Consider the following 270616-nt stretch of genomic DNA (forward strand, 5'->3'; position numbering starts at 1 on the left):
TCCAATTTCCCTACTCTGTCTCTGGGTCTCAGCCCCAAGCCCATTGGTTCTTGCTGAAGAAGATGTAATCTTATTTTTAAAACAGGTCACTAATACATACTTTCATTTTTTTCAAAAGCTAAATAATTTCCTCAAACAGCGGGGCACTGTAGCTTTTAGCAAATGTTAATCCAACAATTAAATTATTTTCAGCAGTGGCTTTGCGCTAGTAAGTAGGCCTATCTGCAGCAGCAGAACTGTGTTTGTGGGATTGCAGTGCCCAGATTCATCGTAATGAATGAACATGTCACTCATGTGGCTTATTGATTTTTTACAGTCATTCCTCCAATAAATTTAATCCTCACGACTTTGTCGACCCCCTGCTTTTTCTTTTAGCGCCATCAGGAGGTTGACACTCTAAATGAAATGTCTTAACATCTATTGGGTGTATTGGCATGCAATATGGTACAGCATTCATGCTTGACACCTTCAGGATGAATTGAAATAACTTTTAAAGCGCCATCACCAGTTAGAAATGAGTATTTATCCAATACTTTGCTAAATAACCGAAAAACTAAAGATGTTCCCATCAGCATGTGTTTAATGCTAATTACCAAATGTTTGCATGGCAACACGCTGAACTAAGATGGTGAACATGGTAAACATGAGCATGTTAGCGTTGCCATTTTCATAATGCTAACATGTTGACACTGCATAGCCTCAAAGACTGTGAGGTGCCAGAACCATGCAGTTCAAAGTACGTATTACAGCTATGATAGCCTTCACGCTTCAAAAAGCCAAGATGTCATCCTCATCTTCATCCTTTACCTCCAGCAATTTGTTTAATTTGTATTGATTGCGAAATTTTATCTAAAGATTCGGTGAGTACTACAAACTGTCTTCTTGATGTTAGCCGTGTTTCTTTCTTCAAACTTGCCGGGGTGGGGAAGCGACCTTACCCATTAGCAGCATTTGTAAGTTTATCATGTGACTGCAAAAACGCAAAAGGTAGAGCAGTATATCCTGTATGTCCCTTACCAGCTAAAATATTGCCCCAGTTCATGCAAGTGCAAATGTGAAATTTCAACCCAATAGGAATAATTGGAATTGATGGTGGTGGTAAATATTCATGAAAAGGACAAGTTTGTGAACGGGCAACACACATTTTGATACCAAAAAACAACTAAAAACGTTACAAACTGGACCTTTAAGAAGAGTTTAGAAAACGTTTTCCATCAGATGGTGCAGTGCAGGAAACAAAGCCTAGGCGTTATTTAAGCACTCACTGTGCTGCAGCTTGTTACGAATTAGTGTTGTGATGAAAAGTGACCAAAAGTAGTCCTTCATCTCCTTTTCACTCAGTCTGTTGTTTTGTCACACAGTGTTAATGTTGGCAACATCCCTGACCAAAGGGAAGAGGACACCGTGCCGCTCTCAGCCGGAGCAGACGGCAGCAGCACTGCATTCAGCCTCTCAACACCCGATCCTACTGTACACCACGTTCCGGTTATCTGGATTTTGGTGTTGGCAGACAGAGTGGAAAAAAAGGGACAAGAGGATAAAAAAGGAGAAGGCAATATGAAAGCTAGCTTGCATTGAGGTGTTCATTATGTTACAAAATGGCAAGCATGCTGCCCAAGTCAGATGTAACGGGAACAGCAGACAAGTACACTTTCATGAGAGGGATTTAGATGAATATGGCAGCTTTTTTTTTAAATCAGAACTGTTTAAGTCCCTTTTGACTTTTCATACTTTATGGTCACTAATCCATGACAAGTCAAACACGTTAGCTCTTCACAAACTCAAAATACATCCTCCTGTCTATATTTGGCATGTTTGAAATCGCAGTGTGTCTTCACACCATCTTTTTCCAAAAGTGGAAAGGTACTATCTGAAGCTGCCATTGGACCCTTAACTTTTGACCTGTGCCCTGACATGCAACACTCTGCATTCAGGAACAAACTATAGCCGAACCCTGTACACATGATACCTTACATTTTGCCCAGTAATATGTGGCTCACTTGTCATGGTCATTTGTTGCAAAAACATGCTGAACCAAACTTGCGTCTGCACCACCTCCTACTGTACAGGAATGGTTTGATGTGTAATTAGTGAATATTTGCTGTATTTTCTTTTGGGCATAATTTTCTTGACAATTTTAGCTTTCTAACCAGAGTTTAACTAAGTACTGTACTGCTGTGGTATGTGGATGCGATGTTGGGTCAGCGGGAGAGCATAATGTTCAAAGTAAGCTTCAATACATGGAACGTGTTGACTTATATCAAACATTTTCCCAGTTTTCTTAGTGGGACTGTAGCTCAATCCAGCCCTGCCGCCGCATATGCATGTAGAGCAGGCTATATATCACTGCACCGTGTTTCCTCCTCTTTATGTCACTTTATCACATTTTCTTGCACGTTGAGCCAACGTGGATGGCATGTTATGTTTTTTCTACCTATAGGGGCATCCAAAAGGGTTGTTGTGCTGCATATTTTCCAAACATAAGGGCACTAGAAGGTGCCAATCCATTTAGAAGAAATATTTCACAGAAAAGGTGAAAACTTTGACTTTCTGTTGGTGCTGGAGGAAAAGTCAGGGGATCGTTAATTTCATCCTCTGAGAATATGTATACAAAATGTAATGGCAATACATACAATAGTAGTTCAAATATTTTGGTATAAACGAAAGTGGTGGACTGTCCTCCAGCAAAAAAACAGATTCAGCAAATGCAGAGTTTATTTCTCTCATAAAATGTTTGTGTTTGTGTGTGTTTGTGTGTGTGTGTGTGTGTGTGTGTGTGTGTGTGCATGAGCAGCTAATTGCTGCAGAGGATATTGTTCCAGCGGGAGGAAAGCTAATAGGTTTGTTTGTGTGGATGCTGCACCTGTCGTTTGTTGATTGATTGAGCTGTAAATAGATTTGTGATGCTGTTTAGCGCTCTCTGGGGGCTTCTGTGTTTCCCTTTCTGTTTTCTTATCCACTGTTCTTCCTCTTCTGTACGCTTCTATGCACAGATGCACATAACATTTTGCAGATTTTTATCCCGTTTCTTTTCCTGAACATTTTAGCACAATACTGGATCCCTCACCATGCTACAGAAAAAGACAAAACTGAAGGTGTCTAAGAAAAGTTGGTATCATTGTTCCAGTGATGACCACAGAATGTTCCTCCAAACACACATTCATTTGTACACATACTTTATATTCATCCAACGGTACTTTATTGTATGTGGGTGTACTGTTGAGTGTGGAAAACCCTCTGTGAGTGTATTTATAGCAGGCTATTGTTGAGCCCCTAGAAACCTCTGTAATTGGATCTTGTCTCTCCAAGGGAGTCCGGTGATAAATGAGTTGGCAGATGTCATTGCTCATGCCATCACTGTGATAACTGTACGCCCCACATCACTGTCTTAAACTCTTAGTCTCTTTAGGATTAAATTCATAAGTGAATGGTGAGCTGGCTGAATTAATATTCTGAAGTGTATGAAAGGAATGGATGGTGGAAACCTAGTGGAAACACAGTGGACATTTAACGGATGTCTTTGTTGTGTCCTTGGGTGTTAACTGGTCTTTTAGTCCTGCACTTCAAAGACGGATAACATGCTTCAAAGCTAAAATCATAATTATGCTGTTATTATGCTAGAAGATTACTTAAGATTACACTGTTTTCCCTTTTATTTATTACTGTATAAAAAAAGAAAAAAGGTGTTTGGATCAAAACAGGTAAAAGAAAAAGACTGAAACAGTGAATGCAAACAACTCACAGACTGTTTTATTTCCCAAACAATAAACTTTATAATGCTACACCTTTAAAACCTTAACTACTGTATAGAGATATGAATATGTTGCTGGAGAAGTACAGTTAACAATACAAGTTAGCAAAATGCGTGTGTGTGTGTGTGTGTGTGCATATGTCAGCCGCAGACTATGAGAATGTTACAATTACGGTATAAAACAAGATTGACAGGACGGATAGTGTTGCACTGGCTGCGTGCCTGAGAAGTTATTCATAGCAAAGTCCCCACCACCCCATATACACGCACGTACACAACCGCACACACGCACACGCACACACACATTTCTTGAACAGTTTTGGACACTTCTCCTTGAGAGCTGTGGGAAGGATAAAGCATCACACATGAGGGAACATGAGGCGCTGTTAAAATAGGAACTAACATATAGGCTTTTACACAGTGTAAAGAAGGAGTATGAGTGTTATTTACTTTTGTACGATACATTTGTGGCAGCCTGTTACTGTACCGGAGTGCACGTTTTAACATGTCAACTTCTTTGTTTGCATGCATAACTGCATGATCACATATACTCTTTGGTATGTCATGTTGTGGGGGTGTGACAAAGAGACAAACTGATGGACAGCAATGTACTTGTAGTGGACTTAATGGTAAAACGCAATGAAAAACAGTAAAAACATTTTTTTTACCCTTTATTTATTGCAGTTAAAAGGTTACCCCAACAGAACGTCTGCTTTAGAGATATACAAACTACAAACATCTGATATTACCTTGTTAATGCTGTTTAATTAGAGAGCAAAAAGGGGAGAACCGTGAACACTTTATATCACAGCCTGCATAATTTGTTCTTACTGTGTAATTACAGAGTGAGAAATAGTTAGTTTAGATTGGCTATGTTTAATCCATCTACATTCATCTAAAATACCTAGTTGTTATTTTGTTTGTTTTGTTGTCCATAGTTCCTTTACAGTACATTTAAGTACCTGTTGAAAAATCAGTTCCTGGATAAATGTTACTTCATATGAATTCACTTGCCATATACCGAAGTATTTCCAATCCACCAACGTTGCTGAAATATTTTGTTTTGTTGCTTTACTAGACTCCTATGGCAGTGGTTCTCAACCGGTGGGGCGCGCCCCCCCGGGGGGGCGCGGACTCTCTCCCGGGGGGCGCGAGTAGACTACAGGATGGGAGGGGAAAAAAACTGAAAAAAAATAAATAACTAATAATTTATTTATTTTTTCTTCAAAAGCTAAAAATCTAGCGAAATTTTAATGGTGTTTTTGGAGACTTTTGTAGTGTTTGTAGAATCGAAAGCACGAATCACTCTGCAGTTAGGCCTACTGTGCTCAACCACGGGAGATCCCGTGAGCCCCCCCCCCCTCCAAAAGCACCCCCAGTCAGCAGGCCTGCGCCGCGGGCACGGGCTGCAGAAAGGCAGAGAGAAGAAACCCCCCGCGCATGCCACTTCGATCCGATTTTTAAAAACCTGTACGTAAAAAGGCCCAAAACTTGCCGTGCCTTTGTAGTAAAATGGTTATCCGAATCGTTCCTAGATTAAACATAAAACCCAAAAAAAATCGAATCTTACGCCCTTGGTAGTGACGTCAACACCAGCCTTTGTAAGCGAAAACCCCCGAAATTTCAAAGTCAAAAAAAACCCCGCGGTGTCCGCCGAATCCCGGGTTGGGGAACTTTCTAAACCGTTTTAATTCAAGAAAAGAATAATAAAATGGGGGTCTACGCCACCTAAATGGATACTGCAGCAAAAGGGCAAAATCGTCGCTCGTTCAAATGACTGGTAGGGAAAGAAAAGCGTGGCATGGGCCCGTGTAACAGTGGGGGCCCGGGACCTTACGGGGTTGGGACGAAAAACCTCCCGCAGTTTTAAACCAAGCGGAAAAACCGTCGTCAATAATACCGGGCAATACAGTTTCCCCAACTTTTTCCACCCTGAAACGGATCAAAACACCAGTCGGAACCGGAGGGCCCAGTCTTCCACCCCCGACAGAGACATGAAAACTAAGCGCCGAAAAGCAGTTTACAACGTGGTCAGTCTTCCGAGAAAAGCTCGGGATTTTATGTACAAATCTACCGATTGGTGAGAAAAATATTTTAAAACTTAAAAAACTTTTGCGACGTACTTTAAAGGGGTTTACGATTTTTGCGGGGGTCGGATCCGTTTGGTGACAAAAACGAGTATCAGGATTCGGAACAGCTTATTGAGCTGAAGGTGACAGTCGACTGAAACTTTTATCCCGCCCCTTCGTCCTTCTGGGCATCATTGAATGGGATACGCTGGGGAAATCTGGGGGCGCGCCCCCTTGAAATTCTCCTTCCTTTGGTCAACATATTTGGTGAGGCTGGATTCTCAAAATGACGCACCAAAAAAAAATACCGGGCCCCGATAGCTCGGGGGTAGAGCGGGTTTCCCATTTCGAGCTTGCCCTCGACGCAGGGGACCTGGGCCCCTTTGCTGCATTCCATCCCCCCTCTCTCCCCCTTTCACACATCACTGTCACCTATCAATAAAGGGAAAAAAACCCCGAAAAAAAAAAAATTAAAAAAAACCAACTAAATCCCGAAACCGTGCACAAATCGAGGATGATTTGAGGCTATGTTTATCAACATTGACCCAAAGAATTGAGGATCTTGCAAGGCAAAGCAGGCTCAGGTCTCACATAATATCACCAACCTGCAAGCTCTTTACAAAAGCAGATGTGCCTACTATTAGCCCTAGTAATAATAACAATAATAAAGCTAAATAAATATCGAGGTCTGGTGCCAATTCCCAATTATAGAAATAGCCTAGTAATGATAATAGGCCTACTGATGATGATGATATGAAAATGTGATGATGATGAGAATAATAATAATAATAAAAAACCCAATAAAGCATGAAACCTCATATAAAAAAATAGCAATAGCCTATAATGATGATAGGCCAAATACTACTCATATAATACTAATAAAATACTACTACTACTAATAATAATATCTGCAAGCTCCCATTAGAAGTCTGGTACTACTGCCAATTATAAAAATAGCCTAGTAATGATAATAGGCATACCTACCGCTACTGATGATGATAATAATATAATAAAAATAATGTGGGCCTAAAAATAATAGCCTATCTATGTATCTATCTATCTTCTATCTACCCTATCATCTATTATCTATTCTATCTATCCTATCTATCATCGTTCTAATCGTTCGTGGTGTGTGGGCGTTGGCACTAGGGGCCCCAACTACAATGAACCAGCTTTGGGGGGCCCAGCTTGCAAAAGGTGAGAAACCCCTGCCCCTATGGGCTTCTCCCTTGACTGTATGTTCTCCCCCTCCCCCGATTGCCGCAAGCTTCTCTTAACTATCCCGGTAATTTCTCTACTGTGCAACAAAAGTTGCTTGGTTATGATACATTTTTTAAGCTTTTTTACAGCTGCTACGGTGCCATAACGTGAAATACAAGGTAATGAAGCCTTTACACATTGTTGTGGGTCTTTAGAAATAAACAATGGTCAAATAGAGTCTTTAAAGGCTTTAGATGTAAAGTTATTCACTGTAAAACTGATTCCAAAATGAATGGGAGTCAATGGAATGGCACAACTACCTCCGATTGGCCCAAACTACGTTTCTGTTAACCCTTTCCTTGACTGGGTTGCAGGTGCATAGTATTGGCAACACAGGATATGAAACCTCTCTCAAGCCCTTTGAACCTGTAATTGTTTGTCACTAACAAACCAGTTTGCAACTCTAACTTGAAGCACAAAAATTGATTGTTATTATAAATTTTAGGGGGGCTAAGATGAAATTTAAGGGGGCTTGAGAGAAATGTCTGTAAGAACCTGTAGTAATTCATTGGTATTTGAGTACAACAAAATGACACTGCAAAAAGCAAGCTGGATTATAAAGTGTTACCTTTACAGTTACAATTAATGCAGCTCTGTAGACACAACTCAGTATCAGAGAGATGAAGGCTGCCCATCCCTCTCAGAGTTTCCTAACCAGCTTGAAGCAAAGAGAGCTAGCACCCCTGTGATCACAAGGTAGCTCTGAGCTCAGCTTTCAGGGGTTGACATTGAGGGCAAAAACTGCTGCTCCTTTTGACTGGATGGATGGCCTTGAAGGCAGTCTGCCACCTACAGGACTCTGCTGACTGCTGATCTATTTTTAAATCAATATCAGCTACAGTCAACACATGACTGAACGCCTAAAGTTTCACACATGCTCAAAAATTGAATGGGAACTCAACATGACTAAACATTTTCGTGGAGAGCTCTTGTCCCAATAGCTCTGGATTGAATTATCTCAACAACTACTTCATGGTTTGACATGAAATTTGGTACTCACATTAGTTATCACATCCCCAGGATGAATTGTAATAACTTTGGTGATCCCTTAACTTTTCTAGTGCCATCATCAGATCAAAATTTTAATTTGTCCTGCAAAAGTAATGACTGTACCAACCATTGTGAAGATCCTCAGTTGCAGATCTAAACCATTTCAAATGGAGGGGCCAGGCTGGAACACATGCAAATTTAGGAATACTAATTATATTAAGCACAAGTGTTCAGTGGCGGTCCTAGACAAATTTTACAAGGGTGGCCAAGAAAGGGCCAGTGTTTAACCAGGGGGCACATTAAAAAATGGCAACAAATTATATTTAAAGATTATAAACTTTATTTTACTTTAAAATCATAAATCATTTATTTTGTACAAGAGTGAGTGCAGGTGCAAGAGAGGTAGGGCCGTAAAAAATGAAAAATGTCTTCATGCATAGCAATATGTAGAGTCCATCATGACATAATGGTCAAGCCGTGGATGAAGATTATAGCAGTTTGGCCGGAAGCTCCGTCTCCTGTCCCCCATAACAATGGTTGGGAATATATTCAAGTTGGGCTGTACTGGTAGCTACATCATTCTTGGACTTGCGGATATCTGTAGAAAGATGTACAGTAAACATAAGGTACAACTACAACATTTATTTACTTATAGTGCTATGCATGAGTTTAGACACCCATGCTAAAGTTGACTAAAAATAGGAATAAAAAAAACATCTTTTGGAAATTGATCTTAATGCCTTAATTTAAAAAAAATAGGAATTAGGATTAGGAATCCAACCTTTAAGGACACCAATTTTCATTGTGAATAAATAATGTATCATAAATAAATAAATAAATGTTCTTCCTTAAAATACAGGGGGCATTAGTAAGTACACCCCTGAAATTAGATCCATATCAATGCAAATCAAACCAGGTATTAGGCTAACTGACATAAAACCATGCCAATCTCTAGGTATGGTGAAGGGTTTGTGGGGCTAGTTTAATTCCAAAGGCCAAGGGAACTTTATCAGGATGCATAGTATCCTGCATCCATGAAATAACTGGCCTTTAATAATAAACATCTGCCTGCTTCTATGGGAATTTAACATAGGGGTGTGTATACTTATTATGCTCCCTTTATTTTAAGGAAAACATTTATTTATTTATTATACATTATTCATTCAAAAACAAATTGGTGTCCTTAAAGGTTGGATTTTCCTATTTTTTTTAAATAACGCATTAAGATCAATTTCCAAAAGATCTTTCTTTTAATTCCTCTTTTTAGTTAACTTCAGCATGGTTTCCTAAACTTATGTCTATCACTGTATGCATGTATACCTGCATGCATTTCAAAACGTAGGCTAAGTATGTACTTTAAAAAAAGAAAAAGAGTCATATTAACACAAAAAAAGAATTTTACAGCAGAATGCACCCTTTTAAGGACGGACAGTAGACCTACAATGAAATTGTAATTGCACTGCTTTGCAAATAGTAAGAACCTTCTTTGTCACAAACCTGATGGTGTACTTGTACTTGATCCACATGCCTCCACTTGCTGTACCTTTGGCTGTGCCTTTCTCTGTCCCTGTATGTTTTCTTCCTCCTCACCCTCTTCTTCATCCTCCTCACCCTCTGCATCCCTCTCTTTTTCAGCGCCCTCACTTTCATCACATGCCCCCTCTCCAAACTCCACCGACTATTGTGGCTCTCCCTCTTCCTGCTCCTCAACCCCTTGATTTGTTTCTCTTACTGCTGTTTTTCTCCTTTTTTGTTTACTGGATGCTATATCCCTTCCTTGTTTGATGATAACTATTAGTTAACGCAATGCAACAGCCAAGACGGATGAGCTACGTGTTAACATCACGACATGGTGTACCCCTAGCAAGATTACTGACATTTGGATGTTCGCTTCTGCTTCGATGAGTTTGCTTAGATGTGATTCAATTCTAAACATATCGAGACCAGAAATGTCCTAACTTGATTTCATTATCAGTGTGAGGAACTATGTTATGTGCAAGAACAAGTCACTTACGAGATGAAATGGTTTTGCTTACCTTGGACTCTTGCAACATGAGAAATCGTAGCTTCTCTCTCCAAGACAAGTGTCACTGCCCAATGTGAGGCGAGTGCAGATTTGAGTCGCGCATGTGTCACTTTGCGACAAGCAGTTAGCATATAATGTGCTAACGAGAGACTTCTGTAGCTAATGTCAATACAGTAAAAATGGACCTACTTAACAGTATAAATGGACATAGCTAATTAACTAAGTTGGTTCACTGCTGGCTACAAGTTAGCATCAAACACAACAAAGGCTGTCAGTTGAATGGTGTTTTGAGCTAACGTTAGCAATCAAACTGTAATAGATACCTACAACGTTTTTGAAATGACTGCTAGCTAGAAGCTAGCAATCAAACGCAACAAAGGTTGTCATTTGAATGGCGTTTTGAGCCAACGTTAGCATCCAACATCTAGATAGATAGCTAAACGTCTTGAAAGATCGCATCTTCGTTATGTTGTAATACTAAAGATTATTATTTCATGGATTTCACAAAACTAACATCTGCACTCGCTAAGCCGGTGTCGTGCCAATGTACTTATCCCCGCCAGGATCTGTATCCCTGGCCCGGAGCGAGCATGCACACAGACGATATTCTGCTGCCTTTTCGAATGTTTAACTGCTGCACTTTTAATTTACCTCTTAATGGAACAAATACGATGTGAAGACTCGGCAGGGTTTCCATAGTAACAGGGTCTCAGTTAACTACTAAATACGTGTTTGTGTCTACATTAATGCCACGTGTGAATTGTTATACGTCGTTTACTTAGGACTGATAGGCGTATCCCCTGTCCCTAACGTGATTTCTGCTTTATTTAATTTAGTTTAATATGGCTTTTCAATTAAACACTTTTCCCGTCTACCATATGGTTACATAGGAGGTACGCAAATGTCAGACGTTTTCACTATTATTTGTGTGTCTGTCCTGTCATCATGGGTGTTTTTTTTGTTAACCAGTCACAAGGAACAACCTGACATAATTTGGAGAGGTCTGCTGTAGTCTATCAAAGTTAATAGGGGTACCCAAATATCAGGCGTTTTTCACCTGAATTTGGTACCCCCCCCCCAACATGCAGAGGTCTTCCTGTCGTCATATTGTTATTTTGTGTGTTTAATAGGTCACAATAAACACCTGACAAATTTGGAGAGTCTGCGTAGTCTATCAAAAGTTACATGGGGTACCCAAAATATCAGCGTTTTTCGCCTGATATTTGTGTACCCACCCTAACATGCAAGGGTCTGTCCTGTCATCATGGGTGTTATTTTGTGTGTTTAATGGTCACAATAAACAACCTGACAAAATTTGGAGAGGTCTGCTGTAGTCTATCAAAGTTACATGGGGGTACCCAAAATATCAGGCTGTTTTTCACCTGATATTATGGGTACCCCCCCCCTAACATGCAAAGGGTCTGTCCTGTCTATGATATGTGTTATTTTGTGTGTTTAATAGGTCACAATAAACAACCTGACAAAATTTGGAGAGGTCTGCTGTTGTCTAGCAAAAGTTACATAGGGGGTACCCAAAATATCAGGCCGTTTTTCGCCTGATATTTTGTGTATCCCACCCCCTAACATGCAAAGGGTCTGTCCTGTCATCATGGGTGTTATTTTGTGTGTTTAATAGGTCACAATAAACAACCCGACAAAATTTGGAGAGGTCTGCTGTTGTCTAGCAAAAGTTACATAGGGGGTACCCAAAATATCAGGCTGTTTTTCGCCTGATATTTTGTGTATCCCACCCCCTAACATGCAAAGGGTATGTCCTGTCATCATGTGTGTTATTTTGTGTGTTTAATAGGTCACAAGGAACAACCTGACAAAATTTGGAGAGGTCTGCTGTAGTCTATCAAAAGTTACATGGGGGTACCCAAAATATCAGGCTGTTTTTCACCTGATATTATGGGTACCCCGCCCCCTAACATGCAAAGGGTCTGTCCTGTCTATGATATGTGTTATTTTGTGTGTTTAATAGGTCACAATAAACAACCTGACAAAATTTGGAGAGGTCTGCTGTTGTCTAGCAAAACTTACATGAGGATACCCAAAATATCAGGCCGTTTTTCGCCTGATATTTTGTGTATCCCACCCCCTAACATGCAAAGGGTCTGTCCTGTCATCATGGGTGTTATTTTGTGTGTTTAATAAGTCACAATAAGCAACCTGACAAAATTTGGAAAGGTCTGCTGTTGTCTAGCAAAAGTTACATAGGGGGTACCCAAAATATCAGGCCGTTTTTCACCTGATATTTTGTGTATCCCACCCCCTAACATGCAAAGGGTATGTCCTGTCATCATGTGTGTTATTTTGTGTGTTTAATAAGTCACAATAAACAACCTGACAGGCAGGAAGCTCAATTAAAATCACTTATTCTTATAAATATTATTATTATTATTGTTATGCACTTTAATTGCATTTTTAAGGGCCTTAACAGCCGTTCTTTTATACTTGTTTTAGGGGATGTTCATTATTATTTTTGTAAAGCCTTGTCTGTTTTCTAACACTTTATATAATCATACTTTTTAAGTACTTGTTGTTGTGAATAAAAAACAAACAAAAAACACACTAACACGCCTGATGACAGGACAGACCCATTATTATTATAACAATACATTGTTTCAGGTTGTTATTGTGACCTATTAAACACACATGATGACAGGACAGACCCTTTGCATGTTAGGGGGCGGGGTACCCATAATATCAGGTGAAAAACAGCCTGATATTTTGGGTACCCCCATGTAACTTTTGATAGACAACAGCAGACCTCTCCAAATTATGTCAGGTTGTTCCTTGTGACCTGGTTAACACACAAAATAACACACATGATGACAGGACAGACACACAAAATAATAGGTGAAAAACAGCCTGATATTTTGGGTACCCCCTATGTAACTTTTGATAGACAAAAGCAGACCTCTCCAAATTATGTCAGGTTGTTTATTGTGACCTATTAAACACACAAAATAACACATATCATAGACAGGACAGACCCTTTGCATGTTAGGGGGCGGGGTACCCATAATATCAGGTGAAAAACAGCCTGATATTTTGGGTACCCCCATGTAACTTTTGATAGACTACAGCAGACCTTTCCAAATTTTGTCAGGTTGTTCCTTGTGACCTATTAAACACACAAAATAACACACATGATGACAGGACAGACCCTTTGCATGTTAGGGGGTGGGATACACAAAATATCAGGTGAAAAACGGCCTGATATTTTGGGTACCCCCTATGTAACTTTTGCTAGACAACAGCAGACCTTTCCAAATTTTGTCAGGTTGTTCCTTGTGACCTATTAAACACACAAAATAACACATATGATGACAGGACAGACCCTTTGCATGTTAGGGGGCGGGGTACCCAAAATATCAGGCGAAAAACAGCCTGATATTTTGCGTACCCCCTATGTAACTTTTGATAGACTACAGCAGACCTTCCAAATTTTGTCAGGTTGTTTATTGTGACCTATTAAACACACAAAATAACACCCATGATGACAGGACAGACCCTTGCATGTAGGGTGGGGACACAAAATATCAGGCGAAAAACGCCCGATATTTTGGGTACCCCCATGTAACTTTGCTAGACAAAAGCAGACCTCTCCAAATGTGTCAGGTTGTTTATTGTGACCATATTAAACACACAAAAGAACACTATAGACGACAGGACAGACCCTCTGCATGTTAGGGGTGGTACACAATATCAGGTGAAAAACAGCCTGATATTTTGGGTACCCCTATGTAATTTGATAGACTACAGCAGACCTCTCTAAATTATGCAGGTTTCTTGTGACCTGGTTAACACAAAAAATACACCCATGATGACAGGACAGACACACAAATATAGGTCGAAAACGGTCTGACATTTTGGTACTCCTATGTAATCATATGGTAACAGGTGAAAAAGTTTAATTGAAAGCCATATTAAACAAATTAAAACAGAAATCCCGTTAGGGACAGGGGGCTACGCCTATCAGTCCATCATAGTAAACGAGCTATAACATTCACACGTGGCCTTAATGTACAGACAAAAACAGTATTATTGTATTTAACTGAGACCCTGTTACTATGGAAAACCCTGCGAGTCTTCCACGTCGCTATTTGTCCATTAAGAGGTAATTAAAAGTTGCAGCAGTTAAACAATTGAAAGGCAGCAGAATATCCGCTCTGTGTGGCCATGCGCGTGGCCCCGCAGGGGATACAATCCTGGCGGGGATAAGTACTTTGGCACGACACCGTCTGACCATACACATATTATTTAGTGATTTAGTTATTTATTTATTATGTCTATGGGTTGACTCGACTCTCATCGATATGACACTTATGCCGTAAACCGTTTAAATCTGAGCATGCGCGACTCAAATCTGGCACAGGGGTGGCCAGCGACGGTGTCATCCAGCAACATTCACTCGTGAGTGATGTGTTTTACGTAACCGCTGAGAAAGGAAACAACAGCGTTTAGCTTTGGAGATGAAGAGGACTGCTTCAGTTTATAACAATGTTCTAGGTCAGGGTACTAAGTTCAAAACATATTACTTTGAATTTCTTTTGCATAAAAATTACTAAAATTGTACCTCTTCTGAAGAGTCCATGTTTTTTAATCCTCCGTGTCCTCCTTGATTTTAACTAGAAGCACCGAGCGTGGCGTTACTTAGAATTTCTCAAGGGGGCGACAGAAATTACACACTAGCTTTGACTGTCAAAATAAAATACTAGCTCTACACTGGCATTAAAATCAACAGAAAAAAACAAGATAAGAAGATAGAAACAATATAGCATGTTAAAAACAATAGAAATGGTCTTGCAGGGTTTTTTTTGGTGATGTGAACTGGCCATGCTCATCCAATGTTGTATCCTCAAGACACAAACTTTCAATCCAAAGTCTTTTGTTGAGATATCTTTTGCACGTCCACAAAGCAACATTTTCATAGAAATAGTTATTGTATAGACTTTCTAAATACAATAATTCTATTAAAAGATAAATAAAATAATTTTATTTCTATGGATATTTCTTTTCTCGTAATGGTAAAGCCATGACCCACCCTAACCTTCCTCTGACTGCCTTATCCTAGTTCATGCATAAACCTAACCAATCCATCTAAAGAAGGCAACGAGCAGGCTACAGCCCATCAGTGGCAGAGGAGAGCGGCTCATGCTTTCGCCATCCTTGGAAACACAAATTTGCGGCCAGCATATTCTTTAACTGTCAATGAGCATAACCCGAGAAAAGGTAGTTGACCTACCTAAAAAAAATAAAGAAAAAAAGATTGTGCCTTTTAGTTTGAAGGAATCAGGAAGTATTGTTTTGGCAGGTTTGTTTGAATTTGACGCAGGCGAACTTGTGTTTTGGTCATGGGTATGTAACGTTTTGGTTCGGGATACTCTAGGCTACTTAAAGTGTAAGTAAATTTAATATTTTCATATATGATTTACAGAGGAAACTATACTCACATGATTTAAGTTTCACAGCTGGAAAAAAAACGAAAGCAAAACGAATTTCAGTTTGAGTTCCGCATTTCTTCAGTTAAACTGAACAGCAAGATAAAGTGTGACTTTTTTATACAAAGACAATTACACAATAAGGATTCATGTAAGGTCGGATAGAGCCTATAGAGTTAAACGTTTTGAATCTGATTCTGTAAGCCTACTATTGTTCAAACATACAATAAACAAAATAAGTGAAGGAATGTAACACACCCATGAGTGTTGGAAAAAAGGAAGGAAACAAAAGATACACTTCCATAAGGGCCACTCTGTAAAGCATTACTGAGGAGAAGCCTGTCAGGCAGCTCTCAAGACAGCTGACACACTATAAATTGAACTGATTTGAATTGACTGAATTTATGCTATAGCTTCATTCAAAAGCTTTGGATTGCCACTGTGGAACAATGTGAGGGTAAAACCATTGTCAGTCAAACATTTTAAAATTCACAAAATGGCACAGAAAAGCATAAATAGCACAAACATAGAGCCTGGCTCTTTCCTCTTTAGTCTATGCTAAAATATTGCAGACTGATTAACAGTAGGCTACTGATTGATGGTGAGGTTCCTTTTTATACTACAGTGGTTTTACTTCCCTGTTTGCGAGAGCTTCTTCCTTATGTTAATATTTCCAACACACCATGTGTTGTTACATGAGCAAAGCATACTTTCCATTGGCCTACCTAAGGAGAAAAAGACTTGTCACACAGTCACTGTGATTGGTAAGGCCTCATCTGTGGAACACAAATTTGTTGTTGTGGTGCTCTGTAAGTGGGCTACATTTACATACTGAGACTGTCTGATTCCTTGACAATATCAGGAAGCCTGTTGGACATGGAGGAGGCTGAACACAGCTGTAAGAAATGACGAGGAGTCCGGAATTCTTGGAGCAGCGACAGATGAGCTTATAAGAGGTGCAAAGGTTAGTACTGATATACAAGACAGGTACGATTTTAAAATCGCATTGCTATTTAGTGACCCCTCACACCCTGTATCCATTCAGTGTACGAGGGGTCATTAAATTATTTAATCCTTACAAGCAAAATAAGACGGCCAACCCGGCAAATATTTTCTTAGCATTGTCCTTTTTACCATGTTAGAATGCTCAGATTAGCATTTAGCTCAAAGCTCCACTGCACCGGTATACTAGCTCAGCTGTAGAGTCTTAGTCTTGCTCCTGTCACCCATTGGTAATCTGTGTATTTTACATAAATGTATTTTCTTCTGTTTACTAGCTGCAGATCCCTGAGCTAGTGAGATGGAGGAAGCCTACAGTGAACTGTACCAGCAGTTTCTTTGCCTGAGGTCACTTTGCCTGAGACAGGCAGCTTTGCTACATCACCTCACTACGGCTTTGAAGCACCAGAAAGGTCCATAAAGAAAACCTGTTATAATTCCAGTGCTCATAAGCATATATGAGTCATGATTCACTTAACACATTTTTAACTCTCTGTCTGCAGGTGCCATTGTTCCTAATGGAGAGTTGAGTGATATGATGTCCATCCCGATCCAGTGTACCAAAGAAATCCCTGTATGTCACAATGAAAGGACTCAACCACTAACAGTCACAGCACGCAACCCTGAAGCACAATGTGGCATTGATCCCTTTTCATGGGGAAACGTGGGGACGTTTTCTGACCTCCTCACTGAAGATATGTCTAAGCTCTGTGTGGATGTGCCTCGTCAGGGAAAGGAAGTCGGGAAGTTGGAGCAAAAGGTTGCACCCCTTTCAAGTGTTGACTTCACAAGATGTCAAGGAGCCTGTTCCAATGTCTCCAATACTCTGGAAAGAGCAGCTCATCGTAATGGAGACTGGACAAAGCACACAGGGAGTGTATGTGTCTTTTCTGGTGGCCAGGGGTTCTTGAATCAGTCCGTAGATTTGACCATGTTCTCCTTCAGAAAACTCCATGTCTTTTCCTCTCTGTTTGTGTTAGACGCCAGCGACCGGCAGCGCCTCCCTGGTTGGAGACTTCCTGAGTCAGTCTGGTGGGTTGCTGATGTCAGACGTGGCACTGCAGTCTCAGGTTTGTGAGTTCTGCCAGGCAGTTTTCCCCGGAGACACAACCACAAGAGGAGAGTTCCTACGACATCTTTACACTCACGTCACCTAGACTTAACTGGTGTGGAGCAGGTGTAACTCTGTTTGAAATTGAACTGCTTTTCACGTCATGAACCGTTTGCCTATATGGACCACTATGCAGATGCTGTTGTGTGATCATTTTCTGTCTCTGACATGTAAAATGAAAGGTAGAAAACTTCCTATGCTTTAATTGTACTAGTTCAGTGTTCAGTGTACTAGTTTATGCCTGTTCAGGGTGGGCCGATTGCTTGGCCTGTGGTATTGCTGCTTGCAGATTTCTACATATAATACACTTGCTATGACATAGTTGCGTCACATACCCAAGGTGCGGCTACTCACGGTAAAAACCCCCGGAAAAATACACTCTGGTTTATGGGAAAACATATCAAAAGCAGACTTTACTATAGGCAAGCTAGGAAACTGCCTAAGAGCCCGAGATAAAGGAGCCCCAAACAGCTATAGATTTATTTTGATGTATGAAAAATATAGAGTTATGTTACTATTCTAACTCATTTTACCCCGAAATGACTGGCCCCCAAAGTACTTAAAAATATGCCACTCAACTGTATACTATGGTGTACTACTATAAGGGCTATCAATCAATTAAAATATTTAATTGCGATTAATCGCATGACTGTCCATAGTTAACTCATTAATCATACATTTTTAATCTGTTCTACACATTAAAAGGGATATTTTTCAAGTTTTGAATGCTCTTATGACAAATAATGTCAAGAATAGTCTCCAGAATAACTTTAAAGGTACTGTATGCTCAAAAAATATTATTATCTGGCATGGCCTGCTTTTGGTGAGGGGGTGAAGGGTTCTCGCTCTCAGAAACATTAGAGGTGTTAAAAGAAATTTGCGTTAAGTAGTTTATTATTGCATTCATTTGGACAGCCCTAACAACTACATTTACCCGACAGAGAAATGTTACTGGTTACAGTGCAGATTCAGATTTTATTAACAAAATATAACAATTAAAACAAGATGCATTATTATTCATGAAACTATCCAGAATTATATTAGTATTGAAAGCTCCATCTTAAACAAACCTATATTTAAGTACATTTTGCTGATTGTGCCTCTTTGACTCTTTGCTTTAAATGAACATTTGAATGGACTTGTACTGTGCGGTACTAATAATTTTACTTCAGAAAAAATCATTTTGAGTAGGCCTACTTCTTCTACCACTGTGAATAACAACTTTGATAAAGGGTGAAAAGTAAAGGAAGACTCTATTGCCAGGGACCCAAATTTGAGGAGTCGTTTTTAGTTTTTTTGGTGTTAGAGAGCGCTCCTCTCCAGAAAAATCATTCCACCAGGTCACGTTGCCTTGTCCACTTGATAAAAAATGTCAGCGACAGGGTTTAGGCCGTTCTTATTTAATATTATATACATATTTTAATTTAAGTTAGGCTTTTATTGTGAAGGGTAGAAACAGAATAAGTGAAGACATCGTTATGCGCTGCTGTTGTCACTACGGCAGTTAATAAAAGTGTGTGGGCCATCTTGGTTCATGCTGGTACAGAATACAGAGCCTCCTAGTTTTTGTTGTATTACCCTCAGCTGCAGTAGTTTGCATGCAGCTCAGAGGGCAAACTTGGCTTGTTTACTTTATAACGTGAATGTCCCGCCAAAACCTGTTCAACAATCTGTCAGTTTCATATAGCGTAACAGCGGCCTCATAGCCTGGATGTCCAAACCCAAATCTGAAAGATTAAGTGTCTGACATAGAGTGATGAAGAGACGGCACCAAGCGTGCATTTGGAAATGTCTCTGCATGAATTTGGATAACACTACGACCAATCACAACAACACACAGGGTGACGTATCCAGGGCCCCATACGCTTAGCTACCAGCGGAGCTAACTGGTAGATTAAACTGTCGTCATCTGTTTAGCTCGCTTCTGGCCCGCCTATATCAGATACACTGATGTGATTGGTGCAGCTCAGCTACAAGGGTATAGTTAATGAGCAGCATTACTGAATGCCAGAGTAATTCACTGAGAAAATTCAAATGTACTCTTGCAAGAACTCTGGATTTCCAAGGTAGCGGTCTCCATGTTTACTTAAGCTCTGCTGTGTGTGACGTCTTTGTTATTGTTCTTTTTGCGCGTGCGTGTTGGATGGAATGACCGCCGCTGGACGAAAGCATGCTGCGTGCTGCATGCTGCGTGTGATGTTTTTCGCGCATGACATATTAGCGGACAGACGGACAGATGGATGAACGAATGGACAAACAAACTCACAGACAGAGATTCCTGGTTTATTAGTTTGATGCAAGTGTATTGAGATTTTATTTGTAAAGGCTCAGTTCACTCACATTACAACCACACACATCTCACTTATATCTACAGTTCATTTGTCCAGGTTTTGTACAGAACCTTCTGTATTAGTTTGTATAGAAAGTAATGTTAACCTAACACAGACCAGACTGGACAGACCTTGTGCTAACTGTTTAAGCTGCTTCATTTAATACATGTGGCTCACAGAGAGAAAGCCTTTGATAGCATGAATTATTGCCAGTATAGTTTCAACCACTAGCCTATGTATTGCCTAAAATCGTATTATTCATCCATCGTTTCAAGCATCCATACTTAGTGTACACTGACTGTGATGCTCCTCTGATGCTTTAATGGAGCTCATGATTCCACTAGAAAATGCAAAATTGTGAAAATACTTTTTTACTAATTAAAATGCCTAGACAACAGAAACAACGCTCTATGATATAAGATTAATAGAGATTACATGTGTTTGATGAACACAGATCCAGATCGCTTGCTTGTAACTTAAACTACAGAAGTATAAACACAGGAATATATCATTGAAATAATTAGTGTAATTTGTGATGTTGTGAGGAGTATTATTCTACCTCTCAACCTGAAGCCCCAATGTAATTGTCATTCCTGGACAAAAACAAATAACCAAAAGTGTTTATTTGGGGCAGCAAAGTCATTTTGCTTTATGTGTTATTAAGATGGCAAAAAATGGCAGTAATGGACAGTGAGACAAAATATTGTGTAAATGAATGTAAATGGCGTGTTTGAAAAACACCTCACCTTGCTTTTGTTAACTATTATTAAATGAATGAAAGTATTCATGGGTTCAGTATTCACAATATTCACACCCAATGAATATCGCAACTTTGTGTAACCTTAACTTTGTTTACCTTGCATGGTTTTAGAGACAGAAATAGCTATTTCCGAATGAATGTATATACATAAAATATTCAGATCATGGATGTATGGCTCTTGGAGGATCTCTGCATTTTACTATAACCAAAGTTACTTATCAGGTCTGCTTTAACTATGACAAGCTTGGATAAGCAAAACAAAAACAATATTGATTAATTAAAAGTCACTTAATTATTGAAAACCTTTCCTTACAAGCTTTTTGGTATTTGCACAGTCAAACAGACTTTGCAGACACTAAAAAAAAACTAATAAACATTGCCCACATTTGAATGTCATGGAGAAATGTAATGCTAATCTAGATGATCCTGAAAAAAAATCATAAATCAATCAATGCAGATAAATAGACTAATTTTATTTATAGTCTTCCTGCCGGTTTTTAAACGTTTGCTGTCAAGCATTAAACTGATGAGGTTTCTGCTGTTCAGCTCCGTGTTACCAAGGAATGAGCATAATAATAGAAAGGTTTAACTCCCTAATTACTAGTGCTGACAGTTGAGGATGATGATGGCTCTCTTTATCTGCTTCCACATTGACATTTGCGTGATGGCATTGTCATAGTTGCTAATTAGCAATAAACACAAAATGTAGCTGAGGCTGATGGGAATCTCATTAGGTTTGCAGATATTTGGCCATAAACCAAAGCATTGGATAATCAGACATTTTGACCTGATTGTGGCACTAGATTAAAAGTCAGGAGATCTATCTTTTTCAAAAATGTTCCTCTGGAAACCATGAATGTAGCTAATTTCATGGCAGTCCATCCTGAAGTTGTTTGAAATATTTGAATAAAAAAACAGAAAAGTCAACCTCCTGCTAAAGGAAAAGTCAGTGGATCACCAGAGACAGAATCGTCCTATGAGGATCATGAATGTTTATACAATTTCATGGCAATCTATTAAATAATTGTTGAAATTTTTCAGTCTGGAAATATCAATATAATCAAAGTGGGTTATCGACCGATCAGTAGCAAAGATTCATTTTAATGATCAGTGCAACACATTGTATGTAAACCTTTATGATTTTGTGTTACAGATACAGTAAGTGTATACGGTAACAGTGATATAAACTAAATTATTATTAATAACTTATTTTCATCTATTTTTCTGTCTGAAAATTGAGGGAGGGTGTGTATGTGTTTGTGTTTGTGGATGAGCACTGATAATATTACTGGTACAGGTGAGTCATGCAGAGCGTCAATGCAACAAACAAGACGACAGAACTGCCAAGAAAAAAAATGCAACACACTATGGCTTTAGGCAATAAAATAACATTTATTGAGATGTAACAAAATAAATAATCTGTTTTGCAACATAATAAACTGAGGTTACTAATGCTCAAGAGACAGGCAGGTGTAACTGATGCACAGCAAGCTACCTCACTGACATACTCTGGTTAAGTATACAAAAATGCATTTTTAACATGAGCCTTGTTGTCACGTGAAGTCTGAAAACATTTTAACAATTTTAAACAGGGTCATATAGACTGATTTGTAGGAGCTGCTGTATCAAGAGTCAAGCACCATGAGACTTATTTCTGTAAACCTCTGCATGTTTTTTTTCTTTTTCTAAAGCATAGAAAGTACAGTAATAGTAAGAGTAGTCACCCTAATTTACTATAAGTCTCAAAAGACAGAAGAGGGAAACTGACACAAGGTTCACCTAATTAGGACTACAGAAATCATCCCGAAAACACGCTGCCATATCTTTTCGCTACGCCTAAATAGAATCGCATTGAAAAATCGACACTTATCTCCACATTTTCTAAAAGTTCTGTGATAAATGTTTTTTAAACGTATATAGTTTTGAATGCAGTCTTGAGATGAGAGGGAAGAGCAGCTGATGATGGCAAGCATCCTCCCTGCGGAAGAGCCCTGGCGCAAGACCCTATAGTTGACGCTGAAAACCTGATGTGTAGAGAGTGGCAACTGAAAAGTTAACGGTGGACTGGAAATCAAAAAGCATTGGTGTTCTTAATATCATGTTTAGACAAGGGGTTCTCAGTACATTCTGCACATAATTTAAGAAAATGAAAAGCCTGATGTATCTTTTTTTTTTTTTACTAAACACCACATCAGCTGCTTGTGCAAAATATACAGAAAGGTGTGAGGGAGGGGATGATGAAGACCTGTGGCTCTATATCTCATAAACTTAACGAGACCTGTTAAGATTTCATGTGGGATTAGATGATGCAGCAAAAGACAAAAAGTCTCTGAGCCTCACGCCGTTTTGTCTTTACGCTCTGGGAAATCTAGAATAATGTGCCACACCTGCTTCTTTTTTGTTTTGTTTTTACTAATCCATCTACATGGACTTTATTTATCTTTAAATCATCATTTTTTTTCTGATTGTGAGGAGCTGCTGAGAATGTTATCATTTTTAGGTTGTAACTTTCTGAAAATGTAGATAAAAGTCTTCCTATTGAAACCAAATTTCAGTATGATACTGGAGTAAGTTTAGAGAGACAATTTCCAAAGTTGCAGTGCCCCCTGCTGTGTCAAGCTCATTTCTTCTAAAACAGGTGGCACTCTCATCACATGGCACTTCTCACAATACACTGTAGACTTAATTTAACAAAGTCAGGTTTGTCCTGATAAAATCAGTACATTTTCCACTATCAGCTAAAATCAGCAGGACATGTAGTCCATGTATTTAAAAAAAAAAAGTGTCTCTTCTACACATTCACTGAATTTGAATTCAAAACATTTTTGATCAACAATGTTAGTGGTCAGATGTCACTGCAGGTTTACGATGTCAGTTGCTGGTAAATTCAGATAATTACTGTATTGATTTTGAAGTCGATAAGAGTCTTCTCTTCATCAGATCAGTCAGTGTCAGTATTGCAGACTCTAAGTGAAGTTTAGTGGCAGGCCGGAGGACAGGTTGCCTGACAAAAGCTGAGCGTTTTCATTTCCCTCGATGATTAGAGTCGTCTTTGGTGATGCAAGGGCTGCTGCTCCTGCACACTGTTATCGAGCTCCGCCTCTCAACTTTACTGTCGTGGTCTGTGGAAAGATATAAAGTTTAAGATAAGACCTGATATGAAAATTCCCCTAGGAGTTACTCAAAGAACAAATGCTAGAGAAAAAAACGTAAAGTGTATAAAGAGCACTAACAGCAATTCCAGACTGAAGCAAAGTGGTATTTAGGCCATGAATGTATTTACTTAGTCTGTAACATCTACTGTAAATCTACTCTGTGCTGTGTTAATCAACTGGGAATATAAAAGGAAATAAAATACGTCTAGCTTTATGTTTTTGGCTAACACTTTGCATAACGCTTTTGCAAGATGAACAGCATATAGTTTTACAATGACTGAACAGCCAGTTATTATATTACTGAGGCAAAGGATAAATATAAGTTAGGAGTCACAGTAATCAAGATGCAACCAGTGTTTTGAGACCTTTGAATACTAGTTTGGGGAATTCAGCGAGAAATTCTCCCACTTGCAGTGAAGTCATCATGGTTTGTATGACAAACCCAAGCTGCTGAATAACAAAGTCTCCAGTAGTACAAGTTTAATTAGTTTTGGGCTGGTGATACTGTAGTGATGCAGTCAACAAATCAAGTGAACAAGACACATAAATAAAGCAAACAAAAGTTGCTGTTCATTGTGTATTCATATTGAAACAATTAACTGCGATGTGCATTCATTAGCTTCCAAGAGAAGGTGAGAATGTAAATAGTACAAAAAGTGTTTCCCAAGTCAGTGAATATTCATTTATGGATCTGCTTAATAAGAAACCCTCTGTGTCCATGTGATTTAACTGCAAGCAGTAATATAATAAGTATGAATGATTTAATTTGTGATAATACAAATTGAATAGCACATTCGATATAACATCAGTCAAAAAATACATGGGTTTGATTTGAATTCACGATGTAAATCTTAAAAAGACGATACGACGGAAGATGAGTTATGGAAGAAAACAGTGACATTGAGAGGAAGTGCAAGGAAGTTTTGATTAATGAGAGAAACAGACAAAGGAAACTTGGATGAGTGAGAAGACAAAAAAACAAGACAGAGTGAGAGAGATCGACGTCAGAGATGAAACATATGTCATTTTTTGTTATTTCCGCAGTCCTTTTGGTAGAAGTAGAAGATGTATAAAAAAGACTGTGCCATTTCCCTGCCCACAGGTTTTATTTTTACACACTGTCGCTTGGTGAGTCAATGCAACGCCCCTCCAATTACCTCCCACTACTTCGCCCCCACGCCCCATCCATCCCGCCCTTCAGCCCACGCACCTAACACACTCTGACGTCAGTCACTGCTGAGAGAGGGGGTCCGATTCTACCGCCCACAGAGTACTTCCTATCCCCCCCCCCTTCCCTCCCTCCCCGCCCCCTCATGTCTTTGCTGGCTTACTTCTCCTTGCTTCATCTCTTTGATAGGCTATCACAGCCCAGAACGACTAACTTGCCCAGATCAGTTGCTTTTTTTCTTTCCTGTGAGAAGCTGTGATGCATCAGAGAAAAAGCTACAGTAACAGGTTATTAAAGAAGTGCTACAACAGTGTAACACCCCCCCCTCTTCCTCTCTCTACCCTCCTTCTCTCACTCTTTATATTTATATATATATATATCGCTCTACACCTCCTTCTGTTTCCCCTTCTAACTTCCATCCCCTCTGATTTACAGTCTGGTGAAGTTCAGCTGTGCATGGTGGGAGGCGTCACCTCAGAGAGATTGTGACTCACTACAGTTCAAGCTGTAGAGCTATAAAATATTCATTGTTGGAAAAGGTTAGGAAAGCTGTGGCTGTCATTTCCAATTGAACCCCAACATCAACTTGCTCTCTTTGATTTCCCTCTCAAATTCCAACTTCAAGAAATAGATTGATATTTGGAGAATAAGCTTGATTGCGTTGCAGTTTATTGCTTTCCTGCTGAAAATTAAAGGCTGTACTTTTAATTTGCCACACAACCAGCTGCTTAGCTTGGCTTAGCATAAAAATTGGAAATGGGGAAACAGCTGGCCTAGCTCTGCCCAAGGGTAACAACATCTATGTTGGTTATTTATTCTCTACAGAAATGAGAGTAAAAAACTGCTTCCATCTTAGAAATAACTCAGCACATAAACCCCGGTAAAATGGCAAATTGCAATGTATTACAATTTGGTTTTTGCACACATTAAAGAAACAAGGTATTGCGTGTTAATTTGTGAATCCAGTATTTGTACTAAACTAAGCCAAGCAAATGTAGCCTGATATTTACCGCTCAAATATCAAAGCAGTATCAATCTTCTCAACAAACTCTCTGACAGAAAGTGATGAAGCGCATTTCCAAAATGTCAAACTCTTCCTTTACCTGAACAGAGTTGGACAACATTGCATAATAGACTTTTATTCTGTGTTCATTATTAAGCACATATTTTTAAGTCATTATTGGAAAAGTCACCTGTAGAGTGATTTTGTTCTGACCCTAGGCTGATCTTGCCAGCCCGATCATGTGACACCATCCGAGCCAATCGCAGCCCTTCATCCATTAGTGTTTGCTGTATGAGATGGCGACTCCAGTTGGCAGGGTTGGACGTGTCGGTGTGGGGACGGGGGGATGGAGACTGGTTGCACTGTGATCCAATATCTAACAGGACAGACAGATTTGAGTGTAAATGTTGTTGCTAAATTCTTATAGAAACAGACCGAATGTCTGGAGTAGAAATCATCTGAAGACCAGTTCACAGGTCAGATTAAAATAAAATAAAAAACCTTTACCATGCGATACACTGTCGAGGCTTTCTGCAGATAAGCTGTCATCATCTGCCCTCTGCGTCAAACCCTCTGAGCCTTCCACTCCGAGAAATGATGGCACACTCTCAGGCATGATGACCTTAAACGTATTACTGTTAATTTAGTGCTAATGGCCCACTTTAAACTACTGATAAGTGACCTGAACTTTGGCTACGTTTACACACAACGTTGCGTATTAGAATTACGCATTCATCTATAATAAGTCACACTGAATATTGTTTACTGGCAGCAGCGCTCCTCTAAAAAAACTCACCTCATGTCTCGCTCTCTTCTGGCACAGTACACTATTCTCGTCAGTATTTGTCCTGCAGGAGGAAAACAGTCGAGCCAATTGAACATTAAAATTTGTTCTTGACCTCGGGAACAAGTAATTTGACAATAATAAATCTTGACTTAAGGTCCACTTTAGAGTCATTTTTGGAGAGCTTTCAATGGCAATGTCTTTCTTAGTATATTAATTTGAAGGTTTAAAAGAAAAGCTAAAAATTATTCAAGACCTTCTTTTGTCAAATTAAGCCTAGTGTTTTTAAGGCCATAAGATACAGCAAGAGACAAAAAGTCACACCGAATACAAGTTAATAATTCAACTTATGAAATGACCTGGAGCATAAGTTTAATTGCACTTTTCCAATAAACTATGTATTTATCTGAATCATGTGTATGCAAATATATTTTGGGATGTATGTTGTAAATATTTGAATGCCATGTGGTAATGAACACAAGGGGAACGTTTGTCATAGAACTTGTGTATTTGGACTTTATTGTTTGACAAAAGAAATATATACAAATTAAATAATATCTGGAATTAAGACGCTGTTAAAAAGGCCATTTCACACACTAAATCTAATATGTTATAATAATTTCATTAGTGCTTTGTTTTAACGTTCTGCCATTAAGTCATTATGAGGAAAAACTGATTAAAAAAAAACCTGCTGGTATTTACTTTCATAGCTTTGAGATTATATTACTGTTTTGTGCAAGTTAACAAACATAGACAGGATTCATGTATTCCTGTGTGGCTTCAAAGTAAGCTCATTATACTAACACTGCAGAGGTTGAAGTTTAATTCCAACTGTGGTCTGAACCAGGTTCATTGAGAAAATGGATGTTCTGGTGGGAAGACGAATCATAAGTGTTTTTGTCCAGCTAGTAATTGTATTTATTTCACATGTGATGCTACTCTACCTTGAATGTATTTTAGGAATTGTCGTGTTGCTGTGCATGGGGCTGGACTTAAATTTAAATTATTTTCTTGATTTTCTAACAGATGTTTGTCAAGATAGAGAAGCAATCAAGCCACTGCAGGTGTCAGGTGTGTTGTTGACTGGTTGCTGGCTAACAGATTGCTCTTCTTCATAGGCAGCGCCCCATACCTTGCATGCTTTAGTGTGGAGGTGTAGGCACATTTTCTCGCCACCTGCCGAGCCAAAGAAAAGAGCTCCACCCGTCTCAGCAAAAGGGCATTGTCGCGCATACAGAACTGGGCTGCAGCTTCATTGATGATCAACTGAGGAGGAAAAGCACTAAGTGAAGAAGGGACAACCACTGAAAATATCATGCAGACAATAACATAATCACTTTTTACATCTTACAGCTGCCCTCTGGATTGCAATGTGAACTTTAGCAACAGACTATTGTATGAAACATGATGTGATACATTCAAAACTTCCTCATTGCTCTTGTCTTTGGTGCTTTTACCTCATGATGTGTGAGCTGCTTCCCCTCTCTCCTCTTGGAGTCAAAGCGTCCATAGATAAGACTGTACTTTCGGATTTCTTCTTCTTTGCTTACATCTTGGGACCCCATTTTGAAGATGTGTCCCACAGTCTTTGCCATCTTCTTGTTCATCCTAAGCAGAGTTTTCCACTCTGTAGGATCCGACCTGGGCAGGGTCCTGAGGAGCCTCTCCACACTCTCCACCACAGCCCTTGCGGTCTCCCCATCCAGCTGTCCTCCGGGCCAGGCTGACAGGGCCGACGAGGCAAGAGAAACAGAGGGGCTAGGAGATGTGGAGGGACCTGGCGGACATGGTGACAGCAGAGGTGGGCTCGGGGGCTCCTCGTCTATTCCAGATGCCCCATCAGGCTCTGGGCTGAGCCAGTGTGGGTCCATGGGGGACAGTTTTTCCCTGTAGTGTGTGTCTGGTGGCTGTGGGGAGGCCTGGGAGCAAGGGCTTCTTGGACTCCCACTGTGCATTGGAGTAAGACACGCCCGATCTTCCCTTTCGCACGGTGACTCCGGCTGCCCGTTGCTCAAAGACTTCCTGGGCCCGCCTGCTGATCCACCAGTGCCAGTCCCCTCCACTTTGAACAGTGGGATGCCCCCGAGAGGAACGTTAGAGACAGGCTGGCTGAAAAGGGCAGGGTTTGCTGCCCAGTCTCGGAGAGCTTTCTGGAGCCTACGCACATGCAGTGGCTTGGTGGCCATGCCAACTAGAGCCATGATCTCCAGAAACTCCTCCTCGGCTGCCTCACAGAGCTGCTGCACATCGTCACCACCCTGCTGGATGAAGGTTTCATAATAGGCCAGCAGGTTGGCCCTCTGCAGCACCCGATAGAGCTGCAGCTCCCCAAGTGTGCGTGGCAGAGACATGGCACACAGCTGTGGAAAGTTTAGGAGAAAGGAAAGACATGAACCTGTAGGTGGAGAAATCCTGTACAAGTTTTTTATTATGTTTTTTATTATTATTAAATTAGGCTTATTTATTGTTAATGTCATTTGGACTCTATTTAGTAGGCTACCTGTTCCACACTCTTTTATCTTCATGAAACATTAATACAAAAAAGATAAATATAGGAACTTTTCATGCTTCGGAAATGAATAGTTTCCTCCATATGCATAACTATTTTGACCTTGTAGCGCTTATGACTGATGGTGAAGTACACATGAACCTCTCTTACCTCCTTTAGTCAGGTAGACTAATGTGCAGAAACGGGAAAATAGTAAGGTGTGTCTCCAAACCACCGATGTCACAGGTCGGTAGGCTACTCCCGCAGTGAAACTGATAAAGAAATACAAACACATTTCGGTTGATCAATTAAACAAAATCACGTTACATGTCAGACGATCAGACTAAAGTAGAAACACTTGGATTGGCTCCTGCTAAAATAAAACCACCAACTGGAGGCAATTAATTAGCCTAGGCTAGTCTATCCGTGAGCCAGATGTTCGCAGAAAACTCCTTCCTCAGATACACATCGCAGTCGTTATCCTATTCGTTGCTTACCCTGTTACCTATATCGCCGAAAGCTTTCCCGGATTGGCGTAGTAAATCCCCTTTGAGTATCGTACCTCGTCTGAAATCTCTGGCAGAAATCTTCCTCCGGCGCAGCGTATTGGTTGCTGGCTGCCCTGTCTGTGTGGGCTGGAGAATGACGGGGGCGGACTGCAGCACGCCATCTGACCGAAAAAGAGTCTTCCTCTCCCGGTAGAGAGGCGGCTTTCAAATTGGAGATGTGGGTGGTGGTGGTGGGAGCTTGAAATTAACCCTCTGCGTCTTCAATATTTGTTTTTTACGCAGAAGCCAGGTGGGGGTTCCCTTAAGTTTCGCAATGTGAAAGACCCCTAAACAACCAGTGGTCAAGAAAACTATAGCCTAAACAGATGTGACAGATGTGGATTTTTACTGGGCAGTTCTTATAGGAGGTGGGTGGTTGTTAATTATTAAGAAAGTAGGCTACAGTTGAAACGCATTTGCTCCCTCCACTACTTTTTGTTTTAATGCTCGTATTTCTTTGTAAATATATAGGCTACGGCCTAATTCTCCCAAATAGCCTTTCACCAACAATATCGATGAATCTCACGTGCTGTTTAATAGCTCTAAGTTTATGCCCATAGCCATTCAGGATCACCATCTGCAAACATTACTGTTTCAAAGTGTTTTATGTAAGCATAGCCATTGCCCAATAAGCCTACTGGGGAGTAACTTTGGTTAAAAAAGTCCCAAAAATGTTTTCTTTTTTAATCCAATTTCCTGCATTTCTACATAAATGTGGGAATTATGATGATACAAAATCCATGAAATAATCAGGTTGCTCGTAATTATAGATCACTCCAGAAAATAATAGTGGGCATGTCCCCCCTGTTACGCCCTAGGGCCTACTGCACTGCAAATACCGGAATCCCATCATCCTGGACCTTTAATTCATGTATTTGCTACATGATATTCCCATGGGTTTACAGCAGGGCTCATTATCATCATGATATTTGCCTAAAGTGCCACAACACACACAGTGACCAAATGTGGAGTAGGATATTAATTGGACACATGTTCTTCACTTGCAGTTTCAGGGTTGCCAGGTGTCCAGTTTCAATAACTGTAAAATGAGTTGGAAGTCAACTAAATCAACTGGAGAAAATGTCGTAGTCTTTGCCTTCCAAAAGGTTGCATTGGGTTCAGTGAGTATAATTGACATTGGGCAATGGAGTTGAACAAAAACTGGTGTAATGTTTGATCTATATGTTTGTTTGTGAAAACCTCACTGATTTCTACACAAATTGGTCAATATAGAGGCAGGTGAGCATGGCGTTTTCCAATCGTTGGACGAAAGGAAGGGTTTAACTTTTACAAAGGTCCTGGAAAAAGTAAGATTGGGAAAGTGATTTCTCTGCCATTTTTAATGGTCCTCACATTGCACATTGGGACATTATCATGTGAAAACAAGCAAAGGCCTTCCTCAACCAGTTGTCACAAAGTTGGAAGCACACTAATGTCTTAAATGTTATTTAAATATAATTTGTAGAATTAAAAATGTTCCTTAAGTTAAACTAATGGACCTTGCCACCAAACAGAATTGATAGGCTTGCCAAAATGCTTTTGGTAATGTTGCGTATGGGTATTAGCCTACTGAAGCATCCTGAGGGGAATTATTATTATTATTATTATTATTATTTTTATTTTTTTTTTACAATATATTAAAAGGGTAAAGGGCTGTGGTAAACGGTATATGTTATTTAACAGGATGGATAGAGTGAACCAAGATAATACTTCACTACTTTTTATCAAGGAAAATATATTAAAATAAATTAAAGGTTTATTTTTAATTGTCAGCTACACCAACAAATGATGGATGGCAGTAGTGGTCATCTGAGTTGTTTGCCAACAGTCAGAAAACAATGCCGAAGAAGAAAAAGGGGGAGGAGGAAGAAGAAACGGGAAGTAAGTAGGAAAAGGAGCAGGAGAAGAAGAAGTGGCTTAAAAAAAACAACACGGACACTTGGCTGTCTGTTAACAAACAAGGTTACACAATTAAATGAGAGGTATATATGACATCTAGTTTGTTTTAATGCAAAAATGATTTGCATTCTTACTGGGCTCGTCCGGTGTCCAAAACATGCCTTAGCTTTCTCGTCAAAGCCCACAGGAAGGGAAACCGTATTAGCGAGTCCAGCTTGCTGCTGTTATTAGCCAACAGTTATTATCGTTAGCTGCTCGGTGGGCTGTTAGTTAGCTAGCTTAAGACGTTAATAACGGTTTGCTGCTGTGCTGTCGTTTAATCTTCCTTGGAGACCTTATTTAGTCGAAATGTTGTCAGGTTAGCCAGCCAGAGGCAAGCTAATTTTAGCCCCAGTTGGTCTGTCTGTCTTCTTGTTGGCTGGCTGCTTCTTCTATGCTAACACTGGCTGTCTGCTAACGTTAGCCGCCTTTAAAATATTTGGTCATGATGTTATCGAAGTTTAATTAATATTAAAAGAGTCTGTCAGACAAGATTGACCGGTTTATAATAGCCCAGCTGTTTGATTTTTTATCGGTGCCAAACGTTTGTTCGTGCAGCTAGCTAGTTTCTAGAAACACCGTGTTCCTCTTTGACTTAATTAGCAAACAACATAATTAGTATAAAGTTAGTTAACTGACTGTAATCTGTGTTGCACTATTATACGTGTAAATCAAGTTTGAGTTTCTTGATATAGCTATGTTCACTTAACAAGTAGCTACATTAATGTCACGTGTAACGTTGAGAAAGTTGGCTACATGACTCATTCGTTTTTAGTTTATTTGTTCAGGAAAAGCTTCTCCAAAACCGTGTTGTTATAAGTCATGGTGACATATGTGGTCGTCGCAAAACATTTAACTCCACATTATCTCCCCTTCATACTGGTTGCAGCAGGTGTAAGGTAAAAAACAAATCACTGACTTATTTCTGTGAGCGTTTTATCTGTCAGTTTGCTTTTTTAAATGTTAAGCCTGTAGCAGGTCAGAAGATAGTGAAAATGCATGTCACAGTTGACCAGAGCACAAGGTGACGTCTCTGTCTTGTTTTGTTTGACCAGCAGTTAAAGCCCAAAGATATTTAGTAGTTACACGATGAGATAAAACAGGGAACCAGGGAATGTTTGACATTTTTTTCAAATGTTTTTTGTTTGAAAAGTAACTTAAAGAATTAATTACATTTATTATTTTTGGCTATTCATTTTCATTTGATCAACCATTCATTAGGTGATTAATTGTTTCAGCTCTGCTGCTCTATATGGTGTGCAGTATGGGTAACATCTTTTATTGTGGTATGTGTAATTTCATATTGCCAGATTCATATGCACTGCAATACAATATATATATATATATTGTATTACAGTATATGTATTACAGTAAAAAATATTTTTTTATGATTTAAGAAACAGTCAAGATTTCAGTGTCTGTTGTGAAATATCAAAAAAAAATTGACTTTATCAAATTGATGCAAAGCCCGGACTTCCACAATGGTCTTATACACCCAGAGATGTTAAAAGTGTAGTTACCGTGGTTTAAACAATACGGCAAAGTGATTGATTAATGGTTGAAACATATATCATCATAGTGGCCACCCCTTTGTTTTAGTTTTGGGAGCGTTTAAAATCTTTAATATAAATGACTACTAATAGAAGCATATTTCTCACTTAAATCTGCTTATCCACAATGTGGGTGTAAGATGAACTCTATGTGTTGTTGCTTTTCAGATAACAACCTGATGCATGATGTGAGGTGTGTAAAAACCTTTTGACACCTGGAAGTGGCTGTTGATATGGTGGACCTGAGACTGACCCCCAGGAGCCCCCAGTCTCACTTTTATAATGAGAGCCTGGGGAAAATGTTGCCACAGATTATGGATCTAGGATATAATTTCCCATGAGATTACAATTTCTCAGCGCTTCAATCAAACAGCTGTAAACAACATGGAGAGAGAAGCAGCTCAGAAGGAAATGGATTGGGTTACTGACACCGATGAGGACATCCCTGATGGTGATTCCATCTTAGGGACACAGACTAGTCAGTGGGAGGCCAGACCCATTGACGATGAATGTGAGCAGGACAAAACAGACAAATCTCAGGACACCCCAAATCCAGCCATTCCACAAGCCTATGGTGTTGGCAAAGCAGAGTATTGTGGATCTACAGAGGCCAAAGAGGATACTGAGGAGGCTTCAGATGGGTTTGAGCATGATGACATTGCAGATCATGAGAACTCGCATGTTATAAATCAAGAAGAGGATGAAGCTGCAAAGGAGCAGCACATGAATGGGGAGTCTGGTTGGAGGAACGTGGGACCTGGGCGGAGATGCAGATTCAGGAGCAGTGGGTCGGTTTCAGAGCAGAGCGGTCAAAGTGCTTTTTCCTCCATTCAAAAAGGTAATGTTATGTCAAGTGGTGGTCGGCACAAGCAGACCCGTAGACGTAACCACCACCACCATCAGCAGAACCGAGGCCGCAGGCGGACAGGCAACCAGCTTGTCCTAGCTTTCAAGGAGATGCTGTCAGAGTCTCTGAGCTTCTGGTGCATCTCCTGCGTCCACATGATGATTGAGATTATTGTCACATTAACTCACAATTGTGGAGTTGGTGTGGAGGCTGGAGGGGTGAAACTTTACAACTTTGGGCAGCAGCTCTTTGTGAAGATCACAGATACAGCAGGAATGAAGGCGGATGCTAGTCGGATTCTGAAATGGACAAAATGTGCAGGAACAGACCTGGTGGATAAAATTGTTCGGTTAGTAAAGTGGGTGAAGACAGCTGCCTTAACGTTTTTGAGACTTTTCTGTGCTTTGGTTATTCTCGGTTCCCAGTGGGCAAAGGGTGCGTTGGTTCGCCTTGGCGGAGAGAAGGGAAAACGCTATTGGACAACTTTTCAGGAGTCAAGGTTTTGGAAGAGGGTTTTGTCCCTGCTGGAGACAATCCGAGCCAGGTTTAGGAGGCATGACCATGTACCCCCGTCCAGCCCTGACTCTCCCGGCAGGGCAGGGAGAAGCCAGCCAGGCCAGGAGCTGGAGAGACTGCTGGCCTTGGCTGAGGTACCAGAGGACGAGCTTGACCCCTTTACGGTGCTGGGTGTGGAGGTGCATGCTACTGAGGCTGAACTGAAGAAGGCCTACAGACAGCTGGCTGTCCAGGTGTGTGAGAAGTGCCTGTGTCTGAGTGAAAAATACAGCTATTGCATTAATGACTAACAAATTGTACTGGAGGCAGAGTTTTTCTCCTTTACTCATATATAACCTTTTCCTCTGTCCCTTCTTCTTTAGGTCCATCCAGACAAAAATAAACACCCCCGAGCTGGAGAGGCGTTCAAAGTACTGAGGGCTGCCTGGGATATTGTCAGTAACCCAGAGACACGACGAGAGTATGAGTTGTGAGTACACAGAAAAAAGTAGTTCTCACAGGACATATAATTCACAAGCAAAATAAAACTAAAAACAACTTGAAGTATGTTAAAAAAAACATTTATTTTGTGGCCTTTTTTAAAAATAATCTTTTTTTCCCGTTACATTAATATTATAATCATTTGTTTTTTTCTGCAGTTGTAAAGTTCTGTCATCAGTTTGGTAGAATTGATAATTTTTGTCATTGTCCTTTTCAAGTTTACTACAATGTCTATATATAAAAATAGTGATTGACTGCAGCTATCCAAGGTCTGTAGTTTTAAGATGAACGGTGTTTTCCTCTGAAATAATTAAATTGTACAGTGATTAAGAGTGAGGTTGACTCCTTAGCCCTGTTATGTTTACGTATCACCAACCTGTCTGTTGCTTTCCCGTGCAGGAAGCGTATGGCAGCAACCGAGCTCTCAAAGTCCATGAACGAGTTTCTCACTAAACTGCAGGATGACCTGAAGGAAGCCATGAACACCATGATGTGTACCAAGTGTGAAGGCAAACACAAGTACGTCGCTACACATCCAATATCAACGCAATCCGTGTCAAACATTTCCTCAGATTGGAGTTAAACATTATGTATTACACACAACGGAATCACGTCTGATGTAGTAGTACAGTTGGTGTTTCCTTTGTGACCTTTGTGTCTGTGCAGGCGGTTCGAGATGGATCGTGAACCTGCTGAGGCCCGCTTCTGTGCTGAGTGTAACCGCTGCCATAGTGCTGAGGAGGGGGACCTGTGGGCCGAGTCCAGCATGTTGGGTCTACGGATCACATACTTTGCATGTATGGATGGCAAAGTGTATGACATTACAGGTGAATGTCAGGTTTTTCTGAAGATGACCTGCTCCCCTCGTCAGTAGCTGAACAGTAATACATGGTGTAGTTTGCATGAGATCATATATTACCAGTATCCAGTCCACTCAGCGCTTGGCTTTGCAGGTCATAGAACAGCTTCAGTGCAAAATTTAACCGTATTTATTTGTATATGTAAGCTGTTGTCATGCTGTCATGTTTCAGAGTGGGCAGGTTGTCAAAGAATAGGCATTTCTCCTGACACGCACCGTGTGCCCTATCACATCTCTTTTGGTTCAAAGAACAACAGCAACTCCACACGACACAGGTACGTCCCTTCAAGGGTTTGTTTGTTTTTGGCTTCGTGCCACTAAATCATGTACTACTTCCTCCTCCTTTTATTGAGGCCTCAATTTAGCCTCATCACTGATTTTAGTAGATAGTTTCATAAGTTACAAATCTGGATTTCCAGATGTCCAGATGTTCCAGATATTTACATATCTGGAACATCTGCCGTAGTTCTGCTGTTTGAAAATATGAACCAGTGGGAGACTCAGGAGTCCTTTTATAAATGTGGTGCTATGACAATGTAAAGTGTTGCCGTATATGATTTCTCAACTGCTAAAACGTGAATAGGACACAGTTAACAGTTTAACCAGACAACTCGTATACAACTTGACAAATTAATTAAAACATGGAACTATAACAACTTAATTTTTTCCATCTTCTTTCATTTGTTTTTCTGTCTCTGCTCACAAAACACTTTACACTGTGATTGATCCTAATGTGTGTGTGGTGCATCGTTGTGACACTGACGTTAATGAAAAATAAACCTATACGCTTTGGATTTTCAATATAGTTTATGTAGATTATCATCCCAACCCTAGTGCTCTTTACAATTAGACATCATTTATTATGCTTATGCTGTTGCCACATGACCATCTGTAGAAGCCAAAAATAACTTAATAATAACTTAATCACTTAAGGCTCAAAAGATCTCTGAACTTTCAAACTTTCAGGACACCCTCAGAGCACGCCACGAGTCCGACCAACCCTGCAGATTTGCAGGACTTCTTCAATCGCATCTTCAAGGGAGGACCTCCTAACGACATGACTGCCAATGGGGGATTCTTCCCCTCAGGTCCCCCCCATCAGCAACCCTCTGGTGCTGGAGCGCCCCCATTCTCCCCTCCCCCGAGCCAGACAGGTTTCTACATGCCCGGGGGTCAGCGGCCAGAATCCAGTGAGACATGGGCTGAAAGTGGCAAACCCCCCAGAAGGAGGAAGAAGGTCCGCAAACCCTTCCAGAGGTGAAGTCCGTTGACCTCTCAGTGTATCAACATAGCAACACAGGGACAGAATAAATAATGGCCATGCTTGTCTCTCGGCTCCCTTTCGGCCTGCCAAGATCTGAACTCAAGATAATTCATGTGGTTTAAGGTCAGCTGAGCCAGAGGTGTGAGAGAGACTGGCTCATTAAGAGGAGCCTGTTGACTCAACAAGTATTGGAGGAGGGTTGAAGAGGTGATGGTGCTTTACCTCTCATTTCACCTTATTGTTTTGTTGGTCTTCAAGACGACTGTAACCTTGGCATTGAAATCCTTATTGGGATGCTGTAATGAAATGTTTTCCTTTCATAATTTCCTGCCAAATCCTGCAAAGCATGATTTATTCACCTGAGTTTTAACACTTTTGTTTTTAATGTTTTCTATAAGGCAAGTTGGAACAGAGTGACACTTGAAGTAAGAGGATCACTATAATTAACACAAAGAAGATAATGATCTGGGTGACTTCACTGTGTTAGTGTTTACTCGTTTTAGATCTGCACCTCGTTCGCCATATTTAAAGAATGATTTGAAACCATTTAAACCCAACACATCTAAACGGAATCAGAAAAAAGAGAAGAAATTGTCAACACGTATGCAGTAGTGCACTAAAGGTTCAATTTCAGTGGTTAGAGAAACTAAACAAATCCTTTCAAAGTTATTACTGTTATAATGATGTAAAATCTGGACCAGAATAATTGAAAACAATAAGAGTGTTTTTGTTCTGAGAACGGTTTCAAACTTGTTAAATCTGCCTGCTGTTGGTTTCAGCTCCAGATTGATGTTATTATTGGGGTTTAAATCTAACAGTTAGTTCAGTTAGGTTTCTGTAATAAGTAGCTGAACTGCTTTGATAAATTCTCCAAACTTTAAAAGTGACACGTTGACATTTTGAAATATGGATATTTTTCTTCGCCAGCGAGGAACTGTTTTGATGTCCACATACAACTGATCTACACCGCCCCCTGTCGATTGACTCTGTAACCACACCAATTTAAAACACTTATTCACAAAGCTTAACAGTCATTTGACATCATAAAGTTTGATAATTTACATATACGAAAGCAAGCCCAACTGGCACAAAACTTGAATGCTGTTAAATCAAAATTTTTACTTTAATTAGTTCATTGCCGACTAAAAAACCTTATGTGTTTGAAATATGTTAGTTTCATTTAGTTGATTTGCATAGTCGTTAATGCTGCTGCTGAAAAGTGAACGTTCCAGTCGTCTACATTTAAACACTGTGTGGATCAGGGTCTCACTTGTTAAGTACCATTTTATGCCAACAAAGACGTTTGGGAGCATGTTAAGCCATGTCTTCTACATCACGGATCTGTCATGACTCACCAATTAAAGAAATGAGTCATGTGACTCTTAACTATTTGCAGATATAAACTGGTGAATTCTTCTGGTTAATACTTCCACCTGGCTGTGATTCAGCTTTCAAAATGTCAGTCACAGAAACTCTAAAGCTAAGCAACAGATTCCCCTGTGTAACTAAACAACATAAAGGGGTCCGAAAAAATGATAATTGGTTGTATTTGGGTTTTTGTTTGTTGACGTAGTTCTTGCATAGAAATAATTTAATGTTCGTAAGTTAAGAAAACAGCTGGTATCATTTACAGTGTGAGAGTGTAGCGAAATGGCAATGTGTAATAAGGCATTTGATAAAGGCTATTTTTTTTTTATATTGGCAGTTGATGAAAAGTACCATGTTCAATGTTTTTTGTGTTAATTTGCACACCCACAACTGTAACAACATCAGAAGGATCTTGAACAGTCATCAGTGATTTAGTCTAACCAGACTCCTGCAGCTGTGTAGGAGGTGTAGCTCCCTCAGCTAACAGCTCATTTGCAATTAAGATTATTTTTTGGTAGAAACTGAATGTTAAAGGAGTGAGAAAAATTGTGAAGAAAACAACAAAACACAATTAAGTCCACGTCCGTCACTTTGGAAAACCCAAATATCAGATTTATCTTCTGGCATTGTACTTCATAATGCAAGTTTTTCTGGTAGCTTGAAAAGATGAACCTTTGGTGCAAATGTTTGAGCTCATTGCAGCCAGTCATTAAGTTTGCCATGTTTCTTTTTATGTTTCATGTTGCTTTTCTCATGTATGCATTTGACCAGTTTCCCAGAAATGGTTTGAGTTGTCAACTAAAAAGGCCCTTTTAAATGAAACAAAGTCAAAATGTGAAAATAATTCTGGATTTATTTTCATTCTGGTGAAAAAATAATTTAATAGTATAAAGGAAGGTTCAGACTGAACTGTGAGGCCTTAAAATGTTTTTTTGTTGTTTTTTTCCTTTCTTCAATTGGGATTGAGGATTCAGCTCGTTACTGTGTGGTAATCAGAAAACTAAAATTGACTTTGATCAAATATTTCCATTCACAAATTAGGTTAATTTTTTTTTTTTCAATGTGCAATTTTTTATCTTAAATACTTATTTAGGCCTTTATTATCCAAGTTCTAACCACATTTGAGTCTAGAAAACTGGATTAACAGCTATATCCATGTTGAGCGGAGTGCTTTTGTTTCCACACGTCCACCCTTGACTTGAGAATGTTCTGCGCTGTATGCTAAGGTAGCAGGTTAAAGTCCAAGAGGTCGATGAAAGAACCAACACACATTTCTCTTTTTCTTCTCCGACTTTTAACAGAATATGCAGAAGTATTGCAAAACAAATAGACAATCATCAGTTTTTTTTCTTTTAGGGAATTATGAGGAGAGTTCCCTGGCTGGCAAACAAGTTTAAAAATATCACTGTTGGGTTTCTTTCCCCTGGTTTTCAAAATAAAGAGGATTTGCTATATGCTCATTGCTTTTCTGTTTTATGCTCATTAGGACCATACATACATGATTTCTCAGCTATTTAACAATGAACATCAAAGTTCTACCATTTTAAAACATACACAGTGACAATGAAAGTAAGGGTACATGTGACATCAAAAACATCTTAACAATCTGTTTCAGTCCTTCAGAGTAGCATAGGTCCCATCCTTAAATATTTCATATGGCTGTATACCCACACTGAAAATGGCTCGTGTGTCCCTGTTTTACCTTAAATGGCTTTTCCATTCTCTGACCTTGTTAACAAACGGTGTTATGGCCATGAAGAGAGGACAAGACTCGTCCATCCCTCTGCTCCTTTAAAGGAGTTGTTTCAAAGAGGTGCAGATTCCTTTACACGGCTTGGTTCAAGTCTCATTTAACTTATAACCCTTCATAAGTTAGGTAGGGTGGAAATATTTAACTTTTAATTGTTTGTTACTACTCAGTGAGAAGCAGTCTTGTAATGCCAGCTGACCTTTTCTCTGGCAGTGCTCAGTCCTCAGCTGTCTAGCAGTGAGCACTGTTCCTTCATGGCCGTTCTTCATGCAACATGTAGACAAACGGTTATACAGCTTAGCTATGTTCAATAAGTGCTTATCAGGTCTGAGCTCAACAAAATTCCCAAATAATGCTTACTTGCTTAAATACTTTGGATTAGCTGCGAGGAGGAAATATTGAATCTCCACAGTCACTCATACAACAGTACAACTAAGTGAGAAACATTCTTGTGATTGTTGAAACTTTGTCCCACACATCTGGTACGATGCACGTAGATCAGTGGTCCTAAACTATTTCTGTCACTCCACCCTTTGACCTTCACTCCCTGACACATCAATAGTTTGAATTTTCATCAACTGGTAACAATACTGGCAACATAAACTATTGTCCTCTGATTTTGTTTGTTCGTTTTTATGACAAAAGGACACAAGTCTCTCTCTCAATATATTGACAATAAATTCAAGAGCAAGACAGGCTTCTTTATATTATCTGAACAAATCTTTCTAACCTGAATCTTGACAGCCTTGTGAAGATCCTAAACCAAAGACCAGTTTTTGAAAAAATGATTTTGCCCAGAACGGATGTTCATCTCATAATATATACTTGCAAATATATGATTAAAAATAAGACATTTATATTTAAAATAGTTCATCCTGTACCCCCATTCTTCTCACTCTACTAATATAGAAAACATGAATATGAGCATATGCAACAATAATTGCTTCATCCACTGCTCTGTTAACTACAGCTTGCCTTTCAGAGGAGCGATGATGCTGCGAAGCTGAGAACAGTCTCGATAAGCCACCAGGCCGCCATGGTTAGCCCAGCGGTCTGCTCCTCTACCTCCAGGGTACGGCTGGTGATAGGTCAGTTCTGTGTGCTGATCCTGTGCTCCAGGGCTGGACTGTAGACACTTAGTCAGGTCAACCACTCCCCCTCCAAGGGCTCGGAGCAAGGCATGAGGAGCGCAGGAGTCCCACTTAAAGGTGCTGCCCTCTGAGAGGACGTAAACATCCGCCAGGCCCTGAATGACACACAGGATCTTGTAGCCGGCTCCGGAGGCGTACATCAGTTTGTCAGGGCCGCACAGCGAGGACAGGGCTTCCTTTACCACCTGCTTCTCACTGGAGCTCAGCACCACAGACAGCCCCCCTCCAGGTGCATCTTTGGGCCGGGGCACTGAGCAGGCATTGATGCTGCCACAGGACACCCCCCAGAAATGCTTTCCCCTCCAGCTGTGAACGCAAATAATTTGTGGCAGGTTAAGAATACTTCACTGAATGCTAGTCGACATGTGCCTGTCTGCCATTGGATGCAAAGCAGAGCTGCTCGCTGCATCTGAGAGTGAACCAAAGCAATAAAGTTACAGACTGGACAGCTAAACAATAAGCTGAAAGTCACTATAAAGCTCCATAACGCCAAAGGGAGCTGTAGATTCAGGTGATAATTATCTGCAAGTTCATCACTACAAGCAACTCCTTTCACATTGTCATTTGATAAGTTATTATAGAAACATTGATTGTAGCTGCCTTAAGGGTAACAGCTGGCCATGCAATCAATATATATATATATATATATATATATATATATATATATATATAGTACTTTAGTACTTAGTTCTTCAAAAGGTTCAGGAGTTTTATTAGGTAGTAAGTCACCTTATCATCTAAACATACTCCACAGTTTTCCGATTGATTGGACATGTAGTCGGAGTGTCTGGTCAGACTCAAACTGGAAAAAACTGCACTCACAATGTGTGTTGTGGCCTTGTGAGGCAAAGAACAAGAGATCTAGAGATGAAGACAGAATGTGAAAGGTACATACAGTACTGATGCACAAAAGACTTGTGTGACTTGTGAGCGTGTTTTTCGAATATTCTGCTCCCTTGTGTTTGTAAATGGCGAGGACAAAACATTGTAGAAGAGGACACATTGCAGATTTTGTTTTCCATCTTACCCTCCACCTTCTGGATCTTTGTAGTTGAACGGCTGGTTGATGACACCCATGACGGGCTCGCCTGTGCTCCGGAGATAGACCCCGATTAGGACCAAAGCACAGTGCAGACCTGAAGGAGACAAATGGCCCTCCTCCATCACCTCCTCTCGGCCCTCTATGTACTGGCTGGTGGCATCTTCAATGAAAAACAAGAGACAAAGTTCTCAGTGAGGTTCTGCTTTCTGCCGTGTTTTCTGGATAGATGTACTGCATCACACAGGAAGCAGCAAGCCTTTCACCTATGGGGTCGATCCAAATGCCGAGTTCAGAGAGGCTGAGGGGCACCGTCAGACCGTCTGTGTTGGCGTCGATGGTTGCTGGGTCTTGGTGGATGGCTCGAGCCAGAAGAGACGCCGCTGTGTGATCACCGTCCAGCACCGTGGCCAGCAGCGCCGCAGTCTCCTTCTCTGTGCCGCACACTGTGACAGTCACACTCTCTCCTGACGACACAGAGTCAGGAAGGCTTCATTTGATTACTTTACAACAGATTACTTTAAATATTTACACAGTGAAATGGGCAGTGAGCTTAAATATTTGGACAGTGACACAATAATGTGTCGGCCTTATGTTGTGATTATTTTAGATGAAATATGTTTCAGTCACTGTAAGGTGCAGATCATTAAGTCAATTGTATCTTTAGTCCTTCTAGTATTTAGTCCACCAATAACAAGGATGAGTGACTTATTATTATACAGCACATTATCATGTATCATATTTTGAACTGATAATAGCTTTTATCTTCCTGCAGCCCACAAAAATAACCATCTTATTTGAGTAATTATCAGGTTCTCTGTTTCAGTTTTTTAGTCTCTTCAGTGCTCAGCTGCATCCCAACACTTTGCTGTGCATGCCTTAAAGTCAGCATGAAGCACACACACAAAAAAAGCTAAATATCTTAGGGGATGTAGTTAATTGTTAGTTTAAGCCCTAATATCAACTAATTGAAGAATGAGGTAACACCAAAGACAAAAGTCCAACTGAATTGCAGGGAACGCGGGACTCGGGGCAGGAGCCCACTTTGCTCAGTTGATAATCCAGTATTGTTGCCACACAGCTTCAACACTGAGATGTATTACTTCCATTTTACATTTCTTAGAGTGTTTTTGAAAGAAATATTAAAGTTGCTTAAGAGCCTTTGCAGAAACCTGTTGCAGCGCTAGATTGATAATTTTCCATTGCATGACCCTAACTGACCCAAAACACATGCTAGACCATCTAACCATCTGGAGATTTTTCTTGAATAGAATCCTAAACTGTCCAAAAACAGTGATTTAGATGAACTGCTTTAACCTTAAAGTCAGTCATATCCAAAATTGACAACATAACTTCAACATGTAGTGTGTTAAGTGCAACATCAAGTCATTACCATGCCCATTTTCAAACTTGTTGGACTCCTCTCCGTGAATGTAGCTAGCCATCTCGGGGAACTAAGAAATTAACAGACATGGTTACAATTCAACTCCAGTTGATTCTGACAGTCCATACTTTAGTCCAGACTTGCCGTACCTGTGCACCAACATCATGCCGGATCATCTCCTGGATGACCACGTCCGCAAGTGTCTTGAAATCCTGAACAAACTTCTTGTTCTTGTCGTCTCCGGTCTTCTCTTGTACCAGGAGCTGAAAGAGGGGAGCCTCCTGCCTGCAGACCCGAGCCACATTGGCTGCTTTCTCAGCCACCCGGAGCAGAAGCCTCAGCAGATCGGCCATGCCTGAACAGAAGGAAAATATGAGAGGGTTTCGTCAACGTAGAGACATTAAACTGTGGGTTTGAGAGAGCGAAAGAGAGAAAACGAGAGGAAACGAGTCACACTTGCACATACCGAGCTAATTATAGCCTCAAAATGAAAACAGGGCATTTATGAAAAAAAGTGTGTGAGGAAGGAAAAGGGCTTCAGGTCTTTGCATGTGATTTAAACCAGCTCTGCTGAAGTTACATAAACACATATGCAGATCACATCTTCTCTAAAAACACTTCAGTAATCCCAATTTCCAAATAATTATTTAGAAAGTATGGAGAACTTACAATGTAATACAATGGATATCTTCTTAAAGTAAAAATACTGGGAGAAAAAAAGTACCCAAAAAAAAGCATAATACGGTGTGTAGAAAGTGATAGGGGCCACTTACATACTGTTAGGGCTATTAGTAATGTCAGAGAAATAATACAGTAGCATTATGTTCTCTGGGGATGGATAAAAGGCCTCACATTTATTTTAAGGTCAATTAAGTTGTTTTGACTTGTAACTGCACCCAACATTACTCCAGTCAGCGAACTATATTACTGCTCTTGACATCCCAGTGAAAATGTTTGCTAGGGTTTAGCTTAGCCTTTATGAGGTAACATAATGTAGCAAACGCATTTAAAACGCCAGAGGGAAAAAAAAAAACACTGTGAAATGATTCAAACCTTACCAAAGCCTATGTTTCACACCGCTTAATTTTCGTCTTGTGTGTAGCTCTCGGTAGCTGTGTTTTTCTTGTCTGCCCTACAGTCAACCAAACGCAGATAATTTAGGTGGCAGGAATGTGAGTGGTTTAGTAAAACAGTGGCACTAACGCGATTAGTTATGACTGGGGTCTGTCTGCTCTGGTTTCTTTAACTAGCTATGTCAGTGCGAGATTCCGCTCGAATGAAGGGCAAACGGTCTTCTCATTAAGAACAACAATCATTAGGTGAAGGCAGAAGCGCAACCAGAGACTGCACGGAGAACATTTTAAGGGCGTGGAAACTGTCTGTGGTGTCGTACACCATTGATGTATTGAGAGAGCGTGGAAACCGGAAATGCAGCCGCGGTGCGTTCAAATACAATTGTGAAATTCTGAAGCTTTAGGGCATGGCACCTGTCCGCTGTGTGAGACCAAGAAGGGAATTCGACAGGGTTGCAGCAGCTCTCCGGTGCAGAAATAGTAGCAGAAATGCTGTCCATTTTGATCCAGAACAGTTGCATTGAAGGGTTAGTTGTGAGTGACAGACAAATTGCTATAAAACTATGAAGATGGAGGTGCGAATGCAATTGTTTTTGATATGATGAATGGTGTCTTGAAATTAAAATGGTTAAAATCTTTAATACATAATAGGCTGTCCTTTTGGTTTATTATCCCTAATTTAATATTTTTGGAAAAATGGGTCTGTGATTGTGAATGCAATTCATTATCAGTCAAACTTCCTGCTTTCACTCAGCAGGTCCTTCTCTATTGGAAGTTAATCTATAGATATAATTTTAAACCTCATAATACCCCAGTTTGGAATAATAGATACATGTACATATTGATAAGCAGAAAATCTGTGTACATGGAGGAATGGAAATCCAAGGGAATCTGGGCAATTACTCATTTTATAGACGGTAATGGAATCTTGTTACAGCACAAGGAGTTTTGTGAGAAATATTAACTTCAATGCAATTCAAGCATTATGATAGATGGTTGAAAGCTATACCAGGGTCTCTAAAATCAATGGTAAGAGAAGACATTAAGTACTCCAAAGTTTCTCCTGGTCTGAGGCAGCTCTGCATCCAAAGAATTGATTTCTGTGATTGTAAGTGTACCAACACAGTTGTTAGAAATATTCAGTTAAAGGAATATTATCCTAATCCAGTAAGAAGAAAATATATATTGAAAGAATTTGGTGATGGAGAGGTTAAGAAAATAAAGAAAAGTTATATCTAATTTCCTCCCTTCTGAAGGTGAAATAGGTCAACTTTAAAATTTTAAATGAAATTTAACAAATTCTTGAGACTTCTTTCATCCAAGGATTTATTATTTTTCCCTCTTGCCTCTGCTCTATACATACATGAGCAGTTGCCGTGGCTCTTCCAGAGAAGCCGAAGTTCCCAGAAACTAGATGGGTGGTGACTTTTTGTCATAAATTTCCAACCAATATTCACTACACATGAAATAACCAAGTCAATTAAGCCCCAGTAATCTTACAGACATTGTCATGTAACCTAGATTGCAGTTCGTATTTCTGCAGATATTTTGCAGACACACACACAGCACAATGATACATTTAAAGTACAAATGCTTTTTGTTCAAGGCTCTGACCACTGATATCCATTAGACATGCATTACATAATGCGTAGCAGATCAATCAAGTAAATCAATACAGTTTAGTGTCCACAGTAAACTGGGTGAGGCAGTCGACACAAGCCATCAGCGGTAGGATCCTTACAACACAGAGGAGTTTCTTCAAATGGAGGTAAGAAAGACTACATGTTTCAATATTTTTATACATTTAAAATATTCCTAGATGATGATTACAATGTTAAGTGGATGCATCGTGTTACAATGTATTTTATAAAAAATATACATAGGTCCGGTGGGGGTAAAACAAGATTGTGTATTGGAATTGATTTACATCTTTTGTTGCAGGCCTCAAAGATGAATATGTCAGACCTGGAGGAGGGCATGGTCACTATCATCAAAGTTTTCCACAAATACTCGGGTCACAAGTGCAAGCTAAAGAAAGCAGAGCTTAAATCGCTTATCAACAATGAAATGAGTCAATTCATAGCGGTAAGTTATAGTTGTAAAAGTGTAAAAATTGGCATGTTTATGACAGCATCTGTAAGTAGTAGAATGCTAGTAAAAACACCTCAAAGATAATAGGCTCTTAACGAGCATGTGTAAATTTCACGTCTACATTGAGCATTTGTGAACAGTTACGATGTCGGTTGTTGCAAATTAGATATTAATTTGTGTTGTTATAAATTAAATTAGTGGTGAAATGTGGCCTACTTAGCTCCATTGTAAGTACTGTGCTTAAAGAGATATGTTGCTGATCAAAATCTAGGTCTGTGTCATCTTTGTGTGGGCTGTGTGTCTAGATTTAAGATAAATTCCTAAATTTCCTCATGGCATGAAATTTCATCTCATTTCCCCTAATAATTATATAATTTAAAAAAAATCAATTTTAGATGTTAAGTGAGAGTTTGGGAACTTGTCTGATAGTGAGAGACGACAAACACATTACCATTAACAGAAACGTTAACACTTTCGCAAGGCACACTATCCTTGTCACATTGTCATTAGGGGCTGAGCTGGTTAGCATCAGTGCACAGACCACGGCTGCTCTGCGGGAAGCTCCCTGCACAAACACACTGCCCACACAGAGCTGGATAAATAAATAATAGTTTTGAGGTACTTGTACTTTAGTTAAGTGTTCTCATTTTCTGCTACTTCATACTTCACAACATTTTGGAGGCTAATATTTTAGTTTTCACTCCACTAGATTTATTTGATAGCTTTAGTTACTTTGCAGATTCAGATTCATAATAGAAAATACAAAGTAACTAATACAGTGTGATGTGTTATTATAGTTTAAGCCTCAGATACTTACCGAGCATAAAGCTAACATATAATGTACACATGTTACAATTTATGCTATGCTGACCACTTTAATCTAAAATATGACAAATGAACAGAGGATTAACAAACATTACTGTATCACCAGCTTCATGACAAAAGTTAAATTCCATCCAACAATTGTGGTTTCTGCTGTGTAATGAGCATGACCTCACTAGTGTAGTTATATATTAAATATATATATATATGTATAAATATATAAATTAAATTGCCTTTCATTCAATTTTCCTGCTGAACAGAAAATTCAAGAGAATGAAACTCTGGATAAGCTTGTTGCAGACCTTGACCAGAACGGAGACCTGGAGATTGACTTCAAAGAGTTCATCGCCTTCATCGCCATGGTTACCTCAGCATGCGATGAACTCTTCCTCCCAAACTATCATAATGATTAGTTAGCATGTGTAGCAACTTATTAGTTATTAAACATCTGAGGATCACAGAAACAGAGTGTCTAACTTGTTTGAAATGGGGCTGAGGGATTTGTGTACCTAAACAAGTTGTCTGAGAAGATTTAGACCAAATTGGATGGCAGACACTGTTTATCGAAAATCTAAACACACAGCTCACACAAAGATGATACAGACCTAGCTAGCTTAGCTATTTTCCATAACACATGTAACATTATCTTCCCAGATGTTTTTTTATCCAGCATCTCTTTATCAGCCGAGATCCGCTGCTCGTGTGAGTAACGTCACATCCCAGTGCAAAACACACAGCCATCGTAGCTTTCTTATTACGTATTTTCACAGTCTTATACTTCAACAGTTTTTTGACAAACAGAGACTTTATTGACTTGCAAAATTATCTTTTAAATTGATGAATATCGTATGTATAATCCATGGCTCAATTCAGACAGGTTAAAAATATGATTTGTCTCTCCCCATTCACTACCGTACGTAATTGTTTCTGAAATATGGTGATCCACCAGAACGGGAGGGACTTGCCTCTCTAAATTGTACAACTGCAGAGTGGCAGCTTCAGACCTGCCTTTTTTGAATTAACAGTTCACCATCTCAGATTACGTTGCATAAAATCCAGGATCTTATTCCAGGCATCTTCCTGGGCGGCAGCGTGGGGCGCGGGGTGACCTCCCCACAGGGTGACCACTGCAGGAGAAACAAAACGGGGCAGCATCATGATTATTATTACTTTTCATAATAGTTACTTGTTCAAAAATGACCAGTCTCACATTAAAAATGTAATTACAACAAGTATAAAATATGATTTGGCTTAATGAAAAATGCTACTTTAATGCAGCGCTCACGTTTTTGTGGTTTGATGCTCCACAGGGAAGCTCTTGAATTTGGTGTGTAAGGCGGTTCAATCAGGTGACCGGCACCAGGGTACGACAAACAGGTGAACAACTGGGATTTACCTGCAGCCATCAGGGTCTCCTTAATCTGAAGATCAATAACACAGCACGATAACAACAACCGATAACTTTACAGTGAGCCTATAAACAAGTGCATACAAGAGCATTAAACGGATCTCACAGTGAATAAATTTAGAAATCAGTTTCATAGGCTGAGGCCTTTGCAGCATCCGGGTTCGAATCCGACCTGAGGCCCTTTGCTGTGTGTCATCCCCCATCTCTCTCCCACCTTTTCCTGTCTATCCACCATCACTCTGAATAAAGGGGAAAAGCCCCAATGTAATAATCTTTGAAAGAAAAAATACAAAACAAAAAAATATATATATATATACACTGTATATGCCTTTTTGAAGGAGTGTGAGGGCTGCTCAGATGTTTGACTTAACAAATACCCCACATAACAAAAGACTATCCAATATGATTTCACTGACTTTTTATCAATGACTACTTTTGAATGCTTTCCAACATCAATGATTTGTAACACTGAAAAAAAATAAATGAGACAATTTACCAGGTTTGCACTCTCTATACTTGAAGCACTCAGGTCATCTTCACCCACTATGTACATTAATGGACAGTTGAGGTGCTCTATCTGCAAAAACACAAGATGTCATTCTGGAGAAGATTCTGGTTTCTCTTATTGATACAAAATATCAAAATGGATATGGATTTGACATGTTATACTGTAAGCATGAGTGTGTACAAAGTACATGTGTGTTGTGGGTTCAGGGGGGACTTTCAAATCGTCACCTTCACTTTGCTCTCAGGCGAAAGGTTTGCAGGCAAGGAGACGTCTTTGAAACTGACGTGGCCTTGATCATTATTTGTCCAGTACTTCTGGTCACTACAAAAGGACAAGTTAACAGAAAAAATCACAACTTGTGTTATTTTTGGGGACATTGTTGAAATCAACCTCAGTGGTAAACATTTTCTGCTTCTCAAATTCCTAACGTCTGGGTTAAATAATAGAAAAGCTATTGTTGTAGATCTCAATCAATTAGGCGATTAAATTAAAAATGCCCTAAGACTAAAACTAGTACTATAGACATAAGAATCACACTTGATACTAGACAAATCAGATCAAATAGATTCCTGCAATTCTCCTACAGAGATTTCTTGAGAATAATATCTTACAATTTGTGTCTTAAATTACCATTTACCTTTCAAAGCGTTCAGTTCTGCCATCTGGATTTGTGAACTTGACGGTACTTCCTACTGGGCCATTGACACAAATCAAACAGGCTGGCTGGAGGCAAGAACATTAATCGATGAATGTCGATGTAAACTTGCCAAACTTAAATAAAAGTCATAATTACCTTTTTTATGGCATGGAGTTATTTACTGATCAAACTGTATATTAACAAATTGACATACTTTGACAACAGCCTTGGTGGCAATTCGAAGAGTCAGGTAGACTCCAAAGGAAAGACCTATGATCCCAATTCTGTCGGCACACACTTGACGATGATCTTGGAGTAGGTGGAATGCTGACTGTCGCAACAAACACATTGGGTATTTCAGGTTGTTACAAAATAATCAAAGTACATGTGAGCTTTTTTTAAGTATGACGCACACATGATGCAGAAAGAAAAAATGCGTCTTATCTGACTTCGAAATATGAATCCCCAACATTGATATGCGTTGGTGAGCCGGGCAAATCTTTGTGCCCTGTGTAGGCAAGGGACAAGCTAGCATAGCCCCTGGATGCTAAAAGGGCGGAGCGGTACTCTACCAGTCCTCCACCCATTCCCCACAGGTCCAACATGGCTGGAAATGGGCCCGGTCCTGCAGGAAATCAGAATAGTAGGTGCTGTTCAGAGGACACATTCTGTCCACGGCTTCTTAAAATTTGTGAGTGAATGCTTCAAATCTTGTGCTCACCGGGCGGTAAAAACAAAGTCCCCACAATTCCATCCTGACGAATCTCTGTTCTCCGTACGCCTGGTGCCATGTACCAGCGCTCAGTAATAACTGCAGCCAGCTCATTGCTTTGCCTCTTACTCGGTGAAACATGGCCCTCCATTAAGGACAAGAGCATTATGTATGGAGTCTCTACGTTTTTTTTCCTCAGCCTGTAAGAAAGAATCCATTTCAGTCAGGAAATTCTCATCAACCATTTACCACTTATTGCCAAATTACAAGTATAGTATATAAGTATTTGAATTTTGCATCGTGGCTCTTCTCCTTTAATACTTAAGAACATGTCTCTGTGAATGTGACACAAACTTAAAAAATACATCATTAGATGGACATGAGCTGATATTTAGTTGATATCCCCATTTTATTAGAATAAACCTAAATTCTAAGATGGGTGTGATTGCAGGGGCGGTTGCATTTGTGGGAAGCACTCATTAGTTGTAGCAGCTAGTTCACTGCGGAAAGGCTGTAATAATAGCATGAATGAGAGCCACATCTGTTTTTTATAAACCAACTAATTGTTTGAGTTAAGTTGCGGCCATATATTATTGGAAGGTGTGTGGAAAATATGACTTTAAAATGACCACTGTGCCCTGCTTGAACAACTGCAAGGCTCCATTATTATTAGGGTTCATAGAGTTGTTGGGATTTGAAACAAGTGCATAACACAACACACAGTTGGGTTTGATGCCACAAACTGTTTTTTCTTAAACTCTCAGTAAACTTGTTCTCATCACCTGCCTCAAACCTTCTCTTGCACCAGGAGCCGGCTGCAGTCCCCAGAAGAGTCCCATTGGCTCACAGCCCAAATATGAACCCCCGACTGAAGGATCCTTGGACACTATTGAGGAGACAGAAAGACAGAGAAGGGAGAACTGCCTGCATTAAAGCCTAAGCGGTTACAATAACTTCAAAATGAACACATTAACACATTAAATTTGTGGTAATTCTAAAAGAATTACATATAATCCAACATGCAAAATACTGCACTGCAAAACTCGGTGTGACTCACAGTTGATAGTGCCATCTGCATTTGTGTGATAATGGGCAAATGCTTCCCATAGATCACCGTCATCACTGTGCATTTGTGCACACACTGTGACGGGACATTCTGGGGGCAGGAAAGATCCTTTAATGCTGATTTGTTCATCTATGAGGGCACGAACAGGAGCAGCTGTTAATACAGGGGCTTGTCTAAAGCTGCTCTTCCACCGAACTCCACCTACGGGTAGAAAAAGAAAATACTCTAAGAGGTATTGCAGATAATAGTGTATTTCAAATGCTGTAAACAATCAAAAATTTCAGAGGGCTGATAATGATCCAACAGACCTTGATGTGGAGAAATTTAACATTTGCATGCATTTGGCAGCTAGGCAGGAGCAATATAGGTTCAATGTCAGCATGTAGACAGGAGCTCGGAATCAAATCACTACGGTTATAGCCAACCCTGGCTTGACATGTACCCTCTAACGGCTGTACTGTATGTTTCTGCATGTACAAATAAATTACATAACTTTAGCCAATGAAAAGACACGTGGGCCAGATGTTTTCACTAACTTGAGTGCAGTAGGCTAGTTCACTTGTAAAAAAAAGCAACAAAAAAAACTTCCTAGTTTAGAAACTTAAACATATACGTGTTCTATCTAATTCTACATATTTCAACAGGTTTTTGAGCTGCTCACTTATAAAACTCATGACGAGAAATTATGCAGAAAAATAACATCCTTGGTTGAGATTGCAGGCATTATTTTCTAAACAAGCACTTCAGTCTAAATATTAATCTTAATCCCCCAAAAATAATTTTTGCACAATTTCTAGATGATGTTTTGTGACTGTTTTAAACTAAACACATAAACAGCGGCTTTAGGGAAATGTAAATTAGATGTTCACATAGATCACAATCTGACCTTCATGTAAAAGCAGCAGTAGAGAATTTATATGATCAAAATAAATTCCACTGCTCAACTCAAACACGAGCTCTCCAGTACTCCAAAACACAATAAAGAACATTCTTACCCACAGCACGCTGACAAGCAAGGTTCCTGTGAACACCAATGCATGGTTTCATCTTCATTTTTATGAACTGTCGTACTGTTATCATACTCACAGCTAGAACCATAAGGTGTTTCGTCTAACCCTACACAAAATAATTGAGTAACTTTACAGTTAAAAAACAGTACATGAACATGACGTGAACATAAGATTTTTCCCAGTCAACAAATGTGCAGAGCTAAATCCTAAACGCGGATGTGGTGTCCAAAGTTCGTTGTAGGCGCAATAAAACATGCACGAGTAAATATCATTTCACACACTCAGATATAACTCTATGTGCACAAATTCAACAATCGAGAGTGTACAGCAGCTGCAGGCGTAAAACTCATACATAGGGAGAGGAAAGAAGGCGCATGTGCGTGTGCCAAGTAGTTTTAAACATAAGTCTGACGCCATAATTGCAACCGTTATGTCATTCACCCCGGACACCAGAAACAGCTTTTTAGCACAAAATTCCTGTTTCGATAAAACTGCGTTGTTACAATTGTCATTTTGCCTACTGGGCTTTCCGAAATTAATTGAGAGTATTTGGGGCATGATCTAATATTGGAATACATTGCCTCTCTCCTATAACTCTCCCTAACTTACATGTTTTTTTGTTGTTGTGGTTTGTGGTTTTATTTCATTTCTTTATTTCTTTTTTATTACAAACTTTATCAATTTGAAAGTATCGTTACATCCCCCGGAAAATAAAATGGAAAGGATTTCAAAATAAACGTTGCACTTACAATAAAAGAAAAGAAAAAAAACATCGAGTGCATCGTGGACAAAATAAACGTAGCTATCATATAGGCAGTTGTGAGATTTTATGTCTCAGTTGTTTGTGGAAAAGTAATTTCACAGAAAACTCAGTACACATTTCGTCAGTGATACAGCTAAGGCATTTTTCTTTGAAAAGAAAGCGTTAGCTGTTAAGTTTTTTTCCGGATACTCCACCGTGACTTCCGCGTTGTTAATAAGGTACGAGGTAGCTGAGATTACCAGGCCCGTTTAATTAACAGTAGAGTTTTAAAAACAGTGAGCAACCGAAGTCATTATTGCTAATACGACACCCTGAAACATTTCTATTCAGTACTCAGGTCTGTATCAGATGTCTATATGTTATGTTGAAACTGTTGTTGCTGCTCAGAAAGAAAATAACCATGCTAACATGGTGTAACTTGTTGGTCCTCTCTTGTTTTGTTGCACCGTTAGACCAGAAAGATACTTCAGTTTTGGTGTTGTTTCCACCCACAGTTACATTTCTGTCTTAACTGGTCTTTTACGTTTGTTTAAGGGGTTTGGGTCGTTAAGTCTCCCGCGAAAACGGTGCTAACAGGCTGTAATTTGTTAACGTAAGCGTTTGCTAATCGTTGAGTTTGTGTTGGTGAAAAAGCTAGCTGTGCTCGGTTAGCCCTCTCTTGATGACGAATTTCGTGAACATTAAACGGGGCTTGTATCTATATACAGCCTATTGAAAGGACCATTCACTCCTCTACAACGTCATCATGCATGTTATTGGAACTGCTCAATATTTAACCCTCAGTGGTAGCTATGACTGCTAATTTACTGAGATCCGAGCTAAACCATACAAAGTAGATGTTAACATACACAGGTTGATGTTTGCATTAATGTTATTGGGTTAACTCATTACAGCTTTTCTGTTATCTGTTATCATATTGATTCATTTTATTTACTTAGCTGTATTCGAGGTTTAAATTTGATATACATAAATTGTGTTTATTTCACATCCTTATTAGTTTATTCCACATTCAGTTTATTCCACATTCTTATTAGTTTCATAACTAACTCCTAAAGTTATTGTCCTATTTCTTTGTAATAAAGCTGTTGGGCTAAGATATAAAACTCAAGATGTGAACTATGTTAAAGCATTTTATTAAATGTCTCTCTTTCTGTTTCAGATTTTGAGAGCACACGCAGGTCACACTGGATGGCCCAGCTGGTAACAGTTGGGGCCAGTTGTTAACAACCTTTGAGCCTGTACGTGTAACGTCAGTCCACAATGGCCAGTCATTTTCGTAGCTACATCTGGGATCCGGTCCTCATAGTGAGTCAGATTGTGTTGATGCAGTGCATCTACTACAGCTTCTTGGGCCTGTGGTTAGCTGGAGTGGACAGTCTGGTGCAATCTAGTCGGTCACTGGACCAGATCTTCAGCTATGAAGTAAGTTATGAGATATCTACCAGCTGTGTGACGCATGTTTGTGGCACATTTGTAGACTGCTGAAAATTGTAATCTTTGCTCTGCTTTGGCAGGTTCTTGGTTTTGCAACAATGCAAGGCAGGCTTATACTGATGGCATTCATCTTGAACTCTCTAACCTGGTAAGTCATTTCTATAATTTTTTCTCTGAATATCCAAAGAGATTAGAGCTTTGACATCTCCTACTCAAATGCTGTTGTTAAACATCTCTCGGCTGCACAACTGGAGGATTTTCACCAGTAGGACGATACACATTTTTTTTACATACACATAAAATATAACCTCTATAGATTTGGTGCGTTTATAACTTTGCAGTTGCATCTTTGTATCCACACAAATCTTATCTGAAACATAAATGATTATGGCTGATAACATAATTTTTCTGTGTCACTGTTCCTACAGCGCCCTCGGTCTGTGGCTCTTCATCCGTCGGGGGAAACAGTGTCTGGACTTCACAGTCACCGTGCACTTCTTCCATATGATCGGCTGCTGGATATATAATGCTCATCTTCCAGATGCCCTGTCCTGGTGGCTCGTCAATGTAGCCTGTATGGCGTTGATGGCTGTAATCGGAGAGTACCTGTGCATGCAAACTGAGCTAAGGGCTATTCCAGTTAATAGCGGACCCAAATCTAACCTGTGAATTGTTGTTGACACCATGCTGAAACTCTGTGGACAGTTAACCCCTGAGGAACTTGGTCAGAAAAGGCTTTTTACTTTGTGCAAAAGAAATGGAGTATGTACCTCCAGCAGCGTAGATGTTGGATTGTCATCCATCTCAGCTTCAAGTGATACACCAGATGAATTGATCTATTTATTCATAGCTGTCTGCCAAATGTTGGACAGTATTAACTCTGTAGCATATGAGATACATGTTTTATTGCTTATAAAAGCAGACATCAGTTTACACATTTCTCTGAACCTAATGACTATACACTTTTATTCAAATTAATTGCAGTTTGTTTTCATTTTAGCATGAGCACCCCATTCCATAATTTTAAAAATTGCAATATTTTTTGTTTTTTTCTGTGTATGCGCACCCAGAAATGACAAATTGAAACTTCCGAGCATATACATGTCTTAAAAAGTAGCAGAAGAGCAACGACCGTGACATTTTCCTCTCTTTGTGTTGGTATTATTACAAGCCTGCTGGGTTGGCAAACAAACATGACCATGATGTTACAGGATATTTTAGTTTTAAAATTAAAATGTTCCAGTTGCACCTCACTGCAATTTAAAGTTGTCAGTGTACAAAATTACCTCCATCACAGCTTTTATCACTTTTTTTTACAGGTCGTCTTCAAGTTTAATGTTGGTTAATAAGTTCAGTGTTCAAAAAGGAATACTATAGTTTTCTGAGACAGTAATTGATCATTGTATAAATCAAAAGGAAGGAAAAAGTTTTCTGCTTTATAATCTCTCAACACATCATTCATTAGTCGGGCTTATTTTTAGCTTTCTGGATTAAGTTTGCACATTCAGTCTCCCAAGGCCTTCCTTGTCAAACTTGTACTACATTTTGCACAGCTAGTGCTGTTTGTTTCCTTCTCTTAATGACATGATGTATTATGCAGACATGGTGGCCACTTTGGGGACAGTCTGTCAGTTACCAGCTGTGTTCTGACAGCAGACTTTGTCTCTGATTCTGGAAACATTTACTGATTGTGGAACAAAATCAGCTTTCTCATTCATCAATGGCTTTTTAAAAACCTGTCTAGGTGAACTGCTTGTTACTTGAGTATTACAGGTCTTTTAACACATACTTGGAAATCTTTTTATTCTGTGTGGTGACCGTCAGGTCGAACCTCTGATGCTTTGAAAGTGTGGACTATGCAGTGTCTTGTTTTTTTTAATCATGGGCATACATCATTATGCTGCAGTGGTTGATATATAAAAGTTGTAAAATAGTTGGGAAATATAGGAAATGCACCTATTTGCTTTCTTGCTGAGTGTTAGATGAGAAGATCACTACCACTCTTATGTCTGTTAAATATGAAGCTACAGCCAGCAAGTGGTTTGCTTAGCTAGGACAGGAAACTTGAAAAAGCTAGAGTGTTGTCCAAAGGCTAAGAAACTAAACTCAGCACCAGGGCTGCACGATATGAGGAAAATATCTAATTGTGAGTATTTTGACTGATAATGCGATATGATTTACGATATTGCAGGGAATGATCATATGTCATTATTCTCATTTTCATTGAAAAAATAAATTAAAAGATTGAAGTGTGATTGTATTTTTTTTTTTTTTTGCGAGGATCTGTACCAAACAAAACAAATTTGATAAAATTAGGATTAATTGTGCAGCTCTACCCAACACCTCATAAACTCAATAATAAACATGTTTTATCTTGTTTGATTAAAACTAAAGTGTACAAATGAAAAGGTTTTTTTTTTTTTTTTTTTAACAGATTAACAGGATTTAACATGTGAATGAGCTCTAGAGTTGCTGGTAGGCATACTTTATTACCGTTCAGAGCCAGAATAGCGGTTTCCACCCCATTTACAGTCTTTATGGTAAGCTAAGCTAACCGGCTGTAGCTTCATATTTATTTACAAATACGAGGGTGGTATTAATCCTCTCATCTAATTGTTGATAAGAAAGCAAATGAGCGTGTATCCCAAGTTATGTTCAAACCCATGACTACTCTTTCTAAACCAGTGTCACCTGCTATTTAATAATTTCCTTCTATCTATCTATATCTGCTCTAGGAGTTTTTACATGCAATGAGACCTTTGTATTCTTTAACGTAACCCTTAGCTTTTATAATGTATTTAAATACAAAGAACTTCAGCAATTGACCTAATGATGTAATTCAATTCTCAGACTTGTTTCTAGTCCAGAAACATCACAGGCAAGGTATCATACTTTGTCCTACTAAATTATGGTACAATGCCAGTACTTGTGTGCATATGATGTTTAATAAAACACTACCAGTTCATATGGAAACTTGTAAATAGTCAGGAAACTGTAGGTGAAGAAATAATTGGCCATTGTGCTTCTCAAGTCAAAGATAGGACTTTTAATGAGGGGCAAACCACAAGCGTGTCTTCAGATCTCTGAAAGTTTTCCACGCCGGGCCCTGATCCCCTCATTTTCTCCAACTACTGCCTCTTCTGTTAGGTGTCCAGGTGGAAAGAAGCAGATGGGAAAGCACTAACGAGTTGAAAAACACTGGTTGCGGTCCTCATTACCAACACTTTGCTTCAGGGAGAGCTAAAAACAGAAACTCTGTAGTAAGTGAGTTGTACAGCAGAGGACTTACTGCAACGATTAAAGGCTCCACTATTTATCACTTTGTGTTTCTGTGTCTTTGCTGTCCATTATTTTGCTAAAGGTAATGCACTCACACATTATGTTTTAAACACGGAGCTTTATTATTACAAACACATTACTTTGCCATATATTGCTTTATACAGTCTTGTAAATAGTGTGCTTTTCAATCCGTAAACTAAAAACAAAGCATAGATACTGATCTTGTTTTTGCAATCAGAAGTTCTTTCCATGTTTCAACTCTCATTAGGGTTCCTACTGATTATGATAACAATCCTTTTCATGCTTTCTTCAACAGCATACAAAGGGATAAGAGTCCTCTCTTTAAAAAAAAGAGATTGTACATATTGCTCATGCTTTGAGGACATCACAACTGTTTTTGTATTCTCAACACCAGACACACAATGGATGACATAATGCGGTCACTCGTTAGACATGAAAAAATAGAAACAACTAGAACCAACATGCTAGTGGAAGTGGAGCTGGGTGGGTAATGAATCTGTATAAAAAGGATGCTGATACACTAAGGAGCTATAACCTAACTTCATGCACAGATCAGTACCAGTGTCCAAGGTAACATCAATTCTATTATTATTATTCTGAAGTACAGTCAATAAAATGTTCATGCATTTGGGATTAAAGATGATGGAAAATATTCAGGAAATCATTCATATTTTGATACTGCCTTCCTATGAGGACCATCAGCATTAAAGGAAATATGCAAATCGTGACACCATTTTAAATAAACAAACAAGCAAAACAAATTGATGTTTTCGCTCATTCCTTTTCAGTTTGCTCTGAATCTAGGTGACCACTGCTGTAACATTAAACACATATTTCCTTCTCGGGAAAGAAACTTTACCTAAATACTAATTTCAAATTGAATAAAAGACAATTACAATTAGTGATATCTCTCATGGCTTATTTTTATATTGTTACCCATTGTCTTTTTTTCTGTCACTTGTCACCAGTTGTTCTTGGCTGCTTTTGAAGCTTGAAGGTTCACAAAATTAGATTAATTAAAAGCAAAAAAAGAGATAAATGGAGCAGTACAGTTTGGAATCTATTTTGTTTGATATAATTATGGAATGTATTAATCAGTCGATCATCAATTGAAATACTAATAATAGAAAAGTGATTGTATGGATATTTTATTTCAAAAAGGTTACTGTTTAGCTATAGCTTATTTTACTTCATTAGAGATTAATTATAGGTGACTAAATACTGTGTATGAGTAGGCATTGCTTATTTGGTGAATTTCTATTACACTCCATGGCTGCATTATTCTTCTTCTATGAAAATCTCTGTGATAGAATTCCGCCCTGCATAGTATATCTACATACTGTATGACAAACTGCATTTATGCAGTACTTAGAGTACTAACAAGTAAAGTTTTAGTAATACTGTGTTAATTGCAAGTGAGCATTTTCCCACAAAGTGGAGTGGGAAATAATGAAACACTGAACAATCACACTTTAGATTTTCTTTTGACACAAACATCAACAGGTTAGTTGATCAGGCATAAGACTGAACCAAAGCGTGGGGCGAGGTTCTGAGAGAGTGAACGTGTGATGCCGTGTCAGGATGTCTGTTTTTGGTGTCTTTATAGCAGCTGTGCAACATCAGCCACAGTGGGCTGAAGTGGAAAAGGGATCAAAAGTGTCACAAACAAGTGGCTTGATTGTCACTTGCACAAACATTTACTACACTTAGAAACAGATTAAAAGGGCATTTCACCTGTAGTACGTCTAAACATCGTTTAGTAGCTAGATTTAGTTTAATTAAGTCTGTCAGATTAATGTCTGCTTCAGTCTTTAGGTTTGGTCCTTTCACCGATCAGTAGGTTAACAACATATTCAAATAGTTTTGCAATGACTGAGAGCAAAGAATTTCTAAGATATTGCTGTTTTTTTAGGTGAAGTGCTCCTTTAAATGTTTTCTTGCACTGTGGCAGCTAATTACATCGCAATGGTTTGACTGCATTTATACAAACTCCCTAGAGATTAAAATCTGTGTTTTGGTGTCTAACATACACTTAAACTCTTAATTTAAGGAATAGTTCCACTAGTTCAGAAATACACTTATCAGTATTTGCTTTCTTGCCGAGTAGTGGATGTGTCTGTACACTAAATATAAAGCTCCAGCCAGGAGCCAGTTAGCTTGGCTCAGCTAAAAGACAAGGAAACTGGTGGGAAACTGCCATCATATCTTTAACATAACGTCTTATTTGTTTAATCCATACAAAAGTTGTGGTTTTACCGCAATTGATGTGTCAAACTATTTCATGGCCATAGGAGCTGTGTGCTAAGCTAAGCTAAGTGGCTGCTGGCAGTATCTTCATATTTAGTGTACAGACATGAGAGTGGTATAGATCTAACCCTCCAATTCCCAAAATGTTGAACCATTCCTTTAACTATCATGACAAAACCATACAATCCATGTTACAGGGCATGGGCACAAAATAACTCCACAAATACTGCTTTAAAATTACCTCAGAGCTGAATCCACAAAACTAAACATGATAATGATCATGAATGAACAGGTGTTATGCATCTCATTACCCTTATTTGATACCTTCTCGACTCCTCAGTTCTTGGCTGAACCAGGAGTTGTTCTGTCCCTCCTCGGGGAAGGCCGTGTTAAAGTTTGCATTTCTGCCCCGAGGAGCGAGCATCGAGGAGGGCTCACAAGGAGCCATAAGTGAGGATATATGAGAGCAGCCTTACTGGAAGCTGTGCAGCTGAAAGAGATGTTAACTCTGCCTGTTCAGCTGACAAATTCATGTGACGCTTCAGAGGAAAGGAAGTCTCATTCCTCTAAAAGCACATTTCCTTGGTTCCTTTCTCCTCCCATGATTTCCTTGCGTCTCTCCCGTACTTCCTTGGTGGGGGGACTAAGATGTGAGGAAGGGACACAAGTGGACAAGTGGAGGAGTCGAGGAGGCAATGTAAGGGTTATGAGATGCACTTATTGTGTCCACTCCTTGTATATTAGTAACCCAGAGCCACAGGTGTGAACCTGCAGACTGTTCTGATCTGCACACATTCTGTAATCCCTTGAATTCTTAGAGTGTATGCTTAGTCTGCCTGGACTGATAAATTGGCTGATTGTAATTTTCTAAACTAAAATATCAGTTTTCAGACATAAGGGAGGATCAAGCTGAAGTACTTAAGGAGATTTTAAACATTATTCATCACAGCAAATATTGATTGGCTTGTCACAGAACTCTGTGGCTCGGTGTCAAAATAATCCTTATTAAAACACTTGTCCCACTTAAATCCTTGGCTTTGAGTTAGAACTCAAGAGAAATGAACCCAAGGGAATTTGAGGCCCTTCTCCTTACCCCTCCCATCTCCTCACCCTCACCTCACCCCATCTATACAAGGTATCAGTTGGGCCAAGTCATGATCAGCCCTATCACTGGCAGGGTGAGGGCAGCAAGAGGAAAACTTATGCTGGGCGAGGAGCTGGGACTGCACAGGTCAAACAGACTTCCCTGGAAGCGCATCTTCATGGAGTCTTGCCTTAGAGTTTCCCAGATGGAGCTGACTTCCTCCTGGCAGTCGGACAGCGCTGTGAGGGCACATGTGTGGAAAGCTTCCCAGTGGCTGTGGCAAACAAAGGATCATCAGATCATCACTGCGTCTGCCATTTCACTCAAGAATTCATCCCGTGCATGCAACAGCATGCAGACATCCACTGCTGTTGTGGATTAATTATCTCGCCAGTAATCTATCACTCAGATGGCTACGATGGCTTCAAGTAAGTCAAACTGAGCTTTAATTACCATGGCAACGCCACCAGCAAGTGAAACAATATCACAGATGATATTGCAAGATATTGCAATTTTTAACAGAATGTGTAAATCTTTGTCTTCAATAATGTGGTGGGGTTGTAGAGTGTGTGTGCAGTAACAATGACAAAAACATCCCTGGAATTTCATTACTACTGCAGCAAAATCATAAATTATTTAGTACAATGGCTCAGTGTCTTAGCACCATTCATTTCTCTATTCTCTCTCTGAGATCATGGCAGCTGCTTTGTCTCTTTAGTATTTTGTCAAAAGATGCACACTTTATATTGTACTTGTCCTAAGTAATTCAATCAATCATGAACTACTTCGTAAAATTAAACTAAAATACAGTTTTCTGTACAGTGCTGTAGATTTTTTACTAAAGGTCTTTATTTCAACCCATCACAGCTGATTTGTCAGTTCTCGCATTCTCTGGTTAAAAGGTTCAAAACAACATACTGACTCCATTGGGGATGTCCCATGTGCACAAATGGACACTGCATGTTGTTCACACAATGGCTTACTGATTAAGTTGTTATCACCTGCATACAGCCTCCACTCCCCTCTCGCTGGTCACGTTCTCCTGATAATTGTCCATGCTCTCTCCAAGCTCCAGGACACAATCAGAAAAGTCCTTATAAATGTTCTCACAGTTCACCTCTGCATCTGAGTCTCCTGGCAACATCATCAAGGACAGAAATACTGCAAAAACGACACGGGTGATGGCTTATTTGACCAGACTTTATAGGCACAAGCAAAAGTTATATTCATTTATTTATAATTTGGTATTTTTCTTGTGTGTGAAATAGTCTCCGTATGGTTCATCTTTCTCTAGCATCTCCCCACTTCAGATACGGCTTATGCAACTTTTTCACAATAAAAAACAATATCTTACTCAATTTGTGTTGGATTTTGTTATTTTATAACTACATAGCAACATTTTTCAACATTCATTTTAATACTTCACTTAAGACAGTAAGTGGGCGGTAGGTTGTAAAACAGATGTTACCAGATAATAGTCCTGACCACAGCATCCCATATAATCCTTCCACATGGGGTGCAATGCTCTCTTCAGAGCTATTTGCAATTTAAATGCTAAAACATGTCAAATGCAAAATTCTACAATAGGACAATGCAAAATAAGACCAGATAAAGCACCGAATTTTAGAAAAAGTGACATTTGAGAAAAATAAGGACTTTTGTGCGTTTTTTGTTTTAGATCTTGTAGGCTATGCCCGAAAGCTTGCACACTATCACCTAAAACAAGTATGGACACCCAGTAGGCTATCTATTGTCGATGGGTAGGCTATAGGCTACTACAAGCTGTTGGCCACAGTGCAGATCGCAAAACCACCATGCAACACTGATGGAGATAAATAAAGATTACAATCGATAAAAAAAAGAAAAAGATTTAAGGCAGTTTTCTGTGTCAACCCATCCAAAGTGGCTCGAAGCCTAAATAAAACCCAGGGAGCAGCTTGAGATATCTTACCCAGGGCAAAAGCAAGAATCCCTCCGCTCTTCGTCGACATGAAAAATCCCATATCATCCCATTTCAAGCCGAGCAGAGGGCGCGGGATGCTGTCGAGGCACCAGTAAATCGGAATTAAAAAAGCGAAGTTGAGTCACACGGAGCTGATTAGCTGCCCTTTATTAATGTGACTCGGTGTGATTAAGCGACGATAAACACTTGGTGTGTGTGTGTGTGTGTGTGTGTGTGTACCGTCTTTCCCTGCTCCGGCCGACTGCTGACGTTACCTGCCCCCCAGCGCGCGCTGAGCTCATCTTCCCTCCTCAGCACCGGACAGCTCTCACCTCCCCACCACCGCGCAACCCCCTTGCAACACTCACGCAAAACGGGAGGACTCTCAGGATGCCCTGCTTGTTCTTATCAGACACTTTCTCGATTTTAATATCTGATGTCATCTTAATGTATAGGAGCTCCACTCTTACAGTACAGACGCTATGTGCTATCCCGTGTGTTTTAAATTGAAGTCTGATGCAGTCCTGACCACACAACGTAAAGATTGGGTGTGTCATTATACATTTTTGTGTATGTAGACGTCCATCTCATTATCGTATAAGCATAAGCAATACAGGAAATGTTGCATGAGAAATATAGATTGAATAAATGATCAAATCTGTGCAAAGACCAAAAGAGGAAATAGCTGAAAAGTGAAAGATAACTAGGAGAGTAAAATAAATGAAGTTTGAATTGGAGTTAAAGAAACCTATTTTTTTAAACTCACTTTTTTATTTTACTAACCGTATTATTTGTTGATGTGGGCTATTCAGTCATATTTTCAACTAATCTGATAACTAATTAGGCTGCTGTACTTTATTCTTTTAACAATTGGCAAATTGAAACCCAGGTACATATTCATAATTTACATGATGCCTAATTGTATGGTTACTTATGTAACACTACCTCTTTTAATTAGGTTGTTTGTAAGTTATTTCATGGTGCCATAAAAATGTAGGATTAACAAACGTGCAAACTGTTTGGCTTAAAACATACAGTACATACACCATTAGAGCTTCTAATTACCATTAGTAATACAACCATTAGTCTGTTAATCGATTAGTTGATTTTAACAAAGTTTAAAATCATTTTATTTTAAATCGTTAAAAACATTTAATTGGTTATTTAAAGACTCATTAGTTGCAGTCCTACATGTCATTTCCTTTAAAGTTTCCTTGAGTAACACCACCCACATTTTGCTGAAACTGTGTACTGTGAAATCCAAAAACATGATTGTACGAATCAGTACAGTTCAATATTCAGGAAATCAAGTTCCCCAGAGAGTAACTAACAGGACTAACTACACTTTGTTCACCTTTTTATTGTTTTTGAAAATATTTTTTTTCAAAAGTAATGGCATGCAATCTGACAGATTGCACCACTGGCACTTGGTAAAGAGTTTGAAATGCTCCACCAATGAACACATATATTACAAAAGTAAGGTGAGAAAACAAATGGGTAGCCTGCAAAAACCTCCAGAGAACACTGTTTTAATGGTTGTTGTAATTGCAGCTGCCATTGCTCCATTGAAACACAAAATGTGTACTTTATTAAACTACATGTAAGTGGATGCTAAAAAAAGAGGGGTGTCAGTGGGCAACCCTTTAATCAATTGCGTATACTCTTCTTCTTGAGTCTTTGCAGGCACCACAGATACAGTACAGATAAGGCACACTGGTGTTTACATTGGAGAGGAGGGGATTCACCTTTTTCAAAAGATGAAATAAAAATGTCCCTTTAAAATGAACTGTAGTTCAGTCCTGCAAGTGTCTAAATGGTCTTGCTCTGATTAGACCAGTAGAGTTCAGGATGCTCTTTGGTTGAGGTTCCAGCAGAGCAGCCGGATGAGAGATCCATACAAACATCTCAAACACATTGCTCAGGCTGGGTAATCTGGTTACTGTGGCGAGGAAATGAGCTTTGAAAGCCCGATGGACAGTATGATGATGGATGGAAAAAAACAGTTTTATTGATCTGCTCCAGCTGCCCTATTGGTTCGTTTCCGTGGAGATGCTTTAGGGGAAGCCTTGTCTGTAAGACAGGATGTAAAGATCAGATCTGTGTTGCTTCATTTTCATGTAGAGCAACAGTAATATGAGCAAAATAATCACTTCTCTGTTCAGTCTGTTTTTACTTGACAGTTGGGGATAAAAATGAACATACTCATGACATTGAGAGTCTCCTGAGGAATCCAGCTGATGTCCACATCATTCATCCCACCAGTGCCCTTCTCTATTTTTACTGGGATTCTCTTTTTCTGCAAAAAAAGGAGTTGAAATATAACAACAGTCTAATTTTAAAATTGTTTATCCATATGTCTGCTGTAATATCAATGTATCCCTGTTAAGGAGATTTCACAAGGAGGAGGATGGATGAGGCCCCTTGCTAGTTTGCACTCTTTTCCATTTGAGTTGACTTTATGCACAAAAACATTTGATTGCATTTGCATAGGCAAAACAGAGGAAATTACTCATCCCATCTCCCAAGTATATGTAAATCCAACATACTCATCTTCACATTAACAATAAATCACATACCGTCCTCGTTTCCAGGACCTGGTACATCCCAAAGAGCATCAGGGCCACCAGTCCAACCAGGAAGATGTACATGAACATTCTGCGGTAAAAAACAAAGTGATCTCTTTAACTGGTAAACAGAAATCACTGAAAGTGTTACAGTTTAGTTGTGATTTTGTATACAATACTCTATGAGTGATGCATGGCTACTGGATGAATAAAAAAAATGTAAACCTTGCATGAAATGCTATTTACTTTACTTGCATTCCCATTAACAATTTAAAAAAAGGATCTGCTTTTTTGCAATGCTATTTAAATAATTGTAGCAACCAAGCTAGTTGAAGATGGTGGTTTGAAAACATTTCTATAACCTCTCCTAAATATACTGCAGTTTACACTAAATAATGTATGCAAATTAAATTGGAGCACAAACAAGCCATCAAAAGTAGCAACATTTAAGCAAAGAAATTCCCTCATCCGTAATTGCATATTTTTAACAAAAAGACCAGTCTGACGAAATTGGCCAAATGATGCCCAAAACTGACATTCTTGCAACCTTTTCTGATTAGTTTTGAGATTTTAGGATGCAAAACACACAATAATTTGCTGAGGACACATTCTGCATCTTGCATCAGCAGCCCAATTCTGACAACTATTCTCTTAGTGCCAGTTTCACACCTCCTTTTACAGGTTCTTACATGTGCTGCAATAGTCTGGGAAGGCTGGTATTGTGAAGCCTGCTCTATGTAGCCTACAGAAACATTTCAAATAAGTAAAAGGGGGCAAAATAATTACATTTACACATTATTTACAGCAAACTGAGATGCAGAAATTGGTTTAAAAAGGCCACCTACTGCCTTTTCTTATCCAGTCAATTTGGTCTTCCTTCTTGTTTTGTGTTTATTGTGTGTTATTTCAGTGAACTAATATAAAAAAGAGCAACTTTATCTACATTTTCATAAACAAGTACGCATGATGGATGTATGATATTATAGGACATAGTAAACGAAAGCCTTACGTTTCCCCGTCCAATCCCTCTTCAAGCTCAATGATGGTGACAGTCTGGTTGTAAATGGCAGTCTGGAAAACGTTGCCCTTAAGAAACATTTAAAAAAAACTGATAAGAGAATACTCTACGTAAACAAGTACTTTGAAACAAAAACTTTCTTAAAAGGTTTTAATAGCTGCTCTTTAAAAATGTGAATGTCAATGTCAATAGCTTGGAAACAACAATCAAAGCTCAAAATCAAAAATAATAACAGTAAGGAGCCACCAGCCATCCCCATAATACAAAAACAGAAAATTTAGCTGTTACATGAATATAAAGACAGAATGCTTTGTTTAAAATGGCTTCTTCAGGTATTCATTTTCATGAATCATCAGATGCTGAGATGGGCTTAGAAAAACCTTAGCATCATGTCATTTTCAAAAATCATCACACTTAATCTTTTCTCTAGGACCACCACCCAACCATTTTTTTTTTTAAATAAATAAAAAAATAATGAAATTTTTTTTACCTCAGTGTCAAGATAGTTGAGGAGGATAACAAGACCAAAAGGGCGCCCTGCCATGGGCTGAGCTGGGATAAAGGAGTACTCAAAGGAGGCCTGAGACTGAGGCTGCACTACAGTGCTCAGAGGCAAAGCTGTGAACTAATCAAAAGATACAATGCACTTCATTAAAAAAAATACAAGGACACAGTAGCTACAGTACATACATACATACATACATACATACATAGACACATTTCTTGTGCATTTTTTTTCTTCATTTTTTTAAAGATTATTTTTTGGGGGCTTTTCCCTTTCTTAGATAGTGACAGTGGACAGACAGGAAAGGGGAGAGATGGGGTATGACATGCAGCAAAGGGCCGCAGGTCAGATTCTAACCTGGACCACTGCAGGACTCAGCCTACACGGGGCCAACACTCTTACTGGGTGAGCGAGGGGCCGCCCCTTTTTGGGGCATTTTTAGGCCCTTATTGACAGGACAGTTGATGAAATGAAAGGGGGGAGAGAGGGGGAATGACATGCAGCAAAGGGCCACAGGTCAGAGTCGAACCTGGGCCCACTGCGTCGAGAAGTAAACCTCTATATATGGGCGCCCACTCTACCAATCGGGCGCCCGAGACATGCATGTTTTGTTTATGCTTGTCATCTACTTGCTAGTAGATGCTAGAAATTGGTGTGGGGGCATCAGAATTGAATTATAAAGAGCATTATGTGCGATTGTTTGTTTTTTAACATGAGTATTTATAAACATTAAAAAAACTCTCAAAAACTTTGAGACACATAGCCACTGAGTCATTTTTGATCATTTCAAAGTGAAAACAAATCAACAGCATTCTTAAAATGATTTTGTATCAAACTCCACACTGAGTTAAAATGTGCAGCAAATGTTTGCCGGTATTTTAAAATAAAGAAATAAAAATTAGTTTTTAGTTAAAGATTAAACTTACATTCTGAATGTAGAACTGGAAGTCTTGGGGGTAACGGAAGGAGGCCTCCAACGACTGAACGGTGAAATCCTGACTTCCCTTGTTGGTGAAACCCACCAGGAACCTCACAATTTCATTGGCAGGAAACTCTAAATGTATTACGAATACAAATAAATCATGAATATAGTAAAAGAATCATGAATATAAATAAAGTATGATTTATAAAATGGACTAAACAAGTTGCAGGATTGCCTGCTATGTTGTCCCATAAAATAAAAACAGTCTGGGATGATGCATTCACTTAGTGTAAACACTGTAAAAGCTAACCGACTGAAAAATAACTGCTGAACCAACCTTCTCCTGTCATGAAGAGGATGGTTGTGTCGGCATCAGGGTGAGATGTTAACAGTTTATCAGCTGCTTCATCAGAGTCTTCTTCGTCTCCTTCCTGAGGAGGACCAACGCATGATATTGTTACTTAATCATCTGCATGTACCTCTATGGAAACTGCTATACTGCATCTGACTTAAACATACCGATGGTTGTATTTGATCTTCTTCAACGAGCACCTCTTCATCATCTTCCTCCTCATCTAATGCAGCATCTGGGTCCTCAGCAATGTCCTCAGCAGAGTGGGAGTCTGCAGAGACCCGGCCTGCACGGGGCAAAATACACAAACATAGATTTCTCCATCAGAGGAAATAATGTAAATAATTATTATTGTCCCGTCTTACTACATGTTAATACATTAATACTGATGAAGTGCATTTTCCTGGTGTTACAAACTGTTTTGGCTGGTTGGTTCTCAGCTAGCAATCTTTTGACAGTTTTTAGTAAGCAAAATGGACAATAAACGCCTGTATTGATTTTTTGTTTGTTTGTATATCTCGTACAAATGCCAACAGTCATAAAGCATCACTGCCATGCATCACTGTATGGCAATATCAAGGTATTTGATTGACAATGTTTGAGTTGAACAGTTTTTTTTGTGGACAATGCTCAGTGTAGCTGTGGAAAAAGTGTGAAAACAATACGATTTGATCTTCTGGAAAAATGTAAATGTATTATCTTTTGTTGGTGGTAGAACTACAATATTGGGGCGACCTCTAGCTCGCCCAGTGAGCGCGTGCGCACCATGTAGACTGATTCCTTTGCAGCGTCCAGGGTTCGTGTCTGACCTGCGGCCCTTTGCTGTGTGTCCTCCCCCTCCCACCTTTCCTGTCTATCTACCGTCACTATCTAATAGAGGGAAAAATACCCCCCAAAAAACTTAAAAAAAAAGAACTACAATATTACACTATTAAGCAATAAACCAATCAATGAATAAAATGTTTTAAAGCTGGATTGACCAGTAGCGTTCACAATAATTCAAATATAAACTGAATGAAAGAAGTCCAATTTTTACACATTGTGAATGTTTACACATTTTCATTATTGCCAGGTAGATTATTTCCAGGTCTGCAGACAAACTTTGCTGCCAGTGTAAAATGAACAGCAGCGGAACAATCCAAGTCCCAACTCTAATGCAAGTCAGCGGGGAAAAGCTTAAGAGACACCAACAAACACAAGTTACCCCCTTATCTATGGTGACGTGTCCCAGCATGAGCCGTGAACTACTGCATCCACAACAACTTGTACACATTGTCTAAAATCCCCTCTAAAGCTCACAAAGTGAAATTTAACTTCACATTTAATGGCTGACATTATTTTACTACGCTTAGAACGCAGTGGCTGGTTACAGAAGACGATTGTTTTCAGAGTGAAAGAGACGAGCTACCACTCTATGCTATGAATAAACGTATGGATACAACGTCTTTACATTGAAAGCGGTGGCTCAAAGCTGCTGAATAGCTACGTGACTATGCCACGTCAATGTGCGAGGCTGTCTAATAACTTGTTGCCGAAGTGAAGCGACGAGATAAACCGTCTGCTTCAAAGAAAAAAATGTCTTACCGATGGATATTAATCCACAGGGGAAGGCCAGGAGTAATAGCACCAGCAATTTTGATCCGAAATTGAACATTTTGGCAGAGTTGGAGGCTGAAGTTAGTAACACATCAGCGTTCAGGAGAGGAGAGGACTGCAGCAGAGCAGTGGGCGGGATAAGAGGACGATGGAACCGCCTGTCTGTCTGGAGGAGGTTTGGTTTGGGAGGGCCGACCGTTTTTGTTAAAGCTCCAGCGAGTTGTGTTTTACTAAGTATCTGAAAATGTACTCCAGCGCTGTGGACAATGGTCTGACTACGAGAGACAAGAACACGTGTGACAACTTCGGCTACTTGCTTTCAAACAATATTGTGCATTTTATTTTGTAATTTTACATCCTCTGGTGCATGATTGTTATGATTGTTGTTATGATTGTTTACATACCCAACAGTATACAAAGTATTTAATTTAACTCTCTCTTGACCAGCCACAGAAATGTAATGCTTTACATGTTATTGCATCAGATAATGAGATTTATGGTTAACTCACTCAGGGTTTACTCTTCTGCATGAGTAGGCTGTTAGGCCTACTGCTAATGTAGCACTTGCATTTTGCTGATAGGTTCTTTCATACTTTTACTTTCAACCGAATCAATGGTCAATTTGGAATCGATGATCAGATTCAAAACCATATTTTCCAAACAATTCTAAGTTGGAACCGGTTCTTAGATGCCCAATCCTAATTAGGTATTCATGGAACTATAGAGATAGGCTATGATAAACCATATGGTAATATCAATGTGAAGATGAAACTTTAATGTTCTTGCACTCCTTAAATAAAAGGGTTGTCCACATTATTTTCTCATCATTGTTTCTGATGTCTGCTGCAGAAACAATGAATCGGTCTTTGAATTGCCTGAGTTTGTGTGAACTTGGTATCAGGGCTGAGAGCCTGGCCATGAGGAAGAAAATTAAAACAGTGTAGGATGTGGATCAAATGACCTCAAGATGTCACTATTGCTCATTTGGAGCATACTGTAGATTGAAATCTAAAGAGAAAAGATGCCTGGTCTATAAAAAAATAAATTAAATTAAAAAGAAATGCAAACTGAATCCTCTTTTTGATCTTCTCTCTGTTTAGAAGCACCTGTTTTATTTCTCTAACTATTCTTTTGATCTCACACAATGCCCCTAAACCATCTTTTGAGCAGAGAATAATCATGGAGTCACAATACACACAATACACAACACATTGTCAACAGGATGAGCTGCCTCTATTAAACCCATGTCAAACTATTTACACTTTTGTGTGTCCTATATGCACTGCTTTCTTTGATAAAGTCGTACAAACTCACACACAGCACATTCCTCTCTTATAACTGTGTATTATGATCTAAAGGTGGACGTGGCTTGACCTATAGTAGCACACACATCCCCACTCACCCAGTGTTATGTATGATGTATAAAAACAGATCTAAGAACCAGCTGGAGGATGTGTTAGGTCTGAGTTGCCACTTCACTGAATTGACAGTCATCTGAAATGTGAAAAAGTTTGCAGTGTGCATGCAAGAATCTTAAATAATTAGAAACCCACAGTGAAACATTACAATTGTGGGATTTCCCCAGAACAATAGTAAAGGCTATACTGTCCTCTGTTTTCATTAACTATTCAAACTACAGAATTTAAATTCATCTTTAAAGACAAGCAGTCTTGATTTTAACCACTGAAGGTTAGGTACAAAGTTGTCAAAAATGACAGTGAACTGCAAACCATCCCAGGGTTTATGTATGCAGAAGGGGTAAATCAGTAGTTGCATTTGTGTATGTGGCCGGCCTTCTTTTACCAAGTATGTGTCTCAAGTCACTTTGTATTGGTCATCAAATGAAGGTAAATCCAAAGTCTATAAAACAAATTTGATTTATCCTCAAATGTTGAGATGACTCAGTCAGAACAAGATTTAAAGAGATCTGATGGCTGTAGAGAAGCCAAACACATGGCTGCACCCACAGATGATCAGAAACATGGGGAATAGTAGAATCAGGCATACAGAGAGCAGCATGACCAGGTTGAACTGGTCCAGGTATCAAAAATATGATCAAAAACAGGACGAGACGTACAACCAGGATACTAGTTTGCATGTTAACACAGTCATGTTGGGATATTCTCTGGGCACATTTGCCTCCTGTAAGATTCCCAGTGTTTCACAGGAGCTAATATACAGCGTGTTCTGCCAGCCGCAGCCCAGGTTTAGGGGGTTCAGCTACAGAGAGAGGTTTGCTTTCATTTAATGAGGTGCTCGTGGTAAAATTTAAATAATCCAACATGATCTTGCTCCTGTAGGTGAAGGCGTTACATTAATAATGGAATCTTTCTTCACACCTACTGGTTAGTGTCAGTCATTGTCACAAGTATATTTTTGTCCTAGCAGCTCACTGCTGACTTTACAGGTGTTTAAATGCATACATAATTGATTTTAGCTGGGTTAAAGTGTCATTTATAGTTGACATATGGATATCCTCTTTCCTTGAATGTTGAGGATTGAAGGAGAATTTACCCATTAACCTTTGTTTTTCTTCAAAAGAATGTAGAAACATTACAAAATGAAAGGAATAATCAGGGTAACATGTTTGAAATTTGGTTGTTTTAACTATACTATTCCTTAATATTGTCAAAAAGAAGTTCACATTCTCACTATGTGTTGCCTTGATGTTTTTCTCAGTATAAAAAGTGTTTGTGGTTTCCTGCAAAAGCATACATCCTGTAACCAATCCTTTGAAAAAAAAAAAATCCGTCTACTTCTTTGAGCAGTATCACAGCGTGTGAGGATAAACATGCAACAGGTGCTGTAGCCTTCTTCATCCGATTTACAGCATTGTTAAAGAGACAGACAGTGAGATACATTTGTTTGGTTAAAGCTTCATGGCCACCGATGAGAGTTGCAATGGGACACAACAAGATGGTAAGTCTTGATTGATATTATAAATGTCATCTAAATGTGAGACATTAACATGATCATTCTTAATGTAAGGGTTGATGTGAGATTGAAAGGGCATTTAAAACATATGCACGTCATATTGCAGTTGAAAACATTGAGCTGGTGGTTCCTACGGCAACTGGTTAGGTAATATGGTATAGAGAGGTCTCATTCCATATTCTTTTTGAAGAGGTTAGTCTATTGCCAGGATATTAGTATATTTTCCTTCAACAATGTGGTCTAATTATTCCATTAAGAAACTCTCTGATGAAACTGCAACTAAATGAAGGCAGCCAGTGAAACAGTCAGAGTCATGCTTAAGTATCGCTCAGAGAGCTAATTAGGTTGGTGCTGCTTTGCCCAACGGCGACAACATGCAACATCATGCACAGAATGTGTTTTACATTGTGTATCACACCACAACAATGGGAACAACAATTATATACTATTAAATACATTATAATATGATATGCTGTATATTGTAATTATGTGTATTAAATAAAGTATATGTATGAACCTTATACACACACACACACACACACACACACACACACACACACACACACACACACACACACATACACACACACACTATATCACTTATATAGTCTCCTTAGAAGAATATTTAGTGTAAATAAAAATAATACCCTCAAAAAACAACATTGGCAGTGCTTTTCATAAAGTGTCTTTGCTGAAAAGTCTAGAAAGATTTTAATCAACTCTTTTTTTCTCTCACCTGAATTTCCCCATTGCGGGATCAATAAAGGGAAGTCTATCTTCTCTTATCTTATTGTGTTTGGACAGTATGACAACATGGTTCAGAGAGACTAGTAATAATATCAGCCAAAAAGAACAACAGTGAGTGGAACAAAAATAGGATTTTGAAAAGCATTTTTCCATCTCATGTTTGGTTAAGACAAAAAAATAGTAAATTGCTTGAATATTTTACTTAATTTAAGCAAAATATAGGTTCAGTGTAATGTAAGAGTAGTCTTGACAGTACATTGGACTGAAACAAGGTGTTGGAGAGTTTTTTGCTGATGAATTATTGCAACAGAAACCTACTGCACTGTGCAATCTGTTATGTGCAAGCATCTCAGTAAAAACCACATCTTCTGTTGGACAGAAAGCTGCATTCAATCCGAGCCTATGCTTTCTCTCAGGCTTCTCAATTTTACAGGATTGTCTAGATGTTTTGTTTAATTTTTTTAATGCTGTATCTATGTCCTTTGTGCATTATCATTATGCATTTTCAACTGCCTTTGTGTATAAAATGTGCTCTATAAATAGACTTTCTTTTAATTTCAGTGTCACTTCATTCTGCAGGTGGGGTTTTTGTGTGTGAAGTTTTCATGTTTCCATTTCTGCAAAGGTTTTCTCTAGGTGCTGCTTTCAGTTTCCTCACACAACTGAATAAATGTGGTTATATGGAAACATAAACCCTCCAGACAAGGAGAATGGGCACCTTATGTTATAAAGTTAAATTAAAATATTTCAACAGTCATAGATTCTGGATATTTGCATGCAGTAGGAGTCAATATCATTTTTATATTTTAACTAAGTAGCTGAAGCTTTTGGTGGAAAAAAACAAATCCAACACAACTTATTACTGAAAGAATATCTTTTTAAAAAACAAGTCGGGGTATTATAAATTATTTTAAATGATCCAAAATAAACATAGTTCTTTTTGTCTGTGTCTACAGGTTGGAACTTGTTTGGTGCGCATTTTCATCTAAATGTGCTATTAATTGTTATCAGCACAATGCTGGTCCTCTCACTATCTTGGAATATTTTTTGCTGCATATCAAAATGTCGCTCAGGTAATTATGTTATTTGCTTGTGAAAAATCCAGTCAATTACAAATTCATTTTCTGTTTGTGATGGTGAGTGTACAATTATTTATACTGCAACAGGAACATGGATGTGTATACCATGGACAAGACAAAGGTATGTAGCCTTTATTTTTTAAATGTTTGAAGGCAAAGACAACCTAACGTCCTCTAATGACCTTTCAGAAGTGATTGCCAACTGACAATTCAAAAATTATATTTCCTCTTTGTTTGTCCCATAAAAGGCAGAGTCCAAGGCAGATGGAAGACAATCCTATTTATGGAAATATAAGCTACATGCAGACAAGTAAGTGTACTGTACACCTGTGTCTCTTTCAGTGCCTTTGTCTGTGTCTGTTTACAGTGTGATGTTGTTTTCCACAGGCATGACTTTGTTCACAGGAGCTGATCCTCAAAATAGAGTCAATTCTAACACACAGGTATAGTCCTTAAACTTATTTTCAAAGATTGAGGTCTTACCTGTTGAACATTTGGTGCAGAATGCCTTTGTAAGGACATAACAGGGTTGTTTTTGATGGTGGATTATTTTACTAAAAGTGTCACTACATCTATAAACCTGTCCTGTACATATAATGTTGTGTTATGGCATTGCATTATTGTTTTTTTGTTTCTCCCTTCAGTCCAAAACTCAGGACTGCTATGCCAACCTGACCTTGAAGACTCCCAGGCCGCAGTCTGGCCGCAGCTCTCCACAGATACAGTACTCAGATGTAGTTCATTTAGAGGAGCAGCCGGAGTCAGAGAAGGAAGACGAAGGTGACGCAGATGCTGTCTCCACCCTGTCTGATCTGTATGCTTCTGTGCAAAACCAGCGCACCAAAACCATTGACACTGCAGACAGTGGAGAGGGCTACGCCAACCATCTCTGAGATGCCATGAATGGTCTTTGTGCAGCTTGATCTGCCACCACAGGATGGCACTGTTTGTTGTTTGACATTGTATCAACAATGACAAACCTTTCTGTTTTTCCAGGTGGTGCATATCATACCGCTCATGCATACAAACTCAGTTGCTTTACAAGAGAAAGTTCAGTAGGCTCCATATTTTACAGGTGTTTTTGTAAGATTGTTATTTTTAAACTGTTGGTTCTATACTAAATCACACTGAGATTAATTAGTTGTGTGATCTTTACTGAAATGATACCCATGGATGATTAAACGTAAATTTTTGAAGACATAAAAATACTGTGCTTTGAAATGTAATTTGTTTTTTACATGTTTACATATTTTTCCCAGCAAAAATAGTCTCAAGTGCCAGGTTTTCTATCACAAATCAGTTGTGATGGGTCTTGTCTGAGCACAGAGAAACTTTCTTCCTTAATTAGATATCGGTGCAGTCACTCTGCACGGTGAATCTCAAAAATCTAACAATAAGAAAAACATAATTTTGAGTGTAGGAGGGACTTTTTAATACGTTACTCACATACCAATCGATCAATATCTGACTAAACTCAAAAATTGCTGACCCTCTAATTTTCTACTGATAACGTCACGTATACTGTAAATGCCAGCTGCATCTCCTTCCCCACTAACACAGAACGTTTAGGGAACGTTAGGGAACGTTAGTTTTTGGTTCTCTAAAGGTTCGTTCGAACCAAACCAAAAGCTAACGTTTAGGGAACGTTCCCTCCTGGTTATAACGTTCTCTAAACGTTAAGAGAACCAACCAACGGTAACGTTCCCCTGCGGTTGCGCCGTACCTTCAAACAACGTTCCCGTTTGGTTGTTTTTGGTTGTTCGAAATTAGAAGTAGCATGGTTTGTCACTTGATTTATTCACTCAAAAATGATTTGACTTATAAAATTTAAGAAAGCATAACATTTATTTTAAGGCTGATATCAATTTAGCTTAAAATAGTACTTTTGTGCTTGACTTCGGTTTTTTAACTGTCTTCGTGAAACAACTTAAAAGAGGAATCTATCAATGGGACGATTTTCACAACTAAGATAATTCACTTCTTTATTCAGTTTGAAAACCTAACCGTTACAACCCCACACCAGTAGGGGGCCGCTGCTCTGAGCAGACCGATTCCCCCGTTAGAAGAAGAGAAAGCCACAGGACGGACCACGCGGCCCAGCTCACTGAGAGGTAAGCGAAATACTTTGCAGTTTAATGATGTTGTTGTTGTTGTAATGGGAGGGTTTGTGGTTTAACATTAAACTCTTTCCCTCGTATGGGTTTGTTATATTCCGGTTCTTGTTAGGTTGACCAAAAATAAAAGTTTGGCTGAAGTAAACAACTAACTTTAGTTAGTTTTTCAACGTCGTCCGCCATTGTGCTATGCTAGTCATGCAGTGAGCTGCTCCAAGTCTTTTCTGTTTAGTAAACTATTTGTGCACAAACCATGTTCTCAATGCTGAGTTTATGTGTTGAGCCCCAGGTGAGACTTGGAGTAAAGTCTCATGCTGTGTCGAGCCTTCTTAGTGTTTTAAAAATGTTGACTTGATGCTATCATAGAAGGGCCCGTAGTAGCACTCCCATTCAAAAGGGCGAGGCCAGAGTTGGGCTTTAAATGGATTGCTTAAATCTTTCCCTTTGTTTGCTGCTGTGCACGACGTTTCTGCTTTGTTGCATTGTAAGTTTTGTGTAATCATGTTAAAATGCTTTTGTTTATGTTACAAATAAGATATCAGTTTTCGGTCTTTTTTTAATTAGTGTAGTACAGTACATAAATAAAGCCAAAATAATCAAAATCCTTAGTCCAGGTAGATAGGCAGCCATCTTGCAACGCACTTTAGCCAGTTATCGTCAAGCTGAGTGAAGGCTACAGCAAGGGACGTAATGTGTTGCTACACAGCTGCAGTACTGGCTTTACACTATGCATTTCTGTGGATGCTGTGTCTCCCCATTACAAAGTATCTGGGGTACAATGCAGAAATCTTGTCACGTTCAATGTTTACACTGACTGTATACATTTTAAATATTTTTGCAATCAGTACAAATTGTATGATCTGTTATTTCAGATGAATCCGGATGGAGACATTTGAGGAGAAGATGGATTATCTGCTCATGCTCTACAGGAGCTCCATGTCACCTCGCTCTGCTCCAAATCACAGCGTGCCATTTGCCCAACAGCAGCTGGGCCAAATATCCAGTTAAAAAAATATGGCTGTGTACAGGTAACCTATTGCTGCTATACTATATGTAAATAAATAATTTTCTCTGTATGGAACTGCTTTTCTTTCTTCTTTTTTTTGCACTACTGGATCACAAATGTTCTCTTAACATAGATTCCTACGCCAAAGCTGTGGACCGGTGTCGGCGGCTGAGGGACACCAGCATCCAGACAGAAGATGAAGCAAGTGTCCAAAAAAGGCAGCGCCGACGCCCAAGGAGGTTCATGACAGATTCTTCAAGTGATGGTAAGACCTTTATTATAGACTACATTTTTTCACATATTTCAAATCACAGATTTTGCAATGGGTACACGCTATATGGTCTCTGTATTACAGATGAATCTGTTGCACGACCAGATAAACTGTCCAGGACGGAGCGTGCGTCTGGAAGCCCTGTCTGGAAGTTAAAATTTATGTATGCATTTATAAAACAGTCATTTTCTTAACATGGAACCAATGACAGTCAACATGGTGCATATCATGGGATTGTTCTAATGTTTGTCTCTTCCTGTCTTTTTTCAGCTCAGCAGATAACACTTCCTCCACCACCTGCATGTAAGTGTTTTAATATATATTTTGTCTGATATAAAAGAATAGGTTCATATTTTGTAATGGCATGTGCAGGCAACCTATCAAATTCATCTTATAAAAAATCATATAATTTATTTTATATGTATCAACGCCATGCAGGAAACCAGCTGGTTGCCCAGAGCAGGATGAGTCTTTAGTGACCCTACCACGGACTGCCACTTCATCTTGGGACACAGTTGAAGGTACAGTTGCTTTGATTTTGTATTTGCAAAGAAGTACAATTTAATGGCAAGGATCACTAGAGTAACACAACATTTTTGTTGTTTTAAACAGAAGAACTCACACAGAGGGAGGTGGCTCAGACATGGAGATCAAAATGAGAGGTAAGACTCAGGTTGCTCACGTGTTTGTATGTATGTTGGATGTATGTATGTGTGTATGGAGAGGAGGAACAATATGGAAATTAAGTGGCCATAGTTCTGCCCTAAGACAAACACTATATAATTGCATAAAATCTAATATCTTAACTGAACTGACTTCTCTTACAAAATGAGATTGTACAAGCTCTACACTGTATGCATAATCTGTTACTATATGTTTTACAGCAATTTTCCGGTCAACCTTCGGTGGTTGTACTGGAGGTGATGCCGTCCGCCGCATGCTGCTGATACAGTACAGCCTGCGGGGAAGAAAGACAAAGAAAGCCTTCCAGGACCTGGCTGTATGCAGGGTTATAACAGGCAGGTTTATTTTATTCTTCACATTAGTATTATGCTTAGCTTGGCTGACAAGAGGTTTTAATTTGACCTATAACTTTGCTTCATTTTGACTTCTACTCTAGCGGCCTGCCAGAAAAACTTCCCTGCGCTGACTGCTGCAGAAGCGGAGGATTGATTGGGCAAGTTCTGAAGTTTGCCCACACAGACGGTAAATTTAAGTTCTTCTGCATTATGTTCATAAGAAAGTTCATCAAAAAAAATGTGTTGTGTTCATTCTTAGTATTACATGTCTAACTTTTGTTTATTTCTTTATAGGCCAGCTGAGAAGGACTGAGCCATGGAGCCCCTTTTAACTTTTTTATTAATATATTGTTTTAGTGACTTATTTTGCACACACTTTACAAAACCATCTTTATGCATCTTGCACTACATTACACTACATCCTTATCTTTGTTGTTTCTTTTTCAGTTGTTTGAATATTAAAGTTTGAAATGCCATCAAGTTTGCCTGTTTATTCCTTCCTACTAATATAACTTTTGTATGTATGTACGTGTGTATTTACAGTACATACATACACACATAGAGTATGGGTGTGTTTAAAGGTTAGGGGAATAAGCTTTTCTTAACGTTCTGGGAACGTTCCCTGAAGGTTTGTTTGGTTGTAGTTTGGTTGTCTGCTGGTTTATTGGAAGGTTTTCTTAACGTTCTGGGAACGTTCGTTTTTGGTTACAGCGAACGTTCCCCTAACGTTAAGAGACCGTTCCGTAACGTTCGCTGAGGGTTGCAACGCTAAGGGAACGTTCCCCTAACGTTCGCTAAAGGTTGCAACGTTAAGGGAACGTTCCCCTAACGTTCGCTAAAGGTTGCAACGTTTTCGGAACGTTCGCCTAACGTTCTCTAAAGGTTGTAACTTTTAGAGAACGTTAGGAGAACGTTCCGGAAACGTTCGCGATAACCAAAACGAACGTTCCCGGAACGTTAAGAAACCTTCCAATTAACCAGCAGACAACCAAACTACAACCAAACAAAACCTTCAGGGAACGTTCCCACAACCACAAAACGAACGTTCCCAGAACGTTCTGGGAACCAAAATTGTTAGCTGGGTTGCTGTAATTTTTCCTGAGGTTAAATTAATATGACTTACTTTTTTATAGGTTACCGTTTAAAACTGTTACATCTGACGTGACCAAAAGGGGACACTGCAATAGACAACTCTAAATAATACGGAATGCCAAAAGTTTTACATTTTGTTTACTTTGTTGAAAGTAGGTCTTTAACATTTTTTTCTTCTTAAGTGTTTCAGTGGTTAGTTCTGTAAAATGTCATTGTGACACAATGTACACAATAAAGCAGGTACGCTTTACATAGTGGAAGAAGTCCTTCATTTTCACCTTGAACCTTTGCAACTCACTCTTTGCTTCAACCCATAAGATCAAAATATATTATTACCTCTGCCAAGGAGGTTATGTTTCTTGTCCGTTTGATGGCTTGTCTGTCAGCAGGATTAAGAAAAAACAACTACTGGCTCAATTTCATAAAACTTGGTGGAACGGTGTAGCTTTAGCGAAGGAAGAATTTTGGAGCGGATCCGAATCACGGGGCGGATACATAAATTATTTTTTCGCTTTTGTTAATGTTACGAGCATTTGTGCTGCATTCACATGATGTCGGAATAATTGGACAAATTTGTTTCCAATTGGGAAAATTAGCACTGCATTAACAGTTGGAAAAAGGGCATGCCGGTCTGCGCTCTCAGAGTGTCCTTATAGTTATATGTGTTAGGCTTCTGAAGAGAAAGGTTGTTTTGGTCTGTACTTTGTATTTTATATCACCTAACCCTTTTTATGATGGCAGTTAAGGAAGCAATGATCAGTGTGGAAGATGTTCAACTTTTATAATGATTAATGGCTAGTTACAGCATGGTTGTAACATCATCCGCCAACAGAACGCAGGAACTCAGATGAGAAGGGCACATTAAAAAGGTCAAATCGCAGATGAACATTCCCATTAGCCTCAGCCGTACTTTGTGTTAAGTGCTGGGGAACAAATGTTAGCATGCTAACATGCTGAACTGAGACAGTGAAGATACATTACTAGCTAAACATCAGCCTTTTTTTGCATTGTCATAATAAGCAATCTTGGCATGCTGATGTTAGCATTTAAGTCAAGCCACTGCTGTTCCAAGATCAACCGATTGAGCTTGCTTGATTTAGTTTTATGTGTAGCACATTTTAAAATGTTTAAAATACAGTTGTTGAACAGTAGAAATATTAGAGTGATGCAGATAAAGTGGTAAGTAAATTGACACCATCAATCTACATCTGAACTGACATATTTGTGGGCAACCACCAAGGTGGTGTGTTTGCTTATTTAATATACCAGATGTTTTCATCATTTTTGTTATTCGGTGACACAAAATTTCCATTGGAGGAATTTTCCATGAGGATAATGATCAAATCAACACCAAAGCATGTATCAGCACTTTGTGAGTTATAAACTCTATATATAATGCAATTTACACAGACAATGAATAGAACTTTGGAGATTTGCTGATTAGATAAAGCACTTTGTTGATGCTATCAGTTATCCGTAGTGATAGAGAAAGTTCTTCAACCTTTGGAACTATAGGCATGCACTTTAATATAGGCAATCACAACCCTAGCTGGACAAAACATTACCTGTTATTTGGTATTTATTATTTTTTAGGAAAAAAACTATTGACTCAATTGACTCAAACACACCATTTATTTTAGCTGAAGCTGCCGAATACGGACAAACAAAGAGTAAACAAAATACAAGTGCTTACAGTGTAAATCAAGCAACTTTCTAATTAAACTTTACCTCCAGAAAAGTAAGCAGGAGCTTTGGCATTAAGCAGTTATTTATAGGTTAGTGAGATAATGTTATTTCAGATGCTTGATGTTTTACACTCTTTGGCTAGCATGTGCAGGATATCCTTTATTATTTGGGCTGGGCAGTGATAGCTTTTAAATCAATTAAGTTATATTTTACATGAATATATTTAAATACACCTATTTGGCAATGTATGTGTATGAGGTATGACTTTAGCAACTAATTGTTAAAAAATGTTTGGTGAAAAAAACTTCACAGAGGTTCTCGGGGACCTGCTGTACAAAAATATTGTGGCGTTTGTTAATAACAAAATGTTTATTATAATTTATTATAAGAGTATTTAAAAAATCGTTCAATGAATTAATGAAATATGTATAGGATTTTAGCATATCATCATTAAAATAAAAGTAATGACTGATTTATATATTTCAACAAAGGAAAAAAATCTTTTTTGAAACTTTCCCCTTTTAAACAACCTTCGTGGACATCTGAGTACAGATCTCAGAGTTTTCGGGCAGGTTTGATATGCAATGAAATTACTCATCTATCGTGTTAATAATATGATCATATTTTACACTTTTACTTTCCCTTTTTCCATTTTGCCATTTTGCATACAAAACCATAGCTTTTGGTGAATGGCTAATGTTTAAAACCATATATATTGTATGTCATCTCTCCAACAGGAATAATTATCAATCACACATAACACTTGAAACAGGTGAGATGACAATTTAAACATGGAATGACTCATAATGACTGCCTCAGTGTGTTGACTTTGGTGGTCATAGAGCTCATTTGTATCTTTTCATCATAGCTTATAGGGGTCTTAATCACTTCTACACTGTCAAAGTCAGAGGGCATGTCAAAGAAAAGCTCATCATCAAAGCAGTCCTGGTAAGATGGGGATGCCATGAAAGGCAGCTTCATGACCAAACCAGTGAGCAGCCCACCAATTGCAGATGCTGCGATGGTGGAGAAGACAGCTGCCACCTGGAAGAGAGCTTGTTCCTGCGCAGTACGACCTAAGCCCGGCTTCAGCCCAGGAATCAGCCTCTGCAGTTCCAGGAGCTTTGGATCTCCCTCAGGTGGAGCACGATGGGAAAATATCTGGTACATGCTGGGCCCGTAGGTTTCTTCAGTGGCTAGCAGGATGGCACAGATCCCTGCAGCAGATGATATGAGGCCAGTAAGCCCGTGGAGGTTGTGAATACCACATTGGTCTTGGATCCTCATGCGTCGGGCCAAAAATGGAGTCAGGTACTTGTATCCAAAGAAACAAGCAATGCAGCCCATGATGCCCAGGGCGTATGCAGCTACAGGGGAAATCATCATGTCCACAGACGCTCCAACTGTCACACCACCTGCCAGAGTCACGTTCTGAATATCAGCCATTGTGAGCTTGCCTCTCTTATTGAACAATACAGAGAGTGCAAAGGCGGTGATAGTGGATGAGCTGAGACCTATAAAAGTGTGAAGTATTGCTCTGTGTTGATCGTCACCCTTAAAGGTCAGAGCAGAGTTAAATGAAGGCCAAAACACCCAGAGGAACAAGGTTCCCATTACAGAGAGAATGTCAGAATGGTAGCTAGTAATTTCTTTAGAATGTCCCTCATTCAGGCTTGGGCGATAGAGCACAAACGTCACCCCTAGACCAAAGTAGCAGGCAAACAGGTGAATAAGAATAGTGCCACCTGCATCATTGATTCTAATATATTTCAACACAGCCCACTCTGTCAAAGAAAAGACAGAGATCTCCAGCAGTGCCATGACCAGGAGCTGAACGGGACTTGTCTTCCCAAGCACAGCTCCGAAAGAGATGAGCACCACAGCACAGGCAAACTCTGCATTCAGAAGGTTGATCACTCCCAGGTGAATTTTACCATCATAGTAAAACTGGAAGAAACCTTGCATCAGGATTGCCCACTGGATCGCAAATGTAGCCGTAAGAAAGTTGAAGACCATTCCACTGAAACCGTAAAATCGGAAGAAGGCCAGCAGGCAGCCGAAGCCTATGAAGATCATCACCTGCACGTCGGCAAAGAAGGGATAGTCTCCATACATGGAGTTCTCCATCGGGTTGGTCTTATTGTTTTGCAGCTTAGCATTGGCATTGTCATCATAAGTGACAAAAACAGCATAAAGAACTATCATGACAACCTCCAACACTAGCACGAGTGCCGGCAGGCGCACTTTTAAACTTGTAGTCACATTCATGATGATGCACTGCTTCCATTTGCTCACCCAGCTGCAGCACCATTCCTTTTATACTTCTACTTTATCAGATAAGAGCAGTTTATGGTAGGTTAAGGAGCATAGCCCCACTAAACGCATGGCTTACTCTGCAGCACCTTGAGTGCAGACTGTACTTTAATCCTTCAGATTACCTTCTCTCTTCCCCTCATGTCAAACATCACAGTCCTGTTAAAAGCTCTACCTCTTCCTCACCCAAGGTAGATTTCCAGAGCATGATTTAGTGCTAATAAAATATGAATAAGGGTGCTGTTAATTTGACACATTAACAAAACGGAGGCCGCATTCTGACAGTAAATGCTGTGCCAGCAGTAGTTTAATTCACAATTACCTTCAGTTGTCTAATGTTAATGTAATTTGCAATGTCTAAATTATTATTACTGTGTGTTGCATTGCTCAAATGATAATAATACACCATGAAAAAAGCGCCATCAACATCATTGTTGCTTTGGTGCGGAATAGTTGGCCTTAATACAATTAATGACGGCTGAACTCCCTCTAACTGCTTCAGTTACTGGGTCCAGGTATTGTCCATGCTGATGACTCACTGACACACTTGCATGGCTTACTGAGACACATTAATAAAACAGAGCCATCGTATTTGTTACACCTGTGCTTATTCTATTATCAAAATGTCTGCTGCATGCACAAAACGTCCATTTGGAGTAGCCTAGTTGGAGAAAGACATCTCAGTTAAAAAAAAAAATGCAAATGTCTGCATAAAGAAATACAGAATTGACATTGAGAGGCGATAGCTAAATAAGATTTTGATTTTGTACCTTACCTTTATGTAAAAGCACGGTCCTGTTCACTTGCATGTGTATACTCCGAAGCAGTGAGGGCAGCAGAGAGAGAAAACCACCAGAGAGAAGGAAAATACAGAAAATGAAAACAAGGAAGAGATAGACGGACTCCCATGATGCACTGCACTGCCAACGTATGCAAACAGGAACATGACAACCGGTGCTTAACATTAGCAGCCTGTTTTAAACGGTACACTTCTGTTGGCCTGACACAGTCTGTGACAATATAATATTTGCTGTGCCTCCGCCACAGAAGAAAAGCGTTCGTAGCGTTATCGGCGGAGCCAGCAGACCCTCTGAGAACAGCGTCGTCGTGGTTCATCAATCACAGACAGGTAACGGATCAGATAGCTCGGTCCTTAGCTAACGTTAGCCTTGTCTTTAGTTACCATATCAATTCACTCAAATTTTAACATTTTGGTGTGATGTCAACGTGGGAATAAATGATTATCTGAAGTAAGACATTTCAACGTCATAACATTTTAGACGTATGTCGTTAAATATACACGGAACACGATGAATGACATCTGTAATGTTGGTTTGACACGACTGCACCTTAACGCTTAACGCTAGCTACTAGTTTCAAGCTTTGGTTTCAACATGTCGTGATTAAATGTCCTTAAGCGACAGAAGTCATCATGACGTGTTTGTATAATTATCGTTGGTAGGGTTAATTATGACTATTTGTATTTGGGTTAATGGTGGCCCAAAAGGTTAGAGAGGCTGAAATTGTACTGGACAGCTTCCAGGTGTGAACTTGTAACTAACTAGCTAACTATCTAGCTAGCTATGTAAAAGGGATCCGTGCGTTACTCAAAGTGAGAACAGAGCTCTCAGTAAAAGCCCGACTATGCCTCTCTGTGAAAACATCACACTTGCCACGCAGTTCAAATCCTTTAATACTGAAGTAGTACTGTATATTGTACTGCTTGTGTCTGAGGTTTTTGGAGAATAACATCAGTAACTTTAAACTACTGCTGTAATAATTAGATGGTAAATAAATCAGGCGACCATTATATTATTGTAAATATAATAAATTTGGGTTTTGGACTGTTCTTCAAACAAAATAGATTTTGTCACATGTCACATTGAGCTCTGCAAAATTGTGGGGGTAAGTTTTACACATTTTATAGACTAAATCCTTTTCAGTTGGAACATAACTAGCAGTTTAGGATAAAGCTGGTGTTTTTCTTTATTTTTATTGTCATCAATTCACATGGAAGGACCAATAACACCCATGCGTTCTTATAAAGGTTTCTGACTTTCTTGCTCTGTCTGTGGATTCCAGGCCCATTCTTTCTTACTGAATATGTAAATATTTAATACAAATATATAGTTTCTTTAAGAAAATGCTTCCTAAAGTCCCTTCCTAATAGAGCTGGGCACTGTAGATTTTAGCCATCATTATTTAAAGAGGAGTAAAAATGCATTTGTTACAGACTATTTTCAGCTGTGCATTAATACACATTTGGTGCTTGAGTGGGTATTTACTGCAGTAGGATGTGTATGTAGCATTGGCTTAAAATAAACTGACCATGTTCATTCTTGGTTTTAGTATTCTCATGGGATTTGTTGACAAAAAGAAACATAAAATATCACCAGACTGTGCAGGGATTACAGCTATGACTCTAGCTGTCTACCCATATCACAATCACTTCGGTTTTAGCAGTATCAGTCATTGGTGATCACTGCTTAATGCATTCTGGTTAGAAGGCTGTACAACCTGCTGCTGACTTGCTGTAGTATCACAGTGCCATGGGCAACAATAACCTTCTTGTGGTGGATAGGATCATTACATGAAATTTCTATGAATCGTGAATTAAAGAATAAGAGCACAAGTATTTAAGAAACAATTAAAATCAATTTGTTGATTAACCGTAGATTAGTTGACAACAATTTTAAATCATCAGTTGAATCTTTTGAGCCATTTATCAAGCAAAAATGGCAAACATTAACTGGTTCCAGCTTCTCTCAAATGAGGATTTTTCTCAGTTTTTACTATTATTAGACAGATTTTGTTGACCAAACTAATAATTGAGTTATTAAAAATACAATCCACAACTATTAATTGCAGCCCTATTCACAATAAGTTTGGAGTTTTACATTATGGCTTATCCTTCAAAATATCTACATCAGTAAACAATTATCTGTGGCCTGTAAAAGTTAGATATGTTTATAATGACACGTTTAAAAAGCTAGCAGTCTGATGAATATTTAGCTGACTTCCTATATCATTCTGGGAAGGTTTTCCTGCACCTTTTTTTGTCTACTTTTGCTAGTTTATAAATCACGGTTTAGGGCACTACATTACAATACATTTCTGATCTTCTACTACACCACAAACCACCTAGACCTCTCAGGTCATCTGGGACAGGTCTGCTTTCTGTCCCCAGAGTCAGAACTAAACAGGGGAAAGCAGCGTTCAGTTTCTATGCTCCACATATCATAACAAACTCCCAGAAAACTGCAGATTTGCTGCAGACCTTTCTTTAAATGGTTGTTCATTTCTTTAATGTTTGATTTCTTATACTGCGCTGCAATTTTTATTCATGTGTTATCTGTTTGTATTTTATTTCAACCGTTTTTATGTCAAGTACTTTGATTTTCCCTGTTGCTGAAATGTGCTATACAACTAAAGCTGCCTTGCCTTGGTCACTTAACTTGGCTGCAGCCTGTTCATCTCAAACAAGGCTGTTGTCTCAGGTCCACATTTGTTCTAGATGACGTCATTTAAACAGTTTCTCTCACTGCTATCAGCTTTGAACCAGGTTTGAATCTTCATAAACACTGGGTAAATTCACAAATTAAAACGGACCAAATGTGTCAATCCTATTTTGGGGTGGATTTTCTCTTGAAGAGACAGCAATAGGTAGGAATGCACCGATCAAACTTTTTTTAGTCCCGATACCGAAGCCTGGGCTTTGTCCATCTGTCCACACCCGGTACCAATCCAATACCGTTGTTGAATTAATATTAAACTGTATACCTTCCACCTTATACCTTCCTTCCACCATGTGGAAAAGACTAAAGGCCTCTGACTTTCCTAACTAAACATTACTTTCCTAACTAAGATAACATAGATGTAATGTATTGAATTTGCATGGTGCTTTTGGATGTGCTTGATTAAGTTGGTAGTATTGTACTTGTGCGGTACAACCACTACCTCTCGAACTACTCCTCGAGAGGGGAGCTACTGCTCAGTCCTTAGGGAGTTGGGTTGGGAACCGGAGGGTTGCTGGTTCAAGTCCACATACGGACCAAAGTATGATGGTGGACTGGTAGCTGGAGAGGTGCCAGTTCACCACCTTGGCACTGTCAAGGTGCTCTTGAGCAAGGCACCGAACCCCCAACTGCTTGGGGCGCCTTTCCATGGGCAACACCGTCACTCTGACAACTCTCTATTTAGTGCATGTATAGGTACTGAGCATGTGTGTGTAATTCAGGCCTGTGTGCAAACATTTATTTTGCAGACATTGCAGCCGTCAAACTAGTTGGCGTGGCAAGTGTGAAATGTCTCCACACAGCCGACTCTTTGGCTTGCTCCATGTTTGCTTAACGGTTAACTCAACTCTTCCAGCATGCGGCACACTTGCTGCTGACAAATGACGTAGGATGTGCTGCAACCCATAGCAATAGGAATGTGTGATTTTATTTAATTATAGGCTATTCTGCGATAGCTTGGTAACAAAGAGTTGGGCTCACTGAGTGTTAATTCCCAGGAGTATTTGTGTCTTTCGAACAGATTTTAACAAATGTTTTCTGCTTTACAACTACATTTGGATTATAGTTCTACCATTCTCTTTCAGTGTGGGTTAACATGGCGAGTCCAAGGACCAGGAGAGTTCTGAAGGAAGTGAGAACCCAAGACGAGAATAATGTAAGTCTTCACAGCAACCTATTCTTGTTGCTAACTTTCAGTTCTTAGTCTAAATAGTGTCACTTCACTGGAACCTTATTATTCACACAGCAGGTAGCAGGTGTTTGGCAGACTTGCAAAGTGGCACCTTCCCACAATCCCTCACAAAATTCCCCTGCTTTCATCCTTCACGCAAATGGTGGGAGTTATTTTTGGTGGGAATTTCACTGCCAGTGGAGTGGACATATTTGTTGGCCTGCATCTTTGGCAATAAAAGTACACGTGTGTGTGTGTTATTGTGTGTGTGTTATTGTTCTGTATTATTTAACTTAAAGACAAAAACTCAATGTGGGTAATGCTACAAATCTTTAATGTACAAAAGTCCTTAAATCCATCTCTGTAGTTTTTACTGAACAAGTGTGTAAATTCATGAATTGTCCATGCATCTTGTTTTTTTTATTTTTTTTTACAGCTATGTTTTGAGTGTGGGGCTTTTAACCCTCAATGGGTTAGTGTGACCTACGGGATCTGGATTTGTCTTGAATGCTCTGGCAAGCACAGGGGCCTGGGGGTACATCTCAGGTAAGAATAGTGGAATATAGTAAGATGCTGATGATTTTTTTAGATCCTGGCCTGCCTGATAATACGTTATCTATCTCTTCTGCCCTGTCTGCAGTTTTGTGCGCTCTGTCACCATGGACAAGTGGAAAGATATTGAGCTTGAGAAGATGAAAGCGGGTGGAAATGGAAAATTCCGCATGTTTCTTGAACTCCAAGATGATTATGATCCCACGTGGAATTTACAGGATAAATACAACAGCAAAGCGGCTGCACTCTTTAGAGACCAGGTAAGGTGTGCTGATTTAATGGTTTGATTCATTTCCCACACATTTCACATCTAGGTCTATATTCTCCATGATCTCATATAGGGATTAAATCATGTGAGTAGTTTGTCAGTAGTAATCCATTTGTTCATTCAAAGTTTAAAACCAATAAACTACATTAACAATTGACTTTGAAATGGACCAAATAAGTAACTTGATTTGAAATCTAATTGTAAATGTGTATGTCAGATAAGATAAATATCTTTAAAGATATTCTCAGAATGGTGAGATTAAATTCTTGTGATTCATCAGAATAATTCACGCTGTTTATGACAGGTTGTGACTTTAGCAGAGGGTAAGGAGTGGTCCATTGAGACATCCCCTGCCAGGAACTGGACATCTCCTCAACCAAAGACCAGTCTTTCATCCTCTCATCGGTAAAAGTGATGGACATTTCTAACACACTCACACTAATGCACTGGCAGATTACATGACAAGCATTAAAGCAGTGTATCTGTGTTTCTGCCATACAGCTCTGGAGGACCTGGACAAAGCTCAGCGAAATCTGGCGACAAAGCTTTTGAAGACTGGTTGAGTGATGATGTGAACTCATATCAGAGGTGAGAGCCTCAAACTCTTTACATTTCTTTTATTATGCACATGTCTGTTTTAAATGAATGTTTATGCTTCTTCAGTGGAGGGGGCTACAGTGGGAATCAAGAGAATCGGTATGTTGGCTTTGGCAACACGGTGACCCCAGAGAAGAAGGAAGATGACTTCATCAACAATGCCATGTCTTCTATTTATTCAGTAGGTCACAATAAACATCTTTTGTCTGAGTTGTACTTTTTGTTTTGTTTTTTTCCTTCCCCTGCGGCAATTTTCAAATTTCTTTTACAGGGTTGGAGCAGTTTCACTGTTGGAGCTAGCAAGTTTGCCACTATTGCTAAAGATAATGTGAGTGTATGGACTCAATAAATGCTGGATCATATGTGTGCTGTGTTGAATATGTGTCTGAATTTCTGAATAACAATTTTTAAATCCAAATCGCATCCCTCATAAAAAAATAAAGGTATTCATTAGTATTTTTGTCTTTTTTCCCTTTTATACAGACATCTAAACTGGCAAACCAAGCAACCTTGAAGGTAAGATGATATAGTCATGGGTAACCTGCTAGCATTACTACTAATAAAGGTTTTTGTTTGTCGGGAATATGGATTACATTTGAAGCTTTCCTCTGTCCCTTTTTGTCTGTTTCATTGGGTGGTGCCCTCTTACCTAAGGGAAATAGTATTCACAAAATGTGTGCCATTTTGCTTGGTAAATCTCTTACCTTATAATGTAAATCCTTTAAGCTGCAATAACTGTGTTACTACTTTAATATCTCTTTGCCTTCTTTGGATGTAGTTAAAGGGCTATAAAGCACCCCCAGAACCGGTAAAGCAGATAATAGGTGCATGGCGCTTTTCCTCCATCATGTTTTTTTTTTTTAATATCTTTTAGAGATACACATTACCCATTGTCTTTTTTTTTGTTTTTTGTTTTGTCTGTCAGTTTTTTTTCTCTCCACGGTTTGTCAAACATTTTTCAAAATGGTGAATGCCATATTCTTGTGCTTCTGCTTGGATATACTGTGTTTTTCTTGGTGTCTATACTTTAAATATATGGATAATGTGTGAAAGACAGTTAGCTGTATTGTTGGATGGCGTTTGCCTTTTAATTCCTACCCCTTATATAGAAATGTTCCAGGAACTGTTCACTTCCATCCATTGACAATGGGTTATCCATGCATGCATGACAGTTGTGTTGACTGCTGTAGTGTGTAATGGTATGTAAAAACAATTAAGTCTGTCATTAATTGAAAGCATTACATAGCAACATTTGGTAGGTGTTTTAGTATATAGGTGTGGTCAACGTTTTATTTTTATTAATTAGGCAACAAGAATAAGTTCTAAGGAAACCTCATTAATCATTTTGTGCAGCATGTTACTGTGCAGAACTTATGAGGCAGAGTAAAATAAGCAAAGATCCTGTGTTTTTAGTATCTGACATTACAGCTTCTAGTCTTTCACTAACCTACACAGACTTTAACCATTACACCCTCTAGTGCTTGTTCAGTGTCATTGTGAATGGGCATGATCAGAACTTCGTGCTACTGCAGAACAAGCAGCTCAGTGTCTTGCTCTACTGTGAATGTTAAACTGTGTTTCATTCAAGTGAATTCTCCTCTCTGACTTCCAACTAGGCCACAGAGTTAGGACAGACATTAAATGAGAATGTTATCAAACCCACTCAAGAAAAGGTAACATTGATGTTTGAAGTTGTTGCTTTGGTGGTGGGATACAATGCTTTAGAGAAAAAAACAGCTTCAGATGTGAATGTGCTATTTTCTACACTGCTTGTCTGTGCCAGTTTATCTGCTTTATGCCAGCTTACATTAAACGACAAAAGCTGCGATTTCAAGGATGCGGGAGGAAAAAATCAAACCTTTTTAATTTCTCCCAGTTAGTGACTCAGTAACGGGATTTGCAGAAGCATACATTTGTGAACTGTTTATTTTGGGAACGGAACTGAGTCAGTGTGAACTTTCAGCACGGTCCCTGGACAAGGCTTAAAAGTGTATTTAAACATGTTTAGGAGCCAAAATCTTTGTACAGATGGGCCTCATTCAAAAGCATTTAGTTTTTAGCTTTAAAGGTAATTTATGTCTATAAACATGTTATTTTAAATGCCAATTCACTTTGAATGCCAGTTACATGAGCCTCTTTACACTTGCATTGACATTAAATGCAATTGTAATATTAGTGCTGTATTTAAAAAAAAAAAAAAAAAAAAAAAAAAGAAATATGCTACAACGCAGCTTTAAAGCTGGGCCACAACGTTATATAAAAGCAGAAATGGGTAATACAAAGATCTTAACTAAATTCATTTTTTCCATTCATATGGCAAGGCAACTGAATTAAAAATGTCTAACTTGGCTTCAATTTAAAAAATGTGGGTCAAGCTTCACTAATCAATTGCAAAAGATAAATGGCCTGAGTCTTGGTCCTTACGGCAGACCCACACTGCCTTGTTGAGTTCTTTAAACATAAAGTGACACAACCTGGAGCTCTTCAATTGTCAATTAATTGCTCAATGGCTTTGCAGATTCAGTGTGTCTGAGCTTTTTTTTTGGCAACATGTATGAGCTGAATATGTCACCGTCCCTGAGGTCATAGTGAGTTGTTTCCACATAACTGTTCTAACTCTTTTACTGTCAAGTGAGCAGCTCCTGAATGTGTCTGTTACTGAGACCAAACGATTCCTGTGAAGCAAAAAGAAAACATGCAAATGTTTATCAATCAAGACACAGGAAGATAAAAAATGTTTACTTTTTAATTTAAAAAATCTGCTTTCAACCTGCTGTATTGGATTACTTCCTAGGTTTGATTAATGGAAAGTGGAAAGGCAAATGACTCAAACTAGTATTAAACTAAATGGTTTTGTCTTCTAATGTACAGTTGGCATTGGTGATGTAAGGTATCAATAGTATTTCTTTTCTAACAATCTTTGATTTTTCGCTGCTTACCTAGAAATTATTTTCTCCTGAAAACAATAACCTTTCATTAGACTCAAGCAAAATGTTATTGTTTTCTCATGTTGATTATCAGTGCCCTTAACAAAACACAAATCACTTTTCTCACAATCAAAAAACACTGCTGCTTATTACATGCAAGTTAGACAGGCATCTGGATGAAGATTGTTGTTGTTAGTTTTTAATAATAATTTGGCTCATTCAGGTAAAAGATGGCAAATTGCTAGATGAAATGGCAGTCGGGATCACTGGGCTGGCAAACAAGGTAGGATGGGCAGACCTCTGCCAAACTGTAAACTCATGCAAAACCAGTCTCCTGAGCTAGTAACTGCAGCTCTGATCCAACACTTATAACTCAGTACCTACGCGTCTTAGAGAGGTTAAGCCCCGGCCCTAAACATCGCAAGCCTCAAAGGAGACTGGTTTTGCAGTGATAATGAATGTTTGACCAATTCTAATTTATTGTCATCTCTTGTTTTTCTTGCTGCCATATAAATCTGGTGGTGAGTACTTGGTGCTCAACCTTTCTGAGGAAGTGTTAGAAAACAAGCCTCTGTTTGCAGTTTTATTACAACTGCATCTAACTGTTGCTATAACTAGAAATGCAGCTTTCTATTTTCATTTGTCTAACAAATATAAATTGTTTGTGGTGTTTAGATTCCTTCAGTTATCACTTTTACCACTGTTTTTAAGTTGTAATTTGATTAGTACTATGTACTACTATGTAGTAGTGTAGTAAACAAATATACAGTGAACATATGGGCTATAGTAGCCCATATGTTCACTGTATATTTGTTTTTTAATTGTTTTTTAACCCTGTGCTTGTCGTTGTGTCCAGTGTCCAATGCAAATTTCTCCTTAGGGAGACCAGTAAAAGTACTTTTGACTTTTGACTTAGTTGACGTAAAAACTGCATAAAAGTCTTCTCTGTTCTTTAGGTTCAGGGAGCTGGTTCAAAATTGACTAATCTCTTCTCCGGAAAAATGGAGGATGGGTAAAAATAACAACTTCATACAGTTTTAAATCTCCCACATACAACATTTTTTTTGTAATTTAGTGCAACGCAACATGAACTATTAAAGCATGTTTTCATGTTTTGACTGTGTTCAGGTCTGCTGGAGAGAGCTACCAGAACATGGATGCCTCTGAGGGATATCAGGGCAGTTCAAGCCAGCCTGTCGCAAAGGACTTCTGGGAAACCTTTGGCAGCAACAACTCCTTAAAGGCCAAGAAATCTCCCAGCAGTGACAGCTGGACCATCGCAGACAATTCTGCAAAGAAGAGCTCTGACAGTTGGGACAATTGGGGCTCTGAAGCAGCGTCCAACAACATACACAGCACAGAGGAGAGCTGGGAAGCCTGGGACAACAACTGGGAGAACGCAGATAGTAAGACAAAGAAAAGTCCCACAAAACCTGCTGAGGAAACATGGGATAATGCAGACTGGTAGGGACTTCACAACTAAACATCTCCTCACATGTTTCCCACTCTGGCCTTCATTTCTCTCTCTCTCTCTCTCTCTCTCTCTCTCTCTCTCTCTCTCTCTCTCTCTGTGTGTGTGTGTTCTTCTCACTGGCACTTTTAGGGAAAGAGCTGTCTCGTGTAGTTCCTGTCAATCCATTCAAAATATATTTATTATGAACCCAACAAACAATAAATGAAGCCAAGCGTTAAATTTAGCTCATTATCAAAGGAATCATCCTAAAATGTACAACTATACTGACTTGCAGCCATGTGTTTTATTATTACCTTCATCACAACGAATTAAGAAAAAAATCTATGTAGATGTGGTCATAACTTTCTGCCTGTGCTCCCCAAATATTATACCCTTAATAGTGAATAAGTCAGTGTTCATACTGTATGGGTTAAATGATATTGGTTCTCAGTTCAGCACATAAAGGAACAATGCATGACAGAGAAAAGCTGACATTGTAAATATAAAGCCTTGTAAATACAGAACAATTGACTAAACACGAATGAGATGATCAAATAGATTTCGTTTGCCCCTGGACCTTTTGCACAATTTGTTCTTGTAAAAAAAAAAAACAAAAAAAATTAAAAAGCATTTTTGATAGAATTAGATGCTGTAGTCACAAAGTGATATATTAAATCAAAGGAACAAATGAACACTGTAACAAATTGGCTAGCACTAGTCAAATATGCGTGGATATGTCAAATGTAAATGGAATCTAATGTGTAAGAGTTAGAGCTAAAGGACCTATTTTTTTTTTTTTAAGTGTGCAAATGGGTTTGAAAGCCGATATATTATCATATTATGAAAGAAAATGGGACAGGATGCTTAAAAGTTGAATTTGGTTTTCTCCGAAACAAATAGAGTTTATCAATAATTGCCCCTTTTTAATTATTAAAGTGTTAAGTTGTCATCGGGTAAATGTATCACATTAATGCATGCTGACTTAAAACTTAGCTTTTCTTAATAAGTGATGTAATTAATTTAACATCAATGAGCTGTTAAAATTTATTTTGCTTTGTTGGTGCAATGTTTGATTTTACTCTGATTTTAAGACCTGGCTGTAACTCCCATTCAAACATTCATTGCAAAGTTATTATATTTTTTAAAGCGCAGCCCCAACATCATTTTAGTATTTGCTTTGTTATGCAACTCCTCAAGTAATGTTACTTTATACTGCGACATGAAGCAAGTTATCGCGTTGTTGTTTTTTTACTTTACAGCTTAAATTATTCTGCAAAAATATGCCAGAAATCAATTGCAAAATCTAACTTTGAATCATTAAATTACAGTAAAATGTCACAATACATGCCAATAGCTTTTAACTACTGGTGGAGAGAAGGGGTATTTATTGTAATATGCTATCTATTTTTTTCTTTTTCTGACCTTGAAGCTGGCTGATACTATTTGAATTGAGTTCACACAGTCAGGCCAGACTGTATTCACTCATCTTATAAATCCAGCTGATGCTCAGAAACTGAATAATGTCTCATTTTGAAAGCCACTTGGACCTCAGCAATTGTTTAATCCATCATTTTGCAATTTTATTTTGAAGATGCAACATTTGGTATTTTTTTAAATTTGTTGCCTACCCTATTGGCTATATATAGTCTATAGTAGATCATTGACAACAAAAGTCTCTCATTGCAGGATAATGCTGTATATTACATGCAGCATTATTCTGCAAGTGTGGAGGTTGTGTTTCAGTAACTGGACATGGAGGGGGACTGTAGACTACGTTGTTAACTGCATGGTTTTGCCTGTGAGCCTGTAACTTCTGACCTCGACGGAACTGACAGGTCATTGTAAAATTCATCCTGTGTGAAGCAACTGTGTGTGATCCTTTCTCCACATCTATGTCATTGCAGCACCTTGGTCATTATGTATTGAGGATTTGGTGTCACAGATATCTTCACACTTGTGTCAACATCTAAATTGTGAAGTAATGTTAATGAGGCTCATTATACGCTGGATGCTTAGATGGTCATAGCTCTCAAACACTTGTTATAAATTAATTGAATCAACCCAGTGCATCCCTTAGTCAGATGAAATGGCAGCTGAACTCACATTGTTTATCGTAGATGCAAATGTATCATAAAAAGCTCATTGTTTTAACAAGTGGGAATGTAAATGGTGTGAAATTAGGTATTTTACAAGCCTCTGGTAATCCTAAAATTCAAACAAACTGTCTGGGTTTTGAAATTAGCCAAATTTTGCTGTACCTAACTTCCCTATGTGGCCTTTAATTCCCTACAACATAAGGTGCTGCAACGCATACTGTAAATGACTGGAAAGTTTTGTTTGCCTTTACATGTATTAACCCACAGAAGCCCAGTCTTCAGGTGATGATGCAAACCACTCAAACTAAACCCAAGTTAAATACGCTTAAACCAATTCCAACTCCAGATCTTGGTTTGATTTTTTTTTACATTTGCTTAATATTTTTTAAGTTAATGACTAACATCAGAAGACTTACAAACATCCTTGGTTTGCACCTGATTCTTTGAAGCTTGGTGTCTGATCATTGGCATGTAGTTTATGACAAACTTCTTTTAGAGCAGTCTACCAGTGCAATAAAGCTGCTGGATTTTTGTTTAGTATTAGGGTGTTTTTTGCTGTAAATCTATAGGCAGTACTCATTTGGCCTCCATGATTGGTAAAAATAATCATTTTATTTTCACAGCTTTCAACGTGTGAAGGCCTGGGAACTTTATTCCATGGCCATTTCCTACCTCTAAAAAGTATTTAGTTTACGGTTTTCAGTAGTGAACCTGCTTATTTTTTGAACATATCAGCATTGTTTTGATGTAGACCTTATTACTGCTATAACATGCTTTGCTGTTTCTCATTTTGTCTTTGACAAGGGGGAAGTGTGTTAAAGCAAAGCAACAAAGAGGGGTCTGCAGCACTGGTGTATTCTCAGTGACAATGCAATGATGTAAAAAAGAAAAGAATCACTCCTGGAACATTTGTGAACCTCTGCAGTCGTGTGTTCATGTACGGTCATGTGTTTAAAAATCTTAAACAGCGGATTGCTTTCTGTTGATACTGGTGTCAGTTTGCTTGTCTGTCTCTGATGCAGTGAGGTGTACATGTCAGTAAATCACCATCCAATATATATTGTAACCCTCAGCCTTCCCTCTATTATTCAAGCTTCATGTCATTTATTTTTTTATTTTTTGATGGCTTGACATAAAACATACACACTGCCAGGAAATGAATGGAAGACTTTGTGCTATAATATATAACCTTTTTAAAAAGGCGAATATTTGAACAGCCACTTCTGTAAAAGAGCTTGTAGTGCTGATATACCATAGCCTTTTTTATGATGAATGTTAGGGTATACTGGTACAATTGATTCACCTGATCAAATGCAGAATGTGTAATTGACTAAAATGCATCCAATAGGTCTTGATATAAGGTGATGTTTTTTTTATAAACCCAATGTAATTCCAAACTTTAACTTTCCAGAGCAGCAGTTTGGCTCAGTGTCTGTGCCTGTCGAAAAAAATTTGAGATTGGGTATGTCTGTTTGTTTATGAAGCTGTTGTCAGAAATACTATTTTTGATGTTATGCATGAGATGTGACGCGGAGCTAAATACATTCAGCTGTTTCAAATGTCATTTCCTCAGTGAATTTAAGTGCAGTTGTCTGCTTGCCCCCTTCAAGTTTCACCAGCAGTCATCCCATGAGGTGAGCCAGTGTTACCTACTTGGTTGAGGCTTTGGATATTTTCCTTGTACACATGGTTTCTGTGTTTAATAAAAATGTATTGTGCTGTGAATGCCATTTGCTGCCTGTATGGTGCATAATTTAGAGTTTTTGTTGATCTTATTTGGGAAAGAAATTTCATACACAGCATTGTTTTACTGGTTAATGTCTTCAGCAATATAAAAAATATATGGGAAAGGGGGTAACAGAGAAGTTGTTAAATGATAGGCTAGTGTGGCAAATTGTAGATTCTTTACACAAGCTTATGAAATATTTAGAGATGTCATATGTTGGTGGTCAATATTTCCTTCTCCAAAATAATGAGAAAATTGTTGACATTGTTCCGATATGCAAGTATCAACTGATAATTGCACATCTTCTTTGCCTGGGAATACACACTGCAGATGATATCATGTCAACATGTCCTACTCGAATCATCATCATTCAACAAAGAATCTTAAGCAAGTGGGCGCATGCTACAATATGCGTCATGTTTAACGTGGGGGCTCTCCAACCGTACAATGTTTTTGTTTTTTTTCTTCAAAATTTATATGAAATGCATTGCTTCCTGATAGAACTTTTAGAGAGATAAAGATAAATATTTGAAAACCAAAACTATGGCCTTTGTGATTGCTACAAAATTGTAGTGACCATGGGAAAAAAAATAGTGATACTAAAAATTAAGTTGAAATTTAAAAGAATAGCCATTATTTTCTTTTCACAGTTTAACAAAAGAAAGAACCCGACAGTATTTATGGATGTGTATGTGGCTGTTTTTGTTGGTAATCTGCATCTGTGAAATCCTTTTTCATAACGTTCAAATGTTTGCTTTATTAGAATTAAATATTGAGCAAAATTAAGCATTCAAAGATCTAAAAAACATATGGACCTCATCTGATTTAATGAGATTTTCAGCTTTAGGGTTTCCGAGTTTGGGCTTGAAAGGTACAAACCACTTTTGGAAGAAAAAAAAATTAACTTATAATTATTATTATTATTTTTTTTTAAATAGGCTACATGAACACCGACATCCAGTGTAGGGTTCCATTTTATTTCCTGGTAGGATGTCTCATTGAGACTTACTAACTATGTCAAACAATACCGCACCTACATAAGTCAAATAGGCCTAACGTTACATACAGAAACAATTTGAGTGTGCAAAAAATTAGATGAAGAGCCTTCCTTATTAGCAGACGGTGACATTTACATTGTGTCCCGCCTACAAGGCGTGGAATTGTGTCTCCTTTCCAAAAGTATTTCACTGGCGAGAGAGAGGGAGAGAGATTTATTGAGAGAACATCATCAATGGCCCAGTCACAGGGTGAGTAACACTGAGCATCGACACACATTACCAGCAAAGAAGGCTACTGTAAAATCATACAGCAGTTTTAAAGTAGAGCCAGAAAGCATCAGGAGCATCATCTGAACAGCCGCCCGGAGACAGGCTCCATCATGACTGCAATGGAGGAGCAGGCAGAGACTGGCTGCATGACTGAATAACACTGGCCGCCTTTTGAGGAATAGCCCTGGTACGGACTGTAATCCGAGTGAGTTTGATGCTTAATGTTACTTTCACACAGAGAATAGCGAGAGCTGGTAACGTTACCGCAGTTGAATATACCCAACTTGTGATTGATTTCGCTAAATATCACAAGGTGGCAAATTGCAGCCGCTGCTGCATCAGTGTGTGAGCTCCCTGTGGTTACCGTAGCTTCAGCCCAGCCTGATCGATCACCTATTAGTTAGGCCTGACACCTTCGTATAAGTTTATGATACAAGAAGCGTGTATTGACGGCAATAACAGACTTCAGACGTCTGTGAGACAATAGCTAACAGATGATGCCAGCAAACGGTCTTAACATGCAAGCGGGTGACTAATATCATCGCGTTTTAATGCCAAATAACTGTAGCAGTCACTTTTGTCATTTTAATTACCTTTTTATGAGAAGGGGATAAAGGACAATTGTAAAAGCTGTTTTTTCTTTACTAACGGAGCAGACATCTCCAAATAGGCACCGCATGACCAGAGGAGGCGCCAACACGAGCTAACTAGCTATCATAAAAGTTATGCGCTTCACAGGCTACGTTATTTTTTATGAAAAGCAGCTCAGACAGAAGCCCCAAACCACATTATAAGAATAGTAAAATGGCGTCAGAAACATCCGGGTCGCAGTGAAAAGTAGCTGTTGGGGGACAGAAAGAAGAAGAAAAGTCTTTTGGATCGAAGCTCAGACCACAGGGTGGGAGTTCTTTTCAGGCATGAGATCCTTCGCTGTTGTTGCTATGCTACCACTGCAGCGCGTGCGGCGAAATGTGTTGCTAAGTGGTCTCTGTTAAAACCTCCCAGTCAGTAGGCCCACTGCAGCCCAGTACACAGCCATGTAACCCAACCAGTAAAGTAATCATCAGTAACGTTATTAAGGATAGAAAATAGTTCCCATCACTACAGAAATGCACGACTCTTTTTGTTTTTCTTGTGTTGCAAAAAAGGACTACAACTTAATTTTGTTTTGCAGCCTGTGCTGTACAATGACAATGCACTTTATAGTTGCCATCAGCATGCATCTCTGTTCTGTCCTTTGCTGACCACCCCCAAAAGTCCTAGCAGGAAAAGCATAGGTGTAATTGATAAGTATAAATGTTCAAGGGCTCTTTGCATTCTTGCGTACTTTATTATTTATATAGCCGATATAGTCCAATGTCACGATTTCCCTAAATGGGCTTTACAATCTGTACAGGATATGACAACCTCTGTCTTTTGATCCTCATTGGTTGTGGTGAACCACACAACCGAAAGAGGATAGAGTACACAAACACACAAGAGGCAAAGCTCAAGCACACCATTCACACAGAGAAATAAAGAGACAAGGACAACATGCACACAAGGGAGAGAGAGAGACAAGAGGAGAAGCTGAATCTATTGGAAGACAAAGATCATCAAAACATCAGGAATGGGGCACCGACAGCCAGGAGAGAGAGAGAGAGAGAGAGTCTCGAAGTTTATGAGAACAGGGATTGAACATATGATTATTGCACTGCATATTCTGCAGAAGTAACTGGGGATGAGGAAACTAAGTTTGTATTTCATTTCATTTTTTTGTCTGATGAATAAATCAAGGATTATGGTCATTGTCATTGATTAAGCAAGAGAATTAGGCTGCTTTAGCATACTTATAATTTAATACACTGTCCTGCCATAAGAGGTATAAAACTAAAAAAACAGTATGATTTATGCCATTTGTGCTCCACTCTCCTGCATGTCTGCTTAAGGGCACATGTTTCATCATTGAACAATTGTGTAGACCTTTGAAAGAAATTCAACTGAATCCATAACACTAGAAAGAACTGTGTTTAAGTGACTGGTACAGTTTTTGACAGTTCCTGTCGTTGCAGTGAAAGGAGCCAGGGCCAGAGGCAATCGCTGGCCAAGTACAGTCAAAATTAAAAACGGATATAGTCCTACATGCTGTACAATGGTTTGGACACACAGGAAAATAACTGCTGCATAGATAACATAGCTATAGCACTGCTTAACATTTTGCAAGTCTTTAGCCAAATGCCATTGTTAAAAGATGTGGATTAGCACCAGAACCTTTGGAAAACCTTCTTGCCATGTTTTTTTAGTACAAGAACAATCTTTTTACTGAAAGGCTGAGAGATTACGCGTTAGGCTAGGCTACGAGATGGGATGGGCAGTCTGCTTGGAGAATTTAATTGGTAGTCTTGCCTCTGTATCATTTGCGGAATCCAATTTAGTTTGTTGTTCATGTTAATCACATATACATCACCCTATCTCAGTCTGTTGATCTCTTTAATTTATGACCAATGATGTGTAGAACAGACAGGTATTTATAGATCAGACAAACTCAGAAAGACTGTGCTAGAGAGAATGTAGTACTGGTAAACCTCTTGGGAAGCCGGTGGTTGATTCAGGTTGGTCCAGCTTAGTCCATCCGTAGAAGTTTGATGATTACGATTTGTTTTTGAATTGAGCAGCTGTAAGTCCTAAAATGTGTAGGCGTGGCCGATTCGGGGAATAAATGAATCACGATTTTTTTTGCTTGGAATTGAGTCCATGATTCTCTGTCGTGATTTCTTTTTGACCATGACAAAAAAACAACAAATTGGCAGTACCAAACACAGATTTTGTTTTTTACACCTAAAGCACATTCCTCATCACCACAAGTCTGTAAACATAGAGGCTTCAATGAAGAGAAGGGAGAGCATTGCAGCGCTTTAAAATCTATGTTATACAGTCAATGTTGGCTCATAAAATTAAAAATGAATCAAAGTTTTTTTTAAATTTATTTTATTTTTTACAATCAAAGTTATTTAAAAATGAAATCGTGAACAAGGTGAATCGAGATCACGATATTATAACAATTAATCGTGCAGGCCTAACAACGTGTTTTGTATCCTGAAAACAACCTGAATCCAAAGAGGCATTGGGAACAGCAGTGTCTCTTTTCATCTTTACCACTGACTTTCAATCACCAGCAGAGTCTGTCTGACAGCTTTTCATGCTCCCAGAAGAAGAGAAATCTCTTTTGGTTGCCAAACACTGGTCGCTGCTGTGTTCCTCTTCCTCTTGTATTTCAGAGCAAATAATGAAACACGTTTAATAAGTGTCAGTGCACCAGTAAAATGAAGTGCTAAAAGTGAGGTAATGTAGCTAATATAATAAGTAGGACATGTTTCGGGGTGAATAATGATGTGTATTAAAAAGTTGAAAAAATGTAATCAGTATAAATACGTTATCCAAATGAGAGTCAGCATTAAAATGCAATTTGAGAGCAGATAGCCACTATAGTCATATTCCTTTTTCTTCCAAGTTGTAGTAGTTATCTCTGCACAACTTTTGGGGCATGCTGTACGTATAATGTGATTTTGAATTCATGTATTCATCGCTCAAAATCAAAATGGGATGGGAGTTTGAGGTTTATGGTTATATCAATATACACTATGAGATTTTTGAAAAACCCGATTACAATATCTCAGCTGGTACAGCATAATACCTTAATTTGGACCGTTAAAGGACTGTGAGCAAGATATTTCTAAATTACCTGGGTGATAATATAGGGGTCAGACACAATAGGTCCCACCATATAATAGTTATGTTACATGTTATGTCAGTTTGTCTTCTTCAAAGCTGTGCAACGATTGAAACAAAACCAATTTGGTTGGACTCTTGAGCAAAAATGTTAGAAAGGTTAAACACAAATGGAGTGTAAATAATAATAACATGCCAAGGTCAATGAAGCACAGAAAACCCAACGCCTAGTGTGTGTGGGTGGTCTTGTAAAACAGTCATGCTTATTGATCTGTTCACTGATGGATTCAGATGAGAGAAAATGCAAAGATGGAGCAAACTGAGCTTTTGGGAATTAAGGAAAACGAGGTTTTGCACTGACACCACGGCTGTGTGGGTTTCTGTGTTCCCAGGGGAGCTGACTCTGTGGTTTGTACAGCAGAACTGTGACAGGGATTGAGGCCCTCAACACTTCTCCATTAGGTGATGTATACCGTCAGTTCATGTTATTCTGAAAGTTATCATTAGACTGAAAACCAAAGTTAGTTTTACTTGGCCAGAGTCCAAACATTTTGACATTCTGTAGGAGTGCAGAATAAGAAAAGCACTAACAACAATGAAATTAGTCTTACATTCTGAATAGGTGAGTTGTCAAACAAGATTCAGTAGTTATCATTTTAATTTAGTATTCAAGTGATATAAAATGGGTTTTAACAACTGGTGTCAAATACTGTCCAAGAGGTCAAGTTGTATTGAGAGAAAACTAATTTCCTTCTTCGTCTGTAGGGTGCTGCAATAAGACAGCCATGCCGCCCCCAGCCGACATCGTGAAGGTTGCTATTGAATGGCCCGGTGCTAATGCTCAGCTTATAGAGATGGACCAGGTCTGTATTTGCGTAAAATGTGACATTAAACACATCTCCGGTTTACCTCTAATAACTCAACTTCTGTTAGCTGTTAGTGGCTTAACCTTTAGAAAGTAATGTAATCTTTAAAGGAGGAAATCATGCTTTAATTTGTTATGAATGTGAAAGGCATGAGTATTGCTAAGATATCTTTTAGTTAGTGCTCTCAACATAAGCAGCCATTGTTGTAATGCTGTCTTTTTATATGTTTGCAATGTTTTTTTTTCTTTTTGCAGAAAAGACCTTTGTCCTCAATTATACGGGAAGTATGTGATGGGTAAGCATTACTCCCACACATTTGAATAGTTTCCTGATGAATTTTATTTCCCCTGATCTTCTGTTTAATTGCCAATTGATTGAATAGTGGCAAACGCCTATGATGTGAGACTAAAACAAATGCAGTTGCAGTTGTGTAGACACCAGTTGTATCGCAGCATTCCGGTGGTTTGCGCACAGAGAAAAGATCTGACCGTTGAAACCTTACATAACCATTCTTACCCATTATGTCTTTCTTTTATCTCACGTCTGCTTGTGCTGCACTGTTGTCTTTGTGTTTTGTCGTGAACTTTAGTGATGAATATTGCATATTTTATCTCACCCATCCACCTTTTGGCTGTATCTACCCACTGCCTCCCTTTTCCCTTTTACGTTTTAAACTGAGGATTCTTTGCACTTCACTGTTACCACCCACCGAATAATTCTCCTCCACTCTCTCAGTTTTGACACCCGTGTTAATAGAGCTGCTGGAGGGAGAAATGTCAACTTTCAACAACATTTTGTTCATGCATACAAAAGTATACTGCACTAAAACAAGTTTACTTTATCTCCCACTGCTTCCTTAGTTAGGTTTAGGTATCTAACACTTTACTAATGAATGACTTCTTAACAGTCCTCTTCTCTCTGTCCTCATCTTCAGCTGGTCTTTATCAGGATCCGAGCAGTTTGCTCTGCGTTATGCTGATGGCCCTCAACTTTATATTACTGAGCAGGTGAGCTTCACTGTTTTCTTTCTAAGCTTGTGTTGATGGCATGTAAATTGGTGTTGAACATGTAAAACAATTCTTCCTATATTATCTCATAGAGCCGTGGTGAAATCAAGAACGGGACCATCCTTCGATTAGCCATTTCCCCTGTGAGTCGCTTTTGTTCATTTCTGTTCAGTTGTGGCTTTATTGGAACATTTTGAAATTGTAATTTCCCTTAAAATGAGATACAGTTAGCTGGTAGATGGTGTGAATTTTGGCTCCTTGCTCAATCTTCTAATTCTCATTGTGTAGTGACTTGACAAGGTCTTAAAACATTTGTGTCTTGCAAGTTTCCTCTTAAGACACGCTTGTCTGTACTCGATAACCAGACTTGACAGTACATGATGGTCAGAGAGCACTGTTTTGAAAAAAATGAAAGGGGTTGATGTGATTTGCCATGGTGGATACCAGCCTCCAACACCCTTTATTTACACGTAATGTATGATAATATATTCTTCCTAATCCCACCCTTTCTCCCGAATGCACTGTGGGTTCACCTCACGCCTCCACCACTACAACATTCAAAACAAAGTGCCACCCAATGCACTGTGCACTAGGCTGTTCTTTAAGGAATCATTCAGATTCATTACAACTCGGGTCTTTTTCATGGCCAACCTCCTGGCTGACTTTGACCTATTATATTAAAAGTTGTTTATATCGGGTTTCCACAGGGTCTAGAAAAATTAAAAAGTAAAAAAAAGTCTAAAATTTCAAAATCAACCTTTAAGACCTTAAAAAGTATTACATTTGCAAATGTTTTTTGTTCTGGATCTTAACTCATTTTAATGTAATGTAATGCTACCTCTAATGCTCATTGAAATGCTTCCACAACCCTTTAGAATGTTTTTCCTTTTTTCTGCTTGTCCAAATATAATTCCCTGTATTACAACTACAAAAAAGATCAACATGCAACTTATGTTGCAGCCAATCATCTTTTGTGTTATTGGCGAAAGTCTCTTTCGCATTGTACCACAGACATTAAACAGATTGTATTCTTTAGCTACAGGGAAGTGAAAGTTTAGCGCTACTTGGCTCCAGCAAATGATAGCCATCAGCCAGTTCTGCCAAGTATCTGGCTGCTCCAGCCCTGGCACCAGCACTACCTCCACACTGCCTAGACGAGACCCACATAAGAGCTCCGTACGAACAACTCCCGTACGGGACCTCCATGTCGCTTTTGATGATCATGTCGCAAATGAGGAAATCTGAAAGATGTTATTGTACTCTGACTTCCGATGATTTTTTTTTTTGGGGGATGTTGTGATATGTGTCTTATAATTACATTTAGAATGGTCTTAAAAAGTCTTAAATTTGACTTTGTGAAAGTGGCAGAAACACTTTTATAATAGTGCATTTCTTCATGTTCTGTGCCTCATGCCTTTAATGTTTTATTTGCTTTCTAGCCTTTGTAGTCATCTAAACACAAAACATTATTTCAGACAAAGGCAGCTACAATTTACATCATCCATCTTCTGTTATATTTTGTAATGAGAAAAGTTTATTACTTTATGGATTTCACAAATTTCAGTATGACACGTTATGCCGTAAACCGTTTAAATCTGATCATGCGCGACTCACATCTTCACTCGACTCACATCGGGTAGTGACACATGTACTGCTTTTCATAGAGTTTAATTTCATCAAATAAATTCAGTACAGGTAAAAGTTTCCTTGAAATGCAAAAATACTGAAAACAAGTTTACTTATGGCACCCCATGTTGATTGGCAACATATACATAATAATATATAACAGCTAGACCTCAGAATTATTTAGCACTGAAACTATATGGAGACAATGCATCAGTGTTTAAATACATGAAACTAAAAGAATGTAGATATACAAAAACAACAACAAGTACTTAGGTCTGTAATGGTGGATGAAGTAAACTTATTGGGAAAGTGATGTTCCTTCGTGTGTCTGACAGGCTCGTGCTGCTCGTCAGCTTTTGGAAAGAATCCAGTCCCATGGTATCGACGCTCGCCTGGAGGCTCTGAAAGAGCTCGCCAAGCTGTCTGCAGACCCAACCTTTGCCGCCGAGTTCATTAATATGGAGGGCATTGGGACGCTTGCACGTCTTGTTGAGAGTGGCACCCAGTGAGCACAAATTCTTACTTCTTTTTTCAAATTTTTACTTCTTTATATATACACAGTATAAACTGTATATGTTTGATTAATTCTTTGTACTCAGACCTGGTCGGATGATATGACTAACTGTTCTTTGCTTCTTCCAGCTTTGGGGAAATGCTGGCCTTCACTCTCACTGCTTTCCTGGAGCTAATGGATCATGGCATTGTTTCCTGGGACCTTATCTCCCTCTCCTTTATCAAACAGGTACCTTACTCCAGCAAATGAGCCCACTGGACAAATCTGCACTATTTAAAATGTCATGGTCTTTTTTATTCCTTTGTATTCATAGCTTTTATTTAATGACTTTACCAACCTTGTGCCTACATGCATGAAATGAGTGGGTGCTGTTGCCTAGCAACTCCTCACATTATTTCGAGCTCCTTACAGTATGTTTTCTTCTGAAAACTTTGTGGCCTTGACAGTCACTCGGGGTAAACTTAAACTCATAATAATAATAATAATAATGCATTTTATTTATTTAGCGCTTTTTTAACACTCAAAAATAATTTACAAAGTTTTTCAAAGGAGATACAGCTACTACAAGAATGTACTTGATTTAGTTATCTTTTACAGATAGATTTACGTTTTCATAAGGAGAGAGAACTCTACTTTTGGTGATTTTTACGGATTACAAGCTCTTGGTGAATTGACTCAGAAACACACAGTTGGTGCTGTTAAAGATTCATAGTCATCTTCATGTCGCTTGGTCTTCTCCTCTGTTTTCACTCAGATTGCAGGCTATGTAAACCAGCCGATGGTAGACGTGTCCATCCTGCAGCGTTCTTTAGCCATCCTCGAGAGTATGGTCCTCAACAGTCACAGCCTCTACCATCGAGTGGCACAGGAGATCACCGTGGGACAGCTCATCGGGCACCTGCAAGTGTGAGCACACACACACGCACAGGGGCGTCCCGCACTCTGATATTTGGGGGGCAGATGAGTGAATGTAGCAGTGTGGGGAAACTTAGGAAATAAAGTATAAATAAAAAAATATTTAGCTTGTGGCACTATTTAAAGGGTGTGTTCAGTATGTTTAGATGACCTCAATCAAACACCACGGCTGATGTTATTCTATATTTTTCTTATTGACCATGAAAAAAACAAAACCCAACAATGCGTTAGCCTGTCTCTCAATACTAAATCAGTCCTATTTGAGGCTCTCAACCTCGAGCCCATTGGTTCCTATTGAAAATGTAAACATATCACATATACACTTTATGTACATCATTTCCTAAAACAGCTGGGCACTGTACGTTTTAAGCAAACGTGACTCAATCAGAAGCAAATAGTGCACATGTTAGGGAATATTTTCAGCAGCAGATTAGTACTCATTTGGTATATTTACAGCAGCAGGATGATGAATGTGGAATTGCTAAAAATAATCCATCTTAATTGTGTCACACTGCAACACTGGGACTCTTAGATGTGTTTTGTAATAGTTTGTGTACAGCAAAAGAATTCTATAGCTCAAAGGAAAAAGCTTTATTATGCAAAAATAGGATCCATTCATTGTTACTTTTGGTCTTTTTATGGCAATAAAGATATTGCCAAAGACTTATTACTGATACTCTTTTACTGCTCATTTAACAAAATTTAGAATAACATACCATTATTCAAAGCTGTTTGTGTGAAAGAGGGGCTTCTAAAAATCCTGCACCCATCCCAAGTGTTAGTACTGAAAGCAAAAAAGTAAGGTGAATTGTTAAGTATATAGTAGCAGAGTATAAGCATAGTTGTTAGCATATAGTTTAAACTCTGTATGGACAGTTGTGGAGCACGATGCTTCTAACTGGTTGTTACGTGCTTGATATTCCTTCAGGTCAAACCAAGAGATCCAAACCTACGCCATCGCTCTCATCAATGCTCTTTTCCTGAAGGCACCGGAGGACAGACGGCAGGTGAGTGCCCAGAACTCAAAGCACAATGTGCTTTCTTAGAGAAAAGGACTGAATACGCATAATAGATAGACTTAGCTAGAATACTAACAATGTTCCATCCTCACATTACGCTTTAAAAAAAAACACCCATACATAATAGACTGACATTTATTCAAATTATTGACATGTTTTGGTGTTCAAGAGCTGCAGGTATTGCCCCACCCTGGCTGCTAATGTTTGCAGCAGTCGGTTACTCAAACTAATCTGATTAGTTAGTCTGTCTGCCAGCTGTCATGATTCTGTCTGACAGTCATTGCTGTAATACACACTCACTCAAAATAGTACTTGCTTTCCTTTGCAGTTTGTGAATTTGTTATGCTGCAGTTATTTAAGAATAGCTCAGCGAGGTAGACCAGCTGAAAGAGGACAAAGAGCTGGGATAGGATTTGAGCAGAATGCAGTAATTAAGGATTGATTTGTATATTTTGTGAAAAGTTCTTATTTCTATTAAACTTAAGGATTGGACTCTTTGCCAGCCAGTGGAACACATAGTTGACAATGAGCTTATGATGGAGTAGAGTGGGAAAAATCCACTGAGATGATGATGAGATGTAACCTAGCATTAGCAGCATGGGCAAAAATTAACAAATGTGGCATAAACAATTATTCATATAACGTCCAAAAATACTAAAATGTGACTATTAAAGGAGAATTCCGGTCGATTTCGAGTAGCTCTGTTGTTTATACATTTGGAGGGCCGTCAGTAGCAATAAAAATGAAAACAATTTTGCTGCCTACACCTTGTTATCCTCCTGCTAGAGTTAGAACCCAACAGGCTTAAAGAGGGCAAGTTTTAAACATGTCTTTAACCTCTAAACAGGTTCAAAATGTCATTACAAGTGCCGACCCATGTGCAGTGATTCCTACCGAGGGAACACAGCGAATCTGACTGCAGTAAGTGTGACAGAAAGGCATAAAAGTTGTGTTAATCCATACTTTTGTTTATTTCATGTTTTCCAGTGAAATCCACACTAGTCGATTGTCGAACTCATACAAAATGTTTTTTGTTTTTTTTTCCACTAAAAAAAGATTTGCCGTTTTTATGTCCTTAGTAATGACTATGTAGATACAGGCTGTAACCTGACCGGACAGTGGAGCCAAGAGAACTGCAGTTCAAGAGCTATTGCGCATGTGCATGGGGGCTCTTGAAGTTTTGACCTGCTGCAGCCGGAATATTGGATTGTATGAGTTCGACAATCGCCTAATGTGGATTTCCCTGGAAAACAGGAAATAAACAAGAGAATAAACAATAAAAAAATAAACAAAAAATAAATGGAGGTATGGATTAACAAAACTGTAATGCATTTCTGTCACATCTACTGCAGTCAGAGTCACTGTTTACTCAGAAGGAATCACTGCACATGGGTAGGCACTTGTAATGACATTTTGAACATGTTGAGAGACTAAAGACACGTTTAAAACTTGCCCTGTTCAAGCCTGTTGGGTGCTAACTCTAGCAGAAGGATAACTTGGTGTAGGCAGCACCAATTGTTTTTGTTTTTCTGTCTACCGACAGCACTCCAAATTTACAAACAACAAATCTACGTGTTGGAATCGACCGGAATTCTCCTTAAGTTCTGCTTGATTTATTAGAGTCAGACAGAAACATCCCAAATGGATGCGTTCTAATTTTGAAATATCTTTGTAGTGCAACCAGATGTACAAAAGCTAAAGGAGCGAGTGCTTCTTTGGATATCTTTCCAGTATGTCGCTCAACACTGTCATAATGTCTCATTTGTCTGTGCTCTGCTCACCCTGCGGTGATAACTTCTGTCCCAGCTCACACAGTGCACTAGTATACTGCAGTGTTCATCCTATTTCATACATTGTCACTTGTCCCCTGTGTGTCGTTTATAATTACGGTTCTCCGTGTTGATATTTCATTTGTATGTGTTACTTATGTCAATTATTTTAAGCCTTGCTCTTTAATAGACCGAAAAAATAATATGTCAGGTATAAAATTGGAGAAAAATACAGAGAATAAAAATGGAATGGTAGAAACTTGCTAATTATATCTTACAGCGCAATAAAACAAAGTAAAACACAAACAAATATTGTAACTTGTAGCAGTCTAATAAGTGCCATGCAGTGTAATTTAAAAACCATACCTTAACAACTAACTCAAAAGATTTATTTTCATTTTCTTTCCTTTTTTTCAAAATAAACAAAAATTTGGTTTGTTATTTGCCTTATTTTTTATTGTGTGTTGAATGTGGGACAAATGGCACAAACTATGCCCGGACAGTTGTCCTTGAAAATGCATTTATTTTCAGCTGCTGTTATAAATATAAAACAGCAGAGGGTCATACAGTACATACTGTATGTTGCTGGCACTGCTGAACTGATTACTAACATTAATAAATGTAATCAGAATGGAGTTAGGTTACATGATAAAAATCTCAGCTACGGTAGCTAGCAGGACATCACTGTGATTTTAATGCATAAATGGTGGTTTAAAGTTCACCTCCATGGATTGATCACATTTTACAGCTCTTAGGTTTGTGAGATCCTTTCTCTCCATTTGCATAAACCCATAAATGTGTGGGCGTGATACTGCATGTAGGCCATGTGAAGTTTTTTTTTTTTTTTTTTTTTAAACAGTTATGTTGTGACCACTTGATGTTCTTATTTGACATGCTGTTTTATGTTATTATTTCTTGCATGCTGTGTCTGCGATGTATCCCTGTATCTCATTGTCCGTGTGTGCGCTCTTTGTTCCCATCATTGTTACACCCACGCCCCTCCTCCCTCCCTTCAACCTGTAGGAGGAGTATACTAACCCGCTGGAGCAGCACCTTACTGTGAGTAGACACATTCCACAGCATCGCATTTTGTCCTCTCCCCGCCTGTCTTTCTTCCTCCTATCTTTTTTTGTGTCATGGAAAGCCACTGCAAATTAAGATAGAACCATAGCTTGCTGCAGCAGCAGACAGACTGTGTTGACAGATTGAAGATGTCATGTTATACAGAACGTGTGAAGGTCAAAAGGTTCAAACCAGTGGTGGAAATGTAGCTTCAGAGTATTGCCGCATTTCAGCAGTAGACTTGAGTTAAGTAACTGCTGGGCACTGCTTTGCTGTATTTTAAAGCATCTTCCCTCATCTGCCCTGTGGTGTTTGGAATAATGTATCTCTTTGCTCTCAGGAAATGGCAAGCACTTTGGCTCAGAAACACCTGCGTTCCATCATCCTCAACGTGAGTATTAATTGTGAAATGAAAGTCTGAAGGTACTGAAGGGCTATTACAGCTGCACACCAGAGTTCACGCTCTGATTCACTGGCTATTTAGCTTTCAGATGGCTGCAAAATATTTATGTGTGAATGTAGGATTTGAGCAGTTCTCAGAGATAGTGTTTGTATTAAAATAATGGGAACTTTCTGGGACTTTTGTATAATCTTGCACCCGGCGCAGCGTAGCATAACGCAAAGCCCGACGCAAGTGTCTTTGCTAGTTTAAGCAAACATAGTTGTCAATTTCCCGTCCAGCGCCCACGTCGTCTAAATAGCAAATGCACATGCACCCATCTTTGCGCCCATGGGTGTGCAGGTCTTACAGGGAGGTTTGTTCAGGCGCATTCTTGGCGTATTGCTATCTTGTGGTAGCAGAAAATGATAATGCAGCACTTTATTGTTATTTTAACAGTGCATTAGTAAAATGAGCCTAGGCTCGCGCACAACGCGTGTACACTACGCTTGTTACACACACAGGGACGCAGCAGCTCTCAAAAATGCAAAAGATAAAAATATTACGATTTGAAATAGTATTATGATATGATCTGCTCACGTGCTTTCACTTCACGCACACTGATCAAATCAGTTTCTGCTCGTGAAAATCTCTTCTTCCTGCTTAGCAAATCCACCATCATAAAATTGATGTGCCAAGATATACACACGCCTTGTTTTTAAAGGGAATGGGTGATGACACTCTGATTGGTGTATTACATGTTATACCCGAAACCCACCTAGGATTAGTTTGGACACTAAGTACAACCCTTTTGGACCATGCAACTGGCACACAGACCCTTTTTTCTGCCGTTAAAGTAGCAAAAGTGGATTTGTACAAGCCCTAAATGCACCTGTCCTGTAGCATGCTGTTCGCTTAGATCCTTAAAATAGGGCCTATTATATATTATAAAATTCTGTTCAGCCTTTGTCCACCATCTTCGAGACTATTCTATGCTGGGGTTTTGTGGTCATTGGGGGGCTGGAAATTTCCTCCCAGGCAACACTAGTTCAGAAAAGGTAAAGATTCACGCACTTGGAAAGCTGTAACACAGTACCAACAAATGTGATATGGCAAGTCCGTGAAGTGGAAGAAAATCTTTTGGAACCGACTCTTGTGGAAGTGAGTGACTGAACTGGCTGCAAATGTGAGAGAGGAAGACGCTGCACTCCTTCTCCCCGGAAACATCCTGAAGCAGCCAATCTGTGCACTGTTAATGAGACCTGTTGGACTCTGTGTGCTTCATCATGCCACATTATTTTCTTTGTCATAATGCATTATGCATTGAGTGTAATCAGTCCATAAAGATGATTTAGCATTATCAGCGTCTGTCTTAAGCCTTAAGGTTTTTTCCAAACGTTACAAACAACCTTTAGTTTTCTCCCTTTAGTGGAGGACTGTGACTGTGTGTCTGTGCACAAATTGAAGCGGAAGTAGAGACTTTTCTATTAATTTAGTGCTCTTTTTTCCAGCATGTTATCAGAGGAAATCGACCAATCAAAGCAGAAATGGCACATCAGCTGTATGTGCTGCAGGTGTTGACCTTCAACCTTTTGGAAGAACGAATGATGACCAAAATGGATCCCAACGACCAGGTAAATATTAGATTATTATATAGATAGATTAGATACTAGATAGATAATGGATTTTCTGTTCGGCCGATTATTGGATCATGTATTTCCATAATGCCATTTTCTGTGTTAAAACATTCTCCAACATGATATATAAAATAATAAAAAAGTGAATTTTAGAAATCATCTAAGGTATTTCAAAATTAACAAAATTAAGTAACAATTGAACGGTGATCTGCATCCTTTAGATCTACTTTAAGAGTAACAAGTTAATAAAAGGGAATAACAAAATTTAGATTTTGGGGGGCGCTTGGTTAGCTCACCTGGTTGAAAGGCTTAGTCCTTGCTGATTACGGCCCTTTGCTGCGTGTCATCCTCCTCTCTCTCCAAATTTCCTGACTAAATCGGTCCTGTCAATAAAGGCAATAAAAGCCAAAAAATAACATTTTCCTGCTTGTATTCATCAGTGCTTGTTTACAAAGTTGAAGCACAAAGTGCACTGTGTAAAAGTTCCACGTACCTGAACTCAGTTTCTGATCTATTTTAATAAAATAATCAAAAGTCATTATTTTGCTGCTATAGTGTCACTTTTTATGCTGATATGCCGATAACATGTTGTCTTGTTGTGGTTCAGGCTCAGAGAGACATCATTTTTGAGCTGCGAAAGATAGCTTTTGATGGAGAAAATGACCCCACCGGTACAGAAAAGAGAAAGGCCATGTACTCCAAGGACTATAAAATGCTGGGGTTCACTGTGAGTCTTCACTACAGATCTGTTTCTTCTATATTATTTGTAAAACGAGCTGTATTAATAGATTTGAATAAAAAACAGTTAATTACACTGCTTCATTATCTCCTGGCTCAAATTCAGAACCATGTGAATCCGGCCATGGACTTCACCCAGACTCCTCCGGGAATGCTGGCTTTGGACAACATGCTGTACCTTGCCAAGGTTCACCAGGACACATACATCAGGGTTAGTTTTTGTCTCAGACATGACTTTGCTCATCTTACACAGGTGGAAAAGTCAGCCACATCTAACATGTCTTCTCACTTGTGACAGATTGTCCTGGAGAACAGCAGCCGTGAGGACAAGCACGAATGTCCCTTTGGACGCTGTGCCATCGAACTCACTCGAATGTTGTGCGAGATCCTCCAGGTTGGAGAATTGCGTAAGTAGATCATCATTACTTCAGCCCAGGACAGTGTATATGAATTTACTACTTGTTTTTTTCTAATGTATTTTCTTTTGTGTAGCTAATGAGGGCTGCAACGACTACCATCCTATGTTCTTCACTCATGACCGGGCATGGGAGGAGTTCTTCTGTGTCTGCATCCAACTACTTAATAAAACCTGGAAGGAGATGAGGGCCACAGCTGAGGACTTTAATAAGGTCATAGATTAAAGCACTCTTTAACACATTCATATTTATGCATTTATAAATAATGTATATACCCAACTTTCTTTTTGTCCTTGCCTCTTTTCCCATACCTCACCTGTTAAGTATATATATGGTATTTATACTTTGTAGAACTGAAGTTTTCATAGAATAAAATCCTCTCTACTTGTAAATACAGATACAAAACCACGGTGGATGCTGTATTCAGCCCACTGAAGCAGACAGCTGAAAGGTTTTTGGTTTAAATATTACCAGACAATTATATTCTTAATGCTGTCTGTTTTGATTCAAAGTACTTAGTCCTGACATTTATTTAAAAGGACAAGGAATCTATTGTTGAAAAGACCTGGAACCATCTAGGACATAGAATTTGAAATATTCATGCTTTTTGATGGGCAAAAGATGTATGTGAGCATAATGAGTTTCTGATTGGGAAAATAATGTTTCTATGAATTACAACTTGAAAATGTTCACAGTTCACTAAAAACCAGAAGTATGTTTTTACTCCACCTTTGCCAACTCATTCCGTGCATTTGTGTGCATGCTTAAACCCTGAGCAGGTGATGCAAGTGGTCCGTGAGCAGATCACCAGGGCTCTGGCGATGAAGCCGTCATCTTTAGACCAGCTGAAGAATAAACTGCGAGGCCTCAACTATTCAGAGATTCTGCGTCTTCGCCAGTCAGAGAGAATGAGCCAAGACGACTTCCAGTCTCCTCCCATCATGTCAGTCTGTAGAAAATAGTATAGTATTGTACACATTTGTGTGTGTGTGTCTTTGTCCCTGTGGCTCATGCTATGTTTGTCCTCCAGTGAGCTGCGGGAGAGAATTCAGCCCGAGATCTTGGAGCTCATCAAGCAACAGCGACTCAACCGGCTATGTGAGGGGAGCTGTTTCCGCAAGCTGGGGAACCGCCGAAGGCAAGGTACATACGGTATCAATATAATCACTTTGCTTTTTTTCTGCTGAAGGAGTACGACTGCTGTTGATGATCAGCTATGCATTGTGTTACCTGCCTCTTTTGTAGAGAAGTTTTGGTTCTGCAGACTCTCACTGAATCACAAAGTGCTGCACTATGGAGACCTCGATGAGTCACCTCAGGGTGAAGTGCCTTTTGAGCTACTTAGTGACAAAAGTAAGATTCCTTTATTCAGCCTTTATTCTTTGTTCAAGTGGCTCCATCTCCCAGCTAATAAAGTTTTTATTACACACATGATGACACATTCACTAATAAAACTTAATAAAGTTCTCTAATTATTAAGTTGGTTTCTTTTAAATTCCTCCCAGTCCCCGTGTCTGACATCAAGTCTGTGGTGACCGGAAAGGATTGCCCTCATATGAAAGAAAAAAGCGCTCTGAAACAAAACAAGGTAATATTATTTGAGGTTGTGGTTTTTAATTGTCATTCTAGTCACATGGCTGTTCTTTCGTTCATTTTTCTGCTGTCACTGAGTTTGTTGTTTGTACCTTTTGCTTCTCTCAGGAGGTGCTGGAGTTAGCCTTCTCTGTCCTCTATGATCCCGATGAGACACTCAATTTTGTTGCGCCCAACAAGTATGAGGTAAGCTCAAAAGCTGCACTTTTCAATATTAATTTGGACAATGGGTCAGATATGGGTAATGTCACTTTTTGTGATACTACTGTACTGAGTACCATTTTGACATCTTTCAGCTTATTGTTTTGGTTTTCAGGACTGCAACTTTACTGTTTTGGTTTACTCGCACCATCTTTCATCAACTAGGCTTTCAGCAGAGCAGGCAGCCATTTTAAGCTCCAAAAAAAACCACAGTATGCCTCCTGTCGAATACAAAACAGTAGACGAACACAGTTACCAACTAACTGACTAACTAACTAACTAACTAACCGACTAACTACCTCAGGAGTTGGAGGAGACCAAAACAAAGTTTAAAGTAAAATATAAAATATTTAAAACATATTGGAGTAAAATAAATAAATGTATTATTATTCCTTAGGTGGCCAGAAACATGACTCAAAATAAATGCTAATTGTTGATGAACTGTAAAGTGCAACCTTAAAGTAGTTGCATTCCAAAAGTTATAAGTGCATGTACATGTGCATGAAAGACGTTAATCTAACTTGCTATTGACACACATTTGTGTCTGGATGTGGTGTTAGGTGTGTATGTGTGTGTGTGTGTGTGCGTGTGTGTGTGTGTGTGGTGTGTGTGTGTGTGTGTGTGTGTGGTGGTGTGGTGTGTGTGTGTGTGTGTGTGTGTGTGTGTGTGTGTGTGTGTGGTGTGTGTGTGTGTGTGTGTGTGTGGTGTGTGTGTGGTGTGTGGTGTGTGGTGTGTGTGTGTGTGTGTGTGTGTGTGTGTGTGTGTGTGTGTTGTGTGTGTGTGTGTGTGTGTGTGTGGTGTGTTGTCTGTTTTGGAGCAGTAACTGCTCTTGGACTGATGGGATGTGTGCGCTGCTGGGCAGAGAGATGGGCAGTGACCTGACGCGCAGTGACCTAGATACTCTGATCAGCATGGAGATGAAGCTCCGCCTCCTTGACCTTGAAAACATCACCATCCCAGAAGCCCCGCCCCCGTGCCGAAGGAGCCTAGCTCATATAACTTTACCTACAACTACAGCTGAGTGTGTGTGTGTGTGTGTGTGTATGTGTGTTTTTGTTTGTTTGTTTGTCAAGGATGAGTATACTCAATCTTTTGATAAATTTAAGGTAATAATGTTACTTTGAATACTTTTTTAAAAAATATTTCAAAATCCTGGAGACTTCTCTCCATCCGTGTTGTGATGCTGTATGGTTAGTCAAATAGCATACATGTGTGAGGTCAGAGTCTACTACAGAGCAGTACCGGAGATGGTATAATAGGAATTTTGTGACTGAATCTCATTTATTAGTGCAGTCTCCAGGCAACGCCTCCCAATTATTTGCTATTTAAAGGTATAAACGCCTGTAAAGTGAAGGAATACTGTGCCTGATGGGGAATATGGATGAACGAATATATTTTAGCCAAATTGTGGCTTAACTGGGCAATTAAACCGTGAGTGCAGTCTTCATGGCAACAGAAGATAAAGTAGCTATTACCCATAAGTACTATTCCAGCTTTAATACTGCGTTCACTTTGTTCAGTATGTCCCTCTACATGACAAACAGTCAAACGTCACGTAGGGTAGAGTTTGTGGGCAGAGAGTTTACACACTCACACATCCTGAAATGAGATTCACCCAGGAGGAGGGATACACACACAGGGGATCAAACAAGTTTCTGGTGAAAGGACTTTTATTTGAATAGAGTCTGGTGGGTTTAGCGATAACAAGTTTGGTGATGTTTCATGTTAAACAAAAAAGATTGACCTTTGTAGGGATCCTTTCCATAATGTTGGCAGACAATTAAAACAATAATCAAAACATGGTAAGAGTAAAACAAGCACTTTTTGTGGATGTAATTGAAGGTGAGCAATTGCCCAATAACCTACATTGTAGCTTGTTTTGCTGATGCGGACTGCAGTCGTCTTGCTTAATACTGGACCAATTTCAAAGATTGTTGTTCCCATCAGTCAGTTAGACACAAAAACACAGGATAAGAAGCTCCAGGTTAAAGTTACCTTTTAAGTGTTTGTCAACATTCAAATTAATTGCCTGTTCATCAATTAATTAATTATTACTCTAATCATTTTAGCTGCACCAAAATGGTGCGGTCAGCTAATATCGTTTTACGGCTTCTGTTTACTCAACATTCGTGCTGCTTTAGATTGTTCGGCTCACTTTTTTCTCAGACTAACACACCATTAACAGATCTGTTTAACAGTGTGGAAAACTAGATCCTATTGAATTGAAACTGCTCAAGTATGTGGTGTGAAGATATCCTTGCCTTGAAATTTTGGGCAACATGAGCATTTACATGAATGAGTTCCAACACATTATACTATAAACTGTGTTAATTAATGTTTTTCCTACTATGACTTCTCCTATGAAGCATTCATAACTGATGTACTGGTGTATGAACAGTTGATCAACGTTTGATAACAGTATACAGTTTAAATAATATATAATCATATATCTTCAATAGTTAAAAAATAGTCATACTGTATATTGGCTTACATCAGTGTTTCTCAAACATTTTACACCACTTACCACTTCAGAAAATATTAGGCTCTCTGAGTATCACCGTTATGGTGGTTATGGTTCATGCAGGAGGCAAGTTTATTCCTCAAAACAATATTTGTTGTCGACAGCCACAGCCCAACGTACTTCCCGCTCTAACTGAAGCCAAATTTGAGATAACTCGGGTCATATCTACATACTGTTTTGCATCATTTGCTGCTAGCAGGGTCTGTGGAGACTTCTCCGCCGCTGCTTAAGTAGCAACTAGCTCTTATGCTCATCCACATTTCCTCCTCATCCACACTTCTCTTCCTCATAGTTAAAGTTTGGAGCCATGACGCAGTGTTTTTAAACCATACATTTTACCTCAGTGTCTTACCGCTTACAATATTATTATCACAGCTCATTACTAATTATGGATGTACAGTATGCACGCTGTGTTCATGAATGTAACTATGTAGCAATCTGACATCAAAACAAAATATTACACTTATTTGTAGTATTTCTTGGTATTAAGTTTTTAAATTTTTTTTAAATCTTTTTTTAAATACATCAAAGATTCCATCCACGTACCACTAGAGGGAACTTGCGTACCCTCAGTGGTACTCGTACCACAGTTTGAGAACCAGAGGCTTACAGTATAACAATTTTACAATGTTATAAATCATTTAACTGTTTACATGATGATTACATGATTGAAACTATGTATAGATGTATTTAAAAGTACTGAAAATATAATTATGATTACAACTATGTTATATTGTGTCATCAAACACTGATTACATGTTAAGCCACCAGTTAGGAATGCCTCATAGGAGGGGTAACAGTTTTTAACCGATAATAAAAAAAAAACGTTATTGTCCACCAGGATGGAAATTTGTCTTTGGCTCATCTAACATCATATCTGCTACAAGTACATAATAGTGTCCTATAAACCATTTTTAATTGTTTTTATACTGCTTATAAGTACTAAAATAGATTTGGGTTGAAATACTGTTACTATATTTAGAAAGATTATAGTGACAAGTTACAGTGGTGTTTCTTTTTGGTAAAACAAACTTCTCTGACGTTCCAAGAGTCTTTGATGCCCGTTGTAATGGAATTATTAAATTAGTTTTGAGGCTTAGTTTCAGACTTTTTGTCACACTGCACAGGCAAACAGGATAAAAGAACATCTCTGTTGGCCTGTTTTAGAAGCATGACCCTCAAATGAATGGAAGCAGGTCAAAAACGACTGAGTGACATGTAATATAAGAGCAGACAATATTCTGTGCTTTGTATACAGTGATATAAATTATACTATGATTGCTTGATGTTTTCTTATTTCCGTAGTGTCATTGGTTTGTGTATTTTATTCATGTCACTTAATGTCCTGTCATCTTCTAAACCACTGCTAATCACTGTCACTTGTTAATGCAGAATAGAATTATATTTTTGTAAATGATTGTACAATCTTATCAGCTGTAAAGAGAATGGTGTCGAGCTAACAGCATTTTCACTTTGTATCACTCTGTACAGTACATTCAACACACTCATTACTGTGGAAGGACATTTCTCACTGAAAACAGTTTTTTGGTCTTCACATTTTTCAAAGTCACAACACCTCATTTTCATTAGCAACGACACCCACTCCAGCACCTAATGATGTCAGTGTTAATGTATCTTATAATGCTAATGGCAAAAATAAAAATTGCCATTACTGTTGATGCTGTTTGTGAAAAGAATTATATTTGAAGTTATTTTATTTTTTTTTCCCAAATAATGTTTTTGCTGTTTGATTTTTAGCTGATGTTGGAGGATGTAAAGGTTCTCTGTGGAGGTTTAGACTTCTAGTAGTGCTGTGGAGCTGTTTTTCTATGAGTGGGTCCCTGTGTTGTTTGTCTCGTGCACGCAAACGCGAACATACATGCAGTCGGCTACCGGCAATACACCAGTAAAGACGGGATAGAAAAAGACTGCAAGCTATAAAACGTGGATGTAAACAATACTGGATGTAAAGTACTTATAAAATCAACTTTGCAATTGTTTTATGACACGTTTGTTTCCAACTTGAAAATATAGACATCAGTAATACTGAATGTAAACATAACCTTTGTTTACAAGAAAATTTCCTAGGCCACCTTCAACTGCTTAAAAAACGTTATTTTATATTAGATAAAGTCATTGAACTGCAGCTAAAATATATCAATTGCCACAAAATACCAGAATGTGTAAAGGATTGTTGCATTGGATGTACTAATACTATGACTTGAGGTTTATTTGGTACTCTTTTACATGACTTGCTAAACTATTTATTTACACTTGCTAGTGCTAGTAAAGAATGACATGTTAGATAAGAAATAACAAATCTAAATATGGTATACATATAGATCATTGTATGTACTGTATATACAGCATTGTGTTGCCTTACTGAAGAAAATGTATTATGTTTTGTGTGAATAAATACAGAGTCTAACTACTGTTAATGTGTTTTACTGACCAAGGCTTTTCCTTTTTTGATTAAAGATCCAACATGGATCTATTCAACCACATCAATTAACATTTTATATATATATATGAAAAGTGTGAGTTTTAGAAATTAGGATTTGTGTTTTTTATTCAAAGATCAGCCTTTATGCAATCTAAGAGTTCAGCTGAAGTACACACTGTGTTTTGTGTTTACTGAGTAGGTATTAGATGTCCTGAGCTGTTATCGTACCTATTCCTAATGTGGATAAACGGCAACTGAAAAAGGAAAGGCAGGGAGCTGCAGAGCTATCCCAAATATGTGACTTTTTATGTAATGAGTTTGATTCTTGTCTGTCATGTTGTTTATACTATGTTAATGGAAAGACAACAGAAATAGGCCATACAATTGTGTAAATTGAAAAGATTTTATTGTATATTAGCTCAAAATAGAATTTAACACAATTACTTTTCTGTTCACATGTATGCTAAAAGAGGAGTGGGAATTGGGATGAGTTTACTGTATATGGACTGCAAGATGAACAACCCGGTCCAAGGTACTAAAAGCTAAGCAAAAGGGTTACAGCAATGCAGGAATTTCATTAAGTTTCAGTCTCAAGACAGAGTTTTATCTGCTTGGAGAAATAATGGTTCGTTCTCTGGAACATGTATACAGAAAACATGACAAATACCCTGGAGGTCTGAGCCGCTCTCCTCTGCAGATATATGTCCCTGGATTAAATCAGGTTGTCTTGAGTTAGTCCGGTGGTCATCGGCAGCTCAGACTCATTTGTTTCTCCTGTGTTCATTCACTGTGCTGCAGGATTATGATTGTCCACTTTTATTTCCCTGGTTAGGGTTCAGGCATTCTTTTCAATAATAATAATAATATGGTCAATATATCCTTTATATGGTATATAACATAAATACAAATCTCTTTCAAAACCACTGCTCTGAGCTATGACTCCTCTCTCCTAGCTGTAATTGTGAATATTTGACATTTTGTGTGTGTGTGTGTGTTTGTGATTTGAATGTGCACAAACATAATTATCTCAGCAGTCATTGTGTAATAGCGGTTCATTACTCTGCTTTGGCTAATGTGTTACTCCCTTCTGTGTGATAGATGATCAGAACCTTAGGACTTTCCTGGAAGATGGTACTGTGGTGCTTTTCGTCCTCCTAGCCAGGTTCATTGTCCCAGGCCTGGCCTGCCAGCAGCAGCAGAATGAGTGCAAGGAGCAGTAGTGTGACTGCTGTGTAGGCCAGCTCTGGGTTTAGCTGCAGGCTAGGATGTGGTTCTGGGACATCCTTTGTGCTGAATGACACACACTGAGGCTTTCTGCTCTCTCTTGATCTCCTGCTGGCGTGCTTGGCACCCTCACTGATCCCCAAATGTAGACACACTCGGTAAAATGTCTCTGCCTGCAGGTGGGTCAGATTGAAGCTCTGAGTACCAGCCAGGATGCGTGTGGTGTATGTGGGCGTGTGTGCGTTTGAGTGTATGGCTTTCCATGATAGACGAGTTGAATGGAGGTTGCGCCCGTTCTGCCATGACAGGATAGCATGGTTTTGTCCGACTTCCCTCACCTCTAACCTGGCTTCCGCTTTGAATAACTGATATCCCTTTACATTAGCGGCCATCCCCCACTTTCTTTTCTTTTCTCTGCCATGCACACCCACAGTAACACTGCGTGTATCTGCTCCTAGTGCATTTTCAGCTACACAGGTATACAATCCTGCATCTCTGAGGGTGACCTTGTTTATTTCCAAAGTTCCCTCAGGCAGTAGCCGGTAGTGTTTGGAGGGGTTACAGGGAGTATCATCTTGAGGCTGGCTTGGAGAGATGATGGAGGCAGATGTGTGGTTGAATCCCTCAGAGGCTGTCAGGCTGTGGCAGGGAGCAGGAGCTGGTAAATCTTTGGATACTTGGCTCAATTCAGGACCAAGTCTCCGCCCAGAGGGAGTCACCCAGTACAGTTCAGGCTGTGGATCCGCAAGAGCTCGGCAGTGCAAGACCAGTTTTTCTCCTTCTTTTACCCCAACGTAGGAAGGGAGAGAGCTGGTTGGGATCATGGGGAGGCATAAGGTCGACATCTCCCTGGAGGATACCTCTCTTATCCTGCGAGCTCTCAGCTCTGGGGGTTCAGAACACAGCGTGGCCTGGGGTTGGATGAAACGCACCATCCGAGGTGTTTGCTTTTCTTTTTGAGTGTCTTCAACGTGAGATTGAGAGGCCCCCTCAGCGGCCCAGTGAAATAGGCAGTCACATCGCAGTGGGTTGGAGTGTAAGCTGACCTCCTGGAGACTCGGCAGGCTGAGCACAATGTGGTGGTGCAGTGCACTCAGAGAGTTGGAGTTGAGCATGAGACTCTCCAGCCTGGTCAGCTGGAGGAAAGCCTGTGGATGAATGTAGGACAGTCGTGGGTTGTTTGTGATCTCAAGTTTTGTGAGCTCTGGAAGGTTCTCCATGGCAGCTCTCTCAATAGACACCAGCTCCTCCATGTTGTTCAGGCCGAGCTCCTTCAGGTGGACCATGTCTCGGAAGTCTCCTGTCTCAATGAGTTTGATGCGGTTTTTGTTGAGGTCAAGGAACTTCAGTCCTGGCACTCTTATAAGGGCCTGAGTGGGGACCATTGTTAGCTGGTTATCATAGAAGGAGAGGCTCTCTAAGCCCTCCAACCCTTCCAGTGCTTCTTCAGCTAAGCCTCTCAGACCCATACCACCAAGCACAAGACTCCGGAGGGATTTCAGGGCCAGGAAGCCATGCTCAGGCAGGGCCTCCACAGGGTTTCCGCCAAGCATGAGAATTTCCAAGCTGGGCAAAGCCCTGAACCACCGAGGGTCAACAGTAGTGAGTCTATTGTTGTTGATATGCAGACGCAGTAGTGAGTCCAGACCATTAAAGGCTCCAGGTGCTATTGAGTGTAAGTTGTTGTGGCTGAGGAAGAGTTCCTGCAAAGCTGGCAGTGAGCAGAAGGAGGCCTCAGGGAGGTGACTGAGATGGTTTTCCTCCAGATGTAGAGACAGAAGAGAGGGCAGGGAGGCGCTCTGAGTTATTGTCCTGACACTGCTGAAGCGATTCTGGGAAAAGTCAAGGTCGGTGAGGGTGGCAAGTCCGTGCAGCACCGAAGTGTTGAGCTCAGACAGATGGTTACTCTGCAGGCGCAGGGTGTGTGTGTTTGGGGGTATGGGTGAGGGGAGCTTGGTCAAGAGCAGGTCGTTGCAGTCCACAGTGGGAGCTTCATGGTAGACAGAATCAGGAGAGAACCACGGTTTGATCTGACACACACACCGCACCGGGCAGGAGACGTGCCATGGTAGTGCATGAGGTAGAGAGCCGACAATGCCGGGCACACATACACCAACCAAAACGTACAGGAGACACTGCGACTGTAGAAACTCCAAAGTCGGCCTCATAATCCTCGCAGGTCACAGGAGCCGATTCAGACAAGGTGACAAAGAGTTTGTTATGAGGATGTTAGATGAATCATTTGGACCAGTAATGTGTGTGAAGTTGGGACATTAACAGTTTCAAGGTGTGTGTGCAAACTGTAAAAGGTAGGCCAGATGGTTCAGTGTCATCATTCATTAAAATCTAAACTGATTAAAGAGTAATTATGTTGTCAATAGCATTCTACAGCGGATTCAGACACAACTGAAAATGTTCCCTTTATAGTCAAGGACTCTGTTATGCCAAGAAGGTTTTTTTAACTTTGATTTCCGTGGTAGAACATGGACTGCACAATGGCTGTGGATCGATGACAGCCTTTGTTGTCACATCAATCTCACATCCTGGCCACAGGTGGTGGTCTCACGGCTTCCAGTGCGGTGGCTCACTGTTTGTAAAAAACACAAGATGAGAAAAAGAAGGATAATCAGTGAGACAAAGGGAGAAAGTAAAATAATCTAAAATCAGCTGCTTAATCCAGTCTAATGTGTTCCTTAAATACAAACACATTTTCAAGCACTATTCCCTTATCAGTTCCCACTCTAAAACAAATTTGTTTGAATTTAAAGTTAAAGAAATCTCTAAGAGAGCAGGGTCACATGGAGTTTTCAAGGCTGTACTTTGAAGACATGCTCTAAAGCCGAGAAGAGCAAGAAGAGGTGAAGTAGAGAAGACAGGAGTACAGAGAAAAAGGCTGGGGGAAAAAGGAGTGCTTTGTTGTAATCTCCAGTGTTTCTTTCAGCCTACAGGGGAATAGTTAAGTATGCAGGGTTGATGAAATCATGTTGCACTTAAATATTTCATGTCAGTGCTTCACATTAAGCGTTCAATGTTAGAACATAGTGTCCCACAAATGTTATTTATTACGTAACAGCTAAAAAGACCCCAGGGATCTTTTATAGTATCAGCCTTCTCTAGTTAAGGCTACTATGGAAAAGACTGATGGAACACATACACACTTAGAGGGAAACACACACTCTCTCTCTCACACACACACACACCACACACACACACACACACACACACACACACACACACACACACACACCACACACACACGCGCACACACGCGCACACACACACACACACACATACTAATGTTGCATGCTGGAGAAACACATGCAAACACCAGTTACATCAATATTTACATTTACAACACCATCACATTAACGGATCATAGACATTTGGCAGCAATGAGATCATCCTAGTAATTAGCGGAGAGGAAGTGCAAAAACATCCAATGGGATGAGAAATGGTATGTGTCAGTGTAACAAGTGTCACCCTGTTCTCAACAGCATATTTTAAAATACGGTAATAAATAAAGTATGGCTGAAAGGTTACATGCTAGTTATTGTATAGTCACATTCAATTAATAGTACAGAAGTCTTACTACTGTAGTTTTATCATAGTAAATCTGCATTATTTTTTCTTTAATTTGAGTTGTTTTTGGCCAGTTGGGGTTAGTGAGGCAAGATGTAAACACAACATTGACATATTATCACCTTGTAAAGTTGTTGTTTGCAAACAGTTACTTATTTACACATCCAGCAGACACAGAGCAACATTATCATTCATTTGGAGTTGTTCTTCTGTCCAATATTCACTGTCCTTTTAGCTCTGTTCTCCAACATCTCCAAAGAAAATGTTCTGCACTTTACCTCCTAAATAGCTTTTAGTTGATTTTGTCTGTCTGCTGTGTGGTGCTGGGCAGGTGGTGTTTAGAGGGTTTTTAGGGGTCTTTGCTGAAAACAGAAATCATGCTGATAAGAGCGGCAAACGGGAATCAAAATTAATTAAGTGATGGGTCGTAAAGACAATGAGCTGGAACGCACTGAAAGGCTCTGTAGAGCTGAGGAGAACAGCAGAGTCTGGTGCTACTGCTAATTGTTTATCGGTTCGTAACTATAAGTCATACCTTGTATATTACACATTGTGTAATTGATTTGATTAATTGTTTATATCATAATTTTAATTACAGCTGGCTTAAGTTTTAACCATAGAAATTAAATGGTTTCAACAGTTTATCACACCTTTGTGTGGAATTCTTATGTGATTGTCATCATTCAAACTATTATGATGTAATTTCATGCTTGTGCACAAAGAAGGAGTTGCTTGTTAATTGGTTGAATTACATTATTTTTGTTTCATTAACAACAATCTGATCATTACTGTTAATATGATTATTTAAGTTCTGTGACGTTAAACTGTTCTTTGTATTCCAAATAAAGTTTTATGTGATACTGGTATCATGCACGACAAACACACACTCACACATTCCGAGAAGGCTTATTGCATAGTTGCCATGGAAACAAATCTCTCAGCCTCACTCAGTGTTATGAGATTTACTTTGGAATTTGTTCTGGTCTGTGCATCAGTTGATAGGAACACAGATGAAACAACGCTCACTGGTCCGAGGAAACCTGACTACATTTTCTTCTCTAATCAATCTCCTGCAGGTTTTCTACAAATCCGTCCATTTTCTGTGATGAAGTTTTGTATGATTATAAATAAAGTTTTCATTAGGTGAACTTTGAATCTTTCCTTACACTTGCAAAGCATTTCCATCCTGGCAGCTGGTGTGACATGACTAGGAAGTAAAGTACAACTTGCAGGCTGTAACATCTGCTAGCGGAGGAGGAGAAAGTGTGGCAAGATACTTGCCAAGTTTGTGTACTGAGTGCAGCATGTTATCTAAGCTCTGACCTGTAACAGTAAAAACACAGAAGCAGTTTGGGCTCCTCTAGCTCTTCTATCAGCCATTCACTTTCATCTTCACTCATTCATTTTTTCATGCAATCTGCTCAATAATGGATTCATCATTGCATTTTTTTCTCAGAAGCTTACAGTATTTTGGGCGGTTTCAAGAAACCAGAACTGTGTGTAGATGTGTGTACACAAAGTATTATTTGAACTATTCAGAAAAGGAGTCTGAATAGATCTGTTTGACTCAGCAGCTACTTTTTATGATTCTGTCTCTTTCCCTTTCCGCAATCATTTCCCTCTGGATAAAAAGGATAAATATTTTGGCTCTTAGTGACCATAATTACTTCCCTGACTCAGATTTCTTTGAAATGTTAGTATCGCTGCACAGTAGCTAGTATATTATCCACAGCAATACCCCAGCCATAGGATTGGTACAACTCTGCACTGACCTGAAGTCTGAAGTTACTAACAGCCGAGGAAAAACACTTTTTTGAATGAATACCAAGGAAATTATAGACCAATCTTTTAAGTCTGGCTTGTTATTTGGAGTAATGTCATAGCCTTAGTTTTTAAATTTTAATACTTGGTTTTCACATTATTATTATTTTTTCTGTGATGTTTATTTTTATTTCTTGTTTTTTTTTTATATTTCTTTTGCTTTTTTGTTGTAATTTTGAGTCTTGCAAATTGTTGTTTAAATTTCAATTTTGCTGCGTTAAGCACTTTGGGTCGTATGTTTGGATGAAAGGTGCTATATAAATAAAGTTGAGTTGAGCAACAGCTAGTGTAGCCTTGAGCTGCTAGAAAAACTGAGTAATGGCCAACAGAGCTCTGGCAAGCTCAATTTCTTACTCCACACCTCAGATTGTTTTATTTTGCACACTTGTAGTCTTCAGACCCAACTGATGCTGACTCAAGTGACATCATTTGAGGCAATTATAGACTGCACGCAGTTCCCTCTGGAGCCACAAAAGGCTTTATACAACTTTTTTCACTTAGCACTCTCCCAAACCTGCAAACAGACTTTGATATATTTAAAATTGGTGGAGTTATCCTTTAATTACACAACCAAATCTAAGAATATCTAATGTCAGCGGTTAATCAGGTTTAAAATGATTGCAAGAGGATGGATTATTTATATTATGTTTTTGCTGCTTTATTGTAATGAAATAGTGGATTATTTCATATATGGTAATATGAGAAAGATATCTCGTGGCTCGATCTCGACTCAATTGTGACGAGAGGTCACAAGCCAAAAAAGTTGTGAACCAAAGTCTTGCATGCTGTCTATACTGGCTGCACCATTGGACCACCTGACCCACAGTGACTGTCCTAAAACATATATTCAAGATGTGTATTTGTGCGTTATTGTAAACTTTTGTCTTCTGACCTATCTTTCAAAAGATGCTGTTTATTGGATTGTTTAACTTAAAAGAGAATTTTAAGAGAGTTTTACGTTAATCTTGATTACTATAAATATGCGAGTACTTTGAAAATTGAAAAAAACCCGACCTGAATCGGTTCAGGCAACACTGAGTAGCTGCAGCCATGTGTACAACTTTCCACTGTGCTAAAATGACAATTAACGGGGCAAGTTTTAGAGTGCCTTTGTGCCTCTTAACAGACACACACTGCAATTAATGTGTCTGTACAACATGAACGGGGCCCTACGTAACATCAAGATGAGTTTTCAAGTCAGACATTGTTTTAATTCACCTACCCTATCTTGATCTTAATGATAGGTAGCTTGCTTCCCTAGTTAGCTGCTAGCTGTTAGCTGCTCTTGATAAGTGTGTTCAACCGGGCTTTTGTGAAAGTCACAAAGCAGCAGTTACGTGTTTATTTGTAGCTCATCCGTTTTCTGTGTGATCGATCTGGTGTTGGTGAGTAGGAGGCTTGGTAAAAAAATAGGTAATTCCATGTAGTTACATAGTTACTGATGTGGTTATAACTACTACAGTGCTCAATTACCTATTATGAGGGGGAAATAAACTACAATTTGTCGCAAAGGCATAGAGGACATCCACACCACCGGGCGCTCGTGGGATTGTTGTTGGCTGCGGGAGGTGAGGAAGGTGGGGACGAAGGCTGCCTGCCTGGCTAAGAGGTCTAGCACACAGAACGACACTGCCAAGCCTATAGCTTCCAACACCAGGTTGATCACACACGAAATGGATGAGCTACAAATACACACGGAACTGCTGCTTTATGATTTTTCACAAAAGCCTGGCTGAACACACTTATCAATAGCAGCTAACAGCTAGCAGCTAACAGATAGCTCTAGCAGCTAACCAGGCAAGCAAGCTACCCACCGGCAAAATCAAGACAGGGTAGGTGAATTAAAACAATGTCTGAGTTGAAAATACATCTGAATGTTACGTAAAGGCCCTGTTCATGTTGTACAGACACATGAATTGCATTGTGGGTCTGTTAAGAGGCACAAAAGCCTTCTAAAACTTGCCCCGTTAACTGTCGTTTTAGCTCAGTGGAAGGTTGTAGCCTACACGCAACTGCAGCTATTCAGTGTTGCCTGCACCGATTCAGGTCGGGGTTTTCTTCAATCGAAAGTACTTGCATATTCATGATCAAGATTGTAATTTCAATCAAGATCAGACAAGATTAACATAAAAAATGGCCAGAATTCTCCTTTAACTAACTAAACTCAAATTCTGGGTCATTGGACATCCTACTCAGGACCAGCTTTTCTTGTTTTTTTGTTTTCTTTTTAACCAATTTTGAACATTTTCCCAACATGTTCTCCCTCCCACACTTACCCACACACCCGATACCTGCATTTTGCTAAACCTCCCTACTTACTGTATTAATCTGTACCCTAGATGGCAAGCAATGAAACAATACATTATGAAATACATCACAAATCATGTTCATTTGGTTACCTTTGCAGGACTTTGTCGGCACCTCACTTGAAGATGGATGGTCTATATTTTCTACTGGGCATCAGGATGTCAATGGCCTGAAGGTTTTCAGAAGCCCTATGGGACATGAAAAAAACAGACATGTTTTTTCAGACCAGTCACAAAAATGCTTCTGTAGAAGTTAATGTCAAACATGCCTCTCCTTTGGCTGACTTTTACTTTGCTTTGGAAGAAAGAGAGAGAGGAGGAGAAAAGCTTTTAAGCCTACATTCTCTAACTGATAAAGGGAAAAAAATAGGTATGGAATAAAAAATACATGTTTGGATGAAACAGTCCATTTCTTTGTGCTGTGCAGCTACAACACAGAGAGACACTGCAACAGGGCGGAATAGAGAGAGGGGGAGAATTAAGACAACAGGAAAGAGGGATGTATGGCAGAGATAGAGGTGCTGGATGCAGATCCTAATAACAAAAATAATGTAAAAAAACAGAGATGCATTGCCCTGCATCTGAATCTGTTCCAACATGCACACAGACACAGAAATACACAAACTTATTATGTTTGACAAAGGAGACCCTAGAGCTTCTCCATTTCCAATATACACACACACACACACACACACACACACACACACACACACACACACACACACACACACACACACACACACACACACACACACACACACACACACACCACACACATATATACACACACATGCACACACCTGCTACCAACACCTTTGAATCAATACTGCTTTCACTCAAAGTAAATGTGCATGCATCCACAGCTGCATGTTTGCGTGAGTGCTGCAATAACCTGTTTGCTTAAAATATTCTATTAACATGTTTCTTACCGCAACTGAAGCACCGACTACATATCATCATTTCTTCCTTTCTTCATTTGCTCAGTCTTCCTTTGCAAATGGTTTAAGTGCCAGAATGTCTTCTTATCCCTATGAGTCACACGTTTATGGATCTCTTAAGATTCCTGAAATATCACTTCCCTAGCGCTCCTCTCTCTGTCACTGGAAATTGGCACAGAATAAATCCCCCCTCCTCCTCTCTCTCTCTCTCTCTCTCTCTCTCTCTCTCTCTCTGTCTCTCTCTCTCTCTCTCACTCTCCCTCTCTCTCCCTCCAGCACAGCTTATGTCCCTCTCGTCTCTCCTATCTGCCTCCTCTCTTTCTTTTGCCTGTCTCACTCACTTGTTCTTCCTCTTCCTGTTTTATAAGCTGAAGGAAAACCATTTGCGTTAGTTACAGTGTGTGGTTTTTCTGGATGAGAAGTTTTCTTTGGCTCCTGTTGGCATTTTAGTCTCTGCCATGGCCTTCAGATTAAAGACCTGCTTACATACCAGGTCAAAGATGACAAAGGTTAGACAGTAGCCAGAGAGACACAGTTTACATTATGTAAGTCGTTGTTTCTGTGTTACAGTATCTTATATTTACAGCTGTGTCATTTTGAAGCTGTGTCTCATCTCTTCATTTGACAGAATTGTTCTTGTTGATTTTGTATTTTGTTAGGTTTCAATGTGGAATTGTTACAAACCTACAGTGCACATTGCATAATATTTAAGATCTCAATAATCAAATATTACAGTCAGAAAACATCAGGGCTAAATTAGGTTTTAATGAGCCTTATTCCAATCTTATCTCTCCTCAAAGTCTGTATCATTAAAGCAATACAATATAGAAAATGGCCAAGAGTAAAAACTCATAAAGTAATTAAACCCTTTATACAGACTAGCAGTCAACAACATACACAAAAGAGAAAACAACGTAAAAACAAAAAAGAAGCATGTTAATGTGGTTACTGCTGGGGTGAATTGACTTTGGAGTTTTAGTTTATTTAATTTCTCTATTCCAACGGTCTCAGTGTTTCCTAATGCTTTAGTGTTTATTTTCTGTTTTAAAGGCTGATCGCTCTCCTAAAAGCATCTGTATAATGTCGTTGACTGGTGTTAATTTATGTATGAAAGAAAAGGAATGTGTGCAGATGTTGAGAAGATCTCATATATTTTCAATAACACCATGGCTCTGTAAGGTATGCCATTAATATGCCTATATATAGAACATGACAAAGGCAATACAGTTTGACTGTCCTGAAATGGAGATATAACTCTTCTCTGTGGACTGCTCCAGGCCACAGCAATACAGCATTGGCATGATACTGTCCTGTAAATAGCATGCGTGCGGCATGGTAAGTAATCCCCTGTGGTAATTGACCTGGCAGTAGAAGACACTTTACACTTAACACAAATTGTGTATATTGTAGGTGAAGACTGAAGGGGAGGATTATGCAAATAGCACTTGCAGTTAAAGCACACAGATAAATCACATTGGTCCCTAAATCAGTTTGAAGTGTAGAGTTCTACATTTTGCTACCTGCCTGACAGGTCTCGAAACAGAATTGGGGGATGGGTCTGTTTGACTGTGTAGAGCTTTATGCAATTATTTGGTAAAGCTACTATGATCAATATTTTATATTAACAAAGGATCAAGTCACTACATAAAATGTGAAAAGTGTCACTTGTGGTGACAAACCCACGGAGAATTATCAACAGCTTCGAAGTTCCCCCACAGTCTTTCAGCTCATTGTTTTGGTTCAGACTGACCGTTGTCATCAGTTCAGTGAGTAGAGTCCAGCTAAAAAGTTTTTTTTAAAAACACAGTACGTTACCTGCTATTCATTAAACTGCAGACGGACAAAGTTAGTGTCTATTTGGTGAAAATAGCTAAACATTTGGCACTAAAGGGCCACATGTTGGAAATAATGGACATCCATCAGCAGGTGGACGAAAACACGACTCCAAATGAATGATAATGTTACTCTGTACAATAAATAGCCAACTGTTTGCTAACATGGTAGCAACTTTATACAGAAATTACGTTTCTATGTGATGTTTATCTGCTTGATTATGACACCCCAAGTGGCCAAACATAATCACCATAATGCAAGTTTAATGGTGCTTACTTCTCTCTATCGTTATAGCTACATCCATACATTTTCTTGGTTACTGTATTTTATCTGTTGCAGGAAGGATGCTTGTGGAAAGAATTTTAGAATTAAAATAACCACATTACTTAAGTGACTCTACAATCAAAGCTATGTTGTCCTTCAGTACCCCTTCTTATCTGTATTATGCAGAACACGTCTCACCACTCTCAAAGTTGTACACCTATTTCCACCAATGCATGGAAAATATTTTACCTGTAGTGACAGAACTGTAAGATCAGAGTGCACGTGTCTTCCTGTATTGCCAACATATTGCATCTAAAAAGATATGTTTGGTCACTAGTGGATTCTGATATATGCATATGTCAAATTAGGTCTTTGGATCAACAGACATGGATACCACTCTGCTTTGTGGGAGAATGAGATTTTTCCAGTTAGAACCATTTAAAAGGGAAAAGGAAGTTTGGGGTCCCCTGTTGGAGCTGCTGCCCCCGCTTCCCAATTCTGGATAAGCGGATGAAGATGGATGGATGGGAGAACAATTTATCACAGGCAACTGTGAAAGTAATCTAAACTTTCAATGGCAATAATATAAATAATGATATTTAAAGTGTTGTAGATTAAAGTGCAATAAAACCAAAAATGTACACAAAGGTCAAATCATTTTATCACCACCACCCTTTTTAACAATAAAGGCAGCTGTGGACATGCATTTTTATTTTAGCAACTAAATGAGGTGCTTGTGGCTGTATAGCAACACAGCTTCTGGTCAGTGAAGAAGCTGAGTGTGCGACTTATTATTATTTGAGAGAATGTGAAGAAAAGTTGAGACAAGTAATCCCTCTTCCTCTGTGATGTGATGCAATATTTGCATTGCAAGTATTCTTACATACCTTTCCATCCAGCAAATGGTGGAAATTAAAGTGTGGGCATTGCAAACTTTATAACTGTGATGTCCTGGTCCTGAGAAGGTTTTCAAGTGATTTTGTTTCATGGTATACAATTCACCATCTTTTATGGTCATTGACCTTTTGCTCATGGGGGAAGAAAACACTCTCACACACGTATAAAGCTCCGTACTTATCGTTGTTTTTCTTTTCATTGTACTGTAGGCTAGAGATAGAGAGGATATGTGTGTATTTGAGTGTGGGTGTGTGGTAAGAGAGAATCAGGCAGAGTGGTTGTGAAAGAGCAAAAAAAGAGCACAGAGAGTGTCTACTGCAGGATGTACTGAGACGAAAGAACAAAAATGAAGAGAATAAACAGAAAAGAACAGAGAACTTAAACTATTTAGTAAAATCAATTTTGCAGTTTGTGAGCTTCTATTATTTTGTATTCATGTGTATTTACATGTATATGACTCTGTGACTTGGCTCTCTAATGACCTTCTTCTTCATTTGCTTGATTCATTCAGAAGCCAAACCCACAAAAGCACACACACCCACATGCCCTGTCTGACTGAAAGGCAGCAAGGATAAGTGGTAGCTCGCTGAATGGGAGGGAGAAGAGGTCGCCATAGCAACACTGGGGGGGTTTTGCTTTTATTGGAGAAAGAAAATCAGCTCGGCATTATCCTCCTATCTGACTCTGCACTCTCTCAATTCTGCTTTCTCTGTGTCACCTTCCTCTTTTCCTTTGTATGTTCATTTAGTTTTCCACGAGCTGACATCCACTGCCTGGGACATCTACATGAGATGTGAAAATTCATTCAGTCACGTCTGTTGTTGGATTATTTTATTGTAAGCACTTCCATTTTGCAACGTGGCCAAAGATTCAGTATCATGTGATGTGCTGTAGTTAAAATGTATGTTTGTTTTTTTAAAGTGTAAATCTATAAGGAGAAATAACTTTCATATAGTCTCATATTTTCAGAATAAAAAGAAGAATTATTTGTACCTCATCCTTGATGCAATGGTGACATAGAGACTGACAATATTCTGAAACCATGTGATAAATATATGAGTCTGTATAAGCTGTCACTAAATCAAGGTACAAATCGCATTCACTGATATTATTAGTCAACTGACTCTTTGTTCCCAGCACATCTGAACCGAAGCAGCCATAGCTATGTAAGCAGTTTAGGACTGTGACCCATATATAAGAAGAAACTTGCCTGCATGCACACACACAAACACATAACACAGTTTGGTGCAAAAAAACTGCCACGCAATTGACGACATCACATAATGTCAGATGACAGGTTGGATGTGAAAAAATTGAGAATGTGCTAATGCATGGCACAGCGTTCCTTCCCTGTCACAGCATGCTGTATGAATTCTGTTCACATGTGGACCAGCTGGACAACCCTCCCACATCACAGCCCTGCGTGTTTCCGAGAGTGTGTGTACAAGGAAACATGTCAGAGAGAAAATGATTGAGAATTTGCTGCCATGGTGACAAGCTCAGCTGTATTTAATAGATATGGGTTGTTAAGAAGCCTGTCCATTGCTGGAGTAGGCGGGTGAGGGTGGAGGGGGAGAGAGGAACAGAGATAAAAAAGGCAACTGAACAACCATTACTACTCACAGTATTTACATTTTGATCATGTTCTCAAGTGCAGAGTGACACCATACAGTGTAATGTTCTTGAGACTAAAACAGAAAAGTAAATACTGGTAACACAACTGGAAGCTTGTTATACATCAAAGACTGACTCCTACATGTCAAGAAGTTCACAGGCTCAAGAAAAATTACACAGTAGAGAGCAACTGCTAATTGTAAAAGTTAATCAAACCTGCGCCCCTGCTGGGAAAGACCTCATCATAGAAATTAATGTATTATAATTACAGAGTCGCTAGAGTCGTTATTCTGTCCTGCAGTATGTCATTTTCTACAGAAGAACAGATGGGTGTATTTCAGCAACTCTCCAAAGACAACGTGATTGATAATGATTAATCATCATTTCTACATGTCATATTTCCAATTAGCTAGCACAGTGTGTGTTTGTGTGTGTGTGTGTTTGTGTGTGTGTGTGTGTGTGTGTGTGTGTGTGTGTGTGTGTGTGTGTGTGTGTGTGTGTGTGTGTGCGCATGTGTTCGTGTGTTTATGTAGGTGTGTGTATTGCGTGGGAGATGTCAACAGGTCTGTGTTCATCAGCAGGTTCTCTGTGCATGATTTCCATAGTGAAAGAGTTTGGTTTGTGCTTGATTGAGTAAAACATTGAAAATGGGCTAATGCATAGCACAGTGTTCCTTCCTTGTCCCAGCATTCTGCATGTATTCTGTTTACTTGTAGACCAGCTGGACAACCCTCCCACATTATAGCACTGTATGCGAGTTTGTGAGAGTGTGTGCTCATAGAAACATGTCAGAGAGAAAATGATTGGGAATTTGTTGCCATGGTGACAAGCTCAGCATTATCTAACAGAAATGGGTTGTTAAGAAGCCTGCTCATTGCAAGAGAGTAGGCAGTTGAAGGTGTGTGTGTATGTGTGCATTTCGGTGGGAGATAGCAACAGGGTGTGTTCATCAGCTGGTTCTCTGTGCATGGTTGCCATAGTGAAAGAGTTTGGTTTGTGGTTTGATAAGTTCGATGTAGCAGTAAAAACAACCACAACTGGTACAGAGGTTAAGAACTGTCTTGCTTGCAGTGTATGAACGTTTAGAGCATTTCAAAGAGCAGATAACATCACAAGGAACTGATCCTAACAATAAATAATCATTCATTCTTGTCCATCTTAAACAAAGTAGACAACGGACTCTACACCTTACACAGCTCATTGATTCTCTCTGGTGGGGAGATTTGGTAGTGTATCTAACACTGTTCATGTTCTCACAAAACAATTAAGCAAATAAAGTATTTTTACTTTATCATTGACCAAACCTTCATTCAATTACTTACACCCTCCAACTGCATTCAAGTCACGTTTGCTGACATTAAAAGTAAAAGTCTGAGGGGGCATTTCAAAGTACCCATGCAATTTTATTGGCATTATCCTTGTCCTTTCAAAAAATAAATGGGTCTCTTGGTATTTTTCCCACTCTGTTTATCAAGTAGTTTATCACTCAGACGTTGTTAGCAGCGGTAATACTTTGCTATGGACACTAAATTATATTCAAAATGAAAAACAATTGAAAGCAACTACTGGCTTTGCTGCTCAGAGGTCATTATTTTTTATTGGAAAAGGCATTTCATGGCATTGTGTGGATACCTTAAGTATACTAATGACCATAACAGATACTGGCTCAGTGTTGATGATATGTCTTGTGGGTGTGGGCGTGATGTACCAGTTGGTCCACTACTGAATATCTTGACAACAAATAAATGGATTGCCATTTGAAGTATTAGGTAATGAAGTACCAATATCCAAGGTCAGGATTAATCCTAATGATTTTGTTAATCCCTTTACATTTTGTTGCTACGATCTTTTTTTTTTTATCCAGTCAGCTTCAGCTGTACTTTGTGTCTAGTGCTTATTGGCAAATATTAATACAATGCATGGTAAATATTCATGGACTTTAGTTTGTTCTGAACTTTGTTTATGAAGCACTTTTATACTATTTTTTTTATCTCATAATTAAACCTTTTAAAATGTGACTGTTTACATCTGAATGACTAAGTGCTATAAATTACAAATACACTTATAATTCCTCATACATGGGTTTTCAGCCAACAATGTGCAAATTTATTTAATTAACGAAATTAAAATGGACTTTCATAATTTATTGTATTATTATTTATCTTTATTATTGGTATATAAAAGACAGCTCTGAGTGTACAGTATCTGAGTGTACCAGTCGGTGTCTGTCTAATTTCAAAAACTACATCATGTTACAATCACCAAACTGCTGAGCCACATTCAAGGACAGGAAAGGACAAAAAGACGCTTTCCATTGTGATGTGACACACAACACAGTCCACTTTAAGTGACAGACTAGCGATAACTGATATTAAACCAAGTCTGAGGGTGATAAGGCATGTAGCAGAAAACTTATGGACAACTGAGTAAACATCAGTATCAAACAACTTATTATAAACGGAAAATGGTGCAACCCAGATTTTACTTTACACTACTTGGTGGAAGTATGAAGAAAAAAACAACAATAACCTTGACAATTTCAAATTTAATCGGATAATATCATTATCAAAAGGCACTTGAAGGTTATCAGTGCTTTCCGCAAATCCAATGCGGCACTGGTCTTGACTAAACAAATGAATGAGTTTGACTTTTCAGTTTTGCTGAATAAGCAAACTACATCAAACAAATATTACAGATAAGGCAGATATGGGTAGCAACCCAGAGTATAAAAGAGTCCGCCGGTCCTCAGGTTGTTGTACAGAAGCAACATGGGCAAGCTACTTATCTGCGTTGGTAAGCTGAGCTCCTTGCTCATAGAAACTTTTCAAACTTTGTTATTACACATTTTAAATTTATTTTATCTTGTGGGTAATGCAAATTGATCCTCATTTACTACCAAACTTGCCTTCTCCTCACCCTCTTTAATTCTGTCTCCCATCTCTGCAGGACTAGCTCTCCTGCTGCATGTGCAGCTAGGTAATTATATCCTTTATCCATTCAGTGCTGGTGTGATATGTGTAGATGTTGGTAACATAATATAAGAGCAATTGTTACATATGTTGCAGGATCATCCTACATCCTCTCCTGTTATTTCACTAACTGGGGACAGTACCGTCCCGGAGCAGGCAAGTATTTCCCCACCAACATTGACCCATGTCTCTGTGACCACCTCATCTATGCCTTTGCTGGAATGGACGGCAACATGATCAAGACCTACGAGTGGGACGATGAGAAACTCTACGGACAGTTCCAGGCCCTGAAGAATCAGTTAGTACACACAAATGCTCACAACGTCAATAGCTTATAGTGTGACTAAAGCACACATGAAAAAGCAAATGATTACATTACATACATACATTAACATGCATGCACACAGATTAAATTTGAGAGGATAAAGTGGATGTTGTTGCTGCTTGCAGGAACAGCAACCTGAAGACTCTGCTGGCCATCGGAGGATGGAACTTTGGTACTCAGAAGTAAGTTGTGATAAAATGAGGAACAATGCTCTCACCAAGAGGAACTTGTAGCACAGGTAGAACTCTGACCTTCTTCCTGTATCCATAGGTTCACAGCTATGGTTTCCTCTCCTGCCAATCGTCAGACCTTCATCAACAGCGTGATCCAGTTCCTGCGTCAGTATGAGTTTGATGGTCTGGATATCGACTGGGAGTACCCTGGCTCTCGTGGCTCTCCACCTCAGGATAAGCAGCGCTATACCGTTTTAGTCCAGGTCTGTCATATTGTTGTTAAATGTATGGCAACAGATTATTATGTGTTGTTAGTAGTATACAAGCCGCAATTATTGCAGTTATGCACTGTGAATATCTATAGAATTCCATCTTTTAGGGCTTTGGCAAAGAAGTCTGTCCAGGAGATTTCATAGAACTTTATATTAGGGTTATATGTTGGAAATGCAGTAATCAAATGCCATTACAATTATAAGATAAAACACTTTCTCAGTTTCTCAGTGCAATCACACTTTCTTTTCCCATCTGTAGGAGTTGATGAGCGCCTTTGAGGCCGAGGGCAAGAAGACCAACCGTCCCCGTCTCATGCTGACTGCTGCTGTCTCTGCTGGAAAGGGAACCATTGACTCTGGATACCAAATTGCCGAGATTGGAGCGTAAGTACATGAGCAAACACATGCAAATATTGCTGGCATGTGTTGTATGGAAGTCATTACTAAACATTAATCCCTATATCTTGTTTGCCAGTGTGCTGGACTACTTCCACGTCATGACCTATGACTTCCATGGTTCTTGGGAGCATAATGTTGGCGAAAACAGCCCCCTGTACAAGGGCCCCGCTGACCAGGGATCCATGATCTACTTCAATGTGGTGAGTGAGGGCTCCAGGTGTGAACGTATAATAATTCAATCACGGAACAAATACTCACGCTGGCCTGTCATCTCTCATGTGTAGGACTATGCTATGAACTACTGGAAGAGCAATGGTGCCCCAGCTGAGAAGCTGCTGGTTGGTTTCCCCACCTATGGTCACACCTTCCGACTGGCTTCCTCTAACACTGGTGTGGGAGCTCCTGCCAGTGGACCTGGAGCTGCTGGACCTTTCACCCGTCAGAGTGGCTTCTGGGCCTACTATGAGGTTTGTGCCTTTTTTTCTGAATCTGTGTGTGGATGTATAAGACAGGACAACATACTGTTTACACATGTATTGTGTAGCTCCCAACCCTTAAACCTCTCTCTCCTATCAGATCTGCACTTTCCTGAAGCAAGGAGCCACTCAGGCTTGGGACAGCCCACAAGAGGTGCCATATGCCTACAACCAGGGAACCTGGGTTGGATATGACAATGTTAAGAGCTTCCAGGCTAAGGTATGAAGTTGTTTTTCTTTATAGAAATTCTTGTTCCAGACGTTTATGTTCAAGGTTATTTAACACTTGGTTTCACCTCTCATTTGCTCTACAGATTCAGTGGTTGAAGCAGAACGGTTTCGGTGGAGCCATGGTGTGGAGTTTGGATCTGGATGACTTCAGTGGCACTTTCTGCGGCCAGGGAAAATACCCCCTGATCAACACCATTAAGAGTGGACTGGGAACTGGAGCTTGTACGCATAAAGCACATATTCTCTGGTAATAAACATAATGAGGCTGTGTACATTTTTTTTCAATTCTTACATTTCTCTCCCCAGCCTGCACTTCCCGTGTTGACCCCCTGGCTCCAGTGACACCAACCCAGCATGCTGCACCCCAGCCCGGCGGTGGTGGCAGCAGCGGCAGCGGCGGCAGCAGCACAGGATCTGGCTTCTGCGCTGGCAAGTCTAACGGTCTCTACCCTGACCCAACCAACAAGAACCACTTCTATGAGTGCAGCCAGGGAAATACCTACGAACAGCACTGTGCTGCCGGCCTGGTGTTCGATAACAGCTGCAAGTGCTGCAACTGGGCTTAAACAATCCATGGTTAAACATCATACTGGTTGTTCTTAAGTTAGGAGCTGGTCAACTTTCATGTAACATGAGACCATGTAAGGCCATTTCAAGATCAGCTCTTTAACACCTGTCACCGATCTAACCTGAATAAATATCTCATTTAAAACAGTTCTGGGATGGTTTTGTGTGTCTTATGTATGTTTTCAGTCATAAAATCTTAAACCACTGAAGCAAGTTACAGTATTCAATGCAGAATAACTGTATTCATCAAATATTAGCAACAAAATATATTTATTCATATTCACTCCTGTAGCACAAAGATCATTACAGTTAGAAAGTGATTATGTGATGATAAACATGACTGTATTGTATTGTCACTGCATAAAAACAGTTGAACATAAAAGCAGTAAAATTATAGTAGCAGAAAGACAAAGGCAACAACAGAGGTTATAGTCAGTACTGTCATTACGACACACACACACACACACACACACACACACACACACACACACACACACACACACACCACACACACACACACACACACACACACACACGGCAAGGCAAGGCCGCTTTATTTGTAGCGCACATTCTTGTTTTCAAATGTTTTTTTGAAAGGGAGAGCTAGGGGCACGTCTATGACAGCATCAAAATCACTATTTTTAAAACACTAAGTGGCTCAAACAACATGAAACTTTGCTATCTTTGCTATATTGAAGTATCACCGGGGGCTCTACACATGAATTTGAGCATTGAGAACATTGTTTGTGTACACAGAGTATACTAAAAAGAAAGGTTTTTACAACTCACTGTAGCTGTTGTTTTTCCGGTCGCCGTCCATCTAGCCAGTCAAAAATAGTTGCTCTCCAAATGTACCATGACAGGGAGGATAGTGAAGAAAGCTTAGTTCCATATAAATGCACAGATGATTTGTTGTTTTGTTGTTGAAAAACAATGTTGACCTTGTAGTTGAAAAAGGAGCCTCATATAAGAATAACATTTCCTCCTATGGAGTCTGTTCATTCGCATTCGGAGAATGACACTTTTTGACTGACAAGATGGCGGATGGCGGATAGTGTAACGTTTTATGTCAATGTCGAGTGTTCTTAGTGTTTTAAAAAAACTGTGATTTTTGATGCTATCATAGTAGTGCCCCTAGCTCTTACATTCAAAAGGCCATTTGACCAAAAATGTGAATAATGTAAATCTTAAGCTTCTGTGCTACTTATGCTTTTAAACGAAAGTTTGACTTGCGAACATTCACAAAAACACTCTAGGTTGCATTTTGGACCTGCAGTTTTCTGGGAGTTTGTTCCAAAAATGTGTTGCATAAAAACTGGACGCTACTTCCCCCTGTTTAATACTGACTCTGGGGACAGAAATAGTGAAGCAGAAGATCATAAATGTATTTTGGCCCCAGAGGGATTTATAAACCAGAAAAAGTATTGTTGTTCTGGAACAAGTATACCCATTTACTCAGAACATTTCCCTGGGTGCTCTCAATGTAATCTATAACTTCTTTACCAATAAACTGTCTAGGGGGCAGTTGCTTGATGACATCGCAAATTTGAGCACTCTAGTTTTGGGATTTTGGAGAGAGTCAGCATTGGTAAATAATAAGTGACCCCTTAAATTCCCTGATAGCAGCAAAACTTTGAGGGGGTAGCTACAAAGGAAACTAATGTGCTAGTCAGTCTGCTTTTTCATGAGCACACAATTATAATGCATGTGAATGTTATGCTTTGACTAAAGCTGACTTCAGTGACTGGTTGAAAAGTGATGTGTAAGCACATTTAAAGCACAAGCCTGGATCTGTATGCAACATGTGCTTTGTGTTCCTCCTTAAACTGACATAAACAGAATCATCACCTTATTTGGTTTTTAATTTCCTTTGGTGGAATTGTTCTCTGGGCTTTCCAAGCACAAATCTGAAAAAAAAAAAAAAAATTCAAAATCGCTCAAACCCTAATCTAATCTTATCATAGCCTACACTATTTAATACATATTCTATTATATTTTGAGAACAAAAATATTAGTCGCAGTGCCCAAAGACAAAATATACTACAATATGAAATAAATGACATAATGGCTCTGCATCTCAGAAGCTACAAGGAGCACAATCAAGTAGTTGGTGTCAATCCACTGTACACATATAATGTTTGTAACAATTTTCAGTAAAGATAAAAGTGTAATATTTCATGTGATCTCAAAATGTCAAGATTTTATTGTTAGATATTTGCCTGTAAAAGATTTCAAGACTTTAGACCAACACATGTTGTGGAATTTTTCCTTAATAAATATACTGCAGTCTTTTGGCACAAGTGGGTTAACCTATCTACTTTTAGCTTGTTTTTCAGCTTTTGGTTTAGTGTGGTAGGTGTACCTTGTGGTGGGGAATTTTTCTGTATTTGTTGCTGGTATAATATAATATAATATAATATAATGTAATATACTATAATATGACATAATATAATACGATATGATATAATATTTAATGTTTGTCACGGTCATTGATGTGATGTTTGCTGCTGATCAAATTTCCTTTCGGATAATAAAGTGGTGTATATGTAACATATCAATTTATGCACAATAGTGAACTGGAAGTTTACATTTGCGTATCGTTTGCCGAGCGACAGAGTTCTTCTGAATATCGTTCTCCTTGATGGCCATCCAGGTAGTGATGTCATCCATCAGAGGAATAACAGCCCCGAGCCGAGCTCCAGTCTGTGTACTGGACCTTTCCCTAGGTTGCGAGCACTAAGGTTGTGAGAGACCAGACCAGCATCTCCCAAACAACAAAGTTGCCTTGCAAGTGTATGTTAAAGGTGGCAATTTTAATTTTTTTATAGTAATATCCACCAAATTCCTAGCTGCAAATCTTGCTCACAATACTTGTTATCTATATTTTGTATTCATAGGACAAACCCATCTGTAAAACTCTGTTTATAATAGTATTCTTTTCTATATTTATTCATTACATATCCATGTCTTGCACTTATGGAACCATTGTATATATCCTGCACTTACTGCTATTGCACTTCTGGTTAGACCGAAACTGCATTTCGTTGCCTTGTACCTGTACATGTGTAATGACAATAAAGTTGAATCTAATCTAATCTAATCTAATCAATTTATTTTTTTCCTAACATCATCTTAATGTCTTTAATCAAACAGTTCACTCCTGCAATGCATCAAAAGAAAATACCCACAATGACATTACTTAGAAGATACGTCATGGATTGCAAATAAATGATATACAAACATTCACACTTTATATTCAAGATCCCTGGAGGCTGAATCCTAATGAAATCCTACCAACATTTATGGTTCCAGATTATGTCTCATAATAACTTTAATGATCTCCTAACTTTCCCTTTGGCATCTAAATGACCTTGAAATTTTTGGATATTGAAATGTGTCCACTGTTGGATGGATTGCTGTGAAATTTGGTACATACATTCCTGTTCCCCAGAGGATCATTTGTAATAACTCTCATTCCCGAAGCTTTCATCCTGTGCTGTCATAAGTTAACAATTTCAGTTTTTCTAATACTTATGACGAAATTCCTTCAAAACTACTGATGTTCCCATCAGCCTTGGCTGTACTTTGAATTTAGTGCTGATTATCAAATATTAGCAAATTGTCTAGGACAGTGCCTATGCAGTGCATACAAGAGGTTGAAATTAGTTTGCTCTGTAGGGTGGCTGGCCCTAGAGATAGGGTAAGGAGCTCACACATCCAGAGGTAGCTTGGAGTATAGCTGCTGCTTTTTTTGCGTAGGAAGCGACCAGTTGAGGTGGGTCGGGCATCTGTTCACAATGCCTCCATTGGCTCCATGAACCCCCAGCAATCCAGCTGCAAGGTTTTTCCAGACAGATCCAACTGGTAGGAGACCTTGAGGTAGATCTCAGAACAGACTGATTATTATTATTTAGATTATGCATTTCATTGGGCTCGGGAACTTCATGGAGTCCCCCAAGGAGGACCTTGAAAACGTGAATGTCGGGACTACCTTGCTTAGGACTTAGCTGCACAGCACTGTGGAGATGGGTCAGCCATCCTGCTGCTGCCCCCACGACCAGACAAACAGAGGAAAATGTATAAATAGATAATAATAGCATACTAGCATGCTAAACTAAGTTGGTGAACATGGTAAACATTATATCCGCCTCACATCAGCATGTTAACATTTTCATGCTGCTGGACCTACAACCTCACACAACTATATTAACTATATAACTACTTATAAGGTTGTAGAAAAGACTGACTTTTGTTTAAAAATGAAATTATATATTTGCTTTATGAATGGTGTTGGGACTGAGTGCCACGGAGAGGATAGGGGAGTCTGAAAGTAGAAGATAAAAAAGACAAATATAGAATACTTTAGCTAGGTGTACCTAATAAATTGGCAACTGAATGTTTATACTATTGCCTTGGTGTTGTGGGGCAGCAGTCTTTCCCTGTTCCTAGTGTGTTTTCCCCATTTTTTCCTTGTGTAACTGTCTCCCAGTTGGTGTAAGTAGGTCAAGGGACAAAGCCGTTCAATCAGCTCTGCCAATCAACTACTCTCCTCACCAGTACAAAAACCTAGGTTGATCTCTCTATCTTTGCCACATTGTTCCGTCCACCAGTGTGTTAACTTGGTGCTTAGTGTTTGTTCCTGGGCTTGCTGGTGCTTCTATTAATTACTTGTTTGCTTCTCTGCCCAGCCCCTGACTCCAGACCTGCTGCAGTCCCTGTTGATTTTCGCTCTGCTACCTGCTCCTCTCCACCCTGACCTTGTGTGATTGTGGGGGCAACGTAAAAAAAAGAGAGCAATGCAACCTTTTATATAGACCTGACACATGCAATACTGATCTGGATAATGAGATTAGAGTAAAGAGTTCAGGGTAGAACTTCATAACGATTGAGTTGTGATCACCAACTGGTGGTTGTAATACTACCCTGTCACTGAAGCCAATGTGAGACTAGCTTTAACACATTTAGCAATATCTGATCTATATAAATATGTCATTTAAAGCAGCTGGGCAGTATACAAACATGGACAAATAAGTTATTTATTGTACAATAGTAGAGGTGAGGAACAAAAGATATAGTTAATTGACACAAAACTATACTTGACATAGAAAGACAAAAACGATCATTGGTAGAGTCACTACTGACAGAATATAAGCATACTGGATGAAAGACAGTGAGATAAATTCAAAACCATAGACCAAAATAAGACCTGTTATCTGATTCTCAAGCCCAATTAAGCAATAGTTTGATAAATTATTTCCGTAACATGAAAAAATTGCTATTATTCTAAGTAGCTTCCAGACACTTTGCACTTGTTTTTGGTCATTGGTCTGTGTGGTTGAGTCCTAAATGGCTCTGCTCAGATTACCGTAAACATATGACCTCACACAAGATTGCTGAACGCTGCCCGCCCTAGCAGAAAATGGTAGATGGTTTGTCACAAATCATTTAATATAACTTTAGCTTTCAGTATAAAGTTTCACAGATTACACTGCTGCACCAAAGGGAAGAAAACGTAATCACACAAAAACACATATCACAGCCATGAGCTGGAGATGACATTTACATTTACTTCTGGTTTGGTTTTATGCCTCATCCTGAGGCGGCAGTGTTCTTGTGAGTAGCGTTCTCCTCGATGAATGTCCAGGTAGGGATGCCATTGTTCAGCTGGAGAGCACAATGACTTCAGACGCTGTGGAAGGTAAGGGATTAACATAATTTCGTTTTCACTCTTTGAATTAATGGAATAAAATTTCAAGATGTGCAATATGCAATGCTTTGAAAAATGAACACAACATTAGCAATTTAAATTACCATATTTTTCCAACTAACATAACACACACATACACACCTTCCAGAGGCTTCCCTCTGCTCTCATCAGTGTATACACAGCAATGACAGGGACCCAGAGGAGGATAAATACAGCGATGCACCAGCCCAAAACCAAACCCCACACTGGGAACTGGACTCCTCCATAAGAGGGTGGCGTAAATGTCATCAGTGACCAGATCAGGATCACCTAAGGCAGCAGGTTTCATTAATCAAACATGATCAGAACTAACTGTATGGATTTAGGGCAGTTTAATTTATTCACTTTTTTAATTTGCTCAGAAGCAGTTACATACAAACATTAAATCTGTATTTAATTCAATTGTAATTCATACAAGTTCAGTGGCTGCTGGCACAAATAATAACACATTTTCCCATTAATTTATGTAGCTTTTGAAGCCATAATAATAATTTCTGAACATATGCATTTATGCAGATGCTGCCAGAGTGTTTTACATCAGGGTTGTAGTGTGACTTTTGACTTACCACTATGATGCAGGGGCTGATAAAGAACCAACATGCTCTCCACCACAGCCAGAAAGTGAAACTCTTTTTTCCAATCATCATCTCAATGTCTTTAATAAAACGGTTGCCTCCTGTAATACATGAAAACAATACAGATATGTACACAGCGGAAGTTTAAGGGCTCTCTGTTACTTTAAATGCCCATATTTACAATTATCATATTTACCGTATATGTAGCAGACACCAATGATCTCCAAGAGAACCAAAAATAGCAGCACCCAGCTGCCGGCAAACTGGTCGATTAGAGTCACCCAGTATATTCCTGCCTATCTCAGAAACACACACACACACGCACGCACGCACGCACGCACGCACGCACGCACGCACGCACGCACGCACGCACACACGCACACACACACAAACACACACACAAACACACACACACACACACACACTCCTTAGTAGGTTAACAAGGCCTTTGTCCAGTAAACCAAAGTACACTAAGGCAACCTTACCCTTGTAATACAAGGCAAACCCAGCAGGTAGAGGATGCAAGATGTTGTTATAGTCAATAAAGCTCGTTTGGATTTGAAGGTTTTAGGGAAGGCATCGAGCAGACAGGTGGTAATCACCTCTAATGACAAGAGGAGAGATTTCAGGATACAGCAATCACAACAGCAACGTTTTTAATGTTATGCACGTATGAAAGGCAACAAAATAATTCACCTATTCCTGCAAACTGAGAGTCCAGACCAACAGTCAAAAGCATGAAGAAGAACAAAATGGACCAAAGAGGGGAAATAGGAAGCTTAGACAAAGCATCTGGATATGCAATGAATGCCAGGCCAAATCCTGCACAAAGACAAACAAACAAAACATCAGAGGCCACCTGGCTGTCTTCCAAATGTTTTAGTAATGTATTTGATGCCCAGATGGTGTGTCTGCCTGACCTTCCTTCACCACTTCTCCAACAGGCATTTTATAGATGTGAGCCATGTGACCCAAGATTGAAAATATGGCAAAGCCCGCAAGCACACTGGTACCTCGGAAAAAGATGAAAATGGCCAAGTAGATGAGACAAATATATGAATTATTAAAATTTTATTTAAATGATTATGTTACTGTAGCTTTGATCCTACCAGCATTAGTAAGTGTTACAACAAATGAGTCCTTAAACACATTGTTGTGAAAGTTGTTGTAGGAAGCAAGTGTCATGACTCCACCCCATCCAATCGAGAGAGAGTAAAAGGTCTGAGTTGCAGCATCTTTCCAGACCTAAAAAACACACAGTCATGCTTTGAATCAAAATACTTAGATTACTGTTCTGTGTTGTAGTTAATCATGTGCATTTTGGTCCCTACTTGTGCTTCAGTCAGTTTAGTCAAATTGGATTGGGAACCAATGTAGAACTCTATACCGTCTCTGGCTCCCTCTAGTGTCACACCTCTGATCAGCAGGATCAGAATCACCACATAAGGAAATGTAGCTGTAAAATACACAACCTTTAAAGACAAAAAACAAGAGTTGTAATTGTAGAAAAAAAATATAAAAAATGCAATTTCATTTGGTACATTCTTGCTACTGGGAGTTACAAGCGTACATTGTAAAACCTCAGGGCTTACAAATGTAAATGTACTCAAGGTGCTTTGAGCTAAATACAGCCTCACATAGATTCTAGCATGACTGTAGACTCTTGTCTTGTATACACTTGGCAGTGGTATTTTATTTTCTAATTTTCAACAAGAAAGCTATAGATACAGATAGTGTTCAATAGACTCCCTGTGATGTACCAAGGCAGCTGAGCATGAATCAAGATTTTTTATCATCTAGCTAAGTGAGAGATGTGCTTGTGTTGTATTGCAGGAAACCCTTCCTATAAAAATGACTGTTTGATTTTTGCAGTGGGCTTCAAATATGCATTGGTCCTGACTTTGGGCTTTTGAGGTTGTTGTCTTACTTTGCCTGATGACTTGATGCCTCTGATGAGCGCTGCAGCAACAATCATGGAGCTCAGCAGCAGACAGAGGGCCAAGTGCCAAACTATGGGTCCCGTTTCATCCAGACCACTGGATCTCTGCAGAGCCACACGACTGAGGAAGAGAGAAATCTGACTGTACAGCCACAGCAGTATGACAAGTGTGTGCAGTGCTTGTTTGTATTAGTGTGTGATTCTTACTCCCAGTACTGCTCACTTGGGCTCTGCATTGGAACTGTGATCATGTCGGATAAAGGGTGAGTGCTGTTTCCCTGAGTCCAGTTGGTCACTAAAGAATCACTTACATTGTGGTACACTAGAAAAGTAAAACAGGTAATTTAAAAGCAATAATTTCCCAGAATAGATAAGTTATTTTATTATTTAGCTTTGACCTGAAGCTGAAAATGCGCCATAATACTGATACAAAATGCACTGAACTACAGGTTTTTAGCATACATTTCAATATTTCATTTATTTCAAATTATGTCATCTTGTCATTGTTCTTGCACCCCCACTCCAGGTAAATGACACAGTAGCTTTCACCAAACAGCAGATTTGACCCACAACTGAAAAAAGCACCTATTGGCGTGTTGCTGCAGTTACTGTCAGCCTGACTGAGGCAGCTGGACCATGGCAAAGGAGACTGGAAAGAGGCGAACATGTAGTACAGGCTGTAGGCGATGATGACGTTGTAGTAAACTGATACTATTAAAGTGACCACAACCATGGCAACACCAACACCTGGAGAGCAAGAGAGAGAGGTTACAAGCAGGGCATGTGGCTATGAGAATTGAATTTTCCTGATGTGTAACTATCAGTAAGCAGGGTACGCAGTTGCTTCTGGGCTTGGACCAATCTGGGGCCCGTATCACTGGAAGACATTGATGTAGTGCCGGGGGCCCCCTATCACATTTTCATTACTCGCAACAATCCCAGCCGTCCCACGTCCAGCTACTGACCAAGCGGGAGTGAGAACGGGTCAAATTTATTTCCTTGTTTGTGATGTGAAGATGAGACGTGTGTGAATCTGACATTTACCAACAAAACGTACAGCAAAAGACGATGCAAAACGTTTCAGACTGTCCTACCCATCTGTACATTTTAACATCAATGTATGCTGTAATGTTTTTTCACTATAAAGTCATTGAATGTTGCTGCTATTTCACTTTCGGGCTGAAAACGAGCAAATGTTTCTTAAATCATGTGTTCATGTTGAAGCCATTCATTATTGTATCGGTACTGTATTATTGTAATAATTTTTAATTAATTCCTGTTCATGCACTTGAACATTGTTGTTTTGGTTGATAAGGACACTGATGAAATTTGTGAGGGGGGCGGGGGATTACTGGCCAACAAACAGTCTGGTCTGGAATATCAAAACAGCTGTAGTTTATTTGTTTGTTTGTGTGTTTTTTTTTAGTTTTATACATTTGAGTGTCTTTATGTGTGTAACATGTAAGTTATGGTTCTAATAGCTGATGATGGTTCTGTAATATAATACATTTTATGTAATGTTTTTGACTGTTTTCCCATGTGTAATTTATTGGGTGTTAAAGACAAAATGACATTCAAAACAGTGATGACTAAAACAGATGTAGCCTACAACACACCATTCAGTGTGTATACACATGTGTATTGCAAACAGACCTATGTACTGATGAGAACATCTTCCTCTGCACAACCAAAGTGAACATAAAATCCCTAAAAAATATAAAAATGCATGTGACACTGTTGTCAAAACCTACACAATCAACATAGACACACTTACAGACGGCATCTTGGAAGTTTGTGATCAATAATGTATGGTGATGTAACCTAGTGGTGTCCAATTTCATTGTGGTATGTTTTCAACCCTAGCCCTTACTACTTGCTTTTAAAGGGTAAGGGCTAGGGGTTAGGGGTAAGGGGTAGGGGTAAGACGGAGAAATGGGATTCAGCCTTAGAGTGCCTGCTTTATGATTTTCACAAAAGCCTGGCTGAACACACTTTATCAATAGCAGATAACAGCTAGCTCTAGCAGCTAATCAGGCAAGCAAGCTAAGAAAGTACTCGCATATTTATAGCGATCAAGATTAACATAAAAATTGGCTGGAATTGTCCTGTAAGTGGTATTCTTACCCTGCAGGATAGGCACAGCTCTCCATATGTTGATTGGTCCTTGGCTGCAAAACTGCCCGAAGGCGCTTTCCAGGAAGAAAAGAGGAATTCCAGCAAACACCAGCATCACAAAGTAGGGGATAAGAAAGGCACCTGCTCAAAGTGAGGGATTAAATACAATATTACCAGTGGTGCTATCAAACAGGATTTCTTACACTAACATGCATTAGACACCAAATACGTACCCCCTCCATTATTGTAGGCCAAATAGGGAAATCTCCAGATATTTCCCAGTCCAACAGCATAGCCGATCATAGAGAGGATGTATTCCTTCTTGCTGGCCCAGTTCCCACGTTCAGTGTTCTCATCACCATCATCCACATGTGGGTCCTGCTCATTGAAAAGTGGTAAAAGTTACAACTGCAGTGTGTAAAAAATTTAATTTAATTTAACCAAAGGTACTATAAAATTTTCAAAACCTTGCACTCAAGGAGCAAAACGTTGGCCCAGATGTGCACCACTGTAAGCGCAATGTCAGCCTCCCACTTCTTGCAAAACAACACAAACAGTGATTTGGAAAACACTAAACACACTTGCATCCATTAGACACAGATGATGATCATGATGTCACTTCCTTGCAATTTTAAATTTACCAAACGTATGAGCCAATCTGTGAAACACAGCCCTCAGGTGCGCAAACACATGAATGCTTTATTATAGACACACAAATCAGGTTTAATATGTTATCTGTTCATATGCTATATGTTTTAATTTTATTTTAACTGTTCTTTAATGTTTAATTTCTTATACTGCAATGTAACTTTTATTTTCGTAGTTCATTTTGACTGTTTTTAACTGGTCTTTAGTGTTTAATTTCTTGTACTGCACTGTAACTTTTATTATTTTAAACGTTTTTATGTTAATCACTTTGAATTGCCCTCTTGCTGAAATGTGCTACATAAATAAAGCTGCCTTTCTTTATGAACTATACAGATGCAGCAGGTAAGTCTTTTTTTTTACTGTACTTGTAACCTGTACTGCAGACAGTATTTTATATTTGTCTCTTGTTTGCTGAGCTGATAGTGTTATGCACACTGCTGTGGTACTGTAGCATGAATACTGGGATATGGAAAGAAAAAAATTATATTTTCCTCAGTGTGCAGCATTGGTCTTGTGTAGTGTTTGGTGAACTTAATATACATTTGCACTTCTCCTTGTACTTCATTTACACTCTAATCACTGAGAAGTAGACTTACTAAAAGTGTTTTAGGTTAGCAACAGCAGTGTGTATTCTGAATAAATTCATATGAAACATGCATGTTTCATATAGTATCAAAATGTGTTTTCATGAAATGTATAGTTTTTGCAAGAGTGTTTCATATGGCAAAGGGTCTGATGTGCTATTGGGTGTAGTGTTTTTAAACACCGGACCCTGTTTCCAAAATAGTGCTTAAGCAATTGCAAAAAACTGTAATATTGAATTGTGGTAGTTTCAGCACACCAACCATCAGTGTAGTAAAAAATGACATCATCACTCCCAGACAATTTCACATCTATGGCTCTTTAAATGAAGCTATTATATTTAAATGAGATTTTTTTCACCTTCTTCTGCATGTATCATAAATACACAAAAACACATATTTCTTCGAAAATTATTACAATTAAAAACTAAAAACGTTTATTTTTTATTTCTTTATTTATATTCCATAAGCAAGCAATACGGCTGTTTTTATGTTCCTCACTAGATTACCTTAGGTTTTATTATCAGAAATACAGGCAAGCCCCCCATTTCCTCAGTCTTATCCCACGTAACCGTTGTATTGTAAACTACTGAGTGAAAGTCTGGTCCAACAGATTTGTAATCCTACCTGGTCAACAACAGCAGAATTTGTGAAAATTAAATCCTTGAAACTGTTCCAGCTGTATTCCCTCATGTCCTTGCTTGTAAATGGTCTGTATAAGAAACTCAAATTACTCAGGTAGGTCTGTTTTAAAGTCCCTTCCCCTCAAACAGACAAGGGAGTGATGCCTTGTGAAGCCTGTGAACCAATCGCCTGCCCAGACCCTCCCCTAACAACACTGCTGGCTGTTTGTGCAATTAATCTTTTTTAAACTGGAATCATGAGCTGTGGATTTGAACTGTCTGCCACTGTGTGTGTGTGTCTGTGTGTGTGACTGAGGTGAGTGATCATACACCAGTAACCATGTCATAACAACTACTCCCTAAGCCACTGCTGTGACTAATGATGGACTGATCTCATTTTGGTCTATGACATCTGCACATAATCACTTTGCTGTTAACATATGTAGATCTGTGTCAACCATAATCATAACCTGATGATGTGACCACAAGTTTGTTAGGTGACATGACTGGTGACACAGAGAGATAAATGTCCTGCTCCCCCCATTTCTTAAGAGAATATTACCTCATACCAGTTCTATGGGTCAAGAGGAGGTCATCAAATTAGAGGTCCGCAATCTACACGCCGAGTCAGTATGTGCCGGACTTGGGCTTATTCCTTTATATTTTTTAAATAGACCAGAGTTGGGTTGGTCTCTGGCTAATTTAATTTTTCTCCTTTCATTGAGACAATTTGTGGGCATGATTGTCAGTTGCACTAGTTATATTTAAGGCCTATAACAAATTCACCTCTTACTTGCGTGTCTGTGTTGTGTTGTGTGTGTGTGGTGTGTGTGTGGTGTGGGGTGTGTGTGGGGGTGTGTGTTGTGTGTGTGTGTGGTGTGTGTGTGTGTGTGTGTGTGTGTGTGTTGTGTGCTAGAGACTGGATCACATCACTCCAGTTCTGAAGTCTTTACACTGGCGTCCTGTGTCTCAAAGAATTGATTTCAAAGTACTCTTGCTAGTTTATAAATCCCTTAACGGTTTATGTCCAAAATATATTTCTGATCTTCTACTACACTATGAACCACCCAGACCTCTCAGGTCATCTGGGACAGGTCTACTTTCTGTCCCCAGAGTCAGAACTAAACAGGGTGAAGCAGCTTTCAGTTTCTATGCTCCTCATATCTGGAATAAACTCCCAGAAACCTGCAGATCCGCTGCTACTCTCAGTTCTTTTAAATCAAGGCTGAAGACCTTTCTTTTTGATGCTGCCTTTCTTTAAATGAATGCTCATTTCTTTAAATTTCTTAGGCTGCACTGTGACTTTTATTCTTGTGTTTTATGTGTCCTAATGTTTCTATTTTGTTTTTAACTGTCTATTCATGTGTTTTACCGGTTTTTAATGATTATGATTTTTAACTGTTTTTACTTGTGTTTTATCTGTTTAACTGATTTTGTGTAAAGCACTTTGAATTGCCCTGTTGCTGAAATGTGCTCTACAAATAAAGCTGCCTTGCCTTGCCTTGCTAAAACACTGCACACACCAAGGGCCAGGGCTGGGCTAAGGCTGGGGTTTTTGGCTTCACAGAAAATATGGTTAATGGATTTTTTGGAAATAAACACATTAAAGTATTCAACACACACATTTTCAAGCAGGTGATTATGTAAATTATTATGGCTGAATCACACCCTGAAAGCCAAAATCTTCAAAAACCATACAGTCATCATAGTTCTCATGGTTCCAGTGTGTTATGTGCTCTGGTTTAAGGTCTTTTGGTTTATGGGCCAATTTTGGTCAATGATGTGCGGCCACAATCTAACTACTCTAAACCCATAATATACCTTAGCTGTAATGACGGTATCTGCTGGTGTGGGCACAGATAACAAAATTTAGTGATGGAGAAAAACATTATAAATGTAGATGTGCTGTTTTCTTCTGACTATCCAGCCACTGGCCAGCTGACACGCAGTGTTTAGCCCTGATGCAACAGGACAGCTGGATAAGTCACTCATTGTCATTCACTCTGACAATAAAGAGACAGATAACATGACATAATTTTGGTGAACAAACAGTCTTAAGAAAGGAGGGTGTTATCTACTGGTTTTATTTAGTAGACAAAACCTACCATCAGTTAGTTTTTTGTCTCTTTCCAGTTTCCTCTTTTCAGATGAACTGGCCTCTTCTTGCTCCTCTGGTACGGAAAGTACAGAAAGCCCCATTTGGCTGGAGAGGGTTCACCCTCTAAATCCTCTTTAGTCCAAAAAGTCTGGTGTCCTGAATGACTTTGCTGCGGCAGGAAGTCACTGACACCACCTAGAGGGTGCAGCTGAAGATCTGTAGTCTTTTGAAAATACTCATACTGTACGTGATTTAATGTACAAGTATGTACATATGTGTCTTGTAAAAATTCTCACATTGTTCATATTACCCTTTGAAACAAGTGTGTGTATTTAATAGCCAGAGAGTGTCTAGATAACCTTAATTGATAGTTGCTTCAGTTTAGTATGAACAAAAGCTGACTCTGTCCTAAGCAAACTGTAATACTATATTTCTCCTGTGTTTTGTCTTTTTAGTCCACAACATCACTGACTTAAACCACAAATATACAGACAAAGAGTTAAATATAGGGATATTTTAGACACAAAGTAGAGTTTTTTTTTTTACATCCAAACTTTTATTTATTCAGCAATAGGCTCGTAAACATAAACCCTTTGTCAGTATAATGACCAATCCATGTAATGCATAAAGTAACTCAAGAATCATAATTCACAGACCCAAAGCCCTTTATGTGATTCACTACAGTACAGTGTAGATATGTTTTCACATGGAACATAGATATCTATCTATGTATCTGAGGAAAGTTGATTTCACTGCAAAACAAGAACATCTTCTACAGACACAAAACAGTCAACACATTTTTATCACTAAGAAAAATGACTGCACCTAAATATTGGGAAATGGTCGTCAGAGAAGTGAAGAAGATATTGTCATATTTTTTATCATCAACTTATCAGACAAAACAACGGAAGGCATGTTTTGTAGGAAGATAGATAAAGACAGCTAAAAATACTGATTTAAAGATCATTGATCCTCACAGCATATAAGGAGGGTCAGGGTAAGATTATTTTCAATACACAAAAAACATCATACGGGGCTCCTGTATCTTATTACCTTTATTCAATCAAATTAAACCAGGATGTAGCAGTAAGGACTGCTGCCACCTGCTGTCAAATTTAAATCATATTGTCGCCCCTGAAGTGCTGTAGTTTTGGCACGTCACACAAATTATGTCACACTTTTGATGCATGCTGTAAATGGCTTTGTGTTTGTGAGCAGAGTGCCACACATTGTGTCATACGCACAGTTAGACCTCAATGCTGGTAGCCAGGCGCAAGCAGAGGGTTGATTCTGTTGGGATGTCCTGGCGACTGATCTCATTCCCATCCAGTCGCAGCGTCTGGAGCTTAGAGAAGTTGGTCACATCTACGACGCTGCAGAAACTACCCAGAGTGAACTCTACAGGGAAAGTTGGCGAGGTGGTGAAGAATTTATTTGTTTTCCCAAACTACTCCAAACAGCCAACATCTCAACATCCTACCATGTATGTAATATTATATTTACTTACTTATGAATTATATTTATTGATTAACTTTATATTATTCATTTTATAGTTAGGAATTTAAATCTGTAGTGCGTATTTTCTGTCGCCCACACAATGAATTCTAAGTAATGACAACAAAGTTTTACACTGCTGCTGCAAAAAGTCCAAATTAATTTGCCACAATAATAAATACAAAATAAGCAAAAATGTAATTTAACATGAGGAAAAACATTGTTAGTGAATATTTTTCAAAGATTATGTGCATCATTACAACTGTGTGTGTAGTTTGATCAGATTCAAAAGACCCAGAGACATCAGCAAGTTTGTTTCCACAACTGTTTGATTTTGATTTACAATGTTGCTTAATCCTTTTTTAACCAAACCTCGTGCACAAACAGGTGAGAAGAGCACATCACAAAATTTTGTTTATGTAGAACATGATTGTTCATAGAATCTGATTGATGAATCTTTTAATAACTTAGACAAAAAGTGATGTCTAAAATATGCACTTTACCTTTGATCTGGTTGGCTTGCATATAGAGATGCTGAAGTGTGGTGCTCACTGGGGGGATTCTCTCCAGTTTATTGTAGCTGAGGTCTAGCTCCACCAGCCCGGTCACATTAAAGGTGTTGGAAGGGATACCCTTGTCTGTCAGCTGATTGTGAGCCATCCTGACATACTGCAGCTGAGTGAATCGGTTCAAGAAGCCCTCTGGTAGAGAATCAATGGAGTTGGACTCCAGGTAAAGTTGGTGCAGTTGTTCGGGGAGTACCTCTGGGACCTGGGACCAGTTAATGAAAATGTTACTGGAGGCCTGCAGATGATTGACAGGACATTTGCAAACACACTGATATACACATATACCTTAGTCAACTTGTTGCTGCTGATGTCCAGCAGTGTGAGGGATTTGAGTGCCTTCAGGGATGTGCCCATGTCTGTGACAGCATTGTCATGGAGATACAAGATAGTGAGGTTATCCATTCCCTCTAGGTCTGCAGCTGTTACCTAGGCAACAGTAGAAATAATTGTAAAGTCTGATATCTGTGATGCACAGCCAAAAGAGAGGCTGTGCATGACTATCAAACTATGCAATACATTACCTTTTTAATCTGGTTGTGGTTGATTCTCAGGTCACGCAGTGTGCGAGGGAGATTTGATGGAAAGTCGGTCAAATTGTTGTGTTGTAGATATAAACGCTCTAGTCCCTGCAACTGCATAAATGCCTAAAAAATAACATGGAGAACAAACAACTCACTAACCTCCACACAATAGTTAACTCAACAACATAAAAAGTCCAACTGAAATCACATGAAGTTATATTCATTGTGCCTGAATGAACAGTCAGTATTATTTCAAATTCATGTTTCCATGTTTATATATATATATATATATATATATATATATATAGAGAGAGAGAGAGAGAGAGAGAGAGAGAGAGAGAGAGAGAGAGAGAAACAAGAGATAAATTTAACAAACTTGTATTGTAGCACTGAAGTCATGGGCAAACAGTGTGTTGTTAGCAGTGGTGTTGAAGTGTGGATTTTAACAGGCTGCAGCTGAGCAGCTAATTAAATATAAATAAATTGCACTTTTCTCTGGTGAATGTTTTTTTGTTCCTTTGTTCAATAACCTACTGTAAGGCTTTTTCCTATGACTTTTTCCTAAATATACTATGTTAGCCACCTACCAGCTATCTGACAACCATTTAGACTATTATCACAACTTCATGCTCTGAGCTCACGTGTGGCTGGATCCGACTGAGACCAGATGTAGGTTTACCTTCTTGCCAATGGCGTCAGATGTCAGCTGGTTGTGGTGCATCATCAGCCACACCAGATTGGTTGCATTTACTAGAGCTGAGTCGGACACAGCTGTAATGGCATTGTTTTGGAGGTACAAGTATTTCACACGGGAAGGGATGGTTGGCATGGCTGTCAGGCCCCGCCCATCACAGTACATGGCAACTGGGAAGGTGGGAGGGCAATCACACTCATCTGGACACCCCCCTGTTGTGTCTGCCTGCAGGGAGCCAAATCTTTGGCTCTGCGGGCCGTACAGCCAAGCAAAGGGGTCTCGTCCATGGGAGTAAGAGAGTGGAAGCAGGGCAGACAAGAGGAAGACAGTCACCACACGCATGGTCACAGTCATACAAATCTTCACTGTAATCAACATACACACAAACACAAAGGGACAAGTCAAAAACATTCAAAATAGAAATGGATTCATTCACAAATCAAAACATTTTGAAACAGATACAGCTCAAGAGTAAACTGATGGTAAAAAAAGTGTTTTGTGCTGATTCTCTGTATCCACTAAGGGAAAGTTCCTCCCTCTTATATAATATAAAGGCACGGGGTTTGAAAAAACTTTTCTAGAAAATGCTGCCAAATTAAACAGCAATGGTGCAGTGGAGCTTATGGACTTTGTTTTAGAAGCGTTACTGCCTGAAGAGAGGTACATTCTTTGGGGTCTTAACCCACAGGGAATCCACAGAGGAAGGATTAGAAAAGAAGAAAAAAAATAACCTTGCCATGAATAGCAGCTTTGTAAAAAGTTTGCACTGCTGCCCCAAAATTGTAGTAAAATATTCAATTATTACCCTCTGAATTGAAAAAAAAAGAAGAAATAGGACTATAATCACATATTTAATCATCTCCAATAAGGTTTCATAGAGCAATACCACAAAGACAGACACATGGTCACACATACATGTACATACAAATACACATACACACACACACACACACCTACCTGATCAGAGAGGCTCACCCTCCTTGTCCCCTCTCTCTTTCAGAGTGTGCACAGGACTGAAGGGGACTCTGAAAAACACTTTGTAAAAAGCATGTTCCTCAGCTCCCTGCTCTCCTTTCAGTTCTGCCATCCCCCTCTCCACCCTCTCTTTGTTCGTTTACTGTTGGTTCCTTCCAGTCCCTCATCCACCCACTCGCACCCCATTTTTTGTATTTAGGCATGGCCCAGCACACCCCACACCCCACTCTGGAGCCTCTTGTTCCACATGTGAGTGATGTGAGATGCAGCAGTGGCTGTGAGGGATTGTTCCCATCTGTGTGCAGCACATTAAGTCCCATTCAGTTGAACCCCACTGTTTCTTGCGTGTGTGTGTGTGTGTGTGTGTGTGTGTGTGTGTGTGTGTGTGTGTGTGTGTGTGTGTGTGTGTGTGTGTGTGTGTGTGTGTGTGTGTGTGTGTGTGCATATGTGTGTGTGTATGTGCAATTTGGTTTACATGACACAAGTGTGATACATAGTTGCTGTTCATTACCTTTTATTGGTAAATAATAGTGAATCTTTATCCAAGGCAACTTTTTTCCTGTTTAATATAGTTTAATGGTCATGTCATCGTTAAAGGAGATTACAGCATTTGACCATATATCTTGCAGTACTACACTATATTAAACCATAATACTAGCGAAAGTGACAATACTATAAAGACATAGATTCTTGCTTTTAAACATGATTGAGACAGACTGACAATGGATAACAAAATAGTACATCCAAACCCTCTTCTGCGTATTTAGCAAAAATCCCTGTGCCAGAGAGTTTGTAGCAGGGGTGGATATAACTCTCTCCAATCCTCCTCAACAACCTTTCATCTTGTAAAGGGTTAAATGAAAACATGTGTGACAGTCTTTCTGGTCTTAATGCGGGCCTCTTCCTGTCTCTGTATCCCTTTTATCCTCTTTCCATCTCCCTCTGTTTCTTGTTATCATGGGTCACCTTTTTATAATGTGACAAGGGAAGAGTAGTGTGATTGTTTACAGTAATAGATAGTGTAGATAGATACATGTTCACACAGTAGGATGTTGTGTCTGGGCCTTATCTGTCCACTAAACATGAAACAAAAACTGGGAGACAGTTAGGGACTGTGTATAAATGAACGGGGTGGTGAGGTTAACTGAACCTTATGTTTTCTTTGAACCCTCCTCTGCAAAACCCTTCCTGCGCCATTTAAGAACAACATAACAGTGTTAGTTTGGTACAACTTGTAAAATTGTTTACACCCAATTAAACCTTCGGATTAAGTTCTAATGAGTGCTGTCAAGGTGAAAGACACTCCCTTCCTCACCCAAAATAGTCCGACTGCCCTTCAGCCAAAAGAATAATGGCCTCCACTTTTCTTAAGCCCTCTAACTTCTTAATCCTTTTTGGACAATCCCTGAATTTACCACCCAATTTGGAAACAAGGGGAAACAGCAAGTCTTGCTCTTTCTAAAAGTTGAAAATAGTCCAGCGCCAGCACCTTTAAAGTAGCCTGGTTCTACCAGACTCTCGTACATTTGATTTGTACAGAGTCTGGCCACTCTCCATCAATAAAGTGCCCATATTATGCTCATTTTCAGGTTCATAATTGTATTTTGAGGTTGTACTAGAATAGGTTTACATGGTTTCTTTTAAAAAACAACAACATATTTTTGTTGTACTGAACATTGCTACAGATCCTGTTTTCACCCTGTGTGTTTAGGTCTCTGTTTTAGCAACAGAGTGCAGACATCTCACTTCTGTACTATCTTTGTTGGGAGATGCACATGCGTAGTAGCTAGGTAAGATCACATCAGCTAGATAACTCTTTCTCCAACTTTTGTCAGTACTTGTGGAATATCTGTAGAACAGGGACAAGTAAGTAGTTCCTTTGTAGATTTTGGTGAACAAGTGTGTGTTGTAGCAGTGTTTTGCCATTGAGAACGAGCTAGTATGCTAGCGCTAGCATGCTACGGTTAGCCACCTCGTCTCGGCTAGTGACGCAAAAACAGCTCACCCGGAGACTGAAGGCAAGACACATTTAGCAACCCTCATCTCACTCAAAACAGCATGTTTTTTTTCCAAGTTTGTGTGTAACAATATACAACAAAATAACAATCCAAATCCTAGAAAAAGTGTTTTTTTCATAATATGGGCACTTCCTCGAAGGCGGGTACTCTTTTGAAGATTAAAACTATTGGGTCCGCCCAGAGCCACTCTGGAGCTGCCATTATTAAGTTTCATCGCGACGTATGTTATGCGCATGTGCAACAAGAGGGGAGACCGACAAGGCTTATATGTAGCATTAGCATTGCTAGCATTAGCCTCATAGCATTAGCCTTAGCCAACTTCTTCACCACTAACATTTGCGAGCTGGAAAAAAGTTTTCCCAAACCCCTTGTGGAGGAGGGCCACAACATCATGGAATTTAACTTTTAGGGCAGCGTAGCCACAACGGCAGCATTGCTAAAACAAAGTAAATGGCTTTGCTTGCATCTTTCTCTGCCGCCATTACAGAACTACAACACTAGTACATGACCTCAACGTCATTGTTCTCAGCCTCTCCCTCTGTTCACTGATTGGACTGGTTAAAGTTTGGCTGGAGAAAACCCAATAACGTATCGCAATCCCAGACATAGTACTGAAGATAACAGGTATTTGAAGGTATTAGCAAATCAGTGATACAGATCAACATGTTGAGTGTTTATTTTTTTTACTGTCACTATGCTGTGACAGAGAAATCTAAACCAAACCCAAAGTGTTAATTGACTTGTGTGTTGTTTCTCCAGAGCCACATTGGATGATATTAACAGTGATGAAGTGGCGGCCTCGGCCAAAAAGCCGTGATTACTTCCAGCCTATTAACAGAAACCCTCAGCGCCACTCAATGTATCACCCAGATGTACCGCAAATCACTACACCTGACCTCTAATCAGATAGTAAGAGATACACACACATATTCAGATGCCCACATACATTTTTAATGAATGTAGAGGATGACCACTCTGTCTTCATTATCTAAGTCTCCTTTCCCATAACCAGGAGCAGTTAAACCTGCGTGAGGGAGCCAGCAAGGTGGTGTTCAGTGTCACCACACAATACCAAGGCACCTGGCGCTGTGAGGCTGCCATCTACCTGTGGAAGTGGGATGATTGTGTCATCACATTAGACACAGACGGCACCATCACTGAGTAAAAAACAACAGTTTCCTTGCACGCTATGAGATATAAATATATAGACCATTGAAACCAAAGCAATTCATATTTCCTATCACTATTAAAGATGTACAGTGGAACATTGTCTGAAACTACTTAGTTACAGTATTATGAATCTTCAACATCTTTCTGCTGTGGGTCTGATGCTCACATTCTACCTCAATTTAGAAAAGACTGGACACACAAAGGCATCGCCAAACTCTACCACAAAATACACCAGTATGTAAAATGACTTGTCTGGAAAACATTATCAGCAGTAAAAGAGCAACACCCATCAAGGTTTTTTCTCTTTTTACCAGGTCCTTTTCCTGAACTTTTAACACACATTACTCAACAAGCAAAAGCAGATCAGGTCCACTGCTGATGATTTCATTGTGATGTAATATTAGTTGCAGCAGCCAAGTTGCTAATCTGCATTGCCGGATGTTTCCCTGTTTGTCTCCATTTTCATACGCTTTATGTTACGCTTTTAAACGAGCTCAGATGTTCAGTTAACTGAAACAAGATTGGATCCTATTTGAAATGCTAATCTTCTGTTACACAAAACGAGAGAAATGGAATATACATTATATGTGTGTTGTGGAAAGTATTGATGCAAGTGTTCGGTGGGTTGATGCGGTAGGTCAACTCAATCACAAGCAGTAAAAGTGGAATACTCCACATTCTTCTTATTCCATGTTATGAATATATGATACTACTACCACAACTTTAAAGGTTCTCTAAGCGATGTTGGGTGATGTTACTTCTTGTTGACGTCAGAAGTATTTTCCAACAGAACACACACACACACCCACACACACATATTTATTATACAGGAAAGTTAGAAAAAGTAAAATTACATTACAATATAAAAACGGGCCTGACTCAGTTTAAAAAATGGTTTTCAGCAGGTTCCTGTTCTGCATAAACATAAAAGACTAGCTTGTCCCTCCCTTCTCCTCATCCCGTAATAACTGAGCCGAAGTATGTGGGAGGGCCGAGCCAGGCTACCTTTAAAGCCCACTAAGTAATAAAAACCAAAGTTAAAAAAAACACATTGTGTTACAGGGGTTTATATGTTGTGTTTTCCAAGTGGTTATGCTAAACTAAAATAAGCTAAGCTAACTGTCTCCTGGCTGTTCATATTTCACAGACATAATGGCATCATTTTTTAAATCTCACTCCTGGCAATGGAGCAAGTAAGCATATTTCCCAAAATGTCAAAATATTCCAGATGTATTGCTGTTATATTGCTTTTGACCAAGGGCAGCATCATCTCTATGAGCGATCAAAGAGCACTCTTGTCAACATTTGTCACAAGTAAGAAGCACTATAGGGAAGAGTGCAGTGTGAACTGGCTTAGTGCTTCACACATGTTATTGATAGTGTTTTTTAAGCTATTGTGTCTGACGTCTGACAATTTAAAAATAAAAAAGATCAAAAAAACAGAACAAAGAAAAAAACAGATGGCCACATTACATTAAAGCTGAGCAGGACTGCAGTACAGAATTTACAAGGTCAAGATTATGATTGTTAAAGCTTAGAATAAGAAGGATTTCCAAACTGGAGGGACAAACAGATACATCAAGCTACGTATCCTTTAAGATGTACTTCGGTTTGTCTTTTATGTTTGTCTTCAGGCATCTGTGGACAGAAGATGCAGTGGGACAGACTGGTGGGTGCTTTGCCCAGCTTTGTGAACACACTATTTGTTATTTTAAATGTGATTTTATATGGGTAATAATGGATTTACTACCCAACACAATTTTTCTCCAAACAGCTCAAAGGAGTTGCACCTGTGAACTGAACCAGGGTGAACTCCAACCCTTTACTCATCACTGATTACCGACAACCTTGCGAACCTATGAGGTTAATAGCTCTTGCAACATAACACCAGGTTTTAGGGGGGTTTAATAGATAAAGTCTAATCTGCGTATTTGACAGAAAGATACATATACAAACAATATTTAAAAAAATGTGAAAGAGCATGAAACAACTAGTGCAACAGTTATCATTTAGAGTGTGATAAATTGAAGTCTGCTGACCAGGACTTCAAAGTAAAAGGGCAAGGTAGACTCTGTATTGCCCCAAACACTTAGCCAGCCCCCACCGGTGTCTCCTGTCTGGGTCATGAGCAGTGCTGCACAGGGATCAGAAGATCAGAGGATCAGAGGACCATGTCCTTTCCACTCAGACTGTGAACTTCACACAGGAATGCCACTGGAATTTTGATTCTAAAGGTTGCTTCTCTTGTCACTCACCTGCAGAAAAATAGCTAGTAAAATACTTTAAACTATACCAAATCAGTCTTTCAAATAATATGTTTATTTCCAGAATGAAAGCAAGTAAGTGAGAGGAAATTTGTTTTGTTTGAAGGACATTGTTTTGCGTTGAATGGACTAAAAGGTCTCATTATGTACGTATGGCAGGCAGATGGTCTTGCATCTGGCTGCCATACAGATTCATGAGTTTAATAGATGTGTAGTAATAAACAAAATGCAGTGTTGCTCTTTCTAAGTAAGATGTCATGTTGAAAATATTTACTTGTATAAAACTTAAACAAAATCATATAGTCTCTCTCTCAAACAGAAAAGTGTGTTGTTTGTCACAGGATATTACATGTATTGTATATACTGTACGTATTAATTTACAATCTCAACAAGCTTAACCATAATAATTACATGCCCAACTCTTACACTAACCTTAACCCCAAACCACATCTGAACCCTACAATTTAATGGTCAACCTTGGAACCTTGGAACCAGATGCAGCCTCAAAATGTCATTTACACACACACACACACACACACACACACACACACACACACACACACACACACACACACACACACACCACACACACACACACACACACACACACACACAAATATACAATAACATATAATAATTATAATAATAATAGTGTAATAATTATAATATATATTTAAGGGTTAAGATGAATTACGGCAAACAAATGAATTCTAGAAATGATAGAGATTTGGTTAGATTTAGCAGTCCCTGGACAATACTTAAGGTAACTTCCTAACCCTAAGCATGGCACCCCAAGGCACAAAGGCATAATAAGCCATGCGATTGAAAGCAGATGTCCACACACACACACACACACACACACAGACTGATGTCCATTGTTGCACCGCGTCAAGCTTCTAATCTTCTTCTCTCATACAGATGAAAGTAGCAGATTGTTTAATTTGCTTTTATTTTTGATGTCCTCTTTATACAGTATTTTTATGGCATGCACCAAACGCCAAGGCAATTCATTGTATGTGTAAACCTACTTGGCATCAAACCTTACTCCGATTCTGATTCTGATTCTGTTGATTAAAAAGAACTTAGTGCCCTCTAGTGTCAAAGACAGGAGCTGTTGAGATAAAAATTGAGGTAGCAGGTGTTGAGTGAAATTATGAGCAGAGAAAAGCAAGATGCAGAAGAAGAAACTAATTCAGGCTCAACCGGTTCTGTGGAACACTGATTGTTTCAATTTCTAAAAGTAACATGTTATTCAGTATAATCATCTGTATTTCTGTAATATTGGAGATAACAAATTAAGCAACAATTAATGAAGTAATTGCACATGGGAGAAGTTAGCCTTCAGGTCTGCCAGGCCCATTTCTGCCAGAAAGCCTGATGTAGTATAAACAGCAACAAAGTACATGCAGGGAGGAGGTCATGGTGGATGAATATATCAAAAAAGAGTTAATCCAGAGAACTGTTTTGATTTATTATTATGAGACCCAGTTGAATTATTATTTTATGTTTTTAATATTATAATTATTTTCAACTAAACTTCCTGGTTAGGTGTTTGGAAAAGATCATGATTTGGTTCAAATAATTCCTTTCATAACGTTACCGGATTTATTCATTGATAATATTTCACATGACTAGCTCAATATGTCTTCAGACACATAGCCAAACAAAGACTCGCACTCACACTATGTCGAGCATGGTTAAAACATGCAACATTGTCATTATAAAGTATTTCTGGATTTGTGGAGTTCTCTTACAATATCTGACAAGCTGTTTGAAGATTTGCTGTTCCTGCCAGCTCTCAAACAGGAAACCGCCTGAGGGCAATATCTGTTATGGAAAATGTAATTACTGTAAAAAGACGATGACTCATTAACAAGTTACTGATTTATTAATATTTTGTAATACTTATTTTCAAAAGTTACACCAGTATTGACGTCAATGCTGACATCAATGTTGGTGTAATGTGTAGCACCAGATAGTGTACTGGGTTTTGTGCAACTGTTACTGTGCATGCTGTCACGGTGGATGACAAACCTCTTGTTCATGCTGTTCAAACTCAAGTTCTACTGTACTTTTGGTTTAACATGGAGCTCTTAAAAGATGCTAAGAATTGCTTGATGTCTTTATTTGGCCTTACATACTGAATTGAAGGTACATGAAATATGTGTATATATCATAGACTGTATATTAATATTAACAGTCTATGGTAGATATAGATATGTATTTTGTGGTTTTGAAGGAATGATTCTGGTCCCATTTAAAAACTTTATTGTTGTGTTACAGCACCCCCCTAAGTTTCAATTTAGAATTTAGCTCCCCCTTCTTCCTCAGCTTTCATTTGTCATTAGTACAATTATAACTCTATGTATCCACAATTGTTCTACCCACTTATCCTGTGCAGATTTGGGAGGTTGAAGCCCAGCACACTATTAGTGAGAAGGAATTGTATTACTACAGCGTCAATAATTCAAATTTAATGTGACAGGAAAATAAAAACATGTTTTTATAATCACAGGGATATTTTTAATATTCATAAAGCATGAACATGAAGTGTGGGAGGGAGGTGAATATGGGTGATGTTTCAGTGAAATGTGTTATTCTGCAGCAGAGGGATCCGAGCCAGCACAGGATGGAAGGAGGCCTTTGCCATTTCCTTCTCTTGTTTATGAGAAAACCAGATGGATACAGAGCCGAGCACAAAGTGTGTAGGATGACAAAGAGTTGCCAACAGGCTGGTGGTGACACTGTTGCTCATGTTTCTAGAAACCTTTCAACTCCACCAACACTCAACAAGTTAGAAATTACAATGAACCAAATACTGTTTGACAGGAAATCAAAATAGCAAGGAACAGCAGGAATAAGGGAAGGTAATACAATGTAACAAATTTAAAATGATATTTACTTTGTTTTCAGAAACACTATATGCCACTCTTAGTTTGTGTTAATTAGGAAATGTTTGCGTACTAACAGACTAAGATGGTGAACATAGTAAACAGTATACCTGTGTAGCATCAGCATGTAAGCATTGTCCATGTGAGCATGTTAGCATGCTGACAGCATTTAGCTTAAATTGCCCCTGTGTTTTGTCTCTCAGTTGTTGAGTTGGAACTGAACTACACACACATGCTGCTTTTGTATTGTTCTCTACACATTCATAAACTGTGTGTAAAAATAACACTGAAACTGCACATAAAAGGTGTAAGTGGCATTTATGGTGAAATGTATGGTTATTTTCATGGTATATGGTAAAAAGAAAATGCTCAATGACCTTTTTTAGATCCCCCCAAAAATCGTTACAGGACTTGTTTTGTAAAGAATTTTTTCCTGAAGTGTCATTCCAAGTGTTTTTCAAGAGGGCCTCTTTTTTATGATTGGGAAATTTTGTTGATTTTCCCTCTTTTTACTGTGCCCCTTTTCTCACATTGCCCCCACACACACACAACAGGCACACGGGGAAATAACCTTCACCACAGAATGGGGTTCGGCCCCCCGGTCTTTGGGTTGAAGCCTTTAGGGGAAAAAACATAGTGGACCCATCACTCACACCCCCACCCAACACACACCACACACAACCACACCCGGTGCCCAATTTCCCAAAACCCTTGGAGGAGATTTGGGGGGGCCACCATTTTGCCGGTACAAAGCAATTTTTTGGGTTTATCCTCAGGGGTTTTAAAATTTGGGGTTTGTATTGTGGGGGGGGAGGGGGATGCCCCCCCGAATTTTTTTTTTTAAAATAAACCATTAAATGGCACTTTCTGGAGAGTTTTTTGCAAGAAATGCAGAAATTAAGTCTTACATGATATGTGCAAACTGTAGGGTTAAGAACCTTTGTGTTGTGTAGTATCAAACAGACGGCATTTAGCATTTACATTATTTACAATATTAACTTCTTATGTTATAGAACTGACCCAGACATGTCCAAAGTAATGAACCACATGATAGACAGTAGCATATGTCAACAACAGCTGAGAAGATTTGGGTCTGTGGGGGAAACAGGTCCAGGGGTTTCTGGTGTAGGGCAGGGACCCCAAGTTAAATTAGTTGAGGTCAACTAGCCCAGAAATTCTAAAATAAACATTGATGTTCACATAGATTCTATCCCTTAACCTTTGTGGCCCAAAGGCCAGTATGTTGGCCTTATTCTCGTGCCCCATTACTGTATTTACTTTTGGAAAATAAAGACTGATTTGTTCATTTTATTCAAAACATAACAATTAATTATTTCAGTTAATTGGATGCACCGAGGTTAGAGAAGCACAATGAGTGGGCCCACGTTGCAGTTTATAGATATAAGTATGATATACTGGTATAGTTGTATAGCTCAGATGAGGTTCATCATTTGCTCATGTTTTACAACTTTGTGCCCCAATCAAAATATAATCCTCATTTCTGTTGTGACCGAACATTTGGGAGAGTTGTAATATAGTTGCTGTGCATGTATGCTCAAGCTGATATGGTGTTCATTCAGACCGTCGCACAGACACAGACGCCACTTTGGTTTGTTCTGCAAGTTTAGAGGAGCTGTTGCGTCTCTTCAGTCTGAGTGGTCTGCAACGGATGCAACGCCTCAGCCACAGCAGTAGCGATGTCACAGACGCGCTGGCTCTACCTTATCTTTTTTCAGTGGAGTGGTCACGAACACGTCGGTCTTTGTGATTACTCAGAGCTCATACTGAGCGGGAAAATGCACCTGAGATGATCGTACAAAAAAGGTTTCAGTTTGCGACAATTCGAAACTTCCACAGACAGGGAGAGCTCTGACCAATCACGTCTCGAAAACTTACACACTAGTTCATTCAGAGTTGGCAGTGTGCACAACAGGTCAGATTTCTATAGATAAATATCTTTCCGAACTTTGCCTCCTCAGGTGCCACTTTCACAGCTCGAAAACACGAGGGTGAGTGGCCGTGTGAAACCAGTCAATGGTTGCTCCGCCCAGACTTTGTGGTGATGCTTGGCAACCATCTGGGCCCATGCCACCACCACACACCACCCACACACACACACACACACACACACACACACACACACACACACCACACCACACACACACACCACACGCATACACACACACGCGCACACACCACACACGCACACACCTTCTGAATCCAAACCCAGTTGTCATAATTTGATTTCTTGTCTCTTCAATTCCTTCTTCAGAAGTTCTTTTCAGTCTTTTGTGTATTTTATCTCCACGGTACAAGCCAACAAATCAAATGTTGTGGGTTCAACCATTTCCAAGGTCTGACAAAAGGGTGAAGGAAGAAGTGAGTTAGGAAGGATTATGGAGGAGGTCTGGGATTTGGGCAATGTTTAAAGAAGAGGAATGTATCAGACAGTGGGTAAGCATATGCGGTAGCTTGAAAACACACAGACAGAGACACACACACACACACACACACACACACACACACACACACACACACACACACACACACACACACACAGTTCCATGCAGTTTCAGACGGTTTCATTGGGAATTTGAGACAGAGACTCTGTTCTGTAGCTCCTGATCAAAAAGGTAAGTGTCAATCTGTTGTGGTTTCTCGTCTGCTTCCATTCTGCAAGGCAGGTAAAACTGGAAATGTCCAAATCTGCATTGTGTCTGTTTAATTACAGTTGGTTTGATGAGGCATTATTGCATAATCTCCTGGAAACGTGTTGTGCATGTACTGTAAGACTGTGGTGTAGGTAAGAAAGGTAAAATGCAACATTGCAAGCATGCTGATGAAGTCAAACTTCCTGATGATGCAAACCTTTTTCACTAACTGCTGTGTCATTCAGTAACTGAGAGTCTGAATTTTGTGTGTGTGTGTGTGTGTGTGTGTGTGTGTGTGTGAGTGTGAGAGAAAGAGAATGTGTGCTTGTGTGGACAGTAACTTTGTGGGTGTTACTGCAACCATTTTCCCCTCTCATAGAGTTTGAAGTGTGTGTGCAAAAGCAGCCATCTCAATTTATGCAGTACTTACTAATTCTATTAATGGAAATTCCACTGTATTTTTCAACACAATGTCACAAGTGAGGCTGCTGTTGAAAAAAAGTGACCTTGCTCCTTGGCTCACAATGAAACTATATTTCAGTGTAAGTATTGCTGGTATTTGGTCATAAACCAAAGAATTTTTTATCAATTTAAACTTAAAAAACTTAAAGGGTGACAACTGTATTTTTCAACCATATTTTAATTTGTTTTGTGTCTAAATGACTGATGGGAACAACAATCTTTGAAATTGGTCCAGCAATACTGTGAGCAAGATTGCTCCAGTCAGCAGCGGCGAAACAAGCTACAATGTAACTAAGTTAATAGGGCAATTGTCCTGTTTGTATTTAACTTCATAAAAGCGCTCGTTTTGCCACTGACTGATTTGTGTCAGAAGTATCTGTCAACATTTTGGAAAGGATTTCTAAGGAGGTCAACCTTTCGGTTAAAGAGTAAGATCTTACTAGCCAGGCAGCATCCTAAGCTGAAACAGGGAGCACTATGCAGATACCCCCCTGGGTATAGAAGAGCGAGCCAAAAGAAAGAAATTGACAACCATTTTAAACCTTAAGTTATGTCAAGACTCTGACACACCCACTCGATAGCCGGCCGTAGGCCGAATTGGTCAAAAAAGTGCCTCGGAACACTTAAGTGTAAGACTTAAGTGTACTTTCTGCGCGTACACAAGATGTAATACGTCTCCATAACAGCAGGCAGCGCTAATCTGTATTGTTGCCCAAAAAATGTAAACCTGCAGCTGATTGGACGAACACATCAAGTTGGTCTGGCTTCTCTAAATTTCAAAACTGACCATAATGGCGGCTCATTTGGAATCCGATCTCGCATTTTACGAAAATGTTTCACCAAAACATGTTTCTGAAAACATTTTAAGGGAGAAGTAGTCCATGCAGTTGCTGAATCTGTCTTCATTTCAGACTGACAAAGGTCAGTTTAAAAGATTTTTTGTCAGATTTTGAAAGGTGTTTGTCAAACTCGTCCCGCTCAGAATTTCCGGGTTAGCACTCCACCAATCAGATTGGTCACTGAGTCCGACTGCCCGCCTTCCGATTCAACATGTCAAATCGTCCGAAACTAAAGCTGCTCTGACTGACGACGACACGGACCATACCAAACAGACTCAAGTCACCGACCTCGCTAGAGTGTTTGACGGCCGATAAACGGGTTGGTGTGTCAGCACCTTAAGAACTCTGAACTAGGAAGGGTGGAGGCTGGGGTTGCCAGCATCAGCAGCAGTGAGTGAAGCAGCATCGGTGGATGGGGGAACAGTGAGGAGGGAGTCATATTTAAAAGGAACGCCTTAATGTGAGAATGGCTGTGGTTGGTATGTGTCTGATAGGAATGATAATTCAATCAGCCGCCATATGACATCCGTGTTCTTCAGTGTGATATCACTTAAGCCATTAGTTTAGACTTGACAAAGCTCTTAATTTAATTTTAATCTGTTTATTAATCCCCAATGGGGAAATTACAACACTTGTTAGTAGTCACACACAGTCCTGAACTACACACACACACATGCTCAGGATCTATACATGCACTAATGGAGAGATGTCAGAGTGAGTAGGCTGCCAGCCGAAACAGCGCCCTGAGCGGGTGGGGGGGTACGGTGCCTTGCTCAACAGCACCTGGCAGTGCCCAGGAGGTGAAGTGGCATCTCTCCAGCCACCAGTCCACACTCCCTTCCTTTTGACTTGAACCAGTGACCCTCCGGTTCCCAACCCATCTCCCTATGGACTGAGCTACTGCCACCCCTTACAAAGCTACAGAAGACATTCACACATTTATGAAAGTGGTCATCATGAATATTACATTGACCATGACATGTGATATCTGTTATGTAACTCCTTTTTGTGTTTTGTTTAATTTGCAGGATTACATATCTCACCGGCTGTCTCGATGGCTCTCCTGTACTGTGCTGTTTTGGTGTCTCTGTGTGTTTTTAAATTTGCCTCAGTTACTGTTGTAGCTGACATGGACTACGGAGGTGTTCCTTTGTGGATTAATCGCCTGCTGGGTGAGCCCAGTGTGATGAGCCTGCAGGGACGAATGGACCCAGCCTGGTTTCGAGCCAACAACCCCAAGGCCTGCCCTCAACAGTGTGACTGCCCCATCCAGTGGCCCACGGCGCTCTACTGTGACCACAGAGGCCTGACAGACATCCCTGATAACCTGCCAGACAGAACTCAATACCTGTTTCTACAGGTAGGACAAACACAGACAAGGGCACTGAGCGAGTGTGAGTTTTTACAATGGTCTACCAGTACTGTTTACATTGTATACTTACCACAATGGCTGACCTCCACTGCACTGTACTACATATCATGTATTATTTTAACTGTGAAAGTGTGAAAAATCATAGTCTGTTTCTTTTTGTTCCCAGGGTAACAACATCTCAACCATGTCCTCTTCCTTTCTGGCCAACATTACTGATCTACGCTGGCTTATCCTGGATCACAACCAGCTGCAAAGCGACGTGCTGGACCAGGTTGCGCTGCAAAACCAGGCCCAGCTCTGCTACCTTTTTGTCAACCACAACCACCTGAGATCAGTGCCCACTGCTCTACCAGCTGGACTCAAGCAGCTGCGACTGGCACACAATCAAATCAGCAGCATCGGCCCTCGAGCTTTCCAGAACCTGCACAACCTGACGCAGCTGCTGCTGCAGGGAAACAGACTACAAACCATCGCAGAGGGAGACCTCAAAGGTAATGATAGTGTAATGTGTCATTTCCTTTCTTTGAGCGTGCAAAACCTACTTTGAGGTGGAAATTAAGAAAGTCCTTCTCTTGTGTTTCTATTTACATCATGCAAAAAAATACTGTAGACAAAAGAAAAAAGGATTTCAATTGCCTGGCCACTGCTGACTACAAGTGTCCATGGTTGAGGTCAAGCGGTTGTTTATAATTCCACAGTGATTTGATTTTATGTTAGGGTTATTCAATTCATTTTTGTAATTGTTACTGTGATTAGGCCTACGTCTCACACCCTGATGTTAGGCCCCAGGACAGTCTGACTACACTTATTAACACTGTTACATTATTACAACATTATTACTGGCATGACAGGACAATGTTTACACTCATTCTATCCATCACACAAATTTGTCAGTATTCATTTTTGCATTTGTGTGTGTCTTCCCCTCATTTTGCAGGTCTGGTCAGTCTGAACCTGCTGGAACTCAGTGGGAATTTGTTCTCGTCTGTCCCCAGGCATTTACCCCTTTCAGTCCAGCAGCTCTATATGTCTAAAAACACTCTTTCAGGACTAGATGAAAACAGTTTTGTGAGATTTCTCCACCTTAAGTACCTCCGTCTAAGTCACTGTGGTCTGGAGAGCAGCGGCATCCACCTTCAGGTTTTCAACATCTCTAGCTTGGTGGAACTGGACCTTTCTTATAACAAACTTACAACCATTCCTACAGTCCCCACCACCCTCCAGTACCTCTACCTGGAGGCCAATGAAATACAAGGTGAGGGGCATACAAAGACAAAACATGCACATACACAAAGACACACAAATTCATCACCTTTCACACTTTGATTGTAATGTTGTCACTGACAATGCTAATTTCCCTCACAAATGCACACATTCTTAAATTTACACTTCAACAATGCATTCACTTTTTGTGACAGCAAAGTAAAGTATGACTGTGTATGTGACTGAATGACCACCTAGGGAAGTCTGAATCATGTTGTGAGGGAGAAGAAGTGTGGAAAAACTAACAGGAACTGCAAAGAAACCTGTACAGTCCTAGCTTCCTTAAACACAGCCGGCCCTCATCACTGCATATGGGCACGGGAGGGGCTGGGGTTTGGCAGCTAGCAGGCAATGCGAGTCAGAGATGGAAGACAAGAGACAAAGAAGGGAGGGGAGACAGAGACATGAAAAGAGAAAAAGCAAGGATAGGGTGGAGAAGCTGAGAGGGAATATTGGGTGGTTGGATCACGGGAAAGTAGGTTAGCAAAGTAGAGAATGGAGTGGTATGAAAACATCTGTGATGGATTCAGAGGGCAGAGTGCCAGATGAGCCAAAAGCACATGCTGTTCCTTTCTTCATGGTCTCTTCTTTCCCCCCTCTGTCTCTCTCTGTCTCTGTCGGCTCCCCATCACTCTGGCCTTTTTTGGCCAATAGGATTCTAATAACATTGCAGCAGACTTGAGCCCTTTTGACTCACATGACCATCCGGCAGCAATTACCTGGCGTGCAAATTTGGCTCACAGGCTCTGGCAAAGTGAAAGTATGTTCCTGATCTGTAAAGCAGCAGACAGCGGGGCTTTGTACCAAAGGGACAGCCAGACGGCAACACTTTTACAAAAACACACACCTCATCGTCTAGCTAGTTGACATGACATGCTACCGCATGTCTTGTCTGCCAAAGCCTACATTCTGGGCCGTGGCAAGCTCTACTACTGAAATAAAGGGAGAAAGCAATAGACAGCGTTGTGGTTTCCTCAACACAGCACCTGTTAGACATTCAGGAAATGCAGACTCTGTGATAAAATCCTATCTGTTTTCTGTCTTTTTACCACAGAGTTCAACGTGACCAGTTTCTGCAGAGAGGTGGGACCTCTGTCCTACTCTAGGATAAAGTTCCTACGATTGGATGGAAACAAATTGTCCTACCAACAGCTGCCATCTGACTGGGTATTCTGTCTACGAGTGCTTGAAAGTATTTACATCTGATTCACCTTCTGAACATGCAACAAAATAGGGTCACTGTATAAGCTAGCCAACCTTATCTAGAAAAAAGCGTGATTCAACTCAAGGTTTTTATTTTGTAGGCAACTTTCAATTATGAAGTCAAACAACTTAACATTATAAACCAGAGGAAATTACTTTAATTAATTATGTCTTCAGTACATACCCAGGAAGTGAAGGAAAGACTGATCTTCAAATGATGCCAAAGCTTGAACTTATACTGTACACTAGATTAGATTAGATTAGATTCAACTTTATTGTCATCACACATGTACAGGTACAATGCAACGAACCAGTGTTATGTTAGGCCAAAAGTCCTTATGCAAACATTTAGCATACCATCAGTGCATTCCCATGGGTGTCTGTCTCTCTCTCTCCATCTTTTCCAAGTTCTGCCTCAGCAGGGTCATACATCTGTGTGTTATTACCAAATAGGAACTGTGACAAACCCTTACATCTCTGACTGTGCAAAATAATGTGCTGTTGTTAAACTGAGCTGTATTATGGGGAAAGGAAAACCTGTATGAATGGCAAAATTCAGTAGCTCTCCCATGAGAGATTCTGACTTAATTAGCTGGACAATGTTAAACAGCCCCAACAATGGACACATACTGATTATAAAAATGTTCTGACAAAACTATCAAAAATCTTTACATTTTGAATGTGAACTTCCCATTGCGGGATTAACAAAAGCATGTCTTCTTCTTCTACTAAAACCTCTTTTTACAAAAATATTGTTACATTGAACTTTGATTTGAAAGCTGATGTCCATAATCCTAAAATATGAAACTTGCTTTGCACAACAGAAAAAAATAAAAATGGACATTTAGATAATATTGTGTGCTTGTGTTTTTTTCGTCTTCTTGTTTTCTTTTTTAAAGCTGCTGCAATGTAAATACCTGCAAGACCTGGAAGCAACCTAGAGACAACAGTGATTCACAGTACACAATAAACTTAACAATATTAACAATTTATCATATTAATCATGCGATTTAGTAAACATTTATATCCGAAAAAAGGACATTTTACATTAGTACCAGCCTCAATTAAAGAGAGATAAAGCTGCTGTATATATCTTCTTCTTTGTTTAGATTTTGTCTATTTGTGTTTTTATAAATAAAACTTACAATAGATTTGGCTAGATTTAACTTTATTGCCATACAGTAAGGACCAGTGGAATGCATTCTAGCATCTAACCAGTTACAATGCAAACAGTTACAAAGTGCAGATGTATGTCAAATATGAATGAATGGACAGAAAGCACAATAAACTAATGAGGTACAAATACAGCAGGCACAGAGACCTGTTTGGCAGCAGCAGATTAACAGTACTGTCCTGTTTTGTTACTTTGACATTTGTCCTTTAATGGTGCATTAAAAGATTTGTGGTTGACTTCCATTTGACTTCCATTTGTGTGTAACATTTCTGCACTTTGTTTTTCAAGCCTGCGTTTTGTAACGATGTCTCACAGTGTTTCAGTTGATTCTGTTGGAGGAAGCGTCCAACCAACTAAGGAGCTCTTATACTGTGTTGAGACACATGACACAGTGGTATTATTAAAGGTTGCTGATGGGAGTCAAAATCAGTAGCTTCACTGACAAAATGATTTTAAACATATTTTGTCCAGCAAACACAAAACTTTTTTTTTCATCCAAATCTGTCGAACACACCATTTAATACTGACGTGTGTGGGAGTTTGAATGAAACCTTAGTGAGTTGATTTGAAACCTTAAAAAGATAAACGGGAGCAAGAAAGCAACTGAATTAATATAACTGTATTTTATGTGCACCAGAGTGTGCTTTTATCTACAAAACGCCAGTGAATGATAAAGTGCTTGCACAATGCTGACACACTAATCATCTACATTTCCTCTCAATGTCACAAACATAGAAGGTAGTGACATGGAGTCATTCTGTCCTTGTTCATTCAAATAGTGAATACTGTTATAATCCTGTGTCACTTTTCTAATAAGGACAATACTTCCTAATAATAATGAGGTAGAGATGCATAGATAAAAGCAATGTTGTACATGTATGAATCAGTGTTAAAGAGTAAAAAGATATGTTTCCTTAAATTAACGTTTCCTGTAAATGCTTAAGTACAGACACTCAACTACTACCCAATAACTACTCAATGTACTCTGTTGTGTGTTGGTTGTGTGTTGTGTGTGTGTGTGTGTGTGTGTGTGTGTGTGTGTGTGTGTGTGTGTGTGTGTGTGTGTGTGTGTATGTGGCATTACTAAAGCCACTATCATATTTTCCAGGTGACACAATGTCTTTTAATGGAGTGTAAAGTGTCTGATCAGGCTTGTGCTCTGTCTGGACCCACATTTACCAGAGTCACTAACACATGGTTCCTTTGAGTGAAGAGCATTAACCATGAAAGTCTGTGTGAGCTTGTTCCAATGACGACCAGCCAGCAGTCTACTGGATACATATGAAGTCATGATGGAAACTTCACTGGTTCCATGTTGCTGCTGAGAAGCTGTAAACACAATACAAGCACCCCATCTGCTACATCACGCTATTTTAAAAGAATAGTTTGACATTTTTGAAAACATGCTTATTCACTGTTTTGCTGTCCACTCCTTTATAAAAGGCTGGAGCCAGTATACAGTTAGCTTAGGGGAAACTGCCAGCCTGACTCTGTCTTGCTATAGATTCTCTACAACTGAAGATAGCCAAAGCCCGTCTACGGAAAGCCTGTTGAGTCGTTGATGCCCATTCTGCTAATAAATGCTGATTGGTCAGTGAAGGACTGATTACGACCAGAGATCCCGCTTGATGGCATCCGAAACAGGAGCCAGAATGTCAAACTGAATATTTCGGTATGGTCTTTAAAACTTTAGCAAACCAAAACTTTTTCTAGCACTCGTATTGACAGGGAGAGCCTAACCTGTCCGCTGTGTTGTTGATGCCTTGAGAGAAAAAAGGAAGAGACTCAAAGTTGTAATAAGGCATTATCCCCGGCCTAATGATGTGTATAATGTCAATGAAATTTTAAAAGGCTTTTTTGGAACAAAAATTACACTTTTAATAAAATCTAACACCCAGCAGTGTACGGTCTTAGCCTCCCCTTTCAAATGCATCATTCAAATTACTAGACAAAAAAAATTATATCCTGAGAAAAGTGGATTTTACATTCATTCTACACTTGGCTGTGAGCACTCCAAGTGGAACTCTGGTGGAACTGCAACCGGTTCAGAAGCAAGAAGTATTGAGAGTGGAACTTCTTCCCCAGAAATTCTTTGAGATCGCTAATAGAACGCTTCCTCTATGGTATGAAACTGAATGGAAAAGAAAGCTGCATGGTGGCTCTAGCTTCATATATAACGGACAGATTTGAGAGTGGTTTCCATCTTCTCATCTAACTAACGTAAAAAGGGAATTAAGCGTATGTTGAAATCTTCTTTGGACCATGTTTAACTTCTCTGTGACCCTTATGGACAGTTAATGCTCATCCTCAGCTCAGTCTTATTGTTACCTGCCTCTTTTATCAATTATATTAGTGATATTACGCTACTTTTCAACACAAACTATTTTCCTCTAAATATTTCTTTGTTTTATAGCGTTCTGTAAGGCCTGTAAATCACTAGTCCTCGCACACTCAAACCAGACCTCTGCTGCATTCCTGCTTTTTAAAGATGTGAAGCACAGTGATCAAATATGAAGCTCCAATTTATCAGCAGCAACAAAACTGACATTTAAAAAAAACACGTTTGAAATATGGTACACAATCTATATTAGTAAATACAGTGTCTCCCAACCAATTGAGAAGACACAGCTGTAGATTTTTAGGAATTGCCAGCTGGCAGGTGTCAACACGGCAGTACAGAGGCACTGAAGAGCCAGATGGCACATGTAAGAACCTGAAAGGCACTCTGGCACATCGCAGTGGACTGTTAAACTTCTGTTTAATAAATGCAAGGCATTACGGTGGTCAATGTCATTAATAGCAGCTAGCTAATGCATTTTTTTCCATCACTACCTTCCAGGCTCACTGATTTGGTCAGCTAAGAGGATCTAAATAAAGTGGAAAAATGATAAATAGACATGGTAAAAATAACAATGAAGGAATGTTTACTGGTAGACACTAGATTCATCTCAAAGTGTTTATTATAGTTGAATCCTTCAAACCTCAGATGTTATGGGCTATTTTTCAAGTTATTTCTAATAAAGTGTCATAGTCTGGGGAAGTACCTTTGCAGTCATTTCTAAAGAGAAAAAAAACTCACTGACTGGTGGAATCATTAATGCTCTGGCCATTCCTCTCCTCTGAACTAAACTCTGCCTTGGAAACCATCAGTCAAAACAATCTGATGCTCCCTGAAGCTCCCTGCTGGGTCATAACAGCAACACAGAGATCCTCAGGACCCTTCACATATCACACCCCTTAGCCCAACAGACTCTCCAGTAGTACAACACCATCTTCATAGGTTAGCTATGAACTGGTCCAACCACCAAAAACTATTTTGAATCTAGTTCTAATTTTATCCACTGCTATCTGTGGTTTGTATTAGCACAGTTAATATTTCCTTTTGCTTCGGAATTTGTCCACCATTTCTTTTCTGTTTTAAAGACCAAAACAGAGCTAAAAGGGGAGGCAATATTGGACATAAACTTGTCAGGGGGCCAGAAACATGACTCAGAATTAACACTAATGTTGTTCCACGTCTGCTGAATGTGTAACCAGGCCAAGTTTGCTAACACATTCGTCATATTAACTATAATATGTCAATGTTTGTTGTTTATAGATTATTGTGCTGCCTCCAAGTGGCCTAAACAATATCCACTAAGGTCCATTTTTTGTATTATTCAGACACCACATGAATGCAGCACAAATGCCCAATCTTGCAACGTTAAAGAAAGTGAAAAGTATTTTGTGTATCTGCCCTGTGATTTTGATCCACTCCAAAGTTTAATGGGTAACACTTTACTTGAAGGTACAGTATCTACATATAAGTGACATGACATTGTCATGAACACATGAATCGTAACCCTAACCGTAACCATAACTTGTCATGACAAAACCAAATGACACTTATTAAAAGAAGAGTCATGGCATAAACGATTATGACTTGTTTATGATGTTTATGACACTTTCATGACAGGGTCATGTCACTCTTATGTAGATACCTTCAAGTAAAGTGTTTAAAAAAAGAAATGGGGCCAGCATTCTGCTGACAGGCAGACAAACAAACTGGAAAACTGAAACAAACACAGAAGCTCCTTGGCTAGAGGTAATTGATGCAGGCTTAAAAAAAAAAAACTTCACCCTCAAAATGATCATTTGGGTATCAAATTCTCACCAGTGTTGCCGTGAATTCTTGAAGAAAACCGTGCCCCTGTTCCTTCAAATTCAAAACCTTTCTCAGTTTTTTTATTCTCCATTACCGTGGAGCTTGGCAGTTTCTTCTTCTTCTTCACTCTGATCATGAATTCAAGGTAATTACTTGAGTAATTGATGTACAAATAAGCATGTAAATTTGATGATGATGCAAGGTACCTGACCAAGCGTCAGTATTTTATGAGATGGGAGTGAAGATGTGTGGGTTTTCTGTTGCTGTACAATCATGACGAGAGGTGTCAAGTGTCAAGTACAAATACTTTGTTACCTTACTTAAGTAGACATTTTGGGTATCTATACATTACTGGAGTAAGTATTTTACAGCAGACTTTTTACTTCTACTATTATTCTACTATATTTTCTGTACTTTCTAATCCTTACATTTTAAAAAGTAGTACACATATATGGTTCTTTAATGTATTTGCATTGTACTAAAATGCGATGCTTTTCAATGGGCAAAGATGCATCTGAAACAGGTGCATCCCAAATTTTTCAACATTAAGATTTTAATATTATATTATAGTCAAAATGGCCTTTACAAAAATGTTTTTTTGGGGAGGGGGGATAATGCACTGTGGGCCCCTGTAACTAAGCTTTTGACCTTGATGGCAATACATTACTTTTAGTTTTATACTTTAAGTAGGTTTGAAACCAGTAGTTTTGATTTTTTGAGTAAAAAAGCTTGAGTTGATACTTCAACTTCTAGAAGTCTTTTTAAACCCTACTATCTTTACTTCTACCTGAGTATTGAATGTGAATACTTGTGACACCTCTGGTCATGACTGACTTCAGGTCTGGCTGGCACATCAGAAGAGTTCCAGTTGTTGCAGGTCACTAAAATGGGGAAACAGTGAAATGTTTTTTGGACTAGCATTGAGGATTAAAATGCAAGATACATCAATGCCCTGATTGTTCCATGAAATCAGCATCTTTTAAATTGCTGTTCCAAAAATAAGCCTCAAACTAAACATATTGAACAGACTGAACTTAAAGAGGAATAATGTACGAAGAGTTTCAGACCTCCCAGCTGTGTAAAGAGGCTGCTTGTTGCTGGGCGGAGCAATCATCTCTAAATCCAACACAGACTTGTATGGTACATGTGGTTTTGGCTAGATAACTGAGGAAGCTGTTAGTTTCATTTACAGGGCTGTTTACAAGTCTGAGACCGCCAGCCCTCTCACTAGATACAATACCTATGCATAAAACACATGCACAGATGCTGATTCTGCTGTCTTGTAATGCATTTACTTCTATATTTCAAAGTCACAAACACACAGTGCAGTAAACACTTTTTTGCTAAAAAAAAAAAGAAGGCTTGCATTTTTTTAAATTTATTGCAGCAATAAAACACAACTTCAGTAATAGTAATGGGCACAAGCTAATGAGCCTCAGAAATACAGCAACAAACATAATCCTCACAAAATCTTCTGTTCTTGATATTAGTAGCTTTAGCCACAGAAATGAGCAATTAACAAATTTTACTACAAATGCCAGATCTATTATTTACTATCTAGTTTTTATTTAAATTGTATAGGGTTATGTCAAACATTGGAGAGATACAGAGTATTTGGTCAGTTTATAATCCTCCTTAAAACTGTAAGAGTCTGCAGAGTTTGTCATACGCTGAAAAGTTTATGACACCATTTCCTGAGGTTTTCATACAGCCCCTGCACTGTGCACCATTGGATGATTTTCTAAGCTGATAATGCAACATAAATCAGAGTAAAGTAGTTGTGGTTTTCCTGGATAACACTTTAATTAGACCACTGACAACACATTAAGAGGGGTATGGGTGGTCTAGTCAGAGTGGTTAAAGGTGAGAGAGGTGGAGTTCAGGGTCTGTGTGTGTGAGAGAGGAGAGATTGACTGCATCACACATTACATATTTAACTGAATACCAACCAAAGGGGCTCATATGTGAAACATGTGCAGTTTATCCAACACACACATCCTTTCTATCTAAAAGAGTCCATGTATGTAACATTCGTCACTCTTACCTGTCTATAAATAGTAGCTAACGTATTAGCTCGCGATAGCAATAACAAAAACAACAACAACAACACAAGATCCCTGAAAAACATGAAAACCAGTTCTGATGAGCGTTGGGTGTTTTTTATTATAAGGCATTGAAAACCGACATATTTCAGAACCAGATTTATTTAACTAGTTTGCAATTGGCACAATAAATGTGTCTTGTGTATAGGGTGCATACAGTAAACAATAAATACATGTGAGACGGGACTAAAAATAAAGCAAAGTATTGCTATATTCGAGAACATAAATACAGAATAGATATGTTACAATGTAAAAATACACTATAGAACTTTTTCAAGAATTTAGAAAAAGTCACTGTTCTCTCACTCCCTCACTGAGCTGATGTCACTGAAGTGCATCCGTTTGGTATGCAAACCATCAGCAAGAGAGCTGAAGCCTGTCTCGGCTGGATAATGTTTGGTTTTAAATGCATGACAGATGAGCTTTGATTTGGAAATGTCCACTATCCAGATGGCTTCCTTCTAGTGACTCTCTTACCAATATGCTTACTTGTTGGTAAAGTCATTTATAGTTGATGTCATGCATGATGTAATGCTCCTCAGTCTCATAAGCTGTCTTTGGGATCCACAGTCACTGATGTTGTTCAGAACATTTTCATTTCAACCCCGCCCAAAAGACACATGGTATAAAAGTGATGTTAATCCAATACACTTTTTGTCAAATTCAACAAATATCTCCTCAGCTAGCTCTTTATTTTCTGTGTGTGCCGAAAACAATCTGGTGTTAATACATAACCCTGGCTGTGTAAATGGAAAACAAACAGAATGGAGTGCACGACCCACAAAACATTTTTCCAGCATATCGGCAACAGTTGATGGGAGGGGGAGGCAGCATGTGGACCATAGATTGTTAATATAAAAGGACAGTGCATCCGGTTTGGCATAGTGCAGGAAATGCGATAGTGACTTAAACCTGCATTCTATCGGAATTCCAGCAGGGGGCGACACGTGTGGTTGAAAAAGGAAGTTGGTTTCTGTAGAAGTCTATGAGAAAGTGACCCACTTCTCACTTGATTTATTTCCTCAGTAAACATTTTCATAATTAGTTTACGGTCTCAATTGCTAGTCTACTGCAACACAGAATGATGTTCATTTTTTGAATTATGGTCTCGTTGATTTTAAAATTGACGATAAAGCAGGGTTTTTTTTATGACGTGGTTATGATGTGATTGACAGTTTGCAGCCTGTCTTATATGTAATATAACTATTACAAAGACATATTTAAAACCTAGCAAAGCTAAATCTTTCCGCGAATTATGTAGGCTAGCTTTCAGCAGCAGTTGCATCCAGATTGCCAGTGAAAGTATGTAACTGCAGTTCGGTCTTGCAGTTGCTGAGTTTCAGAACTGCGGCCACCGTGATCTTAGATCAGTCAGAGCAAGCCGGGATCAAGTCGGATACAAATATAACAGGCCTGCATTGGGGCGGCAATCCCCGGTACTTGATTCTGCGCAGACCTGGCTTATCTCGAGCTTTTTGATTCCTAGCAGATTGCCACAAACAAATGACTGACGTCACACATGCTCTGTCCATTAATTTCCATGATGTGAACATGCCGGCCTGCCAGTAGTTAGCTGTTGGGGGGGGGGGGTATATTTGATAAAATGAGCAGTGAAGGTGTTTACTGTTTTCTTCTAATAAACATTTATGCTCTAAATCCATTTGTTCTCTAAGCACCATGCATTGTTTGAATATTAAGTTTATTCAGGAATATTGTAATAATAAATGTAATTTGGGTGTTACTTTGGGTGCAGCCTGCAGAACTTAGGTGTGTATACACATTGTGTACAGGATGCTGGATCATTTGGTTGCGGTAGTATAACATGTTGTCTGTAAATGTTGGGGAATGTTAGTATGTCTTTATTTTAATCATGGAAATCTCTCTGTAGATGACAGAACAGGCCGCTCCTTGAACGTTCTAAGAGTATTATACAGCCCAAGTAATTTTGGGCTGGAGCCTAGGCCTGCCTAGCTCTTTGTCAGTTTGGAAAACATCTGCTGCAGAATGTAACAGCAATGAGGACTGCTGGATACTAAAATGAACTTGCAGTTTAAGGCGTAACCTGCCATTCATGATGCATCCACCATGTGCTGGACAGAATAATTGAGTAAATTGCCATTAACATGACATGTTCTAGTAATGCTGTTCTTCCATTAAAATAGCGGTGGAACCGGTACTACAATACCGTATTGCCTCCTTTGTTTGGGATCCTGTATCACACACACAGAAGGATGGACCCACAATACAGAACTCAGGTAAATAAAAAGCTAAAATTTATTTTGCAATCTTAATAAACTTAGAGCAATAGTGTCCAAATCGGCCGGCAAAGGGAAAGCCCAAAATACATGCATTGGTCAAAATCCAGGGAAAGCAGACGATCTGGCACTGGGGTAAGAGGAAGACTGAACTTAAATACACAAGACAGGGGAGACAATGAGACACAGGTGCAACACATTAGGACGGGGACAGGTAATCACAACGGCGGGAAATTAAACATCAGGAAGTAAACAAGACAACACTAGGGGGAACAGAAACCCTTCAAAATAAAACAGGAAATGGAAAAACCACCAGAAAATGTGAATCTAACTCAAAAAAATAACTTGACACAGGACAGAACGTGACATCCTGGTTTACAGCTCATTGTGCTTGCAATAAGTGGGGTGTCCCATTTAAACGTTGGCCAACTCTGTAGAGAGAGCACTGCCGGCCTGTCACATTTTGACAATGTCAGACAGTAGCCGGTTACCAACAATTTGTAACAAACCACCTCATTCAGAGAATCACCTTTGCTTTAATTTCCAGTTCACTTCTATTAAAACTTTTTATATGTATTGTACGTTTCTAAATTCAAATGTAAATGTGCAAATACTGACTGTGTAAACACACATATGTAAATAGTTAACTGTATAAACATTGTAAATATTTTTTTGTAAGTTAAGTCAAATATGTGAATTAACTTGTAAACCTTACAATAGTATTATTATTATTATGGAGATGTTATATGAAAAATTAAACACATCATGAGACGTTGCTGTAAATGAGCAACTTTTTCCAATAATGTCATCGCTGCAAGCAGCCCAGTATAAGATTTTTTACAGCAAAATGAGTAGTTTTATGATCAGAGGAGCTGAGTCATTCAATAGAATTCTTGCACCATCTCTCAAATGGTAGCAGAGAAGATAAGAAAGCAACAAATCAGAAGGGGCCGTAATTATCACATATATCAATTTGTCTGTGTCATAACCTTCCTTTCTTTGTTGGGACCAGATGTTTGCTCCCAGCTGAGCTCAGTAACCCAAACCTGGTGACTGAGTGAAGAGGAGACAGGAGTGCAGTGGGGAGAATTGATGAAAAGAAAAAAACAAGATGAGGGAAAGTGGGAGAAGGAGGCACACATGTGTACAGTACATGTGTGTTTAAAACTGTTCCCCACATATGTTTGCCTCATTATCCTTCTGCTGCAGCTCACTCTTCAGGAATGCAGGACAGCACACATCTCCTAACCCCCAGTGGCATATAAACACACACACACACACACACACACACAGTAAAGGCTCACACTTTGTTAAACACAATGCTACACAGCCACACTTCCTGAAAAGACCCAATAACACCCTATTGCTCAGCTGGACCTAAGTAATAAGACTGTTTGAGTTTACTGATACGGGGAGAAAAGAAAACTGACACAGAAAAAATGACGTGGAGTGGAGTGACGATGGATGCTGCTAATGAAAAGCACATGACTGGGTATGAGTGCAGTCATCTCAACAATAGCAGAGTGGGTGGGAGACAGAGAGATGCAAGTACAATTGGGCTTTCCCTAACAGAGGTTCACTGTTCACAGCCTTTTCCCAAGGAACACATGCTTATGCATACACACAAATATGTGCATACACACAAATATGTAAACTAGCCTGTGCACACTGTCTATTTGAGAGACACACTCTCATGCTATGCAGCAACAGAACAAAAATAATAACATACTGTGACACAGTGCAGACACATGAAAGAGCCCGCAGTCTTCCAGATAGAATTAAAATTAAACCTCACTGGCCCTTAGCCGAGCAGAAGGGGAGAAAGAACCACTGTGACCTTCAGTGGGAAAAATGCAGCAAACAAACCCAATAGGCAGCTTGTCCACCCAAGTAGAGAGAGAGAGAGAGAAGAGAGAGAGAGAGATGGGGGGGTAGAGGGAGAGGCAGAGGGAAAGGAGGTTTGGGACAGAAAGAAACAGAGGAGGAGGGAGAGAGAGGGAGGGGAAGGAAAAGAGTGAGAGAGGCAGAGAGAAGAAAAGACACAAAACTAGTGATTTGACAAAAGAGGGCAGGTACCAGAGGCAGGTAAGAAAGTTTATTTGTTATTTTTTAAGGGAGGGCTGTTTTAGATGGGACATTATCAATAAGATAAGAATTCAGACAGGAGTGTGTTTGTTTGTTAAACAGCGAGAGGCCGAAAGATCAGTGAAGCCTACATGTGTGTTTGTGGACTAGGGGGGGAATCCTGGCACAGGCACAGCTTAGCCATGCTGGTGTGTTTCTATAGAAACGCTGTGCCATACAAAGTGGTACTCTATCCTCCAGGGAGCCGCAGCACACTTCAACTCTGCTAGTGCTTTTCTCCACTTCTGCGCACTCATCTTCATTTCAAATAAAACTGAAAAGGAATATTCTGAAAATGTGACAGAAAGTTCTCAGGCATGCAGCTTTTTTTTCAAAATCCCTGCCTGGAGTCAAACAGTGTACTGTAATAGGGTTGAACATTTAAAAATCCCTCTGTGAAGAATGTAAAAGGAAAAAGATTGATCTTGGTGAGCTGGCTAATGTTGAGGACAAAAAAGAAGTGATGACAGCATCCAGTCAGGTAGGACAACAGACTGAAGTATGAAGTGTAGATTCATGTTTTTTTTACTCTAAATTTAATTTAAAATAGTGTAATTTTATCTGAATTACTTCATCAATGTTTTTTGTCAGTGCACCTTCCAACTCCTATACTGCACATCGTCGCCGTACCATGTAGATCCAACCTTTGCACAGCCACTGCAGGACTGCCCCACCTACACTACTAATGCAGAGTATCTGCTGCTGATGAGGGTTTAAAAAGGAGGGCAGATACTTCTGAAACTATCATATTTCTGGTGCATGTATACCAATGCATTTTAATATTGAGTCCGTTTTTTTTTCCCACTTTCTAAACGACAGTGGGCACAACTGGAGCTACGTTGTGCAAAACTCTAACTACAGTCTGCACAGCAGCAGTTCATGTGGACCAAACTCTAGTTTGTTTTTCATTGCTTGAGCACAGTTTTTATCCGATGCTCTTTTTGATCACATACCTTTAGTTTTAACCTTTTTTACAGTCATTCCATAAACTACTACAGGCAAAATAAAATGATATATCTATTGAAGCAAACTGAAAACTGTATTTTCATACCTTTTTGTTTCCTAAAAAAATTGATATAAAGAATTTCACTCTTTTCTTAAGAGAAACTATTGATTAGTGTGAAGTCACTTACCATAAATTATTCAAACTGTAAAGATTAAAAGTTTGTGAGTTATGTATTGGTGTTTGATACTAGTGTTTTTACTTACAGTGTGTTCTGTTGTTTCAATGAGAACTGTTCTTAGTGTTTGGCTGCACTGAGCCTGTTTTGAGACATGTGAAAAGTTGTGTTGTTTGGAAGGAGTTTTGCAAGTGATGTGAACTGTTTAGCTCAGGTGACTGTTGGTAATGCAGACAGTAGTTTGAGTTTAGCTTTAGCTGATCGAAAAAAAACTAAAGTTAACGTGTATTGCCCATAATAGGTAAGAGATGAGTGGTAAAAAGATTTTCATGATGGCACATACACCGTAGGTATTTGCATTTTTATATTTTCAGATATCTGACTTAGATCGCTGAATTCAGCTGTGCATGACGTGGCTCTTTTTCAAGGATTCATTTAGTGGTCTGTCAAAACAAAAGTAATATTTACACTTAGATCAAGGAATGACAGTGCCTGTTCTGCCAACAAAAGAAACAAAATGAATAGGGAAGAGCTCCTACTCAAGAACTTTGTGGTAACAAAGAGCTTTCAGCTGAGAATTATGTTTGTTTTTTTAAATCTCCTGTCACACATGGACATCTCAAGAGGACTTTTGCCCAGTACGAGTACTCATAGCACTAAAATGTATATGTAAGTGTGTGCTGCAGTTCAAATATCTTCAATTGTACTGGGTCTGATATAAAGATATAAATAATATGTTGGACATAGATGTTAAAAAGCACAATTAAGACATCTTCAATTGTCAGAAAGTAGATATTTTGACATATGCTTTACATACAGTGCATATATAATGATATATTGATATTGAGTTGTGGATAGTCTCAATGTTAGCCGACTTTTTTGGAATTTGCATATTTTAGATACGGAAAACTGACATGCAAGGTTCAAAATGCAATGTTAGCCCTGGAAACAGCAATTGAGAATACATTCCCACCAATAGACCCATTTAGTAGTTCTTCTGGCAGCAGTTGGAGATTAACAATGTGTCGTGGAATTTGCAGCTTTTTTGTACAAATGCAAATATAAAAATTGGGATTCTGCATTTCCATGACAACTGGACAAACTACATCTGCGATACAGCTGTGATATAATCAAAAGCTTCAGGACACTAAATGGACCTTGCATGTGTGACCTGTGTTTTTAAAAGGAGGATGCACTTAAATATCACAATATTTTGGGGGTTTAAAGTCCGATTAACTAGTTAATTATGGTTAGTGATGAACGAATTACAGTCATATGTAATGTGACTCTGGACAATGTATAATGATCTCTGACCCACTGTGTAGTTCTTGTACTGATCAGATTTGCCCACTGAGGTGCCAAATATTAAATCAATGAGTCAGCCATCTCTGACTTTGAGTCTTCAGTGGTTTGCCAGACTACTGATCATGACAACAGCAGCAAGAGGGGGAGGAGAGCTGGTTCTGGTTTTGAACGAGGGGCTGGGAGGTTCTGGGTGGATGAGAGGGAAAAGGAAAAGCAGTGCCAGGGAACACCATCAGTGAAAAGTTTGGTTTTGTTTTTCCAGGCGGGACAGATTATGGCTCTGAGCCTCATTCCTGCCCCGTGATTCATGTGATGTTTATCAAATTGGCCAGAGGCCTGTTCAACTGACTAAAAGTGACTAGAAACTAAGTGTGCATTTTTTTCTGAAGCATAATGTATTTTGACAGCCGTGTGGTGATTATTTACAGCAAGGTTACACTAATGTGGTTCAATGCACAGTGTTAAGACACAAATGCACACAAACAGATACATTTGAAATAGTGTAATTTAAAGGGTAAACACTTGAGATGTGTGGATATGTGTGTGTGTGTGTGTGTGTGTGTGTGTGTGTGTGTGTGTGTGTGTGTGTGTGTGTGTGTGTGGTGTGTGTGTGTGTGTGTGTGTGTGTGTGTCTGTATGTTGTGTGTGTGTCTGTGTGTGTGTGTGTGTGTGTGTGTGTGTGTGTGTGTCTGTGTGTGTGTGGTGTGTGTGTGTGTGTGTGTGAGAGAGAAGACATGAAGTCATTACATTGTACACTCACAAGACCTAAGCTAATTTAAGTTGCACACATCTGTCGTACATACGTTTTAAAAGTTATGAATTACAGTACACAAATTAATCCTGATGAAAGTCAGATGAGTCTGTATACTATCAATGTACTAAAAGATGCAAAGTAGATTCTAGACAACTAGATTGTAGACTAAAGACATTTAAAAACACTAAAGCATTATAAAAAACATGAATTGTTCTCTAAAAAGATGTGTCAGCTATAAACCTCACTTATTGTTGATTTACATCTACTTGCAACACTTTTGTATTTGCAATAAGATACACATTGTCTCCATCAGAGCCTTATTGGGATTTAGCCCAGTTTCCTTTGGCCTCTCCTGGGTCAAAGAGTCGTAACCTACCAGACCTGCAGTTTTCCCCTCCACAACACTCCCTCTGGACCAGCGCTGACAATAGAGCCTTTATCCCAAAACGTTTCATTTCCACTCCCTCACAAGCACTAATTTCCTGTACCTGTATCTGGCCTTTCTTTTCTTTGATTAGATCAAATTAAACAAATCACTGTCTACTTTCTTGCTCACTCTCTTCCACTTGTATCTTCAAGCCACAACCCCCATCTTACTTGCTTTTTTACAATTGCTATGACAATTCTTTCAATGTGTTTAACAACTTTCCCAAACTCTTAGTACAGTAAGCACAACATCTGTCTGTGTAGGCTATACAATTAACCCATTTCCTGTTGCTTTAACACAAAATGCATACAGTTAATACAAAATGTAAAATGCTTGAAAATTTTCAAACAAGGTAAACCAAGACCAAAAAAATTGATTTTTACTGACAAATTTCCAAATGCTTTCAAACTGTATGTCAGAACAGATAACATCATGTTCTGAACCTAACTTATAGGCTAAAGTCCAAGTGAACAGCTGTTCATGTTGTAAATTGAAACACAAATATATTCCCTGCATTTTACATGTTTTCCACTGTTTCTGTAAATGAGAGAAAAAGCTGATTGAACTTTTGCAAATAGATCAATCACAGCTGATTCCCATGTAGGAAACAAACTCAGCTGTTGAGGTTCTTTCAATCTCATGACCATCTTTTTACAGTATTCTTTTGTTGCAAAGTGACAAATACGCGACTCAAATCTGGACTTGACTCACATCGGGCAGTGACACATTCGATAAAGCTACGCTGAGATGGCTCCATAATTTTTGTATTGAATTTCTGCAACAAAAATAAACAAAATGCAGGCATTTACTAAACCCAACAAAACTAAAATTTAGAGAGGCTTCAAGAGAAACTGAAGTGTAAAACACAATCTATGGTCAATGCAATAAACTATTATTGTATAAGGGCAGACCTGACAAATAAAAAATGATGCAGTTTCTGAAATTACACCTGATATTAACGTTTTTATGACATTGGGCTATGACTGACCAAATGTTCCTGTTGGGAGAGAACATGTGGTAGTGTTTTGGAATAATTTTGTGATTTTGAGAAATGTTTGCAGTGTTTTGGAAGACATATGTATTGTGTTAGTGTATTATTGTATTTTGAAAATTGTGTTGGAGTTTAGTTTACAATGTGTGATTTTTAGCATGACATTAACAGTTTTGCCATTTGTGTGTTGTAGGTATGTTGGTGTGTTAAGAGTTTAGGAAAATTGCTAAAAATATTGAAACAATTGTCATAGCAATCGTAAAAAAAACTGTAACATTTATTTTAACTGGAATAATATATCACTTTATGTCACTTTGACATTGACTATACAATAACTAACACATTCACAGCAATGATGCACATACTTATTAACAATATTAAACTCTGAAGGAAACTGTAAAGGCTGTATGAAAGCTAGGGTTAACCAGCCTACTCTCTTAGTGTACATATCTTACTTATTTTCACCTCAACAACACATTGATGTCATGAATAGGAACATTTCTACTTATGTAAGAGCAGCATCAGGTGTACATACATTTGTGGAGTAAAAGGTAAAGCAGATTGCTGAAAATGTTGGTTTACATCACTACAGTCCGTGTTTTCATTATAAAATCCAAAAGAAACCTGCTTTATGTTGGCCAGTTCAAGTCTGAAAACTCTCTCTCTCTCAACACAGGTTGAACAAAAATCAGTAGGTCTTGGAAATATATAACAGTTGCTTACTGAAGTTTTCAGTGTAATCAGAGGTGCCTTCGTCTGCATTGAGCCTGTAAATGGCTGCTAATCAAGGAAGCAGGATTTGTACCCACTTGAAAGAGAGCACTGCCCCAGAGATCCCACACAGAGCGAGAGATACAAAAAAAGACCAATGTACATGATGTTAAACTTTCTGTGTGGGTGGGATGAGCTGACCGTATTGGCTAACCAGCCAAACCAAAATGACAGGTTGTGTGTTGTGGGTATACAGCTTTCTCTCTCTTAACTATTAACCCATGTAACTGTACATACAGTAGAGTCTACAAATCAACTACCTCTGTTTTGTGCGCTGTCATAGGACGATGAAGGCCGGCGCGGAACTCTTTTCTGCATTGGCTCTGTTCCTCCTTATGGGGGCGGTGTTTACCCAGAAACCTCGGCCAAGGAAGCCCACCAAGCGCCCAACCACCACCAGGAAGCCATCTGTCCCAAAGCCTGCTGTACCGGCACAGCCAGAGCCCCAGGAGCCCACAGACTTCCCCCCTCCCATCCTGGGCCCGCCCTCCATGTTTCCTGACTGCCCCCGAGAGTGTTTCTGCTCCCCGAGCTATCCCAATGCTCTCAACTGTGAGAACCGAAACATCCGTGTGATCCCTGTCATCCCATCAAGAGCCCACTACTTGTACCTGCAGAACAACTACATCTCAGAAGTGACAGCAGAGGCGTTCCTTAACGCCACTGAGATCCGCTGGGTCAACTTGGCTAATAACCGCATTCACCGAATAGACAAAAACGTTAGAAGGTTTCCTTGTTTAAAATTCATGATTTGAAAATCACATGGAACCATGTATAATTGTGTTTTCTGCATCCACTCTTTTGCAGGTGTTTGAAAAGATCCCAGCACTGCTGTACCTCTATGTACAGCGTAACCACCTGAAAGAGGTACCTTCCGGTCTTCCAGCAAACCTAGAACAGCTCCGCCTCGGTAGGAATCGTATTTCTAAGATCCCCGCTGGTGCATTCAGCAAAATGGAGAACCTGACACTGCTCGACCTGTACCACAACCAGGTAAACTTCTATTTAAAAGTACCTTTGTGAGCATCTTACTATAATGGGCTGTTTCAACCATCTGTACTGCATGCATTTCTGGAGCAAACAAAAGTGCCTGATGACTTCTCTCTCAGCTGAGTGACAGTGATCTGGGAAAGAACACATTTAAGGACCTGAAGAGCCTCATGCAGCTTAATCTGGCTCACAACATCCTGAAAAAGATGCCTGCGGGCATACCTAGTACCCTAATACAGCTTTTCCTGGACAAGAACAACATAGATGACATCCCAAAGCAAGTATACAGTGCACACGTTGTCAAATAGCTGATAAACGCACACGCATGCGGCAAACACACACTGCATGCATTATTAAACAAAGGTTGGATGTCAAATTTTACAGTTGTTCTTCTCATCCATTGTTCTCTTATTCAGAGACTACTTTGAAGGCTTAACCCACCTGGCGTTTGTAAGGCTGAACTACAACCAGCTGAGTGATAAAGGTCTTCCCAAGTCTGTGTTCAACATATCCACCCTGCTGGACCTGCAACTGGCCCACAACCAGCTCGCCTCGGTTCCTTTCTTCAACAGTCACCTGGAGCACCTGCACCTCAACCACAACAGCATCGAGAGTAAGTTATCTCAGCAGCAATCTGCACCATCTTAAGGATTTGTGAGAGGTAGCAGAAGTATGGAATTTGGGGGCACAGATTCAGTTATTAGCAAGCATCAAAGGTATTTTATCAATATTAGTTTATTATGATTATAGATATATTATTAACTTTATCTAATTTAAGAAATACTATTCAGGGACCAATAACTGGCTAAATGTGTCTTAAAAAGGGGTGTTCTCTTAAAGTTGCAGATATTATATATCTTAAATAATTAATCTCATATTTATAATGTGAGCAGTGAAGGAGTGAATCCAAACACTGATCAGCTGTTATTACAACATATACACAAATAATCACTGGCCGTTGCTCCTTGTAGTATGATAGAATGTATTTAATTTACAGATTCATAATCAATACTTATTTATAGATAAACTTCTATTATCCTGCTACACTATAACAAAGGCAAAACAAGCAAGTATGTGGTGTGTGGGTGTGTGTGTGTTTGTGTGTGTGTGTGTGTGTGTGTACAGCCACGTCCATGTTTTCCAGGTGACACCATGTCAAGTTGTTTTCCCCTCCAGTGTGCATGGCTTTCAGAGTGTGACGCGTTGCGCTGTCTATACAAGCAAACATTTTATTTAATGAGTCAGTTGACTTGAACTGTCCCACTACATGTTGCCTAATCTGATTTAAACCTACCCACTCACTGGGATAAACCTACAGAGAATTTTCATTTGACGTTACAGCTCTCCAAAGTGTTTTCTTTTCAAGCTCTAACTTTACCTGGAGCTAAGTCAGTTGATCTGTTAAAATGAATGTATGATACTCATATACTGTTACTGCTACACTGTTGAATACTCAGATTGACTTAGAATGAAGACAACTGAAACAAATGTAATTCTATAAATAAATTGCCAAGATTTAAATATTAATATGATAAGCAAGTAAAGTCCTATTCAAAAAATCCTATTCAACTGGCCGATTTTTCATATTATTGCTTGTTTGAGGAATGGACATTGATGACTGTGGGTTTTCCCGGCAGGCATCAATGGCACCCTGCTCTGCCCTTATAGCCTGCAGACTGATGTGAGCGATCAGAGTCTGGTGCCCAAACTAAGGTACGTCACACTATGTCACCACTTGGCACTCATCAATACAAACTGGTACAGTGAGATCTTTGGCAGTAAGTAAATAGGAACAACAATAATTATGCCAGGAACTAATGAGTTTAAAAAACCAGTTGTCATTGTAAAGCCATCTTACACACCTGTTCTGTTGTGTCAGGTACCTGCGTTTAGACGGAAATCATCTGAGCCCTCCGATCCCTCTGGATGTCATCATGTGCTTCAGACACCTCCACTCTATTGTCATTTAGGAGAAATGTGCCTGGGGTTATGCACACATGCACACAAACCACACACGTACATTACACACACAAATACACACAGAGTCACTTTGTGCCAACTCAGTTAAAGGCAAAGCATGCTCAGTGAAAAACAAGTTATATCAATCGTAAATCCTGTTGAAAGACCAATAAATGGAAAAAATAACTGTACAGCAATGATAGTTGATTCATTGTTGCCAAATTCAAACAAATTTAAACCTTGAACTACGAATCTACAAAAAGAGAAGATATACTGAACTTTAAGGTTAGGTATTTGTTTTTGTTTGTAGACACACAATGCAAAAAAAACTTAAAGAAGTACAACGCCTGAAAATACAGGTACATTGACAGACATGCTACAAATATGGAGGGTAGTTATGTTCACTAGCAGATGTGACCAGAGTAGAGTTGCCACCATGGACAGCAAACAGACCTGCAGTCGATTTTAGAAGAACTAGTTTAAAACAAAACTACCATGTAGTAGAAACTGTCTAAATGTGCCTGTGATTTTCAAGGTATTTCATGTAAAAAATATTATTTTTATTCTTAGTCTTCTGTATATTATTCTTCTGTATAAAGAAGCTTTGTACAAATAATGGAAAATAAAACTTTTTTTCTCTGATCATTTGACAGTGTTTGATTTTTGAGATTTTATTACCACCTTCTCATACTAATCAATTACAATTACAATTCAATTCAATTCAATTCAATTCAATTATATTATATTTATAAAGCACCAAATCACAACAACAGTTATCTAATTGCGCTTTCCGTAAAGAGCAGGTGTAGACATTACTCTGATGTTATTTACAGAAACCCAACAGTTCCCACCAAGAGCAAGCACCAGGCGACAGATGCAAGGAAAAACTTCCTTTAAGACGCAAAAACCTTGAGCAGAACCATGGCTCAGGGTGGGCGGTCATCTGCCTCGACCGGTTGGGGGTGAGACAAAGAGAAAGAGAGAGAGAGAGAGAGAGAAAGAGAGAGAGAGAGAGAGAGAGAGAGAGAGAGAAAGAGAGACAGACAGACAGACAGAGAGAGAGAGAGACATGGAGAATTGTAGAGGGTGTTGAGCAGGAACATGGAGGCAGCAGGTGACTCCAACCACAGATCCAGAGCCAGAAACACCTGCAGGAAGCGTGCTCAGTGCATCATGGGAAGTCCCCCAGCAGTCTAGGCCTATAGCAGCGTAACTAAGGGATGGTTTAGGACTCTCCTGAGCCAGCCCTAACTATGAGCTTCATCAAAGAGGAAAGTCTTTAGCCTACTCTTAAATGTGGAGACGGTGTCTGCCTCCTGAACCCAAACTGGAACCTGGTTCCGCAGGAGAGGAGCTTGATAGCGGAACGCTCTGACTCCCATTCTACTTTTAAAGACTCAAGGAACCACAAGTAACCCTGACAGTTATGATATCATAGATTACGCTACCAAGCAGTATAATACACAATTTAATTTATCCCCACCTTAACCAATTATGTACATGTTATAACATCAATAATTATAAAACAGTGATATTGTAGGCAATATATTAACCCGAAATGTGTCATTCTGCACATAGTTTTTTACGTTTGAAGCAAATAGTGTGTATTTTAACTTATGCAAGTAAGATTTTGAATATAGGACTTTTACCTCCAACAGAGTATTTTTACACTGCAGCCTTGTTACTTTTACTGTAAAGTAAAAAAGTTTAAAAAAAAGTATACTATTTTAATATTTCTTCCACCACTGTGCTTCACTGATAACTCTGCAGCAGCAGACACCAACACAACTTATGTCACAGTCATTTTTAAGGAAATTGGGATTGCAAAACTAAGGAAAGTCACACTCTGTTTTAGAGTGGGATTTTTCTTACCCTGTGGAGTTTTTGACCACCAGGCCTTTGCAATGTTTCAAACTGTCTTCTCGACCTAATTTCATTTTAATATTACATGTATATACCAAACCTACAGTATGCTTAGCTAGGCTACGTGCAGAACATTGCATGTTATTTCAGAAGTGAAAGAATGGCTTTTGTTGTGGATCTGCTTTACTCTGAGCTTACTCGCTCGTCTGATACAGATCCACTCATGACCAGCTGATTTGCACGATTGACTGACTCACAAGCTCACAAGTCATCGAGGACTCGTGAGTTGTCTGCGAGGCGAGCTTGCAATGTTTCAGACTGTCTGCTCGACTGCCTAGCTAGGCTACGTGCAGAACATTTTTTGTTATTTCAGAAAGGAAAGATTGGCTTTTGTTATTGATTTGCTTTTCCCTGAGCTCGGGGAAAGACTTCACTCGTTCGTCTGAATCAGATCCACTCATGATAACGTAGCCGGCTGATTTGCGGGATTGGCTGACTCGCGCGAGCATTGACAACCCACGAGTCATTGAGGGCTTGTGAGTTCTCAAGTGAATCCCATGGTCTGCGAGCTTCCGGCTCTGAGTCTGCGGGTCGGACTGTCTCTCTGCTCACTAAGTTCCTTGAGTTGACTTGTGGAGTTGTTGTTGCCTACAAAATTGGAACAGTAGTAGCTAATGCTGCAAGAGGTTTGTGTATGGCGCTGTTGTCATTTTAGATTGGACTGTAGTAGGACTCAACTGATCCGAGTTAATGTTACCAGAGAATTGCGATTTGTGAGTCAATTTAAAGACTCAGGTTAAAGATCTGAGTGAATAGGTTTACTGCATAGTGCCCCTTTAAAGGAAGTTAATGCGTTCAAGAAAACATTCAGTATTTTTTGGTGAGAAATACTAAATGTAAACTTTTGTTAGTTCACAAGGCAACTCCGTGTGTTTAAAAATGTGACCTATGATTTGCGTGAAATTAATATATTCATATATGCGTAAAATAACATTTTGAGACAGTAAAAATGTGACTGTGACTCAATCTCATATCTCAAAATATGTAATACATAGCCTACTTTGTGTTAAAGTAGTAAAAGTGATTGATATGAACATGAAAATCTTAGACCAATAGATGATATATTCACCAGCTGTTGAAGCAGTGCCACAGATTCTGAGACATGTGATCTGGATTGTTTGACGTTTTTTCCATGTTCATAAAGCTTTGTGACGACCTCTAGTGGTTAGACAAGAGCACTAAGCATTCCTGAGCTGGGAAGTGCTGGCAGCTGTTTTTTTCTACTTACACTGACGGATGCACAGCAGTATTGGATCTGGAAATTTTCACTTCTTTATTTACATTGCTATTATGTATATTATTTCCATGACCAAAGGATATTCCTGTTCTCCATTGGACTTCCCATGCTTATGATTCTATTCACTGAATTGCATTTTCAGCAGCTATTAAAAGTTAAACCGGCCAGGTAAGTGAGCAGGTACGGTAGGTGATTCCGATCAGGACTTGTCTGACAGGAGTGATGTCACTGCCCGGTGAGAGTGCTCCTCAAGGGGATATGTCTTACAATGTGCTAAAGGAGGTTTTAGTTCCAGTAAATAGCTGAACGTCTATACAACACCTGAGAGCAGACATGGTGATCGATCAGGGAGAACATAAAAACAAATTGATAATGGTGCAAAACATGCCCATCTTTCACCCTGAAAGAATAGAGCAACACATTTTAAAAGATCATTAGCCCAATAATGAAATGAGTACGATATAACGAGTAACACACAGATGAATATATTATTCACTGCAGCGGTCCGGGTTCGAATCCTTTGCTGCGTGTCATTCCCCATCTCTCTCCCCCTTTCCTGTCTATCCACCGTCACTAATAAAGGGAAAAGCCCAAAGAAATAATCTTTAAAAAAAGAATTTAACAAATGACTTATTAAATAATTGCATCACTGACAGTGAAAGTTTCTCATTACATCCGGGAGGAGGAAATCTTTAATCATTAGTTTGTTTCCTTTCATCCAATCTGGTATTGAGACATCAGTTCCTTTATTTGCAACATACTTCCTCCTCCTGTAAACCAATTTGTGTGCGCGTACGTGCACGTGTGTGTGTGTGTGTGTGTGTGTGTCTGTGCAAGCTGTGCAATGGTGAAATCCCCCTAATTCCACTATAAGAGGAGACAGCATGGAGACACAGAAGCACATCTCTCCCAGGACTCTTCCTCTGAGTAACACACACAGGTGAGTCTAAACACAGGTGTGAGTGTGGTCTAGACCTACTCTGTCTAAAAAGTGTCCTGAGATCAATTCTGTTAGGATTTGACACAATAAATAAATTGAATTGAAATGTTGCTTGCACATGGTGTTGTGTGATAGTACGCTACAAGAAAAGAAAGGATCAGAGATTATATGCAAATACCATGTCACTTTTGAAGGAGATTATATGCTTTTAATGCTATACTGTTAAATATTAGTTTATCAACAGAAAAAAAACAGTTCTATGCATTGATTAAGTCATTTAATAAGCAAATCCTTGAGCATTTGCTGGATGCAACTTCTGAATTTTGTTCTCTATTTAACAAACAAAATGTTTCTGTTAGCTCTTCCATCCGACAACCACAGCGATGATGATGATGAAGATGCTGCTTGGCTGCTCTCTCTGCCTTCTCCTCCTGATCAGCTGTCTGAGTGAACATGTGGAGAGCAGGACCCTGAACCTTGACAGCTGCTCTGTCAATGTTCACACCCACGAACTGCGCAAATATTACACTGACATACGATCAAAAGTGGTGAGTTTATTGCACACACACTCTTCAAACCACTGACTCAAATTAAATAATAGAAATCAACAAATGCAGCATCCACCATAACATGCAGGCCCAATCACTTTACCACACAATCATATCAGAAACTGTTCACAGCAAACACCTATCAGCAAAGAGATTCTCACTTGTTCTCTGTGGACTTTGCGTTACAGATAGAAGGAGACAGTGAGATCGGAGTGAAACTTCTGGACAAATCTCTGATGAAGCATGTTCAGGTGAGTCTTTTACCATGTAGAGCTGGAATTCTTTCTATCCTAATTTCCTGTTCCGATTCTGAATATTTCTCTGTTCTAAATGATAAAGGCTTTGTAAACAATGTGTGAGTATGTAACATGAATGTGTGAGAGCTGCTGTAATCTGACCTTCATGTGTCTCTATCAGGATGGTCAAAAGTGCTGTTTCCTACGTCTTGTGCTGCGTTTCTACGTAGAGAGAGTGTTCAGCAACTACGCCTCTTCTCAGCCGCAGCAGCAACGCTGCTCCAGCGCTCTGGCCAACGCTTTTGTCAGCCTCAGAAGAGATATACATAAATGTGTAAGTTACCTGTTCAAAAACTAAGGTGTTAAATCTTTAGTTATAAACACCAATAATGTGTATTAATAATTGTGCTTTGTTCTGAGCAGCACTGCCACTGTGTAGAGGACACACAGAGAACAGTCGACTCCCTGCATGCCGAGTTTATTAAGGTATGTAGATGAGGGGGCAAATTAATTCACTTTTTTAAATGATATTTCAATTGGTTTTCAGTAGCGTTATGGGATACAGGTGTGGTCCAATTCAAACATATTCTATTTTGAAGAGTTTAGATTATTTACTTAGATTACTTACTGCCAATAGATTATTTAAAATACATTAGGTATTACTTACTAATATCTTAACCCTTACATTGTGTCAGGGTGAAATTTGACCCATTTTCTGATAAGTAAAAGGTACCATTTATTTTTTATTGGATCAATGCTTCATGATATCTCCAGAAATAGCTATTCTAACAAAACCAAATATGTGACAGTTTTAGTAAATACTTTAAAAAGTCTTTAAATGTTATTATATATATAATTGAACGAGTGGTCTATTTTAAGTTGAAAGGTCCATTGGGCCAAAGAAATTAAAAGTTTAAAACAGACTTTGGATTCAAATCAATACATAATAAGTTAGCTTTGAAGATAAAAACTTTATTGGATCATAATAATGGGTTTATTTTGTATTTTCGGCCGAGGTTAATCACGAGTCAGTCTTGTCCCGTTAACACAGAAATTACAATTATGAGGGTTAAAGGAATAAAGATGGGATTTGCAAAATAATGTCATCAATACGAATATGTAGTTCTGTATGTTACCCAAAATCTGACACAGTGCACTCCTAAAAACTCAAAGAGGTTAAAATAATGTGGTTTCTTATCAAAAGATTTTTTAGGTATTTATTTAAATATCTAATATTTTTGGCTTAATATCCTGACTGTCCAAACCCAACTCTTATTTGTTTCTATACAGAAATGCCCATCATTAAATCCACTGTTCTCTCTGTCCTTTTTCCATTTCTTTCCATTGAGCAGTTAGAAATAAACCAGGCGGCACAGAAGGCCATGGGAGAACTGGACACTGTGCTGGAGTGGCTGGAGGGACTCAGCCAGAAAACACACACTTGATCAGTCAGAAGTGCCTGCAGTCTCCAAGCTAACGTCAGATATGGAACTTCTGATGTGACATTACTTGTACTTGAATTAATTTAATAATTATTTCATCCACTAACATGTGGACATTTTTTTATACAATATTTATGAAATATTATATATATTATATATATTGACATAAGTGTATATGCATTCATAGTTATCATTAAGTATGTGTGCTTCTACTGTACGGTTAGCAGACACTGTAACAATGGTTTAATTTAAACTTCAATAAAAAAATACTCTTACTCACTGACTTTGAGTGTTTCCTTTCAACACAAAGACTTCTGTCTGCTCTTCTCTGTAAAATTACATAAGCATTATAAGCATTAAAAGTATCAAAGGTCAAATTACTCATTCTGTAGAAGAAATGGCTCCTGTGACTGGTATTTTATTATACGAGGCGGCTACGAGATGGCATGCTGCTGCTGCTAGCTCACCATGTTTTTGTTGCCCTTAACTCTGCTTCTGAGACTGCACAATCCAGAGGACCAAGGACCTTCGCCTATTAAGCCGACTGTAGCCTATTTAATTTGGTAATGGCAAAGAGAGAGGTGTGAGGGCTTTGTTTGTCTCAAAACCTTTGCTTATCATAATCAAATAATAGTTAGTAGCCCATGTGGTTACATCAGTTTTCCATCCTCTTACAGAGAAATTACTTTCCTACAAAAAATCTTTGACATCAAAAACTCATGTAAGTGTCAGGGACCTTGAAACTGTGTTCAAGCCCACCACATCTTATTGAATAATGTAAAATTACAGGGGGAAAATTTCATAGTTTGGCTCAACTACACCGTGCGCCTGCCTCGACATTATGCTTGTACCAGTCTGTATCCTCGATGTTCCACTTGCGTGATTGCGCCAAAGCCGCAGGAAATTCCACCGGATTTTACTCTTGTCGGCCGGATGTCCGTTACCTTAAAACTTTAAACAGTAATAAAACCGAGGTTCTCCTCATTGGTACTGAATCCACACTATCCAAAGCCCTAACAGGAAACTCCAGCAAAAATATACAAAAAATTGTAAATTTGTTACATAACAATTGAATGTGCTTCAAAGCAGACGTGTTGTATTAATTAATATGCACAACTCACTATGGAGAGCAGACACAGAGAACGATCAAGGTGTGTAGTTCATTGAACAACCACTCACAAACATTCTCACAGTTGATTGCAAAGTGTGCTAAGTAAACCCCAGAAGCAATTTAATTTCACTTCTGTAAAGATAATTTAGTAGTTGATTTTAAGACAAGTTAGACATTTCATGTCTAAATCACAAAATATCTGGTGTAAAATATCACTTAATATTATCTCAAATAACCTGAACAAACAGCCAATCAGGATTTCATTTGGGGTTCACAGTGACCTACAATTTATTCTCGTAGACTGTATGACTTTTTAGTTGGTTTTAATCTATCTTCCAAGAAATTAATTAATTAATACTTTGAGAAAAAGCTGTATTTTTGTCAATTAATATGTTACACATTTCAGTGTATTTTGTAAGGATTTCAAAATGTAATCACATTCTAAAATGACTTTACTCCTGGCTGAAATACTACAGTACTGCGTTGTGGAGATGGGCAGGTTTTGCATTCAGCGGCAGGGGAGAGGTCAAATCGTTAAGCAACTGAACTGTTTGCTAGAGAAGCCGGGCAACCTGAGGTGTTCGGTTGAAAAGTTATTTGAATTTAAGTGTGTAACAAAAATAATTCAGAAATGCTGTTGTCGGGGAATAGACTGCTGTGGCTGTGTGAGAGGAAACTGCATGTATGTATCATAAACACGTCATCAGACAGAAACTCAGCAATGCCAAAGTGTCTGTATAATGAATACAACAATACTTATAAACATGACTGTGTAATTATCTTTGTTGTATGCATCATGTAGCTTATTGATTTAATATTTATATGTTTTTATTTTTCATTTATTAACGATATAACGAGTAACACAGATAAATTATTCACAAAACAAAACACATACAGTGTATACGTATAAACGCCTCAACAAGACTGTTCGATCCCACAGTCATTACACCACACACACGCACGCACACACGCACACACACGCGCACACACGACAACACACGCACCACACACCACACGCACACCACGCACACACACACACGCACACACACACACCACGCACCACCACACGCACACACACACCACCACACACCACACACACCACACACACACACACACACACACACACACACACACACACACACACACACACACACACACACACACACACACACACACACAAAAACAAAATACCAGCAAAAAAACCCTAAAGGTCTTGTAGAGGAACGAGTGACTCGAGACGAGAGACTTAAAACTCAACTAAGGATGTAAAAAACCCATTGTCTTGAAAATTGTTTTTTTTTAAAACATATCTTGGGCCTTGATTTAAAACTTCGCAGCAACGGTCAAAACTCTGAAAAAGTTATATCTTTTTTTTACAAAAAACCCCCGTTCAAAAGCTTTTTACTCCCCTCTAGGGGGCGATCAGTGAAAATCAGTGTTTTATCCCTCGGGTGAACAGAGACAACCAGCATCGTCGTTGATAGCAACGCACAGCACATGATGATTTTTACCACGGTTATATCCCTTTTCACTTCTTCTCCCCCCCCCATCTTTTTGTTTGACATTTGAGTATTGGTAGCCCCAAAAACCCCATTAATTAAAAAAAAAAGGGTCAAGAAACCCCGTGATTCATCATTAAAATTGAATTAAACTGTTTTTTTTTTTTTTTAATTTGATTCAGCACTCGTTTTGCACACCAGGGGAAAAATTGGCCATCACAAAGACCCGCTTAATAAGGGGGGTTTAACCCCCTCACATACATTGCGAATGGCCTACGCGCAGTGCTTACGCACTTCCCCCTAACGCGCAAAAAATTATATGGAGAATCAGTTTTCTTTTGGAAGCCACACTGGATTATCAATCCGGTTTGAACCGGGGAAAAACGCTTGTCTCTTTAATTTACTTGTTGAAAATGTCCAGGTAAAACTCTTGATTGGGAATTTTGAAGTTTCATCTCCCAAAAAAACCTTGTCGAAAGAAGCAGGGGCTTCTTTGTTTCGGTTACGAAATACCCCCGTTGCTTGCTCGGGCTCTGTGGAATGAAAAAGGTTTCGGAGGAAGTTACTTTTTTTAGATTACATTACTAAAATGGGCACATTTTAATAATTTTTTCAAATGTGCCCTTTATTACCACAGTTTACATTGAAAGATTACCACGCACACGTTTTTCGATCCCAGGGGAAGTAGGGGGCTGCCCCCAACATCACATTCACCATGCGGGGGAAAGGGGGAAATTCAATGATAAAGAATTTTCCCTGAATCCAGAGGGGTCTCTGTAGATCATAGATACGATTTCAAGTATTTTCTGTTCTGCACAATCCTTAATAATGGGCCTCTGCCCACCCACATATTAGCTGTCAAACAACACCCATTAATGAATGTGAATTAGTGAGTGGTTGGACAGGACGCTGTCACCTCATTAATATTTCTCATAGTAACTTCTTTCTTTGTAGGCGTATTGAGACAACTCTAAAACACCAGCACACACACTTACTACTATTATTTACGTCCGTATTTCAACAACCACTTGACATAAACAATAACAGAAAGAGACCTCTGAAGGATTCAATGCTACCCCCCCCCCCCCCACACACACACACACACACACACACAAACACACAAACACACATCCGCAGTCAGACGACAGGTGTGAAACTGAAAGAGAAATGTGGTGAATCTATTTGTAAAGACAGATAGATTTCCTCTAAAGGCGCAAATAGACTTTGCAGACACTCAATATGCAAACACAAATAAAGAAAATGTGGTGCATATAAAAGGAGGAAAAAGGTAAAAGCATAATCAACTAAGCTGAATCAACTGGATGATATCAGCAGTCAGGTTTCAGGTAATGTGCCGCAGTATTGCTGACTGCAGATCCTGAGCACCGGTTAGTGACAACATCCGAAACTGACAACACTAGAGAGAACAAAGAGTCACAGTGACACAGTGATCATCTCCAGAGCAGACAGCGCCCTGCTGACTGTTACTTAGTGATTGACAAAGTGATACATGAAAGATAAGATTTAACTGATTCAGCTTTGGTCCAATGCCGAGGAGACAGAGTACACAGGACATAGAGCTGACTGAAGGAAACAGTATGATCAGAATAAGCGGTCCAAGAAATATCACTAGCTTCTTACTGTACCTCTGGTTTGAGTGAACATTATTTTGCAAATATGAAGCCTCCAAAGGGTTAACACATTTTCTAACTCACAGGATTATGATCTAAAAATGTGATCAAATTAGTTTCAATATTACCCCATTAAAAAATTATGCACAGAGAGAGCAAAATCACACACTCACTTGACTCATAGTCTTTAATTCCTATAGTTTGCAAAGCAGTGGTGCCATTCAATGAATCTCACTCATGTATTTGTCAGTTTATTTTTTTTTCACCTTGGTGATGATAATAAAACAAGAAAGAAATGCAAATAGAGCTTGAGAGACATAGCTAAATCATTGCTTTTTTGGTGCTAAAGACTTCTGAAATCAGGAAAGCAACGTGTGACTGATGAATATTTCATGATAGACTGGATTGGTAATACTTCACATATTGCTATGCATATCATCATTAAATATATATACTTTCGTGACACCCCAATTCTGTGAACAGATGTCTAAAGATCTTGATGATCGTGTGTGACAGTGGTTTTATCAGCAGTTGCTCTGATCACATCTGGTATTTGGGTTGGATTATAAGTTATTTGCATGAAAGAAGAGCTCTGACTAAGTTACTTTATGAACAAAAACTATATAACTTAATGGCAGATTCAAAATCTCCCTCACTTACACAAACAATCCCAGCAGAAACTGGCAGAAGCATCTCAAATGCAGTTGCAACCACACAGTCATGAAATCACACAGCTAAATGCGCATTCAGTCACACACACTCTATCACACACACACACACACACACACACACACACACACACACACACACACACACACACACACACACACACACACACACACAACACACACACACCACACACACACACACACACACACACACACTCACAAAGAGTTAGTGCCAAAGTCAGAAGGGTTTCCCATAAACTGAGTACAGCTGACTCATCTTAATTTCACACATGTATATATACAATATGTACATATATAGAATCTTTAAATGTATGAGGTAGGCCTGTATTTGCTGCTTGAAATTCTTTGCATTCCATACTTTTGGCTGCTTTAAGGAATTATATATTAGCAAAACTACTTAAAAACACTTGAAATATTGGTTCAACATCCACTAAACTTTTACAACTTTTGAAACTCAGAGTTAGCAAAATACTATTTCACATTAATGTTGACTAACATATTTGAATTATATGTGTTACTCTAGGTAACACATGCACAGAACTGTATCATATTTATAGTGCCTAACTAAAAGCAAATCAAACAAAGACATAATGCTCATTATTTCATAAATTTCCCTCGGTTTTTAATTGTGCTCAAGTGTGGATATAGTACATTTATCGTGTTTTTAATAAAACAGATTTAAAATAAGTTGACGTTTTCAAATAGTTAAACCTGGCTGCCGTCCAGGTGGGTGCTACACATTGGTTGTGTTAGAGAGTAGTCCCCCACCCCCGAAGTGCTTTGAGTGTCTATGATAAAGGGCTATATAGATGTAATGAATTAATTCCTGGGCGAAGACCTTTTCTCTGCCTTTATTGTGTATGTGTATTTTTATTTATTTGATTTCTTGTTGAATTCTTTTTAATGCCAAGTGAAAGGTCATTGTAATTCAAAGTTCCTTGCTAAATTAGGCCTTGCTATGGCCCAAATTAAATGTTTTGTAAAATGGACAATGTATACATTTTTGTCCTTAGTAATTGATTTAATCATTTTCCATTGTGAATTGAAAATCAAATTACACGGAAAACAAAGAAAAGAGGTTTATTTCATGTCAGTGATGTCCAGCAGAGTGCAGTACAGACATATAGGGGCGGCTGTGGCTCAGTGGTAGAGCGGTTCCCTGCCAATCGGAAGGTTGGGGGTTCAATCCCTGGCCCTGCAGAAGACACAAAACCCTGTGTTGCCCCCGATGCTGCGCATTGGAGTGTGAATGTGTGTGAGTGTTTATCTGATGAGCAGGTGGCACCTTTTACGGCAGCCTCGGCCACACTGTATGAATGTGTGAATGGTGAATGTATCCTGTAGATGTAAAAGCGCTTTGAGTAGTCGTTAAGACTAGAAAAGCGCTATATAAATACAGCACATTTACATATAACATTTTTGCAATGGACATGCAAAACTGAAAAAAATCAACTCTACTTCTTTTGGACAACAATTTAATGCAATATACCTCTGCACTATGGCTTGTGGGGGTCGTCGGTGTACCAAGGTGTTGGGGCTTTCACGGATTACATTTCTTGGCTACCCTACTCTACACTTTTCTGTGTCAGAATTTTATTATATTGTGACATGGAAAATTCAATAAAAACAATGATTCTGTTTTTGCTTTTTAACATATCTTTTTTATTTGATTATTACACTGTAAATGCATGAATGCAAATAACAATGAATATTACAGATGTATTTATTTGTTTTAAATGTAGGCATTTAAAATCTTCCATACTTTAGGGCCTTTTAGGAACATACTAAAAAAACTGTTTATCAAACTCTTGCATTGTTGCACTGTTTATCCACATTTGTCTGCCATTTGTTTTTCATTTATTTTACTTTTTGGAAAAGCACACTGTGTTATCTTTACTATGACAGACACTTTATTCAGTAACTGAACTTTGCTTTGCACAGATAATCACTAGGAATGATTTTGCTGACAACACTTTTCAAAATACCAGTGTTGCCCAACAAAACAAAGTGTAAACTGGAGCGACAGAGATGTTAATTGTGGATAAATGGGCATTCCATAAAAGAGAAAAAGTACTGACGGGAAAACACCCCTTACGCTGCCACAACTAAGAGTCCTGAAACACTTCTCTATGTAGTCTCTCCATTTATAAAGACATTTACAGATTTGCCTATGAATATGTAAACCTCCCCAAAGAGAAAGACCATGACCTCAATCACATAAGCAAAAAGCAAAGATGATGACGTCATGTGTCTTATTACACATGTCTGGCGTACAGAGGGAATCCACAGCGTCATCAAACACAAGCCACAGATTAATATCATTTCCATCTGAATGGAACATTTTTCTCTGTTATTGTGAATGCATGGAATATAATGTGATTTACATTTTATGCCATTTTAAACACTATTTTTTGCACCTATAACAATGATTTATGATTACTGTGCTAATTTATCAGGCAAAGGCAATGTTACTGCACTTTATGTGTTTGATATTGTCATACTACACTACACGATAAGAGTAACACATATTTATTATTATTGTAATTATAATGAATAGTATATATATAATATTATCAAAAACATGATAAAAGAGAAGAATATGTAATGTCAAAATTCCCAAACGTGCTATGTAATTTTTTTTTTTTCTTTGAAAGTCTAAGATTTTGAGATCTATCACCAGCCTATCTCATGGGAGGAGTAACCCATATGTAATGACACAAAAAATTCCCCGCATGTATGAAGCATGTTTAACCGTTTGTCTTCCAGTCAGTCTCCTCCCTCAGGTATCTGTCCCAATTTTGGCTATAAATACAGACTAGAATTGAGCCAAAATATATATGCACCTTTCTCTTCATCAAGATCCTTCCAAGAAGATATCGTCTCTCAGAAGTCAAACTTCATACGTCCACTGAGCCAGCAGCATCTTTCCTCCTGAGGGCCCACTCTTCTCTTCTCTGCTTCTAGAAGATCCATCAAATCTGCGTGTCCAGCATGACTCCTCGGTCTCTCCTCCTGTCCGTCCTGGTTCTCTTGGCTTTCTTCAGCACAGCTTCCTGCTCTCCCATCACGTGCAACAACCAGTGCTGTCGTTTCGTGGAGGGCTTCCCTGCCAGGCTAAAGAAGCTCGAGGGGAAATTTTTTAAAAATAAGACTTCTTTGAGAAAAAGGCACAACAAACTCTAAACCCGCACCTTAAAAATTAATGCAGCACATTCAGATCCATGGCCCAATTTCCCCCCCAGTCCCCAAAGGTGATGCGGGCATTGTATCTCTGTCTTTGCCCTGCGGCACGAGATAAAGCTTTTTCTTCTTTTTTACGGGAAAACAAAACAGGGATTTGGACAAAGCGCGGCTGGGAACCGGGAGCGTCGAGGACTCTTTTAAAGTAAGTTTCTTTTTTGTTTAACTCTACCGAATTTTCCTTCATAGCCCTTAAAAAAATGCCTTTTTTTTAAAGTTTTAACCCCGTTTAAAAAAAAGCCCTAAAATTTTTCGCCCAATGCGAAACGGTGCCCCCCCAAAAAGGAAAAAAGGGCTTTGCAAAAACCAATTTGGTCCCTTTCCTTTTTCCCTTTTCCCCCTTCTTTTTAGAGTCCGTTTCCTGCCACGAAGAACCATATGGATTTTTTAATCGGAGGGGGTTTCTGCGACAGCCATGGCCGGAGTGACGGAGGACCCCCAACAACTTAAACCCTTTCTGGAGTCCATACTCAAATCTTCAACAACCTAAAAGGGGGGAGGGGTTACCAATTGTGAGAAAGTTTCCCACACTGTTACGACTACAGGAGAAGAAAGATGTAAAATCCGGGGGGGAGCGCGGGGGCCCAAAACCCGGGTTTAAATTTTTTACAGCATTAAAGTGCGAAATTTGCGAAAAATTAGATTTTTAAAGGGGGACGGGAATTAAAGGGACCCCCAAATTTTAAAATTTTTTAAAATTTTAAAAATAGAAATGTAATCCTGGTCCTTGATTAAAAATATGTTTTAATGATTGCACTGTAGCCTACTGAAAAGTTACATTTGGAGACGTGGACTAAGGGCGAATTGTTGCTCATGAAACGCATGTGGTATAAGTTTCAGGGAAAGGTCTACATGCGATTGACCTAGTCTAGCCCAAGTCTGACACAGCAAAACCATCGAAACCTTCTTCTGGGTTTGGACTACATCCTAAAACCGACCAAATCTTCCCCGCACTATTGAGGAAAATGGGTGACCATGACACAAAGGGGAAGAGGGGCTCATGGGATAGGTCATAATATTGCATTAGTCAGTGATTCCTCAACTGCAGTAACGTGCATAACTGCATCATCCAATTCTTACAAAAGGGGAAGAGAAGGAATGGCTTGCTGCTACTCACCAAAGTTGTTTCTTGTGTGTGGTGGGTGGTATTGGTTGAATTCAGGGCTTGACTGTCAAATGAAAGTTGGTAGCCCATGTGGTAACATCATCTTTTTTATATTGTTCCTCCTATAGAGAAATTACTTTTCCTGCAAGAAACAGTTTGACATCGAAAACCTCAACTCTACTTACACTCAGGTGAGTGTTGACATTTTATCTTTAATTGTGAAAATGTTTGTTTTTTCAAATACAGTTTGCATATATTCACACCTGTATTTCAACAGACAATTTTAATAAACAGAACCATGTGCTTGTCCACAGATGCAGAGTAAAGGTCCATATAAGGCCATGAGCGAGCTGGATGTGCTGTTTAACTACATTGAGACATATCTGGCTTCTAAACGGCAAAGAAACAGAATGGCCGCTGTTTAAAGACCTGCTGACCCTAAACAAAATGTGACCTTGTTCATCTCGGGAAAAAGAAAATACAGCCTTGACCCTTACACTCTTTTGCAATGAATGAGCCATTATTTTCAGTGGTATTAGTGTTGCCACATTTTGTAGCCTGATGATCCAATGTCTTACTCATCCTGAGACTTCTGGTTTTGTCCTGAGGACAAGTATCTGTAGTAAGACCATATTGAGTCCTACATATGAAGTTACAGCTAAAACTGTCGCTAATGAAGCTGTGATATTTATTTGTATCATATACAAGATGTATGTTTTCTTTTATTTATGATGACCAATATTGTATTGTTGTAGATTAATAAATGACTTGTTGATATGAATGACTCTTTTGATTTTATTTCCCCAAGATAATACAGCTGCTATTGTGCCATTTATTAGGAATGTGTAATTGGTAGAGTGCTGAAAACATCACATCCTGCAGTTCTACTGTCTAAATGTGGGGAACCACTTAGTGTAAACTCAACGTGCTGATGCACTAACCTCAAACGTGACCCATATACAACACTTACCAGCAGCAGCCCTGTTCTTAACTTACCGTAACTAGCCAGCCTCACCCTCATGGCATATGCAGTTGCATAGTTGATGCACGCACGCACACACGCACGCACAATAAAACAGAAGTAGCACACAGGGTGAAAAAGAGCTGCCCTGCATAAAAATCTTTTGCATTTTTATTATGTCAACATCATCACAGTGACAGCCAGAGGGGGTTTATTTCATCAGCTATACTATGATAAATTTACAGCTGAGCAATGAAATATTAACAGTAAGGGTGCTAAAAGATGCCCCTCTAATAACATTTGAATGTACATATGTGCATCGACTGTGAAGGGACATGAGATTCCTGACTTGACTCAGCCCCTTGAACTGAAACTACTCTAAGACGTTTTATCTGTCACTTGCTTAGTCAACATAGAATGATCTGAATAGTATCATTCCAGCGATGACAGTGCCTTATGCAAAGATATCATTCATGACAATTGTCTGATAAAGCATGACCAATCTTATTTTGAGATAATTAATAATGGTTTTCTTAAAGTCACTGTAATCAGTGTTGTGTTCATTCTTTTAAAAGTTCTTAAAGTGTCGGTTCAGACTTCTGTCTCCCTAAAATCTGTGTTTACATTTTGAATAGCATGGCTGTTAACCTGCTGGTTTGGCTCATGTCTGGCTGTTATGTAATGACTGTGTGTGTCTGTACAGAGAGCAATGGTTTCAAGGCAACGTGAGAAAAAAAATGGAGACCATCCGTTACTGGCTCTACCGTAGGGACTTTGATGCAAAATGCAGAATCACTGTTTTGAAGGATCATAATTAAAGGTCAAATTGTTTTACTTTTACTATAATTTAGCGCTACCTTGGCACACCACTTTCACCTCAACAGTTAAGATATTTAAAAACCCCACAACAAGAAAGTCCTGGTTTCAAATCCCACTGCCTTTCATTATTTAACTGTTAGGCCTACTTCGAAAGACCTCAGCAAATCATTATTAGGAACTGTTTTTTTAATTTTATTTTTTTAACGAAAAGCCATCCACCTCTTCCAAATTATTTCTTTTTACACTCCGCTGACTCAATATTCCTCTAATACCCAAAATAATAAACGGCAAAATAGAGAACAAAGAGCTGATGAATGGTTCGGTCCAAAATGAATAAAGAAATCTAACTTTGTAATGAGGAAAAAGCGGAAACATCCTCATCTGCTCTCCCACCATGTATAATTTCTTTCCCTTGAGCCATGTCATTGAGAGGGGGGAAACGCGATAACGTTTCAATAAAAGGATGAGGCAGCACATTTTTCTCTTCTAGAAGAGAAGGCCTTCATAAGGTTGTTCGCATGAAAAGGGGTAGAAATGGTCATGTCAAGAAAGAAAAAACCCTGGCCCACCACTGCACAGGTGACCAATCACGTCATGAAGAGGGGGTGAAAGTTGGTCAGTTTTAAGAAAGTTACAGAAGTCTTCGTACATGTGTGTATATGTGTGTGTGTGTGTGTTTATAACATTTCTTTAAAAAAGTGAACATGAAAAAAGTTCCTGTCTCCATAGATGTGTCTCCTTAGAGTTGGTGACCTAAAATGTTTGTTTATTCCAACACTTGATTTAGAAAAGTCCATTTGGAAATAGTCAAGATACATGTGCCACTAAAAACATCCATGAGTAGAACAGAAGAAATTGCAAAGGTTGTCAAAGACATCCGTTCTTATTCATTTAGAATCATAAAGGCTCATGTTTGAGGTTTCTGCTTACACCTGATGAGTCAAGTACAAGATTAAATTGTTCCAAATGTGCTGATGCTGCTTTAGCGCAAAGTGACATCCGCTTTCTATTATGACCAGAGTCTGATCATCGAAGATATCCATACATTACACTTGAAAAAGACAACAAAAATCAAGCAACCAGCAACATTAACCCTGACAGTAAAAACAGATTTCCAGCACAAGTGAATGATTAGCCACTGTTTTATGTAAAAGTGAAACCGCTTTCCATTTGATCATGTCTGAAAACCTTTCTACAGTTCAAGCTGTGGGTGTTTTGCGTTGAGGCAGTGTGGCCTCTAACTGCTACCTTGTCTGGGGCAGGTCAATCAGCACCCTCATGTCTGAAGATGTGTGAGAATCAGGATGGCACGCCACTTCAAAGAACTTTGAGCCGTGTCTTACCACATCAACTGAGAGCTCTCGATCCTTTTATATTTCCCCCACATTTAAAAAAAAAGGATGTACACAGTAATGGCATACTGGCACATTTGAGTTTGTAACCTAGAATAAATTATGTAATGCTTGTTTTCATATTTGTGAACAACTGATGGACATCCTCTGATGTTAAACTTTTGATAAGGTGGCTTAGTGATTACTTGAGAAGTATAGACAGGATGTACTTCACGTAATGTTTTTCCCACCTATCAGAAAACAAAATGGAGAAGGGTGCCATCTATCCCTTCTGAAGAGTGTGCTGGGTGCATTGAGAGTTGTAATGGGTGGGGTAAGGGGTTAGAACCCCCACAGGACTACTATCATGAGGAACTCCCCTGAAGCCCCATTTACCCCCTTTCTCACTTACCTGAGAGAGAGAGATGACTGTAGGTTTCGTCACACTCAAAGCTGGAAGCTGAGTGCCTACGGATGCCTCGCACCTGAAGAGAAATAAGCTTATGCATTAGCGGGAAGCTGCACTAAATACCCCAGTGTTGGCAAATGTCTGTGTTGACTCAATGCCACCACACTCTTTTGCTACGCAAATGTGTATATTCCAGGAGTCACTCATGCTAGCAAGTATGATACAAGTTTGTCACGAGTTGAGTCTGTGCACGCCGTGTCAAAGCCACAAATCCCAAGCCAACCCGGCAACCTGAGTCATAGTCGGAGACATGATTGAGAAGAAAAATTCTGTCAATGTTGAAGCAAATGTCAAATACAGAGAATATTTAAATTTGATAGGTTAATGATCAACTGGACCAAAACTCCAAACAAACATGTAACAACTAGACAAACACCTTATGGTTCTCTTCCATTTTATCCATCCATTGTACACTGCCAAAGTTATGTTGTATGCCGAAATGGAGACAAGAGAGCAGGTTTGTGTTTTAGGTGTTTTTTAATCCAAAGCTGAAGCAGACAAAAGTATGGCAGGGGGAGCATTGAACAGACTTAATGACGGGGGGGGGGGGGGGGGAGATACATTTATGTGCTTTCACTACAAAAAAGGTATTGAGAGGGACAAAAACAAAAGTAAAACAAAAACAGGAGGAACATTGATAAACATTCAATGAACATTTTTACAGTGAGATTTGTAGGTGCAATGTGACAGGTAATGTGATGTGATTTTACAAACTGAAGTGGACCAAACTGACAAAATTAACACAATTTCCCATGATCCCAAGTGAGCTGGAAGTGTCCGGTTGCGTTAACAAGAACGTTGAAGAGAAACCGGGAATCACACCCCCGTCTACATGTGATGACAGCTTGCTGGTGGTATTGTCAAAGATTCTGCTCTGGGATGAGGAGCAGCTCTAAAAGTACTGACTACTTCCTATTAATCCTACAGGAAGTGTTTGAGGAGAAGTGTTGGGAGAACACTGGCATTGCACCAGATTAGTCCCACTGAGCCTCCTGACAGTTGAGCTAGTGCAACCAACAGTAACTAAGATTTCTTTTCAGAGAGACCTTTGGAGCTTGCCCGGTCTGTCTGAATTGCGTATTCCATAGAGTGTATGCTACTGCTTACATAAACACACACAAACGCTGCCTATTGTTGCACAACATCTCTCCAACACATTTGCAAACAGAAATCAACAATAATGAAAAGGTCCTAGCAGTACTTCAAGCTGACAAACACATCTGCATAGCATTAACCTGAAATATAATCTGGCAATGGTATAAATTGGTAAGCATTACATTAGTAAAAGCCTGAACCAAATGGTAGGTAGCGGTTAAAAGTAATCTGCTGCTTTAGCAACACTCAGCAAGGCCTATGCTAATATGTTCATAAAATTCATGAAAAAATACAGTATCAGTTGGCACCCACTCTCCAATGAGCTACATGTGGGAGAAAGGTTGAGCCAGTTTCTGGTCTTAAACGTGGCGTCCTTCTCTACCCTATAAACTATGTACCTGAAAAACAAGCGTAGATTAAGGTAGGAGAGAGGGGCCTTTGTGAGGTGCTCTGTCAGAATGGCACACAGCCTTTGTGAGTGCATAGGCCTCCGTCTAACATTCATAAAGACAAACTGAATCTGACAGAACCTGGCCCACTTAAAGTCCCAGAAATGGGTACCTATTTCCAGCTAATTCCAACAGTCAGGGACAGAGTCCTTACATTCCACTTGTCAGTTCAAAATACATCTGCTTACTTTGCATGTCCGAAAAAGAAACCTTCCCTTGCTTTCATTTTTGGGATTTAGCCATTTGATTTAACATTCACAGGTTGGGGCCTAGAGTTAGAACAGGGCTGCTGGGTAAAAGAGAACTACTGCTAAGGCTTCATGTCCTACTTCAACATCCAAGCCCCTCGGAGTACACAACCTGATATTTGAGAGAGGAGAGATAGCTCACCAATTCCCTCTTCTCTCCTTTTCTATAATTCATAATCTCTTCACTGGTGTAAAAACACAGGTCAACATCCTCTCTGGCAGAGCAGAGTGGTGGGTTTGTTAAAATGGTAGAGTAATAAAAACAAACACTCCTACAAAACATTTGCCATGAAAAATAAAACACTGAAAAAAATCCATGCAACGCGACTCATGTGTCGACAAATTATTGCTTCCTTTTTACAACCTGTGTCTGTATGTGCATGCATGCATCTTTCAGTGGGCAGCAGACTGTGGGTCCTGCATGGGGTTACTGGCTTTCTTCCTCCGTTTTGTTAGCAGTGGATTGGTCGAGTCCTCAATGGTCTTGATCTTAATTTGCTCATAGTCAACCCTCATTGTTGCCAAGGCACTGGTCATTTCCTCCTGAAAAATTACAAAAAAAAGAAGCTCATCAGGCCACTTGCATTTGTTTTTTGTATAGTCATCATACAAATCTCAAGCTAGCGAAGCAGATCCTAACTCAATCCAGTATGCAGCTACTTTTTTACATTATGAACTTTTTTTTTTTTCTTAACTGATGGAATTTATTGTAACTATCTAAACCATGGGTCTTCAACAGGGGGTCCGCGACCCCTAGGGTGGTCCGCGGAGGTACTGCAGGGGGGTCACGAAAGTTTTGGTTGATTACTTTTTTTATATTCCCCCCCCCCGCAATTTTTTCCACTAATTGAAATGTCTTTAAATACACATTAACATGAATTCAACACACTGTAGTAAACAGATAAATGGAGGCAGAAGATGTCTTTCAGTCATCAATGCACACATGGCACTAAAGGACCAGTTTGATATAACACAATTTTATACAATATATATAATTAGGGGGTCCCCGCTCCATCTCGCCATCAGTTTGGGGGTCCTTGGCCTGGAAAACGTTGAAGACCCCTGATCTAAACTATTCGATCTGGTTTTATAGCTTTTACATGCTAAAGCTTAACTTTAATTGCAAAACACTTTGCAAAAACAACAAACAAAATTTGCTATATAAATAAAGTTATTATTATAAGCAATATCCTCTGATACTTTTTCAGGAAAATGGGTGATGACAAAAAAAAACAAAAACCACACCAACAGCCTTGTCCGTTTTTTTAAGATTATGTTTTGGGTCATTTTTAGGCCTTTATTTGACAGGACAGATGAAAATATGAAAGGGGAGAGAGAAGAGGAATGACATGCAGCAAAGGGCTGCAGGTCGGAGTCAAACCAGTGGCCGATGCGTCGAGGAGTAAACCTCTATATACAGTATGTGCGCCTGCTCTACCAACTGAGCTAACCTGGCCACAGCATTGTCCTTTTTAGACTAAATACCACTAAGAAACAGTAAATGAAGTGACCAACCAGTATGGAGTAAAGATTGTAGTTTATTAAGCGAACCATAGGTATTTTTTGATAGAATTGGAGGGATTCTTTTATCAATCAAACATTTAGAGTGGGTAGCAGGTAAAACGTGTTGCAGATAAAGACATTTTCCTATTTAATGTAGCATACATTACACAGAGAGAGCAGTATTTTTCTATTTTTTCTTTGGAAGCAAAACTTGATGCAAAAAGAAAGAAAACAAACCTTGACATCCTCCCATGCGTCCTTCTCTTCCTTTAGGACCCGGCTGGTGTGAAGTGGGGTCTGGGGAACCTCCATCGATTGCTGTAGGAAGAAGGAAATGTCAGCCAGAGCAATTAAGTTGAAAAGACGGAACGGAAGTGAGCTAAAAAAATACACAATAGTTCATGTGCTTACATTGATCCATGGATGATTCATGAACTCTGTGATGGTCATCCTTTGCGTCGGCTCAGTCTTAAGGAGGGTCCTAATCAGTTGTTTAGCTGCAAACACAATTATTTACATCATTAAACAAGGAAGGGACATAAAAAAGAAGGGGGAGTATTGTAATACAGCTCTTTTGTTGTTCCACACCCCTAAAGATATTGGGTCAGTAGTAGGGCTGCACAATTAATCAAATTCTAACCACAATCACAATTTTGGCTTTACACGATCAAATTTGTGAGATCAAGCGATATTTTAAATGCGTCATTCCGTACATAGAACGTTTTGTTTTTGCAAAGCCAATCTATCGCTCCGTAAACCACTGTCTGATCATGTGTCCGAGTTGTTCCCTGAACCGTGCAGCTTAGTTTCTAGATGTAGACAGTCTCAGAGGACAGAGTAACGTGATGAAAATTCAACAGATAGCAGTCGGTTATACGTCGGTCTACCAGGTAGGTTTACCATTTTACTAGTAAACGCGATATTTTGTCCTGCCTGTGTTGTTTTTCAGACAACAGCAGTGACCAGTGCTAGTGTCTGTTAGCTCACAGGAATCTAGGGCGCAAGTAACATTTTTCCTCTTGGTCGCACCGGTGCACCTAATGTCCTTGCATCCGCTGCATCTTCACAAACGAAGCAATGTTTTTTATATTAATATGGTTTAATTTTTCGTTACATTTGTTCTGTAAAGCCGTGCCTGTGTTGGATCTCTCCTCTACTCTCTCTCCTTAGTTGCGGCGCAGCCCCGCCACACGGCGGCGCCGGTCCACACCTCTGACATTTGTCCAGTTTTAATTGTTATTAACACAGTTGTATATTGTTAAGCATGAGAGGCAAACCTGTATTTGTAGCAGTGTTTCCGCTGGTAACTCTGCTATCGCAGCCACCACGGTGAAAAACACAGAAGAAGTTATTGAATGCAACTAACTTCAGTTCGAAGAGTAGGAGTGTGTGAGACGGAGCCTGCTGGACCTGGCCCATGGTCAGAATATCATAGTTCATAAAAATGCAGCGCAGTGACGATACAGACACTTCAGACACTTTGTTGACCTACCATTCGACCCGTGCAGGACCCGTTCATAATGAGTAAGCCATCACTCTGTGAGTAGCGTCCATCGCACTCCCCCACTCTCCCAAGCTCTTTTAATCAATTATTGTTGAAAACAAGTGAAGGAGGTTTCTCAGAGATACATTCAAAAATAAATACAGTATATCTATTTAGTTCAGATTGCGAATTTTCATTTACATGTGTTGCAGCTGTATGTCTATACAACTTCAACATAAGAAGAATGTAGCATAATATGGTTGTGAAAGCAATTATAAATAGCCTATGTGACAAAAAAATAGGTTTTGGTTCAACTCAACAAATAATCGTGATAATCAATCGTGATCACAATATTGATCAAAATAATCATGATTATCATTTTGGCCATAATCGTGCAGCCCTACCTTAAAATGAACATTTATCCCACTTTGTAAAATAATATAGAGGTGTATATCATGTATCGCCATTCAAACAGTTATAAATAGCCTATAGGCTATTAATAACTGCTTTAAGTGACAATAAAATTTGTTTTGGTTAAAATCAACAAATAATCATGATAATTAATCGTGATCGCAATATTTATTAAAAACAATCGGGATTATCATTTTGGCCATAATTGTGCAGCCCTATTCAGTAGCTTCTGTTTTCTTTCTAAAAGCTTTGCATTACTCAGGAAATAAGAAACCACTTTCAATAGTCGTGAATGACTGTTGCAAATAGGAGATGAAACACCTGCATCAGTTTCAATTTCTTGATCAGAAGGGTAAGACAAAAAGCCAGCTTGTTTGTCACGTGTAAGTGAGATGCTTTATCAAGGGTGCCGGCAGGAGTTTGGGAAACATACGCATTGTCATGAAATGACTTTTACGGTTTTTCTAATTTAAGTTTGTCAACCCAACAAGTTCTCTTCCCATTACTTTTAAGGAGGGATACACTTCTTCATGAACCAAATGATCATTTACATAATAAGTTTCAGGAAGTCTGAAGTTTATTATAATTAAATCCAACACCTTCAGTCCCCATATACATAAACAGAGTGTAGGTATTAGGGGTGGAACAGTACATGTATTTGTATTGAACCAAAACAGTACGGGTGTCTCGTGCAAATTAATTAATGTAATGCTGAACTACTGTTAGATACACGTTTCCTAGGGACACCTAATCTGTAGCCCCGCAATAGCCATGAAGCTATGTAGCCGCAAACCAAGCTCCGCCTCCGGTCCAGTGAGCGAGTTAGAGCTAACAGCACACTAATATGGACGAGTAGCCTCGCCTATGGCAAGTGGTGGCAACCCACAAGAGTTAGAGGACCTGCAGGGCTCTTTAAGATCGCTAGTTTGGGAAAACATGAGTTTCCCAGCCAGTTACAGTAGTACAGCGAGAGAGTGGTGGATAAGACAATGACTGTGTTTCAGCGTTGTTCAGCAGTTGTAAGGTATTTGAGTGGAAATATATTTAAAATGCTAATGCCAAAGCCATCGCCCAGATGTGCCAATCAATGGAACAAGACCCCAAAAAAAAAATGTCCTTCCCCTTGTGCTATGGAAAGCTATCTCACGATGACTGCTCATTTTATTGACTCTGAGCGGGAAATGAAAGCATCAGTTCTACAGACGCGGCCCCTGTACGAGCAGCACACAAGCACTCACCTAGCTGAGAAGCTACAGGAGGTCGTGGCCAGTTTGCAAAGGTATGCCTGTCGCACTTAATAGCATTTTTGGTTTGAACCACGATGTCTGAACCGAGGTAAAAACCGAACCGTGACTTCTGTGTACCGTTCCACCCCTAGAAGTTATATGTGTCGCCTGACCTTCCTCTGATACATCAGACCATTCAGGGTTGGGAAACTCATATTGGCCCATCCTGATCCTCTTCTTCATCCCAGGAGAGATGGCTAGACCATGGTTAGAATAAAAAGGAGGGTATCCACACAACCTGTTGATTTAAAATGTAAATATTAGTTATAGCACCAAGTAGTAATCTAATGCAATAAAAAGTTCAGAAATGCAAAAGCGGACTTACAGGATATACATAATGACACCCAATGACCACATGTCACATGACTTGTCATATTTCTCTGGGCCCAGAACCTCTGGAGCTGCAGACAGAAAGGAAGGAATAAAGGGTGAAGCATGGGATAGAAAAGCAGAGACATTATGTAATGTTAACTGTTTACTAATAAGCAACACGTTGAGTTGATTATGAGAGTACACACAGAAACAGATCCTTACCAACATAGTAGGGTGTGTAGCAGGGGGTAGCTAAAGAGTTGTGTGAAGTGGTCTCCTTGGCAAAGCCAAAATCGGTGAGTTTGAGCAGGGCATTGGGCCTCTTCGAGGAATACAGTAAATTCTCTGGCTGCAGGGAGGATTCGAGAAGCCAGCCAGAAGACAAACAAGCAGTATGGAGTTGTTACTGCAGCTATAGAAGTTTTCTTTAAAAAACCCTCAGATTGCTTTAATTTCTTAGTAAAGAGCAAGGAAATTCCTTATCAAGTAGTGTGATAATACAATGTTACGATACAAACCTTGACGTCTCTGTGTGCAATGTTGATGGCATGCAGGAACTGAATGGCCTCTCCTATGCTCTTCATGATGTCAGATGCCTCTAAAGACCAGAGGTCAAAAGCTCTTTTAATAGATTACAAGTGACTTGAATACTGCATTATTTAGCAGATGTAATGGTCATATATCTCAACACTGTGCAGCAAATGTAAAGACATCATTAGGGGTTGCCTGATGTTGTGCATCACAACAATGAACTTTATGTATGTAGCAAGTGTCAGTATGTGCCACTTGTAATATGTCTCTGTGGATGCAGTACTTTATCTGAAACAGTTTGCTATGTAATAAAATACAGAACAATTGTAAGAATTGTTGTGATTGTTATTAAGTCAACACAAGCTTATTACCTCTCTCTGTAAAGGCCTGGTCCCCTCTGTCCTGGATTCGACTAAAAAGCTCCCCACCATCCATGCTGCAAAAAACAAACAAAAAAAACTAGAGAATTACCGCGTTGGCGTTATTCTGCCTCCACCAACCAGTCAAGTTGCAGTTTACATCCATGTTTGTCTAGACTCATAATATATGTAGTGAAGACTTTGAAACGATTTAATGAAAACACATTTTTTTGCAAAATGTGGATGTTTTACACACATCTATACAATCACCACAGATTCAAGGTGGGCACCCAAGGTAAGTATCACCAATTCAGTATGCGACCAAATATAAAATATATTATCACAAGCTCTCCTTCTGCTCCTGAGGTATGGTGTTGAATAATGACCAGACAATTGTTTTTGCACAACATTATGATGTAGTTATGATGAAGTTGTCCTTTTGGATATTAAATGTCATTAATTAGTTCTTGAGTTTTCTACTCAAGATGATGCTTTGTCATTGTCAAAATGTTGTTTAAGAAACCCTACTGTATCAAAAAACCTTCCAAAATGTATAGACTACTACTTAAAACAGCTTGGCTCATTACTATAACACTAGGATTGTTACTCTGTATTCTCCGATCCACTAAAAGATCAAGCACATTTGCAAACACTGGTATTTTGTAAGGTCAGTTTTAAGACAGAAATTACAGAAAATGTTACAAAGCAAATGGTCGTTAATGTGGATGTATGAGAATGAGTATGAGAAAATCCAACTCAATGCACTTAAGTTTCATTTAATCTTTTAGCTCAGTATGACTGTATGAGTTTCAGGTCAAATCATCAATGCCAATTTTGTGTGTGCATGACTACATGTGCATTATCGCACAGACCGATTCTTCAGGCATGCATGTATTAAAAGGAGAGCAGCAGACTTAGAGCAGTGGGACAGCCCTGCTAAACCACAGCACACTTAACTTCTCAAAATCAATCATTCATATTTTGCATACTGACAAACTGACAGAAGCTCCGTCCATCATAATTTTTGTATTCAAATAAATTAATGTTTTTTACACTGTGGTCAAACGTAGAGATGAATTTGAGGTCCCTTGACCCCACCATGTGTTTTGGAAAATGTCTAGAGGTGAAGTGTGAATTCTCAGCACAACAGATACTTATATACCACGTATTAAGAGCGCACATCTTACACCATCCCAGCAGAAACACTGTAGCACCCTGACAGTTTCAGTCTACATTCTTTCACAAAATGCACGATAATAACTCACTTTCAGCAAATAGTTTGCAACTGGTAGCTTGTGGATTCATCAATGTGTTATAGTCATTGCCAGAACTACTTTTCATACATAATGTTAACTAAAGTGTAATAACTGGGCATACACAGTATAGCCAGTCTCTCATGTTGCCCTTTCACACATGTAGCACACAACAGGAGACTGCCTGTGTCAAAGTCAAAAGTCAAAGTACTTTTATTGGTCTCCCTAAGGAGAAATTTGTTTGGACATTGAGTAACTTACTTAGCAGCAAAAGTTAAAGACACAACGACAAGCACAGGGTTAAAAACAATTAAAAGACGAATGTACAGTCAACATATGGGCTACTCGAAGGCCTGTGCAAATTGCAGATTTATGATTTTCTATACTAAATAAGATAAAAGCCATACTTCAAAACAAAAAAAAAACAATTTCATTCATCCTTTTCATCCATCACAGTCACAGATATACATTAAAAAATGTATAGTCATTCATTCATTGCTGCTCATTAATGAGCTTTATGTCAGACGCATTATTACTTAACATTTGGTTTATACAAGGAGTGGCGCCTGGGTAGTAGAGCTGGCAATCTTCCTCTATAATACCATTTGAATTCCATTCGTTGTTTTTTGTATTCAAATAATATTTGAATATTCAATGTTCAAACGCAGCGTGTTATTAATATGTACTATACTACTCTCTAGGCTTACGGTATGCATTGTCAATCTCACTATAAGCATGTGGTTGTTGTTAAACGTTCTGTCCACTAGAGGAATTCTAACATTAGCCTGGCCTTGAAGGGACTCTACATCATGGCGCATTGTATTTATGGCACGTACGCAACTTTGTTTACATTAATTTTCCACAACGATCACACAGCAAAAAAAACACACAATCAACAGAGAACTCTGTAATGAAACATTATCTAACAAGTATATTGAAGTGACTCTGTTGTAAAGGCGAACGGTTAATACAATGACATTAGACGTTATGACGTTAGAAAACACAGCCGAAACGATTAGTCCGAAACTAGCTAGCTAAGTCACGGCGGATCATATTTCCCTGCACAACACCTTGACGACAACACAGAGTTGTTTCTTTTCTATTCTTCTGGATGGAAACAAACTGTTGTTGTTGTTGTTTTTGTGGTTCTATTCTACGTGAATTTGCGAGATCTCGTGCGTCCTCGTGACTTCAGCTGTCAGTCAAGGCCGGAGCCGTTCCGCAACAGATCCGAACCTGGTGGGTGTTGACGGACGCCGGAGCACGGAGCACATATGCAGCCGTTCCGCATCCTGTGGAATCCCTGGGTAACAATAGTGTTAGCCACGATGCTAACGGCATTGATATCTAAGCCAAACGGGTTCGTCACTATTTCAGTGATTTATAAGCAACCTGTTTCTTGCTGAGAATACAGCTATTAGAAGGTAGTATATGAAGTCGAAGCTAACTCTGACTACAACTAAGAACTCTGCCCTACAGCTGTAGCTGTACACTGAAACATACACTTTAGCTACCACCATTAAACATCTATAACTTGCAACGTAGTTAGGAAACACGAACGAGCTAACTAACGATAACTTATGCATTTTGGCTGGGTGGATGATGATGTTAAAAGTCATGTTAAAACTATTTCCCACCTTTCTTCTGATTCCCAGCCACAACCTGTCATTCTCACTGCACTAACGTTACTCGGTACGTAGCGTTAATGTTAACGTTAGCCCTGTGATCTGAAGACCTCACAATGCCTTGTTTTTTCTCACTCCCGTTTACTTAATGTTCATCAGACGTGACATGACAAAAGCATTTTGTTTTCACATGTGGGTAGGCTAAGGTGAAAAGAGGGAAATTAGCTAACGTAAGCCAACACATTTATTAAAAACAACCACAAAAAACAGCCTTACTAGTTAGAGCATAGGGTTAGGTACCAGACCCGGTACCTTTACAGTGGTTTGAAGTGTGGTTACAGTTTTTCAAACTTTCACGCAGCGACCATTCACTGTGATATATGATATACGGCGAGGCGAAAGCAGTCGCGGTGCTGACATTACACTTCCTCTGAGACGAGCAGGCACAACGGTGGTTTCTATGCCCTGGGGAGTGACTGACAGGCTAAGGTCGTAAGGCAGGGCAACTTTATTTCTATAGCACCTTTCAGTAACAAGGCAATTCAAAGTGCTTCACATGAAACTTTAAGAGCAATTAAAAACGGTCATGATGAAAATAAAAACAAATAGAGCTGGGCAATATATCAATATTATATCGATATCTGGAAATGAGACTAGATATAGTCTTAGAATTTGGATATCGTAATATGGCATAAGTGGTGTCTTTTCCTGGTTTTACAGTAAAGTGATGTCATTTTCTGAACTTATCAGACTACTGTAACTATTCTATTATTTGCATTTTCCCACTTAGTCATTATATCCACATTACTGATGATTATTTATCAAAAATCTCATTGTGTAAATATTTTGTGAAAGCACCAATAGTCAACACTATAATAATCACTGAGGTCAAAAATATTGTGATATTTGATTTTCTCTATAATCGCCCCGCCCTAGGCTAAAATATAATATACAAATAAAAGTTACAGTGAGTCAGAAAATAGTTATTCAATTTAATAGGTTGTAGGGATGGGTTTGGGAGAAGAGGGGGCGGGGTTTATTTTTATTTTTGTTGAAGTTCTGTTAGGCTAAAATATTCTAAATAAATAACAGAATGTTCTAAGTAAATAGGTCTGAAATTATTTTTACAACTGAAATTATTTTTTGTAATTACAGAGGGAAAGTACCGAAAAAATCGTTGGGTACCAATATTGGGTCTAGTATTGGTTCAAATGCAAAAGGTACCCCCCCCCTTGCAGTCTCATAGCCTGTTCATGATTTGGTCACAAACAACTGAGTCCTTTGCGGTCCCTTGAATTGTTTTGACTGTTTTAGTGTCGGCCCCTATTGACAGAAATTTCAGAATGTCTTTGTCTCTCCAGTTAGATATTTTCATTGGGGTCTTCTTGTAACTCACCGTTTTTCACCCGTGGATGTTTGGTTTCTTTGGGTTTTACGTCAGCTACATGATAGAAACGTCATGAACACACCCGCATGCCTGCTGTGAATTCTTTGGACAATGACCCGCTCTATTTACACATAGGCTCAAATCGGACATTACGGAGACTTTGTACTAGGGAGCTGGTCTGGAAGTTGACAGCTGATAAACAAAAGCAGATGGCAACATTGAAAGTCCCAGAGGTAGAACATCTAACACAATTCAACAGTAAAACACCATACAGCCTTCAAAATAACAGAGTTGAGTCAACATCTCTGACCTCTCTAGTCTCAACCAAAACTGAATATGATAAATGTCATTGATAGAATTTTTTGCAGGCTTGTGTAATGCAGACTCCTTAGACTACTATTAAAGGATATGGCTTGAGATTTTCAACATTTTATGTTAGTGTCAACCGTTCTAAAAAAAAAAAAAAAAGGAATGCAGCTGTTAATCAATTTCACTGTTAACCACGCTTTAAAATGTTAGTTTATCGTAAAGGCTCTGCTACACCAAGTATTAACTGACTGAAAGTTATGTGTAGCAGTGTGTGCAGTTCTTAATAAACCACCTTGAAAAACGGAAGCATTCACATTTGCGCACACACAGCACATCAGATGCCAGGCCAGTCACTGCAGGTATTGACAGTGGCTCTACGTTATGGGACAAATTACTGCTGACATTTTTTAGCATTACATAAAGTTAGCAAACACCAGGAAAATACAGAAGCAACCCCTGAATTCAGGACAGCTGCAGTTGTTGGTAAGCTTGCTAGCAAATATATTTATTTTGAATTAGCACAACTGGGCACAGTTGTTCCCCATGCTCCGCTGAGACCATGTGCAAAATATGAAGTAGATCGCCGGGGGTATCCCGCCAGTACCCCGTTCATCGCTGCTTGCAGCTTTTATTGTTTGTAAACATTGTTGTTAACTGTTTGTTAGCTTGTTAACGTTACCAGTTTGCTAACGTTAACCTGTTTAATATTACAAGTAACTTTACAGGAGGAGGGTCCCCCAAAGCAAAACTAAGTTACTGTTAACAGCTAAGATTAACAAGTCAGAAGCTGAAGTTTGCATTTACAGCGACTGATTTGAAGATTGCTAAAAATTCAAGTCAAAAACTCCATAAAAGCTCAAACATGTCACTGACGTTAACATTAAATGTTAATTCCTCCTCTTCATCCTCTATGGGAGATATATATATATATATATATATATATATATATATATATTTATATATATATATACACACACACACACTCACCGGCCACTTTATTAGGTACCCCATGCTAGTAACGGGTTGGACCCCCTTTTGCCTTCAGAACTGCCTCAATTCTTCGTGGCATAGATTCAACAAGGTGCTAGAAGCATTCCTCAGGGAGTTTGGTCCATATTGACATGATGGCATCACACAGTTGCCGCAGATTTGTCGGCTGCACATCCATGATGCGAATCTCCCGTTCCACCACATCCCAAAGATGCTCTATTGGATTGAGATCTGGTGACTGTGGAGGCCATTTGAGTACAGCGAACTCATTGTCATGTTCAAGAAACCAGTCTGTGATGATTCCAGCTTTATGACATGGCGCATTATCCTGCTGAAAGTAGCCATCAGAAGTTGGGTACATTATGGTCATAAAGGGATGGACATGGTCAGCAACAACACTCAGGTAGGCTGTGGCGTTGCAACGATGCTCAATTGGTACCAAGGGCCCAAGAGTGCCAAGAAAATATTCCCCACACCATGACACCACCACCACCAGCCTGAACCGTTGATACAAGGCAGGATGGATCCATGCTTTCATGTTGTAGACGCCAAATTCTGACCCTACCATCCGACTGTCGCAGCAGAAATCGAGACTCATCAGACCAGGCAACGTTTTTCCAATCTTCTATTGTCCAATTTCGATGAGCTTGTGCAAATTGTAGTCTCAGTTTCCTGTTCTTAGCTGAAAGGAGTGGCACCCGATGTGGTCTTCTGCTGCTGTAGCCCATCTGCCTCAAAGTTGGACGTACTGTGCGTTCAGAGATGCTCTTCTGCCCACCTTGGTTGTAACGGGTGGTTATTTGAGTCACTGTTGCCCTTCTATTAGCTCGAACCAGTCTGGCCATTCTCCTCTGACCTCTGGCATCAACAAGGCATTTCCGCCCACAGAACTGCCGCTCACTGGATGTTTTTTCTTTTTCGGACCATTCTCTGTAAACCCTAGAGATGGTTGTGCGTGAAAATCCCAGTAGATTAGCAGTTTCTGAAATACTCAGACCAGCCCTTCTGGCACCAACAATCATGCCACGTTCAAAGTCACTCAAATCACCTTTCTTCCCCATACTGATGCTCGGTTTGAACTGCAGGAGATTCTCTTGACCATGTCTATATATATATATATATATATATATATATTATATATATATATATATATATATATATAGTATATATATATAGATATATATATCTAATCTATATATCTATATATCTATATATATCTATATATCTATATATATATAATCTATACAAACACACACCACACACACACACACACACACACACCACACACACACACACATTCTTACTGTGTTAAATCGGTTTCAAAAGGCAGCATAATTAACAAAATCTAGAGTGTTCATGTAATTTCCTTCAATAGCAGTGAAATGAATTGCATAATAATCGTGAAACCGTGAATATGTTTCAGACTATAATCGTACCAACAAAATCTATAATTATTGCATTCCTAAAAACAACTATCCGTTACGTTTCTCAATAGTTTGAATCAGAATCAGCTTTATTCACCAGGTATGACAGACATACAAGGAATTTGACTTAGGTTGGAGCAAGCCTCCAGGCGGCAGCTATGGAACAGCGCCACCACACGCTTTCTCAAAAAGAAACAATGCAGACAGCAACGTAATATACAACATCCCAACATAATGCACAAGGATTCCAGTGCCTTTCAGTGGCTCTCAGCCCCAAGCCATGCATCTTTAAAAACAATGTAGGGCAATGTAGTTTTTAGCAAACTGTTCACGCTAGAGTAAATAATGTATTTGTTGGGGACTATTTCCTGCTGCAATTTTGGTGTGCTGTTGAGTATTTAAGTCTTGGATGGTATGTTTTTGTGCATCGATTTTGCGATGTGCGATAGTCACATCGCAGGACGTTGCAATGTTGACGCTAATCCTTTTTTGCTGCTTGATAGAAAAGTAAACTTGCACCGTTCTCCTTTTACATGATTATTAGCGACCGATCCTTCCCCTTCAAGACAGGTAGTCATGTGGCCAACGTGTGTATGTGACGTTAGTCCGACCGGGTTTATTGTTATGAGAAGTGAGGCTCTCAGTGTGTAGAAAAGTACCGTAGGCAGCAGCTGACACAGTAATGCGCATAGTTTTTGATGGGTAGTCAGTGAGCTACAGTAGTCAGTGTTTTTTGTTCATTGCAAATACAAACAAAATCACCTGATTAATGCAACATAATCACAACGTCTCCTGGCCATTTCCCCCCCGCAGAAAGCTGCTACCAGCCAGGCTAAAGCCAATAGGGTTAGCCTAAAGTAACTAACACTTTTAACAATTACTTTTTCTTTTTTCAAATCGCAATATATATTGAAGGGAAAGAAAATATCGCAATGTCAGATTTTTCCAATATCATGCAGGCCTAATGTGTATGCGATTGACAATGAAATAAAATGCACATAAATATCTTGATGGACCATAACTGAATTTCCTAAATTATCATAGTGACTTGACATGGTGACCTTTTACACAACATGAGAGACTACTTAAACAGCAAAATATGTCATCATACCAACTAGATTTCTGCATTGTCAGAAGACAAGGAAATGTTTCATCAAAAGAACTTCTTTTCTTTATTAGCATTTCTTCAAGGAAATTAGTCATCAGCCGCAGCATTTTTGCATGTGAGTGTGTAGGCATACAGGTCCACGACCTCCGCACCGTAGAGCAACCACAGACCTAATGAGTGCACGTGTGACAAGTGGGTTTTGGTGGTTTAAAGTGCTGCTAGACGGAAATACAAAAGGCAAGGAAAATATTCTAGGCTCATTTAGAAGAAATGGGTTATTTTCAACTAAGGTCATACACTACAGGTTTACAATAATTTACCTGGCTGAACTATGCTTATAACAACTGAAAAGGCAAAATGCTTCTCACTTCACTTTTGCTATGGGGAATTTATACTCTCTCTAACCTGCCTTCCCAAGTCTGGATCCAGCTAACAGCAATTATGCATGGAAATTCCACTAATACCCAGAATATTTCGTTGAATATGCATTTTTGCAAAGCAAGCTAAATCTGTACTGAATTAAACATTTACATCAAAATAATGCCCTGTGGTTTTGGAAAAGCATTGCACTTTGTTGGAATATATAATACAATGGTCCATTCAAAATATTAAGACTAATTTGGGATGAAGCTGCCATTACTGCAGTGGTATCTCACTTGTAAACCAGCGTCGTAACAGTGTGATATACTTTGTTTTACCAGTTTACACAGCTTCCATTGGCTCAAAATGCATCAACATCAATACTTTAAACCAATGACCTTTGATTGTTTGGAGGAAAATTAATTAATATCAATCAACTAATCACTAAAACAGTTGATAAATGTATAGTAAAAATAGTCAGTGGCAGCCCTAACTCTGACCAACCCAAACACATCTGATAAAAAATGTGCTTAACTCACCACTCCATGACGATAAGCAGGCACTTCCTGCCCTGATAGAGGTTCTCATAGACATCAATGATGCACACAATGTTGGCGCAAGGTGACGCCCTCCAGTGAAGCTCCACCTCCCTACGGGCCTTGGCACAATCCTGCAGCATCTGGACAGAAAGACAGAGACAAGGAGGGTGAGGCTGATTGACATAAAAAAAATAAACATAATAGTTCAATTATAAAATATACTACTAGTTACCACTACTGTTTAATTGGCCATTTTATTCACATAATGATTTCTGGGCAATGTGAAAGAACTGGACCCCAGGTGATCATCTGTCTCATGGTTAGATTAATAATGCACTTAACATAAGTGCAGTGCCGCCATCAGCTGGCAGAATGTTGAAAATATGTTTGTAGAGTTTTTCCAATTTGGTCTTATGTGAATGTAGCACCCTCTTCGTGTGTCATTAGGTCAATACATCATTCAACAAAAGCAACTGCAATTTAAAGGGTATGTATCTAATCCTTTGCCGCTTAATTATTAATCACTAACAGTAAAATGTTACTCTTACTCAACACCAGGAAGTCAAACTAGAGGCCAGTTGCAGGGAAATATTTCTGAAACACGCAATTCAGCATGCTGTTCAAGGACACTCAGAAACCCTGGCCATAATTAAATTCAGTATTGCACTGCTCACACTTATTTGTGGGTATATTGTTTTTTTTGCCCCCATGGAACCCAATGTAAGGTTTATCACCATAGTGGAGAGCAACCAAATAAAATGTCATTTGAGGACATTAGTTAAAAAATATTACTGTTAAATATCATTTTAGGGGAAAACAAGTTAATTTTCATAAGACTGAAAGCTTGGCTACATTTTCTGAAAATATATTGTCTGGTAAATTCAGGTTTTCATTCTTACCAGACTAGCCAGTCAGACAGTCAAGAAACTTTCCCATTCCTTTTGTTAAAACCCGCCTCAGTCCATTTTCTGTAAAATATTTAGGACCCATCCTGTTGAACAACTATTGATCTGCGCCCCGATCAGTCCCCGTCACTGATTAAAAAAACACCTTTGAGAATCCCAGAACTTGCATACAGAATAGGTATGATTTTATTTTTTTTATTTTCATGGACTTACTGGTTTCTTATATTTTATTTAGATACATTTTTTATCTCTGTGACTTATGTTACAAAATATAGACTTTGTTTTGAAAGTAATTAGTTTTATTGAAATTGTTTTTATTCAAGTTTATTTGATTTGGTTTTTCTTTCATCAAAACGTGGAGAGACCCTTGAAACGCCTTTCAGGCTTTTGGTCACTCTTACATATGATGTTTTGTTTTTATAATTATTGTTTTTTTTATATTGCTTTGCTATTAAATTAATTAAATGAAATTCTAAGTAAGAGGTTTAAGTACATTTTATTTCAAATTTCGTAGTGCCAGAACCCTTATTTTGTTGTCTTTTTCTATTTTGTTGGTGATGCACTTTTGAGCTGCAATTTTTGTTAGAACGCTGCATTTAAAAAGATAATTTAACAGTTTTTCCCTTTTAGTTTTTTTTTTTTTACATGAACATTCAATCAGCAGATTTGTCAGGCAGATTTTGTGCCAGAAACGCAAGCATGTTCAATATATCTGGCTTGACTCACTACAGCCCAGGATGTTTGGAGTTGATATGGCAACAAGTGACAGGTGCCTCTTGCAAGCATAACTCTACGGTCCAACCAATAATCACATATATAAATACAATAGTACAACAAAAATACAACAGTCATACGCCCTAGGACTTTGGCAAATGTTAGCAATTAATTGCGTTTAAACAAAGAAACTGCAATTACTTTAAAAAAAATTGCTATTAGACAAGTAAATAATTGTTACAGGCGTATAGGCCTAATGCATTTTAATTTTGCATGCAATTTTCTACAACTGCCATCATCCATTTTTGGTGTAATTTACTTGGAAAGCAGAGGCCACACTTTAGTTTTCCTTTGCTGAACAAAATATCAAAACACAAATAATTCAAAATTTAAGGTATCAAGAAATTGATTCAGAATTTTACAACTTTCAGTAGTATAACCACTCAAAGTATACGTTAAAGTAGAAGTCACAATTTAACATTAAGATTTATCTATACAGTACGATATACAATAACACAAGTAAAACCGTAATATATCCTTGTCAGTCAATAGGAAGACTTCAGCCTTGCAGCTTTGACAATGATTCATCAACTGTCCATGGAGTGCAGTATTACATTCCAACTCTACCCATGGTCACACAACACTTGGCATCGTTTTTAGCAGGCAATGAGTGCTGGGAGAGCCAGAGTATTCAAAGTATGCTGTCTGGCCGGCACACAAAACTATGTTAACATGCACATAAGAAACCAGATTACTCAGAAAAAAACAGGTTACATAGGAAATCAGACAACGTGTTTAAATCCACAGGTCACATGTGTGCCAAACTGTAGGGGCCGTCATGCACAATTTGGAGAAAAGGTCATATTGTGATTCACACACACACACACACACACACACACACACACACACACACACACACAACCACACACACCACACACACACACACACACCACACACACACACACACACACACACACACCCACACACACACACACACACACACCACACACCCCAACGTTATACATTGTTCGTCTATTTCATTTCTAAAGTTACTTGTAAAAGGTCCATAATGTGCCTTTTTACGAAAATGTATGGCCAATTGCAAATTTGGTATAACGGTTTCGGACTTCAGGAGCTCCACACAGTCTAACGAGACAGCGGCAGCCCGCGACGCTCCATACCCAGCGCAAAGTCATCGTTTCTGGACTACCAAAGGGCGCTGCCCTGACAGCTCGCTGCTCTCCCTCCCCTCTTACTGCTAAATGGCCGGTGTGTGTGAGTGAGACCGCAGTTACGCCTGCAATCTCTTACCACAGGTTCCTGTTAATCTTATAATATATGTGTGTTGCGTTATTTAAACAAACGATTGGGGAAATAAACGCCTCTTGTCCGCGAGTCTCATTGATAGAGTCAGGGGTGAACTGGATGGAGCAATGACAGCTAGCTAGCCTCCTCCTAACAAGATCCCTCAAATTCACAAAAATCCCTTAAATTGAAATCAGACAGAAGTGTTAGCTTTGTAAGACCTTAGTGTAGCTGTAATATACACGCTGTGAGGAAATTAAAAGGTTGGATTCTTCCCAATTTGTTTAATTAATTAAGGTATTAAGATCAATTTCCAAAATATATATATTTTTTTAATTCATCTGTTTTGTCAACTTTAACCCAAACTGTAACCGTGTTGTAGTACAAACACAAAATGCAAGTATAATCCTGAAAATTTTATAAAATTGTAGCACTTTAAAGAAAAAAACACTTTTTGATACATTTTCATTGCGCCCTTAGAGTTCTTAACTTAGGAGCACACCTGTTTCTTGGAGAAAAGTTAGCGTTAAGCACTATCAGGTTTTCCTAAACCCCTACCCCAATTACAGAAACCAGAGTTTTCACAACATGATGTTTAAGAAATCAGGTGACTGCAGAAAACCTTTTGTAACCTACTGTTTATGTAAACACACTGACTGTTCCGGCCTGACTCCTCCACCCGGCTCGAGCCATTGTTAGATTATGTTCTTTTACTCAGTCTGCTGAAAACACTTAACATAGTTCAATCACAATACACTATACCTATCAAAGTGCCTGAACTCAAACCCACCTTAGCTAAAACTGGAAAGTCAAACCCGGCTTTAATAGCCTCAGCAGTGCATCATTACTATTGCTTGGCTCAAAACAGACAGGCCACATACTTCTATTTATGTGCCATATTTGCTTTTCAAGCCAAATTGGTTCTAATTTGTGACGACAAACAATTTTAAGCCATCCATCAATATTGTCTTTAACACTTTGTAAGGAATACTCGCCTGAGTTATAGGCCTATTGATCAATATTGATCTTACCAGTTATCTTTTAGAGCATAACTTAATGCTTTAGTGCTTTTTGATATTACATACATTCATAATTACATTCAAGCCATTGCCAAATGATTTACTACAAAGCTAATTACAGTGAGGTGAAAAAAGTATTTGATCCCCTGCTGATTTTGTACATTTGCCCACTGACAAAGAGATAATCAGTCTATAATTTTAAGGGTTGATTTATTTGAACAGTGAGAGACAGTATAAAAGAGAAATCCAGAAAAACGCATGTCAAAAATGTTATAAATTAATTTGCATTTTAATGAGAGAAATATGTATTTGAGCCCTCTGCAAAACATGACTTAATACATGGTGGCAAAAAACTTGTTGGCAATTACAGAGGTCAGACATTTCTTGTAGTTGGCCACCAGGGTGGCACACATCTCAGGAGAGATTTTCTCCCACTCTTCTTTGCAGATCTTCTCCAAGTCATTAAGGTCTGGAGACTGGCTAGGCCACTCCGGGACCTTTGTGTGCTTCTTCTTAAGCCTCTCCTTTGTTGCCTTGGCTGTGTGTTTTGGGTCATTGTCATGCTGGAATACCCATCCACGACCCATTTTTAATGCCCTGGCTGAGGGAAGGAGGTTCTCACCCAAAATGTGATGGTACATGGCCCCGTCCATCGTCCTTTTGGTGAAGTTGTCCTGTCCCCATAGCAGAAAACCCCCCCCAAAGCATAATGTTTCCACCTCCATGTTGGATGGTGGGGATGGTGTTCTTGGGATCACATGAAACATTTCTCCTCCTCCAAACACGGCAAGTTGAGTTGATGCCAAAGAGCTCCATTTTGGTCTCATCTGACCACAACACTTTCACCCAGTTTTTCTCTGAATCATTTAGATGTTCATTTGCAAACTACAGATTTGGTGATTATGGTCCCAGCTAGATTGAGATCATTGACAAGATCCTCCCGTGTAGTTCTGGGCTGATTCCTAACTGTTCTCATGATCATTGCAACTCCACAAGGTGAGATCCTGCATGGAGCCTCAGGCCGAAGGAGATGGGGGGGGGGGTCCGTGGTCACGTAAGGCTTGTATCATGTGGACGTGCCGACAGTTTTGTTGTTATTACTTAAGGCACTAAAGGCACTAAAATAGAAAATAATCTGATATAATGCCATGACCTAAAAAGCTGGTAAAACAAGGCAAGAGGAGGAACAGGTTTTTGAATAGTATATTCTACATCATAAGTAGTAACATGAGTTGCATATGGCTATATTTCATCTAGGTTTCTTATAGCGTCAGACATTTCAGCAGAGCTTTTTTTACCCACAGTGAAGCCAGCAGGATCAAGAGTAAAGTTGTAATAATTGTAGTAGTATTGTCAAATTACCAAGAAAAGGAAAGAAACTATCAAAGAAAAGTAAAACTGGTGAACAGACAGGAAAGATAAGACATCAAAGGTAAGAAATAACAGTCAGATTTTGACTTTTATACTAATCTGAGTGACAACATTGCTGTTAGCCATTATCCAAATAATGACGCAGATACAGCATAGTATCACAATATTTTCTGTGGCATTACTGTATTGATACATGGATGCCAAGTATCGATCTTTTATATAAATTGCGCATTAAAACTTTTTGATACTAGAATAATAAAATATACACATTTATCTTTTTAGATAAATCAGATGTTGATAAAGTTTTCCTTTGTGGACGTAATTTGAAGTTGGAAAAAGGTAATACAATGTAATATATAGCACAGTATTGCAATATGTTTGAAATCGCAATAATATTGTATAAGTATGGTGATAATATTGTATCGTGCGGCCTCTGATGATTCACACCCCTATTGTGGGGTGAGTGACTGACCAGTAAAAAGTGACTGTCTTTGTTACCAAGAAGAGTTGGTATGGCGTAGTGGTGTATTATTCTCTGCTTTATCTCAACAGTCAACACAGCACAGTTCAACCACCCTTTGAGACAGAACAAACAAGGGTGGGTCTTATTTTCTGCGTCACAGCAGAGTGAAAAAAACACCCCAAAAGACGAATGACCCTTTGGACACAAAACATTAACAAGCAATGGACAGAAGTGATGCACTGTGATCCTTTGATACTTTTACCCTCTATAATGTATTGACGTAAGTGTCAAAAATGTTGTGTATATTTTAAACAGTACAAATAGATCATTTACAAAGATTTTGACAATGAAATTGAGCTACAAAATCATGTGGTAAATGTGATATCCGTTTATAGACCCTTTGCATACACACAGTCCCGCGCGACGACGCCACGACAGACGGAAGAATCACCAGAAGCGCAAGCTGAACAGTGTAGCAGATGAGCGGAAAGTTTCATTAGTTTCAATCAGTTTAAAATAAATAACACTAAATAAACTGTAATAATAATAACATTAATACTGTCTTCTTTATGGCTTCTTCTATTGAACATGTTATCATCCTGTTATCGTCAAGATAGGGCATCTGGTAAAGTGCTCAAAAAGAGCGGTATTTGGAGAAGTTGAGATAACAGGATTGGATACCGACCCTTACCTTCTTCCTCTCTCTCTTTTTAGTCTGCCCGACTTCAAGCAACACAATCTGTAACACTATGTGGTGAATGGGGTATCCCCATACACTGGTGCTGATCTAAAAGCTTTTAAAAGTCTGGATGCTTTACCAGTTCTTTGTAGCTGGCTGGATTAACAGGTACGCGATGCTACACTAATGGCAAGGGAAGGTACCTCATATTTGCAATGATAAGACATCAATCTAGAGTTTATTTTGTATTAATGCGTCCATATTATGCTAATTTTCAGGTTCATAATTGTATTTTGAGGATGTACCAGAATAGGTTTACATAGTTTCATTTATAAAAAAAAACACAATATTTTTGTTGTACTGCACATTGCAGGACATCCTGTTTTCACCCTGTGTGTTTAGGGCTCTGTTTTAGCTACAGCATGAGACATCTCACTCCTATACTAGCTTTGTTGGAAGTCGCACAGTCACAGTAGCTAGGTAAGATCACAACCGCTAGATAACTTTTTTACAACTTTGGTCTGTAGAAGGCAGGATTAGCTGAGAGACTTCTTCTAAATAAATGGCCCTTGTGGAATCCCTACAGAACAGTGACATGCAAGTAGTTCTTTTGTAGATTATGTTGAACTAGTGTGTTGTAGCAGCGTTTTGCCATTGAGAACAAACTAGCATGCTAGCGCTACCGTGCTATGGTTAGCCACTTTGTCTTGACTAGTTCGGTAGAAAGCCGTGGAGATTTTGACCAGCTCACCCGGAGATTCGAGGCAGAGAACATTCAGAAACCCGTATCTTACTCAAAACTGCATGGACAATTCTTTTTCCAAGTTTGTATGTGTGTGGAACACAAAATAACACCCCAAATCCCAGAAAAAGTCATTTTTCATAATATAGGCACTTTAACACATTTTCTTTATTTAAGTAAAGATGTATATAACACATAGCCTATGATTTTAGAGTCACTGGGTGTGCCAATGCAACTTTCAAATGGATGCCTGAACACATCCAGGCTCTGGGAAGTGCAGTCATTAATTATCTATCATACAGTACATTAATCTATGCAGTAGATCACGGAGTATATATGATGAGTAGTAACAACACAAATTGTAACATCTAGCCATCTTCTTATCTGTGATTATATTCGCTGTGTAGCCTATGTTAAGATTTGACAGGTGGATATTACGACGCGATGGGCAGCAGCTAGCAAAACATGTACGTGTTTAGCTTTCAGTCCGTCTAGCATAGCTCTTCCGCCTGTCTGTCATTGCGTTTAATATTCGAGCGAGTAGAGTGTGACGTCACGTGCAAAGGGTCTGTAGGATATATTAGTCAAATGGTCATACTGCGCTACGGCACAAACAGCTTGATGACATATCTCTCCAGTTAACTGTTGGTGTGGTCAATGCATCTGTGCCATAACAATGTATCTAATATGTAATAATATAACAATGTACGTATGTAAATCTTAAGCACTGTATGACATTGTTTTCCCTAGTTTTATCATTGCCGTGCAACTTGATAATATCACAGAAATTGAACTGTGCAGGGCCCAAAATGGTTTGGATTGCCCCTTAAATGAGCTTTGTTTCAAAAACACTCCAATATACAAAGATCAGCCATAACAGCCACATGCAGTTACAATGAAATTATTAGCGTCTTTAGAGAGTTGGTGGTTATCAGGCTAATTTATAAATAATGTCCTCTATTTGAAATGATGCCATCTTCATCTGAAAGATGTGTTTGAAAACACCAACAGCACTGACACTGAATGACGTCAACCATTAGTTTGTGGACTGCTGTTTTGAAGACAGCAGTTTGCATTTTGGCCGTGATCGTATTTGGACAAGAGGGCGAAGCTAGGGAGGATGACGCAACTAAGAGTGTTGTGAATGCTAAAAAGTCACAGATTTTCAACCAGCTGACGAGAGTCATCCAGCGTAGTTTTACCGGCGAGTTAAGGGGTACCTCTGGGTACTGGCACTGTTCATCTGCATGTACGCAGCAGGATTCTGGACATAAAAACTCTGATGCATCCAAAAAAATGACTCTTTAAAGCCCTGTTTTTATTTATTTCTCTGCTCAAAGTTTGGTTATCCCCCCTACCTTACCATCACAAGCTCAGCATTTGCTAAGTACTACTAGCCCAAAGATTTTCTCTGACTGCATCTGGAATCACAACTAAGTCAACAGCACCATATCAGGTCCATGTGGGGGCAAGTGGACAGATAAACTCTATTAAACATCTGTGTGTGGAAGGATAAGATATGGCGTTTTGCCACGGTTGGTAACAGCTCGACTCGTCTCTACTCGACACGTTCTGCGTCCGTTTTCCATTGCAGACTGAGTAACGCCTCAGCGTGGCTGTTCACCATAGCTACGCATGATGATGTAATTTTCAACACGACTCAGAACAGCACGTCGGCTACTTTCCACAGCCAGAAGAAATGTTTTTGTTTTGAGAGTAGATAGTCTGTTGGTGTCTGGCTTTATTTTTTATTTTTTTAAATGTTGCGTTTGTTCCGGACACACACTCCGCACTCTTTTTTGATAAAAACGCAGTGATCCGACCAACCAGTAGTCTGCAGGTTTCCACGTCACCTTTTGGGATCACCTCAGCTCGCTTGGAACCTCGACTGAGGTAGTACTAAAAAAAAAGTACCTGGTAGCAAGTCCCAGGGACTTGCTTTCGTAATGGAAAACCAAAAAAGGTGAGTAGAGTTGAGGTGAGTCGAGTAGATACCACACACTGGAAAACCGCCATAAGACTTGTCACATGTCTTATTGCATATTGGGTTTTTTTGACTTGTGAATTTAAGGCTACAATTAAAAACACACAGAATCATCCAATTCAAATTTGCCTTAAAATTGTTGCTAGCTAATAGACTTTAGGTCTTTGCATCAACTGCAACACTGTCTCAATTGACATCACTAACTAATAAATAGTAAGTAATGTACAAATGTTTAGTTTTCTCAGTTATGCACAAGATTGAGATTTTCCAGAATTGTTACCCTGGTGTAACGGTCACCGCTCAGACGCCCAAGAGGAACTAATAGATAGATATATGCATGCACTGGAAACAAGAATCATGGGCCAAAACTAATATTTCCACATCTAAATATAGCAGACTTCCCTCCATAAACAAAGACTTCACACTGTCTTAAGACATGCGCATTCGTATACGGGCCCGAGAACACACCCCCATGACTTCTGCTGGGGTTTGTGTGACTGCATAGACCCACATCTGCTGTTGGCCCTGTTGGCCCTTTGAAGGCCCTTTTGGGTCTATGAACAGTGAAGCTTTTGGAGAAAGAGGGAGATTGGGGGGGGGGGGGGGGGGCAGATGGGCACACAATACACTTCCTTTAGCAATCACAAAAGCTCCCGACCCCGAGGCATGACTGTGGGAGGTGAGAAAGCTGAAGGAGAACCAATCCTCCACCTGCCACTCATGAGCCAAGAAAGGTCCAGGGTTGATATGGTGAAACCAGAAAGAAATATTGAGCTGAGAGTGATGGGGCAGTAAAATTCTGTGGAGGAAAGATTATTGAGGGGTGACAAGTTAAGCTTGGCTTGATCAGAAAAGCAGCTTAACCTGACAAAAGGGTTTAACAACAATATAAGAGAAGGTGTCTCTTTGTACAGTGGTGCTCAAAAGTTTACATACACATGCTTAAGTTGACTAAAAAGAGGAATAAAAAAATCATGTTTTGGAAATTTATTTTAATACCTAAATTAAAAAATGAGGTAAAATCCAACCTTTAAGGACACCAATTTTCTTTGTGAATGAATAACGTATTGTAAATAAATAAATGTTCTTATTTAAAATACAGGGGTCATAAGTATACATACCCCTATGTTAAATTCCCATAGAGGCAGGCAGATTTTATTATTAAAGGCCAGTTATTTCCTGGATTCAGGATATTATGCATCCTGATAAAGTTCCCTGGCCTTTAGAATTAAAATAGCCCCACATCCTCACATACTCTTCACCATGCTTAGAGATAGGCATGGGATACTTTCTATAAAATCATCTCTCAATGCAAATCAAACCAGGTATTAGTCTAACTGAAATAAACCATGCCTATCTCTAAGCATGGTGAAGAGTATGTGAGGATGTGGGGCTATTTTAATTCTAAAGGCCAAGGGAACTTTATCAGGATGCATAATATCCTGAATCCAGGAAATAACTGGCCTTTAATATAAAATCTGCCTGCCTCTATGGGAATTTAACATAGGGGTATGTATACTTATGACCCCTGTATTTTAAATAAGAACATTTATTTATTTACAATACGTTATTCATTCACAAAGAAAATTGGTGTCCTTAAAGGTTGGATTTTACCTCATTTTTAATTTAGGTATTAAAATAAATTTCCAAAACATGATTTTTTTATTCCTCTTTTTAGTCAACTTAAGCATGTGTATGTAAACTTTTGAGCACCACTGTATATGTGATTTGTTCATTGTGCGCTTGGTGAAGCACCAAACATGTTTGTGTATTAGTAGGACATGATCTGATTAAAGACATCTGCTAGGCAAACACATATCGGTGTGTATGTGTGTGTGTGTACTGGTTATGTGGCTACAAAAGGGAACTATTTGATGTAAGAGCAATGGCATTAATATAAATACAATGCAAAGACAACTGTACCAAAATAGACCTAAATTCATACAGGGCAGCACAAAGTAGGTGACAATGCATCCACACAAGTTGAACATTTTTCAGTTTTATTGAAAAGTTTATGAAACGGTCATATGACTTCACTACAAGAGACTGTAAGGCAATAAAGTAAAAGAGTTCCAGATAACTGATTAGCAGACATGATGGACTTAAGTCACAAGATTTGCTTGATAAACATTAATAAAAGACTCGGCTTGACTTTGACTTGATATTCATGACTTGAGACTTGACTTAGACTTGAGTCAAATGACTTGAAATTACTTGACTTTGTTTATTTCTGATGTTGAGCAGGATTTTAGAAAAACCATATACACAAAAAAATCTGATTAGGTGATCTGAATGGGTGCTGTTGCATGCGCGGCCGAGAACCCGGTAATATTACTAAGTGACACAGACCTACAGTAAATGAGACTGACTACGGCTAGTAACTTAACGTCATGGATCCCTCTGCACTGAAAATAATAAAGTTTGGCTATAAGGATTACACATCTGACCAAGCAAAGAATAAACGAAGCAGTTTGCAACGTCTGCTATACTCTGTGCTTTAACTATCTTGAACTTTAGAAAGTTATGCCTTCATGGTCCTCATCCCACTTTTTCAATAGCTAGCTATTTAGGGCCCGAGCGCCGACAGGCGGCGAAGGCCCTATTGGAACTGAAGGAATTATTATTCTTTCGTCCGTCAAATGAATTGCCTTTTTGGAGGACTTATCATATTCAAAAACTCACCAAATTTGGCGGTCGCATCAAGTCTGGTGAAAATGTACGTATTTTAATGGTTTCGGGAATGGGCGCACAAAAATGGCTCGCTAGCGCCACCTACAAAATTAAGAAAATTGAGCCCCTGCAGCTCGATTAACGTAGAGTCACGAAACTTGGTACACATATGTAACATGGCAGGGCGGACATAAAACTCCATGGTAGCCCCCCCTAAACCCAACAGGAAGTCCGCCATTTTGTTTTGAACGTGCGAAATCAGTGCGATTTTGGCCATTTACACAGGTCGTACTTTAACGAACTCCTCCTAGAGCTTTCGTCCGATCAGCTTCAAACTTGGTGTGTGTCATCTTAACATGTTAACGATGAAAAGTTATTAAAAGAAAAACTTTTCGTCATAGGGCGTGGCCGTGGCGGGGTGGCCATTTTGTGCGATTCGCCACCGAAACAGGAAGTGGGTGTAACTTGAGCGTACGTTGTCCGATTAGCTCGAAACTTTTCAAGATTCATCAGAGTCCGCCCCTGACGACATCTACACGCCGCTATTGGCTCAAAGTCATAGCGCCCCCTAGTGGCAACAGGAAGTAGGCCTAAAAGACAAGGTGCTATACTTTAACAAACTCCTCCTAGAGATTTCATCCGATCAACTTCAAACTTGGTGTGTATCATCCTAATGTTGAAGATGAAAAGTTATTAAAAGAAAAACTTTGTCATATGGTGTGGGCGTGGCACGGCGGCCATTTTGGGTGTTTAGCGATGAAGATGAAATTGGCTGTAACTACAGTGTACGTTGTCGGATCTGCTTGAAATTTCCCACAATCCCCAAGAGTCCAGGCCTGAGGACACCTGCAGGCCAATATGGACTTTTGGAGATAGCACCACCATCTGGCAACAGGAAATATGCCTTATATGACAAACATCATCCGATTTACATGTGTGGTCTACATGTGATACTGAGGCGGCCCCTATATAATGACCACGCCCAGTCACTCAGGCCACGCCCCATTTCATAACATTTGAACCGTTTAACGTATAGTCTTGTGTGAGGTATCAATGAACTCAGCAGAGACTTCCTTTTTCATTTTTGATGTTTGACCCGCCCCCTTATGATGCGGCCACGCCCCCTTTCACGGATAATGACCTCTATGACGTATAGGCTTGTGTGAGGTATCAATGAACTCTGCAGGGAGTTCACTTTTCATTGGCGACGATTTTCAGGATATGAGTGATGCGCAAATGTACGGTCGCAAGAAGAGGCGTCCGCCAGTAACCCCGACTTGCGCAGGGTAGCGAGGGCCCTCCATCGCTGCTTGCAGCTTTAATTGTATGCGAGTCTCTTTACTCAGCAGGTGTCCTAGAAGACAATACATATTCATAGGGCTGTGACAATAACCGCATCACCGCAACACTGGCAGGGATGTGACACTACCGCGATGATATCATCATCGTAAGGTACTGTATGTTGTAAGTTTTAAGCCGGTTGCCTGTAACAGCACCTGTGTCCACTATGTGACTCTATAGAACAGACACTAATTATATGTCGCAGTATATCACGTGTAGACCACACCATGAAAATGTAAATCAAATGATGTTTGCCACATAAGGCTGACTTCCTGTTGCCAAAAGGTGGCGCTGTGACCACGACTGAATATGGACATGTACTGTATGAAGGCGTCTCCAGGTCGGGACTTTTATCCGGCATGTAAAGTTTCAGGCAGACTGGACAACATGAAGTCAAGCTACAACAGCTTGCTGTTTCATGGCATACATTTAAATTTAACGCCGAGGACTTGCTTGCTCTTCTATGCATCAAAATCAAATTTGGCTTCAAATGACTGTTTTACTTATTTTGGCTAATATTCATACAAGAGCAACAGAGTACATGTGCATCATATTGAATGAATGAACCCTAGAAAAGAGAAAAAAACATTCACTTCCCTTCACCGTTAACACCGTTAACACCATTCAGCACTATTTAACCACTTTACTTCCTTTTTAGGAACTGATCATAAGACCGAAGCAAAACTAAATATACACAAAGTTGGTGAGAATGAGTCCAGCATCCACAACAATATGAAAAGAAAGTTATGCCTCTTGAGAGCCCATTAAGGAAGAATCCACAACCATTCATAAATAAGTGTTGTTTCAATATGACAGAGTGCTGCATTAGCTTGGAAATTACTCTGTATAACAGATACAATTGGTTAATGAGTTCTGAGTCCATCTATCACAACTACAATACCACATCCTTTCAAATACACATCCGCCAACAGAAAGGGAGGCAACAGAGAAAGACAAGGTCAATGCGTGGGGGTTGGCGGATACTGCAGTCAATCACTGACAATATAAATCCTGTAAATCATATTATCATATTATGTCAAAAGAGCTTTAATAACACCAAGATAAATGTTTACCAAAGGAGCTTTTACTTCAGTTAATCTGTTTGTGACAAATGTCAAATATTTCCACAAACATCTGATGGGAGAAATAAGATCTTATGCCATTAAGTGATCCGTCATAGCTTTGCCATAACAACGTCAAACAGTACAGATCCTTCACTGATCATCAACTTATATCCAGTTGAGTATGTACTACCGATAAGCGCTGGACAAGAAGAAAAAGAAAAGACGTGTCTTTACAGTTATACAGGCTTACTTACACGCACACGCGCGCGCACGCGCCTTAAAAGTGAAACGTGAGAACAGCATTTTGAGATATAAACTGCCACTATTATTGCCAATATTGTCAATTTTCATACCTTGGCAAGCTGAAAAAATACCACCCCCACCAGGTTTTACATCTGATGGCACAACACATGAAATTAGTTAAGGGCATTATGTCATAAAGGAACGCTGATTTAAGAACATTTTCTCACTGTGAACATTTGAGTGTAGTTACGATAATAGGGGAGATGACTGGTAAAGTCAAAAAGACCCCATTACCAACAGGAAAAAATGATTATAAATGAATTTAGCAGTATCAGTGGTATAATGACAAAAGGATATAGGTACTCTCCCAATTAGCAACAAAATAAAATTTAGAGACGCCACTCTTATTAGGGTACAGACAGCAAGAGAAAGAACAAAAAAGGCCACCAGAGAACCGCTTCCTTCCTCTCTCCCTCCCTCCCTCCTTTTCCTTCCTTTTTCTCACCATCTCATGATTGAAGCATGGGCCTGGCTCTTCCTCTCTGTGTTAATCTTTAATTAAACATGCTGATAGTGTCCATTCAGAAGGATTTATGATATGTGGATGGTGGGAGTTGATAGAAAGATAAAGCTAGGATTGTTTCTGTTCTACAGCAGTCCAAGAGGAAACTTTAGAAATCCAAACCCTATAGAACAAGCTTCCATTTAAACAGGCCAATGTTACCAGTTCCTCTTTTCTAAGCCAACCCTTGACAGGTGTTATGACTTCACCACAGTGACTTCCACATCTTTCCAAATTTCAGGAAGAGCAACTTCAACGACTCACAAAATGTAGCAAAAACGTTTAGTCATTGCATCGAAGATTCAAGCACCTTAACAACACACATTTCACAGAGTTTCTTTTCAATGAGGCAAAACCAGACTTTCAGAACTTCTTGTTGGCCATCAGTTCCAGTATCCCCTAAATCGCTTGCTTTAACCGGCTGGTTGGTCTTTTTATTTAAAAGAAAATGTTGCTTTGAAATAGGGCAGAACGATATTCCGTTTTAGCACAGACATTGCAATGTGCGCATGCGCAATAGTCACATCGTAGGACGTTGCGATGTTGACGCCAATCCTTTTTTGCTGCTTGATACTGTAGAAAAATAAACTTTCATCGTTGTCCTTTTACATGATTATTGCCGGCCGACCCTTCTCTTTAAGACAGGTAGTTATGTGGGCAACGTGTGACGTTAGTCCGACGGGGTTTGTTATGGGAAGTGAGGCTCTCCGTGTGTAGAAAGTACCGTAGGCAGCTTCGATGAGTAGTCAGTGAAGCTACAGTAGTCAGTGTTTAATGTTCGCTGCAAATTTGAACTAAATCACCTGATTAAAAAAAATCATACAACGTTTCCTGGCCAATTCCCCCCACAGAAAGCTGCTACCATATATGCAATATAGTTAGCCTAAAGAAAAAAGGTGTCCGTCCGTCTCAACTAATGCGGTTCGGAGCCGCGACAATGGAAACGTAACACTAACCTACAACATAAGTCTGAGTCTGATCGAACGTTATTTACTCTGATTTATTTGTTCTTGGATACATAGTTTGTTGCTATTGCGCGTGACATGCAGGTCTGATCAATTTATCAAACAAACGCTGGCCCCGCTAGTCGACCCCAACCTGAAATTTAGAGGAAGCAACATGCAGTCACTGTCATTCATGTTAGCCTGGATTGATAGTATGATATGAATACAATGGTGTCATGCTAGTCAACCGGTGTATTTCTACCTAATTTCCCTCTCCAGAATCACATCAGAAGAGTAACGGTAGTCACAGCACTTACTTGCTTTGGTGTTTGTAACGCATTAAAGTTTATTATAGTTCATCTTCTACGTAGATGCACTCCCCTACAAAATTACCATAGTATTCAAGAATGATTTACTATTTCTAAATAGAGATATTTATGTCATCTTTTAAAAATTACTTTTTCATTTCAGAATGTATATCGCAGGGGGGAAAAATATCTTAATGTCATTTTTTTCCAATATTGTGCAGGCCTACTTTGGAAGCTAGTTTCCCCCATTACCCTAATGATTTTCTTACATGCAGAGTAGCATTTAAAAAGGCTTTTTTTCCCCCTTTTTTTTTTTTATAAACAGAGTCCAGCACAGTGTCTACTCCCCATAAAAGGCTACATTATATCACTCCCAGTAAACTTCAGAGTACAACGAGAGCAAAAAAACATCCCCGATTTGTATTTACCAGATATTCACAAACACAAAACCAGCGTACGCAACCTTTCCGTTTATACATGAGGCCCCTGGTTTCTTGTGTGCATGCAAATGTAGTCACTGTAAGGCGATATCTGCAGATTCCTTACACCCTTTGAGGGTGTGCGTGTACCAGGACACAGACCAATCAACACAGAAGGGCACATAGCTTTGTCTCTAACAAAAGCAACAAAGTCCAAAAGGTATTGATTCTCTGCGACAGGTTATAATAAGTATAATGCATTACAAGTAAAATATCTATTTTGAATACTTACAAGACTATTTCTGAGTGTCTGAGGCTGAGTTACAAATTATTCAGCTGCACTGTCAGCACAAAACTTGTTTTAAGAGACAGGTAAGTTTTACAAAGTGATGTGACCTTGGGCCAGGCTGGCAGGTTCCTGGTCCTGGCATCTACTGCAAACCTAATGAATACAGTAGATAAGCTGGAGCTGACTCAGCTGACGTCAGTGTGGGGACAGACAAGGACATTATGTCATTAAGTGGAGGCATCAAACTTTTTCTTTTTTTAAACAGTCTACAGTTTTGTTACAGCTGTCTTGCACCAGCATGAGAAGATTTCAATGAAGCTATAGCCGAAGCGAAACAAGTTTTTGGAGGGTGTTCAAGGAAGAACAGCATTTAACCATCACATCACTAGTGGCAGAGAGAGAGAGTGTGTCATTTAAAGTTATCTGACATATAGAGACTATTTTCAGTTTTGACATGAGAAAGGGAGGTCACTAATCTAATGCCATCATCCAGAAGTTCAAACACAAACACAGAAATATTTACTCCACATTTTTATGCAATTTTTATTCCAATATTCTCATGTAGCTAGGATACATCCTGACATTTTCCCACACTGAGTCACCTTTTTTTACTCTTTCATTTTTAGGGTTTATCTGTGATGAAGTAGCGATGGCTGGCAACAAAACATGATGGTAAGCAGTCTTGCTAGTTAAGTAGAGCTCAAAGCAATTCCGACATTTACAAAAATGAGAGAATGCAGAATAAAACCACTCAAAATACAAGTTAAATGAATGAAACATCCTCTTCTTACAAGAATCTTTAAATTCCTGAACAGTGCCTATATGATTAAAAAAAATACATTCATAATTTACAGTAGGTAAGCAGCCAGAGATAACACCGCTATCATTTCTTTTGGAGTGATTGATCAGTGCTTACTTGATGTAGACTAATGTAATGTTGCCTTTATATGTTTAATACCAATTAAACATGGCATACCAATATAAAACACATCACAACATCAAACAGGTTTGCGTTTGAGCGTGTGTGTTCATGTTTAATTGACACACTCGTGGGCAGCAAGTGGTGACACGGTTATTTAGAAGGGATTTCAGTTTGAACCACCACACAGGATGTTCCCAGGTTGTGATTCACTTGGGGAAGATTATGTGGAGTGCCTATTTTAACATACTTTACACAATGATCCCTTCTATAATACAGAAATAACTGAATTGGCTGACAGCAATTAGTGGCTTTACCGGGTCGTGTTTCAGTCATCCGTGTGTGGATAGCTGTTGTGATGTTTGTTCTTTATCAATCATTGATACAGAAAGTGATTTCTAGTTGTAATTCCTGACACTTTAATGTCACTTTACAACCCACTCTAATTTTTTTTTCTAATTTACAGGACACATTTAAGTGTCTAAATTTAAATCAGTAGTACAAGGCTGAAACTAACAACCAATATTTCCTTATCAGCGTTATCTTATCACACTAAATAGTGGACGATACGCAAAACAATTACAATTGAGCAGGTTACGAAACAGTGTCAACATCACATAGCCTGTCCAGCAACATGCTCTGGACTCCCCTGTTCACAACACTTAGATATATGTGGTAAGGGGCAGCACATCTAGGGTTGGAAGAACCTGGTTCTACAGGAACCGATTCCAAAATGCCAAGAACCAGGTACCCATATAAAAAAAAAAATAAAAAAAAAAAAAAAAACTCAGCTGTCTCCCCCTCGCACAAACATTAAATATCATCATTCTCAACCCAGCGGTATGTTTTATCCAAGACGCAGTAAATGTTCTTTTGCATTTTAACTAGAGTTGGGTATCGTTTACAGGTGGAAATCACCATACGCCTCCCGATACGACATCATCCAAATACTTATGCCACGATAGGGTATTATTGCGATCTTAAACATATTGCAATATTCTGCGATTTATTGCAATTTATAACCTTTTTTTCCAACTTTTCAATTTAAAACATTTTTCCCAATTTTCAAATCATGTCCCCCAAAAGGAAACTTTGTCAACATCTGTTTAATCTAAAAAGATAAATTTCTCTGTTTGTTCATCTCACTTCAATTTTATTGCTGCAAAAGGGTATTGTCAAGCAGACAAACTGACCAACACATATATAATAAAATATCGATACTAGGCACTTGTGTATCCATATAGTATTGCCACTGAAAATATCGCGATACTATGCTGTATTGATTTTTTTCCCCCAGCCCTAGTATTGTTTAGTTTTTTTTCCGTTACCGGTGCCCTAACCGATACTTCGAAAGAAAAAGAAAAAGTCTGTGCCATTAAAGAGCGAATTGTTTATTGTTAAGGCCGAATAAGGTCAAATTAAATATTATTTAAAATGTTGTAACACTAACTTATAACAACTTCTTTCACCAGTCAATTGCTGTTAATAAAAAGAAGAAACACCAGATGGCAGAAAAGTATTTTACAATAACTTTGAATGCAACATGAGCTTACGAGTTGCAATCGAATGCATCTTAAGTCCCGTCAATGTTGTTTCTTTACCAACTCCGACAGCGGCCATGGTGCAGCTACGCTACTCTGTGTCTTTAGATGCAGACTGTTGTATGTCCAGGTGCTGGAATCCTTTCTGGTAAAATTTAGCATCACGTTTGACTGTTTAGCAGTCAGACTTGAACTTTTAACTGTGTTTAAGGCTGCTACTAGCTAGATCCAGTAGATAACGGTCGTTTAGGAATCAGTGCCATATTGGTTTTGGTACCCAACCGTATTTTTAACTCATATGTTGATTGTATTGACTGCCATTTCATGAATAAAGTAAACAAGCCTGTCTGTGTTTGTCTCCGTACAGTGTGCTGAGAGACAAGGGCAGAGTGGAACAAATTCAATCTCAAAGATAAGAGCAGACTTATACCATTTCTCTGTTATTATATGAAATGTTGATGTTTTTCAAGCAACTGGCTGATTGTATAGGACCCTGTGTGATTTTGGGGGGTTATAATACAGTGAATGAAAGTTAACAAACCAATTTTTAGTGCATCATATTATTTAATAACAACAACCAAATTAAACTATGAAATTAATTTACAGGTTTAAGCAGTATTAAACATGCAATCTGGTTTCTCCGCACCCCTAAAAGAAAAAAAAAAAACACTCAAGAATCGTAACAGCTACAATGGGCAGTTTCTGTGTACCTCATGACGAATTCTAGGTAATGACAACAACGCTGTTGTTGCATCCACATGACGCAAGCCTTAGGTGATCGCACCAATGGGGTAAGCAAGCGTTTACAAGTTTACATTTTGTTGCTAACAAGCCATGACTCATTGACTCCCATTCATTTTGGCGCCACTTTGACAGCGAATAACTTTACATCTGAAGCGTTTAAAGACTATTTGTCCATTGTTTATTTCTAAAGAAAGACAACAATGCATAAAAGGTTCCATTACCTTGTATTTCACGTTATGGCTCCATAGCTGCCGTTCTTGTAAAAATAGAGAACGATTGTGTCATAACAACGCGACTTTCTGTTGCATAATAGACAAATTACCAAACAGTACAAGAGAAGCTCGCAGGCAGTTTTGGCTTACATTCGCTGTTTTAGTTTAATTGGTAATGTTAACTAACATATCAAGTGGCAATAATTAGCCTGTGCCTATGTTATCTCCTAACATATAGCTACGCTCTCCGTCTCTGCAAGATTGGGAATTATTGAGATTTCTCTTGGCACAGCTACCACAGGACTCACAACTTTTAGAGAGGTTGCCCACGTCACATCTACGGCATCAAGCTCAGTTGGAGGCTGCGCAGTAATGTTCAGCCATCCCTGGAAAAGTGCTTCTAATATCCTTCACTGCTCTCGTTTGCAAGTCTACAGTGTTGCTTTTTCCATTGAGTTTACCGTCTATGGATCACCCACCACCCCCACTCCACGCAGATGATTGTAGCCAAGGAGAACACGGAGGATTTAAAAAAAACATGGACTCTTCAGAAAAGGGAATAATCTTCATTTGAACTTCTACAGTGCAAAAGTCACCGGACAACACTTCTAAACATATAACATAGTTATATTGAAAAATATAGAGAGAGTTTTGTTTAACTGATAGCTATGTATCAACTCATTTGGCAATGTCTTCAATGTAACCAATGTCCATTAATAGTTGCGCACTATAGCTTTAAGAACAGGAATAGATAGGCAGAATGAATCATTAAAATTCAAACATCACAGCTGAAATGGGGGCATTTCTTTCATAAATTAATACATTGGTGGATCTTTGTCTAATCTTTATCCTATTTTACGTGTTTAAATCACCTGCTAATTACTGATCAGCAAAAATCTGGTTGATTTTTTTGGCAAAGTAATGGCTAGTGATGACAGAAACAAAAAAGGCGGGTTTAATAGACCCATACTATCATGACACTCACAGGGCATCACATCACAAAGAAACTATCTGCACCTACTTATTTACTCCGTTAATCTATTCAGTCAGTCTTTAAAACGTCAGAAAATGCCAATCACATTTTCCCAGGTGATGTCTTCAGTTTCCTTGTTTTGAGCGACCAACAACCCAAAAAGGTATTTAATTTAAAATATTAGAAGCCTAGGGAAAACTGACAAATATTCACATTAAAGAACCTTCACACAGTGACTGTTGTGCATTTTTATCTATTAAACTGTTAATGATTAATTTCCAGTCCATCCACTTATCGATTAGTCGAATGAGAATTACAGGTCTTTTTCTTTTTTAATAAATATTGTGTGTCCCTCAAAAGGCGTGTAGCCTGAGATAGTTTGTACTAAACCCACAGTTGGCTACAAAACTTCCAGTAGAAGTACTCTATTTGAAAATAGGGTATCCAGATCTCGTGGCTATGCATCAGGTCTACACTGACTTAACATTCTTGTTTTCTGAACAGTTTCTTTCTTACATATTACCTACCTTCAGCGCATACTTGTCTCCAGTCTTCTTCTGGAAGATTTCAAGCACCTTGCCATTGATGCCCAGCCCCAGCACCTGGCTGGTTACCTTGTAGTCATCTGTAATGGCATTCTTCTTGATCTGTAAGGAGGGTCTTGCGTGGAAGGGAAGGAACTGGCCCGTAGTATTCTGCTGCCCGCCCGGGTTCTGTTGCCCCGCCGGGTTGGGAAACAGTGGCTGGTTCTGTGCGTTGGACAGCATGCTTGGTTTGGGCTGAGAGGCGAAAAACAGCCACCTTTCAACAACACTTGTGTATTTTTCCTTTCAATATAGACCGAGTCTTCTTCCTGGGTTAGCGGGCCTCTGACGAACTACTCACAGCGAAGCAGCCAGGCCCGAGAAATAACCGTCAGTAGTTCTGACGTTACAGGTTAGCAAAGCTAAATAAGTTAGCTGTTAGCATGCTAGTTTAAACCTATTCTTGAGCTGTGATTCTGTGCTAACAACTCAGCTATCGGTTAGCTTATCCATCTCCGGTGGTATCCGTCGTCCACCGGTACCTCAAAGAGCACTTCAGGAACTTTTATAAAACATCCCATAAATCGGCTACAGTACTGGGTTTCTAAATAAGTTACTCAAAAGCTGGTGAATGGTGTTAAGAAAACGACAATAACACTCAACAAAAGACAGACAACACGGGTAAAAACTCCGACACCTAGCACGCCAAACACACTTCACTCTCCAACAGACACCCAGTCGGAGCAGGTTTTACTGCTGACGTCATGGCCGGGTTTTTTCGGCGCTTAAAGGAGAAGTACGACAGAGGAAGCGACTATAAATAACAGATAGGAACCATGAATGAAGCACAAACGTAGAGGACACAACACGGAGGTAGCCTAGTTACAAATTGAACGGTTAAGTAACCAACACATTTTATTTGTTTAATGTTGTTGTTTAAGTTCCTTTTAATACATTTCCGACACGGGTCGCCGAAGTTAGTATTTATCCCCTCTGCTGTCCTGAAGAAACCCACTTGGCAATGTTTTGGTACTAAAACAGAAAGTGCTCCTCCCACCCCCAACCTCATAAACCCAAAATGAAGTCTTTTTCTCTCTCGCTCTCTCTCTCTCTCTCGCTCTCTCTCTCTCTCTCACTCTCTCACACACACACACACACACACACAACACACACACTCTCTCTCTCTTTCTCTCTTTCATACATATATATATTATTTGTTTCAAATCCCTTTTCACACTGACACAAATAAAATCTCTTGTAGGCCTATATTTATTTGTTAAATATTGCCACCCAAATTGGAAAACAACAAAGACGTGAAATGAGTAGATTAGGCCCTTACCTTCAGTAAATGTGTTAATTCAATCACCATTTGTTGCCTCTGATAGAAAGCATTAAGGGCTTTAACATTGTCCTATTTAACTAACTCTAAACACTTTCATCTAGCCTTGAAGATTGTCAATCTGTATTCAAGCCAGCATTGAAATGAAATCTGAAATTAATTAAATCTGTTGGCAAATATGAATACTATAAATATCTACAAAAACAAAAGATAAGCAATAGTGCATGTCATTTGACAGGTAGGCTATTGTTTTTTTTCATTTTGCAGTTAACTTTGTTGAAGGGTTAATGGGAAACAACATCTTGCTTAATTGTTTGAACACAAAACCAACCGATTGAATTATCTAGTATAAAATTGATCCACTGACAGTGAAAAAAAACCTTCACTCCAGGAACATCCAAGTACCTTATTTAGTTTTTGTAGGAGGTTTTTCAGAGTTAAATTATACAAAGTATGTAGGCTATCATTTTTAACCTATAGATTAAATTTTCTGTAATTACAGTCATTTTATACTGGTTTACATTTTTCACTTTTTGATTTATCTTCTTGGCTATGGTCCATCTGGAACTTAAATGCAGCACTTTCTGGAACCACTAGATGGCAGACCAATCAAAGGTTTGGTCAGGACCACAAATTTTGCCTTGAACGATAGCAGAGCTGAACTTGTTATTTGCAGTGAAAGTGTGGCATGAAGCAGATGAATAGTGTTTGCCACACATGATGCGATGCCCTCGGCTAACTTCTCTTTATCTGGATATGGTTGTCCTTAATTACATTGGCTTTCTGGAAGAACAATCAGCTACATTATTATTACAAATGACACCATTAAGAGAACAAGAAAATGTTAACTGAATTCGCAGAACAAAGATGTGTCATGACATTGTCTCGCGCCATCCTGTGCTTCCACACTATATCCTGTGTAATGCAATGTATAAATAGGATGGAAGGGCCAAGACTAACTAACTCCCATTCCACCTTGGAACACACTTCACCCTACTCCCACTTCTTCTTGACTGCCAGATCTTATTAAATTAAATGTTGAAACGTTTTTAAAATACCATCAAACAAAAAGAAATATTGCTCAAATACGTTTAGTATGTGAATCAAACAGCTTTTAATTGGAAATCCACACCACTGTCAAAGAGACAGGCACCAGTGATTGCGGCAAGGTCACAAAATTAAGTGGCCTATTATAATATGTGTCCTATTATTTGTTAATGAGAGCACGGACATTGATGTAGCAATTTCCTGCCAAAATATATAGGCCTATGTATGAAATCTAATCTTGCCCTTATTTTAATTATGAAAGAGTACACTAGTACTGCACTTCCACAAAGTATCATATGACAAAATAGTAAAAATTGATGCAGCAAAAGGAAAGATATTCTGACCATTAGTGCTAGTGTTCAAACCTTTTTTCTCAATAGAGACTTCAAAGTAATTTCCCACATGTGATCCTAAGTCGTTGTAAAACACATCCTGCAAGCTTTGTAACAATTGGACAAACATTGCACTTTGTTTGGAACGCCTACAACTTATTTGTCAAAAAAAAAAAAATTCAATTTAGTGTGATAGCTCAGTCCAGCTCACGGCAATTTGAGAAAAGCAGATGATCAACACAAAAACAATTGGTAGGCCAATAAAGCCGCAAGCTGCAATTCCAAGCTCAAATCTTGGTCTGTCATTCCACGTCCAGTTATTTTGCATTTAAAGCACTCCTAGTGGTCAATTTGAATGAGACTTGCAGTGTATGTGTGAGGTCATTTATGTAGACATTTTCTGGAAGTTTTGTGTTGGTTGGACAAACATTTAGTCATTTATAGCCTGATTTGCGCTATGTCAACTCCAGTTTGTTTGCGTTTATAGTGCTCCCTGGTGTTCAATTTGAATGAAACTTTCAAAGCGTGTTTTTGGGTACTTATGAGGACATATCCTGAGAGATCTTTGATGATTGGACAATGAACACGTGATTTATAGTAAAATGTATGTAATATGACTCACCTAGCTTGCGGTTGTAGCATCCCCTAGTGGCGTATGTATATAAAACTGTCTGGGTATATCTGGGGCACTTATCTGAACATACCCTGAGAGTTTTGTGATGATTGGCCTTACAGTCCTCTCTGGGAGCCATCACTTTATCGTGGTGGAGAGGTTTGTGTGCCCTATGAACCTGAAGGCTGTGTTGTCTGGAGCTGTGTGATCCTGGTGGGGTCTCCCATGGCAAATTGGTCTCAGGGGAGGGGCCAGACAAAGAATGGTTCAAAGATCCTCTGGAAAAGCAAGGAAAGGATTGAGGGACCCTGCCCGGAGGAAACCAGGGGTCCCCGTCTGGAGCCAGGCCCAGACGGCAGGCGAGAGGGTTGCCTCCCTACGCCTGCAGGTGATGGGGGGGAAAACTCTGACTGTTGTTTGTGCATATGCACCAAACAAGAGTTTGGAGTATTCAACCTTCTTGGAGACCTTGAATGGAGTCCTGTATGGGGCTCGAGTAGGGGACTCCATAGTTTTGGCGGCTGTGGCTCAGTGGTAGAGCGGTTCCTGCCAATCGGAAGGTTGGTGGTTTGATCCCCGCCCCTGCAGTCATTGTCGAAGTGTCCTTGGGCAAGACACTGAACCCCGAGTTGCCCCCGGTGCTGTGCATCGGAGTGTGAATGTGTGTGAATGTTTATCTGATGTGCAGGTGGCACCTTGTACGGCAGCCCCGGCCACAGTGTATGAATGTGTGTGAATGGTGAATGTTTCTTGTAGATGTAAAAGCGCTTTGAGCAGTTGTTAAGACTGGAAAAGCGCTATATAAATACAGCACATTTACATTTTGCTGGGGGACTTCAACGCACACGTGGGTGATGATGGAGATACTTGGAGAGAAATGATTGGGAGGAACAGCCTCCCTGATCTAAACCAGAGTGGTTGTCTGTTGTTGGACTTCTGTGCTAGTCATGGATTGTCCGTAACAAACACCATGTTCGAACATAGGGATGCTCATAAGTGTACGTGGTACCAGAGCACCCTAGGCCAAAGGTCAATGATCGATTTTATAATCGTTTCATCTGATCTGAGGCCGTATGTTTTGGACACTCGGGTGAAGAGAGGGGCAGAGCCATCACCATCTGGTGGTGAGTTGAGTCAGGGGGTAGGGGAAGACTCTGGACAGACCTGGTAAGCCCAACCGGGTAGTGCGGGTAAATTGGGAACGTCTGGACGAGACCCCTGTCCGACGGACTTTCAACTCACACCTCTGGCAGAGCTTTTCAGGCATCCCTGTGGAGGCTGAGGGCATTGAACCTGAGTGGACAATGTTAAAAGTTTCCATTGCTGAAGCTGCGGCAACAGAGTTTTTCTGGGATATGTTATCCCAGAGGACTCCGGAGGCAGTTGCAGGGCACCGACGGGCCCGAAGTGCTGCAGCCTCTGCCGTGACAAAGGCAAAGCAGCGGGTGTGGGAGAAGTTTGGAGAAGACATGGAGAAGGACTTTCAGTTGGCACCAAGGTGCTTCTGAAAAACCGTTTGCCACCTCAGGAGGGGGAAGCAAGGAATCATACAAGCTGTGTACAGTAAGGATGGAACATTGTTGACCTCAACTGATGAGGTAATAGAGCGGTGGAAGGAGCACTTTGAGGAACTCCTAAATCCAGCTGACACGTCCTTTGTGGTAGAGGTGGAGCTGGAGGATGATGGGGAATTGTCGTCAATTTCCCTGGTGGAAGTCGCTGAGGTAGTCAAACAACTCCACAGCGGCAAAGCCACAGGGATTGATGAGATCCGTCCAGAAATGCTGAAAGCTCTGGGTGTGGAGGGGATGTCTTGGTTGACACACCTCTGGTGGTCTGGGACGGTGCCTAAGGAGTGGCAGACCGGGGTGGTTGTTCCCCTCTTCAAAAAGGGGGACCAGCGGGTATGTGCTAATTACAGGGGTATCACACTTCTCAGCCTCCCTGGTAAAGTCTACTCGAAGGTGCTGGAAAGGAGGGTTCGGCCGATAGTCAAACCTCGGACAGAAGAGCCACAATGCGGATTCCGTCCTGGTCATGGAACAACGGATCAGATGTTCACTCTTGCAAGGATCCTGGAGGGAGCCTGGGAGTATGCCCAACCAGTCTACATGTGTTTTGTTGATCTGGCAAAGGCATATGACTGGGTCCCTCGGGAGACACTGTGGGAGGTGTTGCGGGAGTATGGGGTGAGGAGGTCCCTTCTCAGGGCGATCCAATCTCTGTATGACCAAAGCGAGAGCTGTGTCCGGTTTCTCGACAGTAAGTCGGACACGTTCCAGGTGAGGATTGGCCTCCGCCAGGGCTGTGCTTTGTCACCAATCCTGTTTGTAATATTTATGGACAGGACATTGAGGCGAAGTCGTGGCGGGGAGGGGTTGCTGTCTGGTGGGCTTGGGATCTCATCTGTGCTTTTTGCAGATGATGAGGTTCTGATGGCATCATTGGTCTGTGACCTTCAGCACTCACTGGATCGGTTTTCAGCCGAGTGTGAAGTGGCTGGGATGAGGATCAGCACCTCTAAATCTGAGGCCATGGTTCTCAGCAGGAAACCAATGGCATGCTTTCTTCAGGTAGGGAGTGAGTCCTTACCCCAAGTAAAGGAGTTTAAATACCTTGGGGTCTTGTTTGCGAGTGAGGGGACAATGGAGCAGGACATTGGTCGAAGAATCGGAGCAGCGGGTGCGGTATTACATTCCGTTTATCGCACCATTGTGACGGAAAGGGAGCTGAGCCAGAAGGCAAAGCTCTCGATCTACCAGTCAGTTTTCGTTCCTACGCTCACCTATGGTCATGAAGGCTGGGTCATGACCGAAAGAACGAGATCCAGGGTACAAGCGGCCGAAATGGGTTTTCTCAGGAGGGTGGCTGGCGTTTCCCTTAGAGATAGGGTGAGAAACTCAGTCATCCGAGAGGAGCTCGTAGTAGAGCCACTGCTCCTTTGCGTCCAAAGGAGTCAAAATTTTCTTTTCTTTCTTAAGGACCTTAATGATCCTTGAGGCTTTTTTGTAGAGCAAATTAAGCCGCACCTGTGTGACAAATTTCAAGTCAATCAGACTTAGATGTAGGGGGTGTGGCCTTTCAAAGTTTGCATTTTGAAGCCTCAATTACAGCGCCCCCATGTGGCCAGTTGGGTTCATATTTCTATAGAAGCACATGCACACCATTTCCAGTTATTCTCCAATGTTTCGTGTTACTAGCTTATTCCAGCTCATGGGAATAACATGGGAATAAAACAAATAATAATAACAATAACTGAAACAAACATACATAGAGGGTTTCTACCGCATAAAGGTTTGAACCCTAACTGTTTCTAAAATACTGAATGTTGCTTGGCAACTAGTTAGACAAATAATTTGGTCCGTACAAAGATGTCTTTGATACAGCTGGTCTATAACACTGCAAAGCTTGCTTCTTCTATGCAAAGACTATCCATTATGTACACCAGACCTGCACATAACTTGATCTGATAAATATCTGTAAATTTGAAATATCTTCAACAAACGTATTGTTACACCTGTAATCCAACAAGTAATCCCCAATTTTTCAACTAATGACTTAAGGGTACCTGTATACTTAAGGTTAATACTTTATTTAAGTATGTATTTGATGAAATTATGTACTATAAGGAGATTGTATAAGATTTTTAACTTCCCAACCTATAGTAAAGTGATACTGTGTTTGCGTACTCTCCACTTGGATACACAGTTATTATTCTCAGTTATGTAAGAGAAGCACATCACATGTCCTCATTGATCTCATAAATACAAACAGAGTACACCTTTTAAAACACCTATGCACAAGCACACACACGTACACATATTATGCACCTTGACACACACACACATACACACACACACACACACACACACACACACACACACCACACACACACACACACACACACACACACACACACACACACACACACAGGCTATGTAAGAGAGGGGTCTGAAATTAGAAACTGTTGCCTGAGCTTTGACAGCTTTGTGCTGATGAATTAACACAAGCTACAGAGTTACAGTTACTTTGCATAGCTGCAGGTTCACTTTTAGCTGCTCCCCAGAAACTCAGGACAGTCTGTTCATTATAGTGTCCTCCCTGGGGAAAGCGTCATGACTCCAACCATTATTGTCAAAGAGACCACAATGCTCACATCCCCCCGTACATAAAATATTTCTGTCCATTATGCATTAATGTCCCAAAGTTTGCCTTGGTGTTCAAGGATCAGGAATGTAAGGTCTGTGCCCGGAGCTGTAGAATTTGACGTGCTGACATTTCCCTTTTCTCCACTGCTTCCCAGAATGCTCCCTTGACACACTCTCCTGTTTCACAACACTTCTTTTAACTTCCTGACAGGAAGGAAATCTTAGGGGCAGAAGGTACATCTCCCCTCGTCTTTCCCTCTCCTCCCTCTGTTCTTCATTAGTTTGCGAAAGTCAGAGCAAGTTTGGATCAGTTATTTCAGGCTGGCCAGAACCCGTCTTTGTCAGAATAATCCTCCATCACCCCCTGGGGCTGAAACTCTAGCCGGCTCTTGATATAGACCCATGGTCAGCACTGGCTCCGATATAGGATTCTAGCACCTGAACACTCGCAAGCCTCCCAACATGGGACCTGTTGAACTTGCTCACCCCCCTGATGCACGCAGACACACGCACACACATACACAAACACACACACACACACAATGTGTGATGATCACCTTGTGTGATCTATCACTCACTCTTTTCTCTTTGTCTCTCCATATCTCTCTAATTGCTATGTAGAGCACCAAGAACCCACATATACACATGATCTCATTTTAACCCTTTTTTATCTGTATCTTTCAACCCCTGCAAACCATTTGTTTACACACGGCCTGTCTTAACTGAGCCTTAAGAGACTTCAGAAACTGGAGCTAGAAACTAGAAACTTTGTCTATCAGTCAGTGTGTCTGTCTGTCAGCCTGTTTACTTGTTGGTCTATTTGTGTCGGGATTCGTTCCCGGTCTAGTTCACCTCAGTGAAGCACGATTAAACTTCTCTGAGGACAGAAGGGGTGGTTTCCCTGTTCTGGTTGCAATGGAGACAAATGTACAGTTCCTCAGGGACTTCAGCTCTTAAAGGCCGGGGCTGATTAAGCTTCATCTTCTTCTATCCTCCCTTCCCTTTTTTAATTACTCTTTCTCTCTTTCTTATTTTCACACATATACACAAGGTTGTAAAATATCCGTAGACAGTTAAAAAATGGACCAGCAGATCCCGTTGCTCTGGACAGAGACCAGTGAAGAAAAGTAGAAGCATTTTTCCGGTGATGGCTGAGCGTTACTGCGCAGCCTCCAACTGAGCAAGACGTAGATGTGACGTGGGCAACCTGTCTGAAAGTTGTAAGTCTTCTGGTAGCTGTGCCAACAGAAATCTCAATCACTCCCAATCAGCAGAGACGGAGAGTGTCATGGGCTATTTACCATTCAGCTTAAACACTCCCAAGAAACTCCAGGACGCAGTTGCATTTCATTTCCATGAAGTTTACTGGGAATTTTGTGAAACTGCAATACAATACAATGAGAAGTCTGTGTTATAAACCAAACCCAAATGCACAGTATTAGTGTAAATAACGCCGCTTAGCTTGCATGGCGCTGTTGCCTATATGAGACATATAACACAGTTATAGCTAGCAAAAACAGCTAACAGCATGAAACATAAGCTAACTTTGCCTAGCAAAAACGAATTAGCTTCTTAGCTGCCTCAATATGGTTACAAACTAACAATGAGCAATAACCTCATGTTACACGATGAGAAATACTCTCACACGTTGCCTTAGCAAAAGGGGAGAAGGAAAAGCGATCCGCTTAGGTACAGACAACTAGTAGAGCTCACACATTCCTGTAGCTGATTACCGCATGGCAATTTTACTTCCTGTTTCCCAACATGCACTGGTACTATGTTGCTATAGTTACAAAGATAAACAAACCACTCTAAACTGCTTAAACAAAATAGTAGACACATTTTTAGCGGCATGACACAGAGCATCAGTATATGTTAGGAGATAACATAGGCACAGGCTAATTATTGCTAACTAAAATTCTAGTTAACATTAGCAATTAAACCTAAACAGCTATTAACCCTTGTGTTGTCTTCCCGTCAACCATCAAAAAATGTTATCGCATTTTCTGACATTTTTGACACTTTTTTAATAGAGTGGGTCCTTTTTTGTGATTTCTTTCCAAAGTTTTTTGATATTTCTAATGTTGACATTTTCCGCTTATTTCAAAGGCCTATTTTTTGTGATGAAAAAAATGAAAATAGGTCAAATTTGACCCGAGGACAACAAGAGGGTTAAGTAAGTCTAAATTGTCTGCGAGCTTCTCCTGACAATACGGTGATTTGTCAACTATGCAACAGCAAGTCGCTTGGTTGTGACACAATTGTTGGCCTAATTTAACAAAAACGTCTGCTTTGGAGCCAGAACGTGAGATACAAGGTAATGGAGCCTTTCATACATTGTTGTGTTTCTTTAGAAAAAAACAACAAATAGAGTCTTTAAACGTTTCAAATCTAAAGTTATTCACTGTCAAAGTGACGTAAAATTGAATGGCAGGGAATGGGATGCTAACGGCGGGTGATGGCTTCGTAGCATTAAAATGGTGCCATAGGAGCTACACTTATGGCGTTTTTCCACTGCTGGTAACAGCTCGACTCGACTCGCCTTGACTCGCCTCTACTCGACTCGACACATTCTACGTCCGTTTTCCATAGCAAAATGAGTAACGCCTCAGCGTGGCTGGTCACCATAGCTACGCGTGATGATGTAATTTTCAACGCGACTCACAACAGCACGTCAGCCAGAAGAAATGTTTTGTTTCAGAAGAAGCTGAAGGAAGCAACAAAATCACCGCTATAAAAAACAAGAGTTTGGGAATTCTGACGGAGTTCAGACGGTTGTTTGCCGACACAAAAGGGTAAGTTAAGTTTCCTGTTAACGTCAGCTAACATTTGCATGTGTTAGGGGCCCCGGTCAGTATTTACTATACGCTAGCGTTATATAAAGTCCATGAACTTTAGCAACCACGATTACACACCAACATGTATGCTGTGTACCGTTTGTGTTTCAGAGCATTCACGCTTTGCAAAATTGCCGCCGCAGACCGTCTGGTGGGCAATGTCCGACCGGTGAGATCTCTGGTTCTGACCTACTGTGCTTTGTATAATCTCTATGAAAGTCACGGAGAGGCTTCATGACAACGACTGGGATACATCTGGGACAGCAGAGCCGGTGGTGACACTGTCACAGGGTGCAGAGGAAGAAGGTCGGGATGTACGGGAGGGTTTGATGCGCTACTTGAATAGCTAAATAAAAACTTTTCTCTGATAAATTGTCTTTTTTTTTTTTTTAAATAACAGGGTGCAATATTGGAAACGACATAAAGCCCCTAATGGCCTTTAATATTGAACAGTTGAAAAGTGAGAATAGTGCAGAAAGTAGATAATCTGTCGGTGTTTGGCTAGATTTTTTTTAAATGTCCCGTTTGTTCTGGACACACACTCCGCACTCTTGTTTGCTAACAACGTAGTGATCCGACCAACCAGCGGTCTGCAGGTTTCCACGTCACCTTTTGGTATCGCCTCAGCTTGCTTGGAACCTCGACTGAGGTAGTACTAAAAAAAGTACCTGGTAGCAGGTCCCAGGGACTTTTTTTCGTAATGGAAAACCAAAAAAGGCGAGTAGAGTCGAGGCGAGCCGAGTAGATACCATGCAGCGGAAAACCGCCATTAGAGAGGAGAGGCTTACCCTCTTGAAAATATCCCACTGACGAGTCACGGACGTTAACAGCTTCAAGGCAAACCAGTCTTGTGATGGAACAACACAGTGTCCAAAGTCACTTCCAATCTGAGCTGTGCAACACAGGCCTGCAGAAGTGTGTGTGTGTGTGTGTGTGTGTGTGTGTGGTGTGTGTGTGTGTGTGTGTGTGTGTGTAGGCTTGAGAGAGTCTATCATTATAATTTATTAATACACAGTAGTACTAGCTTATATATATTTAAGTATAACTTCAATAATAATGTTTCATTCACATTATTCTTTTTTATATTCTGAGGAACACTTCTCTATGCTAGTGCATTTCACTTCAATAAACATTAATGTATCTTCTCTCTCTGTCTCTCTCTCTATCTTTCACATATGTCCCTGCAGAGGCATGAGGGCTCTCAGGGATTGTGTGCGCTGGCCTTTTCAAACCAACCCCAGGCCAGCTGTGGAGCTGAGGAGACTGAAGAAAGGTTTTGGATTACCAAAAGAGAATCAAAGAGATAGAGAGGAATGTGGAGAGATGCAAAATCAAAGAAACATTTGAAAATTAAGTTAAAAAAAAATTGACTTATCAGCATGTTTTAGTCACATGGGCATTCCTTTTCCCCCTCTTGCCCCCAAATAAGCAAGAGACCGTTTAATGATTTGGACGATTATTTGGCCTACTTCTGTTGCCAACTAAACTGCCCTACTCAGCTATAAAGAATGCCCTAATTTCATCTCCACTGTGTCTGTCCATGTGTCTCAATGGGAACACATTTCTCCCCCTACTCCACTAGTCCTAGTCCATGCTATGGGGCTAATGCTAGAACTTGGCTCTGAGGCTGTCATGGGCCATAGCTGTCTGTTCTCCTCTTCTCTCTGTCCCCAAGGGGGTAAGCAAGCATCCGGGTAGCTCCTATGGAGACATGGATGTGGAGGCATACAGTCAAAATGACAAAATAACTAATCAGAATACTTACCAAAAGTTGCTCCTGCTCCTACGCTCATTGACAGCTCCCACTCACAATCTCCGTCTCTGCAAGATTGCGATGATTGAAATTTCTCTTGGCACAGCCAAGAGACTTATAACTTTCAGACAGGTTGCTCACGTCACATCTACGACGTTAAGATCAGTATGAGGCTGCGCAGTAACGCTCAGCCATCACCGGATAAGTGCTTCTAATAGACATCACTGGTCTCTATGGAAGTCTATGACGTTGCTTTGTCCATTAATGTTACTGTCTATGTCTGTCTCATCCTTCATTTCTGATCAATTTCATGTCTTAAAGCAACTCCAAAGCACTTTTCGTCTTTTGTCCCCCTACAGGTTGGAAGCGGAATTGTCCATTGCCGCGGTTTCATTCAAACTACAGATCTGCTACCCGATCTGGCAAACTAGCATAATGCGGTTGTAGCCGATAGAGGTGCCTCAAAGCAAATGCAGGAGTGCCGTTCACCCTGTTACGAGTTGATGAACCACTGAAATTATTTTGGAAACATTATTTTACGATACAAAAGAATCTTTGGTGTTCCTTTAACGTGACTTTATTGCTGAGACTACTTTTATGACTACAGCCAGCAGCCGGTTACCTTAGCTTTAGTCTGGATCAGCGTAAGTACATATATAGGACCTCAGATAACCACTCTGTGTGTTTGTTGCTGTTCTCAAAATTCCTTCGCTACAGGAAACAACCTTTGGGCTATCAAGCTTTTAAGAAAATGTTAATTGTGCAATAAAGAAGGCCTGCTTAATTTTTGATTGTAAATATTGACAAAGAATATGTTTACTGTATTTACTATCTAATAAAGTACTGGGATGTTTTGGGACTGATTGGTGAGCATTGCTATGTACACATGGCGATGCACTGGTCCAGCTGATTTAAATAGCTCACGTAACTACATAGTGTAACAACAGTTAATTTAATGTATTCTGCAGCGTTTTCTTCTATGGGGTGCAAATGTTTTGCAGAGGTATCGTCGCTGTGTCCGGAACAGCGCCGCCCAAGACGACTAAGATTGGTTTAAAAGAAATGCAAACAATCTAGAGAGTTTTTTTCATATGGGCAACACTTTACTTGAATAGGGTGTGCATAAGACTGACATGACACTGTCATAACCATGGCATGACACATGAAGGAGTCTTTATGAATGTTATGACTACATGTTATTCGGTACATTATGACACTTTCGATGAAAAGTTAGCCTTGTTTGAGATGTTTGTGTTTGTGTTTTGTGTGTTTGTTTGTTTGTGACACCTTGACATGAAGTGAGACAATATTATTTCCCATAAATATATCATAGCAGGCTTAATTATCAAAGTTAAAGACAATATTTAATTGTATGGATTAACATTACATTAAACTGTCAAAAGTGGTTGTTTTTTTGTTTTTTTTGTAATTGTGTCATGGACATTTTACTTCACCTCAAGTTAAGTGAAACAATTTGGACTTCTCATAAAGATGTCATGAAGTTTGATTACACTGTCAAATGCTTTTAAAATAATATAAAACAATGTTGAAATTTAATACACTCTTCCTAAATTTTCCCAACTTCAATTTTCCATCTTTTCCTGTCTCTGTCTGTCTGTCTGTCTGTCCCCCCCCCCCCCCCCAATGCGAGGCCTGTGTAATCCAATAATCCATCTTAATCCAAACTGAGATTACGTGAGGTGAAAGAGCTACTTTGCGCATGAGATTATCCTCCAATTTAAATCACTACCATAGTTTATGTTAGTTTATATTGTATGTGTGCACATTAGCAAATGTGCACGTAATAATATATCTGCATTAGTGTATTGTGGAGGCAGGAGAGTGTACAGTATGATGGTCAGCTGCTCCTGCATCCTCCTCGGTTCTTCATCTTTTCCCCCTGTTCTGAAGTTAGTCAAGTGCTGTTTAATCCTGCCAGTCTGATCCCCAGCTCATTTCACCCCCCTACACTCAGCCCACTGCCCCACTGTCTCTGTATGTCTGCTCGCCCCAATTCCCCACAGACTCAATACTCACCAGTGTACCGTCCCTATGTCACCTGTAACAGCCTGACATACCTGAATAACATTTCCCCTAACAGCACACTCACTTTGCTTCTACCAGCCTCCCATGATTAAAAACAGACAGCTCAGACCCAGCCCTTTAAAACCAATCCGTTTAATCATTGTCCTCTCTTGTTTCGTCAATCATCACAAAGCGGAGAGAAATACGCTGTGAATTACTATCGGACTGGTGGTCATGTGTTCCTAGAATCCCGTGCAGTTGCAATGCTCCCCTCTGCTCTATTTTTAAACTGCCCAGCTGGCACTACCACCCTGTCACTCTTCCCAAGCACACACCCACATAGATATGTGTGCATGTGCAGGACTGGTATGATGGTCCTCTGCCTCTACTATGCCCTTGTACGGTTGTATGACCCACAGATCAGCATGCCCTACTGGTGTAGATTTCCATTCCTGGAGCTCACTCCTCAAACATATATTCCCCTCAGCCAATATCATGTCCTGTCACGCCTCAGGCCAATTAGCTGTCCTACTCCTGACATACAGACGTATGGGCCACGTGGATGTGCACCATACACCTGTTTATCTATAAGACGTGAACTCATGCCTTTTCACATAAGCAACATAAATAGACATCATTATATACCCTCTGTCCATAATGTCAGTACACTAAGCATAT

The 270616-nt window shown here is 39.4% G+C and overlaps 21 protein-coding genes and 2 long non-coding RNA genes across 49 annotated transcripts; 11 read left to right on the top strand and 12 right to left on the bottom strand.

The window, feature by feature from the left end:
- Window positions 1–8396: 8396 nt before the first annotated feature.
- Window positions 8397–10625, bottom strand: LOC116688511 (uncharacterized). The gene is made up of 2 exons (XR_004331787.1): window positions 10107–10625; window positions 8397–8668 (listed from the first exon to the last, which is right to left on the bottom strand). It is a non-coding gene; the product is annotated as an uncharacterized LOC116688511 (long non-coding RNA).
- Window positions 10626–15381: 4756 nt separating this feature from the next.
- On the top strand, window positions 15382–18047 carry zgc:113184 (uncharacterized). Of its 3 annotated transcripts, none has more exons than XM_032514612.1 (5): window positions 15382–15504; window positions 16409–16510; window positions 16824–16958; window positions 17049–17422; window positions 17535–18047. In XM_032514612.1, exons 3-5 carry the CDS (start codon window positions 16847–16849, stop codon window positions 17700–17702), a joined length of 654 nt encoding a protein of 217 aa, XP_032370503.1. In that variant the 5' UTR covers window positions 15382–15504; window positions 16409–16510; window positions 16824–16846; the 3' UTR covers window positions 17703–18047. The 3 variants fall into 3 exon arrangements, with proteins under 3 accessions (XP_032370503.1, XP_032370501.1, XP_032370502.1); XM_032514610.1 differs by having other exon boundaries at window positions 16409–16502; window positions 17526–18047; XM_032514611.1 differs by having other exon boundaries at window positions 15422–15506; window positions 17526–18047.
- A 4071-nt stretch (window positions 18048–22118) lies between these two features.
- nab2 (NGFI-A binding protein 2 (EGR1 binding protein 2)) lies at window positions 22119–32006 on the bottom strand. Of its 10 annotated transcripts, none has more exons than XM_032514603.1 (8): window positions 31926–32006; window positions 29516–29616; window positions 28314–29251; window positions 27989–28122; window positions 26869–26920; window positions 26580–26694; window positions 26263–26448; window positions 22119–23868 (listed from the first exon to the last, which is right to left on the bottom strand). In XM_032514603.1, exons 3-8 carry the CDS (start codon window positions 29205–29207, stop codon window positions 23771–23773), a joined length of 1479 nt encoding a protein of 492 aa, XP_032370494.1. In that variant the 5' UTR covers window positions 29208–29251; window positions 29516–29616; window positions 31926–32006; the 3' UTR covers window positions 22119–23770. The 10 variants fall into 10 exon arrangements, with proteins under 10 accessions (XP_032370494.1, XP_032370489.1, XP_032370490.1 ...); XM_032514598.1 differs by having other exon boundaries at window positions 28314–29216; window positions 29507–29616; window positions 31926–32004; XM_032514599.1 differs by lacking the exon at window positions 31926–32006 and adding an exon at window positions 29850–30158 and having other exon boundaries at window positions 28314–29216.
- dnajc14 (DnaJ (Hsp40) homolog, subfamily C, member 14) lies at window positions 31744–39550 on the top strand. Its single transcript, XM_032514592.1, has 7 exons — window positions 31744–31874; window positions 33549–34976; window positions 35106–35212; window positions 35623–35742; window positions 35890–36050; window positions 36255–36357; window positions 37049–39550. The coding sequence occupies exons 2-7, from the start codon at window positions 33765–33767 to the stop codon at window positions 37341–37343; spliced, it is 1998 nt and encodes a 665-aa protein (XP_032370483.1). The 5' UTR covers window positions 31744–31874; window positions 33549–33764; the 3' UTR covers window positions 37344–39550.
- Window positions 39551–40213: 663 nt separating this feature from the next.
- Window positions 40214–45398, bottom strand: inpp1 (inositol polyphosphate-1-phosphatase). The gene is made up of 6 exons (XM_032514604.1): window positions 45097–45398; window positions 44188–44393; window positions 44048–44108; window positions 42921–43121; window positions 42643–42817; window positions 40214–41921 (listed from the first exon to the last, which is right to left on the bottom strand). The coding sequence occupies exons 2-6, from the start codon at window positions 44389–44391 to the stop codon at window positions 41429–41431; spliced, it is 1134 nt and encodes a 377-aa protein (XP_032370495.1). The 5' UTR covers window positions 44392–44393; window positions 45097–45398; the 3' UTR covers window positions 40214–41428.
- Window positions 45399–46778: 1380 nt separating this feature from the next.
- On the top strand, window positions 46779–48907 carry LOC116688514 (protein S100-B). The gene is made up of 3 exons (XM_032514614.1): window positions 46779–46879; window positions 47053–47196; window positions 48285–48907. The coding sequence occupies exons 1-3, from the start codon at window positions 46874–46876 to the stop codon at window positions 48435–48437; spliced, it is 303 nt and encodes a 100-aa protein (XP_032370505.1). The 5' UTR covers window positions 46779–46873; the 3' UTR covers window positions 48438–48907.
- A 133-nt stretch (window positions 48908–49040) lies between these two features.
- LOC116688512 (acyl-coenzyme A thioesterase 1) lies at window positions 49041–53565 on the bottom strand. The gene is made up of 11 exons (XM_032514613.1): window positions 53351–53565; window positions 52347–52556; window positions 52076–52175; window positions 51299–51489; window positions 51027–51202; window positions 50792–50908; window positions 50578–50663; window positions 50168–50261; window positions 49929–50009; window positions 49310–49445; window positions 49041–49151 (listed from the first exon to the last, which is right to left on the bottom strand). The coding sequence occupies exons 1-11, from the start codon at window positions 53451–53453 to the stop codon at window positions 49051–49053; spliced, it is 1395 nt and encodes a 464-aa protein (XP_032370504.1). The 5' UTR covers window positions 53454–53565; the 3' UTR covers window positions 49041–49050.
- Window positions 53566–54300: 735 nt separating this feature from the next.
- On the top strand, window positions 54301–58877 carry sys1 (SYS1 golgi trafficking protein). Its single transcript, XM_032513373.1, has 4 exons — window positions 54301–54465; window positions 55288–55550; window positions 55643–55710; window positions 55991–58877. The coding sequence occupies exons 2-4, from the start codon at window positions 55389–55391 to the stop codon at window positions 56229–56231; spliced, it is 471 nt and encodes a 156-aa protein (XP_032369264.1). The 5' UTR covers window positions 54301–54465; window positions 55288–55388; the 3' UTR covers window positions 56232–58877.
- Window positions 58878–58944: 67 nt separating this feature from the next.
- Window positions 58945–83688, bottom strand: LOC116687771 (uncharacterized). The gene is made up of 3 exons (XR_004331629.1): window positions 83678–83688; window positions 72236–72242; window positions 58945–59805 (listed from the first exon to the last, which is right to left on the bottom strand). It is a non-coding gene; the product is annotated as an uncharacterized LOC116687771 (long non-coding RNA).
- LOC116687769 (neuritin) lies at window positions 60774–64456 on the bottom strand. The gene is made up of 4 exons (XM_032513372.1): window positions 64376–64456; window positions 64145–64233; window positions 63195–63354; window positions 60774–62467 (listed from the first exon to the last, which is right to left on the bottom strand). Exons 1-4 carry the CDS (start codon window positions 64435–64437, stop codon window positions 62248–62250), a joined length of 531 nt encoding a protein of 176 aa, XP_032369263.1. The 5' UTR covers window positions 64438–64456; the 3' UTR covers window positions 60774–62247.
- ssr1 (signal sequence receptor, alpha) lies at window positions 65478–71274 on the bottom strand. Its single transcript, XM_032513371.1, has 9 exons — window positions 71081–71274; window positions 69664–69782; window positions 69482–69575; window positions 69149–69276; window positions 68208–68342; window positions 67709–67785; window positions 66712–66790; window positions 66338–66431; window positions 65478–66205 (listed from the first exon to the last, which is right to left on the bottom strand). The coding sequence occupies exons 1-9, from the start codon at window positions 71148–71150 to the stop codon at window positions 66141–66143; spliced, it is 861 nt and encodes a 286-aa protein (XP_032369262.1). The 5' UTR covers window positions 71151–71274; the 3' UTR covers window positions 65478–66140.
- rh50 (Rh50-like protein) lies at window positions 83688–85585 on the bottom strand. The gene has a single exon (XM_032513370.1). The coding sequence runs from the start codon at window positions 85306–85308 to the stop codon at window positions 83842–83844; it is 1467 nt and encodes a 488-aa protein (XP_032369261.1). The 5' UTR covers window positions 85309–85585; the 3' UTR covers window positions 83688–83841.
- Window positions 85586–86220: 635 nt separating this feature from the next.
- On the top strand, window positions 86221–99662 carry arfgap1 (ADP-ribosylation factor GTPase activating protein 1). 6 transcript variants are annotated; one of them, XM_032512580.1, is made up of 14 exons: window positions 86221–86482; window positions 89954–90024; window positions 90476–90585; window positions 90680–90851; window positions 91164–91264; window positions 91361–91447; window positions 91523–91637; window positions 91728–91784; window positions 91940–91972; window positions 93073–93129; window positions 94607–94666; window positions 95340–95395; window positions 95512–95914; window positions 95963–99662. In XM_032512580.1, exons 2-13 carry the CDS (start codon window positions 89965–89967, stop codon window positions 95849–95851), a joined length of 1248 nt encoding a protein of 415 aa, XP_032368471.1. In that variant the 5' UTR covers window positions 86221–86482; window positions 89954–89964; the 3' UTR covers window positions 95852–95914; window positions 95963–99662. The 6 variants fall into 6 exon arrangements, with proteins under 6 accessions (XP_032368471.1, XP_032368472.1, XP_032368475.1 ...); XM_032512581.1 differs by having other exon boundaries at window positions 95512–95910; XM_032512584.1 differs by lacking the exons at window positions 93073–93129; window positions 94607–94666 and adding an exon at window positions 92235–92264 and having other exon boundaries at window positions 95346–95395.
- A 1002-nt stretch (window positions 99663–100664) lies between these two features.
- On the top strand, window positions 100665–123335 carry elmo2 (engulfment and cell motility 2). 7 transcript variants are annotated; one of them, XM_032512574.1, is made up of 23 exons: window positions 100665–101135; window positions 105027–105096; window positions 105400–105497; window positions 105755–105795; window positions 106435–106507; window positions 106600–106650; window positions 108469–108638; window positions 108776–108875; window positions 109402–109553; window positions 110491–110569; window positions 113374–113409; window positions 113753–113803; window positions 115303–115425; window positions 116036–116155; window positions 116273–116377; window positions 116465–116573; window positions 116659–116795; window positions 117362–117525; window positions 117613–117725; window positions 117828–117935; window positions 118088–118170; window positions 118284–118361; window positions 119197–123335. In XM_032512574.1, exons 3-23 carry the CDS (start codon window positions 105420–105422, stop codon window positions 119197–119199), a joined length of 1974 nt encoding a protein of 657 aa, XP_032368465.1. In that variant the 5' UTR covers window positions 100665–101135; window positions 105027–105096; window positions 105400–105419; the 3' UTR covers window positions 119200–123335. The 7 variants fall into 7 exon arrangements, with proteins under 7 accessions (XP_032368465.1, XP_032368464.1, XP_032368468.1 ...); XM_032512573.1 differs by having other exon boundaries at window positions 100665–101131; XM_032512577.1 differs by having other exon boundaries at window positions 100665–101131; window positions 109402–109547.
- Window positions 123336–123957: 622 nt separating this feature from the next.
- Window positions 123958–133511, bottom strand: LOC116687301 (leucine-rich repeat neuronal protein 2). The gene is made up of 3 exons (XM_032512572.1): window positions 133200–133511; window positions 132364–132459; window positions 123958–127151 (listed from the first exon to the last, which is right to left on the bottom strand). The coding sequence occupies exon 3, from the start codon at window positions 126730–126732 to the stop codon at window positions 124495–124497; it is 2238 nt and encodes a 745-aa protein (XP_032368463.1). The 5' UTR covers window positions 126733–127151; window positions 132364–132459; window positions 133200–133511; the 3' UTR covers window positions 123958–124494.
- Window positions 133512–140577: 7066 nt separating this feature from the next.
- On the top strand, window positions 140578–143376 carry LOC116688572 (acidic mammalian chitinase). The gene is made up of 11 exons (XM_032514705.1): window positions 140578–140609; window positions 140763–140792; window positions 140882–141083; window positions 141236–141292; window positions 141381–141546; window positions 141815–141939; window positions 142031–142154; window positions 142239–142421; window positions 142531–142650; window positions 142745–142883; window positions 142968–143376. The coding sequence occupies exons 1-11, from the start codon at window positions 140585–140587 to the stop codon at window positions 143225–143227; spliced, it is 1431 nt and encodes a 476-aa protein (XP_032370596.1). The 5' UTR covers window positions 140578–140584; the 3' UTR covers window positions 143228–143376.
- A 4872-nt stretch (window positions 143377–148248) lies between these two features.
- slc6a14 (solute carrier family 6 member 14) lies at window positions 148249–155600 on the bottom strand. Its single transcript, XM_032514639.1, has 15 exons — window positions 155460–155600; window positions 153837–153981; window positions 153613–153744; window positions 152074–152235; window positions 151696–151810; window positions 151477–151609; window positions 150881–151021; window positions 150659–150794; window positions 150470–150562; window positions 150246–150371; window positions 150035–150153; window positions 149746–149845; window positions 149541–149650; window positions 149077–149244; window positions 148249–148917 (listed from the first exon to the last, which is right to left on the bottom strand). Exons 1-15 carry the CDS (start codon window positions 155523–155525, stop codon window positions 148762–148764), a joined length of 1902 nt encoding a protein of 633 aa, XP_032370530.1. The 5' UTR covers window positions 155526–155600; the 3' UTR covers window positions 148249–148761.
- A 2487-nt stretch (window positions 155601–158087) lies between these two features.
- fmoda (fibromodulin a) lies at window positions 158088–162046 on the bottom strand. The gene is made up of 6 exons (XM_032514582.1): window positions 161789–162046; window positions 160817–161196; window positions 160138–160260; window positions 159902–160042; window positions 159551–159818; window positions 158088–158951 (listed from the first exon to the last, which is right to left on the bottom strand). The coding sequence occupies exons 2-6, from the start codon at window positions 161183–161185 to the stop codon at window positions 158800–158802; spliced, it is 1053 nt and encodes a 350-aa protein (XP_032370473.1). The 5' UTR covers window positions 161186–161196; window positions 161789–162046; the 3' UTR covers window positions 158088–158799.
- A 10363-nt stretch (window positions 162047–172409) lies between these two features.
- On the top strand, window positions 172410–178185 carry zgc:113307 (lumican). Of its 4 annotated transcripts, none has more exons than XM_032513308.1 (5): window positions 172410–172603; window positions 175130–175461; window positions 175640–175964; window positions 176411–176728; window positions 177791–178185. In XM_032513308.1, exons 1-5 carry the CDS (start codon window positions 172588–172590, stop codon window positions 177940–177942), a joined length of 1143 nt encoding a protein of 380 aa, XP_032369199.1. In that variant the 5' UTR covers window positions 172410–172587; the 3' UTR covers window positions 177943–178185. The 4 variants fall into 4 exon arrangements, with proteins under 4 accessions (XP_032369199.1, XP_032369203.1, XP_032369204.1 ...); XM_032513312.1 differs by lacking the exon at window positions 172410–172603 and adding an exon at window positions 172632–172782; XM_032513313.1 differs by lacking the exon at window positions 172410–172603 and adding an exon at window positions 174323–174561.
- Window positions 178186–189582: 11397 nt separating this feature from the next.
- prelp (proline/arginine-rich end leucine-rich repeat protein) lies at window positions 189583–198699 on the top strand. 2 transcript variants are annotated; one of them, XM_032513315.1, is made up of 7 exons: window positions 189583–189699; window positions 195391–195826; window positions 195915–196100; window positions 196217–196374; window positions 196514–196710; window positions 197735–197810; window positions 197977–198699. In XM_032513315.1, the coding sequence occupies exons 2-7, from the start codon at window positions 195395–195397 to the stop codon at window positions 198065–198067; spliced, it is 1140 nt and encodes a 379-aa protein (XP_032369206.1). In that variant the 5' UTR covers window positions 189583–189699; window positions 195391–195394; the 3' UTR covers window positions 198068–198699. The 2 variants fall into 2 exon arrangements, with proteins under 2 accessions (XP_032369206.1, XP_032369205.1); XM_032513314.1 differs by having other exon boundaries at window positions 189594–189686.
- A 3427-nt stretch (window positions 198700–202126) lies between these two features.
- On the top strand, window positions 202127–204454 carry il19l (interleukin 19 like). Its single transcript, XM_032513316.1, has 6 exons — window positions 202127–202156; window positions 202516–202704; window positions 202893–202955; window positions 203122–203274; window positions 203364–203426; window positions 204293–204454. The coding sequence occupies exons 2-6, from the start codon at window positions 202540–202542 to the stop codon at window positions 204383–204385; spliced, it is 537 nt and encodes a 178-aa protein (XP_032369207.1). The 5' UTR covers window positions 202127–202156; window positions 202516–202539; the 3' UTR covers window positions 204386–204454.
- Window positions 204455–212037: 7583 nt separating this feature from the next.
- il10 (interleukin 10) lies at window positions 212038–214434 on the top strand. Its single transcript, XM_032513074.1, has 4 exons — window positions 212038–212479; window positions 213675–213690; window positions 213786–213848; window positions 213972–214434. Exons 1-4 carry the CDS (start codon window positions 212304–212306, stop codon window positions 214080–214082), a joined length of 366 nt encoding a protein of 121 aa, XP_032368965.1. The 5' UTR covers window positions 212038–212303; the 3' UTR covers window positions 214083–214434.
- Window positions 214435–217695: 3261 nt separating this feature from the next.
- Window positions 217696–256595, bottom strand: mapkapk2a (MAPK activated protein kinase 2a). Its single transcript, XM_032513307.1, has 10 exons — window positions 255848–256595; window positions 233910–234049; window positions 224927–224991; window positions 224543–224622; window positions 224247–224373; window positions 224038–224113; window positions 223826–223950; window positions 220944–221029; window positions 220770–220850; window positions 217696–219572 (listed from the first exon to the last, which is right to left on the bottom strand). Exons 1-10 carry the CDS (start codon window positions 256085–256087, stop codon window positions 219423–219425), a joined length of 1170 nt encoding a protein of 389 aa, XP_032369198.1. The 5' UTR covers window positions 256088–256595; the 3' UTR covers window positions 217696–219422.
- Window positions 256596–270616: the final 14021 nt, after the last annotated feature.

The sequence above is a fragment of the Etheostoma spectabile genome, chromosome 4 (genome assembly GCF_008692095.1).
Source record: "Etheostoma spectabile isolate EspeVRDwgs_2016 chromosome 4, UIUC_Espe_1.0, whole genome shotgun sequence".
NCBI classification, from domain to species: domain Eukaryota; kingdom Metazoa; phylum Chordata; class Actinopteri; order Perciformes; family Percidae; genus Etheostoma; species Etheostoma spectabile.

Bases quoted from the DNA above. Each gene is read 5' to 3' on its own strand.
- zgc:113184 (XM_032514610.1), top strand. From the start codon at position 16,847: ATGGAGGAAGCCTACAGTGAACTGTACCAGCAGTTTCTTTGCCTGAGG. The intron at 16,959-17,048 runs GTCCATAAAGAA...CTCTGTCTGCAG, and splicing joins GGCTTTGAAGCACCAGAAAG to GTGCCATTGTTCCTAATGGA. The intron at 17,423-17,525 runs GTATGTGTCTTT...TGTTTGTGTTAG, and splicing joins GGACAAAGCACACAGGGAGT to ACGCCAGCGACCGGCAGCGC.
- nab2 (XM_032514594.1), bottom strand. From the start codon at position 29,639: ATGTGTTTGTATTTCTTTATCAGTTTCACTGCGGGAGTAGCCTACCGA. The intron at 26,449-26,579 runs GTAAAGGTTTTT...CTGTCCTGTTAG, and splicing joins CCTCGACAGTGTATCGCATG to ATATTGGATCACAGTGCAAC. The intron at 23,869-26,262 runs GTGACTTTTCCA...ATCTTTCCACAG, and splicing joins AGAACAAAATCACTCTACAG to ACCACGACAGTAAAGTTGAG.
- dnajc14 (XM_032514592.1), top strand. From the start codon at position 33,765: ATGGAGAGAGAAGCAGCTCAGAAGGAAATGGATTGGGTTACTGACACC. The intron at 35,213-35,622 runs GTGAGTACACAG...TTTCCCGTGCAG, and splicing joins ACACGACGAGAGTATGAGTT to GAAGCGTATGGCAGCAACCG. The intron at 36,358-37,048 runs GTACGTCCCTTC...TCAAACTTTCAG, and splicing joins AGCAACTCCACACGACACAG to GACACCCTCAGAGCACGCCA.
- inpp1 (XM_032514604.1), bottom strand. From the start codon at position 44,391: ATGGCCGATCTGCTGAGGCTTCTGCTCCGGGTGGCTGAGAAAGCAGCC. The intron at 44,109-44,187 runs GTACGGCAAGTC...TTAATTTCTTAG, and splicing joins GGCATGATGTTGGTGCACAG to TTCCCCGAGATGGCTAGCTA. The intron at 42,818-42,920 runs GTGAAAGGCTTG...TTTTCATTGAAG, and splicing joins CATTTGGATCGACCCCATAG to ATGCCACCAGCCAGTACATA.
- LOC116688514 (XM_032514614.1), top strand. The intron at 47,197-48,284 runs GTAAGTTATAGT...CCTGCTGAACAG, and splicing joins AAATGAGTCAATTCATAGCG to AAAATTCAAGAGAATGAAAC.
- LOC116688512 (XM_032514613.1), bottom strand. From the start codon at position 53,453: ATGGTTCTAGCTGTGAGTATGATAACAGTACGACAGTTCATAAAAATG. The intron at 50,262-50,577 runs GTAAATGGTAAT...GTCCTTTTGTAG, and splicing joins AGAACTGAACGCTTTGAAAG to TGACCAGAAGTACTGGACAA. The intron at 49,446-49,928 runs GTAAATTGTCTC...ATTGATCTTCAG, and splicing joins GTATAGAGAGTGCAAACCTG to ATTAAGGAGACCCTGATGGC.
- sys1 (XM_032513373.1), top strand. From the start codon at position 55,389: ATGGCCAGTCATTTTCGTAGCTACATCTGGGATCCGGTCCTCATAGTG. The intron at 55,551-55,642 runs GTAAGTTATGAG...CTGCTTTGGCAG, and splicing joins ACCAGATCTTCAGCTATGAA to GTTCTTGGTTTTGCAACAAT. The intron at 55,711-55,990 runs GTAAGTCATTTC...CTGTTCCTACAG, and splicing joins ATCTTGAACTCTCTAACCTG to CGCCCTCGGTCTGTGGCTCT.
- LOC116687769 (XM_032513372.1), bottom strand. From the start codon at position 64,437: ATGAGCTCAGCGCGCGCTGGGGGGCAGGTAACGTCAGCAGTCGGCCGG. The intron at 64,234-64,375 runs GTACACACACAC...GTGCCTCGACAG, and splicing joins GGCCGGAGCAGGGAAAGACG to CATCCCGCGCCCTCTGCTCG. The intron at 62,468-63,194 runs GTGATAACAACT...TGTTTGCCACAG, and splicing joins GGAGTGGAGGCTGTATGCAG to CCACTGGGAAGCTTTCCACA.
- ssr1 (XM_032513371.1), bottom strand. From the start codon at position 71,150: ATGTTCAATTTCGGATCAAAATTGCTGGTGCTATTACTCCTGGCCTTC. The intron at 69,277-69,481 runs GTTGGTTCAGCA...TAATACATTTAG, and splicing joins CCTCTTCATGACAGGAGAAG to AGTTTCCTGCCAATGAAATT. The intron at 67,786-68,207 runs GTAAAAAAAATT...ATGTTTCTTAAG, and splicing joins TCAACTATCTTGACACTGAG to GGCAACGTTTTCCAGACTGC.
- rh50 (XM_032513370.1), bottom strand. From the start codon at position 85,308: ATGAATGTGACTACAAGTTTAAAAGTGCGCCTGCCGGCACTCGTGCTA.
- arfgap1 (XM_032512580.1), top strand. From the start codon at position 89,965: ATGGCGAGTCCAAGGACCAGGAGAGTTCTGAAGGAAGTGAGAACCCAA. The intron at 91,638-91,727 runs GTAGGTCACAAT...TTTCTTTTACAG, and splicing joins CCATGTCTTCTATTTATTCA to GGTTGGAGCAGTTTCACTGT. The intron at 91,973-93,072 runs GTAAGATGATAT...ACTTCCAACTAG, and splicing joins CAAACCAAGCAACCTTGAAG to GCCACAGAGTTAGGACAGAC.
- elmo2 (XM_032512574.1), top strand. From the start codon at position 105,420: ATGCCGCCCCCAGCCGACATCGTGAAGGTTGCTATTGAATGGCCCGGT. The intron at 109,554-110,490 runs GTGAGCACACAC...ATATTCCTTCAG, and splicing joins CTCATCGGGCACCTGCAAGT to GTCAAACCAAGAGATCCAAA. The intron at 116,156-116,272 runs GTGAGTCTTCAC...GCTCAAATTCAG, and splicing joins ATAAAATGCTGGGGTTCACT to AACCATGTGAATCCGGCCAT.
- LOC116687301 (XM_032512572.1), bottom strand. From the start codon at position 126,732: ATGAGGCCGACTTTGGAGTTTCTACAGTCGCAGTGTCTCCTGTACGTT.
- LOC116688572 (XM_032514705.1), top strand. From the start codon at position 140,585: ATGGGCAAGCTACTTATCTGCGTTG. The intron at 140,610-140,762 runs GTAAGCTGAGCT...CCATCTCTGCAG, and splicing joins CAAGCTACTTATCTGCGTTG to GACTAGCTCTCCTGCTGCAT. The intron at 141,293-141,380 runs GTAAGTTGTGAT...CTGTATCCATAG, and splicing joins TGGAACTTTGGTACTCAGAA to GTTCACAGCTATGGTTTCCT.
- slc6a14 (XM_032514639.1), bottom strand. From the start codon at position 155,525: ATGAGGGAATACAGCTGGAACAGTTTCAAGGATTTAATTTTCACAAAT. The intron at 150,795-150,880 runs GTAGGGACCAAA...TGTGTTTTTTAG, and splicing joins CTAAACTGACTGAAGCACAA to GTCTGGAAAGATGCTGCAAC. The intron at 149,245-149,540 runs GTAAGTCAAAAG...CTGCTGCCTTAG, and splicing joins TCAGCCCCTGCATCATAGTG to GTGATCCTGATCTGGTCACT.
- fmoda (XM_032514582.1), bottom strand. From the start codon at position 161,185: ATGACTGTGACCATGCGTGTGGTGACTGTCTTCCTCTTGTCTGCCCTG. The intron at 159,819-159,901 runs GTATATGTGTAT...AACTGGTCCCAG, and splicing joins GCAGCAACAAGTTGACTAAG to GTCCCAGAGGTACTCCCCGA. The intron at 158,952-159,550 runs GTAAAGTGCATA...CTTTCCCTGTAG, and splicing joins GCAAGCCAACCAGATCAAAG to AGTTCACTCTGGGTAGTTTC.
- zgc:113307 (XM_032513308.1), top strand. The intron at 175,965-176,410 runs GTAATGATAGTG...CTCATTTTGCAG, and splicing joins CGCAGAGGGAGACCTCAAAG to GTCTGGTCAGTCTGAACCTG. The intron at 176,729-177,790 runs GTGAGGGGCATA...TTTTTACCACAG, and splicing joins GGAGGCCAATGAAATACAAG to AGTTCAACGTGACCAGTTTC.
- prelp (XM_032513315.1), top strand. From the start codon at position 195,395: ATGAAGGCCGGCGCGGAACTCTTTTCTGCATTGGCTCTGTTCCTCCTT. The intron at 195,827-195,914 runs GTTAGAAGGTTT...ACTCTTTTGCAG, and splicing joins TTCACCGAATAGACAAAAAC to GTGTTTGAAAAGATCCCAGC. The intron at 197,811-197,976 runs GTACGTCACACT...CTGTTGTGTCAG, and splicing joins AGTCTGGTGCCCAAACTAAG to GTACCTGCGTTTAGACGGAA.
- il19l (XM_032513316.1), top strand. From the start codon at position 202,540: ATGATGATGATGAAGATGCTGCTTGGCTGCTCTCTCTGCCTTCTCCTC. The intron at 203,275-203,363 runs GTAAGTTACCTG...TGTTCTGAGCAG, and splicing joins GAAGAGATATACATAAATGT to CACTGCCACTGTGTAGAGGA. The intron at 203,427-204,292 runs GTATGTAGATGA...TCCATTGAGCAG, and splicing joins TGCATGCCGAGTTTATTAAG to TTAGAAATAAACCAGGCGGC.
- il10 (XM_032513074.1), top strand. From the start codon at position 212,304: ATGACTCCTCGGTCTCTCCTCCTGTCCGTCCTGGTTCTCTTGGCTTTC. The intron at 213,849-213,971 runs GTGAGTGTTGAC...GCTTGTCCACAG, and splicing joins TCAACTCTACTTACACTCAG to ATGCAGAGTAAAGGTCCATA.
- mapkapk2a (XM_032513307.1), bottom strand. From the start codon at position 256,087: ATGCTGTCCAACGCACAGAACCAGCCACTGTTTCCCAACCCGGCGGGG. The intron at 224,114-224,246 runs GTAAGGATCTGT...TTCTGTCTGCAG, and splicing joins CTACACACCCTACTATGTTG to CTCCAGAGGTTCTGGGCCCA. The intron at 219,573-220,769 runs GTTTGTTTTCTT...GTAATTTTTCAG, and splicing joins ACGCATGGGAGGATGTCAAG to GAGGAAATGACCAGTGCCTT.